General features: G+C 44.6%; 1 protein-coding gene across 1 annotated transcript; it reads left to right on the forward strand.

Annotated features, from left to right (window-relative positions):
• Positions 1–43,729: 43,729 nt before the first annotated feature.
• On the forward strand, positions 43,730–241,641 carry LOC141227649 (amine oxidase [flavin-containing]-like). Its single transcript, XM_073667244.1, has 15 exons — positions 43,730–44,044; positions 107,874–107,968; positions 119,151–119,288; positions 128,727–128,831; positions 129,202–129,293; positions 192,666–192,807; positions 194,444–194,593; positions 196,219–196,378; positions 196,985–197,081; positions 202,160–202,213; positions 203,648–203,705; positions 207,863–207,960; positions 210,216–210,327; positions 220,467–220,529; positions 236,366–241,641. The coding sequence occupies exons 1-15, from the start codon at positions 43,999–44,001 to the stop codon at positions 236,516–236,518; spliced, it is 1,563 nt and encodes a 520-aa protein (XP_073523345.1). The 5' UTR covers positions 43,730–43,998; the 3' UTR covers positions 236,519–241,641.
• Positions 241,642–243,793: the final 2,152 nt, after the last annotated feature.

The raw sequence follows: 243,793 nt of genomic DNA on the forward strand, positions 1-243,793 counted from the left end.
TAAGCACAAGAGCCAGCCCTCGGTCCCTCAGATGTGGAAAAGTAAAAGACCATTTCCTCCTAGCCATGAGAAAGCTAAGAGGTTGAATTTCACCATCTGCAAGCTGTTGGCTACAGAAATGCTGCCTTTCCACCTGGAGGACACAGAGGATTTTCAAGACCTTATGTCCGTCACAGTGCCCCAGTACCAGATGCCCAGTCGGCACTACTTCTCAAAGAAAGGTGTGCCTGCGCTCCACTAGCATGTCGCACACAACATCACCGCTTCTTTGAGAAACTCTGTGTGTGACAGGGTGCACTTCACCACAGACACTTGGACGAGAAGGCATGGACAGGGGCGTTACATGTCGCTGACTGGGCACTGGGTAACTATGGTGACAGCAGGACAAGGGGCTGCTGTCCAAGTCTTACCGTCCCCACGAGTTGTGTGTTAATCCTCTTTATCTCGAACTTCCTCCACTGCTTCTGCCTCCTCAACCTCCTCTCGGTCCTCCACCTGCACCCAAAGCCTGTCTGGTAATGCCACCTGCTTTCTAACTGCGCAGAAGGAATCCTGCACACCTCCTTACTATGCTGGCAGCAGGGCTCAACGCATCAGTGTTTACTTTGAAATGTCTGGGAAATGTGAGTCACACAGCTGAGGAGTTTTGGTCAGCTCTGGAGACCCAGTTTCATGAAAGGTTGTCTCCACTGGACCTGCAACCAGGGAAGGCCATGTGCGACAATACTGCAAACCTGGGTGCGGCACTTCGCCGGGGCAATGTCACACACGTGCCTTGTATGGCTCACGTGTTGAACCTGGTTGTCCAGCAATTTTTAGCCCACTATCCCGGACTAGATGGCCTTCTGCAGAGTGCACGGTCGCTGTGTGCTCACTTCCACCGTTCGCATCCCGCAGTTCAACGACTTACATCTCTACAGAAGTCGTTGGGCCTGCCAGTTCACCGGCTGAAATGCGATGTGCCGACACGGTGGAATTCAACTCTGCACATGTTGCAGCGACTGTGGCAGCACCGACAAGCCCTGGTGCAATACGTTCTGACGTATAGCCTGGGTCAACGAGATCCAGAGGTGGGGCAAATCACGCTGGAGGAGTGGTCTCAGATCAGGGACCTATGCACCCTTCTGCACAGTCTTGAAATGGCGACGAAGATGTTTAGTGCTGACGATGCCATTATCAGCATGACTATTACGGTGATTTACATGCTGGAGCACATGTTAAACAGAATTCGGAGTCAGGTGGTGGGACAAGAGGAGGTGGAGGAAGTAGAGGAGGAGTCGTATGCGGAAGGGATAACATCTCCAAGGTCCAGACGGTTGGCAGCACCAAGGCGGCAGGCATGGGAGGGTGGGGGAGAGGGATTAACCAGGGCGCATGGTAGCAGCCAAACTGTTGAGGAAGGTGCAGGACCCGAGGAAGAAGTGGAGGACGAACTGGCAATGGGCATGGAAGACTCATCAGATGAGGGAGACCTTGATCACATTTCTGTTGTGCGAGGTTGGAGGGAGAGGGCAGAGGAAGGAAGCATGATTCTTACCTCGCTACCAACACAACAAGGACTTGGTCCTTCTGGATGCGCAAGACACATGAGTGCCTTCTTGCTGCACTACCTGCAACATGACCCCCGGATTGTCAGAATTCGAAGTAATCCCGACTACTGGGTTGCCACACTCTTAGATCCCCGGTACAAAAGTATATTTGCCGAAATAATTCCTGCCATAAAAAGGTATTGACGAATGCAGGAGTATCTGTTGCAGAATCTTACATGTGCTTTTCCACAAAACACCAGTGGTGCACGTAGTGAATCTCACAGTTCTAACTTGCCAACGGTGGGACTGTCGAGTCTTCATCACTCAAACAGTAACAGTAACACAGTATCTGCTGGTAACAGCAATTTTGTGGAATCGTTTCACCACTTTTTTAGACCATCCTTTGCAAGGCCACAGGAGACAAGAAGTCTGACACATAGTCAATGCCTAGAGAGGATGGTACAGGAGAATCTCCAAGTGAACATCGAAGCCATGACTGTGTCACTGGACCCTTGCTCATTTTGGTATTCCAATCTTGAAAAATCGCCGGAGCTCGCCACTCACGCCTTGGAGATCTTGTCATGCCATGCAGCCAGCGTTCTCTCTGAACGTGTGTTCAGCGCTGCTGGTGGTGTGCTGACAGATAAGCGCACGCGGCTGTCCACTGAGAATGTAGACAGACTCACGCTCATAAAGATGATCAAATCATGGATTCGCAAGGACATTTCTACCCCTGTGTCATCCTTGGGAGACTAAAAGCTTGGGGATTTGGTAAAATCACCTCACCAACCGTTTTAAGCAACAGTGGGGCAATTGATGCCACTTAACCCTAGAACGCATGACCATAAAAATCTACACTTTCACATACCTGGGGCCCTTTAAGCCCGTGTGCAAATAACATGGAATAACTCAAACTCAAATGACAAACAACTATATACATGAAGAATACCTAGAGTTTCAAAATTCTAACTAAAGCAATCTTGCAGAAAATAGAAAACAATTAACTGGGCGGGCCTGCAAGGCCACATGTATGCGCTCTAGGGTTAAGTGGTGTCTGTGCCACAATTTTGGGAGTCCCCTTGCTGTGTCTTACGTGACGTTGGCATCGTCAATTCCAGGTGGGTTGGGTCGCACCCCCCCCTTTTAACTGTAAGAAACTACATACACTATGGCTTGGGGTAACACAGATGGTTGAGTCTGAAGAGCTGTTTACTCAGAGGTCTGCTCCAAATCTTCAGTGTCTGCTAGTCAGCGTAGAATTTTTAACTGCATCTAGCCTACGCAATACTTTGGGCGTAGTAGCCCAGCTGCGAAGCAAGCTGCACCGCCTGTGTATCTAATAAGAATTTTTAAATTAATCTAGCCTAGGCAGACTGTGGGGACCCCCAACCAAACCCAGATGCTCAGCCCCCCTACCGCCCCCCTTTCATGGACAACCCAATAATGTAACTCTTACAACTGGATGGGTGAGGATCGGTCACAGCTTTATTAACTCTTTATACTCATTCCATTAGAAAGGCATTTTATTTCTAAAATAATTCAGCTTGTTGCAGCATGCCCTGGGTCCCCACTCCGGCAAGTTGGCCAACAAGTGTAACTCTCCAACATGTCCTTTCTATTTCCAGGCCACGGAGGATCCAGCGTACTCGTATGCAGGACTCTGACCCCCACCCATCACTCTTAACGCTTGTTCCACTCCGTCCTGGAGTCCTGACAGGAATATGTCCAGTCCAATATCTATTAAGTGAACACCGTCGGGCCGTATGAGGCCTGCTTTATCTCCTTCCAGTTGTCGGTGTCGTATCACTACACCGCCTCTGTCTCTCCTAAATTTTGCCATCCGAATATTTATTACCCGCCTTGTCCATTCGATGGCCGTGATGTCTCGCGCACCTTGCCATACCGCTATCGGCACAATCTCTGACCATACTATAGCTAATTTTGTGAAAAATTCTCTGAAGCGCTCAGTGTCTAGTTTCATTATTGCCATTAGTTATGCGCTCTTGTGATGACCTAGGTTGTTTCCCCCGGCCTGTATAACTAAGATGACCGGACCTCTTGCCTCTCTCCCTACCTTGATTACCTCCATTAGTACCTGTAGCCATAGCAGGCCTCTAATACCTCTCCAGTTGAAATATGTGTTATGAAACTCTAATTTCCTCCCGCCTGGGCGGACTTTCGCCCTTTTTTGTGCCCAATATATATACGAGTGGCCTATCACTCACACTGTTGGCTTAGCGTCACCTGTAAAAGAAACAAACCACGTTAGGATAACAAGTCCGGTCTTATGTATCTCGCCAAACACGTGGATCGCCATCTCCCTATCCTCTGAACTTCCGTTTCTGACAGTCCTGTTCTTGCTGCTTCCGTGGCAGCACTTATGCGGAATGAGTGTGTCCCGTAATCTTTGGGGTGGTTCCCTGCCGATGTTATGCATTTATTAAATATAGCTTGGAACAGGTATCTTGATAATGGCGTTCCATCAATGTGTGATACGAAGAAATTACTTTGTGATCTGATGGTTAGATATGTTTTTACTATTGTTACCCGACTCAGTCTACCGTTTGTGGGTTGTAGAAGTACCCAAGTACCCCTGCCCGCTGGAACCGTTTTCGATTGGTGTATGCGTACACGTATTGCATTATTGGCTATGACTACTTCCTGGTGTAATAAGCGTCCACTGGTGGTAATTTTGGATTGAGGGACTAATTCGCTTATACATAGCGCCCCGAAGAAGGCGATCACAAATGCAGTAGACATTAGTGTTGCTTCAAATTGTGAGTGTCATGTTAATGGTGTTAGGGATAAGATGTGTGAAATCAGTTTTAGTGACACGGGACGGGACGTCTACATTCCTGACTTGGCTGACCCCTTTTCCACCCTTTTATGGATTGTCTGATGATGAATCTTTGTCACATCTCCCCAATTCAGTAGTTGGAAGTGAAATGCTACTCCGGTCAGACACCGCTGCGCTGACGCCCCTGATATGCCCCTCATCATTAGCTGGTGGAGAAATTCTATGGTGACTTGTGATCTGGCTTGTTCACATTGGTCAACCCGTCTGCCTGCTACTAGTCGTGTCCACTCTTCCCATGCCTTACCGTATGCTTGCCACGTTGACGGGGCAACTGACGCTCTGATTAATGGCATCAACTATTCGCCACTAGATCCCATAGGGAGGGTGGGCAACTGTTGCCCGATGGGTGGGCGTTGTGGAAGAGCTCTGTGAAAATCTGCCAATTGAATTGTTATAAAGCGTTAGCAGCAGCTTTATACCCCTCAGCATAGTGGCTAGCGCGGACCCATACATTGTGTTTTAGGCACAGGAATACTAGCCTGCGTAGTAGGCCTAGCACTGGGAGAGACGATGATGCCATCTTATTAATGCAGTGCGCTAGGCTGGTGTTTTGTGTTATGAAGCGTATATTTTTGTTAGCCAGGCGCGCGCCCCATATTTCTATTGCTACCACTATTGGGAAAAATTATTTTCAGGGCTAGATGCAGCTAAAAATTATTATTAATTTCAAAGCTGGTGGAGCTTGGTATAGATGGCCTAATACAATGAGTCCCACACACTGCTAGAAGCCCAAATATTTTTAAAGAGGTAGATGCAGATAAAAATTATTTTTAATTTGCAACCTGATGGAGGTCAGTATAGATGGACTAATAGAGAAAGTCCCACACACTGCTAGAAGGCCAAATATTTTTTCAGAGCTAGATGCAGATAAAAATTATATTCAATTTGCAACCTGATGGAGGTCAGTATAGATGGACTAATAGAGAAAGTCCCACACACTGCTAGAAGGCCAAATATTTTTTCAGAGCTAGATGCAGATAAAAATTATTTTTAATTTGCAACCTGATGGAGGTCAGTATAGATGGACTAATAGAGAAAGTCCCACACACTGCTAGAAGCCCAATATTTTTTCAGAGGTAGATGCAGAAAAAAATATATTCAGTTTGCAACCTGATGGAGGTCTGTATAGATGGATTAATAGAACAAGTCCCACACACAGCTAGAAGCCCAATATTTTTTCAGAGGTAGATGCAGAAAAAAAATTATTTTGTATTTGCAACCTGATGGAGGTCAGTATAGATGGACTAATAGAGAAAGTCCCACACACTGCTAGAAGGCCACATATTTTTTCAGAGGTAGATGCAGAAAAAAATACATTCAGTTTGCAACCTGATGGAGGTCTGTATAGATGGGTTAATAGAACAAGTCCCACACACAGCTAGAAGCCCAAATATTTTTTCAGAGGTAGATGCAGATAAAAATTATTTTTAATTTGCAACCTGATGGAGGTCAGTATAGATGGACTAATAGAGAAAGTCCCACACACTGCTAGAAGGCCAAATATTTTTTCAGAGCTAGATGCAGATAAAAATTATATTCAATTTGCAACCTGATGGAGGTCAGTATAGATGGACTAATAGAACAAGTCCCACACACAGCTAGAAGCCCAAATATTTTTTCAGAGGTACTGTAGATGCAGATAAAAATTATTTTTAATTTGCAACCTGATGGAGGTCAGTATAGATGGACTAATACAACAAGTCCCACACACAGCTAGAAGCCCAATATTTTTTCAGAGGTAGATGCAGAAAAAAATATATTCAGTTTGCAACCTGATGGAGGTCTGTATAGATGGATTAATAGAACAAGTCCCACACACAGCTAGAAGCCCAATATTTTTTCAGAGGTAGATGCAGAAAAAAATATATTCAGTTTGCAACCTGATGGAGGTCAGTATAGATGGACTAATACAACAAGTCCCACACACAGCTAGAAGCCCAATATTTTTTCAGAGCTAGATGCAGAAAAAAATTATATTCAATTTGCAACCTGATGGAGGTCAGTATAGATGGACTAATAGAATGATGCTATGCCCAAAATATTTTACTTCACTAGGTGCAGTAAAAAAATTGGTATTCTATACACAGGTGATATATCTTGCAACACAGATAGGCTACTCCACTGACTAACACACTCTGCAATAGGCCAAAAAGGATTAGCTTTGCTAGATTCAGCCAAATGCTGTGAAAAAAACTTGCACAGCACTGGCACAGACCTGCCTGGCAAAAACTGATAGGAACTGATGTAACCTAGTCCTGAAAAGGACTCCAATTACAATTAGTCTTTACTCCCACAACCTATCTATTTAAGAGCACAGACCTGCCTGATAAAAGTCATAGGAAATGCTGTAACCTAGGCCTTAAAAGGACTGCAATCACAACTATTCCCCACTGCCAAGCTATCTGTAGATTTGTGCGAAAATTGGCTTGAAATTAACAAGGTATAGCGCACACAGCAACAGCGGTGCCGTCTAACACGCAGCTGCAGCAGTGAGAAAATGGTGGCGACGGGGAAAATGGCTTGGTCTTATAGGGCAAGGACATGTGACATACACTGCCAATGACACATGCCCTTGCTTGTGTGAAAAAAAGCACTTCGCTCCGTGTGTGCGCTGCTGATAGGCTGACAGATTGCACCTCCCCACTGTAAATGCGGGAAAGAGAAAAAAAAAATGGAGATCTTCATTGTTCCTGCAGAGATCCATCCCCTGCCCCTCCCCCCACCCCGCTGTACACTCAAACTGCGTATTAACATTAATTTTCATCATTACTGAGAAAAAATCCAGTTATGATTTTGGTGCACGAACAGTTATCGAACATAACCTCGAACAGCCGAATTTTTCTCAAATTGTTCGTGTTCGCCGAACGGCTCGAACACCGCCCAAAACAGCTCGAATTTGAGATTGGCGAACAGTTCGAGTAGAACAATGCTCATCTCTAATGGAGAGGCTTCTATCAGACACTCCCATTGACGCGCCCCCTGGGCCAGTGTTGTTGGGGATACCCGGAGCTGGATCAGATGGGGGTTGTAGTCTCCGAGTGGCTGTGACCCGGTCCGTGCCCAGGGTGTCAAGCTCAGTGTGTGGCAGTCCTTATGATGTTACTAGATGTTCTTTTGTGTCGACTACGCCACCCGTTGAATTGCGGTCAGTACGGCCGCCGCTGCAGCTGGGTCCACTGAGGCTGGTGATGTGTGTGCAGCTTAGGTAGTATAACCCCCAACGGGAGGGGTATAGCCTCAGGGGGTCAGTTGCAGAGGATGGGGGTTGTGGTGGTGCAGCGGGGATGGAAATGAGACTCAGAGTCGGGCTGTGCAGTTCAGGGTTTGTTTACTTACTGCAGTTGTTCTGGTCACTCCGGCCTTAAGTGACCACCCGAGCCGTGCTGCGTCCACCAGGTCCTGGACTCGGCCAACCCCCAGGTGATTCTGGAGCGTGGTCCTGAGCTCCCTTTCTGTCCTGTCCTCTTCTCTGGCCTTCCCCACCAGGGATCCACCTATGTCCGGCTCCCTCGGGCCTCTTGGTGGTAAACCCTTGTCTCTGGGTTCCCTGACCCTATTCCTGGTCTGCCTTCTGGGTGGATTTAGTGGGTGATCGTGGCAGATCCTGCCCACGACCTCCGGTTCCTGGCTAAGGTGTGCTGTAGCCTCTGCCAGCTTGGGATCCGGTACCCTGTTGCCAACTCTTCACCCTCTGGTCTAATTTGGGCTCTTGGAGTTCCTTCTTTCTCCCCCTCTGGGTCTTTCTTTCTCCTCTCTCTCTCTCTTGGCCTTGGAGCTGCTCTTCTCCTCTGCTCTCTTCCTCTACAAAAGACTGACGTCTCACTGACTGACCCTGATCTAAGATGGTGCCCACCTTATATACTCCCTCTATGTGTGAGCTCAGGTGACCAGCACCCAATGAGCTCCTAGCACTACCCAGACTGCTCCCCCTATCTGCCCCTACACTACTGGGATGTTCCACCCCCCTCCCACTCCAGCCAGGAACAGACACTGTCGTACCTGCACATTTCTCTAGTGGGAGTACCATCGGTCTGTTCCTCGGAAATGGGATGTGTGTAGTGCATGCAGCTAACTGAGCTCAGTTCCACACTCCATCCTTACCCGGGAGTGGAATATCACACCTCTGGGTTGAGGTGCAATACCCCTGTAGCAGCCGAATCCTCAGGGTGCTACATTCCCCCCTGGTAAATCACAGCACGTCCTCGGGCTGTAAGATATAAACATCCAAAACATACAATTTTTTTTTCATAAACATAAACATATAAAAGATATAAAACATCATATACATCATCAGCAGCAATAAACTTTTCATATAAACATTCTTGTTTCTGGTTCCTCCGGTCACTGTGCAACTTGTGACCGGGTAAAGTGCGACAGTCTCTTGAAGAAACACGGTTTTCCTATAAAACCGGTAGGGGGCGCTTTAGGAAGCGCAACTATATACAAGGGGAAATATGGCCGCTCTCAGTCCTCGGCCAGGTATTAGGAAAGGAATGACCGCTCTCAGTCCTCGGTCAGTGGGAATAGGGACACACGGGATTCAGTTCAATTGGCTGGTCCCAACGGGGACTATATTTTAACTAGAACAGTTCTTATACCCTGACGGGTAACTATGTACAGTCTCTCTCTACCGTACTTCAACGACGGCGTCCTCCTGCTCTTTCTTGTTGGTTGGTTTCAGTTTCAGACCCGTCCGGGGCACGTATGCTGGGCAAATAGATTTTCACCCAGGTGCGGCACTCTAGATGTTGAGGGCGCGTTGATGGTAGCGGCGCCCGGGTTAACCAGGCCTTGCGACCAGGCCTGGGGCACCTTAAAGGCAAAGGGCACCGTAAGAACGGCGGCGCCCTGGGTTATTCGACCCTGCGACCAGGCCGGTGGCTCCGCGGAGGTAGGGGGCGCTGTTGGTATTGCGGCGCCCGGGGGTACTAGGCCTTGCGACCAGGCCGGTGGTATTTCCTGCTTGGCCACGCTCGAGGTCGAGGCGTGTGATGTCACAGGGGTCGCGGCCGCGGTTTCCGGTTGAGGCCTAGTCGGCGGCGGTGACGATGCAGCGACGGGCACGGCAGGGGGAATTTCGGGCTCTGCGACGGGGAGCTGGGGCAGGCACGCGGTTTCCCGGCTCGGGGTAGAGACGTCCCCTTTACCTGCCTCCGTCCGTTCAGCTCCCTTCTCGGCGCCGTCTCCTGCCTTCATTCCTCCTGCGCCATCCTCAGAGGCGGTCTGTCTCCTCGTCTCGGGCGGCGTGCTCCGCTGACGGGTTCCGGTCTGCTGGGCCATCTCTCGGCTCCACTCCGCCAACGTCTCTCGCTGCACCCGGGCCATCCTCCGTGCGAGGCCCTCCAGCGCGGTCTGTGCACACTCCCGGTCTCGGGGGAGCTGTGCTAGGATCTCCAGCAGGCCTTCTGGAGTGGCGACCTGCAACAGGCTCCTGACCACTGGGTCGGTGCTGCCTGACTCTCCCTCCAGACGTCTTGTCTCCGGGTGCGCTCTCTCCAGACTGCTCCAGGCGACACCCATCTTTGTTCTCTTGTTCTGTCTCCGCCCACATCGAGGGTGGTCCCGGGGCAACTTCAGTTCCAGGGGCAGTTCTCTTACGCTGATGGACACTTCCAGCATCACAGTCTCTGTTGGTGGGGGCGGTTTCCGCTTTTGGCGCCATTCTTCGACCTGGCCCACGATGGGAGGTGGCCTCTTGCCACCCTCTGGCACGCCCATAATGGCGTCCGCTCTTCCAAGGCGGGAAATCTTCGGAAATGGCGGGAATCGCTTCCCAGTGGCGGGAAACACTGCAGATGGCGGACAACCAGCGGGAAACGACCTGTGATGGGGCCCGATGGCGGGGACCCTCCGGAACCGGCAGGAGACTTCTTTTTAAGGTAACGATGAACTTTTCTTCAGGCACGCAGTACCCGGTTGTTGCGGGCACGTTATCCTGCCGACTACGCCAAAGTTGACGCGCCCCCTGGGCCAGTGTTGTTGGGGATACCCGGAGCCGGATCAGATGGGGGTTGTAGTCTCCGAGTGGCTGTGACCCGGTCCGTGCCCAGGGTGTCAAGCTCAGTGTGTGGCAGTCCTTATGATGTTACTAGATGTTCTTTTGTGTCGACTACGCCACCCGTTGAATTGCGGTCAGTACGGCCGCCGCTGCAGCTGGGTCCACTGAGGCTGGTGATGTGTGTGCAGCTTAGGTAGTATAACCCCCAACGGGAGGGGTATAGCCTCAGGGGGTCAGTTGCAGAGGATGGGGGTTGTGGTGGTGCAGCGGGGATGGAAATGAGACTCAGAGTCGGGCTGTGCAGTTCAGGGTTTGTTTACTTACTGCAGTTGTTCTGGTCACTCCGGCCTTAAGTGACCACCCGAGCCGTGCTGCGTCCACCAGGTCCTGGACTCGGCCAACCCCCAGGTGATTCTGGAGCGTGGTCCTGAGCTCCCTTTCTGTCCTGTCCTCTTCTCTGGCCTTCCCCACCAGGGATCCACCTATGTCCGGCTCCCTCGGGCCTCTTGGTGGTAAACCCTTGTCTCTGGGTTCCCTGACCCTATTCCTGGTCTGCCTTCTGGGTGGATTTAGTGGGTGATCGTGGCAGATCCTGCCCACGACCTCCGGTTCCTGGCTAAGGTGTGCTGTAGCCTCTGCCAGCTTGGGATCCGGTACCCTGTTGCCAACTCTTCACCCTCTGGTCTAATTTGGGCTCTTGGAGTTCCTTCTTTCTCCCCCTCTGGGTCTTTCTTTCTCCTCTCTCTCTCTCTTGGCCTTGGAGCTGCTCTTCTCCTCTGCTCTCTTCCTCTACAAAAGACTGACGTCTCACTGACTGACCCTGATCTAAGATGGTGCCCACCTTATATACTCCCTCTATGTGTGAGCTCAGGTGACCAGCACCCAATGAGCTCCTAGCACTACCCAGACTGCTCCCCCTATCTGCCCCTACACTACTGGGATGTTCCACCCCCCTCCCACTCCAGCCAGGAACAGACACTGTCGTACCTGCACATTTCTCTAGTGGGAGTACCATCGGTCTGTTCCTCGGAAATGGGATGTGTGTAGTGCATGCAGCTAACTGAGCTCAGTTCCACACTCCATCCTTACCCGGGAGTGGAATATCACACCTCTGGGTTGAGGTGCAATACCCCTGTAGCAGCCGAATCCTCAGGGTGCTACATTCCCCCCTGGTAAATCACAGCACGTCCTCGGGCTGTAAGATATAAACATCCAAAACATACAATTTTTTTTTCATAAACATAAACATATAAAAGATATAAAACATCATATACATCATCAGCAGCAATAAACTTTTCATATAAACATTCTTGTTTCTGGTTCCTCCGGTCACTGTGCAACTTGTGACCGGGTAAAGTGCGACAGTCTCTTGAAGAAACACGGTTTTCCTATAAAACCGGTAGGGGGCGCTTTAGGAAGCGCAACTATATACAAGGGGAAATATGGCCGCTCTCAGTCCTCGGCCAGGTATTAGGAAAGGAATGACCGCTCTCAGTCCTCGGTCAGTGGGAATAGGGACACACGGGATTCAGTTCAATTGGCTGGTCCCAACGGGGACTATATTTTAACTAGAACAGTTCTTATACCCTGACGGGTAACTATGTACAGTCTCTCTCTACCGTACTTCAACGACGGCGTCCTCCTGCTCTTTCTTGTTGGTTGGTTTCAGTTTCAGACCCGTCCGGGGCACGTATGCTGGGCAAATAGATTTTCACCCAGGTGCGGCACTCTAGATGTTGAGGGCGCGTTGATGGTAGCGGCGCCCGGGTTAACCAGGCCTTGCGACCAGGCCTGGGGCACCTTAAAGGCAAAGGGCACCGTAAGAACGGCGGCGCCCTGGGTTATTCGACCCTGCGACCAGGCCGGTGGCTCCGCGGAGGTAGGGGGCGCTGTTGGTATTGCGGCGCCCGGGGGTACTAGGCCTTGCGACCAGGCCGGTGGTATTTCCTGCTTGGCCACGCTCGAGGTCGAGGCGTGTGATGTCACAGGGGTCGCGGCCGCGGTTTCCGGTTGAGGCCTAGTCGGCGGCGGTGACGATGCAGCGACGGGCACGGCAGGGGGAATTTCGGGCTCTGCGACGGGGAGCTGGGGCAGGCACGCGGTTTCCCGGCTCGGGGTAGAGACGTCCCCTTTACCTGCCTCCGTCCGTTCAGCTCCCTTCTCGGCGCCGTCTCCTGCCTTCATTCCTCCTGCGCCATCCTCAGAGGCGGTCTGTCTCCTCGTCTCGGGCGGCGTGCTCCGCTGACGGGTTCCGGTCTGCTGGGCCATCTCTCGGCTCCACTCCGCCAACGTCTCTCGCTGCACCCGGGCCATCCTCCGTGCGAGGCCCTCCAGCGCGGTCTGTGCACACTCCCGGTCTCGGGGGAGCTGTGCTAGGATCTCCAGCAGGCCTTCTGGAGTGGCGACCTGCAACAGGCTCCTGACCACTGGGTCGGTGCTGCCTGACTCTCCCTCCAGACGTCTTGTCTCCGGGTGCGCTCTCTCCAGACTGCTCCAGGCGACACCCATCTTTGTTCTCTTGTTCTGTCTCCGCCCACATCGAGGGTGGTCCCGGGGCAACTTCAGTTCCAGGGGCAGTTCTCTTACGCTGATGGACACTTCCAGCATCACAGTCTCTGTTGGTGGGGGCGGTTTCCGCTTTTGGCGCCATTCTTCGACCTGGCCCACGATGGGAGGTGGCCTCTTGCCACCCTCTAGCACGCCCATAATGGCGTCCGCTCTTCCAAGGCGGGAAATCTTCGGAAATGGCGGGAATCGCTTCCCAGTGGCGGGAAACACTGCAGATGGCGGACAACCAGCGGGAAACGACCTGTGATGGGGCCCGATGGCGGGGACCCTCCGGAACCGGCAGGAGACTTCTTTTTAAGGTAACGATGAACTTTTCTTCAGGCACGCAGTACCCGGTTGTTGCGGGCACGTTATCCTGCCGACTACGCCAAAGTTGACGCGCCCCCTGGGCCAGTGTTGTTGGGGATACCCGGAGCCGGATCAGATGGGGGTTGTAGTCTCCGAGTGGCTGTGACCCGGTCCGTGCCCAGGGTGTCAAGCTCAGTGTGTGGCAGTCCTTATGATGTTACTAGATGTTCTTTTGTGTCGACTACGCCACCCGTTGAATTGCGGTCAGTACGGCCGCCGCTGCAGCTGGGTCCACTGAGGCTGGTGATGTGTGTGCAGCTTAGGTAGTATAACCCCCAACGGGAGGGGTATAGCCTCAGGGGGTCAGTTGCAGAGGATGGGGGTTGTGGTGGTGCAGCGGGGATGGAAATGAGACTCAGAGTCGGGCTGTGCAGTTCAGGGTTTGTTTACTTACTGCAGTTGTTCTGGTCACTCCGGCCTTAAGTGACCACCCGAGCCGTGCTGCGTCCACCAGGTCCTGGACTCGGCCAACCCCCAGGTGATTCTGGAGCGTGGTCCTGAGCTCCCTTTCTGTCCTGTCCTCTTCTCTGGCCTTCCCCACCAGGGATCCACCTATGTCCGGCTCCCTCGGGCCTCTTGGTGGTAAACCCTTGTCTCTGGGTTCCCTGACCCTATTCCTGGTCTGCCTTCTGGGTGGATTTAGTGGGTGATCGTGGCAGATCCTGCCCACGACCTCCGGTTCCTGGCTAAGGTGTGCTGTAGCCTCTGCCAGCTTGGGATCCGGTACCCTGTTGCCAACTCTTCACCCTCTGGTCTAATTTGGGCTCTTGGAGTTCCTTCTTTCTCCCCCTCTGGGTCTTTCTTTCTCCTCTCTCTCTCTCTTGGCCTTGGAGCTGCTCTTCTCCTCTGCTCTCTTCCTCTACAAAAGACTGACGTCTCACTGACTGACCCTGATCTAAGATGGTGCCCACCTTATATACTCCCTCTATGTGTGAGCTCAGGTGACCAGCACCCAATGAGCTCCTAGCACTACCCAGACTGCTCCCCCTATCTGCCCCTACACTACTGGGATGTTCCACCCCCCTCCCACTCCAGCCAGGAACAGACACTGTCGTACCTGCACATTTCTCTAGTGGGAGTACCATCGGTCTGTTCCTCGGAAATGGGATGTGTGTAGTGCATGCAGCTAACTGAGCTCAGTTCCACACTCCATCCTTACCCGGGAGTGGAATATCACACCTCTGGGTTGAGGTGCAATACCCCTATAGCAGCCGAATCCTCAGGGTGCTACACCATTACTAATCCCATAGTCAAAAGTAAAAAAGACACACATAGAAAAAAATATATAAGAGCTCTCCATATACAGTACAGACCAAAAGTTTGGACACACCTTCTCATTTAAAGATTTTTCTGTATTTTCATGCGTTTGAAAATTGTACATTCACACTGAAGGCATCAAAACTATGAATTAACACATGTGGAATTACATACTTAACAAAAAAGTGTGAAACAACTGAAAATATGTATTATATTCTAGGTTCTTCAAAGTAGCCACCTTTTGCTTTGATGACTGCTTTGCACACTCTTGGCATTCTCTTTATGAGCCTCAAGAGGTAGTCACAGGAAATGGTTTTCACTTCACAGGTGTGCCCTGTCAGGTTTAATAAGTGGGATTTCTTGCCTTATAAATGGTGTTGGAGCCATCAGTTGTGTTGTGCAGAAGTCTGGTGAATACACAGCTGATAGTCCTACTGAATAGACTGTTAGAATTTGTATTATGGCAAGAAAAAAGCAGCTAAGTAAAGAAAAACGAGTGCCCATCATTACTTAAAGAAATGAAGGACAGTCAGTCCGAAAAATTGGACAAACTTTGAAAGTGTCCCCAAGTGCAGTTGCAAAAACCATCAAGCTCTACAAAGAAACTGGCTCACATGAGGACCACCCCAGGAAAGGAAGACCAATAGTCATCTCTGTTTCTGAGAATAAGTTTATCCGAGTCACCAGCCTCAGAAATCGCAGGTTAACAGCAGCTCAGATTAGAGATCAGGTCAATGCCACACAGAGTTCTAGCAGCAGACACATCTCTACAACAACTGTTAAGAGGAGACTTTGTGCAGCAGGCCTTCATGGTAAAATAGCTGATAGGAAACCACTGCTAAGGACAGGCAACAAGCAGAAGAGACTTGTTTGGGCTAAAGAACACAAGGAATGGACATTAGACCAGTGGAAATCTGTGCTTTGGTCTGATGAGTCCAAATTTGAGATCTTTGGTTACAACCACCGTGTCTTTGTGCGACGCAGAAAAGGTGAACAGATGGACTCTACATGCCTGGTTCCCACCGTAAAGCATGGAGGAGGAGATGTGATGGTGTGGGGGTGCTTTGTTGGTGACACTGTTGGGGATTTATTCAAAATTGAAGGCATATTGAACCAGCATGGCTACCACAGCATCTTGCAGCGGCATGCTATTCCTTCCGGTTTGCGTTTAGTTGGACCATCATTTATTTTTCAACAGGACAATGACCCCAAACACACCTCCAGGCTGTGTAAGGGGTATTTGACGAAGAGACAGAGTGATGGGGTGCTACGCCAGATGACCTGGCCTCCACAGTCACCAGACCTGAACCCAATCGAGATGGTTTGGGGTGAGCTGGACCGCAGAGTGAAGGCAAAAGGGCCAACAAGTGCTAAGCATCTCTGGGAACTCCTTCAAGATTGTTGGAAGACCATTTCTGGTGACTACCTCTTGAAGCTCATCAAGAGAATGCCAAGAGTGTGCAAAGCAGTCATCAAAGCAAAAGGTGGCTACTTTGAAGAACCTAGAATATAAGACATATTTTCTGTTGTTTCACACTTTTTTGTTAAGTATATAATTTCACATGTGTTAATTCATAGTCATGAAAATACAGAAAAATCTTTAAATGAGAAGGTGTGTCCAAACTTTTGGTCTGTACTGTATGTATAATCCCTTTATTCAAAAAATCATATCTAACCTACAGAGTACAAGAAGAAAGAAGTGGGATCCCAAAAGTAAATTAGTAAAATAACAAAGTATAGTAACAGACATAGTTAAACGTATTGCAAAACATGGTGCCCCCCCAAAAAAGGGGTCACCATTTATATAAAAAGTAAAATAGTCACCAAACAACAGAAAACAGAAGCAAAACGATATTACTTCCCCCCAAAAATATGGTAGACGCCTCTCGATTACTAACCCCTAGGCTTGATGTCAGATGACATTACAAAGCTGACATCAACCCCAAAATATTACCTCACTTACCAATGTACCAGGGCAAGTGGGAAGAGGCAGGCAAAGCGCCAGAATTGGTGCATCTAATGGATGCGCCTCTTCTGGGGCAGCTGCAGGCTGCTATTTTTAGGTTGGGAAGGGCAAAATATCTATGGGCCTTCCTATCCTGAGAGTACCAGCCTCCAGCTGTCGGCTTTAGTTTGACTGGTTATCAAAAAAGGGGGAAGGGGCCATGTCATTTTTTTTAATTATTTATTTAAATAATTAAAAAAAAATGATGTGAGGACCCCTCTATTTTTGCTAACCAGCCAAGATAAAGCTGACAGCTGAGGGTTGCATCCCACAGCTGTCAGTTTTACCTGTGTTTATCAAAAAATAAAGGAGACCCACATCTTTTATTTTAATCGATTTATTTATTTTTACTTGCACGGACCCCAAACTGGCGAGTTCACCCATCTCTGCAATAGATAAATTCCCGAAGGGGTGTAATTTCCAAAATGGGGTCACTTGAGGAGCTCTTCAGGTAATTAGGGGTTCTGTATATGGAGTCCAGAAACTATTATAGTTAAATCTGTGCTCGAAGAGTCAAATAGCTCTTTTTCCCTCTTGAGACTCCCCGTATCATTAAGCAATTCTGTACAGACAAATATGGGGTATTGCCATGTTCAGCAGATATTGTGACAAATTTTGGTGCCATTTTTTCCAATTTCCCTGTGTGAAAATGTAAAAAAAAAATGTTTTATGGTAGTAATAATGTTATGAAAAATATGTGGCTAAAGCAACATCTTTGAGGAAGAAATGTCATTTTTTTTTATTTTCAAGGCTCAACATTATAAAATTCTGTGAAGCACCTGCAGGTTCAAGGTACTCACCACACCCCTAGATAAATTCTTTGAGGGGTGTAGTTTCTAAAATGGGGTCACTTTTCAGGGATTTTCACTGTTTAGACAATTCAGAGACTTTCCAAATGCAACATGCCACCCACAGACCATTGCATCAAAGTCTGTGCTCACAACTGATGCTACTTCCTTTCGGAGCTTGATAATGTGCCCAAACAGTAGTTTTCAATCACACATGGAGTATTGTCATACTCAGGAGAAATTGCACAACATATTTTGGAGTCCATTTCCTCCTGTTATCAACAGTTCTGTGGGAAAAATTTCATTTTTTTATTTTCACGGCTTAACATTGTCAAATTATGTGAAAGACCTGTGGGTTCAAGGTTCTCAACATACCTCTAGATAAATTCCTTGAGGAGTGTAATTTCCAAAATGGGGTCACTTGTGGGGGGTTTCCACTGTCTAGGCACATCAAGGGCTCTGTAAACGTGATATGGTGTCCACTATCTATTCCAGCCAATTTTGTGCTCCAGAAGTCAAATGATGCTCCTTCTCTCCCGAGACCTGCCGTTTACCCAAACAGTAGATTTCCACCACATATGGGCTATAGGTGTACTCAGGAGAAATTTGCACAACAAATTGGGTTGTCCATTTTATGTTGTACTTGTTACCCTTGTAAAAATGAGAAATTTGTGGCTAAAGCAACATTTTGTGGGAAAAAATGTATTTTTTCATTTTCATGGCTCAACATTATCAAATTCTGGGAAACACCTGTGGGTTCAAAGTGCTCACCAGACCTCTAGATAAATTTCTTGAGGGATGTAATTTCCAAAACGTGGTCACTTGTGAGGGTTTTACGCTGTCTAGGCACATCAGGGACTCTGCAAACACGTCATGGCATCCACTATCTTTTCCAGCCAATTTTGTGCTTCAAAAGTCAAATGGTTCCCTTTCCCTTCCGAGCCCTGTTGTGCATCCAAATCGTAGTTTTCCGCCACATATCAGGTATCAGCATACTGAGGAGAAATTGCACAACAAATTTTGGGGTCCATTTTCCTCTGTTACCCTTGTGAAAATGAAAAATTTGGGGCAAAGCAACATTTTTGTGAGAAAATTTAATATTTTAATTGTTTCCCTCCACTTTGCATTAATTACTGAAGGGTTAATAAACTTATTGAATTTAGCTTTGAGCATTTTGAGGGGTGCAGATTTTAAAATCGTGTGATTTTGGGTATTTTCAGTTACATAGGCCCCTTAAAGTCACTTCAAACTTGATGTGGTCCTTAAAAAATTTTTGAGGTAAATTTTTTTGGAAAAATTAGAAATTGCTGATAAACTTTTAACCCTTCTAACTTCCTAACAAAATATATGTGTCAAAAATGATGCTGTGTAAAGGAGACATGTGTTAAATGTTATTTAGTATCTATTTTGTGAGATATAACTCTCTGATTTAAGAGCATAAAAATTAAAAATTTGCTACATTTTCTCCAAATTTCTGATATTTTCACATATAAATGCAAAAAATATCGACCTAAATTTACTACTACCATGAAGTGCAAAAACATCTCAGAATCATTGAGTTTTTTTGAAGCATTCCAGAGTTATTACCACATAAATTGACACTCATCAGAATTGGAAAATTTGCCTGGTCAGGAAGGGGAAAACAGGCTTAAGATAAAACATGTGAAACTGAATGTCAGAGATTTCTTTCATTTTTATTACCACTATTTGGACTACATTGGATTTGATGGACTATGTTGACCCAACATGGCATCTAGTTAGTTTATAAAATGTATTATACTTTGATGATACTGTTTCTATTTATCTGTCCATATGCATATATGGTGAGGGAACTTACGGGGTGATTTAGCCTTTATTATTACACAATTTCTCTGCTCCATATGCACCTGGACTATCATCTATAATGACTATTATGAAACAGAAATAAATGGCCCCAGTATAGAGGGTACAAACTGCTCGATTCTGCATAAATGAATAGTTTCCAAACAAAAATAACATGGGCACCTCTTATTTTACATAACCAAAACAGGTAAAAATGACAACAGCAAACTGACAAACTGAGACTATCAGAGTTGTAAGGTCCATTTTTATTGGTGCCTTCACAACCTAAAAACACCAACCAACAGTTACTCCAGAGGTGGCCTGTCACATTGAATGGTCCAATTCTGAGGGTAACCCGGCTCGTCTCAATACCCCTGTGTTGGGTAGTTAAATAATAGTGGGTGAGTGAATGGCCCTTAGGTGACAAAAAATAACACTGGCTGATAGTAGTGGAAAGTTGTTTGCAGATACATTACTAATGCTGCATTAAAGTGTTAAAAAATGAAAATTACTTTATTTAAAATAAAAAAACAATCCTTGCACTGTCCCTCTGTGACCATTTTGTTAAAGACATGTCAGTCAAACGTCGTCCACCTAATCGGATGTTAACCAAACTGGAAACCTGTAAAAACATAAAAACATGACAATTCGAAGAATGAAATAAATCTCTTATATTTACTTTCACATGCTTTGTCCTAACAGGGAAACTGCAGCAATATACAAGTTTCGGGTCGCAGCCATCAACATAAGGGCAGGAAGTTCTGTAGGTCCGCTCCACTCCTCACAAAAGAACTACATACACCAAACAAGAAATACAGGGGGATCATGAACAAATGCAATCTCCATAATATCCTTCTAAAATGTATTAGTACACACTAGAAAAAGACAACACACAAGTAAACCATCTGTACACCACAAAGATGCCATCTTATAGAAAGGGCCACAATCCCCTACTGATCCAATAATACAACAGAGCGACCAATATAATAATAACATACCAGGTCAGTATACAGATAAGTACAATGGGGATAAAGAGACTTGTGAGGGCAGCATCGGACTGGCCCACTGGGACACCGGGAGATCCCCCGGTGGGCCCCCGCCGATAACCGTGGTCTTTTTAACCACGGGCCTATTAGAGGCCGCTGTGTGCTCAGCGCGCCGCTTAACCTCCTCTTGATGATGGCGGCGAACATCTACTGTCTTCTGCTATGCCCTGCTGTGGCACCCCAGGGGTCTGGTTGCCACAGTGGTAGGAATACCATGTCTGAGAGCGAGCATGGGTTTTCCTGGTCAGGAGCACATTTGCATGCAACACCTCCTGCCCCAGTCCAGGGAGGGGAGGAACCTGAAAATGATCTTGCTGCGGAATGCACGGTTCTTCTTCTTGAACCATGGAAGGAAGTGCTGTTTGAGAAACTCAACATACATTATGGAGTTCATCTTTACCCCTTCAGGGATCCTAAAAGGGCCGACAATCTCTCTCCCCATGATTCCAGCCCAAAACATTACTCCACCTGCTCCTTGTTAGCGCCATAGCCGTGTTTGCATGGGGTGTCCATCAACCAGCCATCCTCCACTCCATCCATCTGGACCATCGAGATCATTTCATGCATGATAATGCCCCGTCTCATGCTGCACATCTGCATCTCTGGCTGCTATGGGCATAAAAGGGGACAAACTTATGGTGTGGCACCCATGCTTCCCTGACCTCAACCCCATTGAGAACCTCTGGAGCATCATCAAAAGGAGTGTCTATGATGGCGGGAGGCAGTTCACATCTAAGCAACAGCTCTGGGAGGATATTCTGTCCTCATGCAAAACAATTGAAGCAGAAACCATCCTAAACCTGACAAATTCAATGGACGAGAGAGTTCAGAAGCTCCTTTCGAACAAGCGGTCCTATGTGCAAATGTAACATCACCTAGAATAAAGTTTTGAGTTGAAAACTGTTTGATTTCAGTTTGTAATAACCTACTAATGCTTATAATTTCAAAAATGACAATTTTTTTGTTCTTTATTAAAATGAAAAGGTTGAAAACTCTGCTGTGCATAATAATTTAGAACATGCATTTTGAGTGCAGTTTGAGTTTTTTATTTTTTTAAAAATATACTGTTATCATAGGCAGTTTGTACAAAAACCTTTCAATTGTACTCTAATAGTTATTTGACTGGAAAATTACAATGACTGCAATTCATATAGGTAATTTGGGAAAATCTGAGAAAATATTATTTGCATAATAATTTGGAACACAGTGTATACAGAGACCCGGCTCCGGGTATTTCCCCTACACACAGCTCAGGGGGCACATAAACTTTGGCGTAGTCGGCAGGATTTCGTGCCTGCAACCACCGGGTACTGCGTGCCTGAAGAAAAACTGTGATATTTACTGTGGTGAAGTTTCCCGCCATACGCAGACATTTTCCTGCCATCCGCCGACATTTTCCCGCCATTGGGCGACATTTCTAGGAAACCGCACGGGAAGAAGAGGGGCGTGGACGCCAAAAGCGTGCGAGTGCTGAAGCCTCGCCTTACGCACTGACGCTGCGCAAGGTCCTGGAAGGAGCCAAGCGGACGCCGACGTCACCAGCGCGCGACGCAAGGTCCTCGACCCCGACGATCGCCTGCGGAGCCGCGGCCTACGGAGAAGAAGCAACGGAAGGTAGGCCACGGTTAACTAGGGGGTAGGAAGACACCAGGAATGGCGGGAGCTCCCACCGCTAGCACGGCAGCTGCCGCAGTGATGCCGTTCACGATGCCGTATATCCCCAGAGCGGCATGGTTACCCCAGTACTCAGGGGAGTCGCATACCCTGAGCGACTTTAAAGAAAGACTGTATAGCTTATTCAAAGTATACCCCCTGTACGAGGAACAAAAAGTGAGCATCCTGACAGGCGAGTTAATCGGGGCAGCCCAAGGAGAAGTGAAGTCCTGGTCAGCCAGGGAAAAGGGGACTGTAAAGGAAATACTGGCCCGTCTAAAGGCCACTTTTGATACCCGCACCTCAGCAGAGATTAAACTAAAATTTTATGGATGTAAACAGCGGGCACAAGACAGTATTCGGGACTATGCTTTGAATTTGCAGGAGGCCCTGAGAGCCATTAAGCAGGCAGACCCTGACAGCATGCGGACTGAGGATAAGCTGTTGAATAGAGATGAGCGTTGTTCTACTCGAACTGTTCGCCAATCTCAAATTCGAGCTGTTTTGGGCGGTTTTCGAGCCGTTCGGCGAACACGAACAATTTGAGAAAAATTCGGCTGTTCGAGGTTATGTTCGATAACTGTTCGTGCACCAAAATCATAACTGGATTTTTTCTCAGTAATGATGAAAATTAATGTTAATACGCAGTTTGAGTGTACAGCGGGGTGGGGGGAGGGGCAGGGGATGGATCTCTGCAGGAACAATGAAGATCTCCATTTTTTTTTCTCTTTCCCGCATTTACAGTGGGGAGGTGCAATCTGTCAGCCTATCAGCAGCGCACACACGGAGCAAAGTGCTTTTTTTCACACAAGCAAGGGCATGTGTCATTGGCAGTGTATGTCACATGTCCTTGCCCTATAAGACCAAGCCATTTTCCCCGTCGCCACCATTTTCTCACTGCTGCAGCTGCGTGTTAGACGGCACCGCTGTTGCTGTGTGCGCTATACCTTGTTAATTTCAAGCCAATTTTCGCACAAATCTACAGATAGCTTGAGAGTAGGGAATAGTTGTGATTGCAGTCCTTTTAAGGACTAGGTTACAGCATTTCCTATGACTTTTATCAGGCAGGTCTGTGCTCTTAAATAGATAGGTTGTGGGAGTAAAGACTAATTGTAATTGGAGTCCTTTTCAGGACTAGGTTACATCAGTTCCTATCAGTTTTTGCCAGGCAGGTCTGTGCCAGTGCTGTGCAAGTTTTTTTCACAGCATTTGGCTGAATCTAGCAAAGCTAATCCTTTTTGGCCTATTGCAGAGTGTGTTAGTCAGTGGAGTAGCCTATCTGTGTTGCAAGATATACCACCTGTGTATAGAATACCAATTTTTTTACTGCACCTAGTGAAGTAAAATCTTTTGGGCATAGCATCATTCTATTAGTCCATCTATACTGACCTCCATCAGGTTGCAAATTGAATATAATTTTTTTCTGCATCTAGCTCTGAAAAAATATTGGGCTTCTAGCTGTGTGTGGGACTTGTTGTAATAGTCGATCTATACTGACCTCCATCAGGTTGCAAACTGAATATATTTTTTTCTGCATCTACCTCTGAAAAAATATTAGGCTTCTAGCTGTGTGTGGGACTTGTTCTATTAATCCATCTATACAGACCTCCATCAGGTTGCAAACTGAATATATTTTTTTCTGCATCTACCTCTGAAAAAATATTGGGCTTCTAGCTGTGTGTGGGACTTGTTGTATTAGTCCATCTATACTGACCTCCATCAGGTTGCAAATTAAAAATAATTTTTATCTGCATCTACAGTACCTCTGAAAAAATATTTGGGCTTCTAGCTGTGTGTGGGACTTGTTCTATTAGTCCATCTATACTGACCTCTATCAGGTTGCAAATTGAATATAATTTTTATCTGCATCTAGCTCTGAAAAAATATTTGGCCTTCTAGCAGTGTGTGGGACTTTCTCTATTAGTCCATCTATACTGACCTCCATCAGGTTGCAAATTATAAATAATTTTTATCTGCATCTACCTCTGAAAAAATATTTGGGCTTCTAGCTGTGTGTGGGACTTGTTCTATTAATCCATCTATACAGACCTCCATCAGGTTGCAAACTGAATATATTTTTTTTCTGCATCTACCTCTGAAAAAATATTGGGCTTCTAGCTGTGTGTGGGACTTGTTCTATTAATCCATCTATACAGACCTCCATCAGGTTGCAAACTGAATATATTTTTTTCTGCATCTACCTCTGAAAAAATATTGGGCTTCTAGCAGTGCGTGGGACTTTCTCTATTAGTCCATCTATACTGACCTCCATCAGGTTGCAAATTCAAAATAATTTTTTGTCTGCATCTAGCTCTGAAAAAATATTGGGCTTCTAGCTGTGTGTGGGACTTGTTGTATTAGTCCATCTATACTGACCTCCATCAGGTTGCAAATTAAAAATAATTTTTATCTGCATCTACAGTACCTCTGAAAAAATATTTGGGCTTCTAGCTGTGTGTGGGACTTGTTCTATTAGTCCATCTATACTGACCTCCATCAGGTTGCAAATTGAATATAATTTTTATCTGCATCTAGCTCTGAAAAAATATTTGGCCTTCTAGCAGTGTGTGGGACTTTCTCTATTAGTCCATCTATACTGACCTCCATCAGGTTGCAAATTGAATATAATTTTTATCTGCATCTAGCTCTGAAAAAATATTTGGCCTTCTAGCAGTGTGTGGGACTTTCTCTATTAGTCCATCTATACTGACCTCCATCAGGTTGCAAATTAAAAATAATTTTTATCTGCATCGACCTCTGAAAAAATATTTGGGCTTCTAGCAGTGTGTGGGACTCATTGTATTAGGCCATCTATACCAAGCTCCACCAGCTTTGAAATTAATAATAATTTTTAGCTGCATCTAGCCCTGAAAATAATTTTTCCCAATAGTGGTAGCAATAGAAATATGGGGCGCGCGCCTGGCTAACAAAAATATACGCTTCATAACACAAAACACCAGCCTAGCGCACTGCATTAATAAGATGGCATCATCGTCTCTCCCAGTGCTAGGCCTACTACGCAGGCTAGTATTCCTGTGCCTAAAACACAATGTATGGGTCCGCGCTAGCCACTATGCTGAGGGGTATAAAGCTGCTGCTAACGCTTTATAACAATTCAATTGGCAGACTTTCACAGAGCTCTTCCACAACGCCCACCCATCGGGCAACAGTTGCCCACCCTCCCTATGGGATCTAGTGGCGAATAGTTGATGCCATTAATCAGAGCGTCAGTTGCCCCGTCAACGTGGCAAGCATACGGTAAGGCATGGGAAGAGTGGACACGACTAGTAGCAGGCAGACGGGTTGAGCAATGTGAACAAGCCAGATCACAAGTCACCATAGAATTTCTCCACCAGCTAATGATGAGGGGCATATCAGGGGCGTCAGCGCAGCGGTGTCTGACTGGAGTAGCATTTCACTTCCAACTACTGAATTGGGGAGATGTGACAAAGATTCATCATCAGACAATCCATAAAAGGGTGGAAAAGGGGTCAGCCAAGTCAGGAATGTAGACGTCCCGTCCCGTGTCACTAAAACTGATTTCTCACATCTTATCCCTAACACCATTAACATGACACTCACAATTTGAAGCAACACTAATGTCTACTGCATTTGTGATCGCCTTCTTCGGGGCGCTATGTATAAGCGAATTAGTCCCTCAATCCAAAATTACCACCAGTGGACGCTTATTACACCAGGAAGTAGTCATAGCCAATAATGCAATACGTGTACGCATACACCAATCGAAAACGGTTCCAGCGGGCAGGGGTACTTGGGTACTTCTACAACCCACAAACGGTACACTGAGTCGGGTAACAATAGTAAAAACATATCTAACCATCAGATCACAAAGTAATTTCTTCGTATCACACATTGATGGAACGCCATTATCAAGATACCTGTTCCAAGCTATATTTAATAAATGCATAACATCGGCAGGGAACCGCCCCAAAGATTACGGGACACACTCATTCCGCATAGGTGCGGCCACGGAAGCAGCAAGAGCAGGACTGTCAGAAACGGAAGTTCAGAGGATAGGGAGATGGCGATCCACGTGTTTGGCGAGATACAAAAGACCGGACTTGTTATCCTAACGTGGTTTGTTTCTTTTACAGGTGACGCTAAGCCAACAGTGTGAGTGATAGGCCACTCGTATATATATTGGGCACAAAAAAGGGCGAAAGTCCGCCCAGGCGGGAGGAAATTAGAGTTTCATAACACATATTTCAACTGGAGAGGTATTAGAGGCCTGCTATGGCCACAGGTACTAATGGAGGTAATCAAGGTAGGGAGAGAGGCAAGAGGTCCGGTCATCTTAGTTATACAGGCCGGGGGAAACAACCTAGGTCATCACAAGAGCGCATAACTAATGGCAATAATGAAACTAGACACTGAGCGCTTCAGAGAATTTTTCACAAAATTAGCTATAGTATGGTCAGAGATTGTGCCGATAGCGGTATGGCAAGGTGCGCGAGACATCACGGCCATCGAATGGACAAGGCGGGTAATAAATATTCGGATGGCAAAATTTAGAAGAGACAGAGGCGGTGTAGTGATACGACACCGACAACTGGAAGGAGATAAAGCAGGCCTCATACGGCCCGACGGTGTTCACTTAATAGATATTGGACTGGACATATTACTGTCAGGACTCCAGGACGGAGTGGAACAAGCGTTAAGAGTGATGGGTGGGGGTCAGAGTCCTGCATACGAGTACGCTGGATCCTCCGTGGCCTGGAAATAGAAAGGACATGTTGGAGAGTTACACTTGTTGGCCAACTTGCCGGAGTGGGGACTCAGGGCATGCTGCAACAAGCTGAATTATTTTAGAAATAAAATGCCTTTCTAATGGAATGAGTATAAAGAGTTAATAAAGCTGTGACCGATCCTCACCCATCCAGTTGTAAGAGTTACATTATTGGGTTGTCCATGAAAGGGGGGCGGTAGGGGGGCTGAGCATCTGGGTTTGGTTGGGGGTCCCCACAGTCTGCCTAGGCTAGATTAATTTAAAAATTCTTATTAGATACACAGGCGGTGCAGCTTGCTTCGCAGCTGGGCTACTACGCCCAAAGTATTGCCTAGGCTAGATGCAGTTAAAAATTCTACGCAGACTAGCAGACACTGAAGATTTGGAGCAGACCTCTGAGTAAACAGCTCTTCAGACTCAACCATCTGTGTTACCCCAAGCCATAGTGTATGTACTTTCTTACAGTTAAAAGGGGGGGGTGCGACCCAACCCACCTGGAATTGACGATGCCAACGTCACGTAAGACACAGCAAGGGGACTCCCAAAATTGTGGCACAGACACCACTTAACCCTAGAACGCATACCTGTGGCCTTGCAGGCCCGCCCAGTTAATTGTTTTCTATTTTCTGCAAGATTGCTTTAGTTAGAATTTTGAAACTCTAGGTATTCTTCATGTATATAGTTGTTTGTCATTTGAGTTTGAGTTATTCCATGTTATTTGCACATGGGCCTAAAGGGCCCCAGGTATGTGAAAGTGTAGATTTTTATGGTCATGCTTTCTAGGGTTAAGTGGCATCAATTGCCCCACTGTTGCTTAAAATGGTTGGTGAGGTGATTTTACCAAATCCCCAAGCTTTTAGTCTCCCAAGGATGACACAGGGGTAGAAATGTCCTTGCGAATCCATGATTTGATCATCTTTATGAACTTGAGTCTGTCTACATTCTCAGTGGACAGCCGCGTGCGCTTATCTGTCAGCACACCACCAGCAGCGCTGAACACACGTTCAGAGAGAACGCTGGCTGCATGGCATGACAAGATCTCCAAGGCGTGAGTGGCGAGCTCCGGCGATTTTTCAAGATTGGAATACCAAAATGAGCAAGGGTCCAGTGACACAGTCATGGCTTCGATGTTCACTTGGAGATTCTCCTGTACCATCCTCTCTAGGCATTGACTATGTGTCAGACTTCTTGTTTCCTGTGGCCTTGCAAAGGATGGTCTAAAAAAGTGGTGAAACGATTCCACAAAATTGCTGTTACCAGCAGATACTGTGTTACTGTTACTGTTTGAGTGATAAAGACTCGACAGTCCCACCGTTGGCAAGTTAGAACTGTGAGATTCACTACGTGCACCACTGGTGTTTTGTGGAAAAGCACATGTAAGATTCTGCAACAGATACTCCTGCATTCGTCAATACCTTTTTATGGCAGGAATTATTTCGGCAAATATACTTTTGTACCGGGGATCTAAGAGTGTGGCAACCCAGTAGTCGGGATTACTTCGAATTCTGACAATCCGGGGGTCATGTTGCAGGTAGTGCAGCAAGAAGGCACTCATGTGTCTTGCGCATCCAGAAGGACCAAGTCCTTGTTGTGTTGGTAGCGAGGTAAGAATCATGCTTCCTTCCTCTGCCCTCTCCCTCCAACCTCGCACAACAGAAATGTGATCAAGGTCTCCCTCATCTGATGAGTCTTCCATGCCCATTGCCAGTTCGTCCTCCACTTCTTCCTCGGCTTCTGCACCTTCCTCAACAGTTTGGCTGCTACCATGCGCCCTGGTTAATCCCTCTCCCCCACCCTCCCATGCCTGCCGCCTTGGTGCTGCCAACCGTCTGGACCTTGGAGATGTTATCCCTTCCGCATACGACTCCTCCTCTACTTCCTCCATCTCCTCTTGTCCCACCACCTGACTCCGAATTCTGTTTAACATGTGCTCCAGCATGTAAATCACCGTAATAGTCATGCTGATAATGGCATCGTCAGCACTAAACATCTTCGTCGCCATTTCAAGACTGTGTAGAAGGGTGCATAGGTCCCTGATCTGAGACCACTCCTCCAGCGTGATTTGCCCCACCTCTGGATCTCGTTGGCCCAGGCTATACGTCAGAACGTATTGCACCAGGGCTTGTCGGTGCTGCCACAGTCGCTGCAACATGTGCAGAGTTGAATTCCACCGTGTCGGCACATCGCATTTCAGCCGGTGAACTGGCAGGCCCAACGACTTCTGTAGAGATGTAAGTCGTTGAACTGCGGGATGCGAACGGCGGAAGTGAGCACACAGCGACCGTGCACTCTGCAGAAGGCCATCTAGTCCGGGATAGTGGGCTAAAAATTGCTGGACAACCAGGTTCAACACGTGAGCCATACAAGGCACGTGTGTGACATTGCCCCGGCGAAGTGCCGCACCCAGGTTTGCAGCATTGTCGCACATGGCCTTCCCTGGTTGCAGGTCCACTGGAGACAACCTTTCATGAAACTGGGTCTCCAGAGCTGACCAAAACTCCTCAGCTGTGTGACTCACATTTCCCAGACATTTCAAAGTAAACACTGATGCGTTGAGCCCTGCTGCCAGCATAGTAAGGAGGTGTGCAGGATTCCTTCTGCGCAGTTAGAAAGCAGGTGGCATTACCAGACAGGCTTTGGGTGCAGGTGGAGGACCGAGAGGAGGTTGAGGAGGCAGAAGCAGTGGAGGAAGTTCAAGATAAAGAGGATTAACACACAATTCGTGGGGACGGTAAGACTTGGACAGCAGCCCCTTGTCCTGCTGTCACCATAGTTACCCAGTGCCCAGTCAGCGACATGTAACGCCCCTGTCCATGCCTTCTCGTCCAAGTGTCTGTGGTGAAGTGCACCCTGTCACACACAGAGTTTCTCAAAGAAGCGGTGATGTTGTGTGCGACATGCTAGTGGAGCGCAGGCACACCTTTCTTTGAGAAGTAGTGCCGACTGGGCATCTGGTACTGGGGCACTGTGACGGACATAAGGTCTTGAAAATCCTCTGTGTCCTCCAGGTGGAAAGGCAGCATTTCTGTAGCCAACAGCTTGCAGATGGTGAAATTCAACCTCTTAGCTTTCTCATGGCTAGGAGGAAATGGTCTTTTACTTTTCCACATCTGAGGGACCGAGGGCTGGCTGTTGTGCTTAGACGGTGTTGAGTAGGGTGTCCCCGGCAACTGCCGGTCTGTGAGGAAGATGCAGGCGGACATGTTAGGTTGCTTTGATCCAAAGGTGGTGCTCTCGATGTCGGAGAGCGCTCAACACTATCAGGTGTTTCCACTTCCCAATGAACTGACGACCTGCCAATCACACTGGCTGTTGCGGGTAAAGAGGTGGCAGGTCTGCGTCCAAAAACATGTGTGACTGCTGTCCCCCCAGTCACAGAGGATGAAGAGGCTGCGGATGCACAAGATGGGGCAGACGGTGGTTGGCCCAGCCGGCTAGGCCGCATTGTAGCACAGTGAGCTTCCCACTGCAACTTATGCTTCATATCCATGTGACGGTACATGCATGAAGTACTCAAACTATGTATTTTTTGGCCTCTACTTAGCTTTTGCTGACAAATATTACAGATAACACGAGTTGGGTCATCCTTATCGATCTGAATAAATGCCCAGGCTATGCAAGGCTTAGAGCCCATGTGACCTGAAGAGCCACTACGACTTGTGGTCAGAGGCAGAGTTGTGGTTGAGGATGCAGTTGTTGACGTGCTTCCAGTACTCCGTCTCTGTTCAGGAAGGCGCAACCTAACCTCGTCGTCAATAGCATCTGTGATGCCCCGCTGCGCTTGGTATCACAGATCCTACAAGAGTGCATTGATGGAATCCTCCACAAGAGGCCCCCATAAACATTCACACATCTCCACCTTCCACCTCAGACCAGCAGAGGGAGCCCGTTAGGGATATAAATAGGGAAGGTGGAGCTAGGCAGTTCAGTTCCTCTGAAGAGTTCCTGCAGTAGAGAAGCCTAAGAGAGGTCAGTCTGCAGTGGAGCTCAGTCTAGTCTAGAGAACGCAGTTAATAGTTCAGCAGTGGAGCACGAGGCTCCTGCTTGCTAGATTCAGGGAGCCCAGATAGAGCTTAAGGTGTGCCGGTGCCGTAAGATCAGTGAAGCGCGGCAAGCTGCCGTTAGTGTGTATAGCCTAGTGAGGGCCCGAGTAGGCCAAAGGCGAGTGGCGAGTTAGTACATAAGGGGCAGAGGAGCTTAACCAGCTCACCCCGAAGCATTTACCGGACACAGGATCCGAGCTTACCAGTATCTCTATGACCCAGTAAGGCATAACCGGAATCCCTGGAGAACTACAAGTCCCAGGATCGCTAAGGTGCTGATATGTAACAGAGCCAGGAGACGCTTAGGCCCCGCATACTGGGAGCGTGAACTCCAAGAGAAGGCCCTACCACAAGGTCAGCCAGCGCAGGACAGAGACAAAGTTAGGCCTAGCTCCAGGCAGGTCAGAAACTTACTACGCAGAGGCAAGAAACAGGAGGCCCTACACCCGCTCATTGGGGAGGATCCTGATATGCACCCTTCACCCTACAGTGCTCCGGGATGTGCCTGAATTTCCACCAGTAAAAGGTACTGAAGTGACTACCGTGTCCGTTCCCGTTCTTGCTCTGACCCAGCTGGGTCTCGCCTGTCCTGCATTACCCCTGCATACGCTGCCCTGAGACCTAGCTCCACCTGTGGGGAGCTATACCATCGAGCTGCCTTATCACCGGCCTCAGTGGACTGCTGCAGCGCTGGTGCTTGTCACCAGATACCACAGGTGGCGTCATGAACTCTTATAAAATTAACAATTATCCACCCTTTTAAAGAGAGACCCCAGGGTACGGGCCAGGGAGCCGACCACCGCGACATCCCCAAGGCCAGGCAAATGCCCGGGTACTGAGTCATCCCCATCCCCAGGGCTAGTCACATCCTCCTCCACCTCCTCTGCTGACCTCATCGACTGTCTGACTGTGGGTTGACAGTAAGTGGGATCTCCAACCTCGTCATCATCACCCTGTGTGTTATCACACCCGTCGCCCTCAGAGCCAACCTCTTCCTGCCCTGACCGAAAAGTCAAGTTGTCGCTCCAATCAGGTATTTGAGTCTCATCATCGTCTTCATCATTGTCTCCACCAACAGGAGTTACAGTTTGGGAACAAGGGTCTACATTATGCTCAGAACCTTCTTCATCTGGTCCTGGATCCAACTTATAAAGATTCTGGGCATCGGATCAGATCATTTCCTCATCTGGATTAACAGAAGCTCTGGAGCAGACCTCCGTTTCCCAGGCTATAGTATGAGTAAACAGCTGGGCAGACTCAGCCATCTGTGTTACCCCATACTCAGACGGGCAGCTGGAGACTTGGGAGCTGTGAGGAAGCAAGTGCGATTGGGGTGACACCTCTGAGGACTGGAGTATTTGTGATGTTGAAATTGAGGTGATGGAGAGTCCACTTGAAGGAGCACTTGATATTCGTTGAAGCACCTGCTGTTTTTGTGCCTCATCTAGAATTTGTAGCGATGGGCGTGTCCGTAAGAATGGGATCGTATCACATTGTCCACGAAAAGAAGTCGACATCTTAGTTTGGCTGGAAGATGGTCTTTCTTCTGCAGATGTTACCCCCCCCCCCCACCGTGGGGGGCCTCGACCCACCGGCGGACAGGCACCAGTATTGGGATAGGGGGGCTGGCCGTCAGGGTCCACCGCGGCTCTGGCACAAACCCGGCGACACAGAGGTGGCACAGGCAGGAACGGACTGGCCGTGTCGGCTTCTCACTTTTTGGATTTTAGAAAGGCATGACATGCCTATATCTGTGTCTCCCCCTCCTTTTACTCCTCCACCTCTTTTCTTTTCGCATGACTATATGTACTTGTCACTTTTCCATGTGTTAGTTGTGTCTTCTGAGCAGTTTGTCAGCTTTTGGACACCTTTGAAGGTGTTTTCTATGTGTTTCTATGTGTTTTTGTTTGCCTGCCATTGGTTTTAACGGTGTTCGAAGGTGTTCGACGAACAGTTCGACGAACAGTTCGGCGAACACACGGGTGTTCGACGAACCGAACCGAACTCGAACACTACGAGGGTGGCTCAACACTACTGTTGACTGAACAGTTCATTGAGGGTCTACAGTCCAGCGCCCACCGAACCCAGTTGCGTGTAATGGCCTTGCAGAACCCTGATTTGGACTTTGCGCAGTTCAAAGACAGGGCCATCCGGGTGCTCCGAGAACCGGCACCAGGTGGCGCTGTAACCCACAGGCGCCCTGCTATCACCTATCACCAGGAGGCGACGCCCTTGTCTGCAGAGCCTGTGGGAGCTGATGCACAGGCTTTGGACAAAGACCCGGCTGTAGACCTGCACCATCAGGTCCAAGAACTGACCAAAAACGTTGCCGCGCTAACCAGAACTGTGCAGTCTTTACAGATGTCTTCCCCAGGAAAGATCCAGCTGGCTTCCAGTCCGGAGGATGTCCCTTGGCGCTGACAGAGGTGGATCCCATCGTCCAGAGGAAGACCCAGCGACCGCTACGACGAGGACGGACAACCCATCTGCCGCCGCTGCAACCAACCAGGACATATGGCAAGGTACTGTTATTTAAATGGGCCCAACCTGGGGCAGAGGGCCGACCCCCCAGACATAAGATCATCAGGCCCATCGAGCTGGCGTGAAAAGTACGTAGGGGGACGACCGGTCTTGCCTGTGGTGTTGGATGACATTCCTATGAGTGCACTACTGGACACCGGGTCACAGGTAACCACCATCCCCTATGTGCTTTTTAAGCGGTACTGGAATGACTCGGATATTACCCGCTACCCAGATGACGATTTGAGCATCATCGCCAGCAATGGTCAGCCCTTACCCCAGGTAGGATTCAAGGAGGTTACCATCAAAATTGGTAAAGTTGAACTACCAGCGCAAGGACTGATTATTGTGGACATTGACCGTCGTGAAAGCCACCCTAAGATAACCTTGGGTACTAATATTATTGAAAATTGTCTTGCAGAGATAATTCTCATATTACAGCAGGTTGCGGTGAATGCCAGCTCCAGATAGCAGCGTGTCCTACAAAAAGAGATCAGAGCCCTGATGAAAAGGTAACAGGTAGAACTGTCTGGTGGTGAGATTGGTAGTGTAAGGATGAGTGACCCGTTCCCTATCGCCATGCCCCCAAAAAGTGAGATGATGATCTGGTGCCGGACTGCAATCGGGTTAAGAGGAAGGGACTACCAAGCCATAGTAGAACCCGTCTACTCAGACAGTAGGCCCACCATTTTGACAGCACGGGGGTTGGTCGATGTACGCCATGAGAGGGTACCCGTCCGCATCCTAAACATTGGGGAAAGAGAAGTATACTTGCCCCGGTATTCCACTCTAGCCAAATTGTTCACCGTTAACCAAAACTCTGTAAAGGCCGTGGAACCCTTGCCTCCATCTCAACCAGAGGAGGGTAACGGCTCCAAGAAACAAATGGAGGACTGGTGTCAGAAACTGCATGTGGGTACCGACTCCACTCCCCCACACCACAAACAGGGAGTCTACCGGATGGTTCAGGAGTACGAAAAAGTTTTTAGCAAACACCCGCTAGACTTTGGGCAAGTAAAGGGGGTAGAACACCACATCCCCACGGGAGACCATCCACCCATAAAGGAAAGATACCGACCTGTACCCCCTGCACACTATCAGAATGCCAAGGGAATGTTGCGAGAATTGAAGGAGGCTGGGGTAATCAGGGACAGCTGTAGCCCCTGGGCAGCTCCACTAGTTCTTGTGAAAAAGAAAGATGGCACCATGAGAATGTGTGTAGACTACAGGAAGGTCAACCGTATCACACACAAAGATGCGTACCCGTTACCTAGGACAGAGGAATCTTTAGCTGCATTAAAGTCTGCTAACTTCTTCTCCACTTTGGATCTTACTAGCGGGTACTGGCAGGTTCCTGTTGCAGAAGCAGACAAGGAGAAGACCGCGTTCACCACCCCGATGGGTCTCAGCGAATTCAACTGTATGCCGTTCGGACTCTGCAATGCGCCAGGAACCTTCCAGCGGTTGATGGAGTGCTGCCTGGGGCACAGGAATTTCGAGATGGTCCTGCTATACCTGGATGATGTCATCGTGTATTCCAAAACATACGAGGACCATCTGAAACACCTGGCAGAGTTGTTTGACGCCCTGGCAGGCTACGGCCTAAAGGTGAAACCCTCCAAGTGTCATCTACTGAAACCAAAGGTACAGTACCTGGGACACGTGGTGAGTGCTGACGGAGTAGCTCCAGACCCTGATAAGATCACAGTGATTAAGGACTAGCCAAGACCCTCCAGCATAAAGGAAGTGCAGCAGTTCCTCGGGTTGGTAGGCTACTACCGAAGATTCATCTCCGGGTTCACCAAAATGGCAGCTCCTTTGCAGGACCTCCTGATAGGCCAGTCCAGGAAGGCCAAAAAACAGAAGCCGCCCTTCAAATGGGACAAGCTGGAGGATGAGTCTTTCCGCCAGCTGAAGATGGCCCTCACGGGGGATGAAATCCTGGTGTACCCTGATTACGGCCATTTTTTTATTCTCCACACAGACGCGAGCAACATCGGGCTAGTGGCGGTGCTGTCCCAGATCCAACAGGGCAGAGAACGGGTAATCGCTTATGTCAGCAGGAAGCTCCGGCCCACGGAAAGGAATCCTGAAAATTACAGCTCCTTCAAGCTAGAGTTCCTCGCAGTGGTATGGGCAGTGACAGAGCGCTTTAAACATTACCTTGCCTCTTCCAAGTTCACCGTGTACATGGACAACAACCCGTTGACACACCTGGACACTGCAAAACTAGGTGCCCTGGAGCAGAGATGGATGGCCCGCCTATCCAACTATGAGTTCACCATCAAATATCGGGCGGGACGCACAAATGCCAACGCAGACGCCCTGTCCAGGATGCCGAACTTGCCGGACGGAGGGGAAGATCCAGAAGAACTGGAAGAGATTGAACTCCCTGCGTTACACCGTCATGGGATTACCCAGTATTCCCACTGTGTAAGGAACAGGCGCTCTGCCACGTTCGATCCCTTACCCCACCACAGCTGGGCGGAGACGCAAGACAGTGACCCAGCCGTCCACCTGGTAAAAGAGATGCTGGCACAGGCTAATGCCCGCCTTGACCCAGACGCTCCGGAAGAAACCAAACAGCTCTGGAAGGAGAAGAGTAAACTGTTTCTCTACAAGGGGAAGCTGTGCCGGAGAATTGTCAACTCCCAGACACATGAGCTGACCTGGCAGGTAGTGGTCCCGAGACGAGACGCGGCTATGGTCCTGGAGGCATACCACGATGGAGCAGGGCACTTTGGATGGAAGAAGTTGGAGTACCTGTTGCGTGAACGGTTCTTCTGGGTAGGCATGAGAGGGGCCATTGAGAGATGGTGAAGAGACTGCGGCCCGTGCAACATAAGAAGAAAGGACAGTGCCAGCCAGAAGACTCCCCTGCAGTCCATCATCACCAAGCAGCCACTAGAACTGGTAGCCCTGGACCATGTGAAGCTGGCTCCAAGTAGGTCCGTGTACGTCTACGCCCACTCCATCGTAGACCACTACTCCCGGTTCCTGGTGGTGGTCCCTGTCAAGGACTTAATGGCTCAGACAGCAGCTAGAGCCTTCCAGCAGCACTTCTGCCGTCCACACGGGTATCCGGAGCAAGTGTTGACTGACAAGGTCCAGCCTTCGAAGCGGAGGTCTTCCAGGAGTTCTGCAACCTCTATGGCTGCAAGAAGATAAGGACAATGTCCTATCACCCCCAAACCAATGGATTATGCGAGAAGATGAACCAGGTGGTGATAGACTTTCTGAAAACGTTGCCCCTGGAAGAACGCAGTCTGTGGCCTGAAAAACTGCCTGATCTGGTGGATTTGTATAACCACATCCCAGTAAATTCCACTAACTTCACCCCGGCTTACCTAATGAGAGCAAGACCTGGTAAGCTGCCTATTGACCTGGATATGGGAGTCCTGACCCCCGAGGACACCTCGCCAGAGGCAGACTGGGATACAGAACGGCAGCAGCAGTACCGGAAAGTGCAGGAGAGTGTTGAGAGAAGTCTGTCTCAAGCAAGAGAAAGGCAAGAGAGGACTTACAACCAGCATGCTCCCGCTGCTCCCCTGGCACCTGGAGAGCAGGTCTTGAAGAGGAAAAGGCAGCTCCATAAGTTGGATGACCAGTGGGAGAAGGAACCGTACACAGTACTGCCATCAAGCCATGAAAATCCAAAAGTATGCATTATCAGTAAGGATGGAGGAGAGACCACAGCCACTGTCTCCAGAGACCACCTGAAGAAGTGTCCCGAGCAGCTGCAAAGCACTGATGAAGACCAAGATAGCCCTCAACCCGCAGAGGAAAGGGAAGAAATGGTCAGTACAGTACTCGGAGAATTTCCCCGGTCCTGGACACAAATTAACAAAGCTATTGTGGTACCCGTCCTTACCTTTCTCCAGCCAGCCCCTCAAGGGCCTACAGAAGAGCAAGTAGTGTTGGGAGAGCAACCGGCCCCGGAGGCAGAAGATTCCATACAAGCAGCCCAGGAGAATCAACCCTCTGCTAGTAGTGAGCCTGCCGTGCCCGTAGTGAGCCAAAGGGTACGCAGAAAGCTGCCCAGCCTACCCAAAACATCTCCAAATACCTGTAGTGCAGACACTAGTGAGCCCACTACACAAGGGGTAGAAACAGGGGACCCAGAAAGGACACCACCAGATAGCGTGTTACGTAGGTCCACCAGGAGCACTAGGGGTCAAATGCCCGCTCGCTGGAGAATTTAAAATGTGATATAAATGCCTGTATATTGCAACTGTTGAAACGTTTTATGTTTGTTGGATGAATACTAATTGTGTTTTTCTAGTTACCCGACTGGGTTTATGGACTGACAGGTTATGGACAATGAATAACCGGAACTGTACCTTGTAAATAGTTGCACCTGTAAAGTGCCCCTTTTTGTCCCTGACCACAGAACAAAAACCCGTGGAGGTGGCTGAAGACGTGGTCCAACGCCGGATCATCGATGCCCTGTAGCCACCCCAGGGCCTACGTGGAGAGTTTGGGATGGGTCCCTCAAAATACTTCTTGGGTGACATGGACACCTGGTTACGGGAGCGCCGTGACCTATAAAGACTAAACTTCTTGTATATATGTTGGTATTCCAGGAATACCATGTCTGAGAGCGAGCATGGGTTTTCCTGGTCAGGAGCACATTTGCATGCAACACCTCCTGCCCCAGTACAGGGAGGGGAGGAACCTGCCCTTTATAAACTGGATCTGGGGTGGGGTTAGTGAGTTAGTTCCAGGAAAGGGACAGAGCAGCAGCTAGGAGCTCTGTAGGAGCCAGGAGCTGAAAACCAGGGACTGGAGCAGAGCTCGTCCTGGCAGAAAGATGCAGAGAACCGGACAACGGAGTCCGAGGCTGTGGGGATATCTACATCCAGCAGCAGAAGCCACCTGGCAGGGGATTTCAGGTCCTCTGGCCATAGAAAGCCCAGAGGCTCAGTCACACGCAAGGGACCAGCAAAGCCATCGAGGAGCGGAAGGCACCAAAGGCCCCAAGTCACCAGCCGTACGGGTGAGCACCACATGGTACACTCAGGGACGTGGGCTACTACACGACTACAGCAGGGTAGCCAGGAAGAGTGCAGTCAGACGGGAAGGCCTATACCTCCACCTGGCCAGGGGGACTCTTGTTCGCTCACAGACTGACCAGGCCTCTAATGTTAGCCAGTACTCCCGGCAGGGCCTTCTTCATTACCAACAGTAAAGACCCTGAACTGCACTGCACGGACTCTGAGTCATTTCTGCTGCGCCCACGCACCACAACCCTCACCATCTACAGACGCTGCCCTGAGACTACACTCCTCCCGTGGGGAGTTATACTACCCTCTGCTGCGCACACAATATCAGCCTCAGCGGTCTGCCCCGCAGCGGCGGTTCTCAGTGACCGCAATCCATGGGTGGCGTAGTCGGACATTTAATCATAAAAACCACATAAATAGACTGCCACTGGTTTGACCACCCTGAGCCACAGGACCGGGTCGCCGCCACGGAGACTACAACCCCCAGCATTATACAGAGACCCGGCTCCGGGTATTTCCCCTACACACGGCCCAGGGGGCACGTCACTGCGCACAGACGGCGCATAGCAGTGACGTTCAAAGGCCGCTAGCCAATCAAAGCAGAGCACGTCAGCGTTCGGCCTCTGATAGGCCGGCGGAAATTGAATGTCACTGCTATACGCCGGGCGCTGACATCAGTGATCTGAAGAGGCCTCCAGCCAGGGGGCTGCTGAGAGCGCAGCCTCTGATCAGTCGGCGGCCCTGTAGAAGACCACACCGACATGAAGCTGCAGAGGACACCGCCGGGGGAGTGCAGGAAGGTAAGAAGAATTTTTTTTTCTTTTATGAATGGGCAGGGTAGTGAGTGAATGGGGAGAGGGAGATGATACTATACTATACAGGGGCACATGATGGGGAGGGAGATGATACTATATAGGGGCACATGATGGGGAGGAAGATGATACTATATAGAGGCACATAATGGGGAGGGAGATGCTATATAGGGGCACATGATGGGGAGGGAGATGCTATATAGGGGCACATGATGGGGAGGGAGATGCTATATAGGGGCACATAAGGGAAAGTATGCTATATAGGGGCACAAGAGGGAGAGGATGCTATATAGGGGCACATGAGGGAGAGGATGCTATATAGGGGCACATGAGGGAGAGGATGCTATATAGGGGCACATGAGGGAGAGGATGCTATATAGGGGCACATGAGGGAGAGGGTGCTATATAGGGGCACATGAGGGAGCGGATGCTACATAGGGGCCTATGATGGTGGGGAGGAGGATGCTACGTAGAGGCCCATGATAGGGGAGGAGGAGGATACTACGTAGGGGCCCATGATGGGGGGTGCTACATAGGGGCCCATGATGGAAAGGGAGAGAATGATACAAAGGGCTCCATGATGGGGGGGGGTGATACCTAGGGGATCATGATGGGGGTGAGAGGATGATACATAGCGGCCCATAATGTAAGGTGATACATACAGCCCCAGGATGGGTGGGGGGATACATAAAGGCCCAAGGATGGGTGGGGGGATACATACAGGCCCAAGGATGGGTGGGGGGAATACATACAGGCCCAAGGATGGGTGGGGGGAATACATACAGGCCCAGGATGGGTGGGGGGATACATACAGGCCCAGGATGGGTGGGAGGGGATACATACAGGCCCAGGATGGGTGGGAGGGGATACATACAGGCCCAGGATGGGTGGGGGAGATACATGGGGGTCTAGGATGGGGGATATTATTAAATAAAGGGGGCCAGGATGGGTGACAATTACAGTATAGGGGGCAGAATGAGGTATTATTAGTTTATAGTGGTAAGTGGGGACATAATTACTGTAGGGGTCATTACTGCTGTAATATAATTTATTTTTGAGGATACTGTTCTCCATGGGGGGGTAACAAAAGGGAGGTCCTGTTACTGTGCAGGGCGGCACTATGTCGCTTTTTTTTCTTCATCTGCTGTACTGTAGAAATTAGGGAATAAGTGGGATTGTGCTGTAGAAGTGATCAGCTATTGTTGACTGTGTTATTTTCTGCATCGACAACTCCTGGATGGAAGAAGTGATGGCGGTCTGTGCCGGATGAAGAAGAAAAGCGAAGATGAAGGACTTCAACTAGAGACGTCACTGGTGAGTCAGTGAGTTACATTTAAATGCACACTATACACTGTATGCAGAGCTCCTGTGCATTAGTATTGTGTTTTTTATTCATGATCCTTATGGTAGTATTATTTGGTGACTGTGTAATGGTAACGTGTGGTCTGGTCATGGTATGGTGGTATTTGTCACGTGTATGTGGTGGTAATATGTGGTCTGGTCATGATGTGGCAGTATTTGTTCCTTTGAATGTGGAATTATTCAGTCACTATGTGGTGGTAATATGTGATCTGGTCACGATGTGGCAGTATTTGTTCCTTTGTATGTGGTATTATTCAGTCGCTATGTGGTGGTAATATGTGGTCCAGTCCTGGTGTGGCGGTATTTGTCCCTTGTATGTGGTATTATTCGGTTACTATGTGGTGGTAATATTTGGTCTGGTCATGGAGTGGTGGTATTTGTTCCTTGTATGTGGTATTATTCAGTCACTATGTGGTCTGGTCATAGTGTGGGGGTATTTCTCCTTTGTATGTGGTATTATTCGGTCACTATATCGTGGAAATATGCGGTCGGGCCATGGTGTGTTGGTATTTGTCTCTTGTATGTGGTATTATTCGGTCACTATGTGGTGGTAATATGTGGTCTGGTCATAATGTGACGGTATTTGTCCCCTTCTATGTGGTATTATTGGTCTTGGTATAGGAGATTACTTTGTGTATGGAGGATTCACTTGTTCTCTCTGATAACAATAAGTAGAAGATTCTTTATTTCCAATAGAGATGAATTACTTTGACATTTAACCCATCCCTGACCTGTGTCTCTTATACAATAGCAAATATGCACTTAGAGAGGTTCTCAGGTGAAAACAAGTAGTCGCTTATCCTGATTTTACATCATTATTTGTAAACCAAAACCAGGATTGGGTGATAAATACAGAAGTGTTGACGTTTTTCTATTATACTTTTTGTCTGATTGTTCATCTCCTGGTTTTGACTTACAAATAAGTGATGTAAAATTCTGACCAAATACCGAATGTGTGAATGTGACCTAAGGATAAGTTATTGATTGGTGGGGGTCTGACTGCTGGGACCTGCACCTATCTGCAGAATGTGGAGCTTTTCTCCCCATTAGACTGGAGCTCATGGGCAACTCAACCACTGATCCATTCATTCCCTCAGTGGTTGCGAACTCTGCTCTTGTTTGTTTTCTGGAAGCCCCTAAAGAGAATGAATGAGGCTGCGGTCTGACCTCCCACCTGCAGCTCCATTTTAAAATGGGGATAAAAGTGTCCTGTCAGGGATAAAAGTTCCCCATTCTTATGATCGGTGTGGTTTCCAATGGTCGGATTCCACCGATCAATAAGATATCTCCCACCTAACCTGTGGATTGGTGATAGTTGTTTTCATCAAAGAACCCCTGTAATGTAACATACCGTAATTGTACATCACAGTTATAGTGGTGCACAGTAGATGTGCAGGAGCCGCCAGTGTTTTACAGGCGATGCTCCACTATAACAGGGGTAACTGCTAACAGGTATGTGCATATGGGTGTAGGGTTGGCCCTTAGAGTCAATTTCCCCTGTGGGCCCCAGACACCCCAGTCCAACCCTGTGTGAGGGTGATTTTTATTTGTGGCTAGGATCAAAAATTGACGTACATACGTTATTATTTTGCAATTAAAAAAACCTAGTGGTGTGAACCGCTTCATAGAACACATATCCACTATATTCTGTCTGTGAAAAACGTGGATACATACGTAACAGGTGTCTGAATCACGGATCAAAGTAGGATGTGTCTCAGGTTTTTTTTTCTTCCAAATATGATGAAAAAGCATATTCACTGTTATGGGTCCATGATCTATCTTCAAAAATTATGCATAGCTCATGTACCAAAAAAATCTCATGTATGAAAGAGCTCTTATTGACGAAGATGGGGGATAGAAGGGGGCCCTTATCCAGTTATGGCTTTATTAGTATAGAAACAGAACGTTTTCTAACTCTTTACCTCCGTAGACTTTTTATGGAAAGTTTTATATCACTTATAAGGTCATAACTGATTAAGGGTCCGGTGCTCGACCCACACAACAGTCAGTAAGTGTGAATGTGTACATGTGTATACGGAGCATAAATGTTTATACTCATGTACAATGCGTGTATTGCTGTCAGTGTGTGTGTGAGCCCTCATTCAGTAAAATACGATACGGGTGTTGTGGGATGGGGGCCTGTAGTTATCCATAACTGTGGGCTCCCTCTCCCACCATCCATATCACCCCTTACTAAATAAGGCCCCCTCTCATACACACTGACAGCTATACACACATTATATATGAGTATAAGTACTCACACAGTGTGCACCATAAACATGTATACCCAATAAATACTCACACAGTGTGCACCATAAAAACATATACCCAATAAATACTCACACTTTACACACAAAATCCCTTACTTTACCGCTGAGTTGCCGTGTGCAGAAAAAAAGGCTCAACTCAGTGTAGCTGCAGCCTGCAGACCTCCTTCCTCTATTTGTCCTTACAGCAAGGAAGAGAAAAGTGTGTGTATGAGGGGGAAGAAAGCAAGGAGGTGTTAAGGTGGCACAGAGAGTTTTATTAAGGTAGTACTGTAGAACTCAATGTAGATGCCAATACAACCTTACATGATGCCCCAGACTTCAGCTGGAGTAACTCTGCTCCAAACATTCAGGATTCAGAAGCAAGGGGGATGGCCCACCGGAGGAATGTCCGGTGCTCTGCGGGGCCAGTCCGACATTGGTGATATGTAGTGGACGCTCTCTGCTCTCCTGATCTCACTGCAGAGCTGTGTGTGATTATACCTGACACATCTGCAGGTTCCTCTCAGCTTCCATCTCACAGGCAAACAAGGGTACAATATTGTTACAATACAGCAGAGTTCAGAGAGAAGCAAAAAATGTGTTTGCGAAAAGACAAAGTTCAGTTCTACTGTTCTGTGTTGGTTACTTGTCCTCTTTTACTTACAATAATCTCTGGAGGCAGATTCTCATATAGATCAGTGTTGGCCTATAGTCCTGAACAGCTCATTTACAAGTAAGAAAAATATTGAGTTTTTTGGAATAAGACATTGGATCGCAGATATCAAGGTATCATTTTATTCAGCTTCCTATGACCTACATGCCCATATAGATGGCTTAGGAGGGTTGATCCTACTGACAGATTCCCTTTAAAAAATTGCCTGCTTTCACCATATTTAGTCAATGCAAATGATTTACTCACGCTTTTGTCTTTCTCCTGCATGTTAATGGCACTGCAATAATCTATTAATCTCATCAGAATTGTGTCTCCCACTCAGTCACCATAGCATTTTGTGGTTGTCAGGTAACATACACACACTGATTTATCACCTTCCTTTATTGCTGTCTTCTTGTGATGTGATATATTTCGGTTTCACCACTTGAGGGAGTTTGTGGCTAAAGATTTGATTAGCTGAATAGATTGCACATAAAGCAGGATGATCTTTGTTGTGCACAAGAGGTCTGAGCTTCCAGGTTTTTATACTAAGAGGATCATTTCAGTTTCCCCATCATTGAGGGGGAAGGAGGAGTCGAGAGGAGACACACTGATAAGAATAAAACCACCTCCTGGAAGACAGAGCTGCTGACAGGGGGAGATCCTTGCCAGCTTCACTCTTTAGTTAAGCTGCAAAGGAAAAGAAGACTCAGATCCGGTAGAAAATAACAATCTGCAACATGAGCAACAAATACGACGTGGTTGTCATTGGAGCGGGCATTTCAGGTGCGTAATAGACATACTTCATGTTGTATCAACATAATATTTTGATTCAAAACATTGTGTCACTTGTTAGACCAACTTTAGCACTATCGCCTTTGTTGCTTCTTTATAAATAGAGATCCATGATGAAGATACATTGTAAATATTCCTCTGTTGTCAATTCAAATACTGAGCTTTTCTTTTCTTTACACATTGCTTAATCCACTGTGATCCTGTAGAAACTATCTTTGTAATCCGTCTAGGCTGCAGGGCTCAAGCTGACAAAGAACATCAGTGTAGTGAGATTATTGTTCATTTGCAATACATCGGATTTTAAAGAAGGTGCCACTATCCATTATTCAGGATTGTGGTGCTACAATGATTATCGCAGATGTCTAGAAATGTAATACCACACTTTAACAAGATCATTTTGTAATCTGTATAGGTGAGATTTGTGGAGGCAGATCACAATGTACTAACTCAACAGCGTTGGGCCTTGTGATTGGGAATAATGAGATGATATTAAAATATAGATACATGGTAGGCTAACAAAAGGGACAAGAAAGGGAACTAACTTAGAATGGGTACAAAGCATTCTGTATGTAGCAACAAGTTGTAGGTAGCATTCACTATGTATGGTTAGCTTTGATGATAGGGTGGAGTCTCTCCTTGGAGGTCTATGCTAGAAGATGCACTGATGTTCTTAAAAGTAGCCATACACATTAGAGTAATATCAACCGAACCCACAGATATAAGCAGGTCCCACCAGGCGTCTAAGGTGTATGAGGGTGTCCTCTGAAAGCAGATGTTGGGGGAAAGGATTTGGCTGTTGGATTTTAACGAGTATGATCTTTTTTGTATTCACAGGAAATAAGCAGTGGCTTATTCCCCTCTCAACATTGCCAACACCTGTATAAAATGTATGGCCAGATTTAAACCCTTGTAAAACCTTATGTTTGATGTCAGGTGTGTATGTTGTAGAAACACAATTAAAATAACCAATTCACATTTTTCAATATAAAAGGGAAAGACGATTCATCAAGACTGGCATTTCTTATCCTCTTGAGTAATTTATGCCAAATTCATTCAGACGCACAAGCCTCCATATGAATTTTTCTCATCTTTGCTGTCATAAACCAAAATTTATGCCAATTATGAGCTGGAATACATTTTTACTATAATTTACATAAATTTGTAACATAAGTTCTAATAAATATGTTGGGCCTTTGTTGGCCACAGCCCTCCCATAATGCCTTGACCATTTTCTTAGAAAAGTGCTTGGGCCGCATAAAAACACAAAAAAGTCACACATTTTTTTTTAACAAATAGGGATTGTGCAATAAATAGTAACTTTTATATTCCAGAAAACTGGCATAAAGTGCTTGATGAATGACAAAAGTCTTCAATCATCTCCTGCTCCTTCAATAAACATGCATAATCCGTTCAATTGAGAGTACATGTGTTTTCAGTTGGGAGAGTAGAGAAGGCCTCTGCCATGCACCTCTACCAGCAGCTTGAGATAATTTAAGGATTGGTGCATATAATGTGCCTGATCTTTCTCTCCCCAGAGAGCTTGAAGGCTCCCACACACGTTTTATGGTTGGTTGGTCCTGGCGAAATTGGCTCGTTTGGTTGACTTTTTTCTTATGAGAGTTAAAGGCTTATTCTCATGTTGCAAAATAGGAAGAGAACAGTGAACAGTAAGAAATCAAGCTAGTTTGAAATTAAGGCCACGGCCCCACTATCAGTGTTTGGTCAGTATTCGGTCAGTATTTCTCAGGAATGGGAGCCAAAACCAGGTGAGGAACAATCAGAGAAAAGGTATAATAGAAACAAGTCACCAATTCTGCATTTATCACCCACTCCTGTTTTGGCTCCCACTCCTGAGGAAAAATACTGACTGAATACTGACCAAATACTTACAGTGGGGCCGTGGCCTTACTCTCTATTTCTATCTGTCTCTGTTCTTATGTTATCCCGATTTTTCTTTTTTATTGTTTATTGCTTGTTGCCTAGGTTACCAGCCACTACTGCTGCTGGTGATCTATGGATGAACATGTACAGAATTTACAAGCTCTCTCCAGCTGACCATTTTGTAACCACTAACTGGAGGATGGCCAGGAGCGCTGAAGCACGTGGTTAGGTTATTATCTTTGCCAGATTCAGTGTCACTGCACTTCTGATGCTACATATGTAAGACTGATTCATATAGAAGTGATTGACAGGTGTCTGTCTATGTACACAAGAGTAAGAGACCTGTCACTCATCTGCAGCGGCGATGGGAAGAGCCCACTGATTGGACTAGTCTTGTCTCCAACTATTGTCCCAGATCGGATCTTCAAAGAATATTTTCTCTCTGCCATTTTAGAGAATAATATACCAGGCTGAAATTGATTCTGCCAGTGATTTGTGCAGCATGAATCAAATAACAGGTTCCCTTTAAACTATTCCTTTATGTTTTCATTCAAGATATCAGATGATTTCCTACAGGCCATATTTTCATAGGGAAACCCTCAAACTATAAAAAAAAGGCATATCTAGTATTAGTGTAATTTAATTGGCGCATGTCTCTGCTCACATCACTATTGAGACTTACATCAGAGGTATACATTGCAAGGATTTTCCACTCTATACATTCAATGGAAGGCTCTGATGTATGCCACTGTAAATTGTAGATCTAAGGAGTAACCTTTCTCCTTGTAGAGAATGACATGCCAGGATGAGGAAACTTATAGGCCATTCAATGCTCCTCTGGGAAATTAAATATGCAAATTGCCTCTTCACAGAGGAAGTGAGCCTGAACTCTAGTGCCACCTATTGGAAGTAGCAATCCTAAAAGTCAATATTGACACTTTAACGAGCCTTGTCTTGTTAAAGGGTCGATATTGAGGGTCTCATTAAAGGGTTGAATTAAATATGCAAATTGTCTCTGAAGATAATTTGCATATTCAGTTTGCATGGCCTATAAGTCTCATCATGCTGACCTGTCAGGCATGTCACTCTCACAAGGAGAAACGTTACCCCTTACACCCCAGTCAGAAGCCTCTCATGCAGCCAAATCAGATCTCATGCTTTGTACTGAGGAGGAGGAACACCCCAAAACACATATTTGCAAATTGAGATTCTGATTTGGCTTTTATCCTAAGTCATATTGCAAGGCTCGTTAAAGGAACGATATTGACTTTGAGCATTGCTACTTCCAATAGGTGGCACTAGAGTTCAAGTCCTCTTCCTCCTCACTGAAGAGACAATTTGTACTGTTAATTGTAGGCATATTACAGTGGTAGGCATTTCTCATCACTACTAAGCTTTAAAACTGGTGCTGGATGCCTCTGGGAAGAATAACATAGTATACTACATAGACTTTCAGTGCTTTCAGTAAATAGAGCCCTAGTGAGGTGCTAGAAAATGTTCCCATGTGTACCACAATAGTAGGGCCTGTTGCATCTAATGCATTTGATAAAGGGAGGTGGCTTCCTATATGGCCCCATTCTGTACCCTATTTAGATCAACCCAAAATAAAAGCTAACATATTTTTTTTATTGCATACTAAACAGGAAAAAAATAGTGTTAGAATTTCTTTTTTTCCCAATCTACCATGAGAAATAGTTACTAAAGTTAATCAATACGCTGCATGTACTCCAAAATAGTACTATTGAAAAATTACATTTCCAGCTCAAAAAACACACCCTCATGCAGCTATTTCTATGGAAAAAATGCAATAATTAAAAAATGTTAACAGACCTATATTTTGTGAACCATCAAAGACAATTAGTGGTTTAAAAATGGTGGCAGACAACCTATACTATCTACTAACTACAGAGTGACTATTGAGAGACCTGGGCACTAGGCAATGACTATTGAAATATTACAGTGGTAGGCATTTCTCATCTCTACTAAGCTTTAAAACTGGTGCTGGATGCTTCTGGGAAGAATAACTTAGTATACTACATAGACTACAGTAAATAGAGCCTTAGTGAGGTGCTAGAAAATGTTCCCATGTTTTAAGTACTTATATCTACATATTGCATAGCTGATAATAACATTTTAATTCCCAATGATTACTTGGAAACAAGCAAATCTTGACTATAACAGGCCGGTGTAAATAGTTAGAGCCCTTTTCCAGCGGACCTGCTTTGTTGAAAACTGCAACATGGTAATATTCTAATCACAGCTCATACTTTCTAGTAATACTACTTTAGTTTAGGATTGAAATACTTTCTAATGAAACAGATTTAAGATGTCAAGTTGCTTTGACACTTGGGCGCATGGGTGGACAGTAAACTCACCTTTAGTGACCAGTGCCAGGAAGCTGCTGCCAAGGCTAATAAAATAATGGGATACATTAAAAGAGGCATAGATGCTTATGAAGGGAACACAGTTTTGCCTCTATACAATCAGTAGTGCGGCCACACCTAAATTACTGTGTACAATTTTGGTCTCTGGTGTATAAGAAGGTCTGAGCTGAACTGGAGCGGGTACAGAGAAGAGCAACCAAGGTTATTAAGGGAATGGGTAAGCTGCAATACCAAGACAGGTTAAACTTGGGGTTATTTAGGTTGTAAAAAATGAAGGCTTAGGGGTGAACTTATTACAATGTACAAATATGAGGGGACAAAACAAATCTTTCTTATGATCTTTTTACACCTAGGCCTATGACGGGGACCAGGGGGCATCTTCTACGTCTATAGGAAAAAAAGTTTAATCATAATTACAGATGCAGATTCTTTACTGTAAGAGCAGTGAGACTATGGTACTCTCTGCCACATGATGTTGTAATGGTTGAATCACTACTAAAATTCAAGGTGGGGCTGGATGCCTTTCTTGATAAATGTAATGTTACAGGTTATGGGCACTAGTTTCTGTGATGGGGTCGTTGATTCTGGAAACTAGTCTGAATGCCGTATGTGGAGTCGGGAAGGAATTTTTCCCCTAATTTGGAGCGTTTAGTGTCTGCACCATGGGGTTTTTACATTCCTCTGGATCAACATGTTAGGTTATAGGTTTAACTCAATGGACTTAGGTCTACCTTCAACCTTAAAAACTATGAAATTATGAAACCTCAGTTCTTTAAATGCCAATAACCATTATGTCATAGATGCTGGAACAATTTGTCTCAATAAACGGAAATGTCTTCCATCTTATAGAATAAGTAAACGACTTCTTTCTGACTTAACTTTTACTATGACCATGTTGAATTGGGTATAGGAAGTATAAAGATATATGTGCAAAGAATAATATTTGCAAACGTAGAAAGCAATTTTCTCAACAGAAAATAATCCCCTTATTTCAAATGGCTTTCAACTTAAATTATGTACAAGCAAAAAATATAAAAGTGGTTTGGACTTGGGTAAAATCGCCCCATCCATGGCTTGATTCACAGAGTTCTATTTCTAAATGATCTTTGACAAAGCCATTTTAAACCAGATTCACATGTAAAAACTATGGTACAATTATTGTCATAATTTCGAAAAATGGTGTAAAAAGAGCACCACAGTCGCAGTATGTAAACCAAGCGTTATGAAATCGTAAGGAAAGAAATAGAAATCTGATAAAATGGGACAAACTAAAATGTATTTGTAAATGCTCATTCAAGCGAGCATATTATACATAAATGTACTGTCCCCTTTAACATCAGATATCACACTGACAACTGTTATTGAATAGGACTGTTAGGATGACACTTTTCACATGGACCGAGTATCCATGTGAACAAAATCGCAGCACGCGCTATTCTCTGCCATATTTCGGATGAGATCCGCCTATTCAAGAAAATCAGATGTCATATAGATCATCAAAACTGCATCTAATTTTTAAGGAAACATTACAATATTTAACACAGGAATTTTATTTGGTCTTGTAATTTTTTTTAAACGTTGATATTGATGGAAAACAGATATCATGCTGATGTAAAAAAAAAATGACACATAGATGACAATACGGATGAAAAATCACCCATTTTTCGGTCTGAAAATCAAATGATTTTTTTATGCGCTCGTCTGGGCCTAGCCTAAAGCTGCTGGTACAGAATAACATAGCGATTAACACAAATCCATACCATGAATAGCCTGTGTAAGAAGAAGAATAAAAGGTTGGTCGTGATTTAGGTTCACGTTGCTATTAAAGCAAAAACAGCATGGATGAATTTCCAGGTCAGTTATAAATAGTATAAAAATAATGAGCCAAGCTCTTAGAAAACTCCTATAAGGGGATCAGTATGCTGCAAATCAGGGATTCACAATCCTTTCTATAACACCAAAGCCATGTTTAGGAATATTTCTGACTGTGCACGTGTCTATTAGGATTACTGTGAAAGTCCGTAATTAACATGTATGTGGTTACGTAGAGAATGTTTTACAATCCACATGCATTGCTATCATTTTTACTTAATTAACTGTTTAACGTTATTTATCAACTCATTAAGAAACTTCCTCTAATATATAATCGGTTATATACAATGTGCAAATAGGGACACAAAGACAACTTTAATTACATGCTTGTTACTTAAACTATGTCATCTAAATACAATATATGTGTTGCACTGTGTATTTGTTAGGCCTCCTTCACATGTCCATGTTTCCAGTACATGTGGTATTCGTTTTTTTCACCGATACCACATGTACCCATTATAACTTATGGTGCTATGTGTGGCACCCCAGGGGTCTGGTCTCCACAGTAATAGCAATATTACGTCTGAGAGCAGGTGGGAGGTCTCTTGGTCAGGAATCCTATGCATGCCACACCTCCTGCCCAGTCCTGGGAGGGGAAGGACTTCCCCTATATAAAACTGGGGCTGAGGCAGGGTTAGTGAGTAGAGTAGAGTTGAGAAGAAGAGAAGCAGCTATAGGAAAGAGAGATCAGGAGCTCTGTGGGAGGAGTGCTAAAAGGAATCAGGGGCTGGCAGCTGAAGAGCTCGCCCTGATTGAAGAGTTACCACCGGACCCGGAGTCCGAGGCTGTGGGGATTAACCCAGACCCAGCAGCAGAAACCGCCCGGCAGGGGATTTCAGGTCCTCTGGCCAAGAAACCCGAAGGCACGGTCACACGCGTGGGACCAGCACCGCCGTAGTGGAGCGGAAGCCACTAGAAGGCCCCGAGTCACCGGCCATACGGGTGAGCACCACACGGTACACTCAGGGACGTGGGCTACCTTTACCCGCCTCTAGCAAGGAAGCCAGAAGAGTACAATTAGTTGGGGAGGCCTACAACTCCGCCTGGCCAAGGGGGATCCCATCTGCTCAAGGACTGACCAGGCCCCGACCGCTAGCCAGTACTCCGGGAGGGTCTATCTTTGTCACCAGTAAAGACCCTGAACTACACCGCATCGTCTCTGAGTGGTTCCTGCTACCCCCATCATCCACGTCAGCTGCCCTGAGGCCATACCCCTCCCGTTGGGGGTTATACCATCTACGCTGCACTATCCTACCACCGGCCTCAGCGGTCTGCCCTGCAGCGGCAGCTCCATAGCTGCATTCAACGGGTGGCGTAGTCGTCCTACATCTACTGCTAATATACCGCCACTTAGTCTGACTCCCTGGGCACGGACCGGGTCACCGCCACGAGACTACTACCCCTATCAGATCCGGCTCCGGGTAGGCTCCCGCGTGCGCAACGCTACACTAAGTAGGCCCAGGGGCGCGTCAGCTTTTGGCGTAGTCGGCAGGATTCCGTGCCCGCAACCACCGGGTACTGCGTGCCTGAAAAAGACTGTTCAAACTTACCAGTGGTGAAGATTCCCGCCATCCGTGGAGGTTTCCCGCCATCCGGCGCCATCTTCTACCTTCTTCCCGCCATCCGCGAAGTTTTCCCGCCATCCGGCGCCATCTTCTGCCTTCTTCCCGCCTTCCGTGGAGTTTTCCCGCCGTTGGACGCCATCTTGAAGACGCCGCGCGGGAAGAAGAGGGGCGTGGACTCCGAAAGCGCGCGAGAACTGAAGCCCCGCCTCACGTCCAGACGTTGCGTAAGGTCCTGGAAGGAGCCCAGCAGACGCCGACGTCACAGGAGCGCGACGGAAGGTCCTCAACCCTGACGATCCACTGCGGAGCCGCGGCCTACGGAAGAGGATCATCGCAAGGTAGGCCACGGTCCACTAGGGGGGGAGAAAGATGTCGGATACGGAGGAGAGCTTCACTGCCTCAACCCCCGCCAGCGCCAGCGCTGCTGCAGTCATGCCTTTTACCATGCCCTATATCCTGGGAGCAGCCTGGCTACCCCAATACTCAGGGGAGTCACATACCCTGAAGGACTTTAGAGAAAAGCTGGATAGCCTCTTCCAGGTGTACCCCCTCACAGAAGAGCAAAAAGTGAGCATCCTGGTGGCCCAACTAACCGGGGCAGCCCAAAGGGAGGTAAAGTCCTGGCCACCTGGGAGGAGGACTGTCGCGGGGATACTAACCCGGCTGAGGGACACCTTTGATACCCGCACCTCAGCCGAGATTAAGCTTAAATTCTATGGGTGCAAGCAGCGAGCACATGAGAGTATAAGGGACTATGCACTAAACCTACAAGAGGCCCTGAGAGCCATTAAGCAGACCGACCCTGACGGCGTGGGAAACGAGGACAGGCTGTTGACCGAACAATTTATAGAGGGACTATATTGCAATGCCCACCGAACCCAGTTGCGGGCAATGGCCTTACAGGATCCTCATCTGGACTTTGCACAGTTCAAGGACAGAGCCATCCGGGTGCTCCGAGAACCGGCACCGGGTGGCGTTGTGACCCACAGGCGCCCAGCTATCACTTACCACCAGGAGGCGGCGCCCTTGTCGGCAGGGCCTGTGGGGGCTGATGCGCAGGCTTTGAACAATGACCCGGCTCCAGACCTGCACCATCAGGTCCAAGAGCTAGCTAAAAGCGTTGCTGCGCTAACCCGAACTGTGCAGTCTTTGCAGGTTTCCACTCCAGGGAAGATCCAGCTGGCATCCGGACCGGAGGACATCCCGTGGCGTCGACCAAGGAGGACCCCACCGGCCAGAGGAAGACCCAGCGACCGATACAACGAGGACGGACAACCCATCTGCCGCCGCTGCAATCAACCCGGACATATGGCAAGGTACTGTCCTTTAAACTGGCACAACCTGGGGTAGAGGGCCAACCCCCAGGAAAAAGATCACCAGGCCCATCGAACTGGCGCGACAAATATGTGGGAGGACGTCCAGTCTTGCCTGTGGTACTGGATGGCATCCCTATGAGTGCCCTACTGGACACCGGGTCACAGGTCACCACCATCCCGTACGTGCTCTTCAAGCAGTACTGGAATGACTCGGATATAACCCGCTATCCAGACGACGACTTGAGTATCATCGCCAGTAATGGTCAGCCCGTGCCACAGATCGGATTTAAAGAAATGACCATTAAAATCGGTAGAGTCGAACTGGCAGCACAGGGACTGATCATTGTAGACATTGACAAGCGCGAGAGTCACCCAAAGATAACTCTAGGAACTAATGTGATTGAAAATTGTCTTGCAGAGGTGATTTTCATTTTACAGCAGGTTGCCAAGAACGCCAGCTCCGGCCAGCAGCGAGTGCTCCAGAAAGAGATCCGGGCACTGATGCGACGGCAACAAGTGGAACTCTCCGGCGGTGAGATTGGTAGCGTAAGAATGTGTGACCCTTTCCCTATTGCCATACCCCCGAAAAGTGAAATGATGATTTGGTGCCTGGCAGCTATTGGTCTGAGAGGTAGAGATTACCAGGCCATGGTAGAGCCAGTCTACTCAGACAGTAGGCCCACCATTTTGACAGCCCGGGGGGTAGTTGATGTACACCATGGGAGGGTACCCGTTCGCATAATAAATATTGGGAAAAGGGAAGTATACCTGCCCCGGTATGCTACGCTAGCCAAATTATATACTATCAACCAAAATTCTATACAGTCTGTGGAACCCTTGCCTCCATCTCACCCGGAGGAAGGTAACGGCTCTACGAAAATAATGGAGGATTGGTGTCAGCAACTACATTTGGGTACTGACTCCACTCCCTCCCACCAGAAACAGGGAGTCTACCGGGTGGTTCGAGAGTACGAGAGAGTGTTTAGTAAACACCCGTTAGACTTCGGGCGAGTCAAGGGGGTAGAACACCACATCCCCACGGGAGACCATCCTCCCATAAAAGAGAGGTATCGGCCCGTACCCCCTTCACACTACCAACACGCCAAGGGGATGCTTAGAGACATGAAGGAGGCTGGGGTAATCAGGGATAGCTGTAGCCCCTGGGCAGCTCCACTAGTCTTGGTCAAAAAGAAAGACAACACCATGAGAATGTGTGTAGATTACCGGAAAATTAACCGTATCACACACAAAGATGCGTACCCCTTACCAAGAATAGAGGAGTCTTTGGCTGCTTTAAAATCTGCTAACTTCTTCTCCACCTTGGATCTCACTAGCGGGTACTGGCAGGTTCCTGTAGCAGAGGCGGATCGGGAGAAGACCGCATTCACCACCCCGATGGGACTTAGCGAGTTTACCTGCATGCCGTTTGGACTCTGCAACGCACCAGGAACCTTCCAGCGACTGATGGAGTGCTGTCTGGGACACCGGAACTTTGAGACGGTCCTGTTATACCTGGACGATGTCATCGTCTACTCCAAGACCTACGAGGACCACCTGAAGCACCTGGCGGAAGTGTTTGAAGCTCTGGCAAGTTACGGCCTAAAGGTGAAACCTTCCAAGTGTCACCTCCTGAAGCCAAAGGTGCAGTACCTGGGACACGTGGTGAGTGCTGACGGAGTGGCTCCCGACCCTGATAAGATCACCGCAATTAAGGAATGGCCAAGCCCCTCCAGCGTAAAGGAAGTGAGGCAGTTCCTCGGGTTGGTAGGCTACTACCGAAGGTTCATTCCCGGTTTCACCAAAAAGGCAGCTCCTATGCAGGACCTCCTGATAGGCCAGTCCAGGAAGGCCAAGAACCAGAAGCCACCCTTCAGATGGGAGAAGCTGGAAGAAGAGTCCTTCCGCCAGCTGAAGATGGCCCTCACGGGGGATGAAATCCTGGCGTACCCTGATTACAGCCAGCCCTTTATCCTCTACACCGACACAAGTAACATCGGGTTAGGAGCCGTACTGTCCCAGATCCAGCAGGGGAAAGAACGAGTAATTGCTTACGCCAGCCGAAAACTGCGACCCACCGAAAGAAACCCTGAGAATTACAGCTCATTTAAGCTAGAGTTCCTGGCAGTGGTGTGGGCAGTCACCGAACGCTTTAAGCACTACCTCGCTTCTTCCCGGTTCACCGTGTACACGGATAACAACCCGTTGACACACCTGGACACTGCAAGACTCGGTGCCCTAGAGCAGAGATGGATGGCCCGCTTGTCCAACTATGAGTTTACAATCAAATACCGGGCAGGACGCTCCAATACCAACGCAGACGCCCTGTCCAGGATGCCAAACCTACCGGACGTAGGGGAAGATTCAGAGGAACTGGAAGAAGTTGAGCTCCCCGCGTTCCACCGTCATGGGACTATCCAGTATTCCCACCGTGTAAGAAGTAAGCAAACCGCTACGTTCAACCCCTTACCTCATTACAACTGGGTGGAGACGCAAGACAGTGACCCTGCCGTCCGTCTGGTAAAGGAGATGCTGACTCGGCCAGATGCACGCCTTGACCCAGACGCTCTGGAGGAAGCCAAGCAACTGTGGGCTGAGAAGAGTCGACTGTTCCTTTACAAGGGAAAGTTGTGCCGCAGAATGGTTAACTCCCGGACGCATGAACTAATCTGGCAAGTAGTGGTGCCAAGAAGAGACGCAGCTATGGTGATGGAGGCATACCACGACGGAGCTGGGCACTTCGGATGGAAGAAGCTGGAGTTCCTGCTGCGCGGGTGGTTCCATTGGGTAGGCATGAGAGGAACCATCGAGAGGTGGTGCAGAGACTGTGGCCCATGCAACCTAAGAAGGAGGGACCGTGCCAGCCAGAAGACTCCCCTGCAGTCCATCATCACCAGACAGCCGTTGGAACTGGTAGCCTTGGATCATGTAAAACTGACCCCAAGCAGAAGTGGCTACGTCTATGCGTTAACCATCGTGGATCACTACTCCCGGTTCTTGGTTGTCGTCCCCGTCAAGGACTTAACGGCTCAAACAGCAGCTAGAGCCTTCCAGCAGCACTTCTGCCGTCCGCACGGATACCCGGAGCAGGTGCTGACGGACCAGGGGCCTGCCTTTGAAGCGGAGGTCTTCCAGGAGTTCTGCACCCTGTATGGCTGCCGGAAGATTAGAACAACACCCTATCACCCGCAAACTAATGGACTTTGTGAGAAAATGAACCAGGTGGTGATAGATCTCCTGAAAACATTGCCCCTGGAGGAACGCAGTCTGTGGCCTGAGAAGCTGCCCAACCTGGTGGACCTATACAACCACATCCCTGTAGGTTCCACCAACTGTACCCCGGCTTACCTAATGAGGGCAAGACCTGGTAAGCTTCCTGTTGATCTGGAGATGGGAGTCCTGACACCCGAGGACACTTCACCAGAAGCCAACTGGGACACAGAGAGGCAGCAGCAATACCGAAAAGTACAGGAGAGCGTGGAGCGTAGTCTCTGTCAAGCTAGGGAAAGACAAGAGAAAACTTACAATCAGTATGCTCCCGCTGTTCCCCTGGTGCCCGGAGAGCAGGTCTTGAAGAGGAAAAGACGGCTCCACAAGTTGGACGACCAATGGGAGAAGGACCCGTACACCGTACTGCCCTCAAGCCACGACAACCCAAAGATCTGTACAATCAGTAAAGACGGAGGGGAAACCACAGCCATTGTATCCCGGGATCACCTAAAGAAGTGTCCCGAACAGCTACGGAACCCTGAAGAGGAACAAGAGGACCCTCGACCCGTAGAGGAAAGGGAAGATATGGTTAGTACTGTGCTCGGAGACTTCCCTCGGTCTTGGACTCAAGTCAATGGTGCTGTTGTGGTACCCGTCCTCACGTTCCTCCAACCAGCATCCCAAGTGCCTACGGAGACACAGGTAGAACTGGAAGAACAGCCGGTCCAGGAGGCAGAAGGCCCCACATAAGCAGACCCGGAAAATCAACCCTCTGCTTATAGTGAGCCTGCCATACCCCTAGTGAGCAAAAGAGTCTGTAGACGGCTGCCCAGTTTACCCTTGACAGCTCCTATACCCTGTAGCTCAGGACCAATCAACCAGCTCCGTAGGTCCACTAGGGTCACTAGAGGCCAGCTGCCCATACGGTGGAGGATCTAAAATGTTCAAGCTATTTTATTAATGTTTACCTGTTTATTGTTGCTTGTGTATAATTATGTGTTTCTAGTTATTTATAGGAGTCTTTGGTGGATTTACCGGGAATCCTTTGTGTATATAGTTGGAGCGTAACCCAGGACGGACTGAAAGACTGTTAAGGACTCGGGGCAGGACAGACCCCTACCTGGTTACGTCTCCCTGTGTTGGTGAAATGGACACCCTTGTTTTCCTCAAAAGTTACACCCGGTTGCGGACACGCCGTGACCACCTTATGTGTTGTCTCTATTAGAATGTTATTGTTTGCACCTTGTTATGTTTACAAAAGTATGTTTAGTCCCGGAGTACTAACTTTCACTAGGGGGGAATGTGGCACCCCAGGGGTCTGATCTCCACAGTAATAGCAATATTACGTCTGAGAGCAGGTGGGAGGTCTCTTGGTCAGGAATCCTATGCATGCCACACCTCCTGCCCAGTCCTGGGAGGGGAAGGACTTCCCCTATATAAAACTGGGGCTGACGCAGGGTTAGTGAGTAGAGTAGAGTTGAGAAGAAGAGAAGCAGCTATAGGAAAGAGAGATCAGGAGCTCTGTGGGAGGAGTGCTAAAAGGAATCAGGGGCTGGCAGCTGAAGAGCTCGCCCTGATTGAAGAGTTACCACCGGACCCGAAGTCCGAGGCTGTGGGGATTAACCCAGACCCAGCAGCAGAAACCGCCCGGCAGGGGATTTCAGGTCCTCTGGCCAAGAAACCCGAAGGCACGGTCACACGCGTGGGACCAGCACCGCCGTCGTGGAGCGGAAGCCACTAGAAGGCCCCGAGTCACCGGCCATACGGGTGAGCACCACACGGTACACTCAGGGACGTGGGCTACCTTTACCCGCCTCTAGCAAGGAAGCCAGAAGAGTACAATTAGTTGGGGAGGCCTACAACTCCGCCTGGCCAAGGGGGATCCCATCTGCTCAAGGACTGACCAGGCCCCGACCGCTAGCCAGTACTCCGGGAGGGTCTATCTTTGTCACCAGTAAAGACCCTGAACTACACCGCATCGTCTCTGAGTGGTTCCTGCTACCCCCATCATCCACGTCGGCTGCCCTGAGGCCATACCCCTCCCGTTGGGGGTTATACCATCTACGCTGCACTATCCTACCACCGGCCTCAGCGGTCTGCCCTGCAGCGGCAGCTCCATAGCTGCATTCAACGGGTGGCGTAGTCGTCCTATATCTACTGCTAATATACCGCCACTTAGTCTGACTCCCTGGGCACGGACCGGGTCACCGCCACGAGACTACTACCCCTATCAGATCCGGCTCCGGGTAGGCTCCCGCGTGCGCAACGCTACACTAAGTAGGCCCAGGGGCGCGTCACTATGCACATGTCCGTTTTTTTCCAGCAGCACGGATGACAAGGACCAATATGGGTCTGTTAAAAACACGTACAGCACAAGTATAGCTTCCATGTGCTGTCTATGTTTAACATTGTAAAGTATAGGAGAAGCTTTGCAATTTATTTATTTCTCTATCCATACCGGAAAACCACTGATGACACACCGATGGGAAAAACGGACACAAGGATGGAAAACTCCGATGACACCGATACCGGTTTTTCAGTGACATCTTTTATACAGATTTGTGAAGGAGGCCTAACATCATGTTGTTCTACGTCTTTGTAACCTTGTTGCTAGACTGGCAGGCTGTAATATTTAGTTGCTCCGCTAAACCTGGTCAGCCACAGAAGTTGACAGAATGGGTCTATTACTACCATTGGTCTTGCAATGTCAAATTGCTGTGCCACAATGCTGATGCATGTGGATAGTTCATGCATGGAGCCAATGAACCTTTGATTGGCCTGTGAGATCCATTAGGCCAATATGGATTGGTTCACTGGGCTGAGATCCAGTAGAGGCAAAGTGGCTTGTCCACTGCAGAAATGGCAATGGGCTGGAAAGTGTGACACACGGCAAATGGAACCTGCATAGTGGGTCAACAGTTATATTTCTTTGTTCCTGTCATGGATGATAGTTTTCATGCAGCATCACAATGCAAGGTCTAGAAAGTCAAGGACTAGATGAAGAGCTGGACTCCTGTAACCATTGCAACCTTGGAGTAGTGGACTGGATGTATCTGTGCCACAAAAGTAAGCAGCTTGCAGAATTCTTTGCACACTGTCGCTGAACAGATTTGACAGCCCGGGAGTGGTCTGTTTTGGGGAGCATGCTGAGGCTGTAGGAAATGTCAGTATCGGAGGTAGCCAGAGTGGGTCGACAGGTTCTAGACTCCCATGTAAAGTCTAACGCTGTGTGGAGGTAATGTAGGAGTGACTAGCCTAAGGAGGCCTAGTGGACATTGAGTAAAGGCAGGGTGGCTACCTAGAGGTCCAAGGTATGTCCTGTTTCATTCAATCTCCAAGCATAGTGGGCTAAGGAGGAGCTGGAGTGTGGTGGGAAAGAGGAGGTTGTGGTAAGACCAGTGCAATAGTGACCCCTTTCGTGCAAATGTATAGCATAATGCTAAGTGCTAAAGAACAAAGTGAAGTCAATACTGTCTGTAGATACAGACAATACTGTCTTTAGATAGCCTGAAAAGAACCTGTGAAGTTAACAGTGACCTGAGAGGAAATCTCAGCTGGTAAATTCCCCAAACTGTTCAAGTGAGTACTGGAACATTCAAGCACCATCTAGAATGAACTGCAACCACCAAGCTTTAGTAACCTAAGAATTGTAAACACTAAGCATTTTATGTTTTAAACCCATTTTAGCCTGGAACAATTTTTTAGACAACCATCAGAAACACCCACATACTCTCTTGGTTGTTGCAACGTCGCTCTTTAGCTTGTTCTGTTGTGCTGTGTACACTGGGTACAGAGTAAGTAAGATATGACATTATAATCATACAGTAGTATTAAAATGAAAGGTAAGGCTATGATCATACCAAAAACACATTTTTAAATACAGGAGCCTATGGACAAATGCAGGTCTACGGTTTACAATTGCATTTGTCAGTGTTTGATCTTTTGAGTATACATCAGAAGAACAAATAAAAGAACAAAAGTGAAGAAAGACTAACCCTGTTATAAAGATAGATGCAGATAATATTAGAATCTACCTTTGATAGTGGCTTATTGGGACAGTTCAACTCCTTCTCCCTAAACATGTTGTCAGAATCTTAACATCTTTGGTACTGTATATTTTAGGAGTATGCCCAACATACACCCCTTATGTAAGACTTCCACTGTTAAGGGAAGTAGAATGAGACTCATTGATTCCAATATTTAAAACTTGAGATTTAGAATGATTAATTTAATAGTATGAAAAATTGCCAAAATCATTAAGTGTGTTTTTTGTAGATGTGTTAAAAAAGTGTAAGGATAAGTAATGGCTAGAATATCAGCAGCACTGAGTCTGATCCCATGTTCTTGATTCCCAATCTGTGGGTCATAAATGTTTGAGTCAGCCAAATTCTATTACCTCTGCCAGGGCTTTCTGCATCAATAATAAAGGCATGAATGGGCATTCCTTAGTAATTATAATTTAAGACTAGTATATTATGAAAGAGGATAGCTCCTTCGAGGTATAGATGTGCACTACTTATAATATCTATCAAACATTTTGATTTTCCAAGGTTTTCATAAAAAAAAGTTTTCAGTACGTGATTTTTTTGAAAACTCAGGTTTGCTACCTGGATATAAATAATAGACAACTATGCATAGCCAAAACAAACATCACTCATAACGGGGTGGATCACTGGCCAACCTTGGGCAGCGCACCCCCCCTTGTTTTGAATCAATGACTGTCAGAAAAGCATAAGGGTTAATAGAAAAAGACAGATAAACTGGTGTACATGTACAAAATAATTTTATTAAGTTTATATTATGAAAAAGAGTTTGAGGAGACAGTATGCAAGATGGAAGCAAGACGAAATACATACAACCGTGTATAGCCCTATTGCAGGGCTGTTAGCAGGGGCGAGTAATATAAGCATATAAGCTCTAAGCAATACATACATAAAAACACCATATCAGAAATACATATATTCCCAAGCTCCCATTATTGCACTGTGCCCAAATGGCCAATAGTATCTCACACATATGTGAGTAACTAGTCAGAAGACATTAATAATCAATGCATCAGAGCGCAATGGCCCAAAATTTGACAAGGGAGCACAATGCAAAAAAAAAAAAGAAACAGAGTCACAAACTGGGCAGGTGTAGACAGTGAGCGCTGAGTTGTATGAGCATAAAGACCTCCTGATGCATGTAAAGCTGTTAACCGAATTGCTTACCAGGGATGGAAAGACTGTGGTGAGGTAACAAAGCGCTAACAGCCCTGCAATAGGGCTATACACGGTTGTATGTATTTCGTCTTGCTTCCACCTTGCATACTGTCTCCTCAAACTCTTTTTCATAATATAAACTTAATAAAATTATTTTGTACATGTACACCAGTTTATCTGTCTTTTTCTCCTATTTATCCCTGGATATAGATATGTTGGAGAATTTATTTCATCATATACAGTATATGCTGCAAAGTAACTTCATGGATATAGTGGATGTACTTTAAGTACAGGGATCAGTAAACTGTATATCAGGTTATCTCAAGCCTCTCCTAAAGTACAAGATTCAAAAATATTCCTGACTGCACGTGTAAATTAGTCTAATGGACTTAGCTGCTGATTAGGTCACTGGAAAATCTCTAAAACATGGCTTACTGGTGGGACTGTGCTTGTAGACTAATTGCAATGCAAATCTGATTTGAAAGACCAATGGAATAGGATATTTGCTTCTTTAACTTTTTTGTTTTTACAAAACGTATGTATGCAATTGTGTATGACATCTTTTATCTACTGTAGTGTTTCATTATTGAGATGTGACATGGACAACAGAAATTAATTGAATGTGATGGGATGATTTGGGTCACGTATAATGAGCAATGCAATGCTAATAAAATAGCCTATCTGGAGTGGAAGATATCCCACAAACTATATATACTGGTGAGAAATCTGATAGTGAAGAATCAGCTTACATCTAACAGAGCTACCGAAACACGTTTTCTCTCATCTTAACATTATTTATAGTTGATTTGCAACTGTGTATCTCCAATTATACAGTAAATGATTATAGATGCATAGGAGTGCATAATTTTTTCTCTAAATAACTTGTATTATTGTTATTAATATTATTTATTTATTTTTAAAGCACCATTAGTTCCAGGATGCTGTGCATGTGAAAAAGGTTTACATATATATAATACTTATGTAATAAACAAGTATAGTAAACAAAGTAATAGTGACAGACTGGTACAGAGGGGGAGTGCACCCTGCCCTCAAGGACATACAATCTACATGGTATTGGGGAAGGAGGCAGTAGGTTGGGGGGTTGAAGCATCTTTAGTGGTAGTAAAGTAGTAGCATAGTTATTGCAGGTTACTGTATATACTTTTCTGAAGAGACATGTTTTCAAGTTGTGTCTGAAGGTTTCAATTGTGAGATACAAGCAAACATCCTGGGTTATTGAATTCTAGATAATGAGGGATGCTTAAGAAAAATGTATGAGGCGGTTGGGTAAAGAATGTACAAGGGCAGAGGAAAGAAGGAGATATTGTGAGGAAAAGAGAATACATGTGGGATGGTATCGCAAATTTAGTTTGGAGAAGTATGGGAGAGACTGATTATGGACAAACTTGTAAATCATTGTTAATAATTTAAGCTGGATTCACTGGTGAATTGGAAGCCAGTGAAGGGATTGGTAGACGCAGAGAAATAGCAAGGGGAGAGGCAGAGGAGTAGTGAAGGAAGAAATGGATTACTCAGACAACAAAGGTAAAGGGGTATTCTCATATTATTAAATATTAAATTTAAAGCCCGTACCCTCACTTCCATCCTTGCAAGCCTCTATTAATGGTATGTATTTCATCTGCTGCATTTCTCCCTTTAAATCCTGCACCCTCACTTGCTTCTTTGCAAGCCTATATTAATGGTGTATATTTCGTTCATCTTACTAAGTTTGTTCCCTGATGGTGTCAGGTCATCTCACTTGCTCAAAGAGTTTGATTCATGTTGGTGTGCTAGTTTGTTTGTTTGTCTCTGCATTTAATTGTCTCCTGCTGTCTTTAGCTAGTTTATTGATTAACAAGTTAAATTACTGCGTAATCTAAGCACAAATTTCCCTATATATTTAGACCTAGCCAAGCAAAATGCACTTGTGCAGGGGGCGCTTGTGCCAGGGCAGTTGAACATGGCAGTTAAACCGGGAAGGTGACAGGTAAACCATGCAGGACATTTAAATGATGCGCCCCCTGGGCCGTGTGTGCACGCGTGTGGGTTACCCGGAGCCGGGTCTCTGGGGGGTTGTAGTCTCCGAGGCGGTGACCCGGTCCGTGGCTCAGGGTGGTCAGACCAGTGGCAGTCTGTTTTATATGTTTTAGGTTAATGTCCGACTACGCCACCCGTGGATTGCGGTCAGGGTCCCTTGTGTGTGACTGAGCCTCCGGGCTTCCTATGGCCAGAGGACCTGGAATCCCCTGCCGGCTGGTTTCTGCTGCTGGACTTAGAGATCCCCACAGCCTCGGACTCCGTTGTGCGGTCGTAGTGTCTTCAGCCAGGACGAGCAATCTCTGCTTCCAGTCCCTGGCACTCAGCTCCTGCTCCTACAGAGCTCCTAGCTGTTGCTTTCCCTGTCTCTGGAACTTCACTCAGAACTAGACTCAGCTCTGTCTCAGTCTCCAGTCTCTAGTCTCACTAACCCCGCCCCAGACCCAGTTTATATAGGGCAGATTCCTCCCCTATCTGGTCTGGGACAGGAGGTGTTGCATGTTCAAGGGCTCCTGACCAGGGAAGCTCCCACTTGCTCTCAGACGTGATATTTCTATCACTGTGGTAACCAGACCCCTGGGGTGCCACATCCCCCCCTAGTGAAATTTAGTACTCCGGGACTAAACACATTTTTAAGAAAAACACAAATGCAAAGGTATAAACAATAACAGGAACAAGTACATTTTGTCTTGATGGTCACGGCATTTCCGTAACCGGGTGTCCATATCATCCAAGGTGAAGTCTTAGAACGGAGTAGGGGACCTGTCCAAAGCAAACCCCAAACGTTGGCCCTGGGCGTGGCTGCAAGGCGAAGCGAACTACTTTGGACCACACGGGGCCACGCCAGACAGGTTTTTCTTCCGTGGCCGTCTTCGCAAGAGGCACCAAGTGCAACTATTTACAATGTTGTTCCGGTTATTCAGCGTCCATAACCCGGCAGTCCACATAAACTGCAGGGTAACTAGAGGAACATAATTAATAAACAGGCAACAAAAACATAAACCATTTTCAGCATTTGCACTTTACATGTTAATCCACATTACATTCTAGATTCTCCAGCGAGCGGGCATCTGTCCTCTAGTGCTCCTGGTGGACCTACGTAACCCACTATCTGGCTCTGCACTACAGGGTATAGGAGGTGTTGCGGATAGGCCTGGCAGCTTCCTGCGTACTCTTTGGCTTATTAGGGGCACGACAGGCTCACTACTAGCAGAGGGTTGATTCTCCTGGGCTGCTTGTATGGATCCTTCTGCATCCTGGGCTGGCTGCTCTCCCGACACTCCCTGTTCTTCTGTAGGCCCTTGAGGGGCTGGCTGGAGAAAGGTGATGACGGGTACCATGACTGCGTTGTTGATTTGAGTCCAGGACCGGGGAAAGTCTCCGAGTACGGTACTGATCATTTCTTCCTTTTTCTCTGCGGGTTGAAGAATATCCTGGTCTTCTTCAGCACCTTGTAGCTGCTTGGGACACTTCTTCAGGTGGTCTCTGGAGACAGTGGCTGTGGTCTCTCCTCCATCCTTACTGATGACACATACTTTTGGGTTCTCATGGCTTGAGGGCAGTACGGTGTACGGGTCCTTCTCCCACTGGTCATCCAACTTGTGGAGCCGTCTCTTCCTCTTCAAGACCTGCTCTCCAGGTGCCAGGGGAACAGCGGGAGCATGTTGGTTATAAGTCCTCTCTTGCCTTCCTCTTGCTTGAGACAGACTTCGCTCCACGGTCTCCTGTACTTTCCGGTACTGCTGCTGCCGTTCCATGTCCCAGTCTGCTTCTGGTGAGGTGTCCTCGGGTGTCAGGACTCCCATCTCCAGGTCAATTGTCAGCTTACCAGGCCTTGCTCTCATTAGGTAAGCCGGGGTGCAGTTGGTGGAATATACTGGGATTGGGTTATACAAGTCCACCAGATCAGGCAGTTTCTCAGGCCACAGGCTGCGTTCCTCCAGAGGCAATGTCTTGAGCAGGTCTATCACTACCTGGTTCATTTTCTCACACATCCCGTTGGTTTGGGGGTGGTAAGGTGTTGTCCTTATCTTCTTGCAGCCATACAAGTTGCAGAACTCCTGGAAGACCTCCGCTTCGAAGGCTGGACCTTGGTCAGTCAACACTTGCTCTGGATACCCGTGTGGACGGCAGAAGTGCTGCTGGAAGGCTCTAGCTGCTGTTTGAGCCGTTAAGTCCTTGACAGGGACCACCACCAGGAACCGGGAGTAGTGGTCTACGATGTTGAGGGCATAGACATACCCGGACCAACTCGGAGCCAGCTTTACATGGTCCAGGGCTACCAGTTCTAGTGGTTGCTTCGTGATAATGGGCTGCAGGGGGGTCTTCTGGCTGGCCCGGTCCTTCCTCCTCAGGTTGCACGGGCCGCAGTCTCTGCACCATCTCTCAATGGCCCCTCTCATGTCTACCCAGAAGAACTGGTCACGCAACAGGAACTCCGGCTTCTTCCATCTGAAGTGCCCTGCTCCGTCGTGGTATGCCTCCAGGACCATAGCCGCGTCCCGTCTCGGGACCACTACCTGCCAGGTCAGCTCATGTGTCCGGGAATTGACAGTTCTCCGGCACAGCTTCCCCTTGTAGAGAAACAGTTTACTCTTCTCCTTTCACAGCTGTTTGGTCTCCTCCGGGGCGTCTGGGTCAAGGCGGGCATTAGCCTTTGTCAGCATTTCTTTTACCAGGCGGACTGCTGGGTCACTGTCTTGCGTCTCCGCCCAGCTGTAGAGGGTTAAGGGATTGAACGTGGTGGAGTGCCTGTCCTTTACCTGGTGGGAATACTGGGTAATCCCATGACGGTGAAACGCGGGGAGTTCAATCTCTTCCAGTTCCTCTGGATCTTCCCCTCCATCCGGTAAGTTCGGCATCCTGGACAGGGCGTCTGCGTTGGCATTAGAGCGTCCTGCCCGGTATCTGATGGTGAAGTCATAGTTGGACAGGCGGGCCATCCATCTCTGCTCCAGGGCACCAAGTTTCGCAGTGTCCAGATGTGTCAACGGGTTGTTGTCCGTGTACACGGTGAACTTGGAAGAGGCAAGGTAATGCTTGAATCGTTCTGTCACTGCCCACACTACTGCCAGGAACTCTAGCTTGAAGGAGCTATAATTCTCAGGGTTTCTCTCTGTGGGCCGTAGTTTTTGGCTGGCATAAGCGATTACCCGTTCTCTCCCCTGCTGGATCTGGGACAGCACCGCTCCTAGTCCGATGTTGCTCGCGTCCGTGTGGAGAATAAAGGGCTGGTCGTAATCAGGGTACGCCAGGATTTCATCCCCTGTGAGGGCCATCTTCAGCTGGCGGAAGGATTCCTCTTCCAGCTTGTCCCACCTGAAGGGTGGCTTCTTGTTTTTGGCATTTCTGGACTGGCCTATTAGGAGGTCCTGCATAGGAGCGGCCATTTTGGTGAAACCAGGAATGAATCTTCGGTAGTAGCCTACCAACCCGAGGAACTGCCTCACTTCCTTTATGTTGGAGGGTCTTGGCCAGTCCTTAATCACTGTGATCTTATCAGGGTCAGGAGCTACTCCATCAGCACTCACCACGTGTCCCAGGTACTGCACCCTTTATTTCAGTTGATGACACTTGGAGGGTTTCACCTTTAGGCCGAAGCCTGCCAGGGCATCGAACACTTCTGCCAGGTGCTTTAGGTGGTCCTCATAGGTCTTGGAATACACGATGACATCGTCCAGGTATAGCAGGACCGTCTCTAAATTTCTGTGCCCCAGACAGCACTCCATCAGCCTCTGGAAGGTCCCTGGTGCGTTGCAGAGTCCGAACGGCATACAGTTGAATTCACTGAGACCCATCGGGGTGGTAAACACAGTCTTCTCCTTGTCTGCCTCTGCTACAGGAACCTGCCAGTACCCGCTAGTAAGATCCAAAGTGGAGAAGAAGTTAGCAGATTTTAATGCAGCTAAAGCTTCTTCTATCCTAGGTAACGGGTACGCATCTTTGTGTGTGATACGGTTGATCTTTCTGTAATCTACACACATCCTCATGGTGCCATCTTTCTTTTTCACAAGAACTAGTGGAGCTGCCCAGGGGCTACAGCTATCCCTGATTACCCCAGCCTCCTTCATTTCTCGCAACATTCCCTTGGCATTCTGATAGTGTGCAGGGGGTACAGGCCGGTATCTCTCTTTTATGGGTGGATGGTCTCCTGTGGGGATTTGATGTTCTACCCCCTTTACTTGCCCAAAGTCTAGCGGGTGTTTGCTAAAGACCCTTTCGTACTCCTGAACCACCCGGTAGACTGCCTGTTTCTGGTGTAGGGGAGTGGAGCCAGTGCCCACGTGCAGCTTCTGGCACCAGTCCTCCATTTGTTTCTTGGAGCCGTTACCTTCCTCTGGGGGAGATGGAGGCAAGGATTCCACGGCCTTTACAGAGTTCTGGTTAATGGTGAACAATGTGGCTAGCGTGGCATACCAGGGCAAGTATATTTCTCTTTCCCCAATGTTTAGGATGCGGACAGGTACCCGCCCATGGTGGACATCAACCACCCCCCGTGCCGTCAAAATGGTGGGCCTACTGTCTGAGTAGACGGGTTCTACCATAACTTGGTAGTCTCTACCCCTCAGACCAATAGCTGCTCGACACCAGATCATCATCTCACTTTTTGGGGGCATGGCGATAGGGAACGGGTCACTCATCCTAACGCTACCAATCTCACCACCCGACAATTCTACCTGTTGCCGATTCATCAGTGCCCGGATCTCCTTTTGTAGGACACGCTGCTGGCCGGAGCTGGTGTTCAACGCAACCTGCTGTAAAATGGCAATTACTTCTGAAAAGCAATTCTCAATAACGTTAGTACCCAACGTTATTTTAGGGTGACTTTCACGACGGTCAATGTCCACAATAATCAGTCCCTGCGCCGGCAGTTCAACTTTACCAATTTTGATGGTCACCTCCTTGAACCCGATCTGCGGCACGGGCTGACCATTACTGGCGATGATGCTCAAGTCATTATCTGGGTAACGGGTAATATCCGTGTCATCCCAGTATTGCTTGAAAAGTACATAGGGGATGGTGGTTACCTGCGACCCGGTGTCCAACAGTGCACTCATGGGAATGCCATTCAGTACCACAGGCAAGACTGGTCGTCCCCCCACATACTTGTCACGCCAGTTTGATGCGCCTGATGATCTTACGCCTGGGGGTTGGCCCTTTGCCCCAGGTTGGACTCGTTTAAATTACAGTACCTTGCCATATGTCCTGGCTGGTTGCAGCGGCGGCAGATGGGCTGTCCGTCCTCGTTGTAGCGGTCGCTTGGTCTTCCTCTGGACGATGGGATCCTCCTCTGTTGGCGCCACGGGACGTCCTCCGGACTGGTGGCCAGCTTGATCCTTCCTGGAGAGGATACCTGTAACGACTGCACAGTCCTGGTTAATGCGGCAACGCTTTTGGTCAGTTCTTGGACCTGATGGTGCAGGTCTGCAGCCGGGTCTTTATCCAAAGCCTGCGCACCAGCTCCCACAAGCTCTGCAGACAAGGGCGCCGCCTCCTGGTGATAGGTAATAGCAGGGCACCGGTGGGTTACAGCGCTACCCGGTGCCGGTTCTCGGAGCACCCGGATGGCCCTGTCTTTGTACTTTGCAAAGTCTAACCCAGGGTTCTGCAAGGCCATTGCACGTAACTGGGTTCGGTGGGCGTTGGACAGCAGACCCTCAATGAATTGCTCAGTCAACAGTTCATCTGCATTCCGCACACTGTCAGGGTCTGCCTGTTTAATGGTTCCCAGGGCCTCCTGCAAATTCAAAGCATAGTCTCTTATACTGTCTTGGGCCCGCTGCTTGCACCCATAAAAATTCATTTTGATCTCTGCTGAGGTATGGGTATCAAAAGTGTCCTTAAGACAGGCTAAGATCTCCTTCACGGTCTCCTTGTCCCTGACTGACCAGGACTTTACTTCACGTTGGGCCACGCCGGTTAGCTGGCCTATCAATATGCTCACTTTTTGTCCCTCCGTCAGGGGGTATACTTTAAATAGGCTGTACAGTTTCTCTTTAAAGTCGCTTAGGGTATGCCACTCCCCTGAGTATTGGGGCAGCCAGGCCGCTCCAGGGATGTAAGGCATTGTAAATGGCATTACTGCGGCAGCAGCCGCGCTGGCGGTGGGAGCTCCCTCCATTCCTGGTATATTCCGCCCCCCTAGTTAACCGTGGCCTACCTTTTGTTGCTCTTCCTCCGTAGGCCGCGGCTCCGCTGGTGCTGCTCCGGGCGAGGACCTTGCGTCGGGTCCTGGTGACGTCAGCGTCGCTTTCTCTCCTTCCAGGACCTTGCGCACCGTCGGTGCGTAGGGCGGGGCTTCAGGTCTCGCGCGGTTTGGACGTCCACGCCCCTCTTCTTCCCGCGTGGCGTCCTGAAGATGGCGTCCGATGGCGGGAAAACGGCTGAAGACGGCGGGAAACGTCTGAAGATGGCGGGAGACGACTGAAGATGGTGGGAAACGGCTCCGGATGGCGGGAAACTTCTTTTTAAGGTACATGTACAGTCTTTTTCGGGCGCGCAATACCCATTTGTGGCGGGTTGGTCACAATCCTGCCGACTACGCCAAAAAGCTGACGCGCCCCCTGGGCCGTGTGTGCACGCGTGTGGGTTTCCCGGAGCCGGGTCTCTGGGGGGTTGTAGTCTCCGAGGCGGTGACTCGGTCCGTGGCTCAGGGTGGTCAGACCAGTGGCAGTCTGTTTTATATGTTTTAGGTTAATTTCCGACAACGCCACCCGTGGATTGCGGTCAGGGTGTACCGCCGCTGCAAGGCAGACCGCTGAGGCTGGTGTTGTGTGCGCAGCAGAGGATGGGACAACTCCCCACGGGAGGAGTATAGCCTCAGGGCAGTTTGTGTGAATGATGGGAGTGATGGTGCACTGGTGAAGCAAGAACGACTCAGAGTCTTTGCAGTGCAGTTCAGGGTCTTTACTGATGATGATAAGGCAGACCCTCCTGGGAGTACTGGCTAGCATAAGGGGCCTGGTCAGTCTGTGAACAAACAGGAGTTCCCCTGGCCAGGTGGAGTTGTAGGCCTCCCCGTCTATCTGCACTCTTCCTGGCTACCTTGCTGTAAGCAAGTGGAAGTAGCCCACGTCCCTGAGTATACCGTGTGGTGCTCACCCGTATGGCTGGTGACTTGGACCCTCTAGTAGCTTCCGCTCCTTGATGGCGGTACCGGTCCCTTGTGTGTGACTGAGCCTCCGGGCTTCCTATGGCCAGAGGACCTGGAATCCCCTGCCGGCTGGTTTCTGCTGCTGGACTTAGAGATCCCCACAGCCTCGGACTCCGTTGTGCGGTCGTAGTGTCTTCAGCCAGGACGAGCAATCTCTGCTTCCAGTCCCTGACACTCAGCTCCTGCTCCTACAGAGCTCCTAGCTGTTGCTTTCCCTGTCTCTGGAACTTCACTCAGAACTAGACTCAGCTCTGTCTCAGTCTCTAGTCTCACTAACCCCGCCCCAGACCCAGTTTATATAGGGCAGATTCCTCCCCTTTCTGGTCTGGGACAGGAGGTGTTGCATGTTCAAGGGCTCCTGACCAGGGAAGCTCCCACTTGCTCTCAGACGTAATATTTCTATCACTGTGGAAACCAGACCCCTGGGGTGCCACATAAACAAACTTGTGTCCAGTTCATTTGTACTGCAAAATGTATCCACCATATGTATTTGTCTCATTTATATTCTAGCTGCTACAGTCACTCATATATACCACCCTTTCACACACTCTTGTGCATGCCATCCATATCAGCCTGTGTCTCCTCCCCTCTCCTATGTACGGCTCTCATGCTCTTTCCACAGTCTTAAACCGCACAGATCCATTTACTCCCACCATACAACACAAGAGACTCTCACGCAAATCACTTAAACATCTGCTCCCTCTCTCTATTCTGCTCCTAGTCACAGGAGATATCTCCCTGAACCCAGGCCTTTAGTGTAACCTTAGCTTTAACTCCTTCCCTGCTACACTCAGAAAACCTGTGAAACTCATTAATATTCCTTGCGTGCCTTCGATACCCTTTCACTGTGCCCTGACTTCAGAGTAAACCACTGATGGCTGAATGTGTTATAACTGAACTTATACTGAGCTTTACAGTTCTACCAATAATGCAGCTCTGCTAGTCACTGTACTGTCACTTAAGAAGTTCACAACTTACCAAAAAACTGGAAGTAAGGAGACTGCAGAGTTGTGAGTTGCTGAAGAGATAATTTGAAAATACCCCTTTTAAGAATAGACTGAAACTGTATGAGAGTGTTAGATGGGAGGCCACAGAGATGGATATTGTTGTAGTTGAGGTGAGAGATGATGAGAGCATTTACTAACATTGCTAAAATTTTAGTTGATTCGGAGTTGAGAAAACCGATTCTGTAAATATTTTGGAGTTGGAGATGGCCGGAGGTGGCAAGGGGTGGTTTGAAGAACAGAGCAGTGGCAAGGGTTACACCTAGGCAGTGGACTTTTGATACAGGAGATAGAATGATATTATTCATTGTGATGTCTTTTAGAGGCTTCAGTGACATGGAGTAAAGATGACGAGGTCAGTTTTGTCCAGATTAAGTTTTTGAAAGCAAGACGAGAAGAAGGAGACACCAGCTGATGTGATTATGGACACCAGAAAGGTAGATTTGAGCATAAAGGTGATACTGGAAACTCTGGGACATTATGAGTTGTCCCAGGCCAAATTTATAAATGGAGAAGAGTAGGGGGCTCAGGACAGAGCCTTGAGGGACACCAGCAGAGAGAGGGTGGAAAGAGGATATAGTATAAGAATGGGAGACACCAAAGGTATGATGGTTGCATGTTTGAAAAAGGAGGGGGAAGACCCCAGAGGTTAATAAGTTGAAGAATTTTGTTAGGGATAGAATAAGCATGGTGATGAGTTTAAGGAGTTGGTGGAATGGGATTGGGTCAAATTCACAAGTAGTGAGGTGTGACTTGGAGAGAAAATGAGCAAGCTTTTCTTCAGTGAGGGTGGGAAGGAAGGTTATGGGGGAAGGGCATTGGTCCTTTATACAGTAGGGCTGTGAGTGATGTACTTTGTTTTCTCTGATGTGGTAAATCTTATTTTTTAAATGTGAGGAAAAGTCTGTTTGTGAAATGAGGGAGGTAGGAGGAAGCAAAGGAGAACGGAGCAGGGAATTAAAAGTGTTGAAAAACTGCTTGGGGTTGTGGGAAAGAGAATATATGAGTTGTGAATTCCTGTTTAGCAGAGGTGAAGGATGATTTGAATCTGAAAATTGCTTGTTTGAATGTAATAAAATCTTCATGTGAGTGTGTTTTATTTCTCTCACTGCTCTGCAACACTGGATGCCCGATGTCACTTTTTTATGAGGCTAGTGTGCCACGGTTGTCTTGATTCTTCATATTCTGCTGTGCACAAGAGTGCCGACTGTGTAAATAGCTGATGCAAGTGAGGAATTCTACAAAACTGTGGTTGTGTCTGCATTGTGGAGTTAAGATATGGTGGACAGTGGTAGAATAGAGTTGGAGAGTGTATTAATGTAAAGGCATGAAATGTTTCCACAGTGTTGTGGAATTTGGTGGACTTAAGGGTCAGTTAATGAGAATGTGAGTAGAAGGTAGTTAGAAAGAGGGAGAGGGAATGTTATAAGATTGGATAGGGCTCAGAGTCAGGTGAAGATGATCTCTAGTGAATGTCTTTTTGTATGGGTGGTTGTGGAGGACCATTGTAAAAAACCAAAGGATGAAGCAAGTGACAAGACCTTGGAGGCTGATGACTGGTGGCTGTGTGTCAGCGGGGATGTTAAAATAATACATGATGATGGTGGGAATGTCAGCAGAGAGAAAGTATAGCAGTCAGGTGGTGATTTGGTCGATAAAGCAGAAAGTCAGATCCTTGGAAGTGATTTGGATGTTGAAGGGAGCGTAAAGATGGACAGGATGCGCTTTCAAAGAAGGGAGAGCAAGAAGCTGTAGATTATGAGTGGGTTGAAGGGACACTTCATGGAGAAGACCATCTTTCCCAGCATGCTTATTGACAGTGAAGCAATAACTGTGAGGGCATATGTTAGCATGTTGAAAGGATGAATTTATGGAATAATTATGAAAAGGGAAAGTTCAGTTAGTTGCACTCTCATCTCATAGGTTTCCATTTCCAGTGTGGAAGCAAACACTGTAGAATCACACAATGTTTAACATTGCTGCTTTCCAAACTCAATGCAGAAACATGTGAGACAGCTAATCATACTGGTCCATGCTATAAATCAGAGCATAATCGAACATGAAAGATTTTGGAAAATGATTAGTCAATATTCTGTATACTCCTGTACTACAGTTATTTTTCTGAATGCATTCATAAAGCATAGCATTATTTAAAAGAAATCAGGAAGGTTTTCAAACATATAAGACAATGTTTTAAAATAGAAGAAGAAATATGTGTGTAGTTGAAGAAACTTTTCCTTTACCATTTTTTCTATTTTTTTTATTTTACAATGCAATATTACTGCATGAAAAAAACAAATGTTTTCCCAAGCTTTCCTATTTCCTTGGACTATGCTTGAGTGAGCACACTGTGTAGATTACATTCAGGATTCTGACCTTTAACAATTCCTAGAAATCTTAGCAACTGGGATGTATATATTTACTTTTTCCTCTACACTGTTGTTTGCTTTGCATCTATACAATTTTGTCAGCCTCTGATAGTGCAGGTGAAATGAGTGAAAAAGCAAAGTGTACAATTAATAAAGCCTAATATCAGTCAGATAGCAATTTATTAATTTTTACCAGCATGCAAAAAACATTGGTGGAAATTTATCAAGCCAAATTCACCCAAATTCTTGTGACATTTGCAGTTTCATGGCTTACACTATATTTGTATGTATTTTATATATTTTCTGTATCTTGCCTTAAAAGTCGAATTGGCTTCACTGCAAAAAATAATATTGTTTAATTTGCAACATTGTGCAGCAAAATTTTGGCAATTTGCACACATTTCTGACATAACGTAAACCAACTAGTAGGTGGTGTAAACTTAGTTTAGACAGTCCTAAGTGGTCATTGTTGTTACAACAAACAGCATATAACAATGTTATAATAGTAAGAAACTTTGTAATACATATTAACAGAGAAATCTGCTTCTTTCTGCACTTATGAGCCACTTCTTTTGCCAAATGAACTTACCATCCACTCTGAAAAAATTGCTGAAATCTGTCATGAACAAAGCAGGACAAATTGACAACACAGTTAGTTGCCGGATTAGACAGACTATTGCATTCTATGTAGAGGGGCAGGGGTCTGACGAGCGAGACCTCTCAGCACAGTGAGAGACCAGGCGAAGACAGACTCTGGCAGATGGATGCAGCTTGAAGCAACTGTTTTAGCTCACTGCAGAGTTGAATTCACAGCCACACAGCATACAAGAATTTCCATGTTGGCATTGCTGCTTCTGTCTCATGTGCTACAGAGAAAGAAGGGCATGAATCCCTCTCTCTATGTAGTTTGTATGGAAGACATCATGGCAGCTATTCACCAGCCAATAGAGAGAGTTCAAAGTTACAGCTAGAAACTGCAGTGGGGAAAGCTAGTGTATTCTGAAAAGTTGAAAACCTATAATCAGAGGAATATACTCAAATCACCAGTTATAATCACAAAAGGTCCACTGGACTAAAAGAAGAACCTGAACACTTACTACAAGAAGGAAAATGAGGACCAAGGAAGCAAACATAAATGAAAAAGATGTACTTTATTGAATACCACATATGGTTGGACACAGAGGTAAAAATTTACAACCATAGAAGGTGAAGGAACACAGCCCAATAAATATGTAGAACTAGTTATAGACATGGAAATATTTAATAAGTGAACAAAACTGAAGCAGTACAAATTATGGAAAAATTAGATCATATAATAGAAATAATGATGAGCAAAAATAAAGTGCATAGTCAATAGGGGATGGAGCAAAATATAAGCTACTATAGGCAATAATGATAACAGAGTATAAAAACCAAAATTAATCCAAGGTGCGGTCAGGTGTATAAAATGGTGGTAATTTGGAACAAGATAGAGTCTCACTCTATAAGACAGCACTAAAGGTTCCCTATATTGTTAGGAGCATAAATCAGCATTGAAAGCATATCATAGAATCATAGTTGGAAGGGACCTCCAGGGTCATCGTGTCCAACCCGCTGCTCAATGCAGTGAACCATCTCAGACAGATGTCTGTCCAGCCTCTGTTTGAAGACTTCCATTGAAGGAGAACTCACCACCTCTCGTGGCAGCCTGTTCCACTCATTGATCACCCTAACTGTCAAAAAGTTTTTTCTAATATCTAATCTGTGTCTCCTCCCATTCACTTTCATCCCATTGCTTCTTGTGTTCCATGTGCAAATGAGAATAAGGATGATCCCTCTACACTGTGACAGCCCTCCAGACATTTGTAGACCGCCATTGAGTCTCCTCTTATTGTGCAATTCATTAGATGCAGGCCACATGGGGCAAAGACAAAGTTCAAACTGTGGTGTGAAAAATGCAAAAAGCATGTGCAAGAAAATACATGGCAAGTAAATCCAATTACATGAAGAAATGAAGCACAATATAGTCAAATATGAATAATGATGAAGACTAAATAAGGTCCATAATGTTGTACAAATTAATGATTTGATACCAACCCGGACTCACACTCCAAGGCACATTTCTCAAACATTTCCTCAGGAAATAGTGGGGTGGAGGGCATAGTTAGACAGAACAAGTGACAACCATTTAAAAGCAATCCTTCCACTGTATTTACATGGCAGGGTTGCCATGAACACTACACGATGCATGGATGTGGGTGGATGATGCCACCAAGGCCATGTTGACATGCATCAATGGTTTTTTCCCAACTGATATTAGTGAAGCTTTCACCCTCAGCCGAAGGCTCAGTGCGCATACACACATTGTGACAGTGGCCATCTTATAAGAGGGAAATGCCCATGGAGCAGCAAAAAAAGAGAACAGATCATGGGATGTCCTATAATCAATATGTTTTTTACTTTCCTGCATCCAGACATATGTTTGCTTACTTGACTCTCATCTGCCTTTTTTCATTCTTATAAGTTATCTGAAACAACGGGTATGCTTCAAAGTAAAAAAAAAAAATGAAACGTTGCCTTTTAATTCTAATACAATTATAAACCACCAATATCTTATATAAATTGCCTAAAAACTATAAAATCCACATAAATGGATACCGCACTCTCCAACCCAGAAAAAACTGAAATGTTCTGTTCATGTTGCCACTCTGAAGGAACAACTCCTTGAGAAAAGATCCTGTGAGCACAGAGAAAGATAACACCAAGGTATAAAAATACAAATCCAAAAGTTGGCTTATTTCAACTCTAAATTGTGTAAAAAGTTTTAGCTCTACAATGACCCTTTCTCAAGCAGTTGCAATGTTATAGGAGTCCAACTGTGAAATCCCACTAAGTGTGAATGCATATTTTCCACTGGGTTTGTATCCCAGAAAGAAAAAAAAATGAATAACCACATAGATAGAAGACTATAGAAGAACACAGCTTTTGAAATCCAAAGCAAAATTGTAGATGCATTTTACTTTTGCTACAAGATGTGCAAATACAGGTAGGCTAATAAGCACATTTGTGATTTTAACCAGCATGGAAAAGTGTCTATTAGGAGCTGGGATCATAAATATTCTTAAAAAGGTTTTCCAACCATTTTTAAAAGTGGTCACATGGATTAAAAATTGATACCACCCCAATCTCAGTTGCTCCACCATGATTGGATGTGATGACGTCCTGTCCATATATCCACCAGATCTCTGAGATCACTGTTTGGATGCAGGGTCAGGTCACTGATGTATAGAATGTCTTCAGTTCCAAATTTAGATGAGACCAAGGGAGTGACAGGCATCAGTCATCTGACTCCACAATCCATGGCCTCAGCAAGATGGGATGTCATCACGCCTTGTGAATATACATGTTAACAGTCCTACTTGGAGACCACTGATGCGATGGTGCTGAAACTGTGGATGATCGGGCCGATGGGTAACACTTCTTTGTTTTTGTCCACTCTTGAAAAAGATCTGATTGAGTTTTCTAAGCTAATCAGAAGTGTGAAATGTCCCCAAACATATTAGATTAAGGACTCACTTACACCACCTTAATTTCCGTTCGAGTGCGATCTGACAAAACTTCGGATAATCCTTGAAACAATGTTATTCTATGTCCGTTTTTTTTTAGTCAGACCAAGCCGGTCCGATGAACATATTGCAGCATGTCCGAGTTTGATCTGATGTTCAAGTCAATGAGTGCATGGAAATCATCAAACAGCACTTGGATGACATCCGAGTACAGTCCGATTTCCACGTACTGACACAATGGAGAACATGGAGAAAAATTGTTCTTCATCTTCTTCTTATAGTGTGCTCCAAATTTCTCTTCTAGGAAATATAATACTCCTATTATTTGCCACAAAACTACTTTTTATATTTATTTTCATGCAGAATGTTCTTATAGTACTGGTTATGCATTGGCAGATTAATTGCATGGATCCATAGCAAGTGGTAGAAAAGCCAAATTTGAGACATTTTCTCTTGGTCCAACAGTTAGGCTGCTGCACTTTTTCCTTCACATTCACTAGGAGTTGTAATTTTGACAGTATTTCTTTCTACACAATGATGTAATGTCTAATCCTGTCATCAGAATGACAAGGTCGGGAATCTCAGAAGTCAAAAACAACATTGATTGCCTTTATTAAATGAGCTAAATGTAGCTACCTAAATCCACTCTTATGCTCAATCCTTCTAAGAGCCCTATTTTATACATTGAATTTGACAAGTCATCCCTTCATCAAACCATCTGTTAAAAATGAAATAGTGCTGTGACTTGTATTGTCTAAGAACAAAACAAATTGTAGCTTACTAAAATACCATTCTGAATTTACAGACTGACTGCCTGAAATCAATCCTTGGACTGTGATACATTGACGAATTTTGTGTAACTGTGTATTAAAATTCAAGACACCTGAAACCTGCTACTTTTGCGTAATGCTAGAAAATATGGAACTTCCCATGGAGCTGGAAAGTTTGTTCTTTGTTGTTTAAATTTCAATAGAAAAAGCAGGCACAAGTAGGGACTATATGATCACAGGAACATGAATGCAAAAAAGTGGCACCCTAATCACGGAGAAAACTTGATCCTCGTTCGTTTTTTTGTTCAACCACTCTTTTCCATAATGTTAATATGAAAGCATGAGGTCAACATCTAATGAGCATATCCAAAGGTCATTGTAAAGGTGGGGGGGGGGGGGGGCGACAAGTATAACTGCAAAATTACCTATTGTAATTGGTAGATCATGTGTTATCAACTGTTTATAGATGTGTTACTCACTTACCTGTCATTATTATCACCCATCTGCCTTGGGTGATAAAGAGCTGAAAACTCTTCCATTAAGGACAGGAAGCATGAGTCTAAAGTATCCACAATGGCAAATGTGAAATTACAAGATTTCTAATTTTGTTTTTGATATAGACTGATCACAGTATTGCATTATTCTTCATCAATATACTGTACTTGCATCAAAGCTTGTATTTTTAGAGAAAAAGTTTTATTCTTCAGTGGGACCAGTTTTAAGATACTTTTAATATATTAACTTTTATTGTGTGTGATGGAGGATTTGGATTTATTTACACTGTTCACAGTACAAAATAAATACAGTATTAAAGAGTTTATCAGGAATACATAACAATGTTAAAGAGGTTGTCAGGAATACTTATATAATATATGGTTGCTGACATAGAAAATGACAAGCATACCAATACTCACCCTTCCCTGTCCCAGTGCTGCCTCTCTGCTGCTGATCCAATCTTTGTTGAAAGGCTGCAGTGACATCACAACTGCAGCACATGTGACTGGTAAAGCCAATCAGTGAGTTCACTAGCTCTGCTGTGGTAGATGGCACGAGTCGCTAAGGGCAGTGATTGGCTGCAGTGGTCACACCATTCATCTTTTTTTTTTCTTGTCCGCCAGCCAATGTGTTGAGACAGAGAATGCTCTTCCTTCTGTCCAGCCACTTAGATAGCATGGTGAGTGTACAGGCTATTAACACTTTCACGATCGTCGACTTTGTGCAACACCGACGTTTCTCTACGGTCGACGGTCTTGCAGTGATAGCTCTGACTTGCGACATCATCGGGACCTGATTGGCTCAGGTACCGATGATGTTAACCTTATGTTATCTTCTAGATGCTGCTATCAATAGTGATCGCGGCATTTAGAATTTTGTGAGAGGGAGTGGGCTCCTTATCTCACCCCTCCTTCACCCCCAGCAAGGTGATCACAGGGAAGCCGCGGGTTGTCATAGCAGCCAGGGGTCAAATGATGATCTCCAGGTCTGTCAGATAAGGTCAGGGGTGGATTAAGAGTAGCAAGGGCCCTGGGCAGTTTAGAAGGCGCGCCCCCCCCCCCCACACACACACACACCTGATGTATCACATGTCACTTGATCCCCTGTGATAGATCATGTGATAGTTCACGTGAAATTAATTTGGCACAATATTAATTATAATATTTTTTTTTAGGCTGTGTGCCCACTATGCGTTTTTAAGCGTTTCCGCAGCGGCGATTCCGCTGCAGGAACGCTTAAAAAACGCTTGTTAGAAGGTCTGCCATGTTCCCCAATGATAATCCGCATGTGCTGTGCACATGCTGCGGAAATTTCCGCTGCAGATTATCATTGCGGAAAAATCCGCAGCATTATGAATTATTTTGCGGAAGCGCGACGTTTTCGCCGCCATTGACTTGCATTGGAACGCAAGGAATCCGCATCACTGCATCTGTACATGCAGAATCCATGCGTTTCAATGTGCGGATGGTACCCGGGTCTGGAGAACTCCTCCGGACCTGTGTACCATAGAACCTGTAGAAAAAGAATAAAATAAAAAAATAAATATTATACTTACCTTCTGATGGCCCCCGGTGTCTTTATCCGATGCGTCCTGGCTTGCCAGCAGCTCGCGATGGTCTGAAAAGGACCTGCGCTGACGTCATTTAGTCATGTGACGGGTCACGCGACCGCTGACGTCGGCAGGCCATCAGAAGGTAATTATATATTTATTTTTTATTTTATACCATTCTTTTACTGTCACACTATATAAATCCATGCCGGTTGCATGGATTTATATAGTGTGACCAAGTTGTCAAGCACTTTCCAAGTGATGCTAAAATCGCTTGGAAAGCGCTTGTCAACCCGCATGCGGAAATGCATGTGAAGAACGCTTCACATCCGCATGTCCCTGGCAGGAAAAACGCATGTACAATCCGCATGTACAATCCGCATGCGTTTTTTCTGCCAGGGAGATGCAGAAATGCTCAAAAAAAATCCGGAACATTTCTGCATCGTGGGCACATAGCCTTACATTAATTGTATGACTCAATATTGAGCACACGTAGCCATCTATACACAGCGGGAGGTCACACGGCACCATCTATACACAGCGGGAGGCCGCACGTAGCCAGCTGTACACAGCAGGAGGCCGCACGTAGCCATCTATACACAGCAGGAGGCCACACGGTGCCATCTGTACACAGCGGGAGGCCGCACGTAGCCATCTATACACAGCAGGAGACCGCACGTAGCCATCTATACACAGCAGGAGGCCACACGTAGCCATCTATATAGTTACATAGTTACATAGTTAGTAAAGCCGAATAAAGACTTGCGTCCATCAAGTTCGACCTGTTAGTTCTGTAATTGCTAAAGTTGATCCAGAGGAGGGCAAAAACCCCAAATGATTTAGCCAATCTTCACCTGAGGAAAAATTCCCTCCCGACTCTGAAACCAGCAGTCAGAATAAATCCCTGTATCAACCTACTATTTTATTTTATTTTTAAGTATATGCAGAAATCTGCCTGGTATCTAGAAATGCATCCAGTCCCCGCTTGAACTGGTTTAGTGAATCCGACATTACCGTCTCCTCACTCAGTGAATTCCATATTCTCACTGCTCTTACCGTAAAGAACCCCTTCCTATGCTGGTGCTGAAACCTTTTCTCTTCCAGTCTTAGTGAATGCCCTCTTGTTACCGTAATATCCCTCCTTTTGAACAAATCCCGGGCAAGGTCTCTATACTGTCCCCTAACATATTTGTACACATTTATTATGTCCCCCCTCAACCTTCTCTTTTCCAGGCTGAATAGTCCTAGTTTTGCCAACCTCTCTGGGTATTGCAGTCCCTCCATTCCCCTTATTAATTTTGTTGCCCTCCTTTGTACCTTTTCAAGCTCGTTTATATCCTTTCTATATATTGGGGCCCATAACTGAGCACAGTATTCCAAGTGTGGTCTGACCAGTGCTTTGTACAGTGGAAGAACAATGTTCTCATCCTTTCCAGCTATACCTCTTCTGATATATCCCATTACCCTGTTTGCCCTTACAGCAGCGGCCTGACTTTGGGCACTCCAATTTAGTTTGCTATCAATCAAGATGCCCAAGTCCTTCTCCATCTCTGAATTCCCCAATGATTTCCCATTCAGTGAGTACTGGTGACTTCCATTTTTCCTTCCCATATGTATGACCTTACATTTCTCCTCGTTAAACCTCATTTGCCATTTAATGCTCCACCTACCCAGTTTATCCAAATCCCTCTGCAGGTCTGCACTGTCCTCTTTTGTATTAATTTTTTTACATAACTTTGTGTCATCTGCAAATATTGATATTTTACTATTTATCCCGTTGACTATGTCGTTAATAAAGATATTAAATAACATTGGGCCTAGTACAGACCCCTGTGGTACCCCACTAGTGACGCTTACCCAATCTGAGTATATTCCATTTATAACCACCCTCTGCCTTCTATCCTTTAGCCAGTTAGCTACCCACTTGCAGACATTTTCCCCCAGCCCCATCTATACACAGCGGGAGTTCGCACGTAGCCATCTATACACAGCGGGAGGCCACACGTAGCCATCTATACACAGCAGAAGGCCACACGTAGCCATCTATACACAGCAGGAGGCCACATGTAGCCATCTACACACAGCGGGAGGCCGCACGTAGCCATCTGTACACAGCGGGAGGCCGCACGTAGCCATCTATACACAGCAGGAGGCCGCACGGCACCATCTATACACAGCGGGAGGCCACACGTAGCCATCTATATACAGAGGGAGGCCGCACGTAGCCATCTATACACAGCAGGAGGCCGCACGGCACCATCTATACACAGCAGGAGGCCACACGTAGCCATCTATACACAGCAGGAGGCCACACGTAGCCATCTATACACAGCGGGAGGCCGCACGTAGCCATCTATACACAGCAGGAGGCCGCACGTAGCCATCTATACACAGCGGGAGGCCGCAAGTAGCCATCTATACACAGCGGGAGGCCGTACGTAGCCATCTATACACAGCAGGAAGCCGCACGTAGCCATCTATACACAGCGGGAGGCTGCACGTAGCCATCTATACTCAGCGGGAGGACACACATAGTCATCTATACACAGCAGGAGGCCGCACGGCGCCATCTATACACAGCAGGAGGCCGCACGGCGCCATCTATACACAGCAGGAGGCCGCATGTAGCCATCTTTACACAGCAGGAGGCTGCACGGCACCCCCCCCAGAGACAGCCGGAGGCCGCACGCAGTCACGCACACACAAACATATACAGACATATACATACACGCATAAACACATTTGAAACACAAAAATACATATAAACAGACATCACACAATGATATCTGCCTGCACACTCACACACACACACACTCACCATCCCCCAACTCGGCTCCAGTCCTCCTGCTCTTCTCCGGTACAGCAGTGCAGGCCGGGCGCGCACTACGTGACGTCACAGCTAGGAGACACGGCCGCGCACAGGGCCGTGTCTCGTAGCAGTGACGCAGTTGGGCCAGCACAGGGAAGTTAACAGCTGCAGTGCTGGTCCGGCCGAAGAAGAAGTAGCGGCTGTGCACCGCTGCTGGGGGAGTGGTCCGGGGGCCCCCCCGCCACTGTCTGCCGGTATGTGCCACAGTGCCGCACATATAATGAGGGCAATCTGGCCATAGACACCCCGGAGCCCCGGGCCCCCTGGAGGTCCGGGGCCCCGGGTGGTAGCCCAGCTTGACCTCATTATAATCCCCCTATGGATAAGGTGGCCTCTTAGACACAGCCAGCAGCAGGGTCTAACAGGTGTTCTGACAATGTAAAACTGACAGTTCTCATGCACTGCAGTACATATGTATTGGAATGCATGAAGTCCCATAGAGGGACTAAGTAAAAAAAAAAGTTATTTTCTTAAACTATTTAAAAAACAATCACAAAATAAATAAAATGAAAAAATATGAAACTATTCACTACTCTCCTAGATTAATTCTTTCCAAAATGGGTTAACTTGGGGGGGTTTCTAATGTTTTGCCATGTCATGGGCTCTTCAAATGTGACATGACGTCCGTAACCTATTCCAGCCAAAATGGAATCCCTTCCCTTCTGAGCCGTGCTGTTCCGCCAAATAGTAGTGTTCTACCACATATGGGGTATTGGCGTACTTAGGAAAAATTGCACAACAAATTGTGTGGTCCAATTTCTCCTCTTACCCTTGTGAAAATAAAAAATTTGGGGATAAAGCAACATTTTTGTAGGAAAAATTATATTTTTTTATTTTCATGGCTCAATGTTATAAAATTCTGTGAAGCACTTGTGAAGCTCACCACAACTTTAAATAAATTCCTTTAAGAGTGTAGTTTCCAAACTTGTAGAGCGTTTCCACTGTTTAGGCACATCAGCGGATCCGCAAATGTGACATGGCGTCCACTATCTATTCCAGTCAATTTTGCGTTACAAAAGTCAATTGGTGCTCCTTCCATTCCGAGTCCTGCCATGCGCCCAAACAGTAACAAACAAACCAACAAATTGTACTGTTCATTTTCTCCTCTTACCCCTGTGAAAATGCAAAATTTGGGGCTAAAGTAACATTTGTGTAGGAAAAAGTAAAATTAGCATTTTTTCCTTCCATATTGCTTTAATTCCTGTGAAGCACTTGAAGGGTTTATAAACTTCTTGAATGTGGTTTTGAGCACCTTGAGGGGTATAGTTTTTAGAATGGTGTCACTTTTGTGTATTTTCTGTCATATAAACCCCTCAAAGTCACTTCAAATGTGATGTGGTCCCTAAGAAAATAGTTTTCTTTATTTTTGTTGAAAAAAATAATAAATTGCTGATGAACTTTTAACCCTTCTAACTTCCTAACAAAAAAAAAAAATCATGCTTCAAAAATTATGCTGATGTAAAGTAGACATGTGGGAAATGTTATTTATTCACCATTTTGTGTTATTTAACTTTCTCTGGTTTAAAGGTGTAAAATTTAAAAAGTTTGAAAATGGCAACATTTTCAATTTTTTTTGCCAAAATTCTGATATTTTAACAAATAAATGCAATAAATATTGACCTAAATTTAACACTAACATGAAGTACACTATGTCACAACAAAACAGTCTCAGAATAACTGGGATACATTGAAGTGTTCCAGAGTTATTACCTCATAAAGTGACACTGGTCAGAATTGAAAAATTGGTCTGGTCAGGAAGGTGAAGAGAGGCTTGGGTGTGAAGGGGTTAAAGCTCTTATACTAGTACCATATATTACAGTGTGGTGCATAAAGGGGGATGACAAAAAACAGGTAAATAAATAAATTATAAAAGGTTAAAATAGCAACATAACATTAAGTATAGGTTACAATAACAAACATAAAAGTCACATTTCTACACAGTTAAAGCCAGTACTACATAAACTACACACACAACACTTTGTTAGTAGCAATGCAGAATTCATGGTTAAAAATACAAGCCAGACACATTACAAAAATGAAAACTCAAATGAATTATAAACACCAGAATGATCACAGATGCATAAGGAAGAGGCAGGGCTAAGGAAGTCACCAAAAAATTGGGGAAAATTAGTAATATTCTAATAATTATTTGTCTCATGCTCTTACACGTTTGCTCCCAGCTCCACATGTGAAGCATAGAGAAAGATGCAGCTGCAGACTTCCCGCTGACACTGTATCTACAAGTGGATACATCTTGGTTTAAAGTTGCTATGGTAACCCATGAGAACCTGGAGCAACAATGGCATTGGTAAGATGATCTAAGCATATGTCAGCAATCAGCCTCCGGCTTCTAACAAGAGATGTGCACTACTTTCCTCTGTCAACTAAACATACGAGGGTCATTTAGCGCAGCAATCCATGATCCATCCACCTTTACAACAATTGAAATCGCATTATAGCCTGCACTTTATAAGGGATTGCTGCCAAGATCAAATAAATCCAATTCTCTTCCAAGCCTGGACAAATGTAATGCAACAATAAGTACAGTAAATGCGGGCTTCCAAATATTATTTCTTTGTTACTAAGAAATCAATTATCTTGCAAAACATAGGGAATGTCAAGTATTTCTCCATCCACCTCACCTTTACAAGAATTAATTTGAGGGTGGAAAGATGGTCACTTTGGTTCACAGGGGCACTATATAGGCAGCTACAACTTTGATTACAGAATGGAATCAAAACTTGATAACATTTGTTGCTCTATACAAAGGCTGCCTAAGAGTTAGAGTTTCTCCTTGCGGACAGGGCTAAACTGACATAAAGGGATAGTCCAATGATCAAAGTACATTTTATCGATAGATCTTGGAATAATAACAATTTCCACAGTTGGATGTTTAAAAAATGCCCCTATGCTGAGATAATCTTATAAGTATGCCCCTACTTTTCACAAATAAACGCAAAAAATATTGGCCTAAATTTACCATTAACATGAAGTACAATATGTCACAAAAAAAGTCTCTTCATTGGGATCCATTGAAGCGTCCCAGAGTTATTACCTCATAAAATGACACTGGTCAGAATTGTATAATTTGGCTTGGTCAGGAAGGTGAAAACAGGTTATGCGATGAAGAGGCTAAAGGGATTTTCTCAAGAACAAAATACACTTTAATCAATAGATCTTGGAATAACAATTATTTCCACAATTAGATGTGTTTAAAAATTTTTTGCTATGCTGTCATAATCTTATAAATGTGCTCCTGACATGTACTGTGTAATGGCTGTGCAGGGCCAGCTCCAGGTTTTTGTGAGCCTTTGGCGAAAGAGTCTCAGTGGGCCCCTTTAACATATACCACAATTCATGATGCACAGGTACCGCAGAGAAATATATATATATATATATATATATATATATATATATATATATATATAGTACAAGGCCAAAGATTTCACTTCTTACATTACATGAGCGATATCTATTGTAAGTTCTACAAAAGCTCAGAAACCGGCGAATCCTCACGGCGCATAGTGCATACCGGACAGTATAGTCCGCCATACAGTATTATGGGTCCCATATAACGCTCCATACAGGATACTGGTCCCCATATAACGCTCCATGCAGAATACTGGTCCCCATATAACGCTCCATACAGGATACTGGTACCCATATAACACTCCATACAGGATACTGGTCCCCATATAATGCTCCATACAGGATACTGGCCCCCATATAACACTCCATAGAGGATACTGGCTCCCTTATAACGTTTCATACAGAATACTGGCCCCCACATAATGCCCCATGCCGGCTGTGCCCCCACATAATGCCCCATGCAGGATGTCATTCCTCCCCATATAATGACCCATGCAGTATGTCAATTCCCCCTATATAATGCCCCATGCAGAATGTCACCCCCCATATAATGCCCCATTCAGGATGTCACCCCCCCCATATAATGCCCCATGCAGGATGTCACCCCCCCCCATATAGTGCCCCATGCAGGATGTCACCTCTCCCCCCTATATAATGCCCCATTCAGGATGTCACTTTCCCCCCCATATAATGCCCCATGCAGGATGTCACCTCCCCCCCCCATATAATGCCCCATGCAGGATGTCACCTCTCCCCCCCATATAATGCCCCATGCAGGATGTCACTTGTTCCCCCCCCCCATATAATTCCCCATGCCTCCATACATATATAAAAAACAATCAAGTACTCACTTCCCACCTGCTGCCGCTGCTCCGGACTCCTCAGCGTCGCCGGCGTTTTCCCACTCTGCTCTGTAACGGCTCAGGAGAGAGCGCGGTGTAAAGACGTCACCACGCCCTCTGACCTGAGGCATCACAGTGCAGCAGCCGCGGAAGTGACCAGAGCTGCCATTACACAGTACACAGCGGGGGCACATTTATAAGATTATCTCAGCACTGGAACATTTTTAAACACATCTAATTGTGGAAATTGTTTTTATTGGAAGATCTATTAATTAAAATGTACTTTGTTCTTGGGACAACCCATTTTAAGATACTACGGTTACTAAGGAAATGGGTAAAGTGCAGTATCCAGACAGGTTATCAAAATTGAGGTTATTCAGTTTGGAAAAACTACAGTTTAGGGGCGATCTTATTACAGTATACAAATATATGAGGGGACAATATAGAGATCATTCTAATAATCTTTGTTATACCAAAGCCTGCGACGGGGATAAGAGGGTATCCTCTACGCCTATAGCAAAGAAGTTTTAAGCATAATTACAGATGCAGATTCTTTACTATAGGATCAGTGAGACTATGGAGCTCTCTGCCACATGATATTGTAATGGTTGATTCATTAAAGAGGGCATGGATGCTTTAAAATGAAATAAAATATATAAATAAAATAATATTACAGGTCATGGGTACTAGATTCTGTGATGGGATGTTGATTCGGGTAACTAGTCTGATTGTGATTGGAGTAGGAAAGAATTTTCCCCTAATATGGAACAATTAGCATCTTCCTTTTGAGGTTTTACCTTCCGCTGGATCAATATGTTAGGTTATAGTTTGAACATGGAGAACTTGTGTCTTCTTTCAACCTGAAAATTATTAAACAAATGCTAGCTATTGATAAGAGCAATGCTAAAAGTCAAAATCAACCCTTTAAGAAGAGCCTTTGACATGTAACTTAAAATGGAAAGACAAACCAAAATCATAATTTTGCATAAAACTATTTCAAGGTTTCTTTTTTCCTATCAGCAGTGGAAAGTAGGAACAGTGGTGGGAGCAGTGGTTGACTGGGTGATAGGCCTTTGGCAGGAGGTCAAGATATAAAGTTTCTCATTGTGGAGAGCACCCAAGGTGGTATAGAGAGACTTATAGGCCATGCAAAATTCCCCTGAGGAATTAAATATGCATATAGCCTCTAATGCCACCTATTGGAAGCAGAAATCCTAAAAGTCAGAATCAACCCTTTAATAAGCCTCGCCACTAGTGATGAGCGAGCATGCTCGCTACTGCTCGGTGCTCGCCTGAACATCTCACTGCTTGAGATGCTTGGCGCTCGCCGAGTATTTCCGGGGTTGCTCGGTGGGAGCTCGGGTCCACTCCCTGCATGTTTGGCTCTCTTTAGAGCGCCAATCAACATGCAGGGATTGCCTGCCACTCACTGTAATGCCGTAGCCATGTTGGTTGTGGCATTACAGTTATTGGCTGGCCGCACAGCACCATCGGGTCTATATCAGACCTGGCGCCGTTGTGCTCGTCACAGTCACTCCGGTATCAGGCACAGTAGGGAGAGGTGCTACTGCGTCAGGGAAAGATTTGCTTGTGTATTAGGTAGTGTAGGGAGAAAAACCGTACATTACACATATCCATCTTAACAAACAGCCCTTTTCAGTACTAACTAATCCATCTGCAGGGATATCAGGCAGGCCGAGTATATAGGCAGGCAGGGTATACAGCAGACTGCAGTGCATATAGCACAAGAGTCTCCATTCCAATTCTGCCTTCTGCTGCTGTTAGATATTTCTATACAAAGGCCCAGGTCTCACAGGCCAGGAATACTTTTTTTTGGATCTTAATCCTCATTATTTGCTTAAAACGCAATCCAGAGAACACAGTTTTTCTGCGCCATTTGCTTGTTGGCACTGCAGAATACAGCCAGGTCCTTTCCACATTACAGCACTAGAAATCCAGCTTTTTAAAACTGTGTTTTCTCTGTCAAACGGATCACATATAAGTTGTCAGAAAATATTGCCATTTCTGGCCTCCATTAAAAATTTCCTTTAGTGTGTCAGTGAAGCAATTCACACCAGTTTGCTGTTCAAACTACTTACCTACAGGCCAGGTATTTAAGACTGTGTTTTCTCCGTCACACGGATCACATATACGTTGTCAGAAAATACTGCCATTTCTGGCCTCCATTAAAAATTTCTTTCAGTGTGTCAGTGAAGCAATTCACACCAGTTTGCTGTTCAAACTACTTACCTACAAGCCAGGTATTTAAAACTCTGTTTTCTCCATCACACAAATCACATATATGTTGTCAGAAAATACTGCCATTTCTGGCCTCCATTAAAATTTTCCTTTAGTGTATCAGTGAAGCAATTCACACCAGTTTGCTGTTCAAACTACTTATCTACAGGCCAGGTATTTAAAACTCTGTTTTCTCCGTCACCCGGATCACATATATGTTGTCAGAAAATATTGCCATTTCTGGCCTCCATTAAAAATTTCCTTTAGTGTGTCAGTGAAGCAATTCACACCAGTTTGCTGTTCAAACTGCTTACCTACAGGCCAGGTATTTAAAACTCTGTTTTCTCTGTCACACGGATCACATATAATTTCGCTCTAAACTCAGTCATTTGTAGTGAGTGTGGAAGATACTGTGATCCATTTAAAATGGGTAAGGCACGTGGCAAGGGAAGGGGAACTGGACGTGATGGTGATGGTGCATGCAGAGGCCGAAGACAATGCCGTGGGCCAGCTGAAATTGTGCCACAACAAACACCCACATCTTCTCGCCTGACCTTCCTGTCCCAATTCGTAGGGGACCGCAGCACACCACTATTGAACCCAGAGCAGTGTCAAAAGGTTGTTGATTGGATAGCGTATAATGCTTCCAGGCACTTAGCCACCACCACCACCCTGTCTTCCACACGGTCAAGTCTCAGTAGCCGTGAGTCTGGACCACACATTCCTCACCCTGATCCTCCTTCCTCCTACCATGCCGAGTGCCCGGAGACAACTGATTCCACACTTGGACACTCTGAAGAGCTGTTCACTTTTCCATTTATAGATTCGGGCCTCTCGCCCGGTCCACTTGAAGCAGGGCAAGAGGAGATTGCGTGTAGCGATGCCCAAATATTTGAGCAGCCACGGTGCCAAGAAGGCGACGGTGGGAAAGTGTCACAATAGGTGGACGATGATGAGACACAATTGCCAGAAAGTCAGGAGGAGGACCAGGGTGCGGAAGTGGAAGACGAGGTGGTGGATGATATAGTAACTGACCCAACCTGGCAGGAGGACATGCAAAGCAAGGACAGCAGCACACAGGGGGAGAGAGAGAGCACCCCAGGAAGAAAGCAGTGTGGTGGCCGCAGACAGAAGGCAGGCAACCATTCCCCGTAACACCAACACGAAGGAAGTTGCCAGTACAACTGTTAGGTCTACCCGAGTCTGGTTGTTTTTTAAAGACTCTGCCAATAACCCCAAAAAGGCCATTTGCAACACCTGCCAGGCCAGCATCAGCAGGGGTGGCAAAACGACCAGCCTGACCACCACCAGCATGATCAGGCACATGGCAGCAAAGCACCCGACTTTGTGGCCAAAGCCCAGGGTCCAGGAACAGTGTCTGCAGGTGGCGCCATTGCTTCTTCCGCTGTTTTGCATGCAAGCCAATCCCCTGTCCATGGTGCATGCGAAGATGCCTCCTGCCCTGCACCTGTTGTTGCGCACTCCCAAGTAGAAGCATCAGGAAGCACGTCCATATCCTAGTCCCAGCACAGCATTCAGTTGTCCATACCCCAGTCCTTGGAACACAAGCGCAAATATGCAGCCAATGCCCCACAGGCCACACTACTAAATTCTCACATTTCATGACTGCTTGCGCTCGAAATGTTGCCTTTTAGGCTTGTGGAGACAAAAGCATTTAGCAACCTGATGGCGGCGGCCGTCCCTCGATACTCGGTCTCCAGCCGCCACTATTTCTCCCGGTGTGCTGTCCCCGCATTACACAAGCACGTGTCTTAAAACATTAGCCGTGCCCTCAACGAGGCAGTTACCGGGAAAGTCCACCTAACCACTGACACGTGGACAAGTGCTTGTAGGCAGGGACGGTACATCTCACTGACGGCACACTGGGTTAACATAGTGGAAACCAGGACCCAGTCTGACCTTGGGATGGAACACGTCCTCTCGACGCCAAGGATTGCGGGCCCTAGGTCAATCAGGGTTTCCCCCACGGTCTACAGCTCCTGCACCTCATCCTCCTCAGCCTCCTCCTCCTCTTCAACCTCCATCTCCGAAATAACCACATCAGTCACAAGCTGGAAGTACTGCAGCACTGCCTCGGCCAAGCGGCAACAGGTTGTGCTGAAGCTAATATGCTTAGCTAAAAAACCGCACAGTGCTGAAGAGTTGTGGACAGCTCTGAAAGAGCAGGCAGATCTGTGGCTCACACCGCTGAACCTACAGCCAGGCAAGGTTGTGTGTGACAATGGCCGGAACCTGGTGGCGGCTCTGAGGCGAGGCGAGCTCACACACGTACCATGCCTGGACCATGTGCTTAACCTCGTGGATCAGTGGTTTATCAAATCCTACCCGGAGCTGCTGGATCTGTTTGTTAAAGTATGCCGCCTGTGTGCTCATTTTAGAAAGTCAGCTACAGCTTCCGCCGCCCTTGTCATGTTTCAGCAGCGTTTGCAGCTTCCGGCTCACAGACTGGTGTGTGATGTCCCCACGCATTGGAACTCTACACTGCAGATGTTGGGAAGGATTTGTAAGCAGAAGAGGGCAGTTGTTGAGTACCAGCATCAACAAGGTCATCGGTATTCAGTTCAGACTCCACACATAAGACCTCAAGAGTGGACATGGATGTCAGACATATGTACCATCCTCCAAAACTTTGAGGACTCCACCAAGATGGTGAGCGACGATGATGCCATAATTAGCATCACCATCCCGCTTCTCTGTCTTCTGAAACGCTCCCTGCTCACAATCAAACAGTATGCATTGCAGGCAGAGCGCGATGAGATGGAGCAAGGAACCATACAGCGGATTACACACAGCCAAGCCTCATCTCATCCCAACGTGGATTCGGTGACAATGAGGAAGAGGAGGAAGGACATGAGCTAGACGGTACTACCTGCACAGCTGTCATACCGTCTGTTCAGCGTGGATGGCCAGAGGAAAGAGAAGAGGAGGAGGAGAGCATGGTCAGTCGTCCTCTTAGTGAGGACATGGAAGTCTTGCCTGTTAGTAGTCTGGCACGCATGGCTGAGTTTATGTTACGCTGCCTTTCCCATGACCCTCGCATTCTCAAAATTTTGGGTGATAGTCATTACTGGTTGGTGACACTTCTAGACCCACGCTACAAGGAGAACTTTATATCTCTTATTCCTGAGGCGAACAGGTCTACAAAAATGGGGCTTTACCAGAAGGCCCTTGTTGTGGAACTATTAAAAAAATTCCCATCTGAAAACTCTGGAGGCAGAGGGCACACTTCGTTGGACAACCAAGGAATACAGGCGAGAGAGACACAATTTCAATCCAGCAGAGGCAGGGGAACACTGTCAAAGTTCTGAGAGAGTTTTCTCAGACCCTCCCATCGCACAGGCCCAGTGGCGCAGGGTACTCTCACAAGGAGTGCAAAGTTTTGGAAGATGCTGAGGGAGTACCTTGCGGACCGCACCAACGTCCTCCATAATTCAGCTGTGCCTTATAATTATTGGGTATCCAAGCTGGATACGCGGAATGAACTGGCTCTCTATGCCTTGGAGGTCCTGGCCTGCCCTGCCGCCAGCGTTTTATCAGAGCGGGTTTTTAGTGCCGCTGGTGGAATTATAAATGATAAGGGCATCCGCCTGTCAACTGAAAATGCTGACGGGCTGACTCTTATAAAAATGAACAAGGGCTGGATTGGGCCAGACTTCTCAACACCACCGAATGATAGCATAACATAAACTCAAATCCAGTGTCTTTTCTTGGGAGGTGTATTCCCATGCACCTTTTCACACCCACACATGGGTATACAATTCCTGATTTTGGCTATTTGCTCTTGTCCTCCTCCTTCTCCTCATCCTCCTCCACCATATCACCAGGGTGACCGTGGTCTGTGATGCAACACCCACATAATTTTTTTAAAGGGTGTTTATGATGCCCGTAAAAAATTTTTTTTATACAGTATGTTCCTGTATACCCCCCAGGGGTATATGTTTGTCAGCCTATACACTTTTTCATGGGCATTACAAGTATAGGAGGCCCTCTCCTTTTTAATGGGAACATTTTTTTATGAGTTCCTCCTCCACGTCTCTTCCAAGGGGCATTGAAGTGCCTTCAATTTTTTGGCAGCCCTTGCGTTCACTGCATAGGTCAACACTATGGGAGATTCTCTCCTTTCTAATGGGAATTTGTCATTACTGTGGCCCTGCTCTGTGTGTCTTTAAATTCTTAGTGGGTTTTTTCCTAAAATTGGTCAGCCGTTGGACTCACTACATACCCTATAACTGTATAGCAGACTCTCTCCTTTCTAATGGGAATTTGTCATTACTGTGGCCCTGCTCTATGTGTCTTTAAAGTCTTAGTGGGGTTTTTCCTAAAATTGGTCAGCTTTTGGACTCACTGCATACCCTATAACTGTATAGCAGACCCTCTCCTTTCTAATGGGAACATGTCGTACTTGTTACTGTGGCCTTGCTCTGTGTGTCTTTAAATTCTTAGTGGGGTTTTTCAAAAAATTGGTCAGCCTTTGGACTCACTGCATACCCTATAACTGTATAGCAGACTCTCTCCTTTCTTAATGTAATTTGTCATTACTGTGGCCCTGCTCTATGTGTCTTTAAATTCTTGGTGGGGTTTTTCCTAAAATTGGTCAGCCATTGGACTCACTGCATACCCTATAACTGTATAGCAGAATCTCTCCTTTCTAATCGGAATTTGTCGTACCTTGTTACTGTGGCCCTGCTCTATGTTTCTTTAAATTCTTAGTGGGGTTTTTCCTAAAATTGGTCAGTCGTTGGACTCACTGCATACCCTATAACTGTATAGCAGACCCTCTCCTTTCTAATGGGAACATGTCGTACTTGTTACTGTGGCCCTGCTCTATGTGTCTTTAAATTCTTAGTGGGGTTTTTCCTAAATTTGGTCAGCCGTTGGACTCACTGCATACCCTATAACTGTATAGCAGACTCTCTCCTTTCTAATGGGAACATGCCGTACTTTGTTACTGTGGCCCTGCTCTATGTGTCTTTAAATTCTTACTGGGGTTTTTCCTAAAATTGGTCAACCTTTGGACTCACTGCATGCCCTATAACTGTATAGCAGACTCTCTCTTTTCTAATGGGAATTTGTCATTACTGTGGCCCTGCTCTATGTGTCTTTAAATTCTTAGTGGGGCTTTTCCCAAATTTTGGCAGCCCTTGCAGTCACAGCATGGGCATTACCACTAGAGGAGACCCGCTCCTTTATAATGGGAAAATTTTTTTTACTGAGACCCTCCTCTATGTCTCTTCAAAGGGGTATTGGGTTGCGTCCAAATATTTGGCAACCCTTGCAGTCACTGGATATGCAATAACAGTATAGGAGACCCACTTGTTAATACTGGAAACAACAAAGCATAGCTGGCTGATGGCTCTCTTACAATAGCGAGGGCCGACTGCTGGCCTTTTAAGAATAGTAAGGGCCGTCTGATGGCCCTATAGAAATAGGCTTTATGACTTTCAGAGTCCCTCCATCATAAATAAAACAGGATGTGTCTGATGATGTGTCACAAACCACATGTTAAATGTTAAAATGACATTTCCCGGTGAATGCATTTGTCTTAAAAAATAACTTTAAAAAAAACAAAACAATAGGATCTTTCTTTAGTATAAAAAACAGCGTCACCAAGTAATCAACAATGTAATCACATTTTCCAGCTCCTGCACCTCCTCCTCCATCTCCGAAACGACCACATCAGTCACAAGCTGACAGCACCGCCTTGGCCAAGCGGCAACAAGCTATGCTGAAGATAACATGCTTAATGCTTAATTGACAAACCGCCCAGCGCTGCAGAGTTGTTGAGAGCTGTAACACAGCAGTCTGATCTATGGCTCTCACCGCTGAACATACAGCCAGGCATGGTCATGTGTGACAATGGGCGGAACCCGGTGATGGAGAAATGACACCCAAAGTAGATACGGTCGGTTTCCCTTTCTGCCAGTCCTTTCACCGAGCTAAATACAACTCTCAGCAAAAAAAGCTGTGGACTGGCTCCATACCATACCTGGCCACATTCACCTGTCCACGTGTTTGTGGATAGGCGGTCCTTTCAAGTAAGTGCACTGGGGAGGGCACGCGTAATGTTGTGGGACCCGTGCTTGTGGAAGGTGGAGACGACACCGGGAAAAATAATGGTGACTGGGGGCCGAGTATGGATACCCGGTCGCTGCCGCCATAAGATTGTGGACAGCTTCCACCTCCACGATCCTAAAAGGCCACATTTCAAGTGCAAGCAGCTGCCCAGAAATCTGGCAGCTTAGTGCTGCGGTCTGTGGGTGGGTGGCTGGCTGCATACTTGCGCTTGCATTCTAAGTAACAGAAAACTAAGCAGATGGTGGCCTCTATCATTATTATGGCCTCACCTCGGCACTATGAACTCTCTTGAAGGAGAAGCCAGGGCACACCGGAGGAGTCTCCGGTTCTCTGGTGGGCCCGTCCAACCCTGCTGAGAAGCAGCCCTGGCTAAGAAAAGTGTGGGAGAGGGTTTCCGCACACTCTATGGCTGCTTTTTTAATGTGGATCGGACATGCTCATGCATGTTATTTCTTAAACCGCATTGCAGATCAGGCCATTGTTCAACTCTGTATTCATGAAATTAAATGCGCAAAGATGTTTGTGTGTCAAAGCACCACCGACAAGTGCAAGTTGATGTTGGATGGGTTGCCATTGCTTCTGCAACAAGCTGCAATAGAGGACTTCCTGGGAGAAATGACACCCAGGGTAGAAACGGTTTCCCTCTATGCCAGTCCTTTCACCGAGCTAAATACAACTGTCAGCAAAAAAAGCTGTGGACTTGCTTCGTACCATCCCTGGCCACATTCACCTGTCCACGTGTTTGTGGTTAGGCGGTCCTTCCCAGTAAGTGCACTGGGGAGGGCACGGGTAATGTTGTGGGACCCCTGCTTGTGGAAGGCGGAGACGACACCGGGAGAAATAGTGGAGGCTGGGGACCGAGTATGGACACCCGGCCGCCGCCGGCATGAGGTTATGAAAAGCTTCTGCCTCCACGGTGCCTAAAAGGCCACATTTCAAGTGCAAGCAGCTGTCAAAAATTTGGCAGTATAGTATTGCAGCCTGTGGGTGGGTGGGTGGCTGGCTGCATACTTGCGCTTGCATTCAAGAAATGGGGTAAGGACAACTGAACGCTGCACTGGGACAAGGACGTGGACGGTGATTGTTGCAAGTCTGCAACGACACGAGCATGGCGGGAGGCATTTTTGCATGCGCCAAGGATCACTTATGATGGGCACACTTTTAGGCAGTGACCTGGGAGTCAGAAATGCTTCCAGAGGTCTTCCCCATGCTTCTCCCATGTCTTTTCAGCACTGTATGCATGTGTCTGATGATGTGTCACACACCACATGGCCAGATAAGGTTGTAAAATGTTAAATTGACATTTCCCAGTGAATGCATTTGTCTTTGTTGAAAGCAATGCAAAAGTGCAAAAATGCATCAAAAACGCTACGTGTGAACATAGCTCAAGGTGTGGAGGAGTATTTTTGGTTTTGGTTATTTATTTTGCCTTATATACAAGTCATTACCCTGGAAAGGACGTACCTTAACATATTTCCCAGGAAAATCCAGTTTGGTTTGTTTTTGTTGACAGCAGTGACCTGGGATTCAGAAATGCTTCCAGGAGTCTTCCCCATGCTGTTCCCATGTCATTTGAGCACTGTTCCCATTGATTTGGGCAATTTTTAGGCCCTCTGCAGACCGCAGGGGGGAGCCGCCTGAAAAATGCTCGAGTTTCCCATAGACTTACATTGGGCTCGTTGCTTGGGTCGAGCACCCAAGTATTCCAATTTGCTCGACCCAAGCAACGAATACCCGAGCATTTTAGTGCTCGCTCATCACTACTCGCCACATGACTAGGGCTTTATATCCTAAATCATATGGCATTGCTGCTTCCAATTGGAGGAATTCAAGACACTGCTCTCTTTTTCTGTGAAGAGGCTATTTGCATCTGTGTGCACATATACTGAATCTGTTAAAGGGGTTGTACGATCTAAAAAAAAAAGTCTGCCATCACTCTGTATGACTGTAGACATTTGAATCCTCCCAGTGCACCACTATGTGATGTGATGAATCACCATTGTGTGCCCCAGAATGGTGGTCAGGTATGCGATATGAATACTCCCGGGCAGAACCCATCTAGTGGGCGTGGCCTCACTCCATACAAGTGTATTGGGAAAGGCCACACCCACTAGATGAGTTCTGCCCTGGGAACAGAGGCCAGGTATGCGATATGCATACTCCGGGGCAGAACTTGAATTCTCGCAGCGTACATAACGTGCACTGGGAGGATTTAAAAGTCTGCAGTCACATAGAGTGACTGCAGACTTTTCATTTTAGACCAGATAACCCCTTAAATGTAAATTTCAAGCCCTAAAATGCAATTCTTCATCAAATGCCATATAGATTGTTTAGTAATATCATATCAGAAGCACCTTTTAATATTACCTAGAATGCCCATGCCTCTGTAATACTGTGCCTCGCTACATTGTTACTATAAGGCGCAATGTTCTTATTCAGCATTTGCACATTACCGGTTCCTTTTTCAAACTGGTACCTCATTGTGTGTTTTTTCTGATTTCTCATTTAGCTGTGGTCATTTTTCTTAATAAAAGTAATAGTATTTGATAAAATCAAAGGACAGATGTAATAAGGTTGTTTATAAGCATTATTCAATTAAAAGAAAGCCACAGGTCGCCCCTGGCATTTACTGCTGTGTTTACCATTAGACTTACATAAAAATAGAGCATTCCCCCGAGTGACAATAAATGTAAGAGAAACAAATGTAATTTGATAGATATAAAATCAAATGCTGTTGCACTTACTGAATTAGTTATCTCCTTGTGATCATGTACTTAATGTTACATAAAATGCTATAGAATAATACTACCTTATAATGGTATCAGGAAAAAAAGAGGTTAAAGAATGATTAAGTGCAAAACTGGGCAAAACCAGAACCTTTTAAATTTTCTATTAACAACACAGAATTACAGTGGTGCTTGAAAGTTTGTGAACCCCTGAGAATTTTCCACATTTCTGCATAAAGTTGACCTAAAACTACATAAGATTTTCACACAAGTCCTAAAAGTAGATAAAGAGAACAAAATGCAACAAGTGAGTCAAATATATTAGACTTTATGATTTTTTAAATGAGGAATATGTTCCAATGATGTCTGTGAGTGGCAAAAGTATGTGAACCTTTGTTTTTAGTATCTGGTGTGACTCCCTTTGTGGAGCTATAACTGAATCTAAACATTTCCGGTAGTTGTTGATTAGTGATGATCGAGCACTAAAATGCTCAAGTGCTTGGTACTCAAACCGAGTAGGTCAGATGCTCGGACGGGCTCAACTTGAGTACGAGCAAAATGGAAGTCAATGGGAAACTTGAGCATTTTTCCGGAAGACCCTAAAAGGAGGTCTGGGGGGACAGGAAAATCCCTGAAATGGATGGAAACAGGGCTCAAATGTAATGGGAACAGCATGGGGAAGGCATCTGAACGCATCTCTGACTCCCAGGTCACTGCTGGGAATTATGTTGTCAGAGTTTTTCTCCATTTTTACAGACTGACAATAAAACATACAAAACCAAAGATAAAATGGATTTTGCAGAAAAAAATGTTAGAAAACATTCTTTCCTGTATAATGACTTGTATATAAAGCAAAATTAAAAGGAGAAAAAATAGAAATGCCCCCTCCAACCCTTAGGCTGCATGCCCATGATCAGTAATACTGGCGTTCTGGACGCAGCGTATTTTTGCTGAGTCCAAAATGCTGCTTTGTACTGTACAAGCACAGTGAATGGGATTAATAGAAATCTCATGCCCACTGTGCTTCTTTTTTACGCTGTGTAAACTCAGCTGCGGTGCGGATTTCCAAGCCGCAGCATGTCAATTTCTCAATGCTCAGTCTGCTGTGTGGAATTTCCCCATAAACTTGCACTAGATGCGGTAAATCGCAGTTAAAAAAAAGCACATGCATTGTAAGTGCAATTACGCAGGTGTTTATAACCTGGTTTTAATGATTAAATAATTTTAAAAAATGATGTGAGGTCCCCCACCTTATTTTTTATAACCAGCCAAAGTAGAGCAGACAGCTGTGGCTTATGTTATCAGGCTGGGAAGGTCCCTGGTTATTGGGCTCTTCCCAGCCTAAAAATACAAGCCCGCAGCCACACCAGATTTGGTGTATGACATTAGATGCACCAATTCTGGCACTTTGCCTGGTTCTTCCAGATTGCCCTGGTGTGATGGCAATCGTGGTAATTGTAGTTGTGGTTGATGACAGCTGTGATTTGTCAAAAATCACAGCTGCTATCAACCCCTAGGGTTAGTCATGGAGAGGTGTCTATCAGAAACCCACATTACTAACCCGGTAATAGAAAATAAAAAACACACACGGAGAAAAAAGCACTTTATTTGAATAAAGACTCCGTCACACTATCCCTCGTTCACCAAATTGCTAAAAAAATGTAAAAATCCCATGCAGGTCCCCAGCAATCCATCAAATCCTAAGTAGTCCAGAAAAGGATACCTGAAAGACATGAAAAGACAGAAAAAAAGACAATAGACAATCCCTTGTTCACCAATTTATTACCCAAAATGTTGCCATGCAGGTCCGATGTAGTCCATGTTCTCCAATGTCTATAGCATCTGTGAATAGCAGTAAAGAGACTATTATTCACAAGCGCCGGGTAGTGACGTCAATGCTTATCATCGTCACAGTGTGTTGCTGAGCTCAGCGAGACTTGATGGCTCTGATGACAGATATCCTGCCATTTTCCTTTAGAATTTTCTGGTATGCAGTAATTCAATCTATCCTGGCCCAGATGCAGCAAAAAAAACTTAAACCATAATGCTACCACCACTTTGTTTCACTGATAGTATGAAGCTTTTATGCTGTAATACATTGTTTTTCTTTCACTAAATATAACTCTTCTTATTTAAACCTGAAAGCTCTATTTTAGTCTCATCGATCCACAATATATGTTCCAAATGCTTTCTGGTTTGTCCAGGTGATCTTTTCAGTAGTGAAGTAGTGGCTTGTTCTTGCAATCCTGCCATGCACAACATTGTTGTTCAGTGTTCTCCTGATTGTGGACTCATGAACATTAACATTAGCTAATATAAGAGAGGCCTTTAGTTGTTAAGAATTTACCTTGGGCTCCTTTATGACCTCGGGAATTATTATACGCCATGCTGTTGGAGTAATCTTTGTTCATCGACCACTACTGAGGAGCATAATAATAGCCTTGAATTTCCTTGATTTGTACACAATATATCTGACTGTTAATAGGTACAGTCCAAACTCTTTAGAGATGGTTTTGTAATCTTTTCCATGCCGAGAGTTTCTCATCTATTGTATACAACTATAAAACTAAATTAATACATATAAAGAAGAGAAAGAAATGGCCAGCAGTTCACAGCTTACACTTATTGTGGCCAAACTGGATAATGATAATTACAAGCTATGGAAGTTTAAAGTTGAAAGTTTAATGTCCAGAGATGACTTATGGAAAGTTATTACTGCATAGAGACCAGTGTCGGACTGGGGTGCCAGGGGTCCACTAGTAAACAACTCCAGGACCCACTTTTCAACTACATGCGATTGTGACATTATCTTTAATCACAGATTTATATAACAATGAGCTGGGTAGATTTTTAAATGAATAAGATGCTACTTTTGTTTGTACATAATTAATCAAGTATATTGTGCCAAGTGCTGCTCACATAAGAGGGTGGTGGCCCACTCTTCTCTCCTCCTGAGGGCCAGTCCAAGCCTGATAGAGACCATATATTTATAGCCATATATTTTTAAGCCGTTATAAGCTTATTAGCGAAGGGTGTTGATGAACTGACCTTCATTAGACCTGAGAACAGTGCTAAAGGCATGTGGAAAGCACTGCAAAGGCTATATGAGAGATTCAGTCTCAAAAACAAAGTATTTCTGATGAGAAAAAGTATATACAGGAACAAATAAATGCAGTACAGGAAGTGATCACACAATTGAGATTAGTGGATGAGGATATAAAAGTCAGCCATGCTATATCCATATTGCCGTGCAGTTTACCTGATACATACAGTGTATGGTATACAGTGGCTTGCGAAAGTATTCACCCCCTTGGCAATTTTCTCATTTTGCTGCCTCACAACCTAAAATGTCACTGTTTTTTGAGGATTTGCATTTGTTCACGTAAAAAGAACATGATTACAACTGTGAACATTTGGTTTTCTTTTTATTATGAAGTAAACAATAAATAGTACAAAATAACTGTAAACTTCAGTGTGCATAACTATTCAACCCCTAAAGTCAGTACTTTGTAGAGCCTCATTTTGTTGCAATTAACAGTTGCAAGTCGCTTTGGATAAGTCTCTATGAAATTTCCACATTTTACCAATGGGATTTTTGCCCATTCCTCAAGGCAAAACTGCTCCAGCTTCTTCAAGTTAGATGATTTCCTCTAGTGAACAGTAATCTTCAAGTCTGACCACAGATTCTCAATTAGATTAAGGTCTGAGCTTTGACTAGACCACTCTAGAACATTTACAGAATATAAAGAAAGCATTTAGGAACTGTAAAAACAGAACCTAACAAAGAATGTTATAATCTCCACTTGTCCTAATTAGAGATGAGCAATTAGACATGAGCACCCTATTGTGCTGTTTGTCCCTTCCAGGTTTATTCCTTTTCTATGTAATAAGCTTGACTCAAATACTGGATATGCATTAATTTTTGTTCTAGTAGGTGTGTTTTCTTTAGCACGCTTGGTACAGTTACTGTACTTATGCAGTAAGCTTGGTTCTGTTGCCATTCCATAAATAGGTTTGGTCTTGCTATTGTGTCTGTGTATTAAGCTTACTTCTTTCAGGCTATATTCACATGCTCAGGATTTTTCAATGGCAAATTTAAAATATTTTTTTCAACTATCTGTAGTAAAAATCTATGGTTGAAACTGGAATATTAGCTATGGATGTACAAGTGGACTTGCACATGAAGTAGACCCAATATCATTTAGTGGGGCTAATAAGCAGCTTTTGTGAAATTGTTGCAAATAATTATCACACTTGGTTCTGTTTATAGTATCCACGCACTAAATGTTTTTCTGGTACTATATGTTCAGATCTGTTACTGTAGTTATGTAATCAGTTTTGTGTGTATATGTTGTTTGAATATTTGTAGTGAATATTAGCATCTACTGTACTCCTTTTTGCATTTTAGGAAGTATTTTAACCAAGGAATATTTAATTTTTGATGTGTAATTTATGAGTGTACTGCACTCCCTGGTATCATACTGGTCACTATTGTATACCCGTGGTGAATGTTCATATATACAGTGGGTAAGGAAAGTATTCAGACCCCTTTAAATTTTTCACTCTTTGTTTCATTGAAGCCATTTGGTAAATTCTAAAAAGTTCATTTTTTTTTCTCATTAAAGTACACACTGCACCCCATCTTGACTGAAAAAAACAGAAATGTAGAAATTTTTGCAAATTTATTAAAAAAGAAAAACTGAAATATCACATGGTCATAAGTATTCAGATCCTTTGCTCAGACACTCATATTTAAGTCACATGCTGTCCATTTCCTTGTGATCCTCCTTGAGATGGTTCTACTCCTTCATTGGAGTCCAGCTGTGTTTAATTAAACTGATAGGACTTGATTTGGAAAGGCACACACCTGTCTATATAAGACTTAACAGCTCAAAGTGCATGTCAGACCAAATGAGAATCATGAGCTCAAATGAACTGCCCAAGTAGCTCAGAGACAGAATTGTGGCAAGGCAAAGATCTGGCCAAGGTTATAAAAGATTTTCTGCATTACTCAAGGTTCCTAAGAGCACAGTGGCCTCCATAATCCTTAAAAGGAAGAAGTTTGGGACCACCAGAAGTCTTCCTAGACCTGGCCGTCCTGCCAAACTGAGCAATCGTGGAAGAAGAGCCTTGGTGAGAGAGGTAAAGAAGAACCCCAAGATCACTGTGGCTAAGCTCCAGAGATGCAGTAGGGAGATGGGAGAAAGTTCCACAAAGTCAACTATCACTGCAGCTCTCCACCAGTCGGGCCTTTATGGCAGAGTGGCCCGACGGAAGCCTCTCCTCAGTGCAAGACATATGAAAGCCCGCATAGAGTTTGCTAAAAAACACATGAAGAACTTCCAGACTATGAAAAATAAGATTCTCTGGTCTGATGAGACGAAGATAGAACTTTTTGGTGATAATTCTAAGCGGTATGTGTGGAGAAAACCAGGCACTGCTCATCACCTGCCCAATGCAATCCCAACAGTGAAACATGGTGGTGGCAGCATCATACTCTGGGGGGGTTTTCAGCTGCAGGGACAGGACCACTGGTTGCAATTGAAGGAAACATGAATGCGGCCAAGTACAGAGATATCCTGGATGAAAACCTCTTCCAGAGTGCTCTGGACCTCAGACTTGGCCGAAGGTTCACCTTCCAACAAGACAATGACCCTAAGCACACAGCTTAAATAACAAAGGAGTGGCTTCAGAACAACTCTGTGACCATTCTTGACTGGCCCAGCCAGAGCCCTGACCTAAACCCAGTTGAGCATCTCTGGAGAGACCTGAAAATGGCTGTCCACCAACGTTCACCATCCAACCTCACAGAACTGGAGAGGATCTGCAAGGAAGAATGGCAGAGGATCCCCAAATCCAGGTGTGAAAAACTTGTTGCATCATTCCCAAGAAGACTCATGGCTGTACTAGCTTAAAAGGGTGCTTCTACTCAATACTGAGCAAAGGGTCTGAATACTTATGACCATGCGATATTTCAGTTTTTCTTTTTTAATAAATTTGCAAAAATGTATACATTTCTGTTTTTTTCAGTCAAGATGGGGTGCAGAGTGTACTTTAATGAGAAAAAATGAACTTTTTAGAATTTACCAAATGGCTGCAATGAAACCAAGAGTGAAAAATTTAAAGGGGTCTCAATACTTTCCGTACCCACTGTAAGTGTAAAGATGCATTTATACCTGATCGGCAGTCACACCTGATTTGCTGATCAGTAGTCACTTAATTCCCTGTTTACACAGGCGGACAGTAGTTCCAATGCACAATGAATGCTCAGTGCTGTCATTGTTCTCGGCAGCACATTTTCTGTTTACACTGGACGATGTGCTGCAGAGAACGATGATGATCTTTTGTGCAGCATAAAAGATCATTTCACCCAACAAATGAGCGTTTTACTCATTCGTCGGGTGATTCCCAGTCTAAACTGTTTAGATTGCAAGATTTTCGTGAAATGATTGTTTCTAGAAACATTTTTTCTTGATAATCTTGTAGTGTAAATTATGTTAAAGGGGTTTTCCCACAAGCAAAAGTTAATTTTAATCAATAGATCTTGGAATGAGAATAAGTTCCACAATTGAAAGCATTTAAATAAAATGTTCCTGTGCTGAGATAATCTTATAAATGTGCCCCTGCTGTGTACAGTGTAATGGCTGTGTCTGATGGTACAGGAACATGGTCTGATTGTACCACATCTTCTGGGCGGGGGGGGAAGCAAAAGCGTATACAGACATTACAACATGGGATCACAGCTGATTCTTTATTTGAAGTAAAACATTGTTTAAAAACAGGTAGGGAAATGTTTTACCTCACAGAAAGAATCAGCTGTGATCCCATGCTGTAATGTCTGTATACTCTTTTGCTTCCCCCCTGCCCAGGAGATGTGGAATAATCAGACCGTATTCTGTACACGGTCAGACACAGCCATTATACAGAGGAACATTTATAACATTTTATTTAAACACATCAAATTGTGAAACTTATTATTATTCCAAGATCTATTGATTAAAATGAACTTTCGTTCGTGGGAAAACCCCATTAACTAATAGATGTGTAAAATATTCACCACACACAACATGCACTGTATAAAGTTATTGCTTAAATTAGTAATTTACTTAGTGTTGTTAATAATTTAAAAATTCTGTACTGAAAGGAGACTCACACTTTCCGAACAGCCTGGTGTCCTAACCTTAATCCACCGCTGCTTAGAGTGCCGATGTAAGTTTAGTTGTTTTTGTACCTGCCTCTCTTTAACAGAACCTCTGTCTTGCTCTATATCCCACCTGGCTTCACAAAGCCCCTCTAATTTTTGGACTTCTCCAAGCCATTGCTATGACCCGGGACCGGAGGGGAAATATGAGTTATACATACTCCCGGCCATTAGGCTTGGCCTCTTTCCATACACTTGTATGGAGTGATGCTGTGCCTTCTAGTCGGCCCTCTGGCCGGCCACGTCACTAAAAGGGGTCTCTCTCAATACAAGTGTTTGGGGCGAGGCCACGCTCACTGGCCGAGGGTATGTATAACTCATACATATTTGCCGGACCCGGCTCAGAAATCGGCGACTCCCCGCAGCACACAGTGCATGCGCTGGGGAGATTTATAACTTTGCAGTCACACAGAGTGACTCCAGATTCATCGACTTGGACCGGATAACCCCTTTAATGAACCCCCAAAATGTCACTGCCACCTAGTGTCTACACTCCTCACAGAGCTCTGCTACTTTGTGTCGTCCCCCAAAGCATTTACCAGTGTATATTTCCCTTGCACATGTATCCCAATAGAGCAAGTAGGGGGATACTAGGGGCCAAAATGCCTTGGCTGTGTGGGGCGCAGAAATTCCTGATGGCCCTGCACAAGATACCAGCAATGTCCAACAAGGTGCACCCCGTTATATATTGTTGGCAACAAGTGATATGTTTTATTTGCTTTTAGCACCTGTTTTATTTGCATTTAGTGTATATTGCAAGTATGCTTGTAAGCACACTGTGTTTCTCTCTGCCATTATACATGTACTGTAGCTCTGGGTGTGTATCAATAGTTTAGCGCTTTAACAGCTTATTCTGTTAGATTCACAATCTAGATGCTTAAATGCAATAGTACTATGATCATGTAAAAAAATAATATTTAGCATGTTCTGAAGGTATACATCTGGATCGAAGACACGTAGGGGGTATATGGCTACATAAAATCAGATTATGAATTCATTGAAAATGATTCATTCATTAAAAAAAACAGCATTTTTACAATAACAGCAAAATAAATCAGATTTCTAAAATCACATTCTCACAGTGCAAAGAAAGAACTGCGTGATCACAACCTAATTGTCCAAATTCTTTAAACTGATGTGAACATACAGCAGAGAAACTGCTATCATGTAACTGTAGGAAATGTGTATCTTGTATTCCTCGTACACAATATTATTGCAAGATATCAGCTGGTTGCTGGAAAGGTCAGTCGTACAGAAAAGCAGGAAATTGATATGGACAGCCAGCATTAAACATTACTCTGTCAGATAAGGACAATATTTGATTTAAGTAAAGTCATAAAAAGCCACATCAGTGCTGCAGCTAGCCTGGTCTGCTCATGCTACATATTTACTTTGCCCAACAAATTTACTGTAATTTAAAGCTGATGGTAAGTTATTCAGCTATATTTCATACAGAAGGACTGTAAATAGTTATTTTCTTATCCTCACTTATCTATAATCAAAGTAATGTTGTGTTTTGGGGGCAGTAATGATATTCATAACATGATTTCTGCCATTCACATTTATCTTTTGGACCAGTTCCTTTCTTAAAGGGCATGTATCAATCTGTTCATGCTGCCCAAACCACAGGCAGCGTGAATCAGAGCCTGGCGAGTGCACAATTGCAGCTAAGAATGTTTTTCTCTGAAATACTGTGGCTTTTCCAGAAAATATAGTTTGCAGAGCCCAGCACTGCTTCAGGTGATAGATAGGTTTCTCTCTAAGTACAGACATGAGAGATCTGTCAATCACATGGAGCATGGTGGGGGCAGCACCAGACTAGTCTCGTCTCTGCCTATGGTCCCTAGCTTGCTCTTCAAACTATAATTTAAAAGAATACCTGGCTGCAATCGTGCAAGCATGCTCTGATTCATGCTGCCCGTGGTTTTGGCAGCAAGAATCGAGTCAATATGCAATCAACCTTCCTTTGTACTCTTCTGTACTCATGGCCCTCACAAAATGTTTCTCTGTTACCAACACTGAGTTTAATTTTCAATAAATAGCAATAAATGCATTTAAAAATAGCAATAAATCCTATTAACCCATAGCTCACATAAATATGTCTAATAATGATGTTTCTTTTCTTCCCTAGGTCTCTCGGCAGCTAAAGTGCTTGTAGAGTCAGGTCTTAGTGTAGTTGTGCTTGAAGCTCGTGATCGAGTAGGAGGACGAACATTCACTGTAAAGGTAAGTTTACCTGATATACTTAAAGGCAAAATAGATGGATTTATTAATTGGGTTGAATTCAGTTTTATTTCTTTGGCTTCTAGTACATAAAAATAACAAATACAACTAAAGTTACTCACAGCTCTTTGAGTGTCGGCACTGAAGCACCAGTAGGGTATCGCTGTATTTGGTAGTTAAGTAGTTAATGGATAAAAAGAAAAAAATAAATTGGACCACGCCTTTAAGAAACTGGTAACTTGTGTTAAAGGGAACTTGACAGCTGATATATGCTGACTAAATGTCGGGCAGCATATATAAAAGCTAAAGATCTTTGAGACCCGTAGTAGAACAAAAAGGCCGTCATCCACGATGTGTTCCTCCTACTACCCCGCTCTTTGGTTTTAAAGAGATGAAATAAAGACTGTTATTTTTACAGCCGGTGAGTGCTATCTATCTTCTTACTTACACAGATGACAGCATATATCAAACACTGACTCTTTAATTTCAGCCAGGTATAGTTTACTCTGAAATGCTGCAACATTTAAAGAGCTGGTCATGGACCATGCCATTTGAGGGATTTGTTCAAGTGGGTGGTCACCAGCAACTTCTTCCTTCTTCCCTTGAGTGACTGGTGTCTCTCTTTATGTGGGTGTATAAAGAGAGATCTAACACTTAAGGGGAGTGGAGCAGGGTGAATTCACCATAGACCAGCCTCTTGGATTGACACTAAAGCGGTATGGTTCCAGGACAGCTTTTAAATGTTTTTTTTTTTCTTGAAATTACTCAGCTGGCTGAAATGAGAGAGCCCATATCTGATACTTTCTGCCTGTCAGGTTCCCTTTAAATAGTGTAAAAAATACTATAAGCTAACTAGTTCCTAAAAATGAAATGGCACAGAAATTAAGGCAAACTGATTCTTAAAATCTGTACTACTAAATTACTAAATTGAAAACAATAGTTACTTTTCAAATTCTAAAGAAAATTTCCACCTGACCTTATCAAACTCTTGGTTCTCTCTTAACTTTGACCCAATGATAACCCACATAGATACAATCTTAAACTGGTTGAGAATTTGTTTTCACATCCTGAAGAATAAACCTTTTAAAAATGAGGATCATTTCCAGAGTAACTTATCTGTTACAAGCAATATTCATTTATTTTCTTTAATGTTTCTGCAATATATTGAGATACATCTGTATGTAAGGAAAAACATGCACATACCCTAGGATTGCACTAAAAGGATTAAAACATGTTTGAATAATCAGTTTTACTACTGTCAAAACCTAATATTAACCTATACAATTAGCACAACTGGTACAATACTGACTGGTACTATGAACCATTCCAAAAACTACAGGTGCAACCACAGGACCTTGTCAGAATAAAATTGGAATGAACTTTTTCGGACAATGGCCCTCTGAAAATGTGTTATGTGATATCCAAGGCAATTAAAAGTACCCCTATTCCTTTATTCTTAAAGGAGTTGTCTGGTTTAAAACAACAAGTCTGCAGTTACTCTATGTGACTGTAGAGTTGTGAACCCTCACATAGCCTGCACTGCGCGCTGTGAAGATTCTCCGGTGTCATCACCGGGATCGGCAGTGACGTGACCGCAAGTATGTGATATGCATACTCTCTGCCAAAATTCGACTAGACTTTTTCCGGCCTCACGCAATATACTTGCATTATGTGCGCTGGAAACCGTCTAGTCCGATTCTGTCCGGAAGTATGCAAAGAGCATACTTCCGATCTCGTGACCGCTGTTCATGTCACTGACACTGGAGAATCCTCACAGTGTGCAGTCGTGCTAAATGAGGATTCACAAGTCTTTTGCAGAACTGTCATCTTAGACAGGACAATCCCTTTAATATAAGTCGGAAACCTCTTGGGCCTAAGTGACCCCTTCAAAAAATCCCAGGATTCATTTCCACCTTCACTAGGTAACAAAGTTGTCCATTACATTCTCCATGAAGAAGCACATGCGTCATTTGCATAGATATTCTGTCAAGTTACAATTAACAAGTTACTCATAAATACAAAATAACTTCTGACAATTAATGAAACAAAACTAATTTCTAAATAAAGGTATATGGGCTGAATAGATAATAGCTACTACATCTCTAACTCGATTCTATAAAATCACTCTACTGGAGATGTTCCTCTAATAAGGAGACAATTAGCCACATTTGGTAGGATTAATAAAACCTTGCTAGTCCAAAGTTAAAAATACCAGCAAGGCCATCCATTTGCCAGCAAGCTCCATCACTAACTCCCAAATTGAAATTTATAAATATGGCCTCACAAGCATCGCAACGAAGCACTATGTGACTGGCTCCTAAAGCCATTTTTGCCCAAAAAATTGGTGTTAAAATATTGCAACTTGTGATGTTTTTACACCAGCTCCTCCTTATTTTTTAAGTGGTCGGAGCTTTTCCTTAAAAGGGTATGGTCAGGTGCTGCTATAAAAATTCACTATCATTTATTCCACAAAATGTATGAGAGTTGTAGCAGAAATTTAATTCACTCTATGACTGGAGTACATTTCTAGCAAACAGGCAGCTGAAGGTTGCACCAAATTAATTAAAAGATATGTACCTCGTCAACTTCATGAAGTTATTGAATCTTACTCTAGTGGACCCTGAATCAAGACAGGTATGAAAAACCCCAGTCTTATTAACCCCTTGATCACAGAACATTTTTTCTGCATAGGCTGTGATGCCATTATTTTGACACGAAATGTATTTCTAACTGGCTGAAAAAGACATCCCAGATTTAAAGACTGGAGCTATGCCCTTTAAATAAAAGAAACACATCTGAATTTCAAGAATCAAAGAATTTTATAACAAATTTGATGTGTGTCAAATAAATTTGCCATGAATCAAAATACTAAAAAAACACTAATTGCCCAGGAAATGAGAGAGAGAAGAGGAGAGAGGGGTAGCAGAAAAAGGAGGGTAGGAAAAGGAGAGGGGGAGGGGGAGAGAGAGAGAGGAAGAAGTAGAGGGAGAAACCAAAATAGCACTGAAGGGTTTAATACTGCCATCCTTGGTTGCAGAATGTGAAGAATAAAAAAGGCTGTTAATGTGTTGATACTGCAGTATATCACAGATCAATCAATTCACAGTCACGCTGACTATGTAGGTCCAGCACCTCCCTATATGTCATTTGAATCTTTGGATTATTATTCACAGACTGAGACTACCAGTCCCATTTTCAATGTAGTTCAGCACTGCAGTAGGAACCACAATCAAATTAGACCTTTTTTTATTCTGATGTGGAATGACCTCCTTTCCCTACAATGTACAAACATAAAATGGTGCTCTGATAGCCCCCTTAATTGGCTGCACTAGAACCATTTGATGCCTTAGCTGCAGAGCATTAAGGGATAGCGCACGGCAGCGCAAAACATCATTAGCTTGCTCACTGATGCATCAGCAGTGTGTGAAAAGACACTGACATTTTTTTTTCCAATCCTCATGAATAGAATTGCAAACTTTTTGAATTCGTGAGGACATGCTAATTTCAGGTGATCCGACTCAAAGTTGATTCTCCAGAAATTGAAATGTGAACGAGACCTTATTGTTAGAAATGAGCAAATCAGTTTTTGCCCTTCATGAGCTGTCAGTGTTTTTCAGTGGCAACAAATTGAAACATATACAGTACAGACCAAAAGTTTGGACACACTTTCTCATTTAAAGATTTTTCTGTATTTTCATAACTATGAAAATTGTACATTCACACTGAAGGCATCAAAGCTATGAATTAACACATGTGGAATTATATACTTTACAAAAAAGTGTGAAACTACTGAAAATATGTCTTATATTCTAGGTTCTTCAAAGTAGCCACCTTTTGCTTTGATGACTGCTTTGCACGCTCTTGGCATTCTCTTCATGAGCTTCAAGAGGTAGTCACCGGAAATGGTCTTCCAACAATCTTGAAGGAGTTCCCAGAGATGCTTAGCACTTGTTGGCCCTTTTGCCTTCACTCTGCAGTCCAGCTCACCCCAAACCATCTCGATTAGGTTCAGGTCTGGTGACTCTGGAGGCCAGGTCATCTGGTGTAGCACCCCATCACTCTCCTTCTTGGTCAAATAGCCCTTACACAGCCTGGAGGTGTGTTGGGGGTCATTGTCCTGTTGAAAAATAAATGATGGTCCAACTAAACGCAAACCGGATGGAATAGCATGCCTCTGCAAGATGGTGTGGTAGCCATGCTGGTTCAGTATGCCTTCAATTTAGAATAAATCCCCAACAGTGTCACCAGCAAAGCACCCCCACACCATCACACCTCCTCCTCCATGCTTCAAGGTGGGAACCAGGCATGTAGAGTCCATCATTTCACCTTTTCTGCGACGCACAAAGACACGGTAGTTGGAACCAAAGATCTCAAATTTGGACTCATCAGACCAAAGCACAGATTTCCACTGGTCTAATGTCCATTCCTTGTGTTCTTTAACCCAAACAAGTCTCTTCTGCTTGCTGCCTGTCCTTAGCAGTGGTTTCCTAGCAGCTATTTTACCATGAAGGCCTGCTTTACAAAGTCTCCTCTTAACAGTTGTTGTAGAGATGTGTCTGCTGCTAAAACTCTGTGTGGCATTGACCTGGTCTCTAATCTGAGCTGCTGTTAACCTGCGATTTCTGAGGCTGGTGACTCGGATATACTTATCCTCAGAAACAGAGGTGACTCTTGGTCTTCCTTTCCTGGGGCGGTCCTCATGTGAGCCAGTTTCTTTGTAGCGCTTGATGGTTTTTGCAACTGCACTTGGGGACACTTTCAAAGTTTGCCCAATTTTTCGGACTGACTGACCGTCATTTCTTAAAGTAATAATGGCCACTCGTTTTTGTTTACTTAGCTGCTTTTTTCTTGCCATAATACAAATTCTAACAGTCTATTCAGTAGGACTATAAGCTGTGCATCCACCTGACTTCTGCACAACACAACTGATGGTCCCAACACCATTTATAAGGCAAGAAATCCCACTTATTAAACCTGACAGGGCACACCTGTGAAGTGAAAACCATTTCCGGTGACTACCTCTTGAAGCTCATCAAGAGAATGCCAAGAGTGTGCAAAGCAGTCATCAAAGCAAAAGGTGGCTACTTTGAAGAACCTAGAATATAAGACATATTTTCAGTTGTTTCACACTTTTTTGTTAAGTATATAATTCCACATGTATTAATTCATAGTTTTGATGCCTTCAGTGTGAATGTACAATTTTCAAAGTTATGAAAATGCAGAAAAATCTTTAAATGAGAAGGTGTGTCCAAACTTTTGGTCTGTACTGTATATACAGTGGTGGCCAAAAGTATTGGCACCCCTGCAATTCTGTCAGATAATACTCAGTTTCTTCCTGAAAATGATTGCAATCACAAATTCTTTGGTATTATTATCTTCATTTAATTTGTCTTCAATGAAAAAACACAAAAATAATTGTCCTAAGGCCAAATTGGATATAATTCCACACCAAACCTAAAAAAGGGTGTGGACAAAAGTATTGGCACTGTTTGAAAAATCATGTGATGCTTCTCTAATTCGTGTAATTAACAGCACCTGTAACTTACCTGTGGCACCTAACAGGTGTTGGCAATAACTAAATCACACTTGCAGCCAGTTAACATGGATTAAAGTTGACTCAACCTCTGTCCTGTGTCCTTGTGTGTACCACATTGAGCATGGAGAAAAGAAAGAAGACCAAAGAACTTGAGAAACCAAATTGTGAGGATGCATGAGCAATCTCAAGGCTACAAGTCCATCTCCAAAGACCTGAATGTTCCTGTGTCTTCCGTGTGCAGTGTCATCAAGAAGTTTAAAGCCCATGGCACTGTGGCTAACCTCCCTAGATGTGGACGGAAAATGAAAAATTGACGAGAGATTTCAACGCAAGATTGTGCGGATGGTGGATAAAGAACCTCGACTAACATCCGAACAAGTTCAAGCTGCCCTGCAGTCCGAGGGTACAACAGTGTCAACCTGTACTATCCTTTGGCGGCTGAATGAAAAGGGACTGTATGGTAGGATACCCAGGAAGACCCCACTTCTTACCCCGAGACATAAAAAAGCCAGGCTGGAGTTTGCCAAAACTTACCTGAGAAAGCCTAAAACGTTTTGGAAGAATGTTCTCTGGTCAGATGAGACAAAAGTAGAGCTTTTTGGAAAAAAGCATCAACATAGAGTGTACAGGAAAAAAAAGAGGCATTCAAAGAAAAGAACACGGTCCCTACAGTCAAACATGGCGGAGGTTCCCTGATGTTTTGGGGTTGCTTTGCTGCCTCTGGCACTGGACTGCTTGACCGTGTGCATGGCATTATGAAGTCTGAAGACTACCAACAAATTTTGCAGCATAATGTAGGGCCCAGTGTGAGAAAGCTGGGTCTCCCTCAGAGGTCATGGGTCTTCCAGCAGGACAATGACCCAAAACACACTTCCAAAAGCACTATAAAATGGTTTTAGAGAAAGCACTGGAGACTTCTAAGGTGGCCAGCAATGAGTCCAGACCTGAATCCCATAGAATACCTGTGGAGAGATCTCAAAATGGCAGTTTGGAGAAGGCACCCTTCAAATATCAGGGACCTGGAGCAGTTTGCCAAAGAAGAATGGTCTACAATTCCAGCAGAGCATTGTAAGAAACTCATTGATGGTTACCGGAAGCGGTTGTTCGCAGTTATTTTGGCTAAAGGTTGTGCAACCAAGTATTAGGCTGAGGGTGCCAATACTTTTGTCTGGCCCATTTTTGGAGTTTTGTGTGAAATGATCAATGATTTGATTTTTGCTTCATTCTCTTTTGTGTTTTTTCCTTGCAAGCAAATTAAATGAAGATAATAATACCAAAGAATTTGTGATTGCAATCATTTTCAGGAAGAAACTGAGTATTATCTGACAGAATTGCAGGGGTGCCAATACTTTTGGACACCACTGTATATATATATATATATATATATATATATACATATATATATATATATATATATATATATATATATATTTGAGGCTATTCACAGTCAGTTTTTCTTTTTTGCTGACAAATGGCCCATGTAAAAAAAAGGAAAGACATGTCCTAATCTGGTTCTGGTCTGTTTTATGTAAAGAGATTGCCAGTTCGAATGTATGGGTCACTGAAAAAAAATTAACAGTCCACTGATGCCATCCACGTGCTTCAATGTACTGTCTGACTTTCAGTGACTGGTTGGGAAACCTCAATCGGCTCTCGCTATGTGCTGACAACATAACGGACACTTGACATAGCCTTGCATGGATGCGTGTGGGAGTAGGACAGAAATTCTCATGTGGTTTACAGTTGTTGAAGGTGTAAAGGTGTATAGTCACCTTTAGCCCATGGACAATTACACAGAATTAATCCATGGGCTATTCTGCTCTACTGTGCAAAGACAGGGATATACTTCAAGAAACATATGTGACCAGATTTATGAATACATGTGTGTATATTAGAATGTTGCATGATTTTCTGTTTCCTATGCAAAGAATAAAAAACTGAGTACCCCTTTAACTCCTATTCATTACAGATTTCATAGACCACACAACCCCTCTGCTCTGCCTGTATAAAGGCTTCTTATTTTTAATACTGGGGCCCACGAGCAAAAACATGGCTGAGAATTTGTTGTCTACCAAGATCAGTATGCCATTCATATTTTTGCAGTAGGAGAGATCAGCAGGGTTAGACTAGAACTAATAAGCAGCCTTGGCACAAACCCCATCAGCCCACAGAAATGATTTCCCTATGCAATGAGATTGGCAGCAAATATCACATTTGGGACAACAAATGGCGCTAGAGTAGATGGTGTTAAAGTTTGTTTAGTCTGTATTGTATGACCTCTCTGTCGTTTTGTTTGTGTCAGGTCTTTCCTGTTATTCTCCATGTTATGATGATTGATATTATGTTGTATGTCCCAAGTAAAACCGTTTATTCTCCCTCAATGTCTGATGATTCTGCTGAAAGCTGAAATCTGCAATGGGAGTGACCATAAAGTGGTCACAGGCAGACTTTATAAGTAATTACAAAGCTAATGAGACCCATTAGTAGTAAGATTACATAATAATTAAAGAGGATCAGTCCATTCTTCTGACATGTCTGTTTTAGTAGATATCTGTAGTCCCCATGAAATAACAGTTGTGGAGTTACTGGAAATCTCTTTTTGCTAATCCTCTGTTATATCAACTAGAAATGTATGAATTAATTGACGACTTGGTGTCTCATATCACTTGACAAAGGCCTATGTCTATACACATATAAATACGCATAAACGGATAGTTAGTCTCATTTCCAATATAATGTTCTATTCGAAAGAATAATGAGGATACCCAATATTCAATGCATTAATTCTCATACCTCATTATAATAAATCAAAGAATAGTAATCCATGTGCTATCAAAATTTGCAAGTTTATTACATCAAAAATTACAAAATTACACAGTCAACAGACAAAGCCCTTTTATAAAATAGCCCCTAAAAAGACCCATTAAAAAGACTTGGGCAGTGTGGTTCTAGATGAAAATATTATTTAGCTTCATGATTCTGTCATCGGAGTTTAGTGGGTCCGGAGATCATCAGTTATAAAGTACAAGAGTCCACCCAGAGATAGGTCAGATTAGTGCAAGACAAGAAAAATTGCTGGGATCCCCACAGCTTTCTAAATCAATGGTGAACATACAGACCAGTCTGTATGTTCACCATTGATTTATAAAGCTGTGGGTGTCACAGCAATTTTTCTTGTCTGATGATCTCTGGACCCATTGAGACAATGATCATGATATAGCATTTAAATTATACGAGATACATATTTTAGTTCATAATATTCATCTCAGAATTATGTATTGCAACTATATTTACTGTTACAAATGGTTGTTATTATAAAACTGTATATGTATGAAATTTATAATATATGTTATATATATATTTCTATCTCTGAAATGTATGAATTATAATTTTGTATCATGTTCACCACTAAACTCTGATGATAGAATCATGATGCTAAATAATATTTTCATCTAGAACCACACTGCCCAAGTCTTTTTAATGGGTCTTTTTAAGGGCTATTTTATAAAAAGGCTTTGTCTGTTGACTGTGTAATTTTGTAATTTTTGATGTAATAAACTTGAAAATTTTGATAGCACATGAATTACTATTCTTTGATTTATTATAATGAGGTATGTGAATTAATGCTATGTCTATACACCGTCTGACAGTCTCCAATCCTAGCTGACAGTCTCAGACTGTGAAGAGACATCCCATTGACAAGGGAAATGGTAAAGTCCCATTTTTAGGTAGATCTGGGTTACACAGAGACTTTATGTAGGATTACCGATTAACTGACAGCTACTCAATGTATCATAATAGTAGCTAATGCAAAAAAGTCTGTTTATGCATATATTTCCAAGAAGAATAAGATAGAAATATCACTAATTAGAGTTTTAAGATAAAAATATGCTCCAGAATTGTTACTTCATTGATTCACTAAAACAGAAATCTCAGGAGAGGTCAAAGCTCCTCTATTACGCACCGGTAATGTTTCCTCTCATTCAGGACTGCTGCCATGAGACGAAATCAGCATCTTGCCTTATGTGGTAGTCAGAGGTGTCTCTCAAGGGAGTGACAAAAAGCTGCATAAGAACTCAGCCTAGGCAATACTGCATGCAGCGGGTCGGGATGTGCGAAACAGGCTCAAGAGCTGAGACTGCTCCATACACAGTAGAGCATGGCTATGTTACACAGCCGGTATCTGTCTCTAAGACGGCAGCAGTCTATTTAGCGAGCAGCTACACTGTTGGCGCAGCTGTTAACCAGGTGCCGCTGTCAATCTCTCGACAGCAATATTTAAATGAAGTGGTCATCGATGCACACACTTACTTAAAGCTACCACCTCTACCATTTTTGATTTCCTATGAGGCTCAGCCACAGGTTGGGCTTCATAGCAGACTGTGATTTGTATTATGTACTGTAATACACTGGTATTGCAGTATATGTAGAATAAGTGATCAGACGATTACAGATTCTAGTCTCACTAAAAGATTCAATAAGATAAAAGTTTTAAAAAACATAAAAAAAATAAAATATATAAAAATTCTAATCACTTTCCTCACCCCCATTAAAAATAAATAAATGAGAAAAAACAAATGAACCCTTCCAGTAAATGCTGTAAAGAAAAAAAAATTGAGACTCCAGAATTGCATTTTGAATTTTTATTTGACACCACACCACCCTAAAAAATGCAATAAAAAGCCTTCAAAGTATTATAAATAAAATCATTGGCTCACTACGTAAAAAAACAAGATACAGCTCCATCAATTATAAAATAAAAACAAAACACGTCCTGGAAAATGGCAAAAGAAACCAATTTTTTCTTTTACAAATTTCTGGATTTTTTTCTATATGCAAATCGCCTCTTCAGATTTTTTTCTATCACTTAAAATAAATCTATGCAAGTTTGGTATTACCGTAATTTTACCGAGAATCTGAAGATATATATTTTTTGATTATTTTAAAATGCAAAAAATGCCGTAAAAGTAATACGCAAAAAACAATGGCGGAATGGCTTTCATTCACTGGAGGTTTAGAGGTTTATGTTGCTTTGTAGGGAAGAGCTGCATTTCAGTTTTTGTCTCTCGTAAGAGGAAAGTCAGAATTGGCCCTGTTCTGATTATAACCATTCTTTTTCTTCTTCATTCAGGCGAAGACTATCATTACCACTTCTCCTAATGATTGAAGAGTTTGCTGCCAAGACATCTTTGAAATGAAACTAGTGGTTTAGCTGAATGCGTTTTAGAACAACAATAAAAATGATACCTGTTGTATAGCAATCCAATGTGCTAAGCTTTGAAGTCACATGCAATGTAGCCTAGAAATGCATTTGTGGTGTGCGGATGCACACTGAATGCACTGGCACGTCCCCAATGCATTTCCAGGCTAATTTGCATGTGGTTTCAATCTTTGATTTTTCGCTAAATGGTACATCGGATGACTGCAACACATTTATCATTTTTAAACAAAACATAAATAACTTCAACATTGAAAAAAATAAAAATAAAATTATTTGTTTTTCTAGATACCTGCATCTATTAAATGGATATATCAATATACTTCCGGTGCTGTACCAATTTATATCCTAGTTCTAGCAATTTTGTATTAGAACATATTTTATAAAGGTCGCATCCTGAATTATTATCATTTTATTGGTTTTCTTATCAGAACAGCAAAACAAAATATGTGGATCTCGGCGGTGCTTATATCGGTCCCACTCAGAACAGAATCATAAGAGTCGCCAAAGAACTTGGAGTGGAGACGTATAAAGTAAATGAAGAGCAACGACTCCTTCATTATGTCAAGGTAAGATTAATATTTACGCTGTGCAAGGTAATAGTAGTTATTAATTATTATTGTGACTGCAACCGTCAATTAATTATAATAGAATATTTTAATACATCTTATAGTGAAAGGCTTAAAATCCTATATTTTTTGTAGACTTTAAAATATCTATTTTTTACTCTGAAATCGATGGCCCTACATAATATTTCCTGTATTATTATTGTTCTTTTTGCAGCGCAGTACCTTTCTGGTAATTCATGCAAATGATAAACAGCTTTTTTAAGGCTTAGCAAAAGAGAAGATCTAAAATGGGTGAATATGACAAGGAGGCATCTAAGTATAAGAAAGAACGTGGGAAGTAGATCAAAGCATTAAAAGACCAGACAAGTGCTGTAGGGAAAAGCGTGATCAAAATAATATAAAAACCTGTGGGCTTTGCTGGATGTCAGGAACAGATTGCAATCATATGCAAACACTCACAGCCCCATCTGGTGGCAAAGATATATTTGAATACAATTCTTTTGATTCACCCGTTACAGTTAATAATCTAGATTTTTAATACATACTGTATCTACTGTTTTTGTATCATTATGATAGATATGGTAAATAATATTGTGAAAATATAATATAATAGGATTTCCTCCCTGAATTTAAACATTAACATTCACTCTTCAATATTACATTGCAATTGCAACACCATGAAGAGGTCATGGATTTGAGGAAATAACAGGATGAATAGACATGTTAAAGGAAACTTGTCGATTTATGCTGCCCAAGTTACAGAGAAAACATAGAACTTATTACGCTTGTTTATATATTTCACATCGCTTTACATATATTGTCATCACTGTCTCCATTGGGGCTCACAATCTAAATTCCCTATCAGTAAGTCTTTGGGGTGTGGGAGGAACCCCATATAAACATGGGGAGAGAGAACATACAAACTCCTTGCAGATGTTGTAATTGGTGAGTCTCTACCATAGCTTACATGGAGTGGCACTGGACTAGTCTTGTCTCTGGCTATGTTACCAGGATCTTCCAACTATATGTTCTCCAAAACACTAGAGCATTTAGAGAATAATTTAGCCTGCTTCAGTCATACAGCCAGTCTCTGATTCATCCTGCCCGTAGTTTGGGCAGCATGAATAGCATGACATTCCTTTTAATTTGCAAATGATGAAAGAACATTTTCAAAATATCTCAAATCATTCACAATTGAGTATGAGCGCCACACACAGAAACACATGCATTTACTCACCTTGGCTGCTATTCGTAAGGTTATTAATTGTTGTCTGAGGAATGTTCTGCCATGCTGAATGCAGTTGGGCATGCAAATCATCAAGATTCATTGCTGGCAGCTCCCTTTGCAATTGCCAACCAATGATGTCCCCGATGTGCTTAATGACAAACATGTCTGGAGACTCTGCAGGACATGAAAGCATGAGCAAAATGTAGCCTAGTGTTGTTGACGCGCCCCCTGGGCCATATTCTTTAGGGGGAATATCCGGAGCCGGATCAGATGGGAGTTGTAGTCTTCCGAGTGGCTGTGACCCAGTCCGTGCCCAGGGTGTCAAACTCAGTTGTATGTGGCAGTCCTACAGATGTTAATAAGTTCTTAATGTCGACTACGCCACCCGTTGTATTGCGGTCACTACGGCCGCCGCTGCAGCAGGGTCCGCTGAGGCTGATGGTGTAGGTGCAGCTTTGGTGATATAACCCCCAACGGGTGGGGTATAGCCTCAGGGGGATCAGGTGCAGAGGATGGGGGTTGTGGTGATGCAGTGTAGACGGCAATCAGAGACAGAGTCGGGTTATGCAGTTTAGGATGTTTACTCACTGCTGATGTTCCGGTCACTCCAGCTTCGAGTGACCTCCCGAGCCGTGCTGCGTCCACCAGGTTCTGGATCCAGCCAACCCCCAAATAAGTCCGGAGCGTGACCCTGAGCTCTCCTTCTGTCCTTTCTCTGGCCGTCCCCACTATTGATCCACCCAGGTCCAGCTCCCTCGGGCCTTCTGTTGGGAGACCCTTGGCCTTGGGTTCCCTGACCCTCCACGTGGTATGCCTTCGTGGTGGATGTGGTGGGTGGCCGTGGCAGACGCTGCCCACGGCCTCCGGTCTCTGGCTGGGGTGTGTTTTTGCCCCCACCAGCTTGGGTTCCGGTACCCTGATGCCGACTCTTCACCCGGGGATTTAATTTGGGTTCTTAGAGTCCTCTCTTCTGTTTCCCCCTCTGGGTCTCTCTTTCTCCTCTCTCACTCTGGGTCTCTCTTCTCCTCTGCTCGCTGACTTTCTCTCTGCAACTGACTCTGTTCTTAGTTGGTGCCCACCTTATATACACCCTCTATGTGTGAGCTCAGGTGACCAGCACCCAATGAGCTCCTATCTTTACCCAGGCTGCTCCCCCTATCTGCCCCTACACTACTTGGGATGTACCACCCCCCTCCCACTCCAGCCAGGAACAGACTCGGTCGTACCTGCACATTTCTAAGTGGGAGTACCGTCGGCCTGTTCCTCGGAAATGGGATGTATGTAGTGCATGCAGCCTACCGAGCTCAGTTCCACACTCCATCCTTACCCGGGAGTGGAATATCACACCTCTGGGTTGAGGTGCAATACCCCTGTAGCAGCCGAATCCTCAGGGTGCTACATTGTCGTGTTGAAAAACAAGTCCTGGTACACTTGGACAAATAGTAGTAACACTGGTTCCACCATTAGATCAATGTATTGGCAACCTGTTGGTCTACGTGGAATGAAGACTTTCCTTCATGAAAATCTCTTAATGGCACTGTCCATGTGGTCTCCAGTGATAAGTCCCACTCTTGTCTTGAGTGCAATGATAGCTGCAGAGTGGTATGTAGACCAAGTGGGCCACACCATGAAGAGGCCTTAAGGAGGGAATTTCAAACCTTCACACTTACTCCAGGAATTATGGTGAGGGATGGTATAATCTAAGGTAGCTGGATCCCTGTTATCTTAATTTCAGGTACACTAACTGCTCAGCATTACACTGATTTGGTCTCAGAAACAGTGATACAGCTATTTCCTTAGAGTGTGCAAAAAACTGATCTTTAACATGACATTGCTAGGCCACATGTTTCTCTTGTTACTTTGAGCAGACTGTGCGGCCTAAATGAGCTACCAGGGCCTGCAGAATCTCCAGACTTGTTTCCCATGAAGTACTTTGGAGACATCATAGATCGGCAATTGCAAACAAAGCTGACAGCAGTGGATCTTGATGTTTTGCATGCCTAAGTGCATTCAGCGTGGCGGAACACTCCTCAGACAACCATCAATAACCTCACGGGTAGCAGCCAAGATGTGTAAGATGTGTAAGTGCTTTTATTTCTGCACGTGATGCTCATACTCAATACTGAATAAATTGAGATGTTTTGAAAATGTTGTGTCACAGACAGTCGCTCTGGATCTGGTTGCAGTATGTCACTGCGTTTGGAAATTGCAGACGCCTTCTTAATCCTTCTCACTTTTAGACCCAGCGGCAGCCTCTCTCCTGCTCTGATTGACACACCCTGGTTTGGGTGTTTATAAACTCTCAGTCTGCTTTAGGGAGTCGCCAGTGATATTCTCATTTTCCCTTGCGAAGACTTGGAGCAACAGCAGTTGGCTAGCTCTGGCACCCTTGGAGGACGTTTGATGTTATCTCTCTGGTGTCTGCTCAAGCTAAGTTTTCCCCCCTTTGTTTGTCTCCCTTGTTGTCTTTAGTTTATAGTGGGGACTGACCAGTGCTCACCCTCCCCTCCCTATCTAGGGTCTAGTTCTAGGGATATACAGGGATTAAGTTTCCTGTTTGGCGACAGGTGCGTAACCTATATAAGGACGGTTTGGGCTACCTCATCTCTTTGTGTTACACTTAGTCTTGCCCACACTGTGCGTGACATGTTCTTTCCATTTTTTTTATTATTTCCATATTATTAACGTGTCTACCCCTTCTGTAATTCCCATAATTGCAGGACTTATCCATCTTAGTGTTGCAATTTCTATGTTAAAGATTCTATACTATTAAATCTGAAGATAAAGTGACAGTCTTTGCTTTCCAATTTTCTCTTCACCTGTGGCCTCTTATTTAAGTGCAGCTATATTGGATGTAGCTTTGAATCTTGAACCTGATAGTAAATATTCTTACTGGTTGAAAAAATGCCAGTATCTGTAAAAAAAAGAAACATTGTCTTTAATCTAACTTCTAAATAGTTAAAGGGGCTGTCTGGGCAATATTGATTACCTACCCTTGAGATCGGTCATTCATATTGGGTCAGTAGAGATCCAATATCCAGCACCCCACGGATCAGCTGTCATTACCCCTCGCAGGGGCCGAATGTAAACATTGAACAGCACAGCTTCATTCAATGTGTAGCAGCCACTGCCGGGTACTGCACAGCAGCTCCTATTCTCCTGATGATCTTTTTTTAAGGAAAGGTTTCATTTTTACATGCTTGTACAGCCCCTTTAGTATAAGGTCACTTTTTAAAAGTTGGTTGAAAATGAATAAACATAATCCAGGACCACATGACTGTATGGAAAATCCCATCCTTTCTTTTGTTTCTGGTTTTCCTTCTACATGATATAAATGGATTATAAGCCATTATAAAGAAGTTAGAGTGGAAAGTAGATTGAGATACTACAGATGAGCAATTTGGTTTCTGCTGACTTGATCCGGCTTCCAGCATCTGCCACAACACTTTAGACTGTAGGTACACCAATACTTTTATAGTTTTGGGATATTATTAATGTGCTGAAAGTGGCCTGACATCATTGTTCTACTGCTAGTGGTCGATTCATGCACATTAATCCCATGTGATTACAGTCTGTTCTGTTTGACTGTTCTTTTGATAAGGTGCACCACATATGACTGGTGAAAATAACTAGTGCTTGAATACATTTGGTTACGTTCCCACGATGAGATTTTGGTGAGTGTTTGATATTGCAGCTTTTCTGTACCATTTCTGCACCTGTTAGGTAAGCTAGGTTACTTGCATTTTTTATTGTGTTTTTGAGGTTTTTTTTTTACATGTCATTTTATTGCGTTTTTGACACTGTGTTCTTTGCCTCTTTTTGGTGTGTCATGTTTTAAAGGGGTAACATTTCTCCTTGCGGGGAGAGACATGTTAATCATGTCAAGGTGAGGAGACTTTTAAAGCCACAATGTTCCTCTAGGAAATATGCAAATTGTCTCTTCAGAGAAGAAGAGGACTAGAACTCTAGTGCCACCTACAGGAAGTAGCAATCCTAAAAGTCAATAGTGACCCTTTAACGAGCCTTATCACATGACTTAGGATGTAAGCCAGAACCTGAAACTCAATTTGCAGACACTGTGTTTTGGGGTACTGCCCCTCGTCAGTGCGAAGTGTGAGTTCTGGTTTGGCTGGGTGAGAGGCGTCAGACCGGTATCTAAGGAGTAGCATATCTCCTTGCGGAGAGAGACATATTAGTCTTGTCAAGGTGAGGAGACTTTTAAAGCCACAATGCTCTCCTGCTCCTCTCATGTGTTAAATAAAGCTGCTTTGTTTTTTATTCTTCCTGGTATTTAGCCTTGACAAAAAGTTATTAATATAGTCAAGTGCATATTACATGAGTTCTTGATGTGTTTCTGTCTCGGTAATGCACTAAAAACGTATGTGCATTTTTACATATGGATTCTCCACATCTGATGCAAGACTATGGTAAAAATTTGCACCGAAGACTCGGCGTACCCATAAGAGAAATTGACATGTTGCAGATTTGGAACCTGCACTGCAGGTCAGTTTATGCGGAGTCAAAAGAAGCACAGTGGGCAGGAGATTTCTATAAAACCAATCCACTTTGCTGGAACTATTAGACCATGTGCGCATGTTGAGTATTTGGAGAGTTTTTACCTAAGTATTTGAAGTCAAAAACAGGAGTGGCTAAAAAATGCCGAAGTGGTGACGTGTTTCTATTATACTTTTCCCTTGATTGTTTAACTCCTGGTTTTGGCTTACAAATACTGTGGCAAAATACTTACCAAAAACTCAACGTGTGCACACAGCTTTAGACGTGAAAGTACGGAGCGTCAAAAACTCATCACGGCACAGTGTTTATTGCAGTGCAGTGTGGTGTTCCATGGTGGGGGTGCCTCACCATACCAGGGTCAGACGTGAGTGGTATTATTTTAGTGTGTATTTTAATTGTTTTTACTTGTGTTTTCTTCAATACATTTAAAGATAAACTTTATTACTGTTTTAGAGATTTTGTTTTATTATTGGATGTGCCTTGTTTGTACAAGGGTATGTGACGCCCTCCAACCCACATCAGGTAACCTTGTCCTGTCAGTAACTCCCCTTATGGTATGGAGGGACTATTGTACCTTTAGAATATATACTACTGTATCCCAAGTGAATTTGTTTGAGGGAATTTATAGCAATGTGTTGCACTTATGGTAGTAGTTTATCATGTATGAATTAAACTTATACTAGTAAGGTTTATGTGGGTTATGGCGCCACCTGGTGGTTGTTCCCATTTTTAAATGTGTGTTTTTAATAACTGTTTTCAATAAAGATTAGTTGATTATTTGAAGTATTTCCTTGGATGTTGTTTTCGACTCTAAACTGTGGTTGATTCTAATGTACACCTATTTCTTTATATGATATTCTTGTTTGTACAATGTATCTTTTTTGTATTATATTACTTAGCACACACCTGCCTGTTGTGCCCGCCACCGTTCTTCACCAGCACAGAGCAGTCACTGATGCTCCTGCCGGCTAATCAGCTGCCTCTGCTGATGTCACGTCAACACAGCTGTGGTTTGTTTTCCGCTTTGCCAAGACGCAGGGCGGGACTGCCAATGCAATTCTGATTGACAGCCGGATCCCTGTTGCCTAATTGGGGGACTTAGGGAATCCAATTAAAGTAATTAAACTAAACCAATTAAATAAATTAAAGGAAAACCAACTTACTGCCTATTGAATTTTTCTGCAATATGTACCATATATACTCGACTATAAGCCGAGTTTTTCAGCACATTTTTTGTGCAGAAAAAGCCCCCCTCGGCTTATGCTCGAGTATATAGGAATTCCGTTGGTGGATAGTGGGGGGGGGGTTGTGGTGGTGGAGGGTGGGGCCCATGCAGCAGCCGCTGCTGCAGCTACTACATGTGCCTGCTGCTAAAGGGTAATGAATATTCCCTCTTTTCCACTCCCACGGGCGTGGAGAAGAATGAATATTAATTCTCTTTAGTAGCTGGCATGGAGGAGCGCTGAGCCGCAGCTCCTGATGACAATGCCTGCTACTAAAGAGAATGCATAAAGAGAAGTGGATATGCTGACAGCTCACATCAGTGTCTGAGAGCGCATGGCTGTAAAGCACTGCTCTGCTCAAATGCTGACATGCGCTGCTGCAGCAGAACAGGATGCGGCGCTGGAGTAGAGGTGAGGAAGAAAGGTGAGAATAAGTGTTTATTTTTTATGTGTGCAGTGATGGGGCCATACATACCAGGATTGTTGGATGAGGAGGCCATACATACCAGGATTGGGGGATGAGGGGTGCCATACATACCAGGATTAGGGGATGAAGAGGCCATGCATACCAGGATTGGGAATGAGGGGACCATACATATCAGGATTGTGGATGAGGGGGGCCATGCATCCCAGGATTGGGGATGAGGCGGCCATGCATACCAGGATTGGGGATGAGGGGGCCATGCATACCAGGATTGGGGATGAGGGGGCCATGAATACCCTGATTGGGAATGAGGGGGGCCATGTATAGCAGGATTGGGGATGAGGGGGCCATGCATACCAGGAATGGGGATGAGGAGGCCATACATACCAGGATTGGGGATGAGGGGGCCATGCATACCAGGATTAATAATGTTTTATAACCTTTTTATTTATATAGCGCCAACATATTCCGCAGCGCTTTACAATTCAGACAGTTTAAAGACATTATCGGGTTTGTCCCAATTGGGGCTTACAATCTACATTCCCTATCAGTATGTCTTTCGAGTGTGGGAGGAAACCAGAGAACCCGGAGGAAACCCACGCAAACACAGGGAGAACATACAAACTCTTGCAGGATTGGGGATGAGGGAGCCATGCATACCAGGACTGGGGATGAGGGGGCCATGCATACCAGGATTGGGGAATGAGGGGTGCCATACATACCAAGATTGGAGGATGAGGGTTGCCATACATACCAGGATTGGAGGATGAGGGGTGCCATGCATACCAGGTTTGGGGGATGAGGGGTGCCATACATACCAGGATTGGGAGAAAATGGGGCCATACATACCAGGATTGGGGACGAGGAGGCCATACATACCAGGATTGGAGGATGAGGGGTGCCATACATACCAGAATTAGGGGATGAGGAGGCCATGCATACCAGGATTGGGGATGAGGGGGCCATACATACCAGGATTGTGGATGAGGGGGGCCATGCATCCCAGGATTGGGAATGAGGGGGCCATGCATACAAGGATTGGGGATGAGGGGGCCGTGCATACAAGGATTGGGGATGAGGGGCCATGAATACCCTTATTGGGGATAAGGGGGGCCATGATAGCAGGATTGGGGATGAGGGGGCCATGCATACCAGGAATGGGGATGAGGAGGCCATACATACCAGGATTGGGGATGAGGGGGCCATGCATACCAGGATTAATAATTGTTTATAATCTTTTTATTTCTATAGCGCCAACATATTCCGCAGCGCTTTACAATTCAGACAGTTTAAAGACATTATCGCCACTGTCCCCATTGGGGCTTACAATCTACATTCCCTATCAGTATGTCTTTGGAGTGTGGGAGGAAACCGTAGAACCCAGAGGAAACCCACGCAAACACGGGGAGAACATACAAACTCCTTGCAGGATTGGGGATGAGGGAGCCATGCATACCAGGAATGGGAATGAGGGGGCCATGCATACCAGGATTGAGGATGAGGGGGCCTTGCATACCAGGATTGGGGATGAGGGGGCTATACATACCAGGATTGGGGATGAGGGGGCCATGCATACCAAGATTGGGGGATGAGGGAGCAATGCATACCAGGATTGGGGATGAGGGGGCAATACTTACCAGGATAGGGAAATTTACCAGTAGCTGCTGCATTTCCCACCCTAGGCTTATACTCGAATCAATAAGTTTTCCCAGTTTTTTGTGGTAAAATTAAGTACCTCGGCTTATACTCGAGTATATGCGGTACATATTTTCTATTATGAGTTCTCTCTGTGCTTCCTGGTAATAATATCAGAGTACAAGTGACATCACTGATTCTTACCAACCATTCTCTTCCTCTGTTTTTACTGCAATCAGATTGTATGATGAATGTCACATGACAGAATACATTCATATTTAAATCTGATGTGTCCTACAAAAATGTATCTAAAAAAAATGTGTGAATCTTATATTGTGCATGAAGAAATTACTGTTATAACATTCCTTCACACAAATATAAATTTTCTTTTTTCTTAATTCACTTTCTTTTAGGGTAAAGCATATGCTTTTAAAGGTCCTTTTCCTCCAATGTGGAATCCAATTGTCTACTTGGATTACAACAATCTCTGGAGAACTATGGATGAAATGGGAAAAGAGGTAACGTTGAACAAAACTTGATTAATTACATTAAAATTTATAAACAAATCCCAAAATATATAAAGTGTTCTAGAAAAGTGCTGCTAGACTACGTAGTGACAACAATTCCATAACAGAAAACATTTTGTGGTGCCATAATAATTAAATTTTCACTGTTCTCTGGCTATATGGATATATATGTAGGATACCTTAAACTTAATATTTGTGTATGGTAAAACTCTAAGAAGATGCTGCAACTTAGATTACATTTTTTTTTTGATCAAATATAATTTTTTGGGGGGGCATTGGCAAAACTACTATAATTATTGACAGTAAATAATGAGTAGGAGGGAAGATCATATTTTTACATGTTTAAAACTGATTATTTCAGATTCCCAATGACTCTCCTTGGAATGCGCCACATGCTGAAAAATGGGATAAAATAACAATGAAAGAACTGATTGACAAGTTATGCTGGACCAAGTAAGTGTAAAAAACCCTACCGCTTGAACTGGGTTTCTGCAGTAAGAGATTCTAAGGCTCTCCCTGGTATTACAGCTTTAACCCCTCTACAGGGATCTCGATTTGCTGAGGGAAAACCAGTCAGGCCAGGGTTAAAACAAGAGAGGTGCTAGTAGTAAGGAAGACAGAGATAGCGAGGTCAGAATCCAGTAGGTCAGGAAGAATAAACAGGCTGGGAACAATAAACCATTTTAGACCAAAATGGCTTAACCCCTTTACAGCCCATGACGTATTAATACGCGTCAGTGCCCTGGGCTTTAAGAGCCTGACCCGTATTAGTACGTCATGGCGATCGCGCGCGCACACAGGCTGTGCGGGCGCGATCGCCGCCGGGTGTCAGCTGATTGTCCCAGCTGACACCCGGTACTATGTGCAGGGAGCGGTCCCGCACCGCTCCCGGGACATTAACCCCCACAATGCTGCAATCGAAGTCGATCGCAGCATTGCGGTGGCAAGGGGAGGTGATCGGTATACTCACCTCCTCTTCCGGCCTCCAGCGCTATCTGCTGCGGCTTCCCAGGTGTTGACATGATGACCTGATGTCGTCATGACAACATCCGGGTCACCAGGCAGCAGGAACATTGTTTGGTCATGCGCAGTGCACGACCACACAATGTTCTCACTGTGCAGCGCTGACTGCCTGCATAGCACAGGGATGGTGCTCCATCCCTATGCTGTCCAGGCGATCAGAATAAAAAAAGTTTAAGTCCCAGAGTGGGACAAAGTGAAAAAGTGTAAAAACTCTCAGAAAGTGAAACAATTTTTTTTTAAAAAATTGTAAAAATATAAAAAAAAAAAAAAAAAATAAATAATCCACCAAAAATAAAAATATAATGTACCCATCAATAAATATTATTATGAAAAAAAAGCAAACAAACAATAAAAGTACACATATTTGGTATCGCCGCATCCGGAACGACCTGACCGATCAAACTGTGCCACTAGTTAACCCCTTCAGTGAACACGGTAAAAAAAAAAAAAAAAAAAAAAAACGAAGCAAAAAACAATGCTTTATTACCATAACGCCAAACAAAAAATGGAATAACAAGCGATCAAAAAGACGAATATAAATAAAAATGGTACAGCTGAAAACGTCATCTTGTCCCCCAAAAAACAAGCCACCATACAGCTCCATCATCCAAAAAATCAAAAAGTTATAGCTCTCAGAATAAAGCGATGCAAAAAAATAATTTTTTCTATAAAATGGCTTTTATTGAGTAAAAGCGCCAAAACATAGAAAAACGATATAAATGTGGTACCGCTGTAAACGTACTGACCCAAATAATAAAGCTCCCTTATCAATTTTACCACACGTGGAACAGAATAAAAAAAACAAAAAAAAAACAATTCCTGAATTGGTGGTTTTTGTTTATTCTGCCTCCCAAAAATCGGAATAGAAAGCGATCAAAAAATGTCACGTGCCTGAAAATGGCACCAATAAAAACGTCAACTCATCCCGCAAGAAACAAGCCATCACATGACTCTGTCTGCCAAAATATGGAAAAATTATAGCTCTCAAAATCTGGCAATGCAAAAACTAGATTTTTAAAAAAATGCGTCTTTTAGTGTGTGACAGCTGTCAGTCATAAAAACCCCATATGATTCTGGTATCGCTGTGATTGCACCGACCCGAAGAATTAAGTCATCTAATCACTTATACCGCATGAGGCACGGCGTAAAAAATAAACTCTCGGGTTAGGGTTGTCCTAGGGTTAGGGTTGTGCTAGGGTTAGGGTTGTGCTAGGGTTAGGGCTGGCCTAGGGTTAGGGTTGGGCTAGGGTTAGGGTTGGGCTAAGGTTAGGGCTGGGGTTGGGGTTAGGGTTGTGATGGGGTTGTGATTCTTTTCAAAAGTAAGAAAAAAAGATGACGATATGGCGACTAGTGTTGAGCGCAAGTGCTCGCTACTTGAGTTTCCATCGGGTGCTCTGGTATGCATTGAGTCTCGTGGGTATTTGAGTGACATGCTCGAGTCTCCGCCCCATATGATTCGGGGCCAAAAAAACTTTGCGGGGATTGCCTGCCATGCACGAGCGATCCCCGCAAGTTTTTTTCTGGGTGTCTAATAACCGTGAAACATGCGTGGCAGGGACTCGAGCATGTCACTCGAGCACACGCAGTGCATGGTGCATACCTGAGTACCCGATGCAAACTCAAGTAGCGAGCACTTACGCTCAGGACTAATTACAACTTATTCAATATGATGACCTAATGTTATCAAATTCTGTGTCGTTCCTCTGGGCTCAAAATGTTCACTATACCCCTTGATAAAATCCTTGAGGGGTCTAGTTGCCAAAATGGGGTCACTTGTGGGTGTTTCAACTGTTTAGGCACACAGGGGCCCTCCAAACGCGACATGGTGTCCGCTAACAAATTGAATGGAAAATCGGCTCAAATTGTTAGCGGACATCATGTTGCATTTGGAGAGCCCCTGTGTGCCTAAACATTAGAGCTCCCCCACAAGTGTCCCCATTTTGGAAACTAGACCCCCCAAGGCACCTATCTATATGCATAGTGAGCACTTGGAACCCCCAGGTGCTTCACAAATTGATTGGCAAAAATGAAAAAGTGGAAAAAAAAATACTTTTTCATTTTTAAGAATCAATTTGTGAAGCACCTGGGGGTTCCAGGTGCTCACTATGCATCTAGATAGGTGCCTTGGGGGGTCTAGTTTCTAAAATGGGGTCACTTGTGGGGGAGCTCCAATGTTTAGGCACATAGGGGCTCTCCAAACGCGACATGGTGTCCGCTAAAAATTTGAGCCAATTTTCCATTCAATTTGTTAGCGGACACCATGTCGCTTTTGGAGAGCCCCTGTGTGAATAAACATTGGAGCTCCCCCACAAGTGACCCCAATTTGGAAACTAGACCCCCGAAGGCACCTACCTAGATGAATAGTGAGCACTTGGAACCCCCAGGTGCTTCACAAATTAATCCGTAAAAATAAAAAAGTGTTTTTTTTTCCACTTTTTCATTTTTAAGAATCAATTTGTGAAGCACCTGGGGGTTCCAAGTGCTCACTATGCATATAGATAGGTGCCTTTGGGGGGTCTAGTTTCTAAAATGGGGTCACTTGTGGGGGAGCTCCAATATTTAGGCACACAGGGGCTCTCCAAACGCAACATGGTGTCCGCTAACAATTTGACCCAATTTTCCATTCAATTTGTTAGCGGACACCATGTCGCATTTGGAGAGCCCCTGTGTGCCTAAACATTGGAGCTCCCCCACAAGTGACCCCATTTTGGAAGCTAGACCCCCGAAGGCACCTACCTAGATGCATAGTGAGCACTTGGAGCCCCCAGGTGCTTCACAAATTAATCCGTAAAAATAAAAAAGTGTTTTTTTTTCCACTTTTTCATTTTTAAGAATCAATTTGTGAAGCACCTGGGGGTTCCAAGTGCTCACTATGCATATAGATTGGTGTCTTCGGGGGGTCTAGTTTCTAAAATGGGGTCACTTGTGGGGGAGCTCCAATGTTTAGGCACACAGGGGCTCTCCAAACGCAACATGGTGTCTGCTAACAATTTGAGCCGATTTTCCATTCAATTTGTTAGGGGACACCATGTTGCGTTTGGAGAGCCCCTTTGTGCCTAAACATTGGAGCTCCCCAAAAAGTGACCCCATTTTGGAAACTAGACCCCCCAAGGCACCTATCTAAATGCATAGTGAGTACTTGGAACCCCCAGGTGTTTCACAAATTGATTCATAAAAATTAAAAAGTGGAAAAAAAAATACTTTTTCATTTTTACGGATTAATATGTGAAGCACCTGGGGGCTCAAAATGCTCACCACCCATCTAGTTAAGTTCCCAGGGGGGTCTAGTTTCCAAAATGGGGTAATTTGTGGGGGGTTTCCACTGTTTAGGCACATCAGGGGCTCTCCAAACGCAACATGGCGTCCGCTAATTATTCAAGCAAATTTTGCAATCGAAAATTCAAATGGCGCTCCTTCCCTTCCGAGCCCTGCCGTGCGCCCAAACAGTGTTTTTTCCCCACATATGAGGTATCTGCGTGCCCAGGGGAAATTGCACAACAAATTTTGTGGTCCAATTTTTCCTGTTACCTCTGCGAAAATAAAAAAATTGGGTCTAAAGTAACATTTTTGTGAAAAAAGTTAAATGTTCATTTTTTTCTTCCACATTCCAAAAATTCCTGTGAAGCACCTGAAGGGTTAAAAAAGTTCTTGAATGTGGTTTTGAGCACCTTGAGGGGTGCAGTTTTTAGAATGGTATCACTTTTGGGTATTTTCTGTCATAAAGACCTCTCAAAGTGACTTCAAATGTGATGTCCCTAGAAAAATGGTTTTGCAAATTTTGTTGGAAAAATGAGAAATCTCTGGTCAACTTTTAACCCTTATAGTTCCATAACAAAAAAAAAATGTTGTTCCAAAATTGTGCTGATGTAAAGTAGACATGTGGAAAATGTTATTTATTAACTATTTTGTGTAACATATCTCTCTGACTTAAGGGCATAAAAATTCAAATTTTGAAAATTGCAAAATTTTCAAAATTTTCGCCAAATTTCTGCTTTTTTCACAAATAAACGCAAGTGATATCGAAGAAATTTTACCACAATCATGAAGTACAATATGTCTCGAAAAAATAATCTCAGAATCAGGGGGATCCGTTGAAGCGTTCTAGAGTAATTACCTCATAAAGTGACAGTGGTCAGAATTGTTAAAATTGGCCTGGTCATTAACATGCAAACCACCTTGGGTTGTAAAGGGGTTAATCAGAAAAAATATCAGCAAACAACAAGGTCAGAATACTGCACACACAGTCTAAATAGGGACATTTAGTTGGAGCTTATATAGCGGTAGTATAGAGATTATAAGATAGTTGGCAATGAGCATTGCAAACAGGGAAGGTAAATAGGGTGTCAAGACAGCTGGTTTGCCAATGAACAAACCCTGTAATTAGTCTGCTGACTGGCTCACAAGATTGGCCAGAGGTAGCACCTGTTAATCTAGTTGGACGACGAAGTTCACTGCGCAAGCACCACCAGACATCTCTGCCAGTGCACACAGAAAGACCAAAGCGATGGTGCCTGACAAAGAGAATCAAAACTGGAAAATGGTGAGCTAAGTCTTATATTGCTTCGAAAATTCCTATCACCAGTCTGGGACTGCCATCCAGGTATAATAATAATGTTTAATCAAAGAGTGGGCAGCCCCGAAGTGGTGATTTTATTAAATATGTTATCACCAAAAGTGCTCATGCAATGGGGAAAATAAGTATCTGATACACTGTCGATTTTGCAAGTTTTCCACTGTGACAGAGTCACAGTGTTATATGTGAGGGGAGGTATGTTTCACTATGGCTGCAAGCCTTAGTGAACTGAACCTAGAACTTTCTCCAGCATGTTATATGTTGGGGGTGATGTCACCATTGTAAAGGGAGTGGTTTTGTGTGAATGACATAGAGATGGGAGGGAGTCATTCACCATACCTCCCCCTCAGAGTGTGGCTGAGCAAGGTTAAATGCTCAGTCACTTTTTTTTCTGTGGTGTGAGTTTGGAGAGACAAGTCTCCAAGCTGTGTAACTCAGCTCAGAAGGAGCTGAAGGGTTCAGGTGAACCTGTACACATATGGACTGTGTTACCATTTGTCTTTTGTTATATCTTTATGCAAGCAAGGCTGAGTTTATTTTGCTGAAGTCTTCAGTGCTTTATGCTGACATAATAAACCTGCAGATTAAGCCATTCCTGTATCTACTTCCGACTGCAGCCGGTGAGTCATCTTGCCACACCACCTACAAAGAAGGAAGAGGTCTGTAATTTTTATTGTATCGGTACACTTCAACTGTGAGAGACAGAATCTAAAAATAAAATCAGAAAATCACATTGTATGATTTTTAATTAATTAAATTGCATTTTATTGCATGAAATAAGTATTTGATCACCTACCAACTAGCAAGAATTTTGGCTCTCACAGACCTGTTAGTTTTTCTTTAAGAAGCTTTCCTACTCTGCACTCATTACCTGTATTAATTGTACCTACTTAAACTCATTACCTGTATAAAAGACACCTGTCCACACACTAAATCAATTACATTCCAACCTCTCCACCATGGCCAAGACCAAAGAGCTGTCTAAGGACACCAGGGACAAAATTGTAGACCTGCACAAGGCTGGGATGGGCTACAGGACAATAGGCAAGCAGCCTGGTGGGAAGGCAACAACTGTTGGTGCAATTATTAGAAAATGGAAGAAACACAAGATGACTGTCAATCTTCCTTAGTCTGGGGCTCCATGCAAGATGTCGCCTCATGAGGCAAGGATGATTCAAACAAAGGTCAGGAATCAGCCCAGAAATACATGGGAGGACCTGGTCAATGACCTGAAGAGAGCTGAGACCACAGTCTCAAACATTACCATTAGTAACACACTACACCGTCATAGATTAAAATCCTGCAGGGCACCCAAGGCCCACCTGCTCATGGAAGCACATGTCCAGGCCTGTTTTACGTTCGCCACTGACCATCTGGATTATCCAGAGGAGACATGGCAGAAGATCATGTGGTCAGATGAGACTAAAATAGAACTTTTGGTATCAACTCCACTCGCTGTGTTTGGAGGAAGAAGAAGGATGAGTACAACCCCAAGAACACCGTCCGAACCGTGAAGCATGGTGGGGGAAACATCATACTTTGGGGGTGCTTTTCTGCAAAGGGGACAGGATGACTGCACCATATTGAAGGGAGAATGGATGGGGTCATGTACCACGTGATTTTGGCCAACAATCTTCTTCCCTCAGTAGGAGCATTGAAGATGGGTTGACGGTTGGGTCTTTCAGCATGACAATGACCCGAAATACAGAGCCAGGGCAACTAAAGAGTGGCTCCGAAAGAAGCATTTCAAGGTCCTGGAGTGGCCTAGCCAGTCTCCAGACCTGAACCCAATAGAAAATCTTTGGAGGGAGCTAAAACTCAATGTTGCAAAGCAACGGCCCTGAAGCCTGAAAGATCTGGAGAAGATCTGTATGTAGGAGTGGGCCAAAATCCCTGCTGCAGTGTGTGCAAACTTGGTCAAGAACTACAGGAAACATCTTACCTCTGTAATTGCAAACATAGGTTTCTGAATCAAATATTAAGTTCTGTTCTTATATTGTGTGAAGTACTTATTTCATGCAATAGATTGCAAATTAATTATGCAAAAATCATACAATATGATTTTCTGGATTTTTTATTTGATTGTAGGTAGAAGTGTACCTACGATTAAAATTACAGACCTCTCCATTCTTTGTAGGTAGGAAAACTTGCATCATCGGCAGTGTATCAAATACTTATTTTCCCCACTGTAAGTAACTCTAATGCCACCGAAAGCCTGACTTTCTAGAAAAAGTCCAAGCTTCCAGGTTATGGGATTCTGGTGTAAGCAGGTGAACTATGCTATATGCAACAGCAGAGACACCAGGCGGAACAACAATCTACCTTTATTTGCTTAACAGAATAATATGAATAAAAAATTGCTATTAGAAGCAGATAATACAGACACAGAATTCACAGAATCAGTAGCAAAACAATTATATGAATAGGAATATATTAGCTAACGTACAATGGGTAATATCAGGATAAACTTGGGGTCTACAGTCCAACTTAATTCTAGTTGGGAGGGGGGGGTAAACTCTGTACTTGGCGGGAGCAGTCTCTAAGAACTACTACGGCTTTCTGGACTTGATAAGGGCCGCTGTTCCATCTCACTAGCCACACATTTTCCTAACAAAGTCTATCAGTTCTCTCTGGGCTGCTGGAGAGTCAGCCAGACCCCGTCTGGCCCACAACCCTCCTTCTCCCCACACCCGCTACTGTAAGTCTCTGCTGAAAGTGACGGCTCATCCCACATGTGTCCCCCGATCACTGGCCCAGGCATGGGTGTCTGGCCAGGTATCATGAGGACTTCTTCGGTACTTGACCGCCGTTGAGTGTCTCCTTGGTCCGTATCAACGGGGGCTGGTCCTCAGCTGTTGACCGATGTCGTCTGGGTTGGAAGCCTTGACTGGTGTAGCTCTTGTTTTCTGTGCTTGACCATCGTCATCTGAGTCTGGGCCTTGCTGGTACACACAGCTGCGGCAAACTGTCACGGCTGCTGAAGATGCAGCAGGGTCAACTGTCACATCCCTTGGCACCCAATCCTCTTCTGTTTTGGCGCTGGCCTTTTGTATCCAAGGCTTGCTTCGTCACCATCACCTGACCCAGAGCGCTGGCTAATTCCGTCCCTCCTGCAACCATCCCTGCTTTTGTCTTGCCAGTCTTCGGAAGAGGAAAGTCTCTAGCTGACCGGTACCTCTTCGGAGGTAACCCAACTTCTGCTAAGAGCCGTGTACATTCCCACGTCTTTTGTTGAATTTGTGCCCAGACGAACTTATCTTGTGCATACCGATTAGGAGGAATACCTGCATTGGCTCACTTTATCCTGCGCAGTTCCTCTGATAAAGGTTCTTCCTGGAGATCCAGGGTTTCAGCTACCCCACTGAGTGTATTATCCCCTGACCCGTTCTCTAACTTAGTTAGGGGTGATGGTGTCGACCATCTGCACATCAATCCACTCTTCTTCATGATCAGCCGCTGTCCCTGTATTGGTTTCAGATGAAATTTCTAGTGGAGCCCCCTTCTCCACCTCGAAAAGGCACGGCCGGAGCATATTCCTGTGAAGCACCCGTGTCAGAGCTCCTTCTTCATCTTCAGACTGGACCTCATAAACCAGGCCATCTGGATGCACCCTCTTCACAATTCGGTAGGGTACCGCCTCCCATCAATGGTCCAGCTTACTTCTGGGCCGCTTGGCCCATACCAACACCGGATTCCCTGTCCGAATGGGCTCTTCTTGTGTCAGGGTTTTGTCTGGGTGTTCCACCTCCCTGAGTTTTTGCTCTACCAATTGCCTCATCATCTGCACTTGGTGTTGATGTCGTCGGACCTAGGTGTTTCCAAGCTGCTTCCCGGGTATGGGTCCTCTGGATCTAGCTCTATCTCAGTAATTTCTCAGCCACTTCGTCCAAATAGTAAGGTCTAAGGCATGTATCCAGTGGTCTCATGGACCTGATTATTGTACACCTACACCAGCTTGGAAATGAACTCAGGCCACCTCATCTTCTGGTTCTCCTCCTGAGGCAGCAGCATCTGAAACAGGGTTCTGTTGAAGTGTTCACAAGCTCCATTCCCCTGCGGGTGGTAGGGTGTGGTTCGGGACTTATCAATGCCATAGAGGTGGTGAACTTCTTCCATTATCTTCCCTTGGAAGCAGGCCCCTTGGTCTGAATGAATCCTTATCAGACACCCATACACATGAATGAGGTCCCGACAGATTGCCCTAGCCACCTTTTCTTCAGTCTGATCCCAGGTTTGAGTGACCACATCAAATTTGGTGAAGTGGTCGGTCATCACTAAACAGTACTCATAACCATTGTAAGATGTTCCAATCATCAGATAATCTACCATCAATACATCCAACAGAGCGAATGTCCTTATGGCGTGAACGGGGGCCCTCTGCTTCAGGTGTTTGGTTAATTCACACTGGCGGCACTTTCAGCAGGTCTCTTCTACTGTCTGGTGCAGCTGGGGTCAGTACACCAACCATTGTAGACATCGGAAAGTCTTCACAGTACCAAAGTGGGCACACCGTTCTTGAGCTTCCTTGGCCAGACTGGCCGCCATCCCTCCTGGGATCACCACTTGCCAGGTGACATCCGGTTCTTGTGGCAGTTGAACCCTCTGGTACAGCAATCCATTCTTCACGAAGAGCCTTTCCCACTGGCTCAAAAGCTGTAAGATGCTTGCTGGCAGGGACGCTCTTAACTCCTGGCCAGGCTTTTGTCCCAGCATTACCCACTTCCTTATCTCCGCAAGTTCGGGATCGGACAGTTCGGAATCGGACTGCTGCAGATGAACCCACTCATCTCTTGGGTGCTCCAGGATCTGAGTATGCTTGCACTCTTCTCCCTCTTCTTGGGCAGCCACTACAGTGGCTGCGATCTGCTTAAAATCTGGAGTCCCATCACCCTCGAGATCTTCATCTGTGTCTCACTTCGGACCCGCTTGGGTGACCCGGGACAGCGCATCCGCATGTGTGTTTTGGGCTTTTGACCGGTATGAGATTTTGTACCGATACTTGGACAGACTTGCAACCCACCTTTGCTCCAGTGCTGCCAGCTTCGCATTCTCTAGATGGGTGAGGGGAATATTATCAGTCCGCACTGAACTTCCGATCGCGACAAGTATTCTGCAGTCTTCTTGGTCATGGCCCATACCAGCACCAATAGCTCTAGCTTGAACGAGCTGTAGTTATCTTCTTGGCTTCCCTTAATGATCGACTGGTATATGTAATCACTCGTTCCTTCCCTTCTTGGACTTGAGCCAGCAATTCCCCAGTCCGTACAAACTTCCATCTGTGTACAATACAAAGGGCTGGGAGAAATTAGCATAGGCCAGTATGAGAGCATTGGTTAATGCCATTTTCAGGGCATGGAAAGCTTCTTCCTGTCGGTGCCCCCACTGAATGGTCCATTGCTTGTGTCTTCCTGCCATTCCACTAAGGAGTTTGTGGAGCAGGACCACAACCTTCGCAAAGTCTTTATTGAACCTCCGGTAGTACCCTGCCAAGTCCAAGAACACTCTCAGCTCCCTCAGATTAGTTAGATTGGGCCACTTCTGTACGGCCACTACTTTTCCAGGGGTAGGGTAAACCCTAGCGCTGGAGGCGGTGTGTCCCAGGTACTCAATCTCCCTCTGGAACAAGTGGCATTTTCGAAGTTTGATCTTCAGCCAATGCATTCGGAGCCGCTCCAACACTTGTTCTAGCCGACTGAGATGCTCTTCAAAGGTGGAGGTTGTCATCCCAGTAAATTAAAGTTGCTTCAAAATTCAGGTCCCCAAGGCATCTTTCCATTTATCCTGTCGACTACACTAAATGTAAGCAGGTGCACTATATGCAACAGAGGAGACACTAGGCAGAAGAACAATCTACTTTTATTTGCTTAACAGAATAATATGAATAAAAGATTGCTATTAGACGCAGATTATACAGACACAGAATTCACAGAATCAATGGCAAAACAATTATATAAACAGGAATATATTGGTTATGTACAATGGGGAATATCAGGATAAACTTGGGTCTAAAGTCCAACCCAATTTTAGTTGAGGGGGGTAAACACTGTACTTGGCAAGAACAGTCTCTAAGAACTTCCACGGCTTTCTGGGCCTGACAAGGGTCGCTGCTCTGTCTCACTAGCTGCACATTTTTCTAACAAAGTCTATCAGTTCTCACTAGGCCACTCTAGTGTCTATCTAGCGTCTACTCTAGCATTATCTAGTGAATAAAAATATTAGGTTCATCATGGAATATCATGAGGACTGGAAGAAGATGATGAACGTCCTAAAGAGACACTGGAGTATCCTCAGATGGAAAGATAAAGTAATTCATAAATTATGACCTTATGAGACTATGCTAAGAGATGTCATCCAGTTTCTATATTTTGGATATAATGTGAAGTTCTGGTGAAGATCTGTCACAACACTGTTCCCACTAATTATTTTAGAGATGGGATGTGTTGTTGCCAAAATGTGGTAGAAGAAAGATCTTTGGGAATAATACTGTTGGATTTATTCCCAAATCCCCAAGTAGTTATATTTTAAAAAGTTTTTATGTGATAGGTTGACCCACCTGTCAATCATGACAGGGTGTATAAATATCCTGTGGAATGGGCCGACCTCGCCCTTAGAAAAAGCCGGTATCCCAGCGAAACGCGCGTCAGGGACACATGTTAAATGAAAGTTCAAGTATAATCTATTAGCACAGGAGTCCTTTTGAGCCTATGTAACATTATAAACTAGTTAAATTGCAATATGGTTCAGCAGGCACGCCAACTCTGCTCTAAGATACAATGACATGCTGACATGCTGGTGGCTCTTGAATCACAGGCTTGATCAGCTGGCGGTGTTGGTGAACCGCAGGCCGCTCGCAGGTGCATTGCGAGCGGTGCATTGAAACATATGTGGCGGGTAGTGTTGAGCGATACCTTCCGATATCAGGAAATATCGTATCGGATTGGATCGGGCCGATACCCAAAAAGTATCAGATATCGAAACCAATGCAAGTCAATGGGACACAAATATCGGAATGAAAATAAACCCTTTCTTTCCTTGTAGGTTAATTCTACATGAAGTAAAACAACTAAGAATAATGTAGAATGACATGAAAAGCCGGCAATTCATCAGCGGCATACACCGGTACCCGACAATTTACAACAGAAAGAATAGAGCTTCACACATAGATTAGATAGATAGAAACATGTCAGTCACATATATATGAAGTACAGTGACAGTGTTGCTTACTGTACTTGTCATTTAGTGTAAAGGATTTATTTAAAAAAATATTAGTGTTTTCGTGCACCGTCTCTTTAAAAAAGCCGGCCGGCAATTCAGCAGCGGTACCCGACAATTTATAACAGACAGAATAGAGCTTCACACATAGATTAGATAGATAGAAACATGTCAGCCACATATATAAGAAGTACAGTGACAGTGTTGCTTACTGTACTTGTCATTTAGTGTAAAGGATTTATTTAAAAAAATAATAGTGTTTTCATGCACCGTCTCTTTAAGAAAGCCGGCCGGCAATTCAGCATCTGTACCCAACAATTTAGAATAGAAGGAATAGAGAATCACACATAGATTAGATAGATAGAAACATGTCAGCCACATATATACGAAGTACAGTGACAGTGTTGATTACTGTACTTGTCATTTAGTGTTAAAATAAAGGATTTATTTAAAAAAAAATTGGCGTGGGGTTCCCCTTAATTTTAGGCTCTAGCGGAGGTTAAGCAGACAGCTGGGGCAAATGTTTGAAGCCTGGGAAGGGGGTAATACCCACGGAGCTTCCCAGGCTACTAATATCAGCCCCCAGCTGAATACCTAGCCTTTACTAGCTATTAAAATGGGGGAACCCCCCAAAAAAAATAACGTGGGGTCCCCCCTAATTTAATAACTAGCACAGGCTAGGCAGACAGCTGGGGGCTGATATTAATAGCCCAGGAAGGGTGCCATGAATATTGGCCCCCTCCCAGGCTAGAAACACCAGCCGTCAGCTGCCCCAGAAATGGCGCATCCATAGGATGCGCCAATTCTGGCACTTAGCCTCGCTCTTCCACGCTGCCCTGGTGCGGTGGCAGGGGGTAATAGGGTTGGGGTTGATGTCAGCTTATAATGCCAGCTGACATCAAGCCCAGGTTAGTAATGGAGAGGCGTCTATAAGACACCCCCATTACTAACCCCATAGTCAAAGTTAAAAGAAAACACAAACACCCAGAATAAAGTCCTTTAATTGAAATAAAGACACAATTCTTTATTGTTCTAAATTAAACCATACTTACCATCACGCCCATTCCAGCTGAAGCCAACGATCTCCTGCAATAAAAGTAAAATAATAAAGCAACCTCATCCTTACCTTTCCATGGTTCCCACGACAGCTTCAGCTCTGCTACATCGAGATGACAGGCTGGACCGCAGCAGAACGCTGCCATCCAGCCTGTCATCCCGCAGACACTGAGAAGCGCAGGCATGCTTGCGCTCCTCAGTGTCTCTCTGTGACGTCATCCAGATGAGCCGAGTTCATGTCCAATGAACTCAGCTCACCTCATGCACGTCACTGACAGCGTGGGAAAATTCTCCTGCACTCAGCGCTTCAGCGTGAGAATTCTCCCACGCTGTCAGTGACATACATGAGGTGAGGTCATGTCCAATGAACTCAGCTCACCTCATGCACGTCACTGACAGCGTGGGAAAATTCTCACGCTGAAGTGCTTAGTGCAGGAGAATTTTCCCACGCTGTCAGTGACGTACATGAGGTGAGCTGAGTTCATTGGACATGACCTCGGCTCATCTGGATGCCGTCACAGCCAGACACTGAGGAGTGGAAGTATGCCTGCGCTTCTCAGTGTCTGCGGGATGACAGGATGGATGGCAGCGTTCTGCTGCGGTCCAGCCTGTCATCTCGATGTAGCAGAGCTGAAGCTGTCGTGGGAGCCATGGAAAGGTAAGGATGATGTTGCTTTATTATTTTACTTTTATTGCAGGAGATCGTTGGCTTCAGCTGGAATGGGCGTGATGATAAGTATGGCTTAATTTAGAACAATAAAGAATTGTGTGTTTATTTCAATTAAAGGACTTTTTTCTGGGTGTTGTGTTTTTTTAAATACTTTACTAGAAATTCATGGTGGTCATGTCTAATATTGGCGTGACCCCATGAATTTCGGGCTTAGGGCCAGCTGATAATGCCAAGCTGGCCTTAACCCCTTTATTACCCAGTGAGCCACCGCACCAGGGCCCTGGATGAGTTGGGTACAGCGCCAGAAGATGGCGCTTCTATGAACGCGCCATTTTCTGGGGCGGCTGCGGACTGCAATTTGCAGCGGGGGTGGCCCAGAAAGCTTGGGTCTCCCTGCGCGGCGGATTCCAGCCCCCAGCTGCCTAGTTGTATCTGGCTGGGCACAAAAATAGGGCGAAGCCCCACGCATTTTTTTTTTAAATTATTTCATGAAATTCATGGAATAATTAAGAAAAAAAGGGCTTCCCTATATTGTTGTGTCCAACCAGGTACAAATAGGCAGCTGGTGGTTGGGGGCAGCCCATTCCTGCCTGCTGTACCTGGCTGGACACAAATATAGTGCGAAGCCCCACGTCAATTTTTTTTTAATTATTTCATGAAATAATTTTTTTAAAAAAGGGCTTCCCTATATTGTTGTGTCCGGCCAGGTACAAATAGGCAGCTGGTGGTTGGGGGCAGCCTGTTCCTGCCTGCTGTACCTGGCTGGACACAAATATAGGGCGAAGCCCCACGTCAATTTTTTTTAAAATAAATCCTTTATTTTAACACTAAATGACATTTGAGGAGTTAATAAAGATGCAGTCCCTAAATTATTATTTATTTTTTAATTAATTTTTCCCAAAACTTTTGACGTGGGCTTCGCCATATTTTTGTATGCCAGCCAGGTACAGCATCCAGCTTCTATGAACGCGCCATTTTCCGGGGTGGCTGCGGACTGCAATTTTCAGCGGGGGGGGGGGGCAGAAAGCTTGGGCCTCCCTGCGCTGCAGATTCCATCCCCCAGCTGCCTAGTTGTACCTGGCTGGACACAAAAATAGGGAGAAGCTTCACGTATTTTTTTTTTTTTAATTATTTCATGAAATTCATGAAATAATTAAGAAAAAAAGGGCTTCCCTATATTGTTGTGTCCAACCAGGTACAAATAGGCAGCTGGTGGTTGGGGGCAGCCCGTTCCTGCCTGCTGTACCTGGCTGGACACAAATATAGTGCGAAGCCCCACGTCAATTTTTTTTAAATCATTTCAGGAAATTCATGAAATAATTAAAAAAAATTGATGTGGGGCTTCGCCCTATATTTGTGTCCAGTCAGGTACAGCAGGCAGGAACGGGCTGCCCCCAACCACCAGCTGCCTATTTGTACCTAGCCGGACACAACAATATAGGGAAGCCCTTTTTTTCTTAATTATTCCATGAATTTCATGAATTTAAAAAAAAAAAACGTGGAGCTTCGCCCTATTTTTGTGTCCAGCCAGGTACAACTAGGCAGCTGGGGGCTGGAATCTGCAGCGCAGGGAGGCCCAAGCTTTCTGGGCCCCACCCGCTGCAAATTGCAGTCCGCAGCCGCCCCGGAAAATGGCGCGTTCATAGAAGCGCCATCTTCTGGCGCTGTACCCAACTCATCCAGGGCCCTGGTGCGGTGGCTCACTGGGTAATAAAGGGGTTAAGGCCAGCTTGGCATTATCAGCTGTCCCTAAGCCCGAAATTCATGGGGTCACGCCAATATTAGACATGACCACCATGAATTTCTAGTAAAGTATTTAAAAAAAACACAAACACACAGAAAAAAGTCCTTTAATTGAAATAAACACACAATTCTTTATTGTTCTAAATTAAACCATACTTACCATCACGCCCATTCCAGCTGAAGCCAACGATCTCCTGCAATAAAAGAAAAATAATAAAGCAACCTCATCCTTACCTTTCCATGGCTCCCACGACGGCTCCAGCTCTGCTACATCGAGATGACAGGCTGGACCGCAGCAGAACGCTGCCATCCAGCCTGTCATCCCGCAGACACTGAGAAGCGCAGGCATACTTCCACTCCTCAGTGTCTGGCTGTGAAGGCATCCAGATGAGCCGACAATGAACTCGGCTCACCTCATGTACGTCACTGACAGCGTGGGAGAATTCTCCTGCACTCAGCGCTTCAGCGTGAGAATTTTCCCACGCTGTCAGTGACGTGCATGAGGTGAGGTCATGTCCAATGAACTCGGCGCACCTCATGCACGTCACTGACAGCGTGGGAAAATTCTCACGCTGAAGCGCTGAGTGCAGGAGAATTTTCCCACGCTGTCAGTGACGTGCATGAGGTGAGCTGAGTTCATTGGACATGACCTCGGCTCATCTGGATGCCGTCACAGCGAGACACTGAGGAGCGCAAGCATGCCTGCGCTTCTCAGTGTCTGCGGGATGACAGGCTGGATGGCAGCGTTCTGCTGCGGTCCAGCCTGTCATCTCGATGTAGCAGAGCTGAAGCTGTCCTGGGAACCATGGAAAGGTAAGGATGAGGTTGCTTTATTATTTTACTTTTATTGCAGGAGATCGTTGGCTTCAGCTGGAATGGGCGTGACTGTAAGTATGGTTTAATTTAGAACAATAAAGAATTGTGTCTTTATTTCAATTAAAGGACTTTTTTCTGGGTGTTTGTGTTTTTTTTAAATACTTTACTAGAAATTCATGGTGGTCATGTCTAATATTGGCGTGACCCCATGAATTTCGGGCTTAGGGCCAGCTGATAATGCCAAGCTGGCCTTAACCCCTTTATTACCCAGTGAGCCACCGCACCAGGGCCCTGGATGAGTTGGGTACAGCGCCAGAAGATGGCGCTTCTATGAACGCGCCATTTTCCGGGGTGGCTGCGGACTGCAATTTGCAGCGGGTGGGGCCCAGAAAGCTTGGGCCTCCCTGCGCTGCGGATTCCAGCCCCCAGCTGCCTTGTTGTACCTGGCTGGACACAAAAATAGGGCGAAGCCCCACGTATTTTTTTTTTTAATTATTTCATGAAATTCATGGAATAATTAAGAAAAAAAGGGCTTCCCTATATTGTTGTGTCCGGCTAGGTACAAATAGGCAGCTGGTGGTTGGGGGCAGCCCGTTCCTGCCTGCTGTACCTGACTGGACACAAATATAGGGCGAAGCCCCACATAATTTTTTTTTAATTATTTCATGAATTTCCTGAAATAATTTAAAAAAAATTGACGTGCCATAGAGGTGGTGAACTTCTTCCATTATCTTCCCTTGGAAGCAGGCCCCTTGGTCTGAATGAATCCTTATCAGACACCCATACACATGAATGAGGTCCCGACAGATTGCCCTAGCCACCTTTTCTTCCGTCTGATCCCAGGTTTGAGTGACCACATCAAATTTGGTGAAGTGGTCGGTCATCACTAAACAGTACTCATAACCATTGTAAGATGTTCCAATCATCAGATAATCTACCATCAATACATCCAACAGAGCGAATGTCCTTATGGCGTGAACGGGGGCCCTCTGCTTCAGGTGTTTGGTTAATTCACACTGGCGGCACTTTCAGCAGGTCTCTTCTACTGTCTGGTGCAGCTGGGGTCAGTACACCAACCATTGTAGACATCGGAAAGTCTTCACAGTACCAAAGTGGGCACACCGTTCTTTAGCTTCCTTGGCCAGACTGGCCGCCATCCCTCCTGGGATCACCACTTGCCAGGTGACATCCGGTTCTTGTGGCAGTTGAACCCTCCGGTACAGCAATCCATTCTTCACGAAGAGCCTTTCCCACTGGCTCAAAAGCTATAAGATGCTTGCTGGCAGGGACGCTCTTAACTCCTGGCCAGGCTTTTGTCCCAGCATTACCCACTTCCTTATCTCCGCAAGTTCGGGATCGGACAGTTCGGAATCGGACTGCTGCAGATGAACCCACTCATCTCTTGGGTGCTCCAGGATCTGAGTATGCTTGCACTCTTCTCCCTCTTCTTGGGCAGCCACTACAGTGGCTGCGATCTGCTTAAAATCTGGAGTCCCATCACCCTCGAGATCTTCATCTGTGTCTCACTTCGGACCCGCTTGGGTGACCCGGGACAGCGCATCCGCATGTGTGTTTTGGGCTTTTGACCGGTATGAGATTTTGTACCGATACTTGGACAGACTTGCAACCCACCTTTGCTCCAGTGCTGCCAGCTTCGCATTCTCTAGATGGGTGAGGGGATTATTATCAGTCCGCACTGAACTTCCGATCGCGACAAGTATTCTGCAGTCTTCTTGGTCATGGCCCATACCAGCACCAATAGCTCTAGCTTGAACGAGCTGTAGTTATCTTCTTGGCTTCCCTTAACGATCGACTGGTATATGTAATCACTCGTTCCTTCCCTTCTTGGACTTGAGCCAGCAATTCCCCAGTCCATACAAACTTCCATCTGTGTACAATACAAAGGGCTGGGAGAAATTAGCATAGGCCAGTATGAGAGCATTGGTTAATGCCATTTTCAGGGCATGGAAAGCTTCTTCCTGTCGGTGCCCCCACTGAATGGTCCATTGCTTGTGTCTTCCTGCCATTCCACTAAGGAGTTTGTGGAGCAGGACCACAACTTTCGCAAAGTCTTTATTGAACCTCCGGTAGTACCCTGCCAAGTCCAAGAACACTCTCAGCTCCCTCAGATTAGTTAGATTGGGCCACTTCTGTACGGCCACTACTTTTCCAGGGGTAGAGTAAACCCTAGCGCTGGAGGCGGTGTGTCCCAGGTACTCAATCTCCCTCTGGAACAAGTGGCATTTTCGAAGTTTGATCTTCAGCCAATGCATTCGGAGCCGCTCCAACACTTGTTCTAGCCGACTGAGATGCTCTTCAAAGGTGGAGGTTGTCATCCCAGTAAATTAAAGTTGCTTCAAAATTCAGGTCCCCAAGGCATCTTTCCATTTATCCTGTCGACTACACTAAATGTAAGCAGGTGCACTATATGCAACAGAGGAGACACTAGGCAGAACAACAATCTACTTTTATTTGCTTAACAGAATAATATGAATAAAAGATTGCTATTAGACGCAGATTATACAGACACAGAATTCACAGAATCAATGGCAAAACAATTATATAAACAGGAATATATTGGTTATGTACAATGGGGAATATCAGGATAAACTTGGGTCTAAAGTCCAACCCAATTCTAGTTGAGGGGGGTAAACACTGTACTTGGCAAGAACAGTCTCTAAGAACTTCCACGGCTTTCTGGGCCTGACAAGGGTCGCTGCTCTGTCTCACTAGCTGCACATTTTTCTAACAAAGTCTATCAGTTCTCACTAGGCCACTCTAGTGTCTATCTAGCGTCTACTCTAGCATTATCTAGTGAATAAAAATATTAGGTTCATCATGGAATATCATGAGGACTGGAAGAAGATGATGAACGTCCTAAAGAGACACTGGAGTATCCTCAGATGGGAAGATAAAGTAATTCATAAATTATGACCTTATGAGACTATGCTAAGAGATGTCATCCAGTTTCTATATTTTGGATATAATGTGAAGTTCTGGTGAAGATCTGTCACAACACTGTTCCCACTAATTATTTTAGAGATGGGATGTGTTGTTGCCAAAATGTGGTAGAAGAAAGATCTTTGGGAATAATACTGTTGGATTTATTCCCAAATCCCCAAGTAGTTATATTTTAAAAAGTTTTTATGTGATAGGTTGACCCACCTGTCAATCATGACAGGGTGTATAAATATCCTGTGGAATGGGCCGACCTCGCCCTTAGAAAAAGCCGGTATCCCAGCGAAACGCGCGTCAGGGACACATGTTAAATGAAAGTTCAAGTATAATCTATTAGCACAGGAGTCCTTTTGAGCCTATGTAACATTATAAACTAGTTAAATTGCAATATGGTTCAGCAGGCACGCCAACTCTGCTCTAAGATACAATGACATGCTGACATGCTGGTGGCTCTTGAATCACAGGCTTGATCAGCTGGCGGTGTTGGTGAACCGCAGGCCGCTCGCAGGTGCATTGCGAGCGGTGCATTGAAACATATGTGGCGGGTAGTGTTGAGCGATACCTTCCGATATCAGGAAATATCGTATCGGATTGGATCGGGCCGATACCCAAAAAGTATCGGATATCGCCGATTCCGATACCGGAAACCAATGCAAGTCAATGGGACACAAATATCGGAATGAAAATAAACCCTTTCTTTCCTTGTAGGTTAATTCTACATGAAGTAAAACAACTAAGAATAATGTAGAATGACATGAAAAGCCGGCAATTCATCAGCGGCATACACCGGTACCCGACAATTTACAACAGAAAGAATAGAGCTTCACACATAGATTAGATAGATAGAAACATGTCAGTCACATATATATGAAGTACAGTGACAGTGTTGCTTACTGTACTTGTCATTTAGTGTAAAGGATTTATTAAAAAAAATATTAGTGTTTTCGTGCACCGTCTCTTTAAAAAAGCCGGCCGGCAATTCAGCAGCGGTACCCGACAATTTATAACAGACAGAATAGAGCTTCACACATAGATTAGATAGATAGAAACATGTCAGCCACATATATAAGAAGTACAGTGACAGTGTTGCTTACTGTACTTGTCATTTAGTGTAAAGGATTTATTTAAAAAAATAATAGTGTTTTCATGCACCGTCTCTTTAAGAAAGCCGGCCGGCAATTCAGCATCTGTACCCAACAATTTAGAATAGAAGGAATAGAGAATCACACATAGATTAGATAGATAGAAACATGTCAGCCACATATATACGAAGTACAGTGACAGTGTTGATTACTGTACTTGTCATTTAGTGTTAAAATAAAGGATTTATTTAAAAAAAAATTGGCGTGGGGTTCCCCTTAATTTTAGGCTCTAGCGGAGGTTAAGCAGACAGCTGGGGCAAATGTTTGAAGCCTGGGAAGGGGGTAATACCCACGGAGCTTCCCAGGCTACTAATATCAGCCCCCAGCTGAATACCTAGCCTTTACTAGCTATTAAAATGGGGGAACCTCCCAAAAAAAATAACGTGGGGTCCCCCCTAATTTAATAGCTAGCACAGGCTAGGCAGACAGCTGGGGGCTGATATTAATAGCCCAGGAAGGGTGCCATGAATATTGGCCCCCTCCCAGGCTACAAACACCAGCCGTCAGCCGCCCCAGAAATGGCGCATCCATAGGATGCGCCAATTCTGGCACTTAGCCTCGCTCTTCCACGCTGCCCTGGTGCGGTGGCAGGGGGTAATAGGGTTGGGGTTGATGTCAGCTTATAATGCCAGCTGACATCAAGCCCAGGTTAGTAATGGAGAGGCGTCTATAAGACACCCCCATTACTAAGCCCATAGTCAAAGTTAAAAGAAAACACAAACACCCAGAATAAAGTCCTTTAATTGAAATAAAGACACAATTCTTTATTGTTCTAAATTAAACCATACTTACCATCACGCCCATTCCAGCTGAAGCCAACGATCTCCTGCAATAAAAGTAAAATAATAAAGCAACCTCATCCTTACCTTTCCATGGTTCCCACGACAGCTTCAGCTCTGCTACATCGAGATGACAGGCTGGACCGCAGCAGAACGCTGCCATCCAGCCTGTCATCCCGCAGACACTGAGAAGCGCAGGCATGCTTGCGCTCCTCAGTGTCTCGCTGTGACGTCATCCAGATGAGCCGAGTTCATGTCCAATGAACTCAGCTCACCTCATGCACGTCACTGACAGCGTGGGAAAATTCTCACGCTGAAGTGCTGAGTGCAGGAGAATTTTCCCACGCTGTCAGTGACGTACATGAGGTGAGCTGAGTTCATTGGACATGACCTCGGCTCATCTGGATGCCGTCACAGCCAGACACTGAGGAGTGGAAGTATGCCTGCGCTTCTCAGTGTCTGCGGGATGACAGGATGGATGGCAGCGTTCTGCTGCGGTCCAGCCTGTCATCTCGATGTAGCAGAGCTGAAGCTGTCGTGGGAGCCATGGAAAGGTAAGGATGATGTTGCTTTATTATTTTACTTTTATTGCAGGAGATCGTTGGCTTCAGCTGGAATGGGCGTGATGGTAAGTATGGTTTAATTTAGAACAATAAAGAATTGTGTGTTTATTTCAATTAAAGGACTTTTTTCTGGGTGTTGTGTTTTTTTAAATACTTTACTAGAAATTCATGGTGGTCATGTCTAATATTGGCGTGACCCCATGAATTTCGGGCTTAGGGCCAGCTGATAATGCCAAGCTGGCCTTAACCCCTTTATTACCCAGTGAGCCACCGCACCAGGGCCCTGGATGAGTTGGGTACAGCGCCAGAAGATGGCGCTTCTATGAACGCGCCATTTTCTGGGGCGGCTGCGGACTGCAATTTGCAGCGGGGGTGGCCCAGAAAGCTTGGGTCTCCCTGCGCTGCGGATTCCAGCCCCCAGCTGCCTAGTTGTATCTGGCTGGGCACAAAAATAGGGCGAAGCCCCACGCATTTTTTTTTAAAATTATTTCATGAAATTCATGGAATAATTAAGAAAAAAAGGGCTTCCCTATATTGTTGTGTCCAACCAGGTACAAATAGGCAGCTGGTGGTTGGGGGCAGCCCATTCCTGCCTGCTGTGCCTGGCTGGACACAAATATAGTGCGAAGCCACACGTCAATTTTTTTTTAATTATTTCATGAAATAATTTTTTTAAAAAAGGGCTTCCCTATATTGTTGTGTCCGGCCAGGTACAAATAGGCAGCTGGTGGTTGGGGGCAGCCTGTTCCTGCCTGCTGTACCTGGCTGGACACAAATATAGGGCGAAGCCCCACGTCAATTTTTTTTAAAATAAATCCTTTATTTTAACACTAAATGACATTTGAGGAGTTAATAAAGATGCAGTCCCTAAATTGTTATTTATTTTTTAATTAATTTTTCCCAAAACTTTTGACGTGGGCTTCGCCATATTTTTGTATGCCAGACAGGTACAGCATCCAGCTTCTATGAACGCGCCATTTTCCGGGGTGGCTGCGGACTGCAATTTTCAGCGGGGGGGGGGGGGCAGAAAGCTTGGGCCGCCCTGCGCTGCAGATTCCATCCCCCAGCTGCCTAGTTGTACCTGGCTGGACACAAAAATAGGGAGAAGCTTCACGTATTTTTTTTTTTAAATTATTTCATGAAATTCATGAAATAATTAAGAAAAAAAGGGCTTCCCTATATTGTTGTGTCCAACCAGGTACAAATAGGCAGCTGGTGGTTGGGGGCAGCCCGTTCCTGCCTGCTGTACCTGGCTGGACACAAATATAGTGCGAAGCCCCACGTCAATTTTTTTTAAATCATTTCAGGAAATTCATGAAATAATTAAAAAAAATTGATGTGGGGCTTCGCCCTATATTTGTGTCCAGTCAGGTACAGCAGGCAGGAACGGGCTGCCCCCAACCACCAGCTGCCTATTTGTACCTAGCCGGACACAACAATATAGGGAAGCCCTTTTTTTCTTAATTATTCCATGAATTTCATGAATTTAAAAAAAAAAAACGTGGAGCTTCGCCCTATTTTTGTGTCCAGCCAGGTACAACTAGGCAGCTGGGGGCTGGAATCTGCAGCGCAGGGAGGCCCAAGCTTTCTGGGCCCCACCCGCTGCAAATTGCAGTCCGCAGCCGCCCCGGAAAATGGCGCGTTCATAGAAGCGCCATCTTCTGGCGCTGTACCCAACTCATCCAGGGCCCTGGTGCGGTGGCTCACTGGGTAATAAAGGGGTTAAGGCCAGCTTGGCATTATCAGCTGGCCCTAAGCCCGAAATTCATGGGGTCACGCCAATATTAGACATGACCACCATGAATTTCTAGTAAAGTATTTAAAAAAAACACAAACACCCAGAAAAAAGTCCTTTAATTGAAATAAACACACAATTCTTTATTGTTCTAAATTAAACCATACTTACCATCACGCCCATTCCAGCTGAAGCCAACGATCTCCTGCAATAAAAGAAAAATAATAAAGCAACCTCATCCTTACCTTTCCATGGCTCCCACGACGGCTCCAGCTCTGCTACATCGAGATGACAGGCTGGACCGCAGCAGAACGCTGCCATCCAGCCTGTCATCCCGCAGACACTGAGAAGCGCAGGCATACTTCCACTCCTCAGTGTCTGGCTGTGACGGCATCCAGATGAGCCGACAATGAACTCGGCTCACCTCATGTACGTCACTGACAGCGTGGGAGAATTCTCCTGCACTCAGCGCTTCAGCGTGAGAATTTTCCCACGCTGTCAGTGACGTGCATGAGGTGAGGTCATGTCCAATGAACTCGGCGCACCTCATGCACGTCACTGACAGCGTGGGAAAATTCTCACGCTGAAGCGCTGAGTGCAGGAGAATTTTCCCACGCTGTCAGTGACGTCCATGAGGTGAGCTGAGTTCATTGGACATGACCTCGGCTCATCTGGATGCCGTCACAGCGAGACACTGAGGAGCGCAAGCATGCCTGCGCTTCTCAGTGTCTGCGGGATGACAGGCTGGATGGCAGCGTTCTGCTGCGGTCCAGCCTGTCATCTCGATGTAGCAGAGCTGAAGCTGTCCTGGGAACCATGGAAAGGTAAGGATGAGGTTGCTTTATTATTTTACTTTTATTGCAGGAGATCGTTGGCTTCAGCTGGAATGGGCGTGACTGTAAGTATGGTTTAATTTAGAACAATAAAGAATTGTGTCTTTATTTCAATTAAAGGACTTTTTTCTGGGTGTTTGTGTTTTTTTTAAATACTTTACTAGAAATTCATGGTGGTCATGTCTAATATTGGCGTGACCCCATGAATTTCGGGCTTAGGGCCAGCTGATAATGCCAAGCTGGCCTTAACCCCTTTATTACCCAGTGAGCCACCGCACCAGGGCCCTGGATGAGTTGGGTACAGCGCCAGAAGATGGCGCTTCTATGAACGCGCCATTTTCCGGGGTGGCTGCGGACTGCAATTTGCAGCGGGTGGGGCCCAGAAAGCTTGGGCCTCCCTGCGCTGCGGATTCCAGCCCCCAGCTGCCTTGTTGTACCTGGCTGGACACAAAAATAGGGCGAAGCCCCACGTATTTTTTTTTTAAATTATTTCATGAAATTCATGGAATAATTAAGAAAAAAAGGGCTTCCCTATATTGTTGTGTCCGGCTAGGTACAAATAGGCAGCTGGTGGTTGGGGGCAGCCCGTTCCTGCCTGCTGTACCTGACTGGACACAAATATAGGGCGAAGCCCCACATAATTTTTTTTTAATTATTTCATGAATTTCCTGAAATAATTAAAAAAAAATTGACGTGGGGCTTTGCACTATATTTGGGTCCAGCCAGGTACAGCAGGCAGGAACGGGCTGCCCCCAACCACCAGCTGCCTATTTGTACCTGGTTGGACACAACAATATAGGGAAGCCCTTTTTTTCTTAATTATTCCATGAATTTCATGAAATAATTAAAAAAAAACAAAACGTGGAGCTTCTCCCTATTTTTGTGTCCAGCCAGGTACAACTAGGCAGCTGGGGGATGGAATCTGCAGCGCAGGGAGGCCCAAGCTTTCTGCCCCCCGCTGAAAATTGCAGTCCGCAGCCGCCCCGGAAAATGGCGCGTTCATAGAAGCTGGATGCTGTACCTGGCTGGCATACAAAAATATGGCGAAGCCCACGTCAAAAGTTTTGGGAAAAATTAATTAAAAAATAAATAATAATTTAGGGACTGCATCTTTATTAACTCCTCAAATGTCATTTAGTGTTAAAATAATGGATTTATTTTAAAAAAAAATGGCGTGGGATCCCCCATAATTTTAGTCTCTAGCGGAGGTTAAGCAGACGGCTGGGGCAGATGTTTGAAGCCTGGGAAGGGGGTAAAACCCACGGAGCTTCCCAGGCTACTAATATCAGCCCCCAGCTGAATACCTAGCCTTTACTAGCTATTAAAATGGGGGATCCCCCCCCAAAAAATGATGTGGGGTCCCCCCTATTTTAATAGCTAGCAAAGGCTAGGCAGACAGCTGGGGGCTGATATTAATAGCCCAGGAAGGGTGCCATGAATATTGGCCCCCTCCCAGGCTAGAAACACCAGTCGTCAGCCGCCCCAGAAATGGCGCATCCATAGGATGCGCCAACTCTGGCACTTAGCCTCGCTCTTCCACGCTGCCCTGGTGCGGTGGCAGGGGGTAATAGTGGTGGGGTTCATGTCAGCGCCAGCTGCCATGAAGCCCAGGTTAGTAATGATGGGCGTCTATAAGACACCCCCATTACTAACCTACAAAGTGTTAAAAAGAAAAAACACACTACACCCAGAAAAAAATAATTTATTTGAAATAAAACACACAATTTTATTTAATTCTTAGTTTACTAAAAATAATAGTTACCTGTCCACGTTCCTGCGCTGATCTCCCATGCACAGCTGTCACATCTGGAGATGGTGACAGCTGTGCATGGCTGCTGTAAGCTCACGCTGCCGGGAACACGTCCGCTCCCGGCAGCGGGAGCCACTGACTGAGGTCACCGGAGTGCATTCAGGCAGCGCAGCTCCGGAGACCTCCTTTACGGCACTGCTGTACCGTGGGAATTTCTCACGATACAGCAGGGCCGTAAAGGAGCTAACCGGAGCAGCGCTGCCTGAACTCCGGTGAACCCTTACGGCCCCGTCATTCTAGCGGCGGCAGCGGTTCAGAGCGGTCACATTCTATGTGGCTGCTCTGAACTGGAGATCTTCGTGGGACACTCGTGGACTGCTACGGAGGGGTAAGGATAAGGTTGTGGTTTATTATTTTATATTTTATTACAGGAGATCGATGGCTTCGGGGAATTAGGTGTCTAGGTGAGTATAGGTGTAGTTTTTTATTTTTTACTTTATTTTAGGTGGCGATCGGCGGGGACAGGTAATGTATGAACTAATTTCTTTTAGGTAACCACTGGCCACCAATGACATGTATTTAACATTTATTGGGGACACAGTAGGGCAATTTAAATAGCAGGATCAGTCTGATGGGAACTACTGCTCCCATCGAGCTGATCCTGCTGGCAGGAGTGGACGGGGGACAGACATAGGCCGATGGGAGTAGTAGTGTCACATCGGCCTATGTCTGCCTGCACGCACACACCCGCACACACACCGCACACACCCGCACACATCGCACAGACACCGCGCACACCCGCACAAACATCGCGCACACACCCTGCACACACCCCGCACACACACTAATCATGACGGGCTGATGGTCTGGGAGGTGAGGCTGACCTGTGCGGCCGTGGGAAAGTTCATGTGAGTTCATGCAGTCAAGCATGAACTCACATGAACCGTCTGAGGGCAACGCGGCGACTTCAAATGAACAGCTGATCTGCATCACCTGATACCTCAGCTGTTCATTTGAAATAACCGGCGGGAAAGCGCAGCACAGAACGGGAAAGCCGGCGGTGAAGTCTTTTCACTGCCGGCTTCCCCGCCCGGGTCCTTCACTCCCCGCTCCTTGGAGCTGCGCTCCCCGCCCGGTCCTAACTTACGATCGGGATGGGAGGTGGCGAGGGGAGCGGAGGATCGGGGTGGGAGGCTGCGGGGAAGCAGTATGGGGCTGTGTGATTGTTTTAAAGCCGGCGGCTTTATACCGCCCGCCGGCTTTTAAACAATCAGGAGAATTCTCCCCCGCTGGGATGGCATTCTGATGACAGGCTGGATCGCGCTGCCATCCAACTTGTCATCCTTCACAGACACTGCAGAGCGCAGGCATTATGGGAACTTCCGATTCCGGTATTCGATATTGTAAAAGTATCGGAATTAAGTATCGGAATTCCGATACCGCGAATATCGGCCGATACCCGATATTACAGTATCGGAATGCTCAACACTAGTGGCGGGTATTTCCTAGCTGGCTGTGTCATATGCTGGCTTAGTGCGGTATACCTTAATCCCCACCTTGACAGCTGGCCTGATACTTTCTGTGAAGAACCGCACTAGTGACGGCCGTGCAGACCACACATTAACATGCCGCTTGCACGATAAATCCTAGTGCTGTACACTAGTGATGAGCGAGCAATAAAATGCTCGGGTACTCGTTGCTCGGGTCGAGCAAATTGGAATACTCGGGTGCTCGACCCGAGCAACGAGCCCAATGTAAGTCTATGGGAAACTCGAGCATTTTTCAGGCGGCTCCCCCCGGCGGTCTGCAGAGGGCCTAAAAATTGCCCAAATCGATGGGAACAGTACTCAAATGAAATGGGAACAGCATGGGGAAGACCCCTGGAAGCATCTCTGACTCCCAGATCACTGCTGTCGGCAATGTGGTCAGAGTATTACACCACTTTTACGGACTCACAATAAAACATACAAAAACTAAACCAAAATGGATTTTCCTGGGAAATATTTTAAGGAACATCCTTTCCAAGTTAATGACTTGTATATAAGGCAAAATAAATAACCAAAATCAAAAATACTCCTCCACAACTTGGGCTATGTTCACACATAGCGTTTTTGATGCGTTTTTGCACTTTTGAATTGCTTTCAACCAAGACAAATGCATTCACCAGGAAATGTCATTTTAACATTTTACAACCTTATCTGGCCATGTGGTGTGTGACACATCATCAGACACATGCATATAGTGCTGAAAAGACATGGGAACAGCATGGGGAAGACCTCTGGAAGCATCTCTGACTCCTAGGTCACTGCCTAAAAGTGTGCCCATCATAAGTGATCCTTGGCGCATGCGAAGATGCCTCCCACCATGCACCTGTCATTGCAGACTTGCAACAATCACCGTCCACGTCCTTGTCCCACTGCAGCGTTCAGCTGTTCCTACCCCATTCCTTGCAATGCCAGCGCAAGTATGCAGGCAGCCACCCATCCACCCACAGGCTGCAATGCTATACTGCCAAATTTTTGACAGCTGCTTGCACTTAAAATGTGGCCTTTTAGGCTCGTGGAGGCGGAAGCTTTTCACAACCTCATGCCGGCGGCGGCTGGGTGTCCATACTCGGTCCCCAGCCGCCACTATATTTCCCGGTATCGCCTCCGCCTTCCACAAGCACGGGTCCCACAACATTACCCGTGCCCTCCCTAGTGCACTCACTGGGAAGGACCGCCTAACCACAAACACGTGGACAGGTGAATGTGGCCAGGGACAGTACGGAGCCAGAAACCGTATGTACCCTGCGTGTCATTTCTCCCAGGAAGTCCTGTAATTGAGCTTGTTGCAGAAGTAATGGCAGCTCGTCCAACATCAACTCGCACTTGTCGGTGGTGCTTTGACACACACATCTCTCTTTGCGCATTTAATGTCTTGAATACAGAGTTGGACAATGGCCTGATCTGTAATGCGTTTTGAGATATAACATGCATAAGCATGGCCGATACAAATTAAAAAAGCAGCCATAGAGTGTCCGGGAACCTTTCCCCACACTTTTCTTAGCCAGGGCTGCTTTTCAGCAGGGTTGGACGGGCCCACCAGAGAACCGGAGACTCCTCCGGCGGGCCCTGGCTTCTCCTTCAGGAGAGTTCATAGTGGCGAGGTGAGGCCATGATGATGATAGAGGCCACCATCTGCTTAGCTTTCTGCTACTTGGAATGCAAGTGCAAGTATGCAGCCAGCCACCCACCCACCCACAGGCCGCCACACTAAACTGCCAGATTTCTGGGCAGCTCTTTGCACTTGAAATATGGCCTTTTAAGCTCGTGGAGGCGGAAGCTTTTCACAACCTCATGCTGGCGGCGGGGTGTCCATACTCAGTACCCAGACGCCACTATTATTCCCGGAATCGCCTCCGCCTTCCACAAGCACGGGTCCCACAACATTACCCGTGCCTGTTAGAACCCTCCTGTTAGTTTTTTTCTATTTTGTGGTCACGTGACCTGCTGCCTATTTATTCCAGCTCCGCCCTTCTGGCTTTGCTGGACTTCAGTGTTATTTGACTCTCTTTCTAGCCAGGTGCTTTTGTACCTATTTCTCTAGTTCGTTTGGTCCTTTGGACCTCTAAGTACTTTTTGTCTGATTGTCTTTTTGCTCCACTACAACATCTGCTAGGAGGTGTCCAATTTTGTCCCAGTCCTTAGTTCTTTTAGGGACCCCTCCCTTTATTCTTTAGGTCTGCGTTCAGACTAGCTGAGGACGAAGGCGGGTCTGTTCACAAGGAACAGGTCGCCCGCTGCAATGTAGGGAATCAGCTTAGTCTTATTGTAGGGACAGATTCCCTTTCTTTCCTTAGTTCTTGTAGCAGATCATAACAGTAAATCCAGCCCAAACTAAACTTAGGAAAGAAATCCGGGGATCAGTATGGTGTCTGTTCAAGAGTTGGCTCAACGCCTGCAGGGATTGTCTCTAGAGGTGGCCGAGCTCCAGCAACTTGTGAGTAGCTGTCCTGGAGTGCATTTTGTGGAACCAAAGGTAGGACTGCCTGATATTTTTGATGGTAAACAACAAGATTTCTTTTCCTTTAAAAATGCTTGTTTATTATATTTTTGTTTGAGACCCAGGTCCTCTGGGAATGAATCACAGCGCATTGGGTTTATCATGTCACTTTTGCGCAAAGAACCACAGGGGTGGGCCTTTTCTCTCCAACCTAATGATCCGTGTTTTAGGTCAGTGGAGGATTTTTTTTCTGCTATGGGGTTATTGTATGATGATCCTGATCGAGTCTCATCTGCTGAGACAGAACTGAGACATTTTAAGCAGGGGTCAGGTGATGTTGAAAATGATTGTACACACTTCAGAAGGTGGTCTTCAGAAGTGAAATGGAATGATTCGGTGTTAAAATGTTTGTTTCTTGCCGGTCTAAGTGAAAGGGTTAAAGATCTGCTGATTGCATTCCCTGCACCTGTGAGCTTGCAAGAAGCCATGCAATTAGCTATACGTGTGGACAGGAGACTGTGTGCCAGGGTTAATGATGAGAAAATTCCTGCAATGGCAGCTCCTAGTCCTCAGAGAGTCTGCTCGGACGGCGGAGAACCGATGGAGGTTGGGGCGATGTCACTTCGCTCTCAGGAAAGAGACAGCAGGTTTTCCAAGGGATTGTGTTTTTACTGTGGTAAATCTGACCATTTGATTAAGAACTGTGAGCTTTGTTTAAGCAAAGAAAAAAAAAAGGTTAGTTACGCCCGTATTGCTTGTTTGAATTCTAAGGGAGTATTTCTTTCAGGGAGTACCTTATTGCAGGAAGATTTGATTGAATTTCAGGTATTTGTGGATTGTGGTTCAACACTTAATGTGATTGATAAAGGGTTTTTGTAAAAACTTAACTTGGAATCCAAAGCTTTGTCATCACCTATTTCTGTGATTGCTATTGACAACACTCCTTGTAAATGTATTACTCACAAGGTTGCTGAATTTCCCCTCACTATCAATGGTATTCACCAGGAAAATTTGGATTTGGTGGTATTAAATAATTTACCTTCTCCAGTAGTTTTAGGTTTGCCTTGGTTAAAACTGCACAATCCTTTACTGGACTGGTCTACTAATGAGATTAAGTCATGCAGTCCTAAGTGCCATGATAAGTGTTGTAACGGTCACATTGCGGCTGTGGAAAAAGAGGAATTACCTGTACCTATTCAGGATTTTTGGAAGATTTTAGTCAGAGGAGGAGTCGCAAGTTTTACCTCCTCATAGGGACTATGATTGCACCATTGAGTTTGTTCCTGGAGCTACTCTTCCCAAGAGTCGCTTATTTAATCTGACTATCCCTGAGAGAAAGGCCTTGGAGGAATACATACAGATGAGCTTGGCTGCTGGTCACATTAGACCTTCTAAGTCGCCTGTGGCTGTTGGATTTTTTTTTGTAAAAAAAAAGGATGGCGGTTTACGTCCATGTCTGGACTTTCACGAAATTAATAAAAATACCGTATGCAATTCCTACCCATTGCCGTTAATTCCTGACTTATTTAACCAGTTAGTGGGGGCCAAGTGGTTCTCTAAAATTGATCTCCGGTGGGCATACAATTTGTTACGAATAAAGGAGGGTGATGAATGGAAAACTGCTTTTAACACTCCGGTAGGTCATTTTGAGAATCTGGTGATGCCTTTTGGTCTTACCAATGCACCCGCGTTTTTTTAGAACCTTATTAATGACATCCTGAGACCTTTGATTGGTAAGAATGTGGTTGTGTATTTGGATGACATTTTTATTTATTCGCCAGATCTGGAGTCTCATTGGCAGAGTGTACGTGAGGTATTGCAGTTATTAAGTGACAATTCACTTTTTGCTAAGCTGGAGAAATGTGAGTTCGCTGTGCAGAGAATTAGTTTTTTGGGCTACATTATCTCCAGCGAGGGCTTTGAGATGGACCCGGTGAAGGTTCAGGCTGTGCAGGAATGGCCTAGGCCTATTGGATTGAAATCAATACAGAGATTTTTTGGTTTCGCCAATTATTACAGAAAATTCATTAAGAATTTTTCTATAATTGTTAAGCCGCTGACCGATCTCACCAGGAAAGGTGCGAATACGGTCCAGTGGACTACTGAGGCCATTGAAGCTTTTGTGTATCTCAAGGAGAGGTTTAGTTCTGCCCCTATCCTTGTGCAGCCTGATGAGACCAAGCCTTTTTTGGTCGAGGTTGATGCTTCTTCGGTGGGGGTCGGTGCGGTTTTGTGTCAGGAGAACAAGGATGGAGTACATCCCTGTGCTTTTTTTCCGAAAAAAATTTCAGAAACCAAACTTAATTACGATGTTGGTAATCGGGAATTGCTGGCTATTAAACTCGTGTTTGAACATTGGCGGCATTTCTTGGAAGGTGCTAAATTTCCGGTTCAGGTTTTCACTGATCATAAAAATTTGATTTATCTGGATGCTACCAAGCGCTTGAATGCCCGTCAGGCTAGGTGGGCACTTTTTTTTTCTCAGTTTAATTTTTCTGTTACTTACATCCCTGGTACCAAGAATGTTAAAGCCGATGCTTTATCTCGCAGCTTTTCTCCCATGGTTGGTACTGAGGAGGAGGAGAGCATGTTACAGGAGGGAGTTGTGGTAGCGGCATTGGACTCCGTTTTGGAAGATGGGATTCTGAATGCCCAGGAGGATGCCCCATCTAACACTCCCCATGGGAGGTTGTTTGTGCCTAGAACCTTTAGGAAAGATTTGTTTGTGGAATATCATGAGTCTCGGTTGACAGGTCATCCAGGAATTTCTGAGACTAAGAGACTTATAAGTCTCAGTTTTTGGTGGCTTGGATGGCAGAAGGAAGTCATCAAGTGGGTGCGTCAATGTACGGTGTGTGCTAGGTCAAAGGCTTCACATACCCCTGCTGCGGGGTTGCTTTGCCCTCTGGAGGTTCCTAGTGCACCTTGGACGCATCTGGCAATGGATTTTATTACTGACCCTCCTGTGTCTGAGGGTTTTACTGTCATCTGGGTGGTCGTGGATCGTTTTAGCAAGATGTGTCATTTGATTCCTTTCATTAAACTACCCTGCGCTAAGACACTCGCTAAGGCGTTTGTTAAGGAAATTGTCAAACTCCATGGAGTTCCCACCGACATTGTTTCTGATAGGGGACCTCAGTTTGTGGCTCGCTTTTTGGCGTGCTTTTTGTGACAGGTTCGGAGTCCATTTGTCATTTTCATCTGGGTATCATCCTGAGTCTAATGGACAGACAGAAAGAAAGAACCAGCATGTTGAACAGTTTTTGCGTTGTTTTGTGGCAGACAATCAAGAGGGGTGGTCTGAGTTTCTGCCACTCGCTGAATTTACTCTTAACAACCATACATCCTCTTCTGCTGGGTGCTCTCCTTTTTTTTGTTGTACTGGGAGACATCCGTCGTTTGGTTCGTTCTCCAAATTGGTGTTGGCTGTGCCAGAGGAGGAGAATTTTTCCGGTGATTTGGAGAGAGTTTGGATTGACGAACGTTGTAACCTTCAAGAGGCTAACAAAAAGTCCAAGAAGTATTTTAACAGGAAACGTAAAGACATTTTGTTTACGGTGGGTGACATGGTTTGGTTTTCCTCAAAGAATCTGCAGTTGAGGATTCCCTCTAAAAAATTGGGTCCGAAGTTTGTGGGGCCATTTAAGGTGCTTCAGGTGGTTAATCAGTCTGCTGTTAGGTTGGAGGTCCCCACCTCCTGGAAGATTAATCCTGTGTTTCATGTTTACTTGTTGAAAAAGGCTGATGTATCGGATAGGGATGCTACTGTCACAGTTCCTCTGGTGGTGGAAGACAGCGAATATGAAATTTCTCGTATCCTGAATTCCAGAAGACATAGAGGGAGATTGCAGTATCTCGTCGCTTGGAAAGGTTTCGGTCCAGAGGATAACTCCTGGGTAAGGGCGGATGATGTCTCTGCCCCTAGACTTGTCAGAGCATTCCACAGGAAGTTTCCTGATAGGCCTGGGCCTGGAGGATCCGGAGGATCCTCATAGAAGAGGGGGTACTGTTAGAACCCTCCTGTTAGTTTTTTTCTATTTTGTGGTCACGTGACCTGCTGCCTATTTATTCCAGCTCCGCCCTTCTGGCTTTTCTGGACTTCAGTGTTATTTGACTCTCTTTCTAGCCAGGTGCTTTTGTACCTATTTCTCTAGTTCGTTTGGTCCTTTGGACCTCTAAGTACTTTTTGTCTGTTTGTCTTTTTGCTCCACTACAACATCTGCTAGGAGGTGTCCAATTTTGTCCCAGTCCTTAGTTATTTTAGGGACCCCTTCCTTTATTCTTTAGGTCTGCGTTCAGACTAGCTGAGGATGAAGGCGGTTCTGTTCACAAGGAACAGGTTGCCCCCTGCAACGTAGGGAATCAGCTTAGTCTTATTGTAGGGACATATTCCCTTTCTTTCCTTAGTTCTTGTAGCAGATCATAACAGTGCCCTCCCCAGTGCACTTACTGGGAAGGACCGCCTAACCACAAACACGTGGACAGGTGAATATGGCCAGGGACGGTACGGAGCCAGTCCACAACTTTTTTTGCTAAGAGTTGTATTTAGCTCAGTGAAAGGACTGGCATACAGGGAAACCTTATGTACCCTGCGTGTCATTTCTCCCAGGAAGTCCTCTAAAGCTACTTGCACTTGAAATGTGGTCTGAACATTACTGCTGGTACTTTTCTGTGTGAATTTGCTTGCCTCTTACCAGCCTGGAATATTTCCAGCAAACTATGGTACGACGCCATGGTATTAGCACTCCCCCAGTACCAATAGCGAAGCCATCCCCAATTTCCTTCTCAGGAATTTTATTTCGTAGACCGAGTGGCTTCCCAAATACATTTTCTCACAAAGGAGCTGAAGATAGAGTGACAGTAGGTGCAAGTTTGTCCAGCCTGTTAGATATTAGAGGGTGAACGGCAGCACATTGGATCAGTGGTTAGCACTGAAGACTTGCAGCACTGGGATCCTGGGTTCAAATCCCAGCAAGGACAACATCTGCAAGAACTTTGAATGTTCTCCCCTTGTTTGCGTGTGTTTCCTCCTCAGTAAAAAAGCAGCCATAGAGTGTCCGGGAACCTTTCCACACACTTTTCTTAGCCAGGACTGCTTCTTGGCAGGGTTGGACGGTCCCACCAGAGAATACTCTGGTGTGCCTTGGCTTCTACCTCAGGAGAGTTCATGATAGCGCTAACTTTGCAGCTGCTATGGGGCTCTTGAGCGGGTGAGAAAGGTTAGCCCTCAGAATCAAATCCTCTGGTGGGCACAATGTTTTTCAATCTGAAACAGCTTCTCATTGGGAGTTGTATTTCACCACAGCCATATTCTTTAGCTCGGTGAAAGGGCTGGCATAGAGGGAAACCGTGTCTACCCCGGCTGTCATTTCTCCGTGACCAGGTTCAACCCATTGTCACACACGACCATGCCTGGCTGTATGTTCAGCTGTGAGAGCCACAGATCAGGCTGCTGTGTTACAGCTTTCAACAACTCTGCCGAGCTGGGCGGTTTGTCAATTAAGCATTAAGCATGTTATCTTCAGCACAGCCTGTTGCTGCATGGCCAAGGCAGTGCTGCAGTGCTGTCAGCTTGTGACTGATGTGATTATTTTGGAGATGGAGGAGGAGGTGCATGAGCTGAACAATGTGATTACATTGAGGTTAAATTGGTGACACTGTTTTTTATACTAAAGAAAGATCCTATTGTTTTCGTTTTTTTACGTTATTTTTTAAGACAAATGCATTCACCTGGAAATGTCATTTTAAAATTTTACAACCTTAACTGGCAATGTGGTGTGTGACACATCATCAGACACATCCTTTTTTATTTATGATAGAGGGACTCTGAAAGTCATAAAGCCTATTTTTACAGGGACCTCAGACGGCCCTTACTATTCTTAAAAGGTCAGCAGTCGGCCGTAGCTATTGATAGAGAGCCATCAGCCGGCTATGCTTTGTTGTTCCCATTATTAACAAGTGGGTCTCCTATACTGTTATTGCGTATCCAGTGACTGCAAGGGCTGCCAAAAATTTTGACGCAACCCAATTCCCCTTTGAAGAGACATAGAGGAGGGTCTCAGTAAAAAAAATGTTCCCATTATAAAGGAGCGGGTCTCCTATAGTGGTAATGCCCATGCTGTGACTGCAAGGGCTGCGAAAATTTAGGAAAAACCCCACTAAGAATTTAAAGACACATAGAGCAGGGCCACAGTAACAAGGTACGACATGTTCCCATTAGAAAGGAGAGGGTCTGCCATACAGTTATAGGATATGCAGTGAGTCCAACGGCTGACCAATTTTAGGAAAATCCCCACTAAGAATTTAAAGACACACAGAGCAGGGCCACAGTAACAAGGTACGACATGTTCCCATTAGAAAGGAAAGGGTCTGCTATACAGTTATAGGGTATGCAGTGACTCCAATGGCTGATCAATTTTAGGAAAAACCCCACTAAGAATTTAAAGACACACAGAGCAGGGCCACAGTAACAAGGTACGACATGTTCCCATTAGAAAGGAGAGGGTCTGCTATACAGTTATAGGGTATGCAGTGAGTCCAACGGCTGACTAATTTTAGGAAAAACCCCACTAAGAATTTAAAGACACACGGAGGGTACAAAGGAGGGCGACTAAGGTAATAAAGGGAATGGAGGGACTAGAATACCCAGAGAGGTTGTCAAAATTAGGCCTATTTACATTGGAAAAGAGAAGGCTTACGGGAGACCTCATAAACATGTATAAATACATCAGGGGGCAGTACAGAGATCTCTCCCATGACCTGTTTATACCAAGGATGGTGACAAAGACGAGGGGGCACACTATGCGTCTGGAGGAAAGGAGGTTCCTGCACCAGCATAGAAGGGGATTCTTTACGGTCAGAGCCGTGAGACTCTGGAACTCTCTGGGAGAGGAAGTGGTGATGTCCAACTCACTTAATGAGTTCAAGAGAGGCCTGGACGCCTTTCTTGAGAACAATAAAATTACATCTTATGCTTAGTTAATTAATCCAGGGATTTAATCTGACTGCCAGATTGGAGTCGGGAAGTGAATTTTTCCTCAATGATGTAAATTGGCCTATACCACATGGTTTTTTGTTGCCTTCCCCTGGATCAACGCTGCGGAATAGCTGCAGTGCACAAGAAATAGGCTGAACTGGATGGACGCTTGTCTTTTTTCGGCCTTATAAACTATGTAACTATGTAACTATGGAGCAGGGCTACAGTAACAAGGTACCACATGTTCCCATTAGAAAGGAGAGGGTCTGCTATACAGTTAAAGGGTATGCAGTGAGACAACAGCTGACCAATTTTAGGAAAAACCCCACTAAGAATTTAAAGACACACAGAGCAGGGCCACAGTAACAAGTACGACATGTTCCCATTAGAAAGGAGAGGGTCTGCTATACAGTTATAGGGTATGCAGTGAGTCCAACAGCTGACCAATTTTAGCAAAAACCCCACTAAGAATTTAAAGACACACGGAGCAGGGCCACAGTAACAAGTACGACATGTTCCCATTAGAAAGGAGAGGGTCTGATATACAGATATAGGGTATGCAGTGAGTCCAACGGCTGACTAATTTTAGGAAAAACCCCACTAAGAATTTAAAGACACACGAAGCAGGGTCACAGTAACAAGGTATGACATGTTCCCATTAGAAAGGAGAGGGTCAGCAATACAGTTATAGGGTATGCAGTGAGTCCAACAGCTGACCAATTTTAGGAAAAACCCCACTAAGAATTTAAAGACACACAGAGCAGGGCCACAGTAACAAGGTACGACATGTTCCCAATAGAAAGGAGAGGGTCTGCTATACAGTTATAGGGTATGCAGTGAGTCCAACGGCTGACGAATTTTAGGAAAAACCCCACTAAGAATTTAAAGACACACAGAGCAGGGCCACAGTAACAAGTACGACATGTTCCCATTAGAAAGGACATGGTCTGCTATACAGTTATAGGGTATGCAGTGAGTCCAACGGCTGACCAATTTTAGGAAAAACCCCACTAAGAATTTAAAGACACACAGAGCAGGGCCACAGTAACAAGTACGACATGTTCCCATTAGAAAGGAGAGAGTCTGCTATACAGTTATAGGGTATGCAGTGAGTCCAACGGCTGACCAATTTTAGGAAAAACCCCACTAAGAATTTAAAGACACATAGAGCAGGGTCACAGTAACAACAAATTCCCTTTAGAAAGGAGAGAGTCTCCCATAGTGTTGGCCTATGCAGTGAATGCAAGGGCTGCCAAAAATTTGGAGGCACTTCAAAGCCCCTTGGAAGAGACGTGAAGGAGGGCCTCATAAAAAATGTTCCCAGCAGGGCAGGCCAGGACCTCCAAGGCATAGAGAGCCAGTTCATTCCACGTATCCAGCTTGGATACCCAATAATTATAAGGCACAGAGGAATCACGGAGGACGTAGTTACAATCGGCAAGGTACTCCCTCAGCATCTTCCCAAACTTTGCACTCCTTGTGAGAGTACCCCGCGCCTCAGGGCCTGTGCGATGGGTGGGTCTGAGAAAACTCTCCCAGAACTTTGACAGTGTTCCCCTGCCTCTGCTGGATTGAAGTTGAGTCTCTCTCGCCTGTACTCTTTGGTCGTCCAATGAAGTGTGCCCTCTGCTGCCAGCGTTTTCAGATGGGAATTTTTTTAATAGTTCCGCAACAAGGGCCTTCTGGTACTGCCCCATTTTTATAGACCTGTCCGCCTCAGGAATAAGAGATATAAAGTTCTCCTTGTAGCGTGGGTCTAGAAGTGTCACCAACCAGTAATGACTGTCACCCAAAATTTTGAGAACGTGAGGGTCATGGGAAAGGCAGCTTAACATAAACTCAGCCATGCGTGCCAGACTACTAACAGGCAAGACTTCCGTGTCCTCACCAAGAGGATGACTGACCATGCTCTCCTCCTCCTCTCTGTCCTCTGGCCATCCACGCTCAACAGACAGTATGACAGCTATGCAGGTAGTACCGTCTATAGTGCATGAAACTAGCTCCTGTCCTTCCTCCTCCTTCTCATCTTCCTCATTATCACCCAATCCACCTTGGGATGAGATGAGGCTTGGCTGTGTGTAATCACCCTGTATAGTTCCTTGCTTCATCTCATCGTGCTCCACATGCAATGCATCCTCTTTGATTGTGAGCAGAGAGTGTTTCAGAAGACAGAGAAGCGGGATGGCGATGCAAATTATGTCGTCATCGACGCTCACCATCTTGGTGGAGTCCTCAAAGTTTTGGAGGATGGTACATATATTTGACATCCACGTCCACTCCTGAGGTCTTATCTGTGGAGTCTGAACTGAATACCGACGGCCTTGTTGATGCTGGTACTCAACAACTGCCCTCTTCTGCTCACAAATCCTTCCCAACATCTGCAGTGTAGAGTTCCAACATGTGGGGACATCACACACCAGTCTGTGAGCCGGAAGCTGCAAACGCTGCTGAAACACTGCAAGGGTGGCAGAAGCTGTAGCTGACTTTCTAAAATGGGCACACAGGCGATCCCGCAGCTCCGGGTAGGATTTGAGAAACCGCTGAACCACAAGGTTAAGCACATGGGCCAGGCATGGTACGTGTGTGAGCTCGCCTCTCCTCAGAGCCGCCACCAGGTTCCGACCATTGTCACACACGACCATGCCTGGCTGTAGGTTCAGTGGTGGGAGCCACAGATCTGCCTGCTCTTTCAGAGCTGTCCACAACTCTTCAGCATTGTGCGCTTTTTCACCTAAGCATATTAGCTTCAGCACAGCCTGTTGCCGCTTGGCCAAGGCCGTGCTGCAGTGCTTCCAGCTGGTGACTGATGTGGTCATTTTGGAGATGGAGGCTGAAGAGGAGGAGGAGGCTGAAGAGGATGAGGTGCAGGAGCTGTAGACCATGGGGGCAATCCTGATTGACCTAGGGCCCGCAATCCTTGGCGTCGGGAGGACGTGTTCCGTCCCAAGTTCTGACTAGGTCCTGGCTTCCACTATGTTAACCCAGTGTGCCGTCAGCGAGATGTACCTTCCCTGCCCACAAGCTCTTGTCCACGTGTCCGTGGGCAGGTGGACTTTACCGGTAACTGCGTTGTTGAGAGCACAGCTAATGTTTTGGAACACGTGCTTGTGTAATGCGGGGACGGCACACCGGGAGAAATAGTGGCAGCTGGGGACCGAGTACCGAGGGATGGCCGCTGCCATCAGGTTGCGGAATGCTTCCTAAAAGGCAACATTTCGAGCGCAAGCAATCGTGAAATGTGAGAATTTAGTAGTGTGGCCTGTGGGGCGTTGGCTACATATTTGCGCTTGCATTCCAAGGACTGGGGTATGGACAACTGAACGCTGCGCTGGGACAAGGACATGGACGTGCTTCCTGATGCTGCTACATGAGAGTGTGCAATGACAGGTGCAGGGCAGGAGGCGTCTTCGCATGCACCATGGACAGGGGATTAGCCTGCATGCACAACAGCGGAAGAAGAAATGGTGCCACCCGCAGACACTTTTCCTGGACCCTGGGGTTCGGCCCACAAAGTCGGGTGCTTTGCTGCCATGTGCCTAATCATGCTGGTGGTGGTCAGGCTGGTCGTTTTGCCACCCCTGCTGATGCTGGCCTGGCAGGTGGTGCAAATGGCCTTTTTGGGGTTATCGGCAGAGTCTTTAAATAACAACCAGACTCGAGAAGACCTAACAGTTGTACTGGCAACTTCCTTCGTGTTGGTGTTACGGGGAACGGTTGCCTGCCTTCTGTCTGCGGCCACCACACTGCTTCTTCCTGCCTGTTGGGGTGCTCTGCCTCCCTCCCCCTGTGTGCTGCTGTCCTCGCTCTGCATATCCTCCTGCCAGGTTGGGTCAGTTACTATATCATCCACCACCTCATCTTCCACTTCCGCACCCTGGTCCTCCTCCTGACTTTCTGGCAATTGTGTCTCATCATCGTCCACCTCTTGTGACACTTTCCCACCATCGCCTTCGTGTTACCGAGGCTGCTCAAATATTTGGGCATCGCTACACGCGATCTCCTCTTGCCCTGCTTCAAGTGAGGCCCGAATCTATAAATGGAAAAGTGAACAGCTCTTCACAGTGTCCAAGTGTGGGATCAGTTGTCTCTGGGTACTCGGCATGGTGGTAGGAAGGAGGATCAGGGTGAGGAATATGCGGTCCAGACTCATGGCTACTGAGACTTGACCGTGTGGAAGACAGGGTGGTGGTGGTGGTGGCTAAGTGACTGGAAGCATTATCCGCTATCCAACCAACAACCTTTTGACACTGCTCTGAGTTCAATAGTGGTGTGCTGCGGTCCACTAGAAATTGGGACAGGAAGGTCAGGCGAGAAGATGTGGGTGTTTGTTGTGGCACAATTTCGGCTTGCCCACGGCCTTGTCCTCGGCCTCTACATGCACCATTACCATCACGTCCAGTTCCCCCTCCCTTGTCACGAGTCTTGCCCATTTTAAATGGAGGACAGTATCTTCCACGCTCACTACAAATGACTGAGATTGAAGCAAACTTATATGTGATCCGTGTGATAGAGAAAACAGAGTTTTAAATACCTGGCCTGTAGGTAAGTAGTTTGAACAGCAAACTGCTGTGAATTGCTTCACTGACACACTAAAGGAAATTTTTAATAGAGGCCAGAAATGGCAGTATTTTCTGACAATGTATATGTGATCCGTGTGAAGGAGAAAACAGAGTTTTAAATACCTGGCCTGTAGGTAAGTAGTTTGAACAGCAAACTGCTGTGAATTGCTTCAATGACACACTAAAGGAAATTTTTAATGGAGGCCAGAAATGGCAGTATTTTCTGACAACGTATATGTGATCCATTTGATGGAGAAAACACAGTTTTAAATACCTGGCCTCTAGGTAACTAGTTTGAACAGCAAACTGGTGTGAATTGCTTCAATGACACACTAAAGGAAATTTTTAATGGAAGCCAGAAATGGCAGTATTTTCTGACAACATATATGTGATCCTTTTGATAGCGAAAACACAGTTTTAAATACCTGGCCTGTAGGTAAGTAGTTTGAACAGCAAACTGCGGTGAATTGCTTCAATGACACACTAAAGAAAATTTTTAAAGGAGGCCAGAAATGGCAGTATTTTCTGACAACGTATATGTGTTCCTGGATTTCTAGCACTCTAATATGGAAAGGACCTGGCTGTATTCTGCAGTGCCAACAAGCAAATGGCGCAGAAAAAATGGTGCTCTCTGGATTGCTTTTTAAGCAAATGATGAGGATTAAGATCCAAAGAAAATTATTCCTGGCCCCTGAGACCTGGGCCTTTTTATAGAAATATCTAACAGCAGCAGAAGTCAGAATTGGAATGGAGCCTCTTGTGCTATATGCACTGCAGTCTGCTATATACACTGCCTGCCTATACACCCTGCCTGCCTGATATCTCTGCAGATGGATTAGTCCTCAGAAGGACTGTTTGTTGAGATGGATATGTGTAATGTACGGTTTTTCTCCCTACACTTCCTAATACACAAGCAAGTCTGTCCCTGATGCAGCAGCACCTCTCCCAAAACAAGCAAATGGCGCAGAAAAACGGTGCTCTCTGGATTGCTTTTTAAGCAAATAATGAGGCTTAAGATCCAAAGAAAAGTATTCCTGGCCCCTGAGACCTGGGCCTTTGTATAGAAATATCTAACAGCAGCAGAAGGCAGAATTGGAATGGAGCCTCTTGTGCTATATGCACTGCAGTCTGCTATATACACTGCCTGCCTATACACCCTGCCTGCCTGATATCTCTGCAGATGGATTAGTCCTCAGAAGGACTGTTTGTTAAGATGGATATATGTAATGTACGGTTTTTCTCCCTACACTACCTAATACACGATCAAATCTCTACCTGACACAGCAGCAGCTCTCCCTACACTGTCTGATCCGGAGTGACTGTGACAAGCATGGCGGTGCCAGGTCTGATATAGACCTGATGACGCTGTGCAGCCAGCCAATCACTATAATGCACACAACCAACATGGCTACGGCATTATAGTGCAAGGCAGGCAATCCCTACATGTTCATTGGCTCTCTAAAGAGCACCAAATATGCAGGGAGGGGACCCGAGTTCCCGCCCGAGCAACCCGGAAATACTCGGCGAGCGCCGAGCATCTCGAGCAGTGAGATGCTCGGGCGAGCACCGAGCTGTAGCGAGCATGCTCGCTCATTACTACTGTACACTCTAACTCCCATCTGTGATCCTGACAGAACAGTTATGGTGCGTCAGTGTCAACTGCTCCTGCGGTCTTTGGGGCACATATGATAGGGGTGTCCCTTTGAAATAATAAGGGTCTGAATGCGCTGTAACTATCAAAGAAGCTCTCAATATCACAGTATATAGGCTAGTGTGACTGTGTAAGTCCATATGTGAATGCACCAGGCAGAGCCACATAACTCATATTAAGATCATTAACATTATGTAAATGATTTTGCTGGCTGATAATCAGAATAATATACTCTGACAGAGTTAATTATCTCTGGATGGAGTTGAACCAATGAGCATGTATTAGCTAGTGCTAACTAGTACCCATTTGAATGTCAGTACTGCCAGTACGCCATTTTTGCAACTATACTATAATAATTTATGAGTCAGAAAAGTGACTGGTAATTTTTTGGGGAGTCATACTAGAACGGCCCCTTTGGCGATTAACATTATGACTTCTTATTATATACTATATGGAATTTAAATACCTGACATGTAATTCAAAAGGGACAAAGGTCAGTTTTACTATTTGATTCATAATTTATACTAGACTTCATCTAAATTTATCGGATCACAGGTACTATTGAATTACACATCAGTTTCAACGACTGTGATCTTATATACGTCAGTAAAGTACATATGTGAATATGATACATTTTATTATAGATTTTTGTATTTTTCATAATAAAGATTAATTTTATACACACTCATTTCTTTCTTAACCCTTCCACTTATACTCTTACTGTTTAATGGTGGTGTACACTAGTGTGTTTCCATGTCTGATGAGATGTGACAACTAGAGATGAGCGTTGTTCTACTCGAACTGTTCGCCAATCTCAAATTCGAGCTGTTTTGGGCGGTGTTCGAGCCGTTCGGCGAACACGAACAATTTGAGAAAAATTCGGCTGTTCGAGGTTATGTTCGATAACTGTTCGTGCACCAAAATCATAACTGGATTTTTTCTCAGTAATGATGAAAATTAATGTTAATACGCAGTTTGAGTGTACAGCGGGGTGGGGGGAGGGGCAGGGGATGGATCTGTGACACCCCAGGGGTCTGGTTGCCACAGTGATAGAGATATTATGTCTGAGAGCAGGTGGGAGGTCCTTTGGTCAGGGATCCTGTGCATGCCACACCTCCTGCCCAGTCTTGGGAGGGGAAGAACTTCCCCTGTATAAACCCGGGGCTGAGGCAGGGTGAGTCAGACAAGGAGAGTGGAGACAAGAAGCAGCATAGGAAACAGCAGAGTTACAAGGAGTCAGGGGCTGGCAGCTACAGAGCTCGCCCTGACTAAGAAGATTCTTTACCTTACCCGGAGTCCGAGGCTGTGGGGACTAACGCCTACCCAGCAGCAGAATCCGTCGGGCAGGGGATTTCAGGTCCTCTGGCCCAGAAGCCCGAAGGCACGGTCACACGCGTGGGACCAGCACCGCCATCGTGGAGCGGAAGCCATTAGAAGGCCCCGAGTCACCGGCCATACGGGTGAGCACCACACGGTACACTCAGGGACGTGGGCTACTTACATCAGCTTCTAGCAAGGTAGCCAGAAGAGTACAGTCAGTTTGGGAGGCCTACAGCTACGCCTGGCCAGGGGAGATCCCATCTGCTCAAAGACTGACCAGGCCCCGTTTGCTAGCAAGTACTCCGGGAGGGTCTGTCGTTGTTACCAGTAAAGACCCTGAACTACACCGTACCGTCTCTGAGTGGTTCCTGCTACCCCCATCATCCACGTCGGCTGCCCTGAGGCCATACCCCTCCCGTTGGGGGTTATACTATCACGCTGCACAATCCTACCACCGGCCTCAGCGGTCTGCCCTGCAGCAGCAGCTTCCTGGCTGCACTCAACGGGTGGCGTAGTCATCAACTATTTACTACTAATAGACTGCCGTCTAGTTTGACTCCCTGGGCACGGACCGGGTCACCGCCACGAGATTACAACCCTCCACGGATCCGGCTCCGGGTAAGCTCCCGCGTGCGCACCGCAGCGCGACACAGGCCCAGGGGCGCGTCAACTTTGGCGTAGTCGGCAGGATTTCGTGCCCGCAACCACCGGGTACTGCGTGCCTGAAAAGCAAAGACTGTTCAAACTTACCAGTGGTGAAGGTTTCCCGCCATCCGGCGCCATCTTCTACCTTCTTCCCGCCATCCGCGAAGTTTTCCCGCCATCCGGCGCCATCTTCGACCTTCTTCCCGCCATCCGTGGAGTTTTCCCGCCATTGGACGCCATCTTGAGGACGCCGCGCGGGAAGAAGAGGGGCGTGGACTCCGAAAGCGCGCGAGAACTGAAGCCCCGCCTCACGTCCGGACGTTGCGTAAGGTCCTGGAAGGAGCCCAGCAGACGCCGACGTCACAGGAGCGCGACGGAAGGTCCTCAACCCTGACGATCCACTGCGGAGCCGCGGCCTACGGAAGAGGATCATCGCAAGGTAGGCCACGGTCCACTAGGGGGGAGGAAGATGTCGGATACGGAGGAGAGCTTCACTGCCTCAACCCCCGCCAGCGCTACCGCTGCTGCAGTTATGCCCTTCACCATGCCCTATATCCCGGGAGCAGCTTGGCTACCCCAGTACTCAGGGGAGTCACATACCCTGCATGACTTTAGAGAAAAGCTGGATAGCCTCTTCCAGGTGTACCCCCTCACAGAAGAGCAAAAAGTGAGCATCCTGGTGGCCCAACTAACCGGGGCAGCCAAAAGGGAAGTAAAATCCTGGCCACCTGGGAGGAAGACTGTCGCAGGGATACTAACCCGGCTGAAGGACACCTTTGATACCCGCACGCTGGAGAATTTAAAGTGTATAAATTGTTTTATTTATGTTTTTCTGTGTCTTGTTGCTTGTGTATAATTTTGTGTTTCTAGTTATTTTTAGGAAACCTTGGTGGATTTACCGGGAATCCTTGTATATAGTTGGAGCGTAACCCAGGATGGACTAGAGACTGTTAAGGACTCGGGGTAGGACAGACCCCTACCTGGTTACGTCTCCCTGTGTTGGTGAAATGGACACCTTTGCTTTTCTTCAAAGACTGCACCCGGTTGCGGACACGCCGCAACCATCTTATGTGTTTTTCTTATTGTGTTGTTATTGTTATACTTTGTTATGTTTTTCTAAACGTGTTTAGTCCCGGAGTACTAAATTTCACTAGGGGGGAATGTGACACCCCAGGGGTCTGGTTGCCACAGTGATAGAGATATTATGTCTGAGAGCAGGTGGGAGGTCCTTTGGTCAGGGATCCTGTGCATGCCACACCTCCTGCCCAGTCTTGGGAGGGGAAGAACTTCCCCTGTATAAACCCGGGGCTGAGGCAGGGTGAGTCAGACAAGGAGAGTGGAGACAAGAAGCAGCATAGGAAACAGCAGAGTTACAAGGAGTCAGGGGCTGGCAGCTACAGAGCTCGCCCTGACTAAGAAGATTCTTTACCTTACCCGGAGTCCGAGGCTGTGGGGACTAACGCCTACCCAGCAGCAGAATCCGTCGGGCAGGGGATTTCAGGTCCTCTGGCCCAGAAGCCCGAAGGCACGGTCACACGCGTGGGACCAGCACCGCCATCGTGGAGCGGAAGCCATTAGAAGGCCCCGAGTCACCGGCCATACGGGTGAGCACCACACGGTACACTCAGGGACGTGGGCTACTTACATCAGCTTCTAGCAAGGTAGCCAGAAGAGTACAGTCAGTTTGGGAGGCCTACAGCTACGCCTGGCCAGGGGAGATCCCATCTGCTCAAAGACTGACCAGGCCCCGTTTGCTAGCAAGTACTCCGGGAGGGTCTGTCGTTGTTACCAGTAAAGACCCTGAACTACACCGTACCGTCTCTGAGTGGTTCCTGCTACCCCCATCATCCACGTCGGCTGCCCTGAGGCCATACCCCTCCCGTTGGGGGTTATACTATCACGCTGCACAATCCTACCACCGGCCTCAGCGGTCTGCCCTGCAGCAGCAGCTTCCTGGCTGCACTCAACGGGTGGCGTAGTCATCAACTATTTACTACTAATAGACTGCCGTCTAGTTTGACTCCCTGGGCACGGACCGGGTCACCGCCACGAGATTACAACCCTCCACGGATCCGGCTCCGGGTAAGCTCCCGCGTGCGCACCGCAGCGCGACACAGGCCCAGGGGCGCGTCAGATCTCTGCAGGAACAATGAAGATCTCCATTTTTTTTTCTCTTTCCCGCATTTGCAGTGGGGAGGTGCAATCTGTCAGCCTATCAGCAGCGCACACACGGAGCGAAGTGCTTTTTTTCACACAAGCAAGGGCATGTGTCATTGGCAGTGTATGTCACATGTCCTTGCCCTATAAGACCAAGCCATTTTCCCCGTCGCCACCATTTTCTCACTGCTGCAGCTGCGTGTTAGACGGCACCGCTGTTGCTGTGTGCGCTATACCTTGTTAATTTCAAGCCAATTTTCGCACAAATCTACAGATAGCTTGGGAGTAGGGAATAGTTGTGATTGCAGTCCTTTTAAGGACTAGGTTACAGCATTTCCTACGACTTTTATCAGGGAGGTCTGTGCTCTTAAATAGATAGGTTGTGGGAGTAAAGACTAATTGTAATTGGAGTCCTTTTCAGGACTAGGTTACATCAGTTCCTATCAGTTTTTGCCAGGCAGGTCTGTGCCAGTGCTGTGCAAGTTTTTTTCACAGCATTTGGCTGAATCTAGCAAAGCTAATCCTTTTTGGCCTATTGCAGAGTGTGTTAGTCAGTGGAGTAGCCTATCTGTGCTGCAAGATATACCACCTGTGTATAGAATACCAATTTTTTTACTGCACCTAGTGAAGTAAAATCTTTTGGGCATAGCATCATTCTATTAGTCCATCTATACTGACGTCCATCAGGTTGCAAATTAAAACTAATTTTTATCTGCATCTACAGTACCTCTGAAAAAATATTTGGGCTTCTACCTGTGTGTGGGATTTGTTGTATTAGTCCATCTATACTGACCTCCATCAGGTTGCAAACTGAATATATTTTTTTCCTGCATCTACCTCTGAAAAAATATTGGGCTTCTAGCTGTGTGTGGGTCTTGTTCTATTAATCCATCTATACTGACCTCCATCAGGTTGCAAACTGAATATAATTTTTTTCTGCATCTAGCTCTGAAAAAATATTTGGCCTTCTAGTAGTGTGTCGGACTTTCTCTATTAGTCCATCTATACTGACCTCCATCAGGTTGCAAACTGAATATAATTTTTTTCTGCATCTAGCTCTGAAAAAATATTTGGCCTTCTAGTAGTGTGTCGGACTTTCTCTATTAGTCCATCTATACTGACCTCCATCAGGTTGCAAATTAAAACTAATTTTTATCTGCATCTACAGTACCTCTGAAAAAATATTTGGGCTTCTAGCTGTGTGTGGGACTTGTTGTATTAGTCCATCTATACTGACCTCCATCAGGTTGCAAACTGAATATATTTTTTTCTGCATCTACCTCTGAAAAAATATTGGGCTTCTAGCTGTGTGTGGGTCTTGTTCTATTAATCCATCTATACTGACCTCCATCAGGTTGCAAACTGAATATAATTTTTTTCTGCATCTAGCTCTGAAAAAATATTTGGCCTTCTAGTAGTGTGTCGGACTTTCTCTATTAGTCCATCTATACTGACCTCCATCAGGTTGCAAACTGAATATAATTTTTTTCTGCATCTACCTCTGAAAAAATATTGGGCTTCTAGCTGTGTGTGGGACTTGTTGTATTAGTCCATCTATACTGACCTCCATCAGGTTGCAAACTGAATATATTTTTTTCTGCATCTACCTCTGAAAAAATATTGGGCTTCTAGCTGTGTGTGGGTCTTGTTCTATTAATCCATCTATACTGACCTCCATCAGGTTGCAAACTGAATATAATTTTTTTCTGCATCTAGCTCTGAAAAAATATTTGGCCTTCTAGTAGTGTGTCGGACTTTCTCTATTAGTCCATCTATACTGACCTCCATCAGGTTGCAAACTGAATATAATTTTTTTCTGCATCTAGCTCTGAAAAAATATTTGGCCTTCTAGTAGTGTGTCGGACTTTCTCTATTAGTCCATCTATACTGACCTCCATCAGGTTGCAAATTAAAACTAATTTTTATCTGCATCTACAGTACCTCTGAAAAAATATTTGGGCTTCTAGCTGTGTGTGGGACTTATTGTATTAGTCCATCTATACTGACCTCCATCAGGTTGCGAACTGAATATATTTTTTTCTGCATCTACCTCTGAAAAAATATTGGGCTTCTGGCTGTGTGTGGGACTTGTTGTATTAGTCCATCTATACTGACCTCCATCAGGTTGCAAACTGAATATATTTTTTTCTGCATCTACCTCTGAAAAAATATTGGGCTTCTAGCTGTGTGTGGGTCTTGTTCTATTAATCCATCTATACTGACCTCCATCAGGTTGCAAACTGAATATAATTTTTTTCTGCATCTAGCTCTGAAAAAATATTTGGCCTTCTAGTAGTGTGTCGGACTTTCTCTATTAGTCCATCTATACTGACCTCCATCAGGTTGCAAATTAAAACTAATTTTTATCTGCATCTACAGTACCTCTGAAAAAATATTTGGGCTTCTAGCTGTGTGTGGGACTTGTTGTATTAGTCCATCTATACTGACCTCCATCAGGTTGCAAACTGAATATATTTTTTTCTGCATCTACCTCTGAAAAAATATTGGGCTTCTAGCTGTGTGTGGGTCTTGTTCTATTAATCCATCTATACTGACCTCCATCAGGTTGCAAACTGAATATAATTTTTTTCTGCATCTAGCTCTGAAAAAATATTTGGCCTTCTAGTAGTGTGTCGGACTTTCTCTATTAGTCCATCTATACTGACCTCCATCAGGTTGCAAACTGAATATAATTTTTTTCTGCATCTACCTCTGAAAAAATATTGGGCTTCTAGCTGTGTGTGGGACTTGTTGTATTAGTCCATCTATACTGACCTCCATCAGGTTGCAAACTGAATATATTTTTTTCTGCATCTACCTCTGAAAAAATATTGGGCTTCTAGCTGTGTGTGGGTCTTGTTCTATTAATCCATCTATACTGACCTCCATCAGGTTGCAAACTGAATATAATTTTTTTCTGCATCTAGCTCTGAAAAAATATTTGGCCTTCTAGTAGTGTGTCGGACTTTCTCTATTAGTCCATCTATACTGACCTCCATCAGGTTGCAAACTGAATATAATTTTTTTCTGCATCTAGCTCTGAAAAAATATTTGGCCTTCTAGTAGTGTGTCGGACTTTCTCTATTAGTCCATCTATACTGACCTCCATCAGGTTGCAAATTAAAACTAATTTTTATCTGCATCTACAGTACCTCTGAAAAAATATTTGGGCTTCTAGCTGTGTGTGGGACTTATTGTATTAGTCCATCTATACTGACCTCCATCAGGTTGCAAACTGAATATATTTTTTTCTGCATCTACCTCTGAAAAAATATTGGGCTTCTGGCTGTGTGTGGGACTTGTTGTATTAGTCCATCTATACTGACCTCCATCAGGTTGCAAACTGAATATATTTTTTTCTGCATCTACCTCTGAAAAAATATTGGGCTTCTAGCTGTGTGTGGGTCTTGTTCTATTAATCCATCTATACTGACCTCCATCAGGTTGCAAACTGAATATAATTTTTTTCTGCATCTAGCTCTGAAAAAATATTTGGCCTTCTAGTAGTGTGTCGGACTTTCTCTATTAGTCCATCTATACTGACCTCCATCAGGTTGCAAATTAAAACTAATTTTTATCTGCATCTACAGTACCTCTGAAAAAATATTTGGGCTTCTAGCTGTGTGTGGGACTTGTTGTATTAGTCCATCTATACTGACCTCCATCAGGTTGCAAACTGAATATATTTTTTTCTGCATCTACCTCTGAAAAAATATTGGGCTTCTAGCTGTGTGTGGGACTTGTTGTATTAGTCCATCTATACTGACCTCCATCAGGTTGCAAACTGAATATATTTTTTTCTGCATCTACCTCTGAAAAAATATTGGGCTTCTAGCTGTGTGTGGGTCTTGTTCTATTAATCCATCTATACTGACCTCCATCAGGTTGCAAACTGAATATAATTTTTTTCTGCATCTAGCTCTGAAAAAATATTTGGCCTTCTAGTAGTGTGTCGGACTTTCTCTATTAGTCCATCTATACTGACCTCCATCAGGTTGCAAACTGAATATATTTTTTTCTGCATCTACCTCTGAAAAAATATTTGGCCTTCTAGTAGTGTGTCGGACTTTCTCTATTAGTCCATCTATACTGACCTCCATCAGGTTGCAAATTAAAACTAATTTTTATCTACATCTACAGTACCTCTGAAAAAATATTTGGGCTTCTAGCTGTGTGTGGGACTTGTTGTATTAGTCCATCTATACTGACCTCCATCAGGTTGCAAACTGAATATATTTTTTTCCTGCATCTACCTCTGAAAAAATATTGGGCTTCTAGCTGTGTGTGGGTCTTGTTCTATTAATCCATCTATACTGACCTCCATCAGGTTGCAAATTCAAAATAATTTTTTTCTGCATCTAACCCAGCCAATAGTTTTGGCCTAATACCACAGTTTGGCCACTCAGCTCTGCTCGGTTACCATCCATTGTTTTTTTGTGCAAACAACTCCAGAGTTGTGAATTAGTTAACCACCAAATTGAGTGGAAAAAGGCCTGCTGCTGGTGGAAAGGGGAATAGGCGTGTTGGGAAGGGGAAAAAAGGTTGTGTCCGTGGGGTAGGTGTTAAAGCAACAGTAACATCTGCAGAAGAAAGACCATCTTCCAGCCAAACTAAAATGTCTACTTCTTTTAGCGGACAATGTGATAAGATCCCTTTCTTACGGCCACGCCAATCGCTACAAATTCCAGATGAGGCACAAAAACAGCAGGTGCTTCAACGGATATCAAGTGCTCCTTTAAGTGGGCTCTCCTCCACATCAACTTCAACATCACAAATACTCCAGTCCTCAAAGGTGTCACCCAAATCGCACTTGCTTCCTCACAGCTCCCAAATCTCCAGCTGCCCGTCTGAGTATGAGGTAGAACAGATGGTTGAGTCTGCAGAGCTGTTTACTCATACTATAGCCTGGGAATCAGAGGTCGACTCCAGCACTTCTGTGAATCCAGACGAGGAAATGATCTGCACTGATGCCCAGAATCTTTATGAGTCGGATCCAGGACCAGACGCAGAAGGTTCTGACCATAATGTAGACCCTCATTCCCAAACTGTAACTCCTGTTGGTGGAGACAATGAGGAAGACGATGATAAGACTCAAATACCTGATTGGAGCGACAACTTTAGTTTTTTGTCAGGGCAGGAACAGGTTGGCTCTGAGGACGACGGGTGTGATAACGCACAGGGTGATGATGATGAGGTCGGAGATCCCACTTACTGTCAACCCACAGTCAGCCAAGAGATGAGGTCAGCAGAGGAGGTGGAGGAAGATGCTAGTGACGACGAGGTCAGGTTGCGCCTTCCTGGACAGAGACGTAGTACTGGAAGCACGTCAACAACTGCATCCTCAAACACAACTCTGCCTCTCACCACAAGTCGTGGTGGCTCTTCAGGTCGCATGGGTGCTAAGCCTTGCATAGCCTGGGCATTTTTTCAGATCGATAAAGATGACCCAACTCGTGTTATCTGTAACATTTGTCAGCAAAAACTAAGTAGAGGCCAAAAAATACATAGTTTGAGTACTTCATGCATGAACCGGCACATGGACATGAAGCATAAGTTGCAGTGGGAAGCTCAGTGTGCTACAATGCGGCCTAGCCGGCCGGGCCAACCACCGTCTGCCATATCTTGTGCATCCGCGGCCTCTTCATCCTCTGTGACTGGGGGGACAGCAGTCACACCTGTTTTGGGGCGCAGACCTGCCACCTCTTTACCCGCAACAGCCAGCGTGATTGGCAGGTCATCATTTTCTTTGGAGGTGGTAACACCAGCTGGTGTTGAGCGCTGTCCGACATCGATAGCACCACCTTTGGATCAAGGCAACCTAACATGTCCGCCTGCATCTTCCTCACAGACCGGCAGTTTGCCGGGGACACCCTTATCAACCCCGTCTAAGCACAATAGCCAGCCCTCGGTCCCTCAGATGTGGACAAGTAAAAGACCATTTCCTCCTAGCCATGAGAAAGCTAAGAGGTTGAATTTCACCATCTGCAAGCTCTTGGCTACAGAAATGCTGCCTTTCCGCCTGGTGGACACAAAGGATTTTCGAGACCTTATGTCCGTCGCAGTGCCCCAGTACCAGATGCCCAGTCGGCACTACTTCTCAAAGAAAGGTGTGCCTGCGCTCCACCAGCATGTCGCACATAACATCACCGCTTCTTTGAGAAACTCTGTGTGTGACAGGGTGCATTTCACCACAGACACTTGGACGAGTAGGCATGGACAGGGGCGTTACATGTCGCTGACTGGGCACTGGGTAACTATGGTGACAGCAGGACAAGGGGCTGCTGTCCAAGTCTTGCCGTCCCCACGAGTTGTGCGTCAATCCTCTTTATGTCAAAGTTCCTCCACTGCTTCTGCCTCCTCAACCTCCTCTCGGTCTTCCACCTGCACCCAAAGCCTGTCTGGTCATGCCACAAGCTTTGTAACTGCGCAGAAGGGATCCTGCACACCTCCTTACTATGCTGGCAGTAGGGCTCAACGTCATCAGGCGGGTTTTACATTGAAATGTCTGGGAAATGTGAGTCACACAGCTGAGGAGTTGTGGTCAGCTCTGGAGAACCAATTTCATGAATGGTTGTCTCCACTGGACCTGAAACCAGGGAAGGCCGTGTGCGACAATGCTGCAAACCTGGGTGCGGCCCTTCGCCGGGGCAATGTCACACACGTGCCTTGTATGGCTCACGTGTTGAACCTGGTTGTCCAGCAATTTTTAGCCCACTATCCCAGACTAGATGGCCTTCTGCAGAGGGCACGGTCGCTGTGTGCTCACTTCCGCCGTTCGCATCCCGCAGCTCAGCGACTTACATCTCTACAGAAGTCGTTGGGCCTGCCACTTCACCGGCTAAAATGCGATGTGCCTACCCGGTGGAATTCAACTCTGCACATGTTGCAGCGACTGTGGCAGCACCGACAAGCCCTGGTGCAATACGTTCTGACGTATAGCCTGGGCCAACGAGATTCAGAGGTGGGGCAAATCACGCTGGAGGAGTGGTCTCAGATCAGGGACCTATGCACCCTTCTGCACAGTTTTGAAATGGCGACGAAGATGTTTAGTGCTGATGATGCCATTATCAGCATGACTATTCCGGTGATTTACATGCTGGAGCACATGTTAAACAGAATTCGGAGTCAGGTGGTGGCACAAGAGGAGGTGGAGGAAGTAGAGGAGGAGGAGTTGTATGCGGAAGGGCTAACATCTGCAAGGTCCAGACGGTCGGCAGCACCAAGGCGGCAGGCATGTGAGGGTGGGGGAGATGGTTTTACCAGGGCGCATGGTAACAGCCAAACTAGTGAGGAAGGTGCAGGAGCCCAGGAAGAAGTGGAGGACGAACTGATGGAAGACTCATCAGATGAGGGAGACCTTGATCACATTTCTGTTGTGCGAGGTTGGGGGGAGAGGACAGAGGAAGGAAGCATGATTGTTACCTCGCCACCAACACAACAGGGACTTGGTGCTCCTGGATGCGCAACACACATGAGTGCCTTCTTGCTGCACTACCTGCAACATGACCCTCGAATTGTGAGAATTAGAAATAATCCTGACTACTGGGTTGCCACACTGTTAGATCCCCGGTACAAAAGTAAATTTGCAGAAATTATTCCTGCCATAGAAAGGGATGCACGCATGCAGGAGTATCAGCAGAGACTGTTGCAGAATCTTACATGTGCTTTTCCACAAAATACCAGTGGTGCACGTAGTGAATCTCACAGTTCCAACTTGCCAACCATGGGACCGTCAAGTGTTCAGCACTCAAACCGTAACAGAACCACAGTATCTGCTGGTAACATCAATTTTGCGGAATCATTTCACCACTTTTTTAGCCCATCCTTTGCAAGGCCACAGGAGACAAGAAGTCTGACACATAGTCAACGCCTAGAGACGATGGTACAGGAGTATCTCCAAGTAAACATTGAAGCCACGACTGTGTCACTGGACCCTTGCTCTTTTTGGGCTTCCAATCTGGATAAATGGCCGGAGCTAGCCACTTACGCCTTTGAGATCTTGTCATGCCCCGCAGCCAGCGTTCTGTCTGAACGTGTGTTCAGCGCTGCTGGTGGTGTGCTGACAGATAAGTGCACGCGGCTCTCCACTGATAATGTAGACAGACTCACGTTCATAAAGATGAACAAATCATGGATCCGAAACGACTTTTCTACCCCTGTGTCATCCTGGGGAGAGTAAAAGCTTGATGATTGGTTAAAATCACCCTACCAACCGTTTTAAGCTTTCAAATTACTAATCATGTTTATCTGTATCTTGACTGGAAAATAATTTGGGCTTTGTAGCAGTGTGCAGCACTGATCCTATTAGGCCATCTATAATAAGCTCCACCAGATTTAAAATTAAAAATAATTTTTAGCTGCATCTAGCCCGGAAAATAATTTTGGGGCTCCGAGATGCGCAAGACACATAAGTGCCTTCTTGCTGCACTACCTGCAGCATGACCCTCATATTGTCAGAATTCGAAGTAATCATGACTACTGGGTTGCCACACTCTTAGATCCCCCAAACTTTTCGATCAACCTTTTCATTTTAATAAAGACCAAAAAAATGGTCATTTTTGAAATTATAAGCATTAGCAGGTTGTTAGAAACTGAAATCAAACAGTTTTCAACTCAAAACTTTATTCTAGGTGATGTTACATTTTCACATAGGACCCCTTGTTCGAAAGGAGCTTCTGAACTCTCTCGTCCATTGAATTTGTCAGGTTTTGGATGGTTTCTGCTTCAATTGTTTTGCATGAGGACAGAATACCCTCCCAGAGCTGTTGCTTAGATGTGAACTGCCTCCCGCCATCATAGACACTCCTTTTAATGATGCTCCAAAGGTTCTGAATGGGGTAGAGGTCAGGGGAGCATGGGGGTCACACCATAAGTTTGTCCCCTTTTATGCCCATATCAGCCAGAGATGCAGATGTTTTATGTGCAGCATGAGATGGTGCATTATCATGCAGAAAAATGATCTTGCTGTGAAATACACGGTTCTTCTTCTTGAACCATGGCAGGAAGTGCTGTTTGAGAAAATCCACATACATTATGGAGTTCATCTTTAGCGCCTTCAGGGATCCTAAAGGGGCCGACAATCTCTCTCCCCATGATTCCAGCCCAAAACATTACTCCACCTCCTCCTTGTTGGCGCTGTAGCCGTGTTTGCGTGGGGTGTGCATCAACCAGCCATCCTACACTCCATCCATCTGGACCATCGAGCGCTGCACGGCACTCGTCCGTGAACAAAACTGTTTTGAAATCAGTCTTCATGTAATGTTTGGCCCACTGGAGCCGTTTCTGCTTGTGTGAAGTGGATAGAGGAGGTCGACAGGATGGCGTATGCACAGCTGCAAACCTCTGAAGGACCCTGCATCTTGTTGTTCGGGGGACGTTGGAGGCACAAGCAGCTTCAAAAACTTGTCTGCTGCTATGACAAGGCTTTTTTGCCGCTGCTCTTTCAACCTGACGTAATTGCCTGTAGGAAAGAGTCCTCAATTTGCCCTTATCAGCACGCACACGTGTGTACTGTGAATCAGCTACATACTTCTTGATTGCCAAGACACTTCATCCTTATCATCGCACAATGTTGATTGTAGTCATGCCTTGACCTAAACACTCCACAATTTGTTGCTTCTCAGCAGCCGACACATCCTTTTTCTTTCCCATTTTGGCAGAAAATGTAGGCTGCTTAATAATGTGAGAGAGCCTTCTTAAGTAGTCTTGCCTTTCATTGGACACACCTGCCAAACTAATTAGCACAGGTGTCTGCAATTGCTTACAGTGATATAAAGAGCCCTGGCACACATCACCATCAATGAGTTTAACTAACAAACAAACAAATTCTTCCCTTATCACTCCTAAACACTTTTTGCATAATAATTTGGAACGCAGTGTACATGTGCTTTTCCACAAAACACCAGTGGTTCACGTAGTGAATCTTACAGTTCTAACTTGCCAACCGTGGTCTGTATGGAGTTGTTCAATAAAGGGCCCAAAACTAAGATAACATAGATGGGAGAGGTCTCTATGAATAGGAATTCCTAAGTATTTGATACCCTGTGAGGGCCAGGCAAAGGGAAAGTTGGACTGGATGGAATCCTATATGGATTTGGGGAGGGAGACATCGAGGGCCTCAGACTTCGCTGCATTGATTTTAAAATTTGACCATGTAACAAAGTGATCTATTTCAGCCATAACAGCATGGATGGATATATGTGATTGAGTGATATATACTAGGACATCATCAGCAAATAGAGAGCACTTGTACTCGGTGCCTCCCACCTCAATCCACCTAATATTGGGGTTATGGCGAATTGATGAGAGCAGGTGCTCCGTCACTAGGATGTATAAGAGAGGGGACAGAGGACATCACTGCCTTGTCCCATTGGTGATTGTGAAAGGTTATGAAAATGTTCTGACGCACCCCCTGGGCCTTGGGACACCCGGAGCCGGACCCTTTTTGGTGGATGCTGGTGGTTGTAGTCTTCGTGGCGGCGACCCGGTTCCGTGGCTCAGGGCGGTCAAACCAGTGGCGGAACTATTTATGTGGTTTTGATGTTTAAATGTCCGACTACGCCACCCGTGGATTGCGGTCAGAGTGAACCGCCGCTACAGGGCAGACCGCTGAGGCTGGTGTTGTGGGTGCAGCAGAGCGTAGCATAACTCCCCACGGGAGGAGTATAGCCTCAGGGCAGTGTATGCGGAGGATGGGGGTGATGGTGCAGGGCAGCAGCAGTAACGACACGGAGTCAGTGATGCAGTTCAGGGCCTTTACTCACAGTTCTTATTATCCAGACCACGTCTGCAGGTAACGGCTGCCCACGTCGTACTGTGCTCACCAGGTGAGGGGCTCAGACAACTCCCAGATAACTTTGGAGCACTTCACAGGACCCCCTTTGTGTGTCCTTTGTCTGGCCTTTTTTACCAACACTTCTGTCCGGCTGCCTCGGGCCTCCTCTTGGTAAACTTGGCGCCAGTTTCCCTGACCCTATGTGGTGCCTTCCTAGCGGGTGTAGCGCGGGGCTGCGCCACATAAAATGTCAGAGCCTCCGGTTTCTAGCTGAGGGTCGTTTCCTGCCTCCACTAGTTCGGGGACCGGTCTCCCCCTTTGGCCTGACCCCTCCACGCAGGTGGATTCGGGCGTGCGGTGGCGACTCGCCCGTCCGCACCCCTGGGATCCCTTCATTCCTCTTTCCTGGAGCCTTCTCCGCTCCTCTTCCTTCCTTCTCCCTCTTCCAGGCCTGGGCCTCTGTTACTAGGCCCGCCTCCGGAGCAGAGCTCATGCAGAGCCCCTGCTCCCTGCCACTTCTGCTCAGACTTCTCTGCACTGAACTAAGATGGTGCCCACCTTTTATACTCCCTTCTCAATGCACCCAGGAACTGCTTCCTCCCTGCTCCTGCACTACAGGGTTCCCCTTCCTCAGTGTTCCCTCCCCCCACTCCAGCCAGGGACAGGGACTGTCGTGCCCATCTCAGGGGCATATTGGTCGCCCTGCCCCACGGCAATGTGGTGTAATGCATGCAGGTGTCGGGTCCTGATCCACACTCCATCCTTACCTGAGAGTGAGATATCACACCTCTGGGTGAGGTGCAATACGTCTGTAGCAACCGAGCCCTCAGGGTGCTACAGTTCCATTTATCTTCAGCCTAGGTGACGTATTGCGATACAGGGCCGTGATTTTGGCTATAAAAGGGTCCCCTAGACCCCTACCCCAAGCTTTTTAAGAGAATCATATATGGCGTGCCAGGAGACTCTATGGAATGCTTTCTCAGCATCCAACGAGAGTATCTAATTACAAATTTTTAACTGCATCTAGCCCAGGAAATACTTTGTGCCTAGTAGCAGTGTCTGCAAGTCAGCGGATTATCCCGGCTGTTAAGCAAGCTGCACCACCTGTAGTTTAGACACTTAATTTTTTCAAAGGAAATGCTTCGGGACCATGGGATACTTAGTGAAGAGCATCAGGAGGCACCCCAAGGCATAGGGGCTGGAACTGGCAGTAGGATGCCTTGCGGTGGACAGCCGAGCTCGATCCTTATAAAAGCTTTTTAACTGCAGCAGCTTTAGTGGACGCTACTGGAGCTGGAATTACCGCTGCTGCTGGCATGAGACTTGCCCTCCAATAGATCCTTGTAAATGGATTTAAAGTGTATTCATTCAAATTAGAGAGACAATTTAAATTAAAAAGCTTAGAGCTGCCTCCACCACAGGGGGGCTCGCTCGACCCACCAGCGGACAGGCACCAGTATTGGGAGAGGGGGGCTGGCCGTCAGGGTTCACCGCGGCTCTGGCACAAACCCGGCGACACGGAGGTGGCACGGGCAGGAGCGGACTGGCCGTGTCGGCTTCTCACTTTTTGGATTTTAGAAGGGCATGACATGCCTATATCTGTGTCTCCCCCTCCTTTTACTCCTCCACCTCTTTTATTTTCGCATGACTATATGTACTTGTCACTTTTCCATGTGTTAGTTATGTCTTCTGAGCAGTTTGTCAGCTTTTGGACACCTTTGAAGGTGTTTTCTATGTGTTTCTATGTGTTTTTGTTTGCCTGCCATTGGTTTTAACGGTGTTCGAAGGTGTTCGACGAACAGTTCGGCGAACACACGGGTGTTCGACGAACCGAACCGAACTCGAACACTACGGGGGTGGCTCAACACTAGTGACAACATTGCTACCTTTTGTATCCAAGGCTGGCTCCTTTCGCCATCACCTGACCCGGAGCACTGGCTAATTCCATCCCTCCTGCAACGTCTTTCCTCCTGATTAGTTCCGCATAATTTTGTTCAGGCCTGGAAGCCACACGGCATTGCATTGTTTTATCCCCTGTGCTCCGTTCTCATACACTGGCATACAGAATAGGATCCCACAACACTCTGCAGACGCTCTCACAGTGATCGAGCGATTTCTTGCTCTTTGCACTAACCATGCGCTGTGGCAAAATTTACTAAGCTGTTAATAGTAACATCATTAGTGTGGTTACTAATGTTCAGAAACAGTTTTGCAAAGTGCGTGGCAGCACTGGGTTACTGCAAATAGCAAGATTTTGCTCTTACTCTGCGAGTGGGTTTGTGGTAGGATGTGGAATCCGACTCTGAATGGCAGGATCCCACAACCCAGAAATTGCTAGAAAGTCGGACCATTTTGGGGGTATTAGGGTTATTTATTGACACTTTTTACAATAACTTTTAATATTTAGAAGAATCACCATTCATGGGCTGCTCACTCTTTAAATTAAAGAGTAACCCCAAATTGATGATAGGTACTCTTTAAATAATACCCAACATTGTCAATATACTGTAATCATCTTGGGTGTTACAGAAAATCTTTGATGATTAGAAAGTGAAATTCCTTTATGTTATATATTTTATATATATGTAAATTATCTTCCATTTAACAGCACTTTTATTATAGTCCAATGTGATGTATTTATATCTAGCAGTGGAGTGGAATGCAATGACACATAAAAACATATTCAATCTTACTGCTACTTTGCTGATTTCATTTATAGAGTAAAGTCAGGAACAACAAAGTAACTTTGACTTCCTAAATATTTGGAAAAAAAGAAACTACCGCACTCCTGGAGTGGTGGTGGTGCCCAGGTAGGGTTACAAGCCCGTATAGATACAGAAAAACAACCTGGCACTCAGAAGACTCATGGGTTCTTTTAGTGATTTTTAATAAAGTAATGTAGTAAATAACAAATAAACAGACGTTTCGGTCACAATAGACCTTCATCGGTGTACGGTTTTATTAAAGGCGTGATGCATTTGGGCCGCTGTCTAGAAATTTGTAAACCGTTGCTTGCGGTAGGTACTTAAAGGTAATGGCCTGGTCGGTGCCGTAGGCCGTAGGAGAAAATGAATAACCAGAGGCAGTAGCCCGCTAGGAAGTTGTATGCTGAATTGTAAAGGACGCAGGACGCGGTATCCACCGTTTGTCCAGAAGCATGCCGCGTCCTGCGTCCTTTACAATTCAGCAAGCAACGGTTTACAAATTTCTACAGATAGCGGCCCAAATGCATCACGCCTTTAATAAAACCGTACACCGATGAAGGTCTATTGTGACCGAAACGTCTGTTTATTTGTTATTTACTACATTACTTTATTAAAAATCACTAAAAGAACCCATGAGTCTTCTGAGTGCCAGGTTGTTTTTCTGTTCCTAAATATTTGGAACACCTGATATGGCTCGATGGCTTGCTATTAATACCAAAAATGTTCAAATTGTTTTATTTTAGCTAGGCCCATGACATGCTATTTTCAGTTATCATTATAAATGTTTCTATCACTCTGATTTTAATAGATAGCTGTAGTATATACAATGTGTGGAAATAATGGACATAATAAATAATACAGAGGTGAAAATTTTTACACTTTAAGGCTATGTTCACACTTTCAGTATTTGGTCAGTATTTTGCTTCAGTATTTGTAAGCCAAAATAAGAAGTGGGTAAAAAATACAGAAGTGGTGATGTGTTTCTATTAGATTTTTCCTCTGACTGTTCCACTTCTGGTTTTGGCTTACAAATACTGATGTAAAATACTGACCAAATACTGAATGTGTGAACGTGTCCTAATGGTAAGGAACATGCTATATATAATATCAACACATCAAAACACATCACATGTAAATGAAGATGTTTTATTTTTGATAGGCGATTCCCTTTTATATGGTATGTGTACTTTAAACACCATTTTACAGTGCATGTATTGTATTTAGTTACTCTGCATACAATTCTGCAAATAACTTTGAAAAATATCCTGGTAGCTATTTTGTATTGAGTTGCAAGTCAACCTATATTTTAACCAAGCCACATTAACAAATCTGCAATCATTCAAGACATCAAGACATATCTTGGCCTTCGACATTATAAACCTCACAAAAGTTGCCACAATATGCTTGGAACAAACACGAAACAAGCAAATAATGCTGATGAAGACATTTCAAGCTAAAAGTATAAATGAAGCATGGGACTATATTACATGTGGCTTCAAGATAATAAGTGATGCAGTGCTTATCCAAATTGAGTTTGTTGCAGTGCTTATCCAAATTTTGTCTTCCATTCATTATGGATTGGTTGTTAGGTGGACACCAACGGGACTCGATGGACCTCATTGACTTATAATGGGGACAATAGTTTGGCCAAGAAAAATGGCACTGTATGCAGTGATACTTTTTACTGTAAAGTCTGGATAAATTTGTAACAGATGCGAAAAATGTGACCATGGGCTAACAAATTTTTTTGTGACAATTCATTTCAAACTGGTGTTAAAGTCCCCCATGCCCATGAGGCTAAAGTCGTTGAGCCCACCAATGTTGGACAATCTAATCTGTATGGAGGCTTCCTGACTTTTATCCAAAATTATTTTGGGAGAGAGAAGAATCCGACCTATTGGATTTCCGATGGTCAATTCTTTTGTTTTCCTGGGACATAAGACAATGGCAGAAGCTAAGCCAAGTTTTTCTGTACATAGTGAAGTCGTGGAAGATAGTTGTCGGCCAATAATTATATCTATTGTGTATAGGCGGACCACAAGAAATGAATGCAAATGCTTATATTAAAGTCAGTGTAGTAAGGAACACAGAACAATAACATGGTTAGACTATACAATACCTCCCCTATTCTTCAAGACATTTATACTTAAATAATACATGTGTTTTTACGCATAGTATATTAATTTTCTATGATCTTGCAGCACAGCCAAGAAGTTTGCAACACTTTTTGTGAATGTAAATGTAACATCAGAACCTCATGAAGTCTCAGCCCTTTGGTTCTTGTGGTATGTAAAGCAATGTGGCGGAACTACAAGAATTTTTTCGACATCTAATGGTGGTCAGGTAAAGCTAATCATTTTTAAAATTCTAATTATTAAGATTATAGTTGGGAATACTTCAACTATAATTTCACTATGTTTCACCCATAGAGCTTAAACAAGCACTCCAATGAAGATGTTTTAAATAAATATGTGTAAATGAGTATACTGTATAGCGTAGTGTGTATGTGTTAATATACTCAACTACCGCTGCCTTCTGTGATGTCCAGCACCATTCCGTTCCTCTTCTTAGTGACGTCACTGTACTTCATACTATTTGGCTGACTATGTGTGAGACAGAAGTCTCTTTCTGTTCTGACGATTTATAGGCTTACATTGTAAAAGACACTTCTGGGTCATTCAGAGCATAGTGTGACCCTGAGAATCTGCAGAGCGGTGACATCACTCTGAACAGGAGCAGAACGGCACTGGACACCGGAGAAGGTGGTGGTAGGTGAGTATATTAGCACACTCATACTACACGACATGCACATATACACATATTTAATAAAACAATTCTTCATGAGAGTGTTTCTTTAAAGGAAACCTGTCAGCTGATTTAAGTTGCATGAACCAAGACTCTGGCTACATTATTGTAGCATTGTATACTTGTATGCTTTACTCTGAAAAGCTGCGGCGTTTCAGATAAAACATACTTTGAAAGTTGGCCGGAGACTTTGCTTTGAGACTTTCAGCTGACTAGTTTGAGGCAGGTCCCAGATACTTTTTCCTGCCCTAATCCCCAAGATTGACAGGTCTGTCCCTATGTGTGTTGTACAAGGAGAGGCCTGTCAGGTATGGGGAGTGGGGCAGAGAGAAGCTCTGCCTTAGACTAGTCATCCAAGACGCATTGTCCCCAGCCTACTTTTCAAAGTATGTTTTACTTTGAATTGCAGCATTTCACAGTCACTATCGTATTTCCTGCTGCCCATTGTTCTGGCAGCAGGAATCAGTCTCCAGGTTCCCTTTAAAGAGGTCCTGTCATTACTCATGAAATAACTTGCTTATCCAATGAAATAATAATTTTGAAGCATACTTTAAAGGGGATATCCAAGACTTAAAAAAAGGCATGTAGCTGCTACCAGAGGCAACTACCTGTCTGTTGTACTCAGCACCGGTCATAGACCGCTCCTGCTAGAGATTCAGCTGCTCCCTGTCAACAGAGCAGTAGCTTCTCTTAATGTTGACAGGGCGGGACTACTGGTGTCATGCTGATTGACTGCTGGTTTCCGCCAATTAGGCAGCAGAGAGACGGCTGTCAGTCAGCATGACACCAGTAATCCCGCTCTGTCAACAGGAAGAGAAACTGCTGCTTTGTTGACAGGGAGCAGCTGAGTCTCTGGTAGGAGCGGTCAACGATCGGTGATGGGTACAACAGACAGGTAGTTGCCGCTGTTAGCAACTATATGCCTTTTTTTTAAAGTCCCAGACATCCCCTTTAAAAGTCTTGCATTGTCTATTCCATTTCTATTACCCCTGAGCACATCTGAATAATTTCTTATCGAGGCATTAACATTTGCAAGGGTAATGACAATTTATTTATACAGTTTTAGGGAAAAAAACAAAAGGTCAACTTCAAACATATACAATACATACTATTATCATTCTTTCATTATAATCTAAACCACTGAATCATTATAAATTCCATTTTGTTTCATAAGGAAAGAAAATTTGTCGGTGGAGCTGGACAAATTAGTGAAAAAATGGCAGAACGCTTACAAGGTCAGGTAAAACTACAGAGGCCTGTTGTTCGTATTGATCAGTCTGCTGAGAACATTACAGTAGAAACTGTCAATCATGAAATATATGAGGTAGGAATTTCATTTTGTTTTCAAAAAATCTCAATATTCTTTTTTTGTTAAAATTTGAGTCAGATTCCTTTGTTAGCAAGTTACACACCTAAATACCTTTCTAAACACGAAGTTGTTTTGTATGCATAAAAAGTTAAAGTCCATGTGCGTCTTTGCACAATTTTTTTTTCATTGTTCAGTCGCTTCCTAAGTGTAGCTTTAAAGGGAACCTGTCACCTGACAAAACGCTATTAACCAGCAGATATATTATATATGTCTCTGCTCTACCCCTCTCTTATCAATGTTTTTGGGCTCAGGTACACAAGCTAATTATACTGAAAATGGAAAATATAATAAGTTTAAAAATAAAAGAGTAACAATTTGATTCACCACTCTTTTCCCAATTTAAAAATAAATACATTTTTTTTAAAAAGATAAACATATTTAGTATGGCTGCATCCACAAAAGTCTAGTTTATCAAAATATAACATTTTTAACCCGTATCATAAACACCATGAAGAAAAAAATAGAAACTCCATTTTTTCAGTCATCGCTCCTACACCAAGCAACACATAATAAACAATCAAAACATAGTTTTTCCCACAAAATGATACCAATAAAATGACTTCTTGCCACTCAAAAAACAAGCACTCACGCAGCTCAGTCTAAAGAAGTGTAAAATTGTTTCGGGTCTCAGAAAATTGCCGCAAAAATCAATGTTTTTTTTTTCTTTAAAAATTTCTCAATTCTTTTCACTTCTTAAAGGAAACCTGTCAAGTCTGATGACATTAACCTGCAGTTATAGAGTAGAATCCGTAGGTTAATAAAGTTATAAAGGTGCTCAGCCTTACTACTGAAAGTGTGACACCCGGGAGAAAATTAACTTTATTTCTCATGGTGGCCTCCAGCTTTCAGTCATATACTGTAGGCGTGCCCGGGGCGATTATAGTCATGGCATGTAATTACAGAATCGGCTATCAATCAACTGGTTCCAGGCACCTTCATAATGATATTAACCTGCAAATTAACAATATATCAGCAGCATCATCACACCTGACAGGTTCCCTTTAAATTAAAAAAATATATATATTATGTTGTTGCATCATGTTATTAGGAAACTTTTATCGAATAGTGAGTGCCATAAAAATAAAATCCCAAAAAGAGTGGCAGACTTTCTTTTTTTTTCATAATTTCACTGCTCTTGGATTTTTTTCCCATTTTCCAATACATTTTAGGCCCCCTTTACACTTGCGCATAAAAGCACATCTACGTGGGAAGTTCCGTTATTGTGCTTTTTTTTTTTTTTAACATCCATGTGTCCATTTTTTTAATCCATGTGTCCATCTGTGGGCTATGCATGCCCTGTCCCCTTGATAAAGTCTATACAAATTAGCACTAAATAAAAATGTCCATATTTTTAAAAAGACTGGATTACTCAGAAGAGCAGCTGGAGTAATAGCAAAAACTGACTACTTTTTACCTGGTGACCGATCCTCTTCAATTTTTCTGAAAACTTGAACATAATTGACAAAAAAAATGAATGCCTGTATGTGTAATGTGAAAGAGGCCTAAGAGGAAAATAGTTTTAATTTAGAAAACATTCAAATAATATTTCTTGTGTTTAAACCACTTTTATATTGTTACAGGCCAAATATGTCATCAGTGCCATTCCACCCGCTCTTTGTCTTAAAATTCATTTTAACCCTGGTTTGCCTCCGCTAAGGAATCAGCTAATTAATCGTGTTCCTATGGGCTCAGTAATAAAGTGTATGGTTTATTATAAGGAGGCCTTCTGGAGAAAAAAAGGTATGGACTCTTAGTCATCAGGGACTGCTTTTAATGGTCCATATGCAAGTATTTATACAGTTTGTACATAGACATTTTACGATTAATGGCACCTGATTACTTTCATTCTATATTGGCACATTAGTATTGACCAAGCCATTGAAAATGGTTAGATATAAATTATTTGCTTTCTAAGACTAAGGCATTGAACTACTTGGATTGCAATCAAAGATTTCATCTAGAGAGACTTAAAAGACCAATTTCTAACTCAATGCTTAAACCATTTTTTATCATTTTTAGACATTTAAAAATGTGATTACTACAACTGGGATGATCTATTTGCAGGACCCCGTCCCATGGCCACAACACTAGTGACTGCTGGATGTGAACCCTGAGAACGGCTTCATACCTCCCAGCATCTGTGGCTCTTCTTTTGATTAGCCAACCTGGTGCATCATCAGCATGACATACACGTGACATCGCGCCAGGTCAGCTAATCAAAAGTAGAGCCACAGATAACTGGCCAGAGAATACTGACAAGGTCAATGGACCGGAGCCTTCAAATCATTTCAAACCAGCTCTAATAATTATAAGTTAGTAATTATTCTATGTTTTTTCATTCGCTAGATTATTGTGGAAGCATGGTTATTGAAGATGAAGAAGCCCCAATTGGTCTAACCTTGGATGATACAAAACCTGATGGCACGGTGCCTGCTATAATGGGGTAATATGTCTTCTGCATTAAAAAAAGTCAGCTTCATACTTCAGTGTGGATAGTTTTATTCTTATAATATTATATTACAAAAATATATCCACGAGATGTTACTGGCAGTTTAACCGCTTCCCAACACGGCCAATTTTGTTTTTTCTTCCCCTTCTTCCCAGAGCCATAACTTTTTATTTTTCTATCCAAATAGACATATGTGGGCTTGCTTTTTGCGGGACGAGTTGTACTTTTGAATGACACTATTCATTTTACTACATAAATGTACTGGAAAACGGTAAAAAATTCTGTGCAGTGCACGGAAAAAGTGCAGTGAAATTGTGAAAAGAACACAATTCTGACATTGTTTTTTGGGAATTGTTTTTATGGCAAGAGAGAGGGAGAGATTTTCCAGCTCCAAAGATTAGGGCCCCATTGATTTCAATTGGGTTTGGGCTCAGGCTGAAGTTGGGGTAAAGTTCTGGTGCCCGAACAAACTTTGGACTAACGTTTGGTCGGCTACCAGAACCCCAACTTCCACGGGTCAGCTCATCCCTACTGTTACGGATCCGGGTGGTGGAACCTCTGTGCTGCGGTGCAAGGAGGGACCAGAGGGGCGTGACTAAGTATCTACTCGGCCTGACCAAGGTCGGACGGCGGCTCAGTCGACTCCGTGAACCAGGGAGGGACCGAGCAGAGGGACCATGTGCCACTCTGGGACTGACCTTGTATGAGAGCAGGGGACTCCCACGGGTCAGAAGGCAGGAACTGACCGGCACAACGAAAGAGCACGGCAGGCAGGCTGATGGGTGGTCCAGGTAGTCAGGCAGGCTGATTTGGCTGATAGTCAGACAGGTGCTCCGGGTAGGCAAGCTGGCGGCCACAACAGGTAACAGGCAGGTGCTTCCAGGTAAGCAGGCAAGCGGGCATGGCAGGTAACAGGCAGGGTCTTCCAGGTAAGTAGGCAGGCGGGCAAGGCAGGTGACAGGCAGGTGCTTCCAGGTAAGCAGGCTGGCAGACACGGCAGGTAACAGGCAGGTGCTTCCAGGTAAGCAGGCGGGCAGAGCCCATAGATAGACTGGCGGACAGGACTGTAGGCAGACTGTCGGGCAGGAAAGTAGTCAGACTGGCGGACTGGACTGAAGAACAGACTGGCGGACAGGACTAATTTGCAGAGGACCTGAGGGCTGAAGCAAAGTAAGAATAACAAAGCATCAACCTTGCACGGGCACCTCCATATTGGAGGAGGTGCCTTATATAAAGAATTTCCTCCGGCCATTGGTTGGGGACTTTTTAGGATAGAGAGAGGGAGCGCGTGTGCACGCATCCTAAGCACAGTGCCAGGGAAGCAGCGTGCACCAGCAGCAGCAGCAGGGAGGCAGGGAGGAAGTGGGCAGAGATGCCGATGCTACACCTACTCGTAACTTTTTCACTTTTTTGGGTCGATGGGGCTGTGTGAGGGCTTATTTTTTGCAGAGCGAGACAATGTTTTTATTGATGCTATTTTGGGATTGATATGAAATTTTGATCGCTTGTTACAGCATTTTTTGTGGTATTACAGTGACCAAAGAAACTTACCGTATTTTTCGAACTATAAGATGCATTTTTTTCCTCCAAAATTTTGGAGGAAAGTGAGGGGTACGTCTTATAGTCCGAATATTATATTATTGTATGGCCGCATGGTGGTGGGTGTGGGGGAGCGGCAGCGGGGGATCAGCGTGGCACAGGAGGCAGCAGCCACCTGCTGCAGCCTAGCTGTGCCCGCTACTAAAGAAAATTAATATTCCCTGCTCCCCACGCCCATGGGCGTGGAGAGCAATGAATATTCATTTCTCTTAATAGCCGGCACACTGTACCGCAGTGCGGTTCCTGCTGCGCTCTGCGGTCTGTGTGCCCACTATTAAAGCTCATGAATATTCACTACAACCCACTCCCATGGGTTGTAGTGAATATCCATGGTCTTTAATAGCAGGCACACTGACCACAGAGCAGCAGCAGGAGCCGCGCTGTGGTACAGTGTGCCGGCTATTGAACAGACTGAATGGTCACTGCTCCCCACGCACAGAGTCCCAGCGTGGGGAGCAGTGACTATTCCAGCACAGTGTCTCACACTGTGTGAGGGCGCATGGCAGGGACGCCTCACACAGTGAGAGTGTCAGCAGCAGAGCGGGACAGTGCTGGAGGAGAGAGGAGGTGAGTATGATTGTTTAATTTTTTTTGTAGGCAGCATGATGGGGGCTCAGAGGGTGCCATACATACCAGGATGGGGGCTCAGAGGGGTGCCATACATACTAGGATGGGGGCTTAGAGGGTGCCACGCATACCAGGATGGGGCTCAGAAGGTGCCATACATACCAGGATGGGGGCTCAGAGGGGTGCCATACATACCAGGATGGTGGCTCAGAAGGTGCCATACATACCAGGATGGGTGCTCAGAAGGTGCCATACATACCAGGATGGGGGCTCAGAAGGTGCCATACATACCAGGATGGGGGCTCAGAAGGTGCCATGCATACCAGGATGGGGGCTCAGAGGGGTGCCATACATACCAGGATGAGGGCTCAGAGGGTGCCATGCATACCAGGATGGGGGCTCAGGGGATGCCATGCAAACCAGGATGGGGGCTCAAGGGGTGCCATGCATAAGAGGATGAGGGCTCAGATGGGTGCCATACATACCAGGATGGGTGCTCAGAAGGTGCCATACATACCAGGATGGGGGCTCAGAAGGTGCCATACATACCAGGATGGGGGCTCAGAAGGTGCGATGCATACCAGGATGGGGGCTCAGAGGGGTGCCATGCATAACAGGATGAGGGCTCAGAGGGTGCCATGCATACCAGGATGGGGGCTCAAGGGGTGCCATGCATAAGAGGATGAGGGCTCAGAGGGGTGCCATGCATACCAGGATGGGGGCTCAGAAGGTGCGATGCATACCAGGATGGGGGCTCAGAGGGGTGCCATGCATAACAGGATGAGGGCTCAGAGGGTGCCATGCATACCAGGATGGGGGCTCAAGGGGTGCCATGCATAAGAGGATGAGGGCTCAGAGGGGTGCCATGCATACCAGGATGGGGGCTCAGAGGGTGCCCTGCATACCAGGATGGGGGCTCAGAGGGTGTCATGCATACCAGGATGGGTTATCAAGGGGTGCCATGCATACCAGGATGGGGGCTCAAGGGGTGCCATGCATACCAGGATGGGGGCTCAAGGGGTGCCATGCATACCAGAATGGGGGCTCTGAGGGTGCCATGCATACCAGGATGGGTGCTCAAGGGGTGCCATGCATACAAGGATGGGGGATAAAGGGGTGCCATGCATACTAAGATGGGGTATAAAGGGGTGCCATGCATACCAAGATGGGATATAAAGGGTTGCCATGCATACCAGAATGGGGGATAAAGGGGTGCCATGCATACCAGGATGGGATGGGGGCCACTTATACCAGGAAGGAGGGGCCATACATACCAGGATGGAGGATATTAACAGAATTGGGGGACATTACCCCAATACCAGTGTCAGCAGCAGACCCACTCCCCCATAACATGGCATAATGACCACATTTTTTGCTTACATTTTTTTTTTCCTATTTTCCTCCTTTAAAACCTAGGTGCGCCTTATGGTCTGGTGCTTCTTATAGTCCGAAAAATACGGTAATTGTGCCATTTTTGAATTTTTTTACATTTACAGTGTTTACCAATCGGGTTAATTATTTTTATACAGAAAGCAAAGGAAAATTCAGCACATCCATCTGGTGATAATTAAAATGAAATCATTTTATTGTAAGTCTATTTAAAACACATAAATCCATGGAGCCATTAAAAATCTGACGTTTCTAGTAGTATGACTAAGGGCGGTTTCTCCAAAAACGCGTCATATTTTTCATGGCTCCATGGATTTTTGTGTTTTAAATGGACCTGCAATAAAATGATTTCATTTTAATTATCATTGGATTCATGTGCTAAATTTTCCTTTGTTTTTTGTGCTATTGCTGTGCCTGCCAGCAGGATATAGCATGCACTGATAAAGATTCCTTACAACTATTTCTCTGATCAACATAGTAGGTGAGCTTCTTTTTTCTTTTTAATTATTTTTAGATTTTGATAGATCAGAATTTTCTGAACGTGGCAATACCGCATACGGTATAGGTAATTTTTTTTTATTATCTTTATTTTTAATGAGGTAAAAGGGGGTGTAATTTGAACTTTTTATTTATTTTAAATTTTGTTTCATATTTTTTAAAACATTTTCGTTTACTTTTGAACTTTACTTGTTAGTCCCTTTAGGAGACTTGAACCTGTGATCTTCTGATTGCTTGTGCTATTTACAGCAATATCATAACAAATAGGAGACAAAGGAAAAATTTGTATCTCTATAGATGTCAATAAGTATACGGAATATACGTTTGTATCTATACATATTGATGTATTAAATATACATATATAGAGACAATAATGCCAAATGGACAAGTCAGTAAAAACACAAAACCTGTAGAAATAAGAAAAACCAACCGAATAGTCCACGAAAATTTGACTCGTAGTCGAGCAGATCTGTTATTAACACCTGATTATTATATCTCAAAGTTGATCATACACATTTTATAATGTCGGATGCACATTTGTTCTGCTGACAGCTATGACTATCAACCCCCCAACAGATCTAGAATGCTCAGCTCGGTATGTTCTGCTCAGGTCAACAGAGCATTCCTGTGTTCTCTCTGGGGGAAAAGAGGTAGTCACTGCCAGGATCACTGGAAGTGACTCATTTGCCCAGAACAAATGGATTGGGTGAATTAATTCTAACCACCAGATCCTTATCTCATCTGACATATTTGTCATAATGTGGTGGGAGAGTCGGGAGGTAAGCATATTCATTAAATGGTTGGCCCTGTTCTTATGAATAGTTGACATGTCTTCATTGGGACGCCCAGCAAATACTCCTTATCATGTGGATAACTGATAAACGTCGTTCATAGGCCAGCACCTTTTGGTAACACAGTATCACTTAGGTAGTTTGTTAAAAAGCTAAAATAAATAAAAATAAATTGAATAAATAAACAAATACTAAAGATATTTATCAGCACTTTTCATTTCATTGTAGATTCATACTTGCCCGCAAGTCAAGGAGGCTGGCTAATCTTACCAAAGATGAACGGTAAGAGAAGGGTGTTTTCTGATTTGTTTGTGTACAGTTCAAATTCAATTCGCATAGCTCCATATTACTATATATACGCATAACTCAATTAACTTAATATATGTATATATTTATGTTTACAAAGATTTTACTTTATACAGGGGAACACATAGCCCTTATGGGTTTGTTGGATTACGGAGCAAAAGGAACTTGTTGTTCCACCATTTGGTGTTTTGAGATACTTAATTTTATCCTATAAACAGAGTACCTGCATAACATAATATGTGACAGACCTTGACATACTTTTATTTCTCACCAATTCCATAAGAGTTCACTAGTAAAAAAAAACTTTGCTTGTGTGTAATATCAGATGACTGCAGAAGATATAGCATTGGTACAGAGTAACAGATTAATGGAACATGGATTTGTAATGCGATCATGTGAATGTGACGTTATTGCATTTTTTACTTTTTAGGTTACAACAATGTAAAGTCATTATTGTACTTAAATAAATAAAAATAAATAAATAGTTTCTCAGTATAATTATCAGCTGTTTTGGCATGAACTAGTAATGACTATGTAAAGTGCTTTACTTTTGCTAGATAATATAAGCATTATACTGTATTATGTTTATGCTGTATAAAATTTATAAGCGGGAGAGTCAAAAATTTTGTGCACTCTGGGTGTAGAATCTATTTTAATCAACTTTCAGAAAAGATTTATACATAATTTTTTTTACATAATTTCCTTGATTTTCATACACTTTATCGATCTGTCATCAAGCTTTCATATTTCCTCTTTAAAAATATTTTAGTCTGAGCTGTGAACCACGAGTGCACTACTGTCTTCACCTCTTAATCAGAAGTGAATCCCCATCCTAGCAGGGCTTCTTTCAGAGGATATAGTCTACTGTTACTGATTTATCCAACAGAACCAACAGAATCAGTTCACATGCTTGCTTAATGTTGTCGTCAGTAGTGGACGGGCATCTGGCTCCTTCTTCGTGGCTGACTCTTGTGCAACTTTCCTTGAACTTCTCTATCTCTATCCATTCATGCACATTAATTCATGACAAAAGACATCTTCCATACTGTCTTCAAAGTGTTCAATAAATATCGGCACCATACATACCCTCAGACCACAAAAAAATGAATCGCTGCTAGCTGCTCTTCTTTCATGCAGCCATTGTTTCTCACACTATAGTCACCAATGAACTGATGTAACATATTAAAAATGAAACACCAGTGACTGTACATACAGCAATCTCATACGGAAAGCTCTGCAGTAAACAGACATTTTAATATAACCATAATGCGGTATATTTTTGACTAACCCTCAAACAATTATCGGAGTTTAAAATGTAACATGCACATGTACTTTATCACTGGACACATGTTTTCACTTATTATAAGCAAAATTGTATTGAATAAAAGTGTCCTACTTTTTTCTGTTTAGAAAAAGAAAGATCTGCGAGCTATATGCAAGAGTATTGGAGTCTGAGGAAGCCTTACATGTAAGATCACTTATTTCATTACAAGCTTTTCATATTGGTGCTTAACAAAGGTTAATAATATATTACAGTAAGAACTTTATGCTAAACGTTGTACCAATAGAAAGAAAAAAAAACATAGAAAAATTAGGGAATAGTCTTGTGATCCACAAAGTATAAAATCATTAGATCCCCATTTATTACTACAATAATATACGCAAGAATATTGCATGTATACCACAGTGCAACTCGCAAAGATTTTATGAATTTTAAGAAAGAGTTATTCATTATAAAGAGTTACCTTTCCTTAAATGGATGGCACAATATTTGCGATGCCCCTATTAATGACCACTGAATGACATCACCCCGAACCATTGCGACACATTATCATCCCCTATACAGTCTACAGAGCCATGCTGTTCTGCTCTGTACACTGTATACAGAGGGGGCTGCAGTGGGGGCTGCAAACTGCTGATTGTGTGATGAGTGTTAGACCTTCAAAGATGTAATATTAATGACCTATGTCAATAAAAAAAGTCCTGGAGAATCCTCTTAAGTGAAATAAATCTCAAATAACCCAAGTATTTTTATTTTAATTTAGTTAAGGTTCCCACAAGGCACATGAATAAGCATATGAAGAAAAAGGAGGAGGAGAAAACATGCCGGGAACAACACTGATATTAAAAACAATACTTTTATTAAGTACATTTTTAAAAAGTTATCATACAATACAGTCCAAGTAAATGCCGAAATGCAGACACAGACAACAAAAACAATTGGGTGAGCTAGTCGAAAAAATCCATAAATATATATGTAAATGGGTACACCAATTATCTTTGTTGGTGTCTGCATTTCGGCATTTGCTTTGACTGTATTGTACGATGACTTTTTAAAAATGTACTCAATAAAAGTATTGTTTTTAATATCAATGTTGTACTTTGTTCCTGGCACTTTTTCTTCTCCTCCTTTTTCTTCTCCTCTTTTTTCTTCTCCTCTTTTTTCTTCAAATCCTTTTAAGTGGCAGTACAATTTTTAATTTTAGGGGGAAAATTTTGGAAGGAGAAGTCACTGATACACAGAGATTGACACAATATGCCAGAGGTGTATCTGGGGTTTCCAGCATCCAAGGCAAGATTACAGTTTGGCACTCCCTCCCAAGCATATATGCGATTTGCACACTTAGTCACGTGCCGACGAGCTGCTCTCCCTAATTCTCTCAATGTTCAGTGAAAACCTGAGAAAAGCAGGAAGAAAATCTAGTTGTCATGTGAGTAAGTATGAAAATCGCATACGAGTGAAGTGGCCATGTGATGACTGCTGGAACCAGCAATATAAAAGCAACTGGAACCAACAAGCAGAGTTGAATCCTGACAGTGAGTATATTACACACCATTAGGATAGGCAAGCTATAGTACTACAGGGCTTAATTTTATAATTAATGGGCTTGTCCAGGTTTGAGATGAAAGTCTACGTGACTGCAAGCTTCTGAATTCTCACAGTGCATAGTGCTGTCAGGATTCTCTGGTGAGGGCAGTGAGAGTGGACGGTCATGTGAGCACAAGTATGTGATTTGTATACTTCTGGCCACATTCCGACTAGACTTGTCTGGCCTCACTCAATTAATTCTGATTGAGTGAGGCCACATGTCTAGTCGGCATGTGACCGCATGTATGCAAATCACATACTTGCAGTTTTGTGACCTCCTGCTTTCACTGCCGACACCAGAGAATCCTGACAGCAGTGCACACTGTGAGAATTCACAAGTCTGCAGTCTCATCACAAACTTGGTCAACTCTTTTAATTTTCGTAACATATATAAAAACATAGTAACCCTTAACTTGTCAGACGGGACAACACTTTATTAACATAGCCATGTATCACATAATCTTACAAGTTTGGGATTGTTACATGTGTACAGGATCAGAACCAATAACAGCTCAAGAATCCATTACCAGAACCACCACCAGTACAGAAATACATTATTAGAACCCCCATCAGTACTAAAATACAGCATCAGAACCACCAGCAGTACAGAAATTCACCATCAGAACCACTAGCAGTGCAGAAATTCATTATCAGAACCACCAGAAGTACAGAAATACATCTGTATAACCCTCCTCATCAGTACAGAAACACAGCATTAAAACCCTCATCAGTACAGGAATACAGCACAAGAACCACCATGAGTACAGGAATACATCACCAGGACCACAATCAGTACATAAATACTTCACTAGGAACACCATCCTGATACCATGGTATATCAGTTATTATGTCAGGTCAGACCCATATACATTTGTATTGCATGAACCTGCAACTTCCAGTACTTAACAATGGTAAGGAGATACTGGAAGCTGTTGCTATCAGTCATCATCAGGCTGTGGGCCATACAGGAACCACAGTACTGATGAGAATTAGTCAGCATCACAAAAAAAATTTACATCCAGGTACCTTATTATGTTGATGGCGTTGTCTCTGGAGTCGTTCTCTTTCTTTTTTTCATCTTGTCCAGACACTGTGATGACTTTTCACAGCCACAGCTCATCTCTGCAGACTGACATCTTCTCCAGTCTTCAGCAGAACATCCCCACATGATATCCTTAAAAATTGCAGTGTCATTATAATCTCCTGAATAAAAATATCTGCCCTACACTGAACCCCTGAATAAATGGTTGCCCTTCACTATATTCCCTGCATAAAATATGACCCACATACTGTCCCTCTGATGGTACATGGCATCCACACTGCCCTCTCCTTTTCATACTGGGCCTCCACTGTCCTCTCACACCGGGTCCACCTATAGGGCCCAGTCTCTATACTGTGCCCCTTCATCATACTTCCCCTCTTTGGTATACTGTCCCTTACTGGCTCTGCCCTTACACAGTCCCCCCATGCTACTCCACCCACAATACTGAGTCTCTATTCTGTGCTCACTCACACTTTTCTCCCCCATACAGTTTCTTCACACTATTTCTCTCAATAGTCTCCTGAAACATTTCCCCCTCCCTCCTCATACTGCCTCCTCTTACATCCCCCATGCTAACCATACTGTCTCCTCATATATTTACCCCCTCACTCTCTATACTGTCTCCTCACATATTTACCCCCTCGCTCTCTATACTGCCTCCTCACTCATCCCGCCACTCACCATACTGCGTCAGCACTCTGCACCTATCCCATCAGCTTCACTCCCTATACTGTGTCCGCATACATTCTTCCCCTCGCTCCTCATACTTTGTCTGCAGCTATACCCAACTCACCATACTGTGTTTTCACCCATCCCCTCCCTCACTCCTCATACTGTGTCTGCACCCATCCCCCGACTCAGCATACTGTGTCTGCACCCATCCCCTTCCTCACTCCTCATACTGTGTCTGCACCCATCCCCTCCCTTTCCCCTCATGCTATGTCCGCACTCATCCCTCTACTCACCATACTGTGCCTGCACCCATATCCCCTCATACTGTTTCCTCATACATGCCCTCTCATCTCCTTTCTTAGGACTCAGTATGTGTCCGCACCCATCCCTTCCTCATTCCCCAAACTGTGTCCTAAATTCTAATTTCTTCTCCCCCTCAAACTGTGGCCTCAAATCTTATTTCCTGTCTCCCCAAACTGTGTCCTCAAATGCTATTTCTTCTCCACCCCACTCTCCTAATCTGTCCTCAAATGCTATTTGTTCTTCCCCACAACCCTTCCCCCCGTTACAATGAATCTTCAGTGTCAACACCATCGTTGCACCATAAATTGTATGCTCCAACGGATGGCAAGTGATGTCGGCAGCATGATCACATGACCTGATCACGCTGCTGACATCACCCTGACCCAGCGGTCAGAGCTTCAATTGTGCTCGCACATGACGGTGCCCCCCCTCCTGACTGCGCTCAGGGGAGATACTCCACTCCCCCCCCTCTGTAATATGCTAACAAAGTCTGATTGGCGCCACTGCAATCACTGTGACCTCTTAGTCTATCTACACACATCTGCATTGTAGATTACAGAAATTTACAGCCCTTGATACCAATGTTTGTTAACTTCCTAAAACAAGGAATACAATAGGGCATATTTTAACATTGAAGTAGTCTTACTATTGTTTTTCAATAAAGTGGGTTTTGACTCTTTAAAAAAAAAATTAGGAGTAGAAAACTATTTTAAGTTCATAACTGTAAGTCTATTCACAGCCGGTGCATTATGAGGAAAAGAACTGGTGTGAGGAACAGTATTCTGGGGGATGTTATACGGCTTATTTTCCACCGGGAATCCTGACTCAGTATGGAAGGTACGTTTTAGAGTAAACTCTTACCAAACAATGCAATTTTTACAACAAGTTAATTTACATCCTTTCATCTTATCATCTTTAGTTAAAAAAAAAAAGAGTAAACGACACAAATAATGGCGTGCTGGACTGCCTGAAAAAATGTGCAGCTTTTCCACTTAAATGGGTTGTCCACAACTAGGACAACCCCCTTTTGGATCTGGATGTTTGCCTCGTGAAAATAAAAACACTTATACTCACCTCCCTTGCTGGCACCATTACAGCGGTGTCAGCACTCGCATTCCTGGGCTCACATGCAGTTGTTATGACACATGTGTCCTGCGCTCAATCAGCGCTGGCGTCACTGGCCCCCCCTTCTGACGTATAAGAAATCAACAGGAAGTGAGAGCGGTTTCCGGCCGCTCACTTTCTCTTAATTGCTTGATTACTTCCTACTCTTCCCGAACAGATGATTTCAGGGGAGACAAGGATCTGGCTTTTTGAATTTCCAGTGGCAGCTCCTTTTGTTCTCCAGGAGATAATCCGCTGCCAGCAGAGTCTTGCAGTGACTCTCTCATAGAGAATACAAGATAGCGCAGCCGAACAAAAAGGTCGGGGAAGTGGGGAAGTCAGGCCAAAAGCGATATAATGTGTAAAGGCCTCTTACCAATATCAATTGGGGGGACAAGCTCTCTTAATAGTAAGGACAAGGAATTATAAAATCTTTCATGTTCCATTTTAGCATAATAACTGTCAGAAAAAAATTCAGTCACAAGAATGATTGTAAAAATAACTCATATTTATTTGACTCTGCTTCATAATAGATTGCCAAAATTTGTAACCCTAACAAATAAATGATGTGTCCCCAAAAGGCACGTAGTGTAAAACAATCAAACAGAAAATATGCTGGTGCAAAAAATACTTAAATCAGTATGAACAAATATCAATGCTTCATCAGGGATCAGCATTAGAAAAACGCGCATCGGGTGTTTGGTGGGTGAGGTCATTATTTGTGATGATATTTAAACTTTATTATTAGCTTATTCATTATATATGGGAAGTACTTACCTGTATTTACTGGGCTTTGTCTATGCATACATGTTTTTACTAAAGTATTATTTATGTGTCAATATACTTACTTGTATGTCTAATATGGAAATTGATGTCTAAAGTACATACATACATATTGTATTGCATCATGGATGAACAACTGATCTATATTCAGTGGCATGTAAAAGTTTAATACAAATTAGATGTGTCATCTTTAACTTTAGGCCTTTTAAAGATCATTTCATCTTCAACTTGCTTAACTGTTCACAATAACAGTCATTTTGACCAGGGGTGCCAAAACTTTTACATGCCACTGTATATATGTGTGCATTTTTATATGCATCTTTCTTACTTGATTGCATAATTCCCCAAGCACTGACCCTGCCTTGTATATACAGACCTAGTAATTTTGTAGGGGTTTCCCACACTAGCTCACTCACCAATTTTATGTCTAGATTTTGGGATTGTCTGTTCCCCTTGTTCTTAAAATTTTATTTAATAAATGCTTGATATTTGTTTATACTGTTATGAGTATTTTTTTGCCTCAGCATATTTTCTTTTTGGTTCTTCTGCTTCATAATATAAGATTTGCTGTATAAAAATTTTTATAACATTTAAAGAATGCAGAAATTCTTGATCTTAACGAGATGTTTTACTATCTACTAGCTGCTTCCCCTCTTGATAACCTACAGAGAGTAGAAAATGGAATATGGAAAGTGAAGTAACTCATGACTGTTGGATCAAACGTGAAACATGATTTTATATGTTTTGTAACCATGGAAACACTGGATCAATAAAAAAAGGTTGATCAGTATTCCTGCTATTGTATTAATAATTATTTAATTAACTGTAAAAATAATGTGCGGCTTCCTTTTATTTGTCCACATTGAGATTTCTCATCCGAGATTCATGAATTCAAAAATAATAATCTTTTAAACAAAAAAAAAATACAGCATTATTCATTTCATTACCATATTATGGTTTTATGAGATATCATTATTGCATAATGGGTATGTTGTGTTCTCTATAGATCATTTGAGAAAAGTATTAGACCATGGCATGTATATAATGATTGGTGGAGGTAACAAAAATTAAAAATGTCAGGTTACCTAACCTAATACAAATGTGCATAATACCACTAGTGAAATATAATTGTGCTGATAGAAATACCATTGTAATAAACATAAATATATCCCAGAAATTGAATAACTTTCTCCTCATATTTTAAGGGTTCTACGACAACCTTTTGGTCGGCTCTTTTTTGCTGGCACAGAGACAGCCACGGAGTGGAGTGGATATCTTGAAGGAGCAATCCAAGCTGGAGAAAGAGCTGCTAGAGAGGTATCATTTTATATTTTCTTTGGGATTATTGATGTGTTGAAAGATCATTAATAAGTGCAGTAAAGAATATGCTCTGCAGAACATTTTTAAACTTTTCCAGACTAGCGCAATTCCGTTACTGAGATTGAGGTTACAAAACAGGCTCTACCAGTCCAAGCACCACAAAATAGCTCTTCCAATGTATGTCACTCTTGTGTATTTTTATAGTTTTTAGATTTTACTGATAAGAAACAATCACATTCATATACTTATCTATTTGCCTTTTGGTAGACTTAGCCTGACTGCACACATTTTTAGGGAAATCCGGGTTTATTAAGCCCTAAAATCATTATTGAGGTTAGGTACAGTTGCTTTGTCATAAGTAGTGTTGAGCCACCCCCGTAGTGTTCGGGTTCGGTTCGGTTCGTCGAACACCGGGATGTTCGAGGAACTGTTCGTCGAACTGTTCGTCGAACACCTTAGAACACCGTCGAACACCGTTAAAACCAATGGCAGGCAAACAAAAACACATAGGAACACATAGAAAACACCTTCAAAGGTGTCCAAAAGCTGACAAACTGCTCAGAAGACGCTTTCTTTAAAAAAGCCGGCCGGCAATTCAGCAGCGGCATACACCGGTACCCGACAATATAGACATGAAGGAATAGAGCATCACACATAGATTAGATAGATAGAAACATGTCAGTCACATATATATGAAGTACAGTGACAGTGTTGCTTACTGTACTTGTCATTTAGTGTAAAGGATTTATTAAAAAATATAATAGTGTTTTCGTGCACCGTCTCTTTAAAAAAGCCGGCCGGCAATTCAGCAGCGGTACCCGACAATTTATAACAGACAGAATAGAGCTTCACACATAGATTAGATAGATAGAAACATGTCAGTCACATATATATGAAGTACTGTGACAGTGTTGCTTACTGTACTTGTCATTTACTGCAAAGAATTTATTTAAAAAAATAATAGTGTTTTCATGCACCGTCTCTTTAAAAAAGCCGGCTGGCAATTCAGCATCTGTACCCGACAATTTAGAATAGAAGGAATAGAGAATCACACATAGATTAGATAGATAGAAACATGTCAGTCACACATATAAGAAGTACAGTGACAGTGTTGCTTACTGTACTTGTCATTTAGTGTAAAGGATTTATCAAAAAAAATAATAGTGTTTTCATGCACCGTCTCTTTAAAAAAGCCGGCCGGCAATTCAGCATCTGTACCCGACAATTTAGAATAGAAGGAATAGAGAATCACACATAGATTAGATAGATAGAAACATGTCAGCCACATATATACGAAGTACAGTGACAGTGTTGCTTACTGTACTTGTCATTTAGTGTAAAGGATTTATTAAAAAATATAATAGTGTTTTCGTGCACCGTCTCTTTAAAAAAGCCGGCCGGCAATTCAGCAGCGGTACCCGACAATTTATAACAGACAGAATAGAGCTTCACACATAGATTAGATAGATAGAAATATGTCAGTCACATATATATGAAGTACAGTGACAGTGTTGCTTACTGTACTTGTCATTTACTGCAAAGGATTTATTAAAAAAAATAATAGTGTTTTCATGCACCGTCTCTTTAAAAAAGCCGGCCGGCAATTCAGCATCTGTACCCGACAATTTATAACAGACAGAATAGAGCTTCACACATAGATTAGATAGATAGAAACATGTCAGTCACATATATAATAAGTACAGTGACAGTGTTGGTTACTGTACTTGTCATTTAGTATTAAAATAAAGGATTTATTATTAAAAAAAATTGGCGTGGGGTTCCCCGTAATTTTAGTCTCTAGCGGAGGTTAAGCAGACGGCTGGGGCAGATGTTTGAAGCCTGGGAAGGGGGTAATACCCACGGAGCTTCCCAGGCTACTAATATCAGCCCCCAGCTGAATACCTAGCCTTTACTAGCTATTAAAATGGGGGACCCCCCCAAAAAAATGACGTGGGGTCCCCCCTAATTTAATAGCTAGCAAAGGCTAGGCAGACAGCTGGGGGCTGATATTAATAGCCCAGGAAGGGAGCCATGAATATTGGCCCCCTCCCAGGCTAGAAACACCAGCCCTCAGCCGCCCCAGAAATGGCGCATCCATAGGATGCGCCAATTCTGGCACTTAGCCTCGCTCTTCCACGCTGCCCTGGTGCGGTGGCAGGGGGTAATAGGGTTGGGGTTGATGTCAGCTTATAATGCCAGCTGACATCAAGCCCAGGTTAGTAATGGAGAGGCGTCTATAAGACACCCCCATTACTAACCCCATAGTCAAAGTTAAAAAAAAAACACAAACACCCAGAATAAAGTCCTTTAATTGAAATAAAGACACAATTCTTTATTGTTCTAAATTAAACCATACTTACCATCACGCCCATTCCAGCTGAAGCCAACGATCTCCTGCAATAAAAGAAAAATAATAAAGCAACCTCATCCTTACCTTTCCATGGTTCCCAGGACAGCTTCAGCTCTGCTACATCGAGATGACAGGCTGGACCGCAGCAGAACGCTGCCATCCAGCCTGTCATCCCGCAGACACTGAGAAGCGCAGGCATGCTTGCGCTCCTCAGTGTCTGACTGTGACGGCATCCAGAAGAGCCGACAATGAACTCGGCTCACCTCATGTACGTCACTGACAGCGTGGGAAAATTCTCCTGCACTCAGCGCTTCAGCGTGAGAATTTTCCCACGCTGTCAGTGACGTGCATGAGGTGAGCCGAGTTCATTGGACATGACCTCGGCTCATCTGGATGCCGTCACAGCCAGACACTGAGTAGCGCAAGCATGCCTGCGCTTCTCAGTGTCTGCGGGATGACAGGCTGGATGGCAGCGTTCTGCTGCGGTCCAGCCTGTCATCTCGATGTAGCAGAGCTGAAGCTGTCGTGGGAGCCATGGAAAGGTAAGGATGATGTTGCTTTATTATTTTACTTTTATTGCAGGAGATCATTGGCTTCAGCTGGAATGGGCGTGATGGTAAGTATGGTTTAATTTAGAACAATAAAGAATTGTGTGTTTATTTCAATTAAAGGACTTTTTTCTGGGTGTTTGTGTTTTTTTTAAATACTTTACTAGAAATTCATGGTGGTCATGTCTAATATTGGCGTGACCCCATGAATTTCGGGCTTAGGGCCAGCTGATAATGCCAAGCTGGCCTTAACCCCTTTATTACCCAGTGAGCCACCGCACCAGGGCCCTGGATGAGTTGGGTACAGCGCCAGAAGATGGCGCTTCTATGAACGCGCCATTTTCCGGGGCGGCTGCGGACTGCAATTTGCAGCGGGTGGGGCCCAGAAAGCTTGGGCCTCCCTGCGCTGCAGATTCCAGCCCCCAGCTGCCTAGTTGTACCTGGCTGGACACAAAAATAGGGCGAAGCTCCACGTATTTTTTTTTTAAATTCATGAAATTCATGGAATAATTAAGAAAAAAAGGGCTTTCCTATATTGTTGTGTCCGGCTAGGTACAAATAGGCAGCTGGTGGTTGGGAGCAGCCCGTTCCTGCCTGCTGTACCTGACTGGACACAAATATAGGGCGAAGCCCCACATCAATTTTTTTTTCAATATTTCATGAATTTCCTGAAATAATTTAAAAAAAATTGACGTGGGGCTTCGCCCTATATTTGTGTCCAGTCAGGTACAGCAGGCAGGAACGGGCTGCCCCCAACCACCAGCTGCCTATTTGTACCTGGCCAGACACAACAATATAGGGAAGCCCTTTTTTCAAAAAATTATTTCATGAAATAATTAAAAAAAAATTGACTTGGGGCTTCGCACTATATTTGTGTCCAGCCAGGTACAGCAGGCAGGGACGGGCTGCCCCCAACCACCAGCTGCCTATTTGTACCTGGTTGGACACAACAATATAGGGAAGCCCTTTTTTTCTTAATTATTCCATGAATTTCATGAAATAATTTTAAAAAAAAATGCGTGGGGATTCGCCCTATTTTTGTGCCCAGCCAGGTACAACTAGGCAGCTGGGGGCTGGAATCTGCAGCGCAGGGAGGCCCAAGCTTTCTGGACCCCACCCGCTGCATATTGCAGTCCGCAGCCGCCCCGGAAAATGGCGCGTTCATAGAAGCGCCATCTTCTGGCGCTGTACCCAACTCATCCAGGGCCCTGGTGCGGTGGCTCACTGGGTAATAAAGGGGTTAAGGCCAGCTTGGCATTATCAGCTGGCCCTAAGCCCGAAATTCATGGGGTCACGCCAATATTAGACATGACCACCATGAATTTCTAGTATAGTATTTAAAAAAACACAACACCCAGAATAAAGTCCTTTAATTGAAATAAACACACAATTCTTTATTGTTCTAAATTAAACCATACTTACAGTCACGCCCATTCCAGCTGAAGCCAATGTCTTCTGCAATAAAAGTAAAATAATAAAGCAACCTCATCCTTACCTTTCCATGGTTCCCACGACAGCTTCAGCTCTGCTACATCGAGATGACAGGCTGGACCGCAGCAGAACGCTGCCATCCAGCCTGTCATCCCGCGGACACTCAGAAGCGCAGGCATGCTTGCGCTCCTCAGTGTCTCGCTGTGACGGCATAAAGATGAGACAAGCTCATGTCCAATGAACTCGGCGCTCCTCATGCACGTCACTGACAGCGTGGGAGAATTCTCCTGCACTCAGCACTTCAGCGTGAAAATTCTCCCACGCTGTCAGTGACGTACATGAGGTCAGCTGAGTTCATTGGACATGAATGAGCTCACCTCATGCACGTCACTGACAGCGTGGGAAAATTCTCACGCTGAAGCGCTGAGTGCAGGAGAATTTTCCCACGCTGTCAGTGACGTGCATGAGGTGAGCTCATTCATGTCCAATGATCTCAGCTCACCTCATGCACGTCACTGACAGCGTGGGAAAATTCTCCTGCACTCAGCGCTACAGCGTGAGAATTCTCCCACGCTGTCAGTGACGTGCATGAGGTGAGCTCATTCATGTCCAATGAACTCAGCTGACCTCATGCACGTCACTGACAGCGTGGGAGAATTCTCACGCTGAAGTGCTGAGTGCAGGAGAATTCTCCCACGCTGTCAGTGACGTGCATGAGGTGCGCCGAGTTCATTGGACATGAACTCGTCTCATCTTTATGCCGTCACAGCCAGACACTGCAGAGCGCAAGCATGCCTGCGCTTCTCAGTGTCTGCGGGATGACAGGCTGGATGGCAGCGTTCTGCTGCGGTCCAGCCTGTTATCTCGATGTAGCAGAGCTGAAGCTGTCGTGGGAACCATGGAAAGGTAAGGATGAGGTTGCTTTATTATTTTTCTTTTATTGCAGGAGATCGTTGGCTTCAGCTGGAATGGGCGTGACGGTAAGTATGGTTTAATTTAGAACAATAAAGGAATGTGTCTTTATTTCAATTAAAGGACTTTATTCTGGGTGTTTGTGTTTTCTTTTAACTTTGACTATGGGGTTAGTAATGGGGGTGTCTTATAGACGCCTCTCCATTACTAACCTGGGCTTGATGTCAGCTGGCATTATAAGCTGACATCAACCCCAACCCTATTACCCCCTGCCACCGCACCAGGGCAGCGTGGAAGAGCGAGGCTAAGTGCCAGAATTGGCGCATCCTATGGATGCGCCATTTCTGGGGCGGCTGACGGCTGGTGTTTCTAGCCTGGGAGGGGGCCAATATTCATGGTTCCCTTCCTGGGCTATTAATATCAGCCCCCAGCTGTCTGCCTAGCCTTTGCTAGCTATTAAATTAGGGGGGACCCCAGGTCATTTTTTTGGGGGGTCCCCCATTTTAATAGCTAGTAAAGGCTAGGTATTCAGCTGGGGGCTGATATTAGTAGTCTGGGAAGCTCCGTGGGTATTACCCCCTTCCCAGGCTTCAAACATCTGCCCCAGCTGTCTGCTTAACCTCCGCTAGAGACTAAAATTACGGGGAACCCCACGCCAATTTTTTTTTAATAATAAATCCTTTATTTTAATACTAAATGACAAGTACAGTAACCAACACTGTCACTGTACTTATTATATATGTGACTGACATGTTTCTATGTATCTAATCTATGTGTGAAGCTCTATTCTGTCTGTTATAAATTGTCGGGCACAGATGCTGAATTGCCGGCCGGCTTTTTTAAAGAGACGGTGCATGAAAACACTATTATTTTTTTTAATAAATCCTTTGCAGTAAATGACAAGTACAGTAAGCAACACTGTCACAGTACTTCATATATATGTGACTGACATGTTTCTATCTATCTAATCTATGTCTGAAGCTCTATTCTGTCTGTTATAAATTGTCGGGCACAGATGCTGAATTGCCGGCCGGCTTTTTTAAAGAGACGGTGCATGAAAACACTATTATTTTTTTTAATAAATCCTTTGCAGTAAATGACAAGTACAGTAAGCAACACTGTCACAGTACTTCATATATATGTGACTGACATGTTTCTATCTATCTAATCTATGTGTGAAGCTCTATTCTGTCTGTTATAAATTGTCGGGTACCGCTGCTGAATTGCCGGCCGGCTTTTTTAAAGAGACGGTGCACGAAAACACTATTATATTTTTTAATAAATCCTTTACACTAAATGACAAGTACAGTAAGCAACACTGTCACTGTACTTCGTATATATGTGGCTGACATGTTTCTATCTATCTAATCTATGTGTGATTCTCTATTCCTTCTATTCTAAATTGTTGGGTACAGATGCTGAATTGCCGGCCGGCTTTTTTAAAGAGACGGTGCATGAAAACACTAGTATTTTTTTTGATAAATCCTTTACACTAAATGACAAGTACAGTAAGCAACACTGTCACTGTACTTCTTATATGTGTGACTGACATGTTTCTATCTATCTAATCTATGTGTGATTCTCTATTCTTTCTGTTCTAAATTGTCGGGTACCGGTGTATGCCGCTGCTGAATTGCCGGCTTTTCATGTTTCACTGTGAGCACTGTTCCCATCAATTTGGGCAATCACTGTAATGCCACAACCACCATGGCTGTGGCATTACAGTGAGTGGCAGACAATCCCTGCATGATTGGTGCTCTAAATAGCGCCAGACATGCAGGACACGCTTTTGGTGCACGAACAGTTATCGAACATAACCTCGAACAGCCGAATTTTTTGCAAATCGTTCGGGTTCGTCGAACAACTCGAACACCGCCCAAAACAGCTCGAATTTGAGATTGGCGAACAGTTCTAGTCGAACACCGCTCATCTCTAGTCATAAGGTTTAGTTCATAGTTATTCTACCATCCTAAAGATATTAAAGGGAATCTGTCAGCAGGTTTTTGCTACCTCATCTGAGAGCAGCATGATGTAGGCAAAGAGACCCTGAATCTAACAATGTATCACTTAGTTTACTGGGTGCAGCGGTTCTGGCACAATCAGAATTTTTAGATTTAGAAATGCAGCAGAGCTGAGAAAACTAACCCTGCCCACACCAGACTCTCAGTGTACATATTCTATAGACAGTAAGTTACTTATCACAGAAGGGGTACAACGCCAAAAAAATGGAGCAATATGTCCATAAAAAATATAACAATCTTTATTGAGATAACACAAATATATAGGCAAAACATATATATGAATCATGGTTAGACATGATCAGTGATACAAATCACATGTCAAATGTTGACAATTAATACATATAATAGTCTGGGAGGGGAAGATTAGATGTCCTCATAAACTGTACATAAAGTGCTGGTGCGCAAAGTATTAACTCACACTAAATGCTATGTCTGCAATATGCAAAGCAGCTCCAAATAGTAGTAACAAAGGGTCCCATATAATGATATGTATATCAAACCACAGACAGCAAAACATCAACTCATACCCTTAGTTAGCCCATGTGGGATGTCACTGCAGCAGCCCCAACACGCATATCGCGTTGGCTTCCTCGGTCAAATTGTATATCTGTACACGCCACACCAATTCATCGCTCTGTTAAACTACAGACAGCAAAATATCAACTCATACCCATAGTTAGCCCATGTGGGATGTCACCGCAGCAGCCCCAACACGCATATCGCGTTGGCTTCCTCGGTCAAATTGTATATCTGTACACGCCACACCAATTCATCGCTCTGTTAAACTACAGACAGCAAAATATCAACTCATACCCATAGTTAGCCCATGTGGGATGTCACCGCAGCAGCCCCAACACGCATATCGCGTTGGCTTCCTCGGTCAAATTGTATATCTGTACACGCCACACCAATTCATCGCTCTGTTAAACTACAGACAGCAAAATATCAACTCATACCCATAGTTAGCCCATGTGGGATGTCACCCCAGCAGCCCCAACACGCGTTTCGCGTTGGATTCCTCAGTCAAATTGTATATCTGTACACGCCACACCAATTCATCGCTCTGTTAAACTACAGACCACAAAATATCAACTCATACCCATAGTTAGCCCATGTGGGATGTCACCGCAGCAGCCCCCACATGCGTTTCGCGTTGGCTTCCTCTGTAAAATTGTATATCTGTACACGCCACACCAATACATAGCTCTGTTAAAAGTGCTGCCTTTTTGGATGTGTACCTACCTACCTAGCATTTCAAATCATGTCATCATTTTTGGAAATAGGTTTGAATTTTGTTGAAAAAAATAGAAACAAAATGCATCAAAAATATAGAGATTTGACTCTGCATGTCTGTTTTTGCACACCTGTTTTACTATTCCAAACTAACAACCATACACATCACACCTATACTGTGGCCTGCTGTCACTTTTGGCCTTCTGTACATGTACCTACCTATATAACACTTCCTAATACGTCCTTTTTGGTAAAGGTTGAATAATATGTGTTGAAAAGATTGTCAAGATTTTTAATTATAGTGTTTTATAAAACATGGTAAAATAAAAAGTGTCAATGGAAATGGAAGAGGTTGTGTAAAAGAGAATAAAAAGCATACAACTGCGTGTGGGAGCTATTAGAAGTAGCAGAAGCACCACTACCACTGGCACCAGCTGGCCAGGTAGTAAAACTACTAGTGTTGAGCGAGTATGTTCTGTTAACCCTTTTGCCGAGTATGCTCGGGCGAGTACCAAGTAGTTACAGCTGCTCGGTGATATGGTTGAGTCGCTCCTGTGTGCATGATTTGCGACTGTTTGACAGCTTTACTACATGTGAGGAATGTCTATTTCTTACACATTCCTCACATGTAGTAAAGCTGTTAAACAGTTGCAAATCATGCACACGGGAGTGATTTAAACATAACACCGAGCAGCTGTAACTACTCGGTGCTCGCCCGAGTTTACTCAGCGAAAGGGTTAACAGAACTCGCTCAACACTAAAAATTACCAATCACAGGCCACAATTGGCCTCCATTGCATCCAGCACGCTTGCTAGTAGCGAGCAGACAGAGTGCCTTATGGAATATATGGCATATCAATAGTTTCAGTCACAGCAGGATGATGGTAACTTTGTGACAATGTGATAACGTCAGTTTGAATCTGGTTTCTAAAAAGAATGGTGTGCTTAATCAGAAATAAGAGGGATAATTTTTGGACCCTATTGCTTATTAAAAAAAATTCAAAAGTCGTCAGTTCACAGTGTTATTAATTGGTTACTCCAAGATGTTTGGAACAACCTTCCTGACTTCCTTCAAAAGCTGTATGCAAGTGTAGCTTGAAGAATCACCTGTTTCTCTGGTGAGGTTTATTTGACATTACTAAGGCTTTGTTTGTATTAAAGAGCTTGGACACAGTCTTAGGAGATCTCAGAGTGTTGCACATGTCTTTTTAGGGCAATTAGAAGCTTTATAGCATTGTGATTCACAGCAAGTCTTTTTGCTTCTAATCAAATTTTTGGGTAAAAATTTGTCAAACCTAGCAAATTCAATTCGATCATTGAATTGCTGTATACATTCTTTTAATTACCCTGTGAGCAGGGTCACTAGGTACTGAAGCTGAAATAGATGAATCTACTAATAAGAAATAGTGTTTGGATATGATTAATTCAGGGATTGCAATCACAAGTTATTTTTCATGTAAGCCTTTTAAAGTTGACATAAATGTGATTTACCTGCAAGCGTATTGCCTAATTAATTGGTTAATTCATAAAATGTTGATCCATTTGCAACATAATTACGTTATTATTACATAGTTATTATTAAGTTGCTATTACACAGTCCATTTATAAATCCTTTAACCTTTCTTATTAATTCTGCTTTAGATTTTATTTGAGCTGGGGAAAATTTCAGAGAATGATATTTTGATGGCAGAACCACAGTCATTGGTAAGAACTCATTTATGTTTCTGAATGTAAGGTCCCTTATCTTGGTTCAATACAAAACTGTGTACATAGGGATCCAGCTAGAATCGGTCTTGTTTGGCATACTATTCTATATACAAGAAATAGTTTTTATGGAACAGTGTCAAAGGATAACATTAGAATATGCCTGCAATATCTAATTGTCAGGATTTCCCTTTTCAGCACCACTGCCGATCAGCTGTAGGGACCGCTGTGCTTCTCGCAAGAGCCACATCTCCTTTAGTATTTACAATGCACAATACATCACAGCTCTGCACTTTTAGTAACGTTTGCATCTGGTATTATTACTCATTTTAATTGAAAAGGACAAATCTGTAGAGAATTATAATACCAGACACAACCTCTGCTAAAAGTATGGTGCTTTGACTGGTATTCAACAAAGAGAACATTCAACTTGTCACACCAAAATGACCCCTAGCAACAGCTGATTGTCTCCCCCTTCCAACTAATGTAATATTGATGGCCTAATGATTCTAAATTGAATCACACACATACATACAGCAGGAAAAAAATTATCAGATGCTACCTTCACTTGCAGAATAGCAAGTGATGTTGAAAACGGTCTTAAGAACCAAAAGCTGATATATTGGTCATTCCACATTCTTTGTTAGTGAATACCTGGGTTATTGCATGTCAAATTATGTAACATGCTTAGGTTTGGTCATGCATGTGTAAAATATATATTTATGAAAATCAATCCCTGCAGGTCTAGCGACCTAAACTTACAGCATCACGGATGTCTATGACTCAGATCATATTAACCTTGCTGTGATTTGCGGCTGCATTATAAATACATAATGCATAAATATTGCACTTGTTTCAAATGTCTTGTTGAGAAATAGGCTACATTTCTCCAGCAGTTTTTGTGTTCTATGTAGATTCTGTATCATCTGTAATGTTTGTCCAAATTTAAGCATATTTAATTAACCATATGAAGGAAAACCTTTTTCTTTGAGATCATATATTTTTCTTTCAAAATCTAATTCCCCAAGTTAGCACAAATGTTACCACCAGAATTCAAAATTAAATAGATCTCTTAAACCTGATGATACTCTTGTACACTGTACAACCTTGCTTCGTTGGTCCTCCCTCTTTTTCCTTTATATTAAAGGAAATCTGTCACCACATTTGACCTAGCTAAACTATTAATATGGGCATGCAGGTTATAGACTGCTGAAAAAATTCCTCCCTGTATGCCTCATATCAGATGCCTTGTTGTGGATAAATCATCTTTTATCACTTTATATAAATGACCTCTTCCAGGCTCTAGGGCGGATGCTGCCTGAAAGATAACTCTGCTTCCAGGGATTGTTTTATATGAAGGATGAGTTACCAGTGTGATGGCTGCTCCCTGCTCTCCTGATCTCACTGCAGAGCTGTGTGTGATTATACCTGACACATCTGCAGTTTCCGCTCAGCTTCCATCTCACAGGCAGACAGGGTTGTAAAATTGCTGTAATACAGCAGAGCTCAGAAAGCTGCAAAAATGTGTTTGCAGGAAGACAAATTTAATTTCTCCTGTACTTTGTTCGTTACTTGCATCACACTGGCAATGCCCCTTTTTATTTAAAATAAGCCCTGGAGTTATCTTCCGACAACATTCTCCCCATAGCCGTGAAGAGGTGATTTATATATAAGAAAAACGTGGATTTCTCTGGAATAAGACATCAGATCGTAGATATTAAGGTATCGTTTCATTCAGCTTCCTATGTATCTACATGTCCATATAGACGGCTTAGGAGGGTTGATCCTACTGACAGATTCCCTTTAACATCCATGTTCCCTAATCATTTTTGGTGTTGGTAAAATAAAACAGGTCTATTGAAATAAATTATATATTAATCATTTGATGTCACTTTAAATGTAAATTAGTCTACTAATGATTCGCAGACCCAGTAAATTCCCTTTTTTAACCCATGTCACAATACACACACACACAAAAAAAACATCTGTCTCACCTCGTGATGTTGACTATCTCTATCTAGAGGGGAACCAATGATATATGACTAATTCTGTCATGGATCGTAAGGTTCAGGGGTACAGTGGATATCCAGTCAGTTAGGAGATGTGTGTCACTCCAGGAAAGGTCTGCAGTCCCTCACATTTTCAAAGGGGAAATTCCATGAGATCAGGACCAATAGTATGCTCCTCTTATGATGGAGCTGGTAGTCAGGATCACTCAAAAGTATATGATGATTAGTGATGGGCGAGCACTAAAATGCTCGGGTGCTCGATGCTCGGGTCGAGCAAATTGGACTGTTTGGGTGCTCGACCCGAGCAATGAGTCCAATGTAAGTCTAGGGGAAACTCGGACATTTTTCAGGCGGCTCCCCCAGGCAGTCTGCAGAGGGCCTAAAAATTTCCCAAATCGATGGGAGCAGTGCTCAAATGACATGGGAACTGCATGGGGAAGACCCCTGGAAGCATTTCTGACTCCCAGGTCACTGCTGTCAACAATGTTGTCAGAAGTATTACGCCACTTTTACGGACTCACAATAAAACATACTGTTATGATCTGCAACAAGTACTAAGGAAAGATAAGGGAAAACTGTCCCTACAGTAAAACTAAGCTGAATCCCTACGATGTAGCAGGCTGCCTGTTCCTAGTGAACAGACCCGCCTTAGTCCTCGGCTAGTCTGAACGAAGACCTATAGCATAAGGGGATAAGGGGAGGGGTCCCTAAAAGAACTAAGGACTGGAACAAAAATGGGACACCTCCTAAACAGAGAAGTTGTTGCAGAACACAAAAAGACAAACAGACAAAAAGGTACTAGAGGTCCCAGAAGGACCAGGAACTGACAGAGAAAGGCACAGAAGCACCTGGCTAGAGAAACAGTCAAACACTGAAGTCCAGCACAGCCAAAAGGGCGGAGCTGAAATATAAAGGCAGATGGTCACGTGACCGCAAAACACAAGATGGAAAAAAACAAACAGGAGGGTTCTAGCAGTACCCCCTCTTTTATGAGGATCCTCCGGATCCTCCAGGCCCAGGCCTATCTGGAAGCCTCTTGTGGAAAGCTTTAACAAGCCTAGGAGCAAAGACATCATCCGTCCTTACCCAGGAGTTCTCTTCGGAACCGAAACCCTTCCAGGAGACAAGATACTGTAATCTCCCTCTATGCCATCTAGAATTCAAGATACGAGAAATTTCAAATTCGCCGTCTTCCACCACAGAAGGAACTGTGACAGTGGCATCCCTATCTGACACATCAGCCTTTTTCAACAAGGAAACATGAAACACAGGATTAATCTTCCAGGAAGTAGGGACATCCAACCTAACAGCAGATGGGTTAACAACCTGAAGCACTTTAAATGGGCCCACAAACTTAGGACCCAGTTTTTTAGAGGTAATCCTCAACTGCAGGTTAGTTGAGGACAACCAATCCATGTCACCCACGGTAAACAAAACCTCCTTACGTTTCCTGCCAAAATACTTCTTGGACTTCTTGTTAGCCTCTTGAAGGTTGCAACGTACATTAATCTAAACTCTCTCCAAATCACCGGAAAAATTCTCCTCCTCTGGCACCACCGACCCCAATTTGGAGAACGAACAAAAACACGGATGTCTCACATTACAACAAAAGAAAGGAGAACACCCAGCAGAGGAACATGTATGATTGTTAAGAGCAAATTCCGCGAGAGGCAGAAACTCAGACCACACCTCTTGATTGTCCGCCACAAAACAACGCAAAAACTGTTCTACATCCTGGTTCTTTCTTTCAGTCTGTCCATTAGACTGAGGATGATACCCAGACGAAAATGACAAATGGACTCCAAACCTGTCACAAAAAGCACGCCAAAATCGAGCCACAAACTGAGGTCCTCTATCAGAAACAATATCTGTGGGAACACCATGAAGCTTGACAGTCTCCTTAACAAACGCCTTAGCGAGTGTCTTGGCGCAGGGCAACTTAATGAATGGAACCAAATGACACATCTTACTAAAACGGTCCACGACCACCCAGATGACAGTAAAACCCTCGGACACTGGAAGATCAGTAATAAAATCCATTGTGAGATGCGTCCAAGGGGCACTAGGAACCTCCAGAGGGCAAAGCAACCCCGCAGCAGGAGTATGTGAAGCCTTTGACCTAGCACACACAGTACATTGACGCACCCACTTGATGACTTCCTTCTGCCATCTAGGCCACCAAAAACTGCGACTGATAAGTCTCTTAGTCTCCGAAATTCCTGGATGACCTGCCAACCGAGACTCATGACACTCCACAAACAAATCTCTCCTAAAGGCTCTAGGCACAAACAACCTCCCATGGGGAGTGTAAGATGGAGCATCATCTTGAGCTTTCAGAATCCCATTCTCCAAAACGGAGTCCAATGCCGCCACCACCACAACTCCTTTCTGTAAAATGCTCTCCTCCTCCTCGGCACCGACCGTAGGAGAGAAGCTGAGAGATAAAGCATCGGCTTTAACATTCTTAGTACCAGGGATATAGGTAACAGAAAAATGAAACCAATAAAAAAAAGTGCCCACCTAGCTTGACGGGCATTCAAGCGCTTGGCAACATCCAGATAGATCAAATTCTTATGATCTCTGAACACCTGAATAGGAAATCTAGCGCCTTTCAAAAAATGACGCCAATGTCCTAACGCGAGTCTAATAGCCAGCAACTCCCGATTTCCAACATCATGATTCAGTTCGGTTTCCGAAATTTTTTCCGAAAAGAAGGCACAAGGATGTACTCCATTCTTGTTCTCCTGAGACAAAACTACTCCGACCCCCACCGATGAAGCATCAACCTCAACCAAAAAAGGCTTGGTCTCATCAGGCTGCATAAGGATAGGGACAGAACTGAACCTCTCTTTGAGATACTCAAATGCTTCAATGGCCTCAGTAGTCCACTGGACCGTATTCGCACCTTTCCTGGTGAGATCGGTCAGAGGCTTAACAATTACAGAAAAATTCTTAATGAATTTCCTGTAATAATTGGCAAAACCCAAAAATCTCTGTATAGATTTCAAACCAATAGGCCTAGGCCATTCCTGCACAGCCTGAGCCTTCACCGGGTCCATCTCAAAGCCCTTGCTGGAGACAATGTAGCCCAAAAACCTAATTTTCTGCACAGCGAACTCACATTTCTCCAGCTTAGCAAAGAGTAAATTATCACTCAGTAGCTGCAAAACTTCACGTACACTCTGCCAATGGGACTCTAGGTCTGGTGAATAAATCAAAATGTCATCCAAATACATCACCACATTCTTACCAATCAAATGTCTCAGGATGTCATTAATAAGGTTCTGAAAAAATGCAGGTGCATTGGTAAGACCAAAAGGCATCACCAGATTCTCAAAATGACCTACCGGAGTGTTAACAGCAGTTTTCCATTCATCATCCTCCTTCACTCGTAACAAATTGTATGCCCCCCGGAGATCAATTTTAGAGAACCACTTGGCCCCCACTAACTGGTTAAACAAGTCAGGAATTAACGGCAATGGGTAGGAATTGCGTACGGTAATCTTATTAATTTCATGAAAATCCAGACATGGACGTAAATGTCCCTCCTTTTTTTAACAAAGAAAAATCCAACTGCCACAGGCGACTTAGAAGGTCTAATGTGACCAACAGCCAGGCTAGTCTGTATGTACTCCTCCAAGGCCTTTCTTTCAGGGATAGTCAGATTAAACAAGCGACTCATGGGAAGAGTAGCTCCAGGAATAAACTCAATGGCGCAATCATAATCCCTATGAGGAGGTAAAACTTGCGACTCCTCCTCTGAAAAAACCCTCCAAAAATCTTGAATAGGTACAGGTAATTCCCTTTTTTCCACAGCCGCAATGTGACCATTACAACATTTATCATAGCACTTCGGACTCCAAGACTTAATCACATTAGTAGACCAGTCCAGGAAAGGATTGTGCAGTTTTAACCAAGGCAAACCTAAAACGAAGGTGAATTATCTAATACAACCAAGTCCAAAATTTCTTGGTGAACTCCATTGATAGTGAGGGGAAATACAGCAACATTGTGAGTAATACATTTCAAGGGGGTGTTTTCAATTGCAATCACAGAAATAGGTGATGACAAGGGTATGGATTTCAATTTAAGGTTGTCCAAAAACCCTTTATCAATCACATTAAGTGTTGAACCACAATCCACAAATACCTGAAATTCAATAAAATTTTCCTGCAAAGTAGTACTCCCAGAAAGAAATACTCCTGGAGAGTGTAAACAAGCTATACGGGTGTAACTGACCTTTTTTCTTTCTTTACTTAAACGAAGCTCACAATACTTAATCAAATGGTCAGCTTTACCACAATAAAGACACAATCCCTCGGCGAACCTCCGATCTATTTCCTGAGAGGAGAGCGACTTCGCGCCAACCTCCATCGGTTCTCCGCCGTCAGAGCAGATTTTCTGGGCACTAGGACCTGGAATTACAGGAGTCTTTACCTCATTCTGTCTAAATCTCAGTCTCCTATCTACAGCTAATTGCATGGCATCCTGCAGAGTCTCAGGTGGGGGGAATGCAATTAGCAAATCCTTAACCCTTTCACTCAGACCAGCAAGAAATAGACTTTTCAGAGCCGGATCATTCCATTTAACTTCTGAGGCCCATCTTCTGAAGTGTGTACAATAATTTTCAACATCACCTGACACCTGATTCAAACGCCTGAGTTCTGCCTCAGCAGATGAGATTCGATCAGGATCGTCATATAATAGCCCCATAGCAGAAAAAAATTCTTCTACAGACCTTAAACATGAATCATTAGGTTGGAGAGAAAAGGCCCACCCCTGTGGTTCTTTGCACAAAAGTGACATAATAAAACCAATGCGCTGTGATTCATTCCCAGAGGACCTTGGTCTCAAACGAAAATATAACAAACAAGCATTTTTAAAGGAAAAAAAATCTTGCTGTTTACCATAAAAAAACATCAGGAAGTCCTACCTTGGGTTCCACAAAATGCGCTTCGAACAGCTACTCACGTGTTGCTCGAACTTGGCTACCTCCAGAGACAATCCCTGCAGGCGTTGAACCAAATCCTGGACGGAAACCATACTGATCCCCGAATTTCTTTCCTTTTAGTTTTTTTTTTTTTTGGGCTGAACTTACTGTTATGATCTGCAACAAGTCCTAAGGAAAGATAAGGGAAAACTGTCCCTATAGTAAGACTAAGCTGAATCCCTACGATGTAGCGGGCTGCCTGTTCCTAGCGAACAGACCCGCCCTAGTCCTCGGCTAGTCTGAACGAAGACCTATAGCATAAGGGGAGGGGTCCCTAAAAGAACTAAGGACTGGAACAAAAATGGGACACCTCCTAAACAGAGAAGTTGCTGCAGAACACAAAAAGACAAACAGACAAAAAGGTACTAGAGGTCCCAGAAGGACCAAGAACTGACAGAGAAAGGCACAGAAGCACCTGGCTAGAGAAACAGTCAAACACTGAAGTCCAGCACAGCCAAAAGGGCGGAGCTGGAATATAAAGGCAGATGGTCACGTGACCGCAAAACACAAAATGCGTTTTTGCACTTTTGCATTGCTTTCAACCGTGACAAATGCATTCACTGGTAAATGTCTTTTTAACATTTTACAACCTTATCTGACCATGTGGTGTGTGACACATCATCAGACACATCCTGTTTCATTTATGATGGAGGGACTCTGAAAGTCACAAAACCTATTTTTATAGGGCCATCGGGTGGCCCTTACTATTCTTAAAGGGCCAGCAGTCATCCCTAGCTATTGTTAGAGAACCATCAGCCCGCTATGCTTTGTTGTTCCCATTGTTAATGAGTGGGTCTCCTGTACTGTTATTGTGTATGCAGTGACTGCAAGGGCTGCCAAAAATTTGGAGGCACGCCAATGCCCCTTGGAAGAGACGGAGAGGTTGGAGAACCTCCTAAAAGCAATGTTCCCATTATTAGGAAGTGGGTCTCCCATTATGTTTGCCTATGCAGTGAATGCAAAAACTGGCAAAAATTTGGAGTCACGCCAATGCCGCTTGGAAGAGACGTAGAGGTCGGAGAGCCTCCTAAAAACAATATTCCCATTATTAGGAAGTGGGTCTCCCATAGTGTTTGCCTATGCAGTTAATGCAAAAGCTGCCAAAAATTTGGAGGCACTCCAATGACGTAAAGGTCAAAGAACCTCCTAAAAACAATGTTCCCATTGTAACATCCCTGGCGGCGTGCTTGCAGGGCTTACCACCTCCCACCATGCAAGACCGCAATCTTACCTTTCAGGCCAGGCTGCACACTTTGCTCCAGTACCTGCTGTTTGTATGTCTCTTGTCTTCTGGTTTAGGGCGGCGGCGCTGTTACTTCCTGATTCTTAAAGCTACAGTGTGCGCAGTCCTAATGCGTCCCCAGCCTATTGCTGTGAGTCACTGGATACTTAAACCCCCTCCACCCAGTAGGAGGTGCCTGAGCAACAATTTCTTTCAGTGTGTTCTGTGCAGCTGAGTTGCCAGGTCCTGTCCTGTATCATGTCTGTTCTGCCACCCTGGGGGCTGTATACCCAGGCCTGTTGCCTGTATCTGTGACTTCTAGTCTGTTTCTGCCACCCTGGGGGCTGAGTTCCCAGGCTCGTTCCTGTATCTTGCTCCTGGTTCACTTCCTGTCTGAACAGTGTCCTAGACCGTTACCTGTTTGTCTCTATGTCCGAACCTTCCCTTTTCCTGCAGTGTCTGAACCTGCACCTAACTCCAACTCGTTGTCTCTGTACTTCTGTTTGTGAGTTTTGTGTCCACTCGCTACTTCATTGTAAGTACCTTGTGTGTATCTGGTTCTGCTTGTCCGGTTTTCCTGCCTCCGATCTACCTCCTGTGTTCTAACTATCTTCCTGTATTTTCCAGTCTGTTCCATGTGAACAGAGCCCTGTCCTGTCTGCCTGCACCTTCTGCTCTGCTCTGCTTGTTCACCGCACCTGCGGTTCCGTTATGCTCTGCTTGTTCACCGCACCTGCGGTTCCGCTCTGCTCTGCTTGTTCACCGCACCTGCGGTTCCGCTCTGCTCCGCTTGTTCACCCCACCTGTGGTACCGCTCTGTTCTGCTAGTTCACCGCACCTGCGGTTCCGCTCTGCTCTGCTAGTTCACCGCACCTGCGGTTCCGCTCTGCTCTGCTAGTTCACCGCACCAGCAGTTCCGCTCTGCTCTGCTTTTTCACCGCACCTGCAGTTTTGCTCTGCTCTGCTTTTTCACCGCACCTGCGGTTTTGCTCCGCTCTGCTAGTTCACCGCACCTTCGTTTTTGCTCCGCTCTGCTTGTTCACCGCACCTGCGGTTTCGCTCCGCTCTGTTTGTTCACCGCACCGGCGGTTTCGCTCTGCTCTGCTTGTTCACTGCACCAGCGGTTTCGCTCTGCTCTGCTTGTTCACCGCATTGGCGGTTTCGCTCTGCTCTGCTTGTTCACCGCATCCGCGGGTTCACTTTGCTTTGCTGTCCACCGCACCTGCGGCTCCGTTCCTGTGTCCCAGTCTGTACTGGTCCCTATCCTGCCTGCGTTCCTACCTGCCAGTACCCGCCTGTCTACATGCCAGCCGTGCCTTCCAGTGCCCACCTGTCTGCATGCCAGCCGTGCCTGCCAGTGCCCACCTGTCTGCATTCCAGCTGTGCCTGCCAGTGCCCACCTGTCTGCATACCAGCCGTGCCTGCCAGTACCCACCTGTCTGTATGCCAGCCTAACCTGCCTGTTCCTGCATTCCCCGGTGTGGGTCAACAGCTGTGACCGGGGTCTGACCTGGCGTAGCACCTGGTCCCTCTGCTCGGTTCCTCCCTGGTTCACGGAGTCGACTGAGCCGCCGTGTGACCTTGGTCAGACCGAGTTGATACTTAGTTACGCCCCACCAGGCACTCCTCGGTTCATGGTCCAGTGGGATCACTGATCAAGCTCACGCCAGTCAGTCCGGGCGCGAGCGTAACACCCATCATTAGGAAGTGGGTCTCCCATAGTGTTTGCCAATGCAGTGAATTCAAAATCTGCCAAAAATTTGGAGGCACTCCAATGCCCCCTGGAATAGAGATGTAGAGGTCAGAGAGCCTCCTAAAAACAATGTTCCCATTATTAGGAAGTAGGTCTCCCATAGTGTTTGCCTATGCAGTGAATGCAAAATCTGACATTTGGAGGAACTCCAATGCACCTTGCAAGACACATAGAGGAGGTGATATGGTAGATATGATGGTGAATGATATGGCGATGGAGGATGAGGAGAAGGAGAAGGACAAGAGCAAATAGACAAAATCAGGAAGCCTATACCCATGTCTGGGTGTGAAGACAGAGGTGCATGGGAATAGAATTAGACCTCCCAAAAAAACACACTGTCTTCGAGTTTATGTTACGCTGCTATCATTCGGTGGTGTTGAGAAGTCTGGCCCAATCCAGCCATTGTTCATTTTTATAAGAGTCAGCCTGTCAGCATTTTCAGTTGACAGGCGTATGCGTCTATCGGTTATAATTCCACCAGCGGCACTAAAAACCCGCTCTGATAAAATGCTAGCGGCAGGGCAGGCCAGGACCTCCAAGGCGTAGAGAGCCAGTTCATTCCACGTGTCCAGCTTGGATACCCAGTAATTATAAGGCACAGAGGAATCACGGAGGATGTTGGTGAGGTAGGCAAGGTACTCCCTCACCATCTTGCACTCCTTGTGAGAGTACCCCACACCTCAAGGCCTATAAGATGGGATGGTTTGAGAAAACTGTCCCAGAACTTTGACAGTGTTCCCCTGCCTCTGCTGGATTGGAGTTGTGTCTCTCTCGCCTGTACTCCTTGGTTGTCCAACGAACTGTGACCTCTGCCGCCAGCGTTTTCAGACCATGCCTGGCTGTAGGTTCAGCGGTGTCAGCTGCAGATCTGGGTGCTCTTTCAGAGCTGTCCACAACTCTTCAGCGTTGTGCGTTTTGTCACCTAAGCATATTAGCTTCAGCACAGCCTGTTGCCGCTTGGCCGAGGCAGTGCTGCAGTGCTTCTAGCTTACGACTGATGTGGTCATTTCGGAGATGGATGCTATAGAAGAGGAGGAGGTGCAGGAGCTGTTGAATGTTGGGGCAACAATGAATGACCCAGGGCCCGCAATCCTCAGCATCGGGAGGACGTGTTCCATCCCAAGGTCCGACTGGGTCCCGGCTTCCACTATGTTAACCAAGTGTGCCATCAGTGAGATGTACCGTACCTGCCCATAAGCACTTGTCCACGTGTCCGTGGTTGGGTGGTCTTTCCCAGTAACTGCGTTGTTGAGGGCATGGCTAATGTTGTGGGACACATGCTCGTGTAATGCGGGGACAGCACACCGGGAGAAATAGCGGCGACCGGGGACCGAGTACCGAGGGATGGCCGCCGCCATCAGGTTGCGGAAAGCTTCCATCTCCACAAGCCTAAAAGGCAACATTGCGAGCGCAAGCAGTTGCAAAATGTGTGAATTTAGTAGTGTGGGCTGTGGGACGTTGGCTGCGTATTTGCGCTTGCGTTCCAAGGACTGGGCTAGGGACAACTTAATGCTGCGCTGGGACATGGAAGTGGACGTGCTTGCTGATGGTGCTAGTTGAGAGTGTGCAATGACAGGTGCAGGGCAGGAGGCATCTTCGCATGCGCCATGGACAGAGGATTGGCTTGCATGCACAACAGCGGAAGAAGTAGTGGTGCCACCCGCATACACTGTTCCTAGACCCTGGGGTTCGGCCCACTTAGTCAGGTGCTTTGCTGCCATGTGCCTGATCATGCTGGTGGTGATCAGGCTGGTAGTTTTGCTACCCCTGCTGATGCTAGCCTGGCAGGTGGTGCAAATGGACTTTTTGGGGTTACCGGCAGAGTCTTTAAAAAACAACCAGACTCAGGAAGACCTAACGGTTGTACTGGCAATTTCTGTCGTGTTGATGTTACGGAGAACTGGTGCCCGCCTTCTGTCTGCGGCTGGTAGTTTTGCTACCCCTGTGTTATGATCTGCAACATGAACTAAGGAAAGATAGGGGAAAGCTGTCCCTACAGTAAGACTAAGCTGAATCCCTACGATGTAGCGGGCTGCCTGTTCCTTGTGAACAGACCCGCCTTAGTCCTCGGCTAGTCTGAACGAAGACCTATAGAATTAAGGGAGGGGTCCCTAAATGAACAAAGGACTGGGACAAAAATGGGACACCTCCTAAACAGAAGTTGTTGCAGAGCACAAAAGACAAACTGACAAAAAACACTAGAGGTCCCAGAGGACCAAGCGAACTGACAGAGATAGGCACCGAAGCACCTGGCTAGAAAGACAGTCAAACAACACTGAAGTCCAGCAAAGCCAGGAGGGCGGAGCTGGAATATATAGGCAGATCGTCACGAGACCGCAAAACACAAGATAGCAAAAACTAACAGGAGGGTTCTAACACCCTGCTGATGCTGGCCTAGCAGGTGGTGCAAATGGCCTTTTTGGCGTTATCGGCAACTTCCGTCGTGTTGATGTTACGGGGAACGGTTGCCCGCCTTCTGTCTGCGGCCACCACACTGCTTCTTTCTGCTTGTTGTGGTGCTACACTTCCCTCCCCCTGTGTGCTGCTGTCCTCGCTCGGTATGTTCCCCTGCAAGGTTGGGTCAGTTACTATATCATCCACCACCTTCCACTTTCGCATCCTGGTCCTCCTCCTGCATTTCTGGCAATTGTGTCTCATCATCGTCCAACTGTTGTGACAGTTTCCCACCGTCGCCTTCATGTGACTATGGCTGCTCAAATATTTGGGCATCGCTACATGCGATCTCGTCTTGCCCCACTTCAAGTGGACCTGGTGAGAGGCCCGAATCTATAAATGGAAAAGTGAACAGCTCTTCGGAGTGTCCAAGTGTGGGATCAGTTGTCTCTGGGCACTCGGCATGGTGGGAGGAAGGAGGATCAGGGTGGGGAATATGCATTCCAGACTCACAGCTATTGAGACTTGACCGTGTGGAAGACAGGGTGGTGGTGTTGGTGCTAAGTGACTGGAAGCATTATCTGCTATCCAACCAATAACCTTTTCACACTGCCCTGTGTTCAATAGTGGTGTTCTGCGGTCCCCTAATAGGAAGGTCGAGCAAGAAGATGTGGGTGTTTGTTGTGGCGCAATTTCAGCTAGCCCACGGCCTCGGCCTCGGCCTCGTCCTCTGCATGCACCATCATCACCATCACGTCCACTTCCCTGTCCCTTACCACGCTCCTTGCTCATTTTAAATGGAGGACAATATTTTCCACATTTACTACAAATGGCTGGATTTGAACCGCTGTGATATGTGATACGTGTGACGGAAAACCACAGTTTTAAATAGCTTGCCTGTAGGTAACTATTTTTAAGAGCGACCTCGTGTCAATAACTTCACTGACACACTGCAACAAAATTTCAAAGGAGGCCAGAAATGGTGATCCGTGTGACGGACAAATCACAGTTTTAAATAGCTGGATTTTTAGCACTGTAATATGAAAAGGATCTGGCTGTATTCTGCAGTGCCAACAAGCAAATGGAGCAGAAAAACTCTGTTCTCTGGATTGCATTTTAAGCAAATAATCAGGATTAAGATCCAAAAAAAAAATTATTCCTGACCCCTGATACCTGGGGCTATTTCTAGAAATATCTGTAAAAGCACCATCAGCAGACAGAACTGGAATAGACCCCCTTGCTATGTGCACTGCAGTCTGCTATATACCCTGCCTGGCACTGATCTATGCAGCTGAATTAGTCCTCAGAAGAACTGTTAGTTGAGATGGATATGTGAATAATATATGCTGGTATACCTACATTAAGTAAGAAACAAGCAAATCTCTCCCTAGCTCAGCAGCACCACTCCGTACATTGCCTGATTCCGGAGTAGACTGTGACGAGCACAGCGGCGCCAGGTCTGATATAGACCTGATGACGCTGTGCGGCCAGCCAATCACTGTAATGCCACAACCAACATGGCTGCGGCATAGTGTGTGGCAGACAATCCCTGCATGTTCATTGGCGCTCTAAAGAGCACCAAGCATGCAGGGAGGGGACCCGAGCTCCCGCCGAGCAACCCCAGAAATACTCAGCGAGCACCGAGCATGTCAAGCAGTGAGATGCTCGGGCGAGCATCGAGCAGTAGCAAGCATGCTCGTTCATCACTAATGATGATGACTAGGATCAGAATTACAATGACAGAAAGAATAAATAGACTGAAGAAATAGGTGGCTTTGGCACTATATCCGAACAGTGTTTCTAATCAGTACATAGGTCTGTCTATAGAGTGAGCCCTCGTCTGAGATCTTGGTTGTGTCATGTTTGAGCTAAATTAAAACTAGGTTACCCTTAGCAAGCTTTTTATATACTCTCTTTGAAATCCAATTTGAAAATGATTGTATCCATTTGCAAAATGTAAACCAAATCTCCACCAGCCTAGCCTGATAAGATCTTCCCTTTTCCCTAAGAACTGCTGAGATCTCACAGTGCTCAATTCAAGCTGCAGCTGTAAGTCAGCCTTGGTGGGTGGCGATTGAATACACCTGAAATCAGGAACTATTGAACTGGATTAAAAAAAATGATCATTTTATTCTCAGGCTCATAGACAGGTCTAGATGTGTTTAATGTATGCCATATGTATTGTAATATCTGATAATAGATCCAATTTAATGGGAACCTGTCAGCAGGATTTGACCCCCAAAATCATGTACATGTGCATACAGCTCTTGCAAAGGCAAGTCCAATCATACCTTTAGCTAGACATTTCGTTTTTCAGTTACCAAGAAATCTGTATTTGAATTGATATTCAGATGAGGCTGAAGTGCCTTTGGTGCATGGAAGCTCTTCCCACATCAAATCCCCACCCAACACTATGTGACTTTAAGCATAGGATCTGTCAGTCAAGCAGGAGAAAGCAGCACTAGTTGGGGAATAGAGCTGGAGTGACTGAGGGTTGGAAACAGCTTCCACACAGTGAAAACACTTAAACCTCATTTACATATCAATTCAAGTGCAGATTTCTTGGTAATTGAGGAACAGACTGTCTGGGTAAAGGTATTGCTGGTCTTGTCTTTGTGAGAGGTACATGTGCATTTAGAGTTTGTCAGCACAGAATGACTGTGCAAACCAAGTACAGGCACTCGGCGCACCCTTGCTGTTACCAAAAATGTAAGTGCACCTTCCCACCTACTTGTTTTATATCTCTCTGCCCTTCTCTATAATTCCAGAGCTGTCAATCAAAGAAGAGGGTGTGTGGAGATAGAGGGAAAACAAGTAGGTGGAATGGTGCAGTTAAATGTTTGGCCACACCAAGGATGCACAGAGAGACTGTATTTTATTTCAACAGACTGAAAGACTCCCTTGTAGTTTTTTTTTGAGAGAGAAGGTGAAATCCTGCTGACAGATTGTTCTTGAGACTACCCTTTTAAAGGGCAAAGTTCATTTTAATCAATTGGTCAGAGGAGGAAACAAATAGAGTATACAGACAGGACAGCAGTGGATCACAGCTGATTCTTTCTGTGAGGTAAAAAATTGGTTGAAAATAGTCAGGGAAATGTTTTACCTCACAAAAAAAATCAGATGCAATCCTATACTGTCATGTCTGTATAATCTTTTGTTTCCTGCCCAGGAGATGTGGTATGATCAGACCATGTTCCTGTACGATCAGACACAGCCATTACACAGGGAAACATTTATAAGATTATCTCAGCACGGGAACATTTTTTTTAACACATTCAATTGTGGAAGTTATCTTTATTCCATGATCTAGCGATTAAAATGCTCTTTATTCGTGGGACAACCCCTTTAAGCTGGCTTAATACTTTTAACCACTCTCTATACAGAAATAAAGCTACACTTTAATAAATATTTTGGAATCGCCAGAATTGATTTGTGTTTAACTCTTTCTTTTTTTTCATATTTTTGCAGGATATTCCGGTCATTCCAATTACAACTACATTTTTGGAAAGAACCTTACCTTCCGTTGGGGGTTTACTGACTCTTTTTGGATTTTCAGCAGTTATAACAACTGTCGTTTTAGGTTTAACCGTTTACAAAAAAGGACTTCCTATTCAGAATTAACAGTTGCTTTATTCCAAAGATTTAGTTCTAGTCTACAATTCTAGTCTGTGAAATATCTTATTGTAACTCATTTCATAAATGATCAGTTAACTTGTGCTCCAATAATCCCCATGTTGTTTAAGAATAATTTTCATGTCAATGATTGAAAATATCATTAACTTAGTATTGGATTATTTTGTAGCTTACTTTTTTAGTGTTAGTTTTTTTAGAACATATTCTTTTTGTTACTTCCTAAATATTTTGCAAAGCAGCAAATCTTGACAAAACTGCTGAATGCCAATTCTACATATATTTTGTGAGGTTTGTACAAGACACAATTGATTGACGCTATTCAACATAAGTCTAAGATTCATTGCCCGAGTCAATGTTTAATGCAATTTCTATGTCACAAGCTACGTTTCAACTATTTTATAAAAGTCACCCCAATTTGGTTTCTTTTAAGTTGATGTTTGTTACTAATTGAGTAATGAAAATAGCCCATAGTGAATAAATAATGAATAAAATTTAAGCTTTATAACTTGCTAGTGAGGGTTACTATTTAGTGCAGCCTTGCCCTTTTAGGAAATTACACATTGTTGCTACTAGGTTTTTTTTACAGGAAAATATTGATGATGCCGCATGGTTTCGATAATCCCAGCTTTTTATTGCTGCTTTCAGTTGACTTTACTTAGCCTGGAAGAACTAGTCTGAAAGTATACAATTACCTCAGAACATTTATAATAAGGTATCTTTTTTACATATATCCACAATACTACATGTATAATGAACTATATTTTGTACATATAAGTTTAATTTATCCATTTTACATGCGCTTCCTTTACCAGTGTAATTAGTTTAAATTACTCTAAAGTATTACTCTCTCTTAAAGAAAAAAACCCCATAAAGAACAGTTCAATTATTTCACAATTTAAATTTGGTCACTAGACATATTATAGTGTGCATTGTGTGTTACAAACACACTATCCATAAGTATCACAGAATATGATATTAGCATTTGATTTAATTTACATAAATAGTGGTAATTGGCTTAAACTGAGAAAGCAGAGGTTTGGCTACAAGATTAAATTTCTCATGCCGTACCGTAAGGTGCCGCCATTTGAGGCAGTTGCCCAGAGCAGCTGCATGCTTCTTGGCTAAGTCTATCCCCAAAGTGGCACTGGTGTCGAGACATAATATTTCAATGCATGCACCTCAGCATTCAGTAGTGAACATTTCGTACCCATGCTTACAGAGCAAGAAGAAATTAATGGGCCAGTGGCCATCAAAATACAGCTGCCGGCCCAAACATTGTGGTCTCTGGGAATCTGCCTGGGGGCTGGATAAAAAGTAATTGAAGGCCGTAAATGGTGCGTGGGCCTGAGGTTCCCCACCCCTGACATACAGTGTGTGTAACATACAGCACGGAGTGTATGTAACATATATTGTATGTATAGCATCCATATTTAAAAATACCGGCAGCGCAGGCGAGCGTTCGTAAGTGTAAACATGATGGCAATCTCCCAACTAACAAGCAAAATGTTCATTCATCTGATGATTGGCTCTTTTATCATTGTTCTAGGCAGCACTTTACTGTGTCGATAAGAGATGTGGTATTGATGACATGATACGGTACCATATATATAATGATATATTAACAATCGTTCTGTCCCATAGTTCTTCATTAGCCTGCGTAAGAGCCCGATAGAAAAGCGCCAAACAGCTTGAATATAGCCAATTGGTGCTCATTTAATGGACTAAATGCACCCTGTTTCTATATTATAGTGCAATATGTTAGCATTTGGGGCTCCACTTTTAATTTTGCCTAGGGCTATATATTATCTAAAACAGGTCCTGGCTATAGTACACAGCTTTGCATAAATACGTTTGGCACTGGTGGTCACAGACTGATTCTTTCAGACAAAATGATCTAAAAAAAGGCATCTTGGTAACAATCAGAACCCAATTTGAAATCACTACAGGGTTTTATGATGATTAAGAATTGGGAGAATTATGTAGAGTACGAGTTACGACAGTGACAACAATTGAAATCCAGTTTTAATGAATGACACATTGATTTAGGAATTAGTAACTACTTCGTTCAATCATAATTTAATTAGTCATACTCTCAATGATGTTAAAACAATGTCTATTGTAAAACTGAGGCTGTATATTACATTTTTAAATTTGTGAACACTTTAATTTGACCTTAACATATTAATATTGTGTGGTGTAAGAAATAAAAACAGATGCTAACCTATCAAATCCCCCTTACTCTTCCACACTGTTACCTGTGACCCGTGGCAGTCTCCATGCCCTCTTTCCTGATATCACATAATGTTTGCAACCAATTAGCTTGCAATGATCAATTCTAACTTTGACATTCAGTTCACCAGTCTCTCTTTTTTACAGTGGAGGCCTGGTAGGTGAGTATCTTTAGTTTTTTCAATTTTTACACAACACAATTTAAATATAAAATTTAATAGTGGACAATCCCTTTAAATGCCTGGATACTTGCTTGATCCTGGGAAGTCATAAACCTTCTTTAGGTTGATGACATCACCATGTTTACATTCTAAATCTACTCTTGATTGACAATGATAACTGTTAAGATAAAGTTTGTTACTGCATAGCTCTTTTGTAATCCAATTGACCTTTACAATTTGCATGTAACATTTGAAAAAAGATAATAAGATGAGTGAACAGAAAATGATCAGTGTTCGTATCTATATTAGAAATGTAATTTCAGTAGTGGATATATATACATATATTTACACATATGTAATTGTGACTAATACAATTTGTTGGAAGTCAAACATCCTGATAGTCAAAATTAGTAGTAATTTACTTATAATTACATTGTCAAATTCTTGCCTACTAATGTACTTTCAAATTAAAGAATACAATGTAATAAAAAGCTAGAACTCATGTCATGTAGTGGTGAATCTATTAATGTTTGGGTATTGGTTAATCATTGTACAATGTTTACATTGTATCAGTTAGAAAATCTATCAATGTTTGATAAAGTGTTAAAATAATGTGTTGGATAGAGAGTGTTTTGGTGAGGATAAAGTAAGCTGTCAGTATTTCTCTCTATTCCCACCTCCAAATTTCAAAATAGGTAATTTTTACTCAATGGCCTGGCACTGGGTAGCAATAGGTATCTTCTTAATACATTATGTCAATTTGCCAGTGGTTGGAGAAGATGCTGTATTACTTCCGGCACTATTAGCCCAAATGTCACATATAATTGACTAGCTACTATGAAGCCACCTGTAGCCAAAGCCATGAAAGGTGGAGGAGTGTTTATCTGAAAAATACAGTGGCCCCATATCTTTTTTACTGGTTGCTGTTAGCCAAATTGACAAACTTTTTGTGACATTTGAATAAATAGTGCATTGTAATTTTCATCATATTATACATCTCCAACCTGTGACAACATCTCAGATCCAGATCTAGAGCTCACCCTTCAGCTAAATTTTATGACTTCATATGTGGATAAAAATATGGAGGAAGAGAAAAATCTGGGATGTGTTATTCTCCTCAAGAACACTTTCGTTTTTTATATCTGTTCCTTGAAAACAGAAACTTTATGGTTAAATTTGTGGTAATATAGCAAGTTTTTCCTGGTATTGGTAGAAAACTACCTACCATAAGTGGTAAACCTGTTCATGCTACATATATAATAAAAGAGACTCTGTAACATACAAAACTCCCCGTAAGCAACGGTAATCATAAAAAAGGCAGATTGTAAATTCATTTTTAATCTAGTTATTGTTTCTACTCAATTTCCTTACACAAGGAGGCTAGGCTGTGCTATATATGTTAGTGAACAAGACCTAGAAGTCCTCTACATTATAAACAGACTATTAAGAATCCTTTCTGTGTATTAACATACACTGCAGAGCCCATTTGTGGGCACATTTGTGGGCACACAGCAGTGCATTTGTGTGCAGAAGTAAGTAAAACACGAAAGTTGATGGATTCGGAATCAATAGAGCAGATTTTAATACCTAATTTTAAGACGTAGACTAGACAGTCTTAAAATGCACACAGTAGCTCGTGCTGGATAATAGATATAGTGACTGTTAAGTCTAAGGGTCCAATTCATCATTTTCATTATTTTAACTGACTTTTCTATTTTTGCTTTGTGATATTTGTTGATGTTTTTTGCGCCAAATTCAAAAAAATTGTGCATATGGTTAATGGATTTTAAGCTATTTACTGATTATTGTAGTTTAGTGAGTTTTAGTGAGACAGAGTCTCTTTTGGATTCACCTTATTGAGCAACCATTTTTTTTATTTAAAATAATCGAGCAGTGTGTCGTTAGAATGAACCATAAAGCTAAAGATACCAAATAACAAAAGGAAACTACGATAAATGTTTTAAAAGCACATTATTACAGATGTTGAAAACTTTTAAGATGACTTTGCTAATGTCCTGTGTTTGTGGTGATGTGTCAAGTTAAAATATGCTACATCTGTAAATCTGTTCTGCCTAGATTCCTCAAATCCAATGCTGCGAGCCATCCTCTGGTGTTCTAGATTTGGTTTAGTAGAAGTTGAAACCAGAAGAAGGCGGACTTGTTACAACCATAATCCAGAAGCTAAAATGCACATTACAGTTGCGTGAAACTAGGTTAATGTGGCTATCCTAACCAGTAATGAATCTTGAGACTGTTAACTGAAAATAGTGGGATCATTTAGTAGCCTACAAATGGAGCCCTGCCTAAATCATGTGTTAGAGTTTGAGTTCATTATTGCTAATTCTAGGGCAGATTACTATTAGTGAATATAGTCACAATTTTTCTTAATCAGTTAGGATCATGTTATAAATAAAGTTTGGATTTTTAAAAAATATTTTAGCAGAAGCAATCATTTTTAAATATATTTCCATTCATGTTAAATTACAATAACAATATTGCAGAATTTATTCAAAGTACTAAAGGTGGGTCCTTGTTGAACACATTGCTGAAGTATATATGGTATGTCTATTAGCACTAACGCATCCAACAGACACCCATTTTTACTCTTTTGAAATATAGAGGCTTGTGCCTTAAATGGATTGTGTTTTCTACAAGTGCCTCTGTGGTAGTGTTATGAATCAACTTGTGAAATCTTATTGTTGGATCAGATATTTATGGTTTTGAGAAGTGAACAAATGTAACTTTAAAATAAAACTACAGCTTCACGTGTCAATTTATATTCGGTCTAACCTTAGTGAATATTTTAATAAATCAAATATATAATATAAATGGGAATTATATATTGATGCTAATATTGTACTTCCTGTGGTGAGTAATATCTTTTACTGTTATTAATTAGTGATGAGCGAATATGTTCGGTGATACTCAGATATCACTCCAGTATCTGGGTGCTCGCATGTGCTTGGTACTTGCTGAGCATTGACTGGTGCTCGGATTTGAAGCTCGAATCCCAGCCCCACATGATTGACGCCTGTTACACAGTCAGTAAACATGCAGGGATTGCCTGCCAGTCACTGTAATGGCGTAGCTGTCTTCATAGTTTGATTTTCTGGCCGCATACCTCATTAGAGGTTATAAAAGGACAGGTGCCGCTATGCTCGGCACACTGACGCCATTGCACAGCTCAGGGACAGCTGTGATTGGAGGGAGAGAGCAGTTATCCAGGGCTATGTGTGCACAGTTTAACTAATCAGAGTCCTCCAGTGCTGATGCTGAGAACCTAAAGAATGGGTAGCCACCAATAACAGAAGGAATATCTGTCTATTCTATATGTATAATATGGTGGAAAAAACATAGAAACCAAAGGGATGGAAGGAAATTATTCATATTTATAAGAAAAATTACAAAATGATGTACAATATACAATCAAATCATGGAAATCAGAGGAAATTATGGCTAAAACAATATGGGAGATGGAACACAACCATAGACAAGAGACAACTAATCCCAGCATCCCTGGTTCCCAAAAGTCCCACGGATAGCTAATGAATGTGACAATCCAAGATAGCTGCCGACACTAATAGGAGCCTATATAAGAGCAATGGGTACACTCATAAATAGTTTATGATGGAAGAACACATGCACAGTAAATACTTGTATATAAGGACTAGTTCATAAAGGGCTATGCAGTTATATAGATGGCAAGGCCAATGAGCTGGCAGGTATACAGATCAAAATATAAATGCACAGAGTCTATATCTAAATTGCATTCAAATGAGAAAAAATTCAATGGAGAAAGGTCAATGCAACCAAATGGTTAATACACATCCCAACAAGACACAGCGATCATATAATAATACTTAAAGAATTACCACTACCCAATATCGAGGGAGAGGGATAGTGCTACCGAGAAATTGTGTGTGCACATGACATGGCACAAAAATCAGCTTACCATCCCACTAATACAGGTGCATCTCACTAAATTAGAATATCATCAAAAAGTTAATTTATTTCAGTACAAAAAGTTAAACTCATATATTATTTAGAGTCATTACAAACACAGTGAATTATTTCAAGTGTTTGTTTCTGTTAATGTTGATGATTATGGCTTACAGCCAATGAAAGCACAAGTCATTATCTAAGTAAATTGGAAAAATTAGCAAAAAACACCTGCAAATGCTTCCTAAGCATTTAAAAAGGTCCCTTAGTCTGTTTCAGTAGGTTCCACAATCATGGGGTAGACTGCTGACTTGACAGATGTCCAAAAGGCAGTCAATAACACTAAGTAAATGCAAAGTAAATTTTGCATTTCATTTGGAAATCAAGGTCCCAGAGTCTGGAGGAAGAGTGGAGAGGCACACAATCCAAGCTTCTTGAAGTTTAGTGTGAAGTTTCCACAATAAGTGATGGTTTGGGGAGCAATGTCATCTGCTAGTGTAGGTCCACTGTGTTTTAACAAGACCAAAGTTGGCACAGCCATCTACCAGGAAATTTTAGAACACTTCATGCTTCCCTCTGCCGACAAGCTTTTTCGAGATGGAAATCTCCGGCAGGACTTGACACCTGTCCACACTGCCAAAAGTACCAATACTTGGTTTTAAAACAACAGTATCACTGTGCTTGATTGGCCAGCAAACTCGCCTGACCTTAACCCCATAGAGAATCTATGGGTTATTGTCAAGAGGAAGATGAGAGACTCCAGACCCAACAATGCAGACGAGCTGAAGGCTGCTGTCAAAGCAACCTGCGCTTCCATAACACCTCAGCAGTGCCAAAGGCTGATCGCCTCCATGACATGCCGCATTGATGAAGTAATTGATGCAAAAGGAGCCCCGACCAAGTATTGAGTGCATTTACTGAATATACATTTCAA

This window comes from Phyllobates terribilis, unplaced genomic scaffold, assembly GCF_046119375.1.
Source record: "Phyllobates terribilis strain yellow unplaced genomic scaffold, ASM4611937v1 Scaffold_2__4_contigs__length_985480577, whole genome shotgun sequence".
NCBI lineage: Eukaryota > Metazoa > Chordata > Amphibia > Anura > Dendrobatidae > Phyllobates > Phyllobates terribilis.

Excerpts from the sequence above, each read along its gene's own strand:
- LOC141227649 (XM_073667244.1), top strand. The coding sequence starts at position 43,999 with ATGAGCAACAAATACGACGTGGTTGTCATTGGAGCGGGCATTTCAG. Across the intron at positions 196,379-196,984 it reads GGCCTTCTGGAGAAAAAAAG|ATTATTGTGGAAGCATGGTT; the intron begins GTATGGACTCTT and ends TTCATTCGCTAG. Across the intron at positions 210,328-220,466 it reads GAGAAAGAGCTGCTAGAGAG|ATTTTATTTGAGCTGGGGAA; the intron begins GTATCATTTTAT and ends ATTCTGCTTTAG.